The 288,358-nt window shown below is 44.0% G+C and overlaps 1 protein-coding gene across 3 annotated transcripts; it reads right to left on the reverse strand.

The window, feature by feature from the left end:
• Window positions 1-28,824: 28,824 nt before the first annotated feature.
• Window positions 28,825-178,515, reverse strand: SLC16A7 (solute carrier family 16 member 7). 3 transcript variants are annotated; one of them, XM_084810615.1, is made up of 5 exons: window positions 178,422-178,515; window positions 88,276-88,509; window positions 38,111-38,254; window positions 33,577-34,383; window positions 28,825-30,337 (listed from the first exon to the last, which is right to left on the reverse strand). In XM_084810615.1, exons 2-5 carry the CDS (start codon window positions 88,487-88,489, stop codon window positions 30,066-30,068), a joined length of 1,437 nt encoding a protein of 478 aa, XP_084666741.1. In that variant the 5' UTR covers window positions 88,490-88,509; window positions 178,422-178,515; the 3' UTR covers window positions 28,825-30,065. The 3 variants fall into 3 exon arrangements, with proteins under 3 accessions (XP_084666741.1, XP_084666742.1, XP_084666744.1); XM_084810616.1 differs by lacking the exon at window positions 178,422-178,515 and adding an exon at window positions 165,282-165,592; XM_084810618.1 differs by lacking the exons at window positions 88,276-88,509; window positions 178,422-178,515 and adding an exon at window positions 87,499-87,580.
• Window positions 178,516-288,358: the final 109,843 nt, after the last annotated feature.

The following is a 288,358-nucleotide window of genomic DNA, read 5'->3' on the forward strand; positions in this document are numbered from 1 at the left end:
AGTCATCTTGTCTGCCTCCTGAGGAATCTGTATAATGACCAAGCAGCAATGGTAAGAACAGACCACGGAACAACGGACTGGTTTAAGATTGGGAAAGGAGTATGGCAGGGCTGTATACTCTCACCCTACCTATTCAACCTGTACGTAGAACACATCATGCGATGTGCTGGGCTTGATGAAGCCAAGGCTGGAGTTAAAATCACTGGAAGAAACATTAACAATCTCCGATATGCAGATGATACCACTTTGATGGCTGAAAGCGAGGAGGAGCTGAGGAACCTCATGACGAAGGTGAAAGAAGAAAGTGCAAAAGCTGGGTTGCAGTTAAACCTCAAAAAAACCAAGATTATGGCAACCAGCTTGATTGATAACTGGCAAATAGAGGGAGAAAACGTGGAGGCAGTGACAGACTTTGTCTTTCTAGGCACAAAGATTACTGCAGATGCTGACTGCAGCCAGGAAATCAGAAGATGTTTACTTCTTGGGAGGACAGCAATGACAAATCTTGATAAAATAGCTAAGAGCAGAGACATCACACTGACAACAAAGGTCTGCATAGTTCAAGCAATGGTATTCCTCATAGTAACCTATGGCTGTGAGAGCTGGACCATAAGGAAGGCTGAGCGAAGGAAGATAGATGCTTTTGAACTGTGGTGCTGGAGGAAAATTCTGAGAGTGCCTTGGACTGCAAGAAGATCAAACCAGTCCATCCTCCAGGAAATCAAACCAGACTGCTCACTTGAGGAATGATATTAAAGGTAAAACTGAAGTACTTTTGCCACACCATGAGAAGACAGGATACCCTGGAGAAGATGCTGATGCTAGGGAAAGTGGAAGGCAAAAGGAAGAGGTGCCGACCAAGGGCAAGATGGATGGATGATATTCTGGAGGTGACGGACTCGACCTTGGGGGAGCTGGGGGTGGCGACAGCTGACAGGAAGCTCTGGCGTGGGCTGGTCCATGAAGTCACGAAGAGTCGGAAGCGACTGACCAAATAAACAACAACAACAACAACAATAGACTTACACACATTCAGTGCAATTTGATAGTAGAAACCTCTAGCCAGTTTCCGCTAGAGCCTAGGACTGGTCACTTAAGAACCATCAAAAAAAGAGGTAATGCCCCCCTACCCCATGGAGACAACCCAACCCCCTGCTCAATGCAGGAATCTAAGTCAAAGCATCCCTGACAGATGGCTGTCTAGCCTCATCTTGAATGCCTCCAGTGTGAGAGCCCACCACATCCCCAGGTAATTGGTTCCATTGCCATATTGCTCTAACAGTCAGGAAGTTTTTCCTGATGTTCAGCTGGAATCTGGCTTCTTGTAACTTGAGCCCATTATTCCGTGTCTTGCACTCTGGGATGCCTGCCAGCATCTCAACCTGTTTTGACCCTGATTAGCTACTGTAGGGAGATTCTGAGGGGACAGTGTAAAAGGAGACAGAGATTGTGAGGAGACCGTAGCCCTATTCAGGCATTGTTTATTCAGGAACCTGTTTCTTTTAAAATGTTTTAATGGTTTTAATACGGCGTTTTAGTCTTTTATCTTGTTGTTCACTGCTTTGATGTAGAGCAGTATATATTATAAATAAATACATAAATAAAATTGTTTATGTGTGTTTTTTAAATCAATTTTTTATTATGGGTTTTAACAAAGCAAACAAAAACCATAACAAAACCAAAAAATTAAAAAGATAACAGCATATTCTAAAATCCTTAGTTTCAAATATTACAAATTGTGTATGTGCACAGAACACATGAGGGGAGGGAGCACCCCAGCCAGGCTATTTTGAATGCTGATTGTGGGGTAACAAGAGAAGCGCCCCCCGTGGGCAGGCTGGCACTGGCAGATGTGTTCCTTCAGATACGTGCATCCCAAGTTATTTAGGGCTTTGTAGTTAACACCAGAACTTTGAACTGAGCTTGGAAACAGACAGGCAATCTATGCAGTTCTTTCAAGATCTGTGTTATATGCTCCCTGACAGCATCCTGGAAGCCACCTTTTGCATGAGTTGTAATTTCCAGATCATTTTTAAGGGCAGCCCATATAAAGTGCATTACAGTAGTCCAAATGAGAGGTCACTGGAGCATGGGTCACCGTGGCTCCGCTCAGGGCCGGCCCTACAATTATGCGGGATGAGGCGGGCACATCAGGCGGTGAGGCATGGAAAGAGTGGTGAATTACGCTGTTCTCCCCACCCAAAGGGCCTGCTGCTCCCTCTCCATGCTGTGCCACCATCTCTGGCACCCTCCCACCTCCCTCTTCGCTGGCCGGCCTCTTGGCCAGCTGCTTAAACCTTTTTCCTCTGAGGAGCTCCTGGGAGAGTGAACCAAAATACTGCAAGAGGTTCTGGCTGCTCCTGCAGCCAGGACATCTCATGATATTTCGGCCCACTCTCCCAGGAGCCCCCCATGGCTGGAAAAGAAGATAGGGAGGGGAGCCATTGCTGCTGCATCTTCTAGCACCTGCCCACCTCCGTCCCAGCTGGCTGGCCAATATTTTCTCCAGCCATGGGGGCCTCCTGACAGAATTGGCTGAAATATCACAAGAGCCAAAATATCTCATAATATTTTGGCTGACTCTGCCAAGAGGCCGCTGTGCCTGGAAAGTAGGGAGGGGGATGAGGAGGAGCTGCCACTGCCGCCATTCTGCAGAAGAAGTGAGGCAGTGGCGCCAGCACCAGGGGTGGCACTGCCTCCTTGCTTGAGGCAGCAGGATGCCTGGGGCTGGGCCTGGCTAAGCTATCTCTGTTAGCATAGCAGCAACAAGCTATGCTGTTGCCTTCTCAGGGTTTGCTAGGCTGGGTCAGAATACTGGAATAACAACACCACTTGCACCACCATCAATTTGTGACAGGAATATTCTAGCCTGCATATATGATTATAGCTTTGAGGCCTGGGTAACTAGCTTATGTCAGGATTGCAGGCACATGGCTGCTTGGTCACATGTACAATAAAAAGTAAAAGGTAAAGGTGTCCCCAACCAGTCGTGTCCGACTCTAGGGTGTGGTGCTTTTCTCCATTTCTAAGCCCAAGAGCCAGCGCTGTCCAAAGACGCTTCCGTGGTCATGTGGCCGGCATGACTGAACACCGAGGTCCACGGAACGCTGTTACCTTTCCCGCCAAAGCGGTACCTATTTATCTACTTGCAATTTCTTGCTTTCGAACTGCTAGGTTGGCAGGAGCTGGGACTGAAGACGGGAGCTCACTCTGTCACACGGCACTTGGGTCTCGAACTGCTGTCCTGCCGTCCTTCCGGCCTGCAGTTCAGCATAAATTAAAAATCCACACAAACTTTTGGTATACTCTTGCTCTGTTAGATTTCCTGTACCCTAAATAAAACAAAATGTCAGTGAGCTGTATTAATGACTTGAACATGCTTAGCTCCTGTCATAGGATGCTGATGTATGCTAACCTACCTATCACCAATTATTATTTACATTCCATTTCCATCTCATAAAATTCCTAGCACATACTCTATTAGCACCATTGCAAGAGTGCACATTTATTATCACTGACTGCTTATATTTCTCCATTGAAAATCAGCAACTGTAATAGACCTTTTGCTTTTTATTTAGCATCTGACTGACTTCCACTGGTAGATTGACTGAAGCCTACATCTCCAAAGAGTGAAAATGGGTGTATAGCTGCTTTGCAATAATCACATTTAGGAAAACGAGTATCTTACTTTGAAACAGTTTGTGCACAATTTCAGGGCTGGGTGTGGCTTTCCAAAAGTCCTACCGGGGGGGGGGGGATAGGAGAACAAAATAGTTATTAATAATTGTTGAAACATACCATTCCACCTATCGATTCTATTGGGAGTTAAAAAGTTTTCTGAGCATCTTTAATACATAGAGAGATCTGAGAGGGAGAAATCAAAGACATTCAGGATGTAAATACTCTGAATGAAATTGTCCAATTAGCCCAGTTGGAAGAATTAGTGCCCAGGCTCCTGTTTCAAATATTATTCTCAGATTATTATTCTCAAAAACTATTCCCATATTTGATAGGCAGCTCCATAGCGAACTGCCATCAAAAAGAGAAATTATTCAAAATAAGCTATACTTTTCAAGCCTAAAACTATCTCAGAGGAGATTGTGTTTATCCATGGAAGATTTATTGGAAGAACTTGAGTAACCAAGGTTCAGTTTATTCATGGACACACTGTATGGCCTTGGGCAAATCACAGCTACAGTAAGTGTTTTAACCATTTTGAGTGGAGAATCTTTGGTATCCAACATAGTGAATGGTTCTCACACATTATAGCCACCGTTTTGATGGCCATTATGTTAGACATCATCATGTAGGAATATATGGTGGTCCACAAGGAACAAGGGAGTCACAAAGGTGGGTAGTGATGCAAAAGGTTTTAGAATGACTCCTTTAGGGGAAGTCCAGTAGAAATGAGGTTCCTCATTTATATCAATTTCAATAGTTTTATCTAGAATCATATTTATCTTCCTCTCCCCCATCCTGGTGCCTGCCAATATTCCTGTTCAACATACCTAAGGATTCAACGGGTGTATTGTTATTGAGGCTTCACGATTCAGGTCAATAATCTGTTCAACAAAAGTGAAACCCAAGCTGAATATAAATGTTTGCACTTGGTCTTTACAGCCTACACTTAGCTTATAAGAAAATTAATTTCATCAGGTGGAAAAGTGATCTCTATCAGTAAATTATTTCATCGTCCATATAACCTTGTGCATTCTTTCCTGTCTCTGTTATTCTTTCCTCTCATGAGTCAATACTGTATCTGTATGTTGCCCTCTCTCTGGAGGTGAAATTTTGAGAGGAAATCTATTGCCACAATAGGCAAAAACTCAGAACAAGCTCACAGGGCATCGCTAATCCAACAAATTCCATGTACATGTAAATAAGCAAGAACAAACAGCCTGCAGCTTTTATTAATATCTAGTGCAAGACCTAGGATCAGTTCTGTTTGCTATAAACATGAGCTTGTTCAAAGTGAAAGTGGGGCTATTAGTGTCAATCTCATTGCTCTTTTTAGCATTTTTTTAAATAACAGATGTGTAGATATGCCATGCTACCTTTTGAAGCAATTGAAAGAGCTAACCAAAAATCAGGGTAGGGTGAGTAAAATGCTGGAGCAAATAATGGGTTGGGATTTTGCAGAAATGTATTTATTTTGTTTTAACTGCAAGGTTATTTGAAATGAATATTCAGAAGTCCTGTGAGGGCTTTCACTATAATAGCATTATAAGGGCAGGCCAAAGCAATCCATAGGTTTTCAGGTGTAATCCAGGTTCATTAGAAACAATGGGTTGGATCCAGGATCTGTCTTCCATGGACAGAAAGGCTCCACTCACCGAAGGTGCCTCTGCCTGATTTTCAGGGATCTCTCCTCCCCCCTTGCAGCACAGCTCATTTAATTCTTTGGGGGTCCCTAACCTTCTGTGTAGCATTTTCAGGGGACTGAAGGGGCTGCCATGGGGTTGAAGGGTCAGGAAAGCCTGCTTACACCAGACCAGTTACATGTGCTGAAATCTGAATCCAGTTCAATGGCTGTTGTTGTTTTACTATTGACTGCAATGTAATGAGGATTGCGCCCTATGCTGTCTATGAAAAAATGATCAATTAATTAAGATGAATGAGGTTGTTGCACACTTCCCTAAGTCGTGAGATGTTCTAGGGGGCAGTGTTACCTGAAGATTTTTTTCGCTTGAAGGAAAAGCACTGGAGACTTGGGTATTTTTATAGTATTTACTTTACAAATATATAAGCAGAACTTAAATAGAAACAGACAGCACAAGCACTCCTATGAAGGAGTAAATCTGCTGCCCCACACCAGGTCCCCAGAGACAGACACCTGTACCCACAAGATGCCTTCAGATCTTTCTTTGACTCTGATTCTGTTCCAAAACCTTCTACTTTTGTTCCTACACACACACACACACACACACACACACACATAGAGAAAGAGAGAGAGAGAGAGCAAAAGTTGTTTTCCCTTTAGCTGGAGTGAATGAGACTGGTTTCCCATTCCAAACATGTCTGAGAGAGCTCTTTATCAAGAGACCATCTTCTAACAAAAACTCGCATAGAGAGGTCCAGTGGAACATTGTAGGACATGCTTTTGTCAAATCTCAGATTCTGATCATTACTTTGAAGCAAAGCCATAGTGATAGACGTATTCATAATGATCAGTAAGTGAACCCACACCAACATTATACATATGCTTACACTATCAGAAGTGGCAGCGTGGTTTTCTCTTCTGATGATGCAGCCTCTTTTGATGACTACTCCACTGTTCCTGCCCCACAAAAAGTGTCCTAACTCCTTAGCCTTCATATTTAGCATTGAGTGACTGCAACGTCAAGTTGTAGTTGCAGCAATTTGTGTGTGAATGAGCAGACTTCAAACACCACCAATGAGATTTTTCATATCACATCACTTGAAATAAATGCTTTTCCATGGTGTCCATTCACACATTCAGCTGCAAGTAAACAAATGTTGGGTAATCAGATGAGAAATCAAGTGATGTGCATGCTGCACTCTGTGAACCACTGGTCCTCAAACCTCGTGACTGCTATGATACCCTAGAGTGCATAACTACATAGCGAACTTGTGCAACTGTTCATTTGCTACAGTCGGAAGTGTGTAGGATGCGTGTGTCACTCCAATCCCCTCTAGTGGTGGATTTACAACCACGCAGATGTAGAAATTATTGGAACTGGCTACCTTATGTATAAGTATGAGCTTCTGACAACTGAGGTAAATAGCTAAAACTCATACTGGAAGCAGACACACTGACCTTAGTTTGATTTAGCCACCACAATAGTAGGGATGATGGGTGAGAATTTCATTTCAGTTTGGTTTTGAAAAGAATTTACCAAAGTTCACAAAATTCTCCAATTTCAGGACAAAAAGACCTCAATTTTAAAGAAAAAATAAATGTGGCAGAAACCTAAACTGACAGATCTATCCATCCAGTCCCAGGGCTTTTAATGCTGTGCTCTTAAATGTCTGGGTTTTAATCCTTGTATATCAACCATGTTAGTGCTTAATTAGGTTGTCACCTCTTTTTTTCTGATGGCTCCTCATCTTTAACAGCTGTATAGCAAGTACAACATGGTCTTCTCCATTCTGGGAATAGCAGAGCTATTGAATTCTGCTGGTGCAGATGGGAGAGAATTTTGTTCTCAGCTTGTTATAAATCTATAAATTCATAAAAATTTACAAAGTTCTTCATATTTGGGAGAGAAGGAACTCCGAGATTTAAAAAGTTAAAATGCGGGAGAAAGTGAAAGTGACAGACTCACCAATCCTTATATAGGAGAGCGTAAAACACTACATATTCTGGTCTCAGTCATTCTGGACGCATTCGAGCAGCATTGTAGTTGTGGGATTACTACAGGTGCGCTTTGAAGTTTCCTGCTCCCCCAGAACACATACTTCCCATCTCAGACCCCAATCCAGAGCTTGGGGTGAGGTGGGGGAACTCCAGTGCACACCCAGAGAACTTGTTATTGGACTTCCCAATTTACTTCAATGGTGGTGGTGTGGAATAGCTCTGAGTGTGCATTCCTTGCAGTTGGGACAACACCATGTGCACAGGGAAACACACACGCACACAAGAAACAGATTGACTGAGTGACTAGGGCATCATAGTTTGCAGTTATACTTGCAACCCATACATGTTCTTCTGAAATTAGGGCTCATTATGAAAACAAATCTGTTTTCAAACAAAGATTGCCATTAGTTGATTATATGACTTGTTGTCCAAGTACGTTTGGGGTTTAATTTCCCTTTGCTTGTTGTTCTGATTACATCTTTAAATACTTATGTGCAACATGGCTTTAAAAGGATTGCCTCATCTAGATTTAAAAGCTGTGTTCTCTGAATAGCAAATATGGGAAAAATTATGAATTTCACCATACATTTTTTTAAACATTCAAATTGTTGCCAGAAGCGCAGACTTCCATAGATCTGTAAATAAAATGTGGATGTCAGAGAAATCCACAATGGAATCAAATGAGTTCAACCTTTCATGAAACAGACCTGCAAATTCTGTAATGGACTGGTGTCCCCCGTCAGGTGGATTCTGTGGACTTGTGGACCATTTTTTTTCTAACTTTCCCAAATTTTGCAGGAATTCCCTCGTAGAAAAACACACATTTAAAAACAAACAAACACCTGTCTACAAATGTACGTTCCCCCCCCCCCCATAGGCTAAAGCTTGAAAATGCACGTTTTGGGAAATTTGTGCATTTTTGCATGTGTACATTTGAACAAATGCACATTTGCACAAATTCAGAAACAACAAAAAATCTGATTTGGTGGATGGATAGGGATGGGAGGCTTACTTACCACATTCCAGTCCGGGGCGTCTGCGGTGGGGGGGAGGCGATCCGTCCCTCCCCCCCGAAATCCTCCTCAGCCGGCTCCGCTCCACGGCAAGGCTGCAGAGCTGCCGGCCAGGGCCGGCCACAGCCAGACGTCTGGCCATTGCCAGGCTGCTGTGGCTGCAAATGGCAGCCGTCCTAGTGGCCACCATTTGCATCCTTGCATTAGGCCGTGATAGGCTACGTAAGTATTTATGTAGCCTATCATGGCAAAAGGCAGGGACACAAATGGCGGCCACTACGCCATTTGCGTCCCTGCCTTTTGCTGTCATAGGCTATGTAAATACTTATGTAGCCTATCACGGCCTAATGTAAGGACGCAAATGGCATAGCAGCTGCCATTTGCACCCCTGCTCTTTGCCGTGATGGGGTATGTAAGTATTTACATAGCCTATCACGGCCTAATGCAAGGATGCAAATGGCGGCCACTATGATGGCCGCCATTTGCAGCTGCAGCATTCCGGCAGTGGCCAGAAGACGACCCCGAGCCGCTGCTGCCGGAACCACCGCTGCCGACAGGTAGGTCTGTTCCGGGGGGATTTCGGGGGGTGGCGGGGGGGTAGTCCATTCCGCCACGGGCTCCAGGGTGCTGGATTCTAAAGAATCCAGCCTCACAGGAATCCGTGGTGGAATTCTCCAACATCCGTATGGATGGGCAGACAACAGAACAGAAGTTGCCCAACAATCTGCAAAACACAGACAGAACGGATTTTATTAGGGATGGCAGAGAATTCCACCACGGATTCAAGTGAGGCCGGATTCTTTAGAATCCAGCCCCCCGGAATCCGTGGCAGAACGGTCTCCTGCCCCCCGCCCCCCTGCGGAATCCCCTGGGATGGAACTTACCTGGGGCAGATGCGGCGCATTTGGCGGCAGCGGTTCAGGCGGTGGCGGCCGCTCCGGCGGTGGTGGCTCCGGCAGCTGGTCTCCTGGCTGGCCACGGCCAGGCTGCTGTGGCTGCCATTGCCGTCCTTGCAGCTGTGATAGGCTACGTAAGTATTTATGTAGCCTATCATGGCTAACCCCCGCCCCCCAAAAAACACCAGCGTACTCAAATGGCGGCGGCTATGGCAGCCACCATTTGCGTTCCCTATTTTTGTGTTCCCTAATATTTTTCCTAAATATTTACATAGGCTAGAATGGCAGGAAAAAAGGAATGCAAATAGCGCCCACTACGCTATTTGTGTTCCCTTTTTTTTCCGCCGTAATAGCCTACATAAATATTTACGTAGGCTAGAATGGCGAAAAATAGGGAACGCAAATGGCGGCCACTGTAGCCGCCGCCATTTGCATACACTGGGTTTTTGTTTTTTTGTGGGGGGGTTAGCCGTGATAGGCTACGTAAATACTTACGTAGCCTATAACGGCAGTCTGGCTGGATGCAAATGCATTTGCATCCGCACCAGCTCATCCACGGCCGGAAATCCGCGGGACGGCCCTGGCCATCACAGAATGTGTGAAGCAATGCAGAGAAGATGGGAATCAAAGGCAGAAAAAAGAAAAAGTAGATCTATAACCTTTGTTATCCTTGGATAAAGGGTGCTAGTCTTGTTTGTAGCTGGTTAGCAGGAGATCAACCAGAACCAAAATGTAGCATGCAGGCTTTCATGACACATAACTTATCCTCAGGCTGGACTTTCAAGTGAGGGCAAAGGAAATAGATATTCCTGGGTGTGGGTTTGCTTTAGGGATGTACGAAAGTGACTTACCTGTTCGCGGATTATGTTTATGGTGGGGGGGAGGCATTCCGTCCCTCCCACCGGAATCCTTGATGGGGGGGGAGGCACTCCATTCCTCCTCCCCGGAATCCTCGAATGGCTGGCTGTGCTCCGTGGCAGCTCCATGGAGCAGCTGGCCAGGCCCAGCCAGGCCAGAGCTGTCCGCAGCCGGATTTCTGGCCGCGGAGGGCTCTGGGGAAAAACAAAAAACAAAGACTGCGTATGCAAATGGCGGCGGCTATGGCCGCCGCCATTTGCGTTCCTTCTTTTTGGCCGTCTTAATCTACGTAAATATTTATGTAGACTATGACGGCGAAAATCAAGGGGAACGCAAATAGCGTAGCGGGCGCTATTTGGATCCCTTTTTGATTCACTGTTTTAGCCTATGTAAATCTTTACATAGGCTAAAACAGCGAATCAAAAGGGGACACAAATAGCGCCCACTACACTATTTGCATTCCCCTTTATTTTCGCTGTCATAGTCTACGTAAATATTTATGTAGACTAAGACGGCCAAAAATAAGGAACGGAAATGGTGGCGGCCATAGCCGCCACCATTTGCGTACGCAGGTGTTTTGTTTTTTTAACCCAAACCCACCCAGCCATGATAGGCTATGTAAAGATTTACGTAGCCTATCACGTCTTTTTTCTTTTTCTTTTTTACCAAGACTGGAAATGGCAGCGGCGGCACCCACCCCAGGTAAGTCTCGTTCCGGGGGGATCCGCGGGGGGGCAGGGGGGAGGCCGTTCCGCCACAGATTTTGGGGGGCGAAATGCACTGCCATTCGGCCTCACCAAGATCCGTGGCAGAATTCTCTGCCATCCCTAGTTCACTTGTCTGCAGATTCTGGTTCTTGCAAATGCTTTTCAAGAATGGTTAGGCAGGACTGCTGAGCTTCTTTCAACCCAACTGAATTCCATTTTGGAGACGCTCTCAGGAGCCACCTTCCATTGGTGGGTGGGGCCAAAGGCAAAAGGAGCAGGGCCAAAATACCAAAAACACCAGGACATTTTAGCTTCTATCATTTACCACCAGTAACTAAACCTTAAGAGAGGCATTTCAACGTTTTAGAACGGGTAAAAAAAACTGCACAAAAGCTTGGGGAAACCACCAAATGATAGGTGGTTGGGGGAAAGGGGTGGGGCCCTGGGAAGAGGGCGTGGCTATCTGGGGAACCCTGGAGAGCTGGATTGGAACACTAGGTGGGCCAGATGTGCACCCAGACCTCAGTATCTGCACCCTTGTGCTAGGGGTTATACAAACTCCTCTTGGGGCAAGAAGACAGTAGTGAAGAATGAGCCTTTGAAAATATACCACCAGCCATAAGGCATATCTGTCCCTAGTTCTGTCTATAATTAATGGGTCTCCTGGAAAACAGAAGAAAACAGAATAAGGAAAAGTGTGTGTGTGTGTGTGTGTGCGCGCGCGCGCGCGCGTGCACGCACGTGTGTGAAGAAATGCCCTGTGTTTGAAATGCTGGTTATTGTCATGTAATGTTTACTTTATGTGGCCTCTGTGAGGCAATAATGTATCTGGGTAGGCCTGAAGCCTTGTTTTGTTATGGTCAAAGGTCTTTTTAGTAGTTGCTTAGAGAGGGAGAGGGGTTGAGAGAGAGAGAGAGCGAGAGAGAGAAAGAGCGAGAGAGAGAATCACTTTGACTATTGTTAGATGGGGCCTGGATCAGGTAAGTTCAATTCTGATTGGCTGGCAATTCTAGCTAGGTGGAAAAGAGTAGTTGGGAAATGATAGTTAAGGTATGACAGTTAGGGATGGTGCGGGTGCCCAATTCTTTCTGGGAATCCAGCAGAATGCCTGCACCCCCATGCCCTGCTTGCCGAGCCCCTGCCTCCATTCGCCCCATGCCTGCACTTGCCGAGCAGCCCGCACTCAACTTGACGGCCTCGTTGAGCTCTATGGTCTCTATTTTTTGAAAAATAAAATGGCAATTGCAAAAATGTGCATATTTGTGTATGCGCAAAATACGCATTTTTGTGGAAATGTGAACTTTCACACATATGCAAATGTGCACATTCACAAAATACGCATTTTCATGCATATGCAAATATGCGCATTCTTGTGATCACCATTTTTTTTTTTTTTAATGGTGGCTGCGGAGCTTGCCGAGGCCGCAGGGGTGAATGCAGGCCACTCCCTGAGCACGGGAGGGGCTCAAGTGTGGTCCAAGGACTAGTGAGCAGGGACTGGGCGGGCGCCTGGAGAACTCAGATGGGGGTGGGTTTGCACATCCCTAATGTCAGTTGATAGTTGGAGGGTTAGTCAGTCTGTGGAGAAAGAGGGAGAAGGTCTGCTGGTTGGTGTTTGGTGTTTTAAAATGACTAGGAGGAAGCTGAGGACAAAATGAATAGCTAAAGCCTGGATATGGCTGTGTTATGCCTGGAGGCTGCCCTAAGATATTGCCAGAAGAAGGTTATACAAGCAGGCAATAAAAACACAGATGAACTGTCCAAGCAGCCAGAAATCCAACAGGAGGTGCTTTAGTGTCAGAGAAAAACTGTATCCAAAAGCTGGACCTGGTTGTAAGTGTATTTGGCTGGGGTAGAGGTTTATGGAATTTGCCCTGAGGTAAAATAAGTCATTAGAGGCTTATCATAGCAACAATGTCTCTTGAGTCCTTAAGAATTGTCACTAAGCAGTCTTGTGCAAACTCCAAAGTAAATATTAGTAATCCCTTATGTACAAAATATCAGTTTAATACATTACTTGTCTAATAGTTCATCTTGTCTCTAGTGTTGGTGCCCATCTCATGGCTAAGACTCTTTACATCATATACTAGGAGGTTTTAAAATATTCTAACAGAGTTGGTGGTGGTGGAAAAGGGTCAGCTTGTGAAACTTTGAGTTGTAGTGGCAGAGAGTTCCTTAGGCCCAGAAATATAAGCACTGGCTCTAAATAAGAAATCCCATAGGAGGGATTGCCTAGTGAAGGAGCAGCTTCCCCATAGTGTGTGCATGTGTGTGTATATGTTAGCACAAGCAGTATCAGTTTAGAAGCTAAATTGAATATCAGTTGCCTACCGCTTGGTTAGCTAGATGTGCGCATTTAAATTAGTGCTGCGCTGAACATTTTTCCCACATTTTTTTCAACCATTCTCATTCAATTTTATAGAAAAGAAATTGCTTTCAAAAAGAAATTCAAAGGAGAAGAACATTTTGGAGAAGTTCTTATGGACTGGGTTTTAGGTTCTTGTGCTTACTTTACTTAGGAGGTGGCCGATGAGTGTGCATGAGTGTCTTTCATTGTACAATCACCTGTCTGACAGCCTGTACCTTTCTCAGCTTCCCACACTTCAGTTAAAGCCCAGGGGAAGACATCATGAGGTAATTCTCCTACAGGGCTTTTTCAGATCAGGAAGTGTGGGCAGCCTGGGAGGCTGCAGAGCAATGAAGAGAAGTGAAGAGAGAATGATAAAATACACACAATATCTTTGGCTGCCTCAAAGCTCAAAAACACCACCACAATAAATTCAAAATAAGCTATAAAACACCCTGAGAAAAAGGCAAAAAAAATGGAAGCCTCTTTAATGAGGGAAGAAATCTTCCAGGGAATTGGAGGACAGATTTCTTTTAGAAAAGTGGAGGACAGCACTAGCTCCGCCTATTTCCTGGAGCTAGACACAACACTGTTGCCCTCACACCTACATTGTGGAGGATGCAAAATGGGGTCTAGGCTGCCCACACAGTTGATGTTCTTGCCACTTGCATTAGCAATGCAAAAAGACAGAGAAATAGAAATGGAAAAAAAAAAAAAGACGCTGTCCTACAAGCACTGCCAATGGTGATCCCTATCTGTAAGAAACGGTTGGAGAATTTCTGCTCCCCCTGGAGAAATTTAGTGAAATTGTTCCCCCAGTGTCTCATCCCACAAATAGGATGGAGAATTTTGAGAGGCTGTTTGCACACAGCTCTAATTTAAATAGCACTCTACCAGATGACTGATTGGTCTCTGGGTCCAAAGAATCAAAACAATGCATATATTTAAAGCTGGAAAACAGAGTTAGGCTGAATTGACACATAGCAGTTATACTGTTATCATACCATTATCATAACTATTGGTACACATAACACCAATGAGCACCAACAGTTATGATAACAGTATGATAACGGTATAACTGCTATGTGATTCAGCCTTTGTGGAAGAGAGAATTTTAGAGAGTCAAAACTGAAGTCAGAGTACCGATGCAGACAGAAGAAAATACTTAAAGCTGAACAAAGAAGCCAGGATGGATGGACACCTTCAGTGAATCCCAACTGGGGAAGTTGAACAGAAAAGGCTGGAAGCCACTTTATTGAGAAGTATGGGCTGGATTAGGAGAATGGTCTATAATAGGTTTAGCTGCATGCATTTTCCTCTGTTATTTTTATTTGCCCTTCTGGTTGCATTTCAAACTGTTCTAAAATTAGTTCCCCCCCTAAACTTATCTTGTCAATAACTTTAAATTTCTGCCTTACAAACACCTTTAGTAAAAGCAAAAAAAAAAAAAAAGTTATGGAAAAAACTTTGTGGCCTCTGCTCACGCCTAAGTGCTGTTCCATACTACCCATACAGAGAGTTGACGGGACCAGTAATGAAACACCAAAAGGCTGTTCAGTGGTGGCAGCCAGGAAAAAAAGATATTCACTTGGTGGAGGGGCTAGGTTAGCAAGTTTGCTTGCTGGCCTCCCCTCCCTCTTACAGCTCATTGCCATTACAAACTGGACTTCAGGAGAAGTGAAATGGCAAAGTGAACCTGTGGAATAATAAAGGAATGGAATAAGGAACATAGGAAGCTGCCTTTAAGTCAGGTTGTTGGTCCATCTAGCTCAGTATTGTCAACATCAACCTTCCCAACCTGGGGCCTTCCAGATGTATGGGATTACAACTCCCACCAGCCCCAGCCATGATGCCTGGGGATGTTGGAAGTTGTAGTCCTGCATATCTGGGGGGGTGCAGGTTGGGGAAGGCTTCTCTACATTGACGGGCAGTGGCTCTCCAGGGTTTCAGACAGGAGCTTTTCCCAGCCGTACCTAGAAATGTTAGGCACTGAACCTAGGGACTCTGGACTACAGAGCACGTGCTCCACCACTGAGCTAAGCCCCTCCCACCCAAAGCCTGCTCATCTGTAGTGTGCAAGCAAAGCATGAGGCAAAGAAATATGACTCTGGTGAACAGTAGCATAGTTAGTAGTGACACGCCCAAGGAATAGTTTGAGCTGACAATCAGTTCAGAAACTGTACATGGGAATTTTATTTTCACTTGTTTAAATTGTTTTTCATGGATACTCTTCTCAAAATTCCATCAATATACATGGAAATTCTAGACATACTAGATGCTAATACAGGCCTGGAATGGGGATTAATGGGCAAGAAAAAATAAATATGCGTTTAAATACAAAATAATACAGTGTGTATGCCTTTATACAATGTTAATATACAGTATAAACAGCAAAGGTTTGTCATGTCAAAACAGTTTACTGAGGCGAGAAAGAGAGAGGTTTGCTGTCAGCCTGATCATCTTTGGAATGTGAATAGCACCTCAAGCTAAGGAATGATTGTCAAATTCATCTAGACAATATGTTCAAGTAAAACAACAAACAAACATACAAAGCACCAATCATGTACTGGTATTGCAAATTAAAAATAAAGAAAAAATATTTTCGGTATTAACAAATATGGCTCCTATGTCTCTTAATATTGCTTCAAAAATTTCAGTGAGGATGAGGGCATGTTTACAAAGTAGAGAATGGAAGTAAAGATACATCAACATTCAACATTAATTTTTCACTAATTCAGATTAATTCCACAGACCACAACCCAGAGAAATGCACCACTCACTGTGTGCATAGCAGGAGTTTGGAACATGGTTTTCAAACTGCAGCCTTCCCCCATGGTAAAGGGCTTTTGAAATTCATGGGTGTTCATCTGTGGGGGACTATTTTTTAGAAGGGGCAAGTGTCCCAGTAGACATTTGAAAGCCCTTAGGCAAGCTTAAAAGCCACTGCCTGGATTATGATCATGGTTTTCCTTTGCATCCTAGGGGTAGGCAGCAGCAATTCATCTATATGAAATATCTGGATGTGGATTTAGAGATACAGAACAATAACATGAAACATATGGAAACCAGAGATGTGAAAACTTGGGGAAACCCAGAAAAAAACTCGTGTTAAAGCCTTTAAAAAAAAGTACAAAAAAACATTCTTGGGGGGGGGGGAAACAAGTCCCCCACCCACCCAGTTTCCCCATTTTAATTCTTGTTTCTCCTCCTTCTGAGCCTTCACATCTCTAATGGAAATACAAAATGCAGTCAGACAATTTTAGTTTCAACATTCTTGAAAAATTGTTAGCCGTGTTACTTATCCAAACCAGGGCCAGCCAAGCCATAATAACTGAATTTAAATGAATCCAGTTCCATAAAATGGAATGAGATTAGTTTGAATCGCCCCCCCTTCTTTTCTTTTTACAAAATGTGATACAAGCACACTCATTTCATGAATCCTTGGATCCTGAGTACAACAGTCTGAAAATATGACATTTAGTAGGCTTTCTCATTTCCCCTCCCCTGTACCTGGCTGGAATACACACTGTGTGAGTTGATTCATGTGGCTATATTTGAGGACCTGTTTTTTTCAGCCCTGAGGAGGTCATAAATCATTCATCTAAATCAGAGATGGACACCTTGTGACCTTCCAGACATTATTGGCTAAAAACTCCCTTCATTCTCTCACCAGTGACCATACTGGGTATGGCTGAGAGCTGTTGGCCAAAACATCTGGAGGGCCACAACTTCTAAATGATCCACCATGTGCCAATTTCCCAACCCATGGCATCATCACAAAAGTCTTGATACACAAAATGTTGATAGATGTCTGTGAAAATGACAAGATGCTCTCTTGGACAAGCATTTTCATGGCTGCTTCACCACTTCCACAGTCAACTGCCCCCCACCCCACAATGCAACGTAATTGAGTACACGTACCATGGATTTTAGGAAAGCCAATTTTAATAAACTCAGAACAATGATAAGTAAGGTCCCATGGCAAGTGACTCTAATGAGAAAAGGAGTCCAAGATGGGTGGGAGTTTTAAAAAAGGGAAATTCTAAAGGCACAATTACAAACCATTCCAACAAGAAAAAAAAGGTGGAAGACAACAGGAGAAGCCAATGTGGCTTCACAAAAAACCTTAGAGATTACCTGGAAAAAAAAAAGACACATATAGGAAATTGAAGGAAGGCCAAGCTACAAAGGAAAAGTACAGGCAAGTAGCACAGGATGGCATCAGGAAGGCTAAAGCTGAGAATGAGCTGAGGTTAGCAAGGGATGCAAAAAGCAACATAAAGGCTTTATTCAGCTATGTGCATAGTAAAAGACAGAGGAAAGAAATGGTGGTTCAACTATTAAATAAGGATGGCAAAATGATAACAGATGACAAGGAAAAGGCAGAAGTGCTCAGTTCCTACTTTGGCTCAGTCTTCTCCCAAACGAGGGTCTATGACCCCCCTGGCAAAGGCGAAGTACAGGCTGAAGGGGCAGGGTTGCAGCTTGAGATCCATAGGCATATGGTCAAGGAACACCTAATTACTTTGAATGAGTTCAAATCTCCAGGGCCAGATGAACTGCATCCTAAAGTAATAAAGGAACTGGCAGAAAAATCCTCAGAACCACTGTCTGTTCTCTTTGAGAAATCACGGAGGACGGGTGAAGTGCCAGATGACTGGAGGAAGGCTAATGTTGTCCCTATCTTCAAAAACATGATCTATGATACCCTCATTAGCAAAATAGCTAAAAGTGGGCTAGATGACGTAACTATCAGGTGGATCTACAGTTGGCTACAGCATTGGACTCAAAGTGTGCTTATTAATGGGATCTTCTCAAATTGGGGAGAGGTAACGAGTGGGGTACTGCAGGGCTCAGTCCTGGGCCCAGTGCTCTTCAACATTTTTATTAATGACTTGGATGAGGAGGTGCAGGGAATGCTGATCAAATTTGCAGATGATAAAAAATTGGGCGGGATAGCTAATACCCTGGAAGGCAGAAACAGAACTCAAAGTGATCTTGATAGGCTGGAGTGCTGGGCAGAAAACAACAGGATGAAATGTAATAGGGATAAATGCCAAGTTCTGCACCTAGGAAAAAGAAACCAAATGCACAGTTACAAAATTGGCGAGACTTGGCTCAACAATACTACAAGCGAGAAGGATCTTGGAATTGTTGTCGATCACAAGCTGAATATGAGCTAACAATGTGATGTGGCTGCAAAAAAGGCAAATGCTATTTTGGGCTGCATTAATAGAAGTATAGCTTCCAAATCATGTGAAGTACTAGTTCCCCTCTACAATTCCTATGAGGAGAGACTGAAAGAACTGGGCATGTTTAGCCTAAAGAAGACCGGGGGGAGATATCATAGCACTCTTCAAGTACTTAAAAAGTTGTCACAGAGAGGAAGGCCAGGCTCTCTTCTCGATCATCCCAGAGTGCAAGACATGAAATAATGGGCTCAAGTTACAGGAAGCCAGATTCCGGCTGAATATCAGGAAAAACTTCCTGACTGTTAGAGCAATACAACAATGGAACCAATGACCTCGGGATGTGGTGGGCTCTCCCACACTGGAGGCATTCAAGATGAGGCTGGACAGCCATCTGTCCGGGATGCTCTGACTTGGATTCCTGCATTGAGCAGGGGGTTGGACTCGATGGTTATAGGCCCCTTCCAGCCCTGCTATTCTATATTATTTCAGCCAAGCTGAAGTTCATTCTTTGGAATATTCAGTCTCCGCTGTCACTAAGTAGCTGTTAATTTGCAGATCATCCTCTTTCAGCTTTCTTGATTTCAGGAGAGAAAAGGGACCTTCTTAGTTATTACTCAAAGGCTTGTCTCCTTGTCTGTTCTCTCCCAACATTTTTAGAGGCCACTCTGTTCATTGGTGGGAACATGGAGTTCCTATGAAAAGATTCTTGCAGTGCTGAATTCATTTTTACTGCAAGCCAATTCATCTGTGTGCAGCTGCTCAGCACAGAGCGATTTACTGTGGTTTTAAAAATGATGTAGTACCAACTGAACACTCTTTGAAGGTTTTTTTTTTTTTTAATCATTTGTCTATCCTGTATAGTCCTTGTGTCAGTGAAGCGTCTGACACCATTTCGTTGAGCTGGGTTGGTGTGATGGCAAGGAATGTTCACATGCATTCCAAGTGTTCAGGGAACAAAGCTGACAAAATGTCTGCAGTGTAGTGTTTGTGAAGGAAAGTTTTTATTCGACTGGTATTAAAAACTTGCATAAGCCCTAGGGACAGGACTAGCTTGGTGGGGTAGGTTGCGAACTGGGAAGATATTAGAGAGGTAGGGAAGCCCAGAGACAAGGTGGTGAACGGAAAGGTTCTGAACAGATAACAGGCTGAGAAACAAATAAGAGAAAGGGGCTTGAAGAAAAAGAGTAGAAAAGCTGGGCCTGATAAAAGATGAGGGCATGGGAGCTAAATTTCACATTTATTTGAACTAACCCACTAATCCTTGGAGTGCAAATGGCCAGTGTCAGGGCTTAGCATCATTGGGCAAGTTCCTGGAGCCTCTTGGCCCCATTGCTCCTTCTCCATGCAGTTGCTTGCCTTTTCACCAGCCCTCCCTCCCTGAGCAAGCAAGCCCTCCGAAATCCATGGCGGAACGAAGCCCCCCACCCCCCCATCCCACAAAAGGCACGCGAAACAGAGCACTTGCCTGGTGCCGTTCGCGCTGCTTTGCGAATGGTGGCTGCATCTGCGGATGCCATTCACTTCCCCATTTTTGCCGTGATAGGCTACGTAAATACTTACATAGCCTATCACAGCTAACGCAGGGATGCCATTTGCGTCCCTGCAGAGGCTGTGATAGGCTATGTAAATATTTACATAGCCTATCACAGCGAAAGACAGGGGCACAAATGGCGGCAGTTATGCCATTTGAGCCCCTGTTTTTTTGCCGTGATAGGCTACGTAAATATTTACGTAGCCTATCACGGCAAAAAAACAGGAACGCAAATGACGGCCGCTGTAGCCACCGCCATTTGCGTCCGCAGGCTCTGCATGCCTGAGAATGCACCCAGCTGGCAGCTCTGCAGAGTTGCTGTGGAGTAGAGCCGGCTGGGTTAGGATTTTGGGGGGAGGTGCAGAGTGCCTCCCCCCCACCGCGAATCACCCCCTTCGAAAAGGCAAGTGACTTTCGCACATCCCTACACAAATGACAATGGTGGTGAGGAGGAAGTGATGGCTCCACTCAGGGAGATGGGCCTACTAAAAGCATTTTGCCCAAGGCTCCCTCCAATATCTAGCACTGGGCTGAAAACTTCTAGCCTGGTCTTTAAATGGTTTACCAATACCACAGCATTCCACAACTTTATGCCCTCTAGATGTGTTGAGTGACTCCCAAAATCCCCAGCCAGCATGTCCAATGGCACCAGGTTGGGGAAGGCTCCTTTACTATGTGAGCAACTTTCTCACATGGGATACTTCTGATTATTGTGCATAACTGCCCAGAGAGCTTTGGCTTTGGGGTGGTATAGAAATGCAATGAAGAAGTATCTCCTCACATCTGCCTATTCGAGATACAGGACCGGTGATGAAATTCAGCTTGTTCTCTGTGTTCATCACAAACTGTCTTTGCCTACAAAATTTGCTACTATGTTAGCAGACTGGAAGGGCCCATAAAAATAACAGAATAGTCAAGATGCTCTTGACAAGTGACAACTGAGTCAACTCTGTAATACCTGGGTATTACAGATGGGCACAATCCATCTAAACCTGAGCAATTTAAAATCCCATCCATTTCAATGGAAGTATTAAGTTGCTCTTAACGTGACATGATACTGCTGACCCATGTTGTACATTCATCCCGACAGCCATAATATTCACTCATAGCCATGCTAGCACAGCTAATAGTAGCCCTGTTCAGGCATGCACTCCTCATGTGATTATACTCAGGGTTTCAAATGGTGGGGAGAGCAAGCATCTCACTTCAGACTTTCCCACTCCAACACGTGGATGAAGGGTGGTGGGGCCCAGCAACAGGGATATGGCAAAGGGGGCCGGACCAACCACCACAGCCTCACTCTTCCCTCACACCATTCTAATTTGTGTGAAGACTAGAAAGCCCGAATGGGGTGAGGGAGCACCATGATATCAATTGCTTGTGGATTTGACTTTTAGGCTTTTGAAATTTGAATATGGCTCCAGGGATGTCTGTTGTCGCTGGGAAATCTGGGTCTTCGGGGCTTGCCAGATTTCTGTGGCGCTCCCAGTATGGCTTGCATTTGTGAGCCAAACCATATTCCCCCCCCCCAAACCCAGGAACTTTTCTCTTTTTTTTTTTTTTAATTGTAAATAGAAATGTGCATAAATTGCAGCCTCAATTTGCGTAATTTGTGTAAATTTCTATTTACGGTTAAAAAAAAAAAACACTTGGAAAATCCACAAGCTGGCTTCATGTAATGCAGGTCTGAGTTGGGGAAGCGAGCTGATTTACATGGGGCCGAGCTGATGAAAGTTTGCTGAGCTCCACTCCCTGGACAGACTCCTCTGACATCCCTACATGGGTCATCTTTGTTCAAAGAGCTATGTTCCTATCGTGGTTCCCATTCGAGCATCCTCAAGCAACAACCAAGAAGTTGGCATTTGTCCCACCACAGGCTTAGGTTTCGTGTTTGTTTAATACTCTAGGTGCAAACTCAGCTATAAAAAACAACAGCAACAACAGCCCAAAGTACAGTTTGTTCAGAGATCGTCACAACACATACACACATTTTTAAAAGGCGGTTCCTTATGCTCTGACAGCAGTTAAAATATATGGAGATATTTCAGGACACATTGAGGCAGGGTAGTACAGCAATGTTGTAAAATATTGCAACTCTCTCCTTTAATAAATTCCTAATTGAAGTAAGACTGAAAAAAATAAAAATAATCAAGTATTCTGCTGCAGACACACACAAAAAGATAATTTGTTGAAGTATTTTTCATCTATAACAAATAAATTTTACTTACCAAACACATTAAAAAAAAAACATTCCCAGCAGATATGAATAAAGAATATTACATTCCAGTACAGGAAGGCTTGCAAAGAACTAGGCAACTTTCATTCTTTTGGATTGAAGATTTGTTCAGGTATTTATTTATACCTTTTTCAACACGTTTGTTTACATTCATGGTTCATGTCTTCATTATTTACATATTCCAGCAAAGCAATGCATATTGGCTGGGATCCACAGAAGGAAAAGTATGTTCATGGGAGAGAAGTGTACACAGGGTTGGAATTGTGGCTGCTGGTTTGGCCATAGCAGTTCCCACTGCAGAAATGACAAGTTGCTTATAAATGGATCAGTAGCATGTCTTTTCAGCAGTGGGAAAAAAATAGCAAGCATAGCTAAGGATGCACACGAGGTAATTTTTGGATCCCAGCCATCGTGTGTAAATTTAGGAGCTGATTCATCATTAGGGAAATGATGAAGGCATGTGTGCTGGTTGCCGCAAGCCAAGGTACTCATACTTGTTCTGTCTCCTTGGGTGCTCCTGAACAATGAGGTGTGGATTGGAAAGTAAATTATTGATTAAAGGCTCACTTTTGTCCTGACCTTACAGAGCTTTTATTATCAGCTATACAGAGGATATGCTGACATTCAGTGATGCTCAGGCCAGACCTACCAATAGGCAGAAAGGATGGAAACACTGCAGAAGTTTGGACACTTGTCTCTATTGATGTCATGAGCACCATTCAACATTCCACACTGAAAGGCTATCAATGGCTATTAGTCAGGATGGCTATATATTACCTCCAGTAATACCAGTTGCTGGGTAACATGAGTGGAAGGATGCTATTGCACTCATGTCTTCTTTGTGGGCTTCCCGTGGGCATCTGGTTGATCACTGTAGGAATAGAGTGCTGGACTAGAGAGGTCTTTGGTCTGATCCAGCATGGCTCTTCTTGTGTTCTTAACTCAGTATCTAAATTGATAAGTAGTTCAGTCAAAGTGTGGAGAAATGCAATATCCCCACCAAATGGATTCTACCCTGAAGAGTGATCTCTGGATTCCCCACAACTAATAACTGTGATTTTATTGTGCTATAAACTGGAAAATCTCAGAAATGTGGTGTGTGCGCAATATAGCAGGGACAAAGTTGATGAGTGCACTGGGAATATTTGTTATAGTGATCTTAAGACCTTAAGACTTATCTTAAGACCTTGAAACAGCAAGGAGACCTGTAGCAAGGAAGGATAGCCACATAGAAATAAAGACAGAAATGAGAAGAAAATGCTTACAAAAGTTCATGGCACAAACACCAGATGATGTGGCATTGTTCTGCACTGGTACTGAATGGAAACGACAAAGGCTATGTTTCTAGGAACAACACAAAATCTAGTTGACCCACATAGGTCAAGATCACACTGCAGGAAGGAAATGGCCATAAACTGGATCACTCAGAACCAGAGATGGAGAATGCCCAAGAATGTTCAGAACATGAGTTTGGCTCATGTGTGCCTCTAGTTTACTGAAAAAGAAGAAAAAGATGTATGCACATATATAGGATTCCTTTTTAATATTCTTGACTTTACTTCTGACACTGCCTACTATGCAGAAGCCTATCATATACGGAGTGATTGGGATCACCTCTCCTTCTTAAGTTTTCAGTTTAGGGCCTGAACTATGCAATGGCCCATGTTCAGAATTTTAGTGTCTTAAAATTTTGAAATCCTCTAGGATACCCACATGGTTCTGTGGAATTGGTAGTACTATTTCAGGTTTTAGTAGACTGTGTTACAGGCACTTTAAGAGCATAATCTCCTGCATGTTTAGACAGAAAGAAGTCCTACAACTCCTAGCATTCCCCAGCCACTATGGTTAATTGAGGAATGCTAGGTGTTGTAGGACTTTGTCTGCCTAAACATGCAAAAGGTTGTGTCCTAAGTGGCTGAGCACTTGAAAAAGATGGTGGTGTATTAGATCAACTTTAGGTTTTCACTGTACATTATGAAGAATATAAGTAAAGACAAACAAAATAGACAAAATAACATCTTACTAGGAGAGCAATCATATGGTCCCTAGGCAAGCATCCCAGGGACCATAGGAAGGCTCAGAAAACCCTTTCCAAGGTTGGAGACAGTGCTCTGAACTCAGAAGAGGGAGTCAAAGAAATGACCCCCAACCCTGACCCCTTGCAGTCAGTATAGAGAGAACCACTCAGGCTGCCTCTCCAATTAGCCTCAGAGAGGGGGAAAGGGGGGCATTCTGGTGGGTAGGGAGGAGAGGAAATGGGAGAGGACAGGATCTGATTTATCCATAGACAACCCCCCCGCCTCCCTCCCTCCCCCTCTGAAGTGCCCTTCCTAGATGGGCTAGAAAGCCTGTCTAATGAAAATATTGGAGATTGGAGGATGGGGAAGCACCCTGCTGGCTTCAGATCAGCTGGGCACAGGAATCCTGGAAGCCGCCGAGTTTGAACGCTTCTGAGCAGCAAGGGCATAGTCCATAGGATTGCACCCTAAATGAAGCAACCAACAAACCAGACAAAAAATATCGGGGGGGGGGGTGTCTTTTACTATATTTATTTTGAGCCATTTTTTAAAGGAAAGACTCATAGTCCCCTTCATGCCTTACTCCTGTAAAAGGGCCATCATGCAATTACTGAGGAGTGTGTGTGTGTGGGGGGGTGCTCCTAGCTCTGGCCCCTACTTTGGGCACTCTGCCTGGTCCCACGTCGAGATGTCCTTATGTTAGCATGGGTGTCTGCAGGGAAGAAGCCTCAATGTGAGCAGTGAGCTGCACATAGGTTTCTTTCCTGCACATGACTACGCTAATGTGTGGACATCTGTAGGCAAGGCCAGGCAATGTGGCCAACAATGGGGTCAGGAATGTGGCTCTGCTCTTCAGTAATCACATGCTCTTGAAGATGTGCTTCATTTATGTTCTTCATTTATACCATGTATACTTAGCTATGGACAACTGCTTTACACGGAACAAAATATGGGGATGATCACTATATATAAAAGCCATTGCAAGAGATCAGTGACCACTCCAGTTTCATGTCAAGAAATGGAACCTAAGTATATGTGGACATGAAGGGCTGGGTGAAGCAGAAAGGGCTGGCTTGGATTTTAGTGGCTGTTATTATTGAGTTCTGTGATTCAAAATAAATGGGCTACAGTACAGCATAGAAACTCCTTTGGGGTGCTGAAAAACTTGCTTCCCATAACACACAAATGGAACCACACCATGTAGGCCTGCCCTGAAGTTGCATGTAGAGATGGAGAAATCTGAGACAGACTAAAATGAGTTTGGATTTCTAAGAATCTGACCTGTGGCATCTGCTGCAGACTGGCCTTCTTGGGCTGCATGGAGTTGGTGGACTTTCGGTCCTTATTTTTTACTTTCCCCAAATTTATGCAAATTTATTTGTAGCAAAATACACATGTATCTGCTGAGACATGCCATGCTGGAAAATATACACAGGAAAAAGTTGAATGGCATGGGGGGCAATATGCTAAATGTACATACTAATGTAAATTACATAAATTGTTGTGAACCTTCTTACAAAATTATTTGAGTATTTTCCCACATACTGGTGGAAAACAAATTTGAATCTGTCTGTGAACAGATGCCAGAATGAACGACACCGCACAACCTACAAAACATACACAGGACCAATTTTACAAAATCTAGACATCCCTAGTTGCGCGTGTTACATAGCCCTGTTGTAACATCATAAATGTCTGCAGGGAGGTGGCCTATGCATGTACAGTTATATGCACATAGGCCTCTATGCAATTCCGAAAACTGTGCTATTGTTTCTGCTATTGTTAAGGTAAGCACTTTTTTGAACACCCAGATAAGGCTAGAGCCGAGAAGTAAAAGTTGACTCTCACCCAGATTCTGGGGCAAATGGAGTCAGGTTTAACTCTCATCCCAACAGCGCTTTTGAAGACATGACTTTACTTTCTGTCATATAAATGAATGGCTTCTCTTTACACATCCTGGAAAAAAAAACAAAGTTTGGGGGAAATGTTACCGTGAAGGAAAAACCTGGCCATGAGATTTGACAGTGAACGGCCTGGCCTTCACTGACAGAGGCAACCTGGAAGGTGGTAGATTTGTTTTACACCCCAACGGGGTCATGGCAATGTCTGGCCCCTGTCCACAAACAGACCCCTTGTCATAATGATGGACATTGTCCTAGAATGGAACTTGACTTATATCATCCTTGCTCTAAAGGAAGACCTTTAAATAGACCTTTCTCATAGGGTGTGTCATATGGTTTGCTGTTATGTTCTTTGTACAGTATATTATAGCAGCCACACAATTCAATGGTGGAATGGTGGGGAGAGGCTATACCATAAGGGAGGAAAGCTCTTTATTCCACCTTCCTTTTTCATTTCATGTCCCCAGGTTTGGGATCTGATGTCATGTTTGATGCTCATACTCATAAGAGAAATGGATGCTGTTGCTTCTGCTTCCATAAAACAAATCAGGTTTTCTCTTTACTCCACTCCTCTCCTAGACATAAATGTGAAAATGCAATGCTAAAGGGCATAGAAGAGAGGGTGCATTCTGCTTCCTGGCCCTTGGCTTAAGGACCTTGCATGGTAGATACCAAGCACTGGAGTTACAGCTTGCCTTATCCACCTTTTGGAGAATAAATTCCTGCACTGATTCCTGCATTGATCAGGGGGTTGGACTCGATGGTCTTATAGGCCCCTTCCAACCCTAGTATTCTATGATTCTATGAAATATCTTTTGCAGCCAGGATAAGCATGCTGTACATAGGTGGCTCATTGCTCTCTATGCAAAATGTAATATCTCACTATAGCTAGAAGTGAAATTAACTGTAGGTTTGATAGTGCACTCTAGATGAAAGACTGAAATCCAGTTAAAATGGTGTAGTAGTGTATTGGCCCCAGGAGTGTAGCCAAGTCATTTATAGTGTTAGAGGGGCCTAGAGATCCATAATGCTTGCTTAAGTTCATTATTGGTGCAGTTCCCATGCTAGTAAGGCTTTGAGCATGTGCAGATGAGTCAAAAGGCCGATAACAGCCTTCTTAGTGCATTCCTTGCTAATGAGGAGAGTCTTTATCTCTGACGTGCCTGGGAAGCAAAGTTTGTTTACAGGTGGCTGTGCTGAGAACCAAACACTTCTAGCCTATGCTGAGAATAAACGCTAGGGGTGCGTGCTGCAGAAATGCTGCTTATTGCTAACCTGTAGAGTATAAGACCCATTGTACCCAGTGGCTCAGGGTTCAGAGAAGCTGCCTGATCTGACCATTGGGTACGCCTGTGTGCTGTAAGTTACTCAATAAAGTCTCCTTGTAAGCAAACCTTTGAGTCTGATTTATCACTATCTTGGCACTTCTAATCTAAGAGATCAATGTCCACTGCAGGGATGATGCAACTAGGGGAAATAATGCAAGATCACCCACAGTGCATTGCCCACGTGTTTCACCTTCTGATCTGTAGAGCACCACATTGGCAGCCTTGCCTCACATTGCCATGATGGTGTTAGATGATTTCTCTTGGTAACCAAAGGAAATAATAGAAATAAGGGGGATTTGCTTGCTGGATTGAATTCAGAAATTCAGGGAGAAAAGGCGATTCCTTTCACAATGACCCACAAGCACACCCGCTGCAGTGCATACTTACTTGTACAGGGCCTGATGCCACTTCATTTTCTTCCATGTTGGTAAATATTCTGCTTTGCAGGACCAAGAACAGCACCTCTGTGGGGACTGGACTGGGATCATTGACTAGCTTTGAATTTCGAGACCAGTGGGTAAGGATGTAGGTGAATTTTGTTTCTGTTCGTTTAAGATCAGAACTTGCCCCATTCACACCTGCAAACGTGAGCAGATTTTACGGGCAAGGCTCGCACATTCCCGAACTTGTGAGGCATGTTCGCAAAATGTGCCCTTTAAAAAAAAATAGCACTTTAAAAATGTGCATTTTGGGAAAATATGCATTTTCACACTTCAGTCGATAGGGGGAAAGTAGACATTTGGGCGCAAGCTTTTAAAAAATGTGATTTTCCCATTCAAACCAGAGTGGGGAGGGAGTGTGCCATTGAGAATGGGAATGAGATGGGCTGAGCTTCAAGGTGGAAGTTGGCGAACCTTGAAAGCTCGTGCCTCGCTGATTCTTCCATCCCTACTAGTGGAGCCCTGGACATCAGGCCCAAAGTCCTGCCCTGATAGCACCATTCTTCCAGACTAGGTTGGTCCAAAGCTGGATGCCAAGAATGAGAAACTTTCTTTGGCCTTCAAATAAATGAAGACACATAAGCTCACAGAGACAAAAAAGAAGAAGCCTGAACTGCATTTATAATGCCTGTCTCTATTGTTGTTTTTCATGTTCCTAAAAGGGTGGGTGGGTGGGGGTCATAAAAGGAATGGCTAACTGATTATCCATGGGCTGGATGCAGCTCCAAAATGTATTTTATCTGGTTCCTGATAGCCCAATGAATGCCTGAGCACATATGGTTTATAATAGTAAGAGCACAATCCTATGCATGGTAGACAGAAAAAGTCCTTCAGCTCCCAGCCTGCCCCAGCCAGCCATGCTGGCTGGGACAGGCTGAAAGTTGCAAGACATTTTTTCTGCCCAAACACACATAGGATTGTGCCCTAAAGCACTGACTCCTAGTTGACAGAAACTCTATTAGCAGTGGTCATTTGGTGCTGCAAGCCCTGACATCAGTGTCTCAGGAATGGAGAGGTTACTGAAGATAGAGAACTTGGTAATGTGGCAGTGGCGTGTTTTAATAACCATGAATGCAAACAGATTTCAAACATGTATGGAGTAAAAGTGATGATCACAAGGCAACACGTTGTTCAAAATTATACCCTGATCCTAAACATCTGTGCCAGCATATCTATTTGTGATATTGCAGTGATGCAGCAGTTAATACAACCCATCCTAAGTATAATTTTGCATGTCTTAGGATCAAGCCATAAATATTTACATTTCTAATCTATTACAGCAGAAGGAAATAACCCCTTAGTCGCTGTAGTTACAGTACATATTGCACTTGGCAATAAAATCTACCACTTCTCACATCATGTGTCTTTAAAATCCACATAGTAAAGTTTGATCTGAAATAATAGACCTTTTTGATCCACTGAAAATGCACTATAAAACAGTGATTCATTTTTGTGCGCTTTTTACTCAGGTAGCTATTAATAGTTACTCCGTTATTTTTTTTTTTTTACTTTCATATTTAAACTCATGGCTTGAAATCATTTCCTTCCAGTGGCCAAAAATATACCAGGTGAAGAGTTTTAACAGACAGTGACTGGCAACTAGAGGATTGAGATCGGTGTCTTCCTTTACTAGGCAAGCACATCTTTTTGCATTAAAAAATTGATTTGGAGTAAGAACATTTGTTATTGGAAGACCTTACAGTCAAAGCCTTACCCTGAGTAGGGTCTGTATTTGAACTGACTCACTCCCACCAATTTCTACAGGACCCCTAATGCTCTTGATACCCAAACAAAACAGTGTTGCTCCTCCCATACATGGAGAACAGGGTGAGGAACAGCTCCTCAGAGGACTCCAGCATAACCCTCTTTTCCTACACCACGCATCTGCATTCCTGTTGCAAGTAGTTTGCACACCTGGGGAGACGTGTGCAGGTGGCTAGTTGCTTCTAGTCAAAGCACAGAAGGATTTTGTTTGGCTATGAATGTCCAGGCATGTTATGGCATGCCTGGTAAAGCCAGAGTGCCATAGGTGCAGGGGCAGCGTGGTATGGGAGGGAAAGGTTACAATGCTGTTCTATGAAGAATCCTTCTACACCATTTTCTCTCTGCATGGAAGGAGAAGGATTGCGATCTAATTGACTGGATTTTATTTTTTTGCAAACTCTTATTCCCATTGACTATTAAGACTGATTATATTTACTACAAAATCTGGCCTGTACGTTGAAGAAATACTTCTAATGCAAGTTATAAATAGGAGTATTTGAACCATGTATTTTTGTATTAAATATTAGTTTCTCTTTCTGAGGGATTATCTTGCAGTTTGCTTGACCTGCTCACTGTTTCTTCACTCTCTTTGTGGGTCAAAGGTTCTACTTCCTTGGAATCAGCATTCTTTAGTGCACTCTGCCTTTCTTCTTCTAATTTCTTCTCCTTTGCCAAAAGTCTGTAATTGATCGCATTCCCAATGAATAGCCAGATGCTTGCAGTGATGACAATTACACCACAGACAAAATACATGTATTTGTAATCTTTGGTTATGTCCACAAGCAAACCTGAAAGATAAAAAAAAAAAAAAGATTGCCCTCAAATAATACTGAAATTAAAACAGATCAGTCTTTCAGAGCAGACAGAACAGAAGTTCTAAATTCTACTTTTGGAATCAAAAAATGTTTCTCCATTGAAGCTTCAAATATATGAAGATTCTTAAAAGTGTTTTGTATTTCACTGTGCTTAAATTCACATTCTGGAACACAAAATTACTAAGAGGGGATTCATATGTTATGAACTGGGTCTCATATTTGCAAATGATCATGTGAGTAGTCTTCTCAAAGAAAATTATATGTCAAATGTACAGACTTTAGGATTGGCACTTCTGTTCACTGTATGAGACCTCAAAGTACAGAAATCAGTGGGATGTACACCTACGTCAAATGTTAAAATCCATATAAGTAATATTATACAGACAATTTGGAAACTGCTTCAAAGGTCCATGGTTCCTGAAGTTAAGCATCCTAAGGTTAGAGTTGTGTGGTGTGTATGTGTGAGAGGGAGGGAAAGAAAGAGAGAAAGAAAGAAAGAAAGAAAGAAAGAAAGAAGAGAGGTCATATTAGGAAGAATGCTGTCTGTTCAGAACTACTGTAAGACTACCAATGGACAATAACAATACATGTTTTATTGCCCGTGAGCCACTAAAACAGTGGACCTTTGGGCCGAGTGATAGTGTAAATATTTTAGATTGGATCCTACCCACCAAAGGATGTGCAGAGGATGCAGCAGACAACGATAGCAGGCGGGATGAAAGTAAGAGAACATTTTGAAAAGGTACATGTCCAAAGATGGTGGGAACCTTGAGTGAAACACCTTAAGTCTTACAGTAGACTCTTAAAGGTGTTTGTTCAGAAGTAAGTCTCATTGAGTTCATTTTGTTTACTTCGTTCCATTGAGTTCAATGAGACGTATTTCCAAGTAAGCTTATTTAGCACTGCATAAACATGTTACAAGGGGCTGATCACTGTTAAAATAGGAGGTAGGTTCACTCCACTAGATGGCATACTGAGAGTCTGAGTAGCCAGTTTCTACTTAATCTTCTCCTCTCCCCACCTGCTGTGGCTATTAAATGTAGTTATTCAGTTTACCCATGCTTATCCGGTGTTTTGTTCAAGGATTTTCTTGTCAAATTGTAAATGTAAACTAGTGCAAAGTAAAATCCTGGTTTTGCAAAGGTGAACTAAGCTTTAAATTTGCCAGCAATTACATAATTGTCTAAGCACATGACTTTGACTGAGATTCAAAGTCACAAGGACCTCTGTGAATGTGTTTCCTTGTCCCTTCTTCCTTAAATCTGCTGACAGAAATTCAGCCAGCACTTACAGTTCTAGTGAGGTATAAGAGCCTTTAGAACAAAAGGGATTTCACTTGTGATTCTGGTTCTGACTAGGAAAATCTTCCCCTATGTGTCAGTACCAGAAATGTTGTCCGAGGGGCTCTTGACAGAGACATTCTGTCTAAGCAGTTATCATCAATCCCACATATGACATTCATACGTAAGAAGTTTAAGGCACTTGAAGAAGATGCCAACATAGCTGCAGATCAGAGCTATGAAACATAGCAGCACCCGGAATAGCAACTTAAAAGGGAGATTTGGACATTCCACTTAAGACACAAAGAAGTCATATGATCATTTGGAGAGATTCACAGGAGAACACAGCCAAAAAGTTCATTTTGAGGTCTTTCCTTGGCTATTGTGTTTGTCATTGGGTTGGCTCCAGATTTAGGCACATGCAAGTGGACTGGCTGAAGCAGACCTCTCTGTCCCTACTCTGAACAGCAGCCCCTAGAGGTATCCAGAGGATCGGGGGACCCCTCTGAAAAAGTTGTGCTGTGGTGCAAATGAAAGTGGGGGCTTCACAAAAATTACATGGAGACACCTTCCATGAGCAGACCTCCACTCACAGAAGGTCTCTCTGACCATTCCATTCAGCAGGGCCCCCAACTCTCTGTGTGGTATTTTCAGGGAGCTGCAGATGCTGCTGTGGGGAGGAGAGGCTGGGGAACTTCACTTCAGCCAAGCCAGTTGCAGACTCCTAAATTTGGATGCAATCCATAGTGGCATGCATGATTTTGGGACAAGGCTGGGTGGTGTGGCCCCACTTCCTGTTCATGTATTGCTTCATCACATGAGCATTGCTTCTGAACAGGCTTATATATGTTACATTAATATATTAAATAAACAAATCAATCAATATTAACTCCATGGTAGAATCCTCACCATGCCATACCTCAACACATCCATGCGTTTATAAATACTGCCCAAAACTACTTGGAGCCTGCCAACTGCCTTGTCTTCAAGTACTACCTAACCATTGCCTGAAGGGCTATGGTGTCACTGAATGTTCATGAACAATCTAGCCACTCGGGCCACATGTGTTAATAGCTAGAGTTTTCACAGTGCAGCTTCTGTGGTAAGCTTTTTTTTTAAGTCAGTTTTCCTCAGAAACACTTCTGTATGGCCTAGGAACAGCAGGGAAGCAAGAAGTCTTAGTTTTGGGAAGGTGGGAAGAGGATTTAATCTACTTCACAGGGTTTTTGTGAAGACAAAATGGGAGGGGAGAGAACCATGCACACCAACTTGAGCTTTGGGGAGGAAATGTAATGCAGATATATTAATAATAATAATAATAATAATAATAATAATAATAATAATAATAATGCACAGTAGGCAATGTTATGGGAAGCAGCAACCTTAGGGTATAATGGATGGAAGAGGTATAGAGCTGAGTAAAGGGGAGCCTTGGAGAAGTCAAAGCTACAGAAAAATCTCTTAGAGTCTAATGAGAAGAGGGCCATCTGCTGTTTGCAGAAAGGTTGAGAAGAATGAGAAAGCTGCATGGGATGATAGGGTGGCCAAAGGAAGGGGGTGAATCTTGGCAGTAGTTCAAGAAGCAGAAATATGGTTGAAAGTCAGAAGGCTAGTGCAGGAAATCTGAGGGTCAAACAGAAAACTGGGATATATATGTTTAAAAAAAAAACACCCTGTCTTCGCACAGGCTTCAAGGTCAGGAACAATGGTTTGATACAGGCTAGAAGGAAATGTATGGACATGGAAAAGTTAGCTGCCACAGGACTAAGGCTGTAGTCCAGGAAGAACAAGGGGATCTGAAAAAAATGGGCAGGGAGTGAATTGTCACATGCTAACTTCAACTAACTCACCACACTGTTGGTTGCAGGTCTCTAATATGAATGGGTCAAAGAATATTACATGTCAAATCATCATCATCATCATCATCCTTACCTCCCAAAGGAGGGCCTAAAAGAACAGGGCAGCACTCCACAATTGTGACGAGTCCCACAGCACTGGAGAACCTTGAAGCACCAACCAGATCCATCAGTGTCTCAAAAAGGACACTGCTAACCATGCCAAAGGCCAGTCCAAAAAGTACTGCATACACAACCAGGCCAGTATAGTCTTCGGCCAATGGGCACATGATGTGGCAGACTCCATTGTACAAAACAGCAAAACTGAAGAAATACTGGATTTTGGGACGGATATATTTGGAGTTTGCAACGAGGCCCATGGATGGCCTAGCAAACATATCTACAAAAGCCAGGATAGAGAGTAAAAAAGCCGCGGAATATTCGTCGATTCCCTTGTGTTTGGCATAAGGAGCTAAAAATACAATTGGGGCAAAGAAGCCAAGAAACATGATCACATTTCCAGACAAATAAATCAGAAATCCTCTGTGTTTGAAGAGGGATAAATCTAAGTATTGATTGATGGTTTGCCAAACAGATTTCTTGTCATTCTTGTGCAAGGCAGAGTCTCCTTTCCCCTTCTCCACGTCTTTTTTTATAGCAGGTGCAGGTCCAACAGGCCTCATGAGTGATCCAGCCACACAGCAGTTCAAAAGGAGTCCTCCCAAAATGAGAAAGCTTCCTTTCCAGCCAAAAGCGTTAAAAAGAAACTGATTGAGAGGCGCCAGAGTACTTAAAAAGACTGGACTTCCAGCCATGGCCAGTCCATTAGCAATGGGACGCTTTTTATAAAAATACTTGCCAATTATCGTCAAGGCTGGCTGCAAGTTGAAAGCCAAGCCTAAACCTAAAAAAAAAAAAGACAGCAAAGAGAATATAGCGTTATTGCATTTAATATGCTAGGACTCTGCACTATACTCCCTCTTCACCCCCTCCACCCACAGAAAAGAAAAGACAGAAAGCTAAAATGCCATCCTGTAATTCTCAAGGAAGATAAAAAAAGCCATTGGAACTGGCAAATAAACGTGAGCGTTCATTGCTTTCCACGTGTTTTAATGGCATTGATATGCCACACTAAATTTCTCTCATTTCCCTCTATTACGGCGCAATAAAGGCAAAAGCTTTAGCAATGTGTGATCCATGTTACAGACAACAGAGCGACAGAGGAACAATGATATCAAGACCTTGAGCACACTGTTTCTGTATTTTACTAAGCTATAATCCAATTTGCTCTTGGTTCATTTCACAGAAGTTATTAAATGTCACCTTCTCAACAAAAAACCAAGCAGATTTTAGAAGTATAAATCCTCTGCCTTTAGCTTTATCCTTTACTTAGGATTGAATAGGTACACATAAAATAAGGCTTTAAATGCTTAATACATATGGACCATTACACAGAAAATGCTACCCTCACACATCGCTGTGGGGTCTTCAGATTTCTCATGGAGGAGAGACTTACACAGACTTTGTGTGTGTGTACAGAAACTAAGATCGCTGCGGGCAGAATTTAAGGGATTGACCCTGCTATGTAGGCAGCCAATTGGCCTCTGGTAATCTTACAGCTGAGAACCAGAACCAGAAGGAAGGGTAGCTCTGAATTCTTTCATGTGATCTGAGCAAACATTCCCTTCCTCATCTTCTTTACATAGGAACATAAGAAGAGCCATGCTGGATGAGACCAAGGGTCCATCTAGTCCAGCATTCTGTTCACACAGTGGCTGACTAGCTGTTGATGGAAGATCCACAAGCAGGACATGAGTGCAACAGAACCCTCCCACCCATGTTCCCCAGCAACTGGTGTACATAGGCTTACTGCCTCTAATTTCATAGACTACTAGCCATTGATAGCCTTCTCCTTCAGAAAATCATCTACCCCCTTCCAAATTGGTACCACATCTTGTGGTAGCAAATTCCATATTTTCACTATATGCTGTGTGAAGAAGTACTTCCTTTTATCTGTACTGAATCTCCCACCAAGCAGCTTCATGGGATGACCCATGGTTCTAGTATTAGGAGAGAGGGATAAAAATGTCTTCCTATCCACAGTCTCCACATCATGCATAATTTTGTACACCTCTATCATGTCTCCCCTTACCCTCCTTTTTTCCAAGCTAAACAATCCCAGCTGTGATAACCTTCCCTCATAGGGAGATGCTCCAGCCCCTTGATCATTTAGTTGCCCTTTTCAGCACTTTTTCCAGCTCCACAATATCTTTTTTTAGGTGTGGTGACCAGAACTGTACACGGTATTTGAGTGTGGTCACACCATAGATTTATATAAGGGCAGTATGATATTGGCAGTTTTATTCTCAATTCCTTTCCTAATTATGTCTAACATGGAGTTTGCCTTTTTTTTACAGCAGCTGCACACTGGGTTGACATCTTCATTGAGCTGTCCACCACAACCCCAGGATCTCTTTCTTGGTCAGTCACTGCTAGCTCAGATCCCATCAGGTTATACTTGAAGTTGCGATTTTTTTGCCCCAACATGCATCACTTTACACTTGCTTACATTGAACCACATTTGCCATTTAGATGCCAATTCTCCCAGTTTGAAGCTCCTCACAATCCTGTTTTTTTATTTTCAACCACCCGAAATAATTTTCGGCATCATCAGCAAACTTGGCCACTTCGCTGCTCACTCCTAATTCCAGATCATTTATGAACAAATTGAAAAGTATTGGTCCCACTCCCAATACAAATCCCTTTGGGACCTCACTATTTACATCTCTCCATTGGGAGAATTTACCAGTTATATGTACTCTCTGCTTTCTGTTCTTTAACCAGTTACTGATCCATAAGAGGGCCTCTCCTATTATTCCATGATGGCTAAGTTTGCTCAGAAGTCTTTGGTGAGGGACTTTGTCAAAAGCCTTTTGGAAGTCCAAGTAAACAATGTCTACCGGATCACCCCTGTATTTTATGACACTCTCAAAGAACTCTAAAAGGTTAGCGAGACAGGACTTACCCATCCTCTGTGGATGTTTCCCTTTCCCATTATACTTATCAGGCTAGTTGTACACATCAGTTAAAAGTTATTTAAAAATATAGTGGATAGTTTGCTGGACTTGAACTGGAAAAGCTGGATTTAAATCCTTATTCAGTGATGAAATTGCTGGATGCCCTGGGGCAAGTTGCTATCTCTTTGTCTGACCTTCTTCACAAAGGTTGTGTGAGAATAAGATGGGATCAATCTATGCATGGCATCCTGAACTACTGGAGAAATAGTGGGGTGCAAATGTGATCATAAATGTAAGCTGGAGTCACACATCTAGATGACTGGGATGGTGAAGCTACTAGGTGATCAGCGGGTTTGTTTTCTCTCAGGTATATGCCAATATCATGGCTTGCCATTTCTTAAATCCACCTATGTTTTCTGGTCTAATTGTCATAACCATTCAGAGCATGATTGCTACAGATTTTTAAGTGAATATGATTGTATGACAAAAACCCATCCAGGGGCTTCATACAACCACTGAAGCTGGCAAGGACTGATTGCAGCTATCACATGTTGAGCAGCTGTGTGAATCAATACTGAAAGGACTGAGTTGGAGGAAATGGTGATCTGCAATCTCCACTTAAGCCTGAAGGCTTGCAGCTGGATTTGCAATCTGACTTTGCTGAAAAACATGGTCTTTGGAGATACGAAAGTTCTGGTTGTGCTGAAAGAGCACTTCCTTTTCCCCCTCTTCCTTCCCCATCCCTTTTTCCTTTTGTCTCATGCCTTTTTAGAGTGTAAGAAAAGTGGGCAGGGACTGTCTCGTTCTTATTAACTATGTGTAAACCACTCTGGGGGCCTTTGGGGCTGAGGAGCGGAATAAAAATGCAATCAATCAATCTATCAATCAATCAATGATGCTTGACATGTGATGTCTCATTCAGTCATCACTTGGCCACACAGTTATCATGTCTGGGCCAGTCTTAAAAGGATGGCTGGCCCAGACAGTCAGTCTAAATGTTCCAAAGGATGGCTTGTGAGCAGAGAACTATCTGTAGGCTGTATGAATATGGCTCCAAAGCAGCTTTTATCTTTGAATGGGAGTTCAATGTAATATGTAATTGCATGACTGAAATGCAACTGAGGCCCATTCAGACACTTTGGGAATGTTGTGTTCAGAGCTGGCTCCTATGGTAAAGCGTTCCCTCATGAAAAGTTGCCTACAAGTTACTCCATGGCAAAAACACACACACACACACAAACACACACCTCATAATATGGCAAAGGACAACAGAGGATTTGGAGTGGAACCAGGATTTACATTCCATGTATATTTGTTCTCTCTCTGTAAGTACATTTACAGGGTAGTACGATTAAAGGTGGAAAAAGACCTATACAGAACTGGAGTACAAAAGGCTATAATAAATGCTGCCATGAACCAATCAGTTCCTGTGCTGTAATTACCATGCAGTGCAGAAGGATTATGAGCACGCACCATAAGTTGAATGATCATAAAATAATCAGATGCAAACTATCTGAAGATGCATTTAAATACCCAATGATGTATGTTGAAGGAGAACATGGGAGAGAAACTGAAACAGAAGGGCTTTGTTAGAGGTTTTAATCCATCACTTACCTCCAATCACACCGACACATATGTAAAGCTCCAAGACGCTATTGCAGAAAGAAGAGGTAACCATTCCAAAGGAGGCCAGGATCCCTCCAGCTATCATGACTGGCCTGCTGCCATATCTGTTGACCAAGACACTGCTTATGGGGCCTGATGCCAGAAAAAAAGAAGGAGCAGGGTTATTTTCTGAAAGCATAAAGGCATTAGGAATAAGGAGGGTTTTTTTCAGTGATGGAGAGAACACTTTGCACTAAGCTCAGAAAATATCAAATGTATGCTCATTAACATCATCTAGGAAGCTGCATTTCACTGAGTCAGAACGTTTTTATTTTCCACAGAGATGAACAGGAAAGGCCCAACTGGGCAGTTACAGTAGAGATCTGATCTAGCCAGGGTTGGCCCCACCACGCAGAAGGTGAAGTGACCTGCTTCAGGCAGCACTGAGGTACAGGGGCGGCGTCAAGTGTAGGCATGGTCAGGCACTTGCCAAAGGCCCACACACCAGCAGGCACTAACAAGAGCCCCCTGGAGTTGCTCCTCCTCTTCACCATTGCAACCTGCTTGTTACTCTGGCCCAGACAGCAGTGGTGGTGAAATGGAGGAGCAGTAGATGCCACTGCCTGCTGGCTCACTGACTCTCTGCCTCCAAGTGATAGCAACAATGAGAAAGTGAATGAGGAACAATAGCAGCTGGTGACAATGGAGGTGAGAAGGTGGACTTACTGAGGGAGGCACCATTGAGGGTGACTTGCCCAAGGCCCTCAAACCTGGAACAGGCACTGCCAAGGGGGGTGGGTGAATAGGTGAAGATATGGTGTCTGAATGGTAGGAGGGCAACCTTAGGGCTTCATTTCAGGCAATACAATATCTTGAATGGGCACCAAATCCATCTATGTCATCTTTCAAAAAATCTGTCTTCTTTAGTCAACTGTCTGAGAGGCTTCCTTCAGCCAAGGTGGTAATTGTTTGTTTGTTTGTTATTATTAGCACTCATATATCACCGTATTTGTTAAAAAAAAAAAAAAAGCCATCAAGACTATCCCACTTGCATCTTTTCTCAGGACAAACATGCTGGTGAATAACTTAACCAATGGGGCTTTTATTTTCTAAGCCATGTAATTATATAAGGGGGATTACTGGTAAAATTTCAGCTGGGGAGTGAAGCATCAAGACTCTCCTCCCCATGCTTGTCTGTCTGTGTTTGGCTGGGGGAGAGGTGTCCCAGTAAAATCTGACTCCCCAAGAATAAATAAATAAATAAATGCATAATCTGTAGCTTAACCATACAATGAAATTTAACTGTATCCCCCCCCCCCCGCAACTGCTTCTGAGTACTGACCCTAAAATTTTGTGATCTGATATGCGTTACATGTACCCTGGTGGCAATGCACTGACACTTGAGGTGGGGAGGGTTCTATCAGTGACACTGCTTAACACTGAACCATTCTTAAAATTGGAGGTTTAGCAGAAGGAGCATCTGAAAAGGGTTAGATAACTCCAGCATAAATGTAAGCCAGGCACACACACTCTTCTGGAAATCATGTGGTTATTATGTATGTGGATCACTTCAGAAACCTACTGGGTTTGTTTTTTGGTTTAGATGTCAACATTTTGCTTTATATGCTGTTGTACTGAAAGATAAATCATAAATCCATTAATTCCATTTCATTGTCTGAATTCTGGAGCTACGTAGGACTGTGTAAGTACTATTCTGCTGAGATAAGACATTTTATGCATTGGTATAGATCCATAAACTGTGAACATTTGTGTTCCTAAATCAAAGTTTTATGCCAAAGGGAGTTTTGTTCTTGGTCTTATTTCTGTATATAATGTGTTTTCCCCATATAAAACCGTTGTTGTTGGTATGAGCTATATCCTGTATCTTATCTTGAAGAGTGTACAGCTGGAATGCGATTGTTAAATATCAAGATCTAAGTGCTATTGGGCACATTTGGGAAGCTTTCCCTACACCTGATTATGCTGTTTCAGGATCCTACGAAATAATAACTACGAAATAGTTAATAACTGATAACTACGAAACTACGAAAGTTATCAGTCTCAGTTTTGTAAGCACTTAATTACCATCCTTAAAAAAAACAAACCCAAAAGAAACCAAAGCAGTCTCACATTTAAAGCTAGCACTAAAAATGACTCTGCAATAAACTGAAATGTCAAGCACTACATTTGGTTTTACTGAAAATCTATCTGTATGTTGTCTGAGGTATAAGCTTTCCATTAACCCCCACCCCCATAAAAGAACAAACTTTATATTTCCACTATGAGAAGCCAAGTGAAATTAACTGTAGCCTGTAAATATTTACAGTTGGTCGTAGTTTACATCCCAGGTTCACCATCTCTAAATCTCAAACATCTCCTGTATGCCAGTAAGGGTAATTTTTAGCCAAGTGGATTATTGGAGTACTGTGTTACTCTTATTATTCTTATTATTGGAGTGCTGTGTTAATAAAGGATTGAATGGCATGTCCCTGGCACTTCTTTTTCAGTCTAGCCATGTTTGGATGTCACATTAAACTAGGGATCCTGGGTTAATAAATCATGGTGTGAACAAGCAGGGTTCTGACGCATGCAATCCACTTGTTCCCACTTCACTCCTCCCTTCAAGCAAGAGGGTAAATAAACCAGGAAGCGATAGCTTCACATTATGTTCAAATCCAGGATTATGGTTAGGTGCACCCACCAGGATTCATAAACCAACTTTAAACCTTGGTTTAAAGCTAGCTTTTGACCCTGGCTTGTTTGGCACATTTAACCATAATCCCAGATTTGGGCATAACATGAAGCTATCCATACCTACTTTGTTTATTCATCCTCACCAATGGAAGGAGCAAAGATGTAGTGAATAGGCTAAGTGAACCAGCATGCTTGTCCATATCATGGTTTATTCATCCAGGATCCCTGGCTTAATGTGACATCCTAGTGCAGCCATTATGTCAAAAGGTTTCAAGCAATGTTAGAATGTTAAGAACGTCAGAAGGCAACCTAGTTTCTGAGATGTTGGTCTTTCTCACTGGGCAAGGAATACTTTTTTTGGCAGGGGGGGAACCCTTCAGGTGCACTATACGTCTTGAGGATCATAGAAACAGGGGACATCAAGGGAAAAGGCAGGCCAAACTAGACAATGTGTGAAATACATAGATTTCCATGCCTTCTTTTCCTTTCCTGATTAGCAGGCATGGGGTAAGGATGATCAAGATCTGGACTATGGCACATAGGGAGAGGGGTGTTAAATTTCCTCTCTGTGCTGCTGCCCTGACAACTCCCCCCACCCACTACCCACACACAAAGTTGTTGTTTACCCTTGGAGGCAAGCTTAGGGTGGCCATGTGTCTTCTTTTGTAGATGGCCATCCCGCTATTTGAAGGGCTGCCAAAGGATTGACCTCTGTTTTGAAAGCATCCTCTATTTGAATGGCTGTCCAGTTCAAGTCCAGTTTCAAGACAAAGACCCATCAGAAGGAAGAGCTGGGCCTTGAAGGTGCCCATCAACAGCACCGGGACAGCAGACTGAGCAAGGCACACAGGCCACCTGATCACAGTCTTCCACACTATGATGATATGTAGTATATTTCTATTTAAATTATAATAATTTATAAATTTGCATCTATACATATAAATTAACATATTCAAATTTTAAGCAAACCGGTGACCTTGTTTTTGGGAACTCACAAGTGGCCATCCTAGGCAAGCTTCCTGTGCCAATGTGGGTGTTTGTTACAGGGAAGAAAGGATAGCTCTCCTTCCCATGCCCTGTAGTCCTGATCCCAATTGCCCCTTCCATACTAGTTATTTGGAAAAGAAAAATAAGACATGTAGAATGTAATATGTGATTAAGCATTTCATGCATCTTTTAATTTGTAAGAAGTCTTTATCCACATGATCTGCCAGAGCATGCCCAAACCACATAATTATGATTTTCCTTTGCAGGAAAATATTCCCCCCCTTTCCCTTTTTTTATGGCATGACATAAGCAGATGGTGGACAAAGTACTGGTGCTTCTTGTGGATGCTATAAAGTGAGCACTTGGACTACGAAAATGAAATTAAGTGAAACTGCCAAAGCTTCATGAAATGGCATTACTAGAGTAAGGAGGGGTAGTTTTGCTGATATATGCCCCTTGTTTGTTATTTAAATTCACCTTGGCCTTGTTATTTAGCCTGTCGGAGATGGAGGTTGGGAGGATGGATTCCCCACAGTGAAGCTACTGGGCAGAGGGGCAAGAGCCTTCCCTCAACCATTACATCATCACTGCCCAACCCCAATAGTCAGGGATTGCAGCCAGGGAAAGTCTGGTGCACACAAGCTGTATAAACAGATGGATCATTCATTCATTCATTCATTCATCGTTCATTCATTCATTCATCATTCATTCATTCATTAAATGTATACCTCATTTTCTCACTACAAATTATGCTGAAGGCAGCTGATAATAAAATACAAGATAAAACTACAATTATAATGGAAAAGCAAATCAATTTTAAAAAGCAAATAAATTAGGGCACAATCTTATGGCCACTAGTCAGTGGCTAGGTGGCCATAGGATACATCAGTTTCCAGGAAGCAACCTTTCCCCCCCTCCCGCGCTGCCTTGTAGGCAGCACGGAATGGCCTCGAGCTCCTCACTCAGAAAAGGAGCATGGAGCGGTGAAAACGGGACATTCCTGTGGGCATTCCAGGGCATGGAAGCAGAAATGCTGGTATGACACATCCAATGTGTTATCCAGCAGCCACTTCCCCCACTCTGCCTTCCTGCAGCTAGACAGCCGAAATTGGCCATCTAGCTGCAAATGCAGAGTGGCTGAAGCACGGAGGGGACGATCCCCTCTGTGCTTCTCCTGCCCTGCATTGGATAGGCAATCGCCTCTGAGTTTGGAGACAGCCACCTGTCCCAGTAAGATTGCTCCCTTAAAGACTTCTTCTGAGGAAACAGATTCCCCTCCCATTAGAATGTCATCACCGGGGCCTGTAGAGCAAGTGAGCAACAACAGCACCTTCAAAAGCCTAAGAGGTACAGTGACAGAGGAGAGGACCCACCCTTTAATGACTGAAATGCTTTGATGTTAGAATACAATGTAGTTTAGAAAAAATACACAGAATGGCAGGTATATAAAAAAAATGAAATGAAATTTTTAAAAAGCATATGTGGGATATTACTTATCATATAAACCAGATCCTGTTGGACTACAAATCCCATCATCCCCAGTCAGCAGGTCTAATGGTTGAGGATAATGAGAGATGTAGTCCAGCAACAGCAGGGGACCCAAAGTTTGGAAAGGTTGGAAAAAACTAACCAACCCTACATTTATCTAATGATTGAAAGGCTGCTTCAATCATCTCAGTGTCCATGTGTCCAGGCGTCTAGGGATGTATGAATCCCCTACCTGCCAGTCCAGGGGGGGGCCACAGGGCGGGAGAGGTGCTCCATTCCTCCCCTCAGAATCCTCGCTGGCTGGCTCCGCTCCGCGGTGATTCCGCAGAGCCGCCGACTGACTCCGAAGCACCAATGATACGGCCGCCATTCCGTATCACTGGTTGAAGGGAACTTGACTGACTGCGGACGCAAATGGCATCCAGGATGCCATTTGTGGGTGTAAAGGCCTTAGTTTAAGGTAAATGCAGCTGTAAATGGCTGCATTTACCTTAAACTAAGGCCTTTACGGCCGCAAATGGCGTCCTGGACACCATTTGCGTCCACACTTTTCATTCACATGATAGGCTACGCAATAATTTGCATAGACTATCACATAAAAGCAGGGACATAAATGGCATCCAGTAAACCAAATCAAAAAGACAACGTTGGAATAAGATGTAGGCTTCTTGCTCATCATTAGGAAATATCTGTTTTTAACGGACGCTCAAGGATATTAAATCCATTTCATTTACACCCTTCACTAGATTTTCATTTATTGTATTTGGGTTGATAGAGATCACCTTTGATGCAGAAAAGAGGATAGTTAATGATGCGTGTGCATATGGATGCATTTGCAAGGAAGGGAAGGAAGGGAAGAGAGAGAGAGGGCATTATCCACAAGGGTACTGCTCAAATTATGCTGGGCAGTGCTCAGTTATGGGGTGGGAAGGCAAGGGTTAATTCTATGTTTCTCATCAATTTTAGGCAAATCACCCCCCCCCCCGTTGCCTTCTAAAAACAGTAGCTAGTAAGTCCATAATAATTAAAATAATAAGGGGGTTACACTTAATCTTTTTATTTCAACAAGTTTATTGTGTAACAAAGTGATGGATTAAATGGCATGAAATCAGGTGAGTTTCCAGGACAATGCTAAGGAAATATCTTTCAGGTGGTAGGATGGACTCTTCTAAGACAGTGACACTTTAGGAAAAGTGCCCCCCCCAAAAGGGGGGCTCTGGACACAAATTGCAGTGTAAATCCCTGAAGGGGGGAAAAATGCATCCGTTTGTTAATGGCAAAGCCTACTGATAGATTACAGCAGCATGTATTTTAGGACCTTCACTTGAAGAAATATAAAGCAAAATTATCCATAATGAAGCATATTTTGTATTCCTTGTGGACTGCAATATCTGTGAAGAGTAACATTCCTCAAAGAATACTGACTACAGATGCCATGACATTCACCATCAAACCAGTGGTACGTGAAGGATGTTTCCCTCCACCCTACCCATAGCAGCAGCTCAAGTTAATGATGTCAATGGTCTGGGTGGCTTCCACTAAACTCTAAAGAAAACACTGTAGTGCTGCCCAAGAGAAGCTTCTATGCAATGCTGGCTGAGAAAATATTGGCTCTCTCTGCTGTGGATCAGAGAAGAAAGGGGTGAACTCTGGCGAACATAGCAGTGGATTAACAGGAATAAGCATGCTACAGTAGAAGAGATGCTCTGGCAATTAACTGGAGCTTTTCTTCCCAGCAGCATATTAGTTTAGAGATATCATGAAAGCCCTATTTTGAAGCCTTGCTGATCATGCTTAGCAGGGCTAATTGGCAAACCACAGGGTGGATCCACTCCCTAGCAGCTCTACGAAATTTACACAGGAGAGGCCATACGACCATGGTAGAATGCTGGCATAAGCAGGTAGGGAAGGATTCCTGTCTGAACCCTGGAGATCCACTGCGTCAGTGTAGACAATACTGAGCTAAATGGACCATTAGTCTCTCTCAGTATGTGGAAGCTTCCCACTCAAGATGGGTGTAATGTTTGGCCACAGTTTCATTCATAACGTAAAATAACATGACAATCCCACAAGGAGGACATGAGTGCCCTGCCACTGTCGTTCCCCAGCAACTGGTATTCAGAGGGATGCTGCCTCTAATCCTGGAAGGTGTATATAGCCATCATAACTACTAGACAGTGATAGCCTTGCCCTCTATGGTACTCTATGGATTTGTCTAATCCACTTTTAAATCCATCTAAGTAGGTGCCATCAGCACATCTTGGAGAAGCGAATTCCTTAGTTTTAACTATGCACTGTAAGAAATACTTCATTTTTTCTGTCCTGAATCTCCCACTATTCAGCTTCACTGTAGAATGGGTTCTACTATTACAAGAGGACAAGAAAGACTTCTTTATCCACTTCCTCCACACTGGGTAATTTTATACACTTCTATCATGCCCCTCCTTTACTTGCCTTTTATCTAAATGAAATAGCCCCAACTATTGTAACCTTTCCCCACATGGGAGTTACTCTCATTATTTTGGTTGACTGTTCTGCACCATTGCCAGCTCTAACATCCTTTCTGAGGTGTGGCTACAAGAACTGTGCAAAGTATTCGAAGTGGGGTCATATCATAGATTTGTATAGAGTAGAGGTGTTACAATACTGGCAGCTGTTTAAATCCCTTTCCTAATTATCCCTAGGGATGTACGGATTGTGTAAAATCTGTTCCGTCTGTGTTTCTTGGATTGTCAGGCACCTTTCTTTCCGAAGTCTGCTCATCAAGGGAATCGGATTTTTTTTTAGTTTCTGAATTTGCACAAATGCACATTTGCACAAATTCGCATGTGCACAAATGTGTGAAATCCCCCAAAATGCACACACACACACCCCCCCCCAGTGTGCATTTTCACAGTTTAGCCTATGGGGAAATGCACATCTTTGGACAGTTTTTAAAATTTTGTTGTGTATTTTTTATGACAAGATTTGCACAAATTATGGAAAGTCCCCAAGTCTGCAGAATCTGCCTGACAGGGGGAAAGCTGGTCCACTGTGGAATCTGCCAGTTAGTTTAATCAAAATCCAAACTCATTTGGTTCTGTTGCAGATTTCTCCATCATTCCTGATTATTCCTAACATGGAATGCCACATCTCAATGATATATTTCATTTTATGGATTTTCAGGGCCAGCCCTACCGTTAGGCAGAGTGAGGCAGCTGCTTGGAGGAATGAACTGTGCATGGCAGTCAGCTTGCTCTGCACCCCCTAAGCTAGTCTGCTGCCCTCAGGTGCAGTGGAGGACACTGTCCCCTCACCATATTGAACTGCTGTTTTGGTAGGCTTCTGCACATGGACCAAGGACACCATCTTGTCCTTTGCCTCAGGCAGCAAAATGTCTTGGATCAGTGATGTGGATTTTGTATGTAATGCTTGGAGATGCAGTAACTGAAGCCCTTACTGCTAGATGGCACCAACTTTATCATGGCGGGGACCATTTTGCATGACAAAATACACTTCTGGTCCCTGGGCCAGTGTCAGAAGAGTAGGGTGGCTCCTAAGAAAACAGAAGTCAGCCATCCCTTACTAAAACATTACTCTGTGTTAACTCTCTGCATGCTCTAGAATGTAAGGCTTTTTAGTATTGTCCTTCATCAGGCATACGTTCCTAAAGAAAATATTCTTGTGGTATCAGGATTTTTTAAAGCTTTCATTTTCCAGCATTTTTGTTTTGCCCCTGATAATCCATATTAAAACTGACTGCACCATGAAACACACAATTATAAAGAATAATGTTTTACTCATTAGCTGTTAAGAGTAAACACACACACATACACACCTGCCTTTAGAATTACTACTATTGAAGTGTAAAGTATGTACATTTTAAGAATAAATATTTAAACAACTTGAAATAAGCTTCTATCTACATATAAGCAAAAATCATTGTGTATTTCTCTTAAATGGATTGTCTGGGCACAAACTTAGTCATGTTTAGTCAATCATAAACACATTTAGGATCATTTTAATCATTGATACAGATTTTTTAAACAATCTATATAATTATGAATAACACTGCATCTTTATGTTTCAGAAGGCTGAAAGAGGCACAGCATTTTCCTCCCTCCCCGGCACTACATAAGATTATAGAATAGTAGGGTTGGAAGGGGCCTACAAGACCATTATGGTAGTGCTGGATTGGTTTGAAGAACCCAGAAAGGAATAAAGGAAGATTTATTTGGCATAAAATCCATATCCTGCTGTGCTCTCAGGTAGAATAACATTTATCAGTCCAAATGTATTAGGTACACTCCCTTAATTTATGAGGGAAAGAGAATCCAGGATACCAGAACAATCACATTCCTACATTTGTCCTGTTCATCTTGAAGGCTAAGATCAAATACGCTTTACAAATACAGATATCCTCCCCAATAAGCACCATCTTCTAGGGCTGACAAAATAATTGACACTTAAAATGATAAGCTACCGTAATGATGCAGTGTAAATAGGCCATATACGACAGCAACAGCTCAGTGGTATATTACCCCATACATCAGGGACATCACACTCGAATGTGTGGAACACCAAGCTCCCCCTCTCAGCAGATGCCCAGGGAGCACACCATAATTTTTCACAAAATCAGTTTCAATAGGGATAGGGGATTCTGAAAGTATCCCTTAGTCCCACTGTGCCACCCTTACACATCTTGCCCAAACCCCTTCACCTGCAGCACCTTCCAGCCAACTAAGCTCCCTTGTTACATGTTTCTACAGAAGCTTTCTACACAAAATCCCTACAGAAGAGTTTTTCCTTCTTCCTGCCAGTCTGATCTTCTCCTTCCCACTGGCAAAAGGCCACCATCGCCCATTCCACACACCTTCCCCTTGGCTGCAGATGCTGGCAAATTGCAAATTCCATACTCCTCAACATCTGTGCTGCTAACTCAAATGAAAATCGAGGGATAGGTGTGCAATAAATGTGTTTGGGTTTTTTTTCCCAATTCATTACTTCACTCAGTTTCATGATTAAACCTTATTTTCATTTTGTTATTCATTCATTAAAATCTCATTATTTTCATAATTTATTCATTGTACTGATTTTCATCTTGTTATTTCAATTAGATTTCATTGTGTTTTTAGGGTCAGTATACAAAACATTCAATATAATAAAACAACCTAAAATCAAATATAAAAAATGAGCTGCCCTGCTGCCTCCACTGCCAGAGATCCCTCCTCTGTCCCGGTCCTTATTCATACCTATTTGTTCCTCTGTTCAATTTTTCATTAGTCCGGAATCAAATATATAACCTAATGGGGAGCAATCTGCTGTCAAGACATGCAGTAGTAGTCAGCTCCTTTCTAGCATAGGTTTCTTTGCTCTGATGCCAACTGAATTCTGGGGAGTGCTCTAAAGATGCTACAGGATGCACTGACAAGCCCAAAGAAATTGAAAAGTCCTCCGGACTGACATTTGGCAATCCTGCCATATGTGTATCCATATTTTATCCAGGCAGTGACTTTATCTCTCCAAAGTACAATATCATCATCTATAAATGCTCTGACTCAGATTATTGAGTGCTGCTGTGTATTCTGGACTACTGCCAGAACATCTGACCGCTCAGCTAGGCACTGATCTGCTCATTGTGCTTTACATTGTTTATACAATGATACTGAAACAGAGAATGGGTTTCGATGCTAACACACATGGCGGAACCACTCTGGAGGATTCTGGTGGGGAGGAACCAATCGCCTTCCCCCCCCCAGATTCCCACTGGAACAGACGGTGGGGAATCCGTACACCCCTAGTTCAACCTTTATTACCTCCCTATTGCATGATTATGTGACCATGGCCACTGTCCACATGACTGGGAACTGCTCCAAAGGTGTACATCAGGGCTTTGATATATACCTAAGATGCACAAAGAGCTTGCACTAACAGTGGCAGCTGTTGTACGACCACTCAAGGGGGAGAAATTTGAAGTTTTGTCTGGCATCCGAAGCAAAGGCAGTCTTGCCCAAAGTGGACTGAAGTGAAGTGGGCCCATGTCAGAAGCACTGAAGACTGTTCCAAACAAATGTCTCCTCTCCCTGAATAAAGAAGATGGGGAAGGAGAAAAAGAGGTGTGCTGATGGGAGGAGACAGGAGGGGAGAGGTCATGGAACTGCTGGATCCATGGCCTCTGTCCCTGATCCCAGCAAGGTGAACCAAACAAGCTCAGAGGTCCATCTAGCTCAAATTACAACAGAGGGGGATGGAGAGGCTGTAAAAGCTTCCATTCTCCTGCCCTGCCCAGCTCTTTCTGAAAGGGCTTAAGATAGACGGAGGGCTCCGAGATCAGAGTCCTCTGCCTACCAAGCATCAGTACTGCAGGAGTGCCCTCTTAGGATTGCAGCCTAGTTAGTCAGCAGTAGCAGTTTAGTAGTTAGATCTGCCGGGTGTTTGCATTACACTGCAGACCTAATTACTTCATTAGATGTTCTTCTGTTGTAATTAGTGTAATTCCCTATGGAATAAATGGACTGAGTAGGAAAAAAATGAAGCACTTGAGAAACAAAGCACATGTTCTGTGATTGGTATGGAGTGTAAATTTAATCAAGGACATACATTTATTTAACATATTTGTATTCTGCCTACTTCACGCAAGTTAAGTCAGGGTACTGTATGTGGACCCCTGTTTGAAACAGGGATGAATGAATCTGTTAGTTTCACTTCCTCCCACATTCATTAAAAAAAAAAAAATCATAAGGTCTTTCCATCCTGTAAATGAAGGAATTCATGAATTTTGGTAAATTCTTACCAAAAAATGAGCTGAAACAAACATTCCCAGCTATTCCCAGCATGGATAGGATCCTATTGTACTTGCTTGTCATATAGCTGATAAAGGTGAGGAACATGTTAGCAGTGCTGGCTCCAGGTTTTTGAGGGTGATGGGGCAAGGCTAGGGATGGCGAGTGTGCCTGATTCTGTCTGAGAATCCAGCAGAACCCCCCCTGCCCACACTCCCAAGACCTGCTCCCTGAGGCCCTGCCCCCACTCACCCCCTGCACATGCTCAGCGAGTGGCCCGCACTCACTCTGGCGGCCTCGTCAAGCTCTGCAGTTGCCATTTTTTGAAAAAAACAAAATAATGATTGCAAAAATGCACATATTTGCATATGCATATATTTGCATATGCATGAAAATGCAAATTTTTTGCAAAAATGCACATTTTGCGTATACGCAAATATGCACATTTTTGCAATCGCCATTTTTCAAAAAACGGCAACCGCAGAGCTCAATGAGGTCACTGGGGTGAGCATGGCTTGCTCTCCAAGCATGGGAGGGGCTCAAGTGCAGTCCGGGGACTGGTGAGCAGGGGCAGGGGCTGGACGGGCACCCGGAGAACCCAGATGGGTGTGGGTTCACATGTCCCTAGGCAAGACATCTTCAACAGAGCCCCTCCTTCAGTGAATCTGCCTTCTCACCACAACTGCCATCAGCAGCTATTGCTCCTCATCCTCTTTCTCATCATTGCTACCACTTGCTTGCTTGACAGGCGGAGAGCCAGTGAGCAAATTGGCAGTGGCATCTGCTGCTCATCCTTCTTCATCACCACTGCTGAGTGACAGCCAGGTGAACAAGCAGGCTGCAGTGGTGAAATGGAAGAGCAAGTCAAGGGGGCTCTTCTCAGTGGGCCTCTGCTTGGGCGTGGGCCCTCGGCAGGTGCTCAACCACACCTACCATTGACATTGGGACTCCTGCCTGTCAGAGAAAAGAGATGGCAACTCTAATTCAGCACCACAAGCATGGTTGAATGCACAGGGTTTCAACACCCAACTTTTAAGAGTTAAGCTCTCAAAGCCCTGGAACTGGATGGACAAATCTCTCTGTGTTAAACATTTGGACTTGTTTAATTTCAAGTTCTTTCCATCCCATTTATGAAGAAATTTGTGATATATTTGGTAGGTTCTTATCACAAAATGAACCAAGCAAAATTCTTACCTATCTGTATCTGAAACTCTCAAGAGCTTGTGGAGAGAATAGACAACACTGCTCTAAGTGGACCAATGGTTTGACTCCTTCCTACATCCCTACGTTGCCCCCATCTTCATAATAGCTCTGAGAAGTTGCATGATGTGGAGGAATATAGACTGTTCACTGTGCAGTGCACATATTACAGTGAGTGTGTGTGTGTGTGTAGATGGATTGCATGCACCGTCCTCAGTTTTGAGTGCCATGTGTTCAGTTGTATATCTACATAGAACTTATGCACCTACAACTGTACCTACATCAGGCTCTCTCTGTACACAATTAGGAAATCCGCTCTTTCTTCCTGGCTGCCTGGAGACAGTTTTACACATTAAGGCTCTGTGAAGTTACTTGTCATGGAAGGTTTTGATTACACACTAGCCAGGAAGCTAAACAACAACTTTATTGTCTCTCTTAAACAAGAAGAGAACAGTAACAGGAAACACTGTTCCACTACTGCCTAGTGACTAAACCATATAATAATGACACTATCAACCATATGCCAGCAAGGTGATGCTCAAAATCCTACAAGCTAGGCTTCAGCAGTATGCGAACTGAGAACTACCGGAAGTACAAGCTGGGTTTCGAAGAGGCAGAGGAACTAGAGATCAAATCGCCAACTTTCGCTGGATCATGGAGAAAGCAAGAGAATTCCCGAAAAACATCTATTTCTGCTTCATTGACTACGCTAAAGCCTTTGATTGTGTGGATCACAACAAACTGTGGCAAATTCTTAAAGTGATGGGAGTACCAGACCACCTTACTTGTCTCCTGAGAAACCTGTACGAGGGTCAAGAAGCAACAGTAAGAACCAGACATGGAACAACCGATTGGTTCAAAATGGGGAAAGGAGTACGACAAGGCTGCATATTGTCGCCCTGCTTATTTAACTTATATGCAGAGTACATCATGAGAAATGCCGAGTTGGATGAATCACAGGTCAGAATTAAGATTGCCAGGAGAATTATCAACAACCTCAGATACGCAGATGGCAGAAAGTGAAGAGGATCTAAACAGCCTCTTGTTGAGGGTGAAAGAGGAGAGTGCAAAAGCTGGTTTGAAACTCAACATTAAAAAAACTAAGATCATGGCATCTGGCCCCATCACTTCCTGGCATATGGAAGGGGAAGAAATGGAAGCAGTGACAGATTTTATTTTCTTGGGCTCCAAGATCACCGCAGATGGTGACTGTAGCCATGAAATTAAAAGACGCTTGCTCCTTGGGAGGAAAGCTATGGCAAACCTAGACAGCATAGTAAGAAGCAGACACATCACCTTGCCGACAAAGGTCCGCATAATCAAAGCTATGGTTTTCCCAGTAGTAACGTATGGCTGTGAGAGCTGGACTATAAGGAAGGCTGAGCACCAAAGAATTGATGCTTTCGAACTGTGGTGCTGGAGAAGACGCTTACGAGTCCCCTGGACTGCAAGGAGGTCAAATCAATCAATCCTAAAGGAAATCAACCCTGAGTGCTCATTGGAAGGACAGATACTGAAGCTGAAGCTCAAATATTTTGGCCACCTAATGCGAAGAGAAAACTCTCTGGAAAAGACCCTGATGCTGGGAAAGACTGAAGGCAAAAGGAGAAGGGGACGGCAGAGGATGAGATCATAGAATCATAGAATCATAGAATAGTAGGGTTGGAAGGGGCCTACAAGGCCATCGAGTCCAACCCCCTGCTCAATGCAGGAATCCAAGTCAGAGCATCCCTGACAAATGGCTGTCCAGCCTCGTCTTGAAGGCCTCCAGTGTGGGAGAGCCCACCACCTCCCCAGGTAATTGGTTCCATTGCCGTATTGCTCTGACACTCAGGAAGTTTTTCCTGATGTTCAGTCGGAATCTGGCTTCCTGTAACTTGAGCCCATTATTCCGTGTCCTGCACTCTGGGATGATCAAGAAGAGATCCTGGCCTTCTTCTCTGTGACAACCTTTCAAGTACTTGAAGAGTGCTATCATATCTCCCCTCAGTCTTCTCTTCTCAAGGCTAAACATGCCCAGTTCTTTCAGTCTCTCTTCATAGGGCTTTGTTTCCAGTCCCCTGATCATCTTTGTTGCCCTCCTTTGAACCCTCTCCAGCTTGTCTGCATCCTTCTTAAAGTGTGGTGCCCAGAACTGGACACAGTACTCCAGATGAGGCCTAACCAGTGCTGAGTAGAGGGGAACTAGTACTTCCCGGGATTTGGAAGCGATGCTTCTATGAATGCAGCCCAAAATAGCATTTGCCTTTTTTGCAGCCACATCACATTGTTGGCTCATATTCAGCTTGTGATCGACGACAATTCCAAGATCCTTCTCGCTCGTAGTGTGGTTGAGCCACGTATCCCCCATCTTGTAACTGTGCATTTGGTTTCTTTTTCCTAGGTGCAGAACTTGGCATTTGTCCCTATTAAATGCCATTCTGTTGTTTTCTGCCCAGCACTCCAGTCTATCCAGATCACTTTGAATTTTGTTTCTGTCTTCCAAAGTATTAGCTATCCCTCCCAATTTTGTGTCATCTGCAAATCTGATCAGCATTCCCTGCACCTCCTCCTCCAAGTCATTAATAAAAATGTTGAAGAGCACTGGGCCCAGGACTGAGCCCTGCGGTACCCCACTCGTTACCTCTCCCCAGCTTGAGAAGGTCCCATTGATAAGCACTCTTTGAGTCCGATTCTGTAGCCAACTGTGGATCCACCGGATCGTTGTTTCATCTAGCCCACTTCGAGCTAGTTTGCTCATCAGGATATCATGGGGCACTTTGTCGAAAGCTTTGCTGAAGTCGAGGTATATGATGTCTGCAGCATTCCCACGGTCTACAAGGGAGGTGACTTGATCAAAAAATGAGATCAGATTTGTCTGGCAGGACTTGTTTTTGACAAATCCATGTTGGCTTCGAGTAATCACGGCATTGTTGTCAAGGTGCTTCCAGATGGATTGCTTTATGATCTGCTCCAGAATTTTCCCAGGGATTGATGTCAGACTGACTGGTCTGTAGTTCCCAGGTTCCTCCTTTTTACCCTTTTTGAAGATAGGGACAACGTTAGCCCTCCTCCAGTCATCTGGCACTTCCCCGGTCCTCCATGATTTCTCAAAGAGAATAGACAGCGGTTCTGAGAGTTCTTCTGCCAGTTCCTTTATGACTCTAGGATGCAGTTCATCTGGCCCTGGAGATTTGAACTCATTCAAAGTAATGAGGTGTTCCTTGACCATATGCCTGTCGATCTCAAGCTGCAATCCTGCCCCTTCAGCCTGTACTTCGCCTTTGCCAGGGGGGTCATAGACCCTCTTTTGGGAGAAGACTGAGCCAAAGTAGGAATTGAGCACCTCTGCCTTTTCTTTGTCATCTGTTATCATTTTGCCATCCTTATTTAATAGCTGAACAACCATTTCTTTCCTCTGCCTTTTACTATGCACGTAGCTGAAGAAAGCCTTTTTGTTGTTTTTAGCATCCCTCGCTAACCTCAACTCGTTCTCCGCTTTAGCCTTCCTGACGCCATCCCTGCAATTCTGTGCTACCTGCCTGTACTCTTCCTTTGTTACTTGGCCTTCTTTCCACTTCCTATATGTGTCCTTTTTTGTTTTCAGGTCATCCCTAAGCTTTTTGTGAAGCCACATTGGCTTCTTCTGTTGTCTTCCACCTTTTCTTCTTGTTGGAATTGTTTGTGATTGTGCATTGAGAATTTCCTTTTTTAAAAGTTCCCACCCATCTTGGACTCCTTTTCTCGCTAGCATTGCTTGCCATGGGACCTTACTGATCATTGTTCTGAGTTTATTAAAATCAGCTTTCCTAAAATCCAGGGTACGCGTTTGAGTACACTCGGCTTTTGCTTCCCTTAGAACCAAGAACTCAAGTACAACATGGTCGCTTTCCCCCAGAGTTCCTGTAACTGCTACTTTATCCACTAAGTCGTCTCTGTTGGTTAGGATCAAGTCAAGGATAGCCAATCCTCTAGTTCCTTCCTCTACTTTCTGTAGGAGGAAGTTATCCGCCACACAAGTCAGGAATTTCCTGGAGGGGCCATGTTTTGCAGAACTTGTCTCCCAACAAATATCGGGGAAATTGAAGTCCCCCATTACTACTACATCATGCTTCCTTAAAACATTGGCTATTTGCTTTTCAAAAGTTTCATCCTTGTCTTCTCCTTGATTGGGTGGCCGGTAGTAGACTCCGACCACCAGGTTCCTTTTATTCTTTGCTCCATTTATTTTAACCCAGATGCTCTCGATGGGGCTACCAAGCTCCTCCTCCTGTATTTCTGTGCAGAGATATGTATTTTTCACATACAGTGCAACCCCGCCTCCCTTTCTGTTCCTCCTGTTCTTTTTGAACAAGTTATATCCTTCAACTGCTGTATTCCAGTCATGAGAGTCATCCCACCAAGTCTCAGTTATACCTATCAAGTCATAATTTCCCTCCTGTATTAAGAGTTCAAGTTCGTTCTGTTTGTTTCCCATACTCTGGGCATTAGTATATAGACATCGAAGACCATGTGCTTCATAGTCTGGCTTTCTTCCTACCTGTGTCTGAAGACTATTATTGGACGCTATCAGAGCTGTTCTCTCCATTGCAGTGCATGCGCCTACGTCCATTGTTACCCCCAACATTACATCTCCCTTCCCCGTAGGATTCAGTTTAAAGCCCTCCTGATGAAGTTCTTCATGCTGTGGCCAAACACATTCTTCCCAGCCTTTGTGAGGTGCAACCCATCCCTAGCCAACAGCCCATCTTCCAGGAAGTATAGCCCGTGGTCCCAGAATCCAAATCTCTCTCGTCGGCACCACCTTCGTAGCCAGTCATTCACCCGGAGTATTTTTCGTTCCCTTTCTATCCCTCTTCTAACTACTGGAAGGATGGATGAGAAAACTATCTGGGCCCCAAAGTTCTTGAGTTTCCTTCCCAAAGCTTCAAAGTCTGACGTGATCTCTTCGTAGCTCCGCTTGGCGGTATCATTTGTTCCCACATGGATGAGAAGAAAGGGATACCTGTCAGTGGGCTTTATGAGTGCAGGCAACCTTTCAGTCACGTCTCTAATCTGTCCTCCCGGGAGACAACATACCTGGCGAGTCCACGGGTCTTCGCGACATACTTGGGTCTCGATCCCACGCAGCAAGGAGTCTCCCACTACTACCACTCTTCTCTTCTTCTTCTTGTAGGCCTGGGTTTCATCGCCTCTGTTTGACTGACCTTTAGCCTCTTGCTCACTCTCATGCAGGTTCCCCTGTGATTCTTCCTCTGCAGGCTGTCCTCCAGTCTCATCTGCAAGTACCTGGAATCGGTTCCACAGCTCCACCGCTTCCACTGGTGCAGAGTGTCGTCTAGTTCTTCTTCTCCTAACTGTCACCGTTTTCCAAGGAGTATCCTCTACTCCATTTTTCTTCACCTCAGCATTTCCCACTGCCTCATCTTGCTGTTGCTCTTCAAGCTTGTGGTCTGCCCTTTGCTGCTGTAGTTCCCCCATTCTGTCCAAGAACTCTTCGTGTTCTCTTATTCCCCGGAGGGTTGACAGTCGCCGCTCCAGTCCACTTACTTTTTCCTCCAGCAGCGTGATCAACTTGCACTTGTTGCAGGTGTAGGCCATGTTGTTCTCAGGCAAGAAAACAAACATTGCACACACCTTGCAGGTCACCACCACTGGAGAGTCTTGTCCTTCCATAGCCTCTTTTCCCTTTTTGTGTCTAGCTTTGTGATTGTTCTAGACTAGCCTGTGCCTGCTCCTCTACTCAGTAGAGGTTAAAAGCAGAGTCCCACTGGTGTGGAAGTGTGTGTTACAAGACAAATAAATGAAAAAAAGTTAGTAAAATAAAATAAAATAAAATAAAATAAAATAAAATAAATGTTAGGGGCCTCCCCCTTGACCTCCCCTGCCGAACTCCCCTGGCCAACTCCTGTTTGCTCCCCCTGTTCGCTCGCTCTCTGGGAGCTTGCCTGCTTCTGTAGTCCCTGGACCAGCTGGAGCAGCTTGCTCTGCTCTGCTCTGCTCAGCTGGGAGGCGGGAAACAGACTGAAGCTTCCCGCCCAGTCAGCTGCTGGGAGTACTCAGGCCACACCCCTCCAATTCAGTTGGAGCTCTCAGAAGCTCCTGGTGAGCTCACAGCCAGTCAGAAGGATAAAGGGCAGCGCCCTGGGCTTCCTGCAACCCACTTACCTCTTAGCCTCTGTCTCCTTTGTCTCCTTTGTCTCTTCAACCACTGCAACTCCCCTGGCCAACTCCTGTTTGCTCCCCCTGTTCGCTCGCTCTGTTCGCTCGCTCTCTGGGAGCTTGCCTGCTTCTGTAGTCCCTGGACCAGCTGGAGCAGCTTGCTCTGCTCTGCTCTGCTCAGCTGGGAGGCGGGAAACAGACTGAAGCTTCCCGCCCAGTCAGCTGCTGGGAGTACTCAGGCCACACCCCTCCAATTCAGTTGGAGCTCTCAGAAGCTCCTGGTGAGCTCACAGCCAGTCAGAAGGATAAAGGGCAGCGCCCTGGGCTTCCTGCAACCCACTTACCTCTTAGCCTCTGTCTCCTTTGTCTCCTTTGTCTCTTCAACCACTGCAACTCCCCTGGCCAACTCCTGTTCGCTCGCTCTGTTCGCTCGCTCTCTGGGAGCTTGCCTGCTTCTGTAGTCCCTGGACCAGCTGGAGCAGCTTGCTCTGCTCTGCTCTGCTCAGCTGGGAGGCGGGAAACAGACTGAAGCTTCCCGCCCAGTCAGCTGCTGGGAGTACTCAGGCCACACCCCTCCAATTCAGTTGGAGCTCTCAGAAGCTCCTGGTGAGCTCACAGCCAGTCAGAAGGATAAAGGGCAGCGCCCTGGGCTTCCTGCAACCCACTTACCTCTTAGCCTCTGTCTCCTTTGTCTCCTTTGTCTCTTCAACCACTGCAACTCCCCTGGCCAACTCCTGTTTGCTCCCCCTGTTCGCTCGCTCTCTGGGAGCTTGCCTGCTTCTGTAGTCCCTGGACCAGCTGGAGCAGCTTGCTCTGCTCTGCTCTGCTCAGCTGGGAGGCGGGAAACAGACTGAGATGGCTAGATAGCATCACTGATGCAATGAATATGGACTTGAGCACACTCCAGGAGAGAGCGCAGGACAGGAAGGCCTGGCGTGCTATGGTCCATGGAGTCACGAAGAGTCGGACACGACTGAACAACTGAACAACAAACCATAAGGTTTGGATCCAGAGTTAATCATACTTTGAGTAAATCCACTGAAATATATTTATTAAATTTATATCCTGCCTTTCCACCCAAAATGGCACCCAAGGCAGCTAACAATCATAAAACTCAGATTAAAACAAAACTTAATAAAAATGTAAAAAATAATGTTGAAATAAAACAATAAAAAAAATAAGCAGCACCCACCCAACCCATTAAAATAAAATTCATGGAACTTAAGTATTCAACTTAATCTCAAATCCATGGAATGTAAGTATTCAACTTAATGCATAGAGGTTAAGCATGGGGACAACACTTCCCCTGACCCAACACATTCATCATAATGTTGACACAGTTCGATAGTGATTTGTCCAAACCACCCCACCCCGTCAAGTTGGCTTCATTGCTGATTAGAGATATGAACCCAGATTTCTTCTGTCAAAGTGTAACTCTGCCTTTCCATTACACTCCACTGGCTCTATTTTTCTAACTAAAATAGTCTTCCAGGGAGTCAGAAGTAGAACCTGCATGTGTTATGCAAATCTCAAATAGTCTCCTCTTCAAACTATAACATTTTGAGAAGCACTGGTTTGTTATGTAAGGGCTAAAATGTGTCAGGGTGTGCATTAAGACACTCAATGACAAATGCAAGGTGCCTGGCAGAATTATTATGTTTCCTGTTTAGGAACAGACCAATTGATCCCCCCCCCCCAACCTTTCCTGGCACTTAACAGTGATTAATTCAATTCCCTGAAGGCTTCTGTGCTTCTGTGAATCTAAGCGTCATGCAGCCTTCCCCGCACTAAAAATGTTCCGGGGTTTCACCTAAACATTATTGCAGGTGATCTGCACAGCAAAATGCTGCCACAAAAGATTACTCCTTCTGAAAATGAGATGCCAAAGAAGGAACGACAAAGCCTGCTGGTTCTTCCTAGTAAAGTAAGAAATAATATATCTTTGAACAACGAAGAAGATAAAAATGTATGCATGTTTCTATGTTTAATGAGAGATTTGAAGGGACCCTGTCTCTTATTATATAAACGTCCCAAGTGAAACATGTAAATTTCCTGCTGAGACAAAGATTTTGGAAATATTCCCCATTAATCTCAGTGGGTGCTCCATTTCTCTCCTCCAAGGCTGGTTACTTCTAAAAGCCCAAGCTACAATGTGGAAGTATCTTTGGTTGGGTAATTATGCTGAAGAAAGCCTTTTTGCTTTTGCTTTTTAAAAAGAGATTAACATGGATCTGATTTAATTTATCTGCTTCCAGGGAATGATGAAAAAAAGTAATGTTACACTCATTCTAAAGCAATCCTATTCTAGATTCCCTATTGCCTGGAAGAGAATAGCATTGCTGTGAGATGTCGCCCGAGTTGAAGACTTAGGTAAGCCATCGTATGGGCCAAACTACATATGATGCTAAACACATCGTTTCTAGTTCTGTTCATGTTTTTAAAAGGGTAAATAGTAAATGTGGGGTGGCAGGGAGAGATCAGGATTGGGACCACAATGAGCTGGGAGGAGAAGTTAATCTTTTCCCTTTCTGCCTCATTCCCAATAAAAATCCCTCCCCCAAAAGCTGATTTTGGCCCTGGGAGGGGAGCTTCCATTGACACCAAAGGGAGCATGACTTCCAAGGCTAATGGCAGTTTTGGGCAGGGAACTCCAATGAGGAATGGATAATATTGTCAGTATAATACCACCTAGCTAATATCAGATTGTGACTCACCATGCTGGTCACTAAAATGAATGATGGCTCAATAGCAACTGTAACTTTGCAAAGGACCATTCTATTTGTGAACCATATATCCACACCGTTGTGAAACGGTTACACAAAAGAAGAGACTAGGGACAAGACATGACCTCCTCATGTAGCCTTCCACAACTTGGTGCTCGCCAGATGTTTTTGGACTTCAACTGCCATTAGCCACAACCAGCATGGCTAATGCTCAGGAATGCTGGGAACTGTAGTCCCAAAATTCTGGAGGGCACCAGGTTGGGGAAGGCTGTCCTAATGTAATTAGTAAGACTGTACAAGTATCAGAGAAATATCCAGTGCCTGGATGTTTCAATTGGTAACATGCTTATTTGACAATTGGCGTGATACTGATACTGTCAGGTTTGATACTTCAGGGCTGGCCTGCATAGCTTATGATCCACTGACAAAAACCAGCAACCATGTACTGCAGTCTATTAGGTGGACAGCCTTTCTGTTTTTGCAGTCCTAGGCAGGCAGTAAAACCAGAAGGTTTTTCATTTCATAACTAAAGCAGACATTATTTTAAAGATGTAGCTAGAAACCATGTCCTTTTTTCCCCTCCTTTTCATTTTTACTGGGGGGTAAAAATTCACATTTTTACTGTGAATTTAGCACAGGGGGTAGTGAGCTTTAATCCTTCCCTTCTGCTATGTGCCCAGTCTGGATCAGGTCCTCCGCAGCTGCACTTTCTGTTACCAAATAGTGATCCATTTGCTTTATGCATCACTATTTTGCAATAGAACATGCAGGAGTGTGTGTGTGTGTGTGTGTGTGCACGCGCACACGCGTGTATGACCCAGATTAGGACAATAGTGGGGGGGAGGGTTAAAGCTCCCTAACACGATGCTAGGGTCCCAATCCAGATCAGCCCCCACACCTGTTCTAGAGTAACCCTGCTTATCCACATACTAGACAGAAAAATTGCCAGAGTGGGGCACTCTTAGCCTCCAGGTCTCCTGGAGAGGTAACCCCCTTAGGTGCTGGCCCCTAGTGGCAGCGAGCTTGCCACCCTTGAGCAGTGTCTCTTTTATAGCTCCCAGGCTCAGCAGATGACCAATGAGGTTGGGCAGCTAGTCAGAAGTGCTGACACACTGTCCTTCGGGCTCCCTAGGGAACAGGTAAAGTTTTCCGCAGCAAGGCCTACTCACAAGGAGAATGCCAAACACAGAGAAGCAAGCAGATGGCAAGAAACCACTCCCTGTCAGTCTCTGATCATCCTTCTTCCCCTCCAGCTGTTGTGGTGGCTGATGCTGCCTCTAGGATCTAGAGCAGTGTCTCTCTTACAGTCCAGGCTCAGCGCTGGACCAATGAGGTCAAGGAAGGTGGCAAAAAATGCTGAGTCACTTTAAATACATCACTTGCAGCAATGCTTTTTTAAAAAAAAATATTTAGCCTGCTGATAAACTAAAAAGACATGGTATGGTGTTCTTTTTTTCCCTTTTGATTCTCAAGATTATCAAAAAAATGCCATTGCTGAAAAATGTGAAATTATATAATGCTGTGTATACAATCCTGACTGCTCAACGGAAGGACAGATACTGAAACTGAAGCTCAAATATTTTGGCCACCTAACCTAATGTGAAGAGAAAACTCACTGGAAAAGACCCTGATGCTGGGAAGGATTGAAGGCAAAAGGAGAAGGGGACGGCAGAGGATGAGATGGCTAGATAGCATCACCGATGCAATGAATATGAACTTGAGCATGCTCTGGGAGATAGCGGAGGACAGGAAGGCCTGGCATGCTACGGTCATGGGGTCACGAAGAGTCGGACACGACTTAATGACTGAATAACAACAAATACCTAGCTGGTAAATCCAGTGAAATCAATCAGACTTACTTCAGAGTAAATAGGTTTCGCATTGTGCTGTTCGCCCTGGATGATGATCTTCTGTGTTGCCTTTTGTGGCTATCTTAAGGAATGGGATATGAATATATATGGCATTTTACTTATACTACCAGAGTGGTATAAAAAGTGTATCTGCTTCCAATGCCAGTGTCCAAAATACATAAATATAGGGAAGACATCCAGCTGTCTTAGTGGAATCACATCAGTCTGTTAGTCTGTTATAACTGTGCTTTTTCCAAGTGAATATTTTATAAACAAGCAATCATGATATATAGCAGGGAGGAGAAAGGACATACAGACAAATGTTGCTCTCCTGCTATTCCAATAATCTTTATTTTCAAGAGGTTAGAAATGATGCAACAGGGATTGTCTCAGTTCTTTTCATAACTGGATGGCATCTAAAGGTTACTCTTTATTTGCCCTTATTGATAAAAATGACTTCGGGCAAAGCAATAGATAAATGCTTTGGGACACTACAGAGCTAAAATTGGGGTGGGAAGAAGAGTCCACATAGGTCCAGTCTCCAGGGTTAACAAGTGGTGACAATAATAAAATGATTGCAGTTTTTCAGCAACCCACAGCTGTGAAACTAGGGGTGGACGGCTCATTCCATTTCTGGTTTGTATCACTTTTGCATGCACAGTTTACTGTTTCTGTATTAATCTGCACATTTTAAAAAACTAAATTCATGCACAAAAAATCTGAACTTATTTGCCACACAGCATGTATTTCTAAAGCAGCAATCCTATGGCTGCTAGACAGTGTTTAGACAGCCATAAGATTTTTTGGTAGGCAGCTTGTTCGTCCCCATCTCCGAGCTCGTGAGCACAGTGCAGAGCAGGTAAAAAGGGGCCATTCCCAGGGGTGGGGCAGAGACTGCAGAAATGTCATTATGACCCTTCCTATGCGCCATCTAGCCTCCCCCTACCCCATTCCAAAGCACCGTGGCTATACAGCCAAAATCAGCTATCTAGCTGCAAATGCAGGGTGACCAGACCACGGAGGAGAACATCCCCTCCATGCACCACCTGCCCTGCATTGGATAGTTGGCTACCTCCAAGTTCGGAGGTGGCCAACTATCCCCATAGGATTGCACCTTAAATGTATTTTCTCTCAATGTACGCATTTCTAAACATTGTTTTAAATTAATGGGCATTTACTGATTACTGTATTAAAATAGCTTTTCTAACATATTACATTTTAATGCTATTTTTACTGAGATATACTTTTGTGTGTGCTCTTTTCCCTAAATACATGCATTTTTGTATGCACTGTTTGATTACAGAACCCCACTGCAAAATTCAGAGAAGCGCGAGTTTTGAGGGCTAGTTTGTAGTTCGTATATTGCTCAAAAGTGCAAAATTCTCCTGAATTTCTCCCTCCATCTCACAATGGCTTTGATTGTGCTTGTTACAGAACAGCTGCAGCTCAAGTACATTCAGATGCATTTACATCTGGATAGGTAGTCAAAGGGGAGAGGTTGGAACAGTGCGTGTGATTTCATGCCTCCTCCTATGCAGATATTTAATGACTAGGAAACCAGGAGAGGGAGCTGAAACTTGGAGAGGCCTAGTGCATACCTTTGCACACTAACGACCTTTGAAATAGGTGAGCATCAAATACCAGAGACAGGTACCAGAAAATAGAAACTTCCTCTGGTAAATAGAGTCAGTTGGGGCATATGTATATGATTACCAAGCAAGGAACCAGGCAAAGCCATGGGAAGTTTCATATCAGTCATGGGTCTCCTTCTGAATTCTGATAGATTCCTTGCTAATACATTTAGCAAAAATGATAGCAATGAGAGTGCCGGTGCAGTGTAGTGGTTAGAGTGTTGGTCAAGGACTCAGATGTTCTATGTTCTAGTCCAGACTCAGTAGGGATGTGCGAATCTGCAACACCTGTGCTCACCAAAGTTCTCCAAATTCCATCTTGAACCTCGTACCAACTTGAATTTGAATCAGATGGCAAGCTTTCTTCTTGTTTTTTCACATGAAAATCCATGCATATTTTCATGCATATTTTTCCAAATGTATGTATCAATTGTGCTTGTCTTTGAAATGTATGCATTCTTCTCCGATCGATTAATGTGTATTTGTGTGCATTTTTCCAAAGCACACATTTTTTCATGCACATTTTTCAAATTAACACATGCTGTCGAACACATTTTTGAGGGTCTGCAAATCACATTGCGACTACAGACTTTGACCAGATATTGCATCCAAATCTGTATTCGATCTGGAAGGTGCAGACTGTTAAATCCTGATCAAAATGAATTGAAACTAATTTCTCATACATCCCTACCACTCGACCATGCAGCTCAGTGGGTGACTTTGGGCCAGTCACTGACTCTCAGCCTATCCAGCCTCACAGAGTTATTGTGAGGATAAAATGGAGAGGAGGAGGAACACATAAGTTCCCTTGGGTTCCTTGCAAGAGGAAAAATGGTGGGATATAAAAATGTAAAAATAAATAAATAAATGCAAATAAAAGCAATTGAGAGGATTTTAAAAAATGTTTTCTCTTTATGTCAAATAGTCACTAGTTTCCCATCTTTGTCAGTTCATCATTAGTGATCTCACTATCCTATAGTGTTTCAGCACTTGCCCGTAACCATTCAGTTCAACCAAGGAAAGCCATGAGATTATTTACAATTGTACCCTCTTTGTCACTGTGTAATTCTCTTGACTGCAGAGGAATTATTTTCGAGCGACACCTGGAAAAACGAGAAGCCTCACACATCTTCGTACTGGCTTTATTATTTGACCTCTGACTCCAAGGTTAGGAATAAAATGAATTCCCTGCAACTGTTAATCAGGTGAGCATTTCTTTGTTTAGCTAGCATCATGAGGAAGAAGCACGCACTACATCCTGTAAATGTAAAAACGGTTTCCATTTAACAAAAGGTTCTTGCAAGCTGTGCTCTCTTTTTCACCGACCGTCCTCAATTTTATTAGGAGGGTGATAATAGTATGGCTATTTTTCTTTCAAGGGGATAATCTGTATTGCTATATAATCATGTGAAGGTGAAAGGAAAAGCAACGTGGAACACTCCCAGTATATAATGAGAAGATTTTGGTTTTCTAAAAGCACATTTTACATGCAAAAGATAACTTCCATTCCCAGCTTAAGTCTCTCATAAGTAAATGGGAACTAAGAAGCAGAGATAAGTTGAGCAGCAAATAAGTATTAACCTGAAGAGCTTAAGCAAGTGGTTAACTAAATAAAGCATTCAGCTCCATCATTGTTCCCATATTTCTGGCTCCTCACTCTTTCTATTTGATTTCTTTATATTTCGCTGGGAAGGATGAGATAAAACAATTCCAGGTTGCTTCATTTTTTTTTTAAAGCAGGAATAAAGACTGAGGAAGGGACTTTCAAAATTGCTTGAGGGGATTTCAAACAGTATGGCTGAAAGAAGCTTCAGTAACTCAATGGATCAGGCAGTGAAAGCCCACGGGCCCCTTTTGTGCAATCACCAGTAATGACAGTGGGCCCAGGAGTCCAATCCATAGTTCCACTAATGTTGAAGACAATACCCTGGTCCTCCTAACTGGCCCAAATCTCAGAATGAACTCATGTAAATAGGGCACATGGGGTCTGCAAATATGCACACGCTTACGTACAATAAACTCCACTGAACACAGTCAGACTTAGTTCTAAGTGAATCTATACTGGGTTGCACAGCTGCTTTGTCCTTTTGAACATTGCATCTCTGTCAGGATATTTGTATCCTGCCTTTTCTATAAAATAAACTCAAGGGGGGCTGTTACGTCACAGGTTGCCTATGAATCTGCCTGTGCTGCTCAACTATAGCCCTATTCAGGCATTCCCTCCATGTCATTAACAACTGTGTGGAGGGTGCGCCGTGGCTGCCCCCCTTGGCCCCACTGCCAGCCCTTCCTCCTGCCACCACAGATTGGGAGACATGATGGTAGAGGGGATGCTGCTCTATGTGCATAGGCTCTATGATGTGAAACCCTGACTGCACATAGGCCCACACACAGCTTATGTTTCTTACAAAGCAACCCAAAGCATGCCCACTTACAAATAAGTCCCACTGAATTCAATGGAACATACTCCCAGGTATGTGTGAATAGAACTACAGTCTAAAGCCATTCTCTCCTCTTTTGGGACAGAAAGAACATAAGAACCACCATGTTGGATCACACCAAGGGTCCATCTAGTCCAGAATTCTGTTCACACAGTGGCCGATGAGCTGTCGATAGGAAACCCACAAGCAGGACATGAGTGCAACAGCACCTTCCCACCCATGTTCCTCAGCAACTGGTGTACAGGTATACTGCCTCTATACCACAGGTAACATAGAGGCATCAGGACTATTGGCTTTGATGGCCTTCTCCTCCAGGAAATTGTTTAAGCCCCTTTTAAAGCCATCCCAAGTAGTGGCCATTGCTATGTCTTGTTGTAGTGAATTCCATTGATGATGAGCTGCGTTAAGAAGTACTTCCTTTTCTCTGTCCAGAATCTATCAGCAATCAGCTTCATGAGATGACCCCTTTTCTCCCTTTCTTGTATTATGAGTGAGGGAGAAAAATGTACACTTCTGTCATGTCTCCTCTTACTTGCCTTTTTTCCAAGCTAAACAATCCCACCTGTTGTAACCTTCTCTCATAGGGGAGATGATCTAGCCCCTTGAACATTTTAGTTGCCCCTTTCTGTGATTTTTCAAGTTCTACAATATCTTTTTTTAGGTTCTGTGACCAGAACCAGACAGTTTTCTAAGCATGGTTGCATCATAGATTTATATAAGGGCAGTATGATATCGGCAGTTTTATTCTTAATTCCTTTCCCAATTATGCTTAACATGGAGCTTGCCTTTTTTACAGCAGCTGCACACTGGGTTGACATTTTCATCAAGCTGTCCATTTCAACCCCAGGATCTCTTTCTTGGTTGGTCACTGCTAGGTCAGATCCCATCAGGTTATTCTTGAGTTTGGGATTTTTTGCCCCAATATGTGTCACTTTACACTTGCTTACATTGAACCGCATTTGCCATTTAGATGCCCATTCTCCCAGCTTGAAAAGATCCGTTTGGAGGTCTTCACAATCCATTTTTGTTTTAACTACCCTAAATAATTTGGTGTCATTGTCAGACTTGGCCACTTCACTGCTCACTCCTCATTCCAGATCATCAATGAACAAGTTGAAAAGCATTGGTCACAATACAGATCCCTTTGGGACCCCACTATTCACATAATGAAATTCTCCATTCCATTAGGAGAATTTTTCATTTATTCCTACTCTGTGCATTCTGTTCATTAACCACTGACTGATCCATAAGAGAACCTCTCCTCTTATTCCATGACTGCTAAGTTTGCTCAGGAGTCTTTGGTGAGGGACTTTGTCAAAAGCCTTTTGGAAGTCCAAGTAAACAATGTCTACTGGATCACCCCTGTCTACATGTTTATTGACACTCTCAAAGAACTCTAAAGGGTTAGTGAGACAGGACTTACCTTTGTGGAAGTCATGTTGATTCTTTTTCAGCAGGGCTTGTCCTTCTATATGCTTACTAATTTTACCTTAATAAAACTCTTGCTCAAGTCAATTGTTGTGCAGGATGAGTGTGTATGTGTGAACTACTTTGTGAATTGGGGACAATTTTTAGTCTCCTCTGCTATTAGCGTCAGAACGTAAGGTTTCACTCAAACCCCAAATCCTAAACTGTTTATGATGTGAAGACAGATTGGTGGTTACAGGGGCTAGTAATGCCCTAAGTTTTATGTGCTATGAGTCTGTGAAAATGTAACCCAGAATCCAGAGAAGCATGTGATCAACCTGTGTTATGAATCCGCTCCCTCTTCCACATGGCCATGATGCCTGAAACAGCAGGTGTTCCAGCTTCAATTGGTGGCACTCATGTTCGTAATTGCTAGCATTATTATTGCAGTCAGTGTGCCATCATTGCAATTAATTCATTACATTAGAAATGTAAATTTCCATCTGCTTTTTAAGAGTGTGCTCCTATAAACTGGGTTTATTGATTGCTTGCCTACAAAAACAGCAAGGCTTACACATCCCTCTCTTTGTGGAGTGGATTTGTTCAGAATGGTTTTTCCAAACAATAAATGTCACTTAGGTAACAGATGAAATATCCCCAGCTTAACACCTGTATTATGGTACTGCAATTTTATTTCATTTATAATTTAATTAATCAATGTACTGTTTGAAAACAAAGCAATGAGTTCACCTAAAAACAAATCTTTCATTAATTGACAGGCAGGTGGAGAAATGCCACTGAGGGAAGGGAGAATCCATGGCAGAAAAATAACTGAATTTAAAGCCCTGCTGGGCTTGTGACAGTCATGGTGGAAGGTGGTGCTGGGCTAGTTCTATTGCTTTCCTTTTGTTTTCCCTTTTTGTCAACCATGGCTGAAGTTGTTGTTGTTGTTGTTTTAATTTTCCCTCCGATGAGAGAGAAAACAACTACACCAACTCCAGGGCTAGGATAGTTTTTCCTCCTTTTTGGGAGTTGTTGGGTGCATGGGAGAGCTTTTTATAGAGTAGATCCATAGACTCCCCTCAATTCACCCTCACCATGTCAGTTTTCAGCCCCTACCATTACTGAATTCACCCTCACCACAGGAGCAATGTTGGCAGAGATTTCCGCTGCCCAAATGTGGAGGCTTCCAACAGGGGACCTCCCCAGTCATGGAGAGGGAGGGCTGTACTTATAGCCTCCTTGATGCCTTTGCAGGGACCACAGGATTGCGCCCTTATACTACTAATATACACGGCATAATAATACCACAAATTACTTAGACTGCAGTTCTATGCAAGCAAGGCAAATACAAGTTCCACTGTTTTCAATTTCTGGTTCTTTTGCTTTTTGGAGTGAGCATTATGAAATTGGGCAGCGGCAGCTCATCCATCGATCAGATGGTTCGGTGGTGTACTCACAGAGCTACTGATGTGCATGACTTTTCTTATTTAGCACAATGTCAGAAGTGTGACCTCGAATCAGCAATAATGTGTATGCAGCATTAACTGAGTTCTTTTATGATTTTTGATTTATTATAAACAAAATGATACTATCATCAGAGAAAATGCCACATACTTAAATACCCTTCTTTAAGTAGTTGTTTCAGTGATACTGGCAGCATTCAGATACAACACTAAACTAGTTGTAAATCTCAAAGAACAAGCCAAACAGATTCTGTTCCCTAGATAAGCAACCCCTTCCTGCCCTTTGATCTTAAAAAAAAAAAAAATTCTCAGAGACAATCTCACACTGTCCTGTCTCTGCCATCCTTGATATGAATGTCTGCTCCCAACCTTATCAGGAACAGTGGTTCAAGAATCAGGAAGTTCAGACTAGCAGGGGAGCTGTCCAACACAGAGAGCACAGAGAGAAGGGTGCTGCTTCCGCAAGGGCTAGGCTCCAACTGATCACCTTCATAGGGAATGCTGGTGCCCCACCCCTTCCTGTCTTGTCAGCAAGGCCTCAGTTCAGAGCATGCTTGCTCCTCGTGAGTAGGGCTCAGGGGATATCTGACGGGCTCCAGATGGGCACTGCATCTCTGGCTGTGGGCTTCTGTCTGGATGTGCTGCTGCCTTTGTTCCTGGGATTCTGGGGGGGATCCCAGTGGGCCTGAGGTAGGGGATGAGGCCTATCCAGATGTTTAGGTTCCTTTGATGCCACAGCTTTGAATGAGGCATTGCTCCTAGAGGTGATCTCAGAAGGACTATCAGCATCCTTTGCCTTTCCCTCACCTTTGTGACCACTAGGACTGGTGACAAGATCCTCCTCCTCCTCCTTCTCCTCTTCTTCTGAGGTCTTTTCAGTTTCCAGGACTGGCCTGGCAGGAAGGTGGCACTTATTCAGCAGTTGTCTAGCACTCTGTTTTAAGTAGGGATGTCAGAGAATTCCACCACGGATCTCGGTGAGGCCGAATGCCAGTTCATCAAAATCCAGGGCGGAACAAAGCCCCTGCCCCCCCACCCCGTGAAATGGGCCCAGAATGGAGCACCTACCTGCTGCTGTCCATGCTGCATTGCACATGGCGGCCGCATCTGCGGCCGCCATTCGCTTCTTCCATATAGCTGTGATAGGCTACGTAAATACTTACGTAGCCTATCACGGCTAACACAGGGATGCCATTTGTGTTCCTGCAGAAGCCGTGATAGGCTACGAAAGTATTTACGTAGCCTATCACGGCAAAACTAAGGGAACACAAATGGCAGCGGCTACAGCGGCCGCCATTTGCGTTCCCTTTTTTTTGCCGTGTGATAGGTTACGTAAATATTTACATAGCCTATTATGACAAAAGAGAGGGGCGCAAATGGCGTAGTGGCTACCATTTATGTTCCCTTTTTTTGTTGTTGCCATAATAGGCTACGTAAATATTTACGTAGCCTATCACGGAAAAAAAAAAGGGAATGCAAATGGCGGCCACCATAGCCACCGCCATTTGCATTCCCTGTGTTGTTGTTTTTTTCCGTGATAGGCTACATAAATATTTATGTAGCCTATCACGCCAAAATACAGGGACGCAAATGGCGGCAGCTACGGCAGCTGCCATTTGCATCCCTGTGCAGGCTGCCCAGCGGCCGGATGTCTGGCTGCGGGCAGCCCTGGCCGGTGGTTCTGCAGAATATCCGCGGAGCGGAGACAGTCGGAGAGAATTTGGTGGGGAGGGACGGAGCACCTCCCCCCCCCCACATGAATGTCAGTCTTCGAAAAGGTAAGTGACTTTCGTACATCCCTAGTTTTAAGTCAGGAAGGGTTACCTTAAGTCTGTGGAAATCTCAGTTATTACTTATTGCCCATTACTGGGTTGTGTTACTTATCTAATAGGTTTATTAAGAAAAATTGGCAGAGGTGCAAGAACTGGTGGAAAGTGGGGATGTTTGGGTGGTAAAGCTGAGTACCAATTTTTCTTTTCAGGTCCAAATTAAATGTCTCAATCAGATTCCTAAGGAAATCTGGGCATATCCCGGGGGCCTTAGGATAGATTGGATCTCCCCCTCTGAGGGAGAGATCTGACTTCAGATACCCCCTGCTAGCCCCTGCAGAAATCTCTGAGATCCTTGGCTTTCCAATGGCAGATCTCCAGTGTCAGCTGAGGCAAAAAGGGAGCAGATTGTAGAGGCTTTGAATCTGTAGGATCTGAAACTTTCCTGGTCTCTAGGCATGTCCCTGAAATGCAAAGAAATGTATACCAGCCCTGGACCTGGCATACATGATTTCACTGGTTCCAGTGGGAGGGAAACTGGCCAAGAAAAGAAAGCCAAGCAGAGGAAGAAAAAGAATATTTCTCCCTCACTTCTGCCCTGGTGGTGCAAGTCTGGCAGGGCTTTAGATCTTCAGATCTTCTACTCTCACTGGTAAGATTGCTTTGCCTGTGTCTCAGGATGCATTGGAAATGCAGGACATAAGCATTTAAATATTTCTGGCTGTGTTCTTAAGCTATTGTTTTGTAACTGTTTTAAGATATGCTTGATGATTTTTATGTATTGTATATCTTGTTATGTACGTTGCCTTGGAAGGGTTATGCGTACATACATACATGCGCACGCACACACTTAGAAGCTAATAGTTACCCTAACTGCTGTAATCAGATGAGTTAACTACATCTTTGCATGTAAAATTATTTCCAGCCTTATTACCTCTTGTCTTTGCAAGATCTGGCTGCCAAATGTTGGCTACCTTAGAGCCCCATTTACTTAATCAACAATTCAAACATTTAGAACAAATGCTTCCGTAATCTGGATTTTTTTTAAAAAAAACAACAACAACAGGAGGGGGGGAGATAGTGACAAAGAGCCGGCAGAACAGCTTGCCATACCGTGCTGGAAAACACAGAACAAAACCTGAGACACATTTTTTTTTTCTAAAAATGTATTTGAACATTTGGTCAAATGAGTTATGAACCAGCAGCTGCCCTACAAAGGAAAGACAAAAGGGCTGGATTTTTTTGTTCATACTGAGACATGTTTTTGTTAAGCATAAATGCTGCACATGTCGAACTAATCCTACCATCTACTGAACATTCTGCGTAAAACTTTGGCTAAGCCTCAGAGCTTCCATAAACTGCTCAAGAAGGTCCCTGGACCAAAGGAACACCAGGGCCACAGGTGGAAGAACTGTTCACAAGGGGCATATTTGGGGACAGCAGGGTGGAAAGGAGACACAGCTTCCGTAGGCCCCTCGTGCTCCACTCTGGGGCAAACAGTGTGGGTCCACAGCACACACCGGTAGTATAGCCTTGTGTATGTTGAGGGGTATATCGAGGGGATTGTTCCCTGTCTTTTGAATCAAGAGAAGAAGAGCTACCAATTCTGCCATTCTTGCCTTGCACAAAATGCTACAGCAGGTGTTGCTGTAAGGACATCAGAAGAGCCCTGCTGGATCAGACCAAAGGCCTATATAGCTCAACATCCTGGTTCCCACAGTGGCCACCCAGATGCCAATGGGAAGCCCATGCAGGACATGTTGCTCTGGGTTTCAGTCAGAACCAGTCAGAACTCTAACGGAGCTATCCAAGGTATTCATCTCCCCACTGACATCGGAGCCACCACACCTCCATCCCCCCTTTGTATCCATGTTGCTCCATTATGCAAGACATGCCTAAACAGGGCTACACACTATAGCATAGGGATGTATGGATTCCCCACCATCCATTCCGGTGGGGAATCCACCTGGGGGGGGAGGCAATCTGTTCCTCCCCAGCCCTGGAATCCTCTGGAGCGGCTCTGTTCCGCAAGGATTCCATGGAGCCACCCAGCTTGAGGGCCACTTACCTGCTGGACCCGTCCCGTTCTCCTCCGCACCAATCACCATTTTTTTTTGTAATGGCGATCAGCAGGGTGTGCCCATAAACTTATATGCAAATGAGAGCCATGAATCTTGCGTATAAGTCTATGGACACACGGCGCGGAGGCGAACAGGATGGGTCCAGGAGCAAGCAGCCGGAGCCATTCCACATGGAATCCTCCTGGAGCAGAGGTAAGTGGGGCTGACCTGCTGTGGATTCCTCATTTGAATCCAGAGCAGATTTCTCTAACATCCCTACTATAGTATCATAGAATTTTACAGTTGGGGTCATCTAATCCAACTCCACGTTCATTGCAGGAATCTTGCAAACACACCCTCCCTAACAGATGGCTGTCCTGGTCTTCTTAAATACTTGCCATGAAGGAAAGCCCAAAACCTCCCAAGGCACTCAGTTCCACTGTGAATGAGCTCTTGCCATTAGGACATTTCTCCTAATATTTGGTCGAAATCTGATTCCTAGAAATGTCTGACTTTCAGCTCCAGTCCTGCCCTCTGGAGAGAAAACAAGTCTGTTCCACCTTTGACATGACACTCCTTCATATATCTGAAGATAGCTGTCACATCTGCCTTAATCTTCTCCATGCTCTTTTGACTGTTCCTCATAGGACTTGGTTTCCAGACCCCTCACCATCCTGGCTACCTTCCTCTAGCTGTTTGTCAATGTCCTTCTTAAAATGTTGTTCCCATCTGTTGGACTTGACTAAAATGCAAATAACCCATGAGAATATGTTCCAAAAACCTTTGTTGTAAAGCTCAGCTCTGCCACTGTTTCTAAGTTATGAAACATTTGTTTGTTTATTTTTAAGACTGCTTCTTGATATGGTCACAGGCCTGCTATTTTCAGGACAAGGTTCAACAGCTATTATTTGGAAAACATGACACTGATTCACATGGATGCTAATGGTCCCAAACTTGCAACTTTGCAACATAAATGCTTAGGACAGAGACTATTGGCAGCATACAGAATGATGCTGCACCACCACTGCACCAATGTTACACCAGCACTGAAAATAGACACCCAGGCAAAACTGCTAGTGGAGACACAATCATGGTTTTATGAGTATCCACTGGATAGTCATCTTCTGTTCTCTTCCAGTTATAATAGTGGAGCTAGATCTGTTCTATTAGCAGTATGAGCCTATCTTGGGATGTTGTCATGTAGGGATGGCATGGGTGCCTGATTCCATCTGGGAATCTGGCAGAACCACCCATGCCCGCACCGCCAAGCCCCACTCGCAGAGCCCATGCCCCGGCTCGCCCCCTGCCTGTGCTCGGCGAATGGCCTGCACTCACCCCAGTGGCCACATCAAGCTTTGCGGTCACAATTTTTTGAGAAATGCAAGGCGATCGCAAAAAATGCACATATTTGTGTATGTGCAAAAATGTGCATTTTTGCACATATGCAAATACACGCACTTTGCGATCACCGTTTTATTTTTCAAAGAATGGTGCCCGCGGAGCGCGATGAGGCCACCAGGGTGAGTGCAGGCTGCTCGCCAAGCACGGGAGGGACTCAAGCGTGGACTGGGGACTGGCAAGTGGGCGGAGGGGCTGGGTGGGCACCCGGAGAACCTGGACAGGGGTGCGTTTGCACATCCCTATTGTGATGCAAACAGAAGCTTCTCTTACACACAAACTGATGGATGGTAAGACTATCAATGGATCCTAGTCATGGATCCTATCAATGGATATCAATGGATCCTATCAATGGATCTTAGTCATGGATCCTATCAATGGATATCAATGGATCCTAGTCATGGATCCTATCAATGGATCCTAGTCATGGATCCTTTCAATGGGTCATATCACTGGATAATATATCAATGGATATCAATGGATCCTATCAATGGATCCTAGTCATGATGGCCATATGCTGCCTCCATGCTCAGATGCAGTATGCCTCCAAATGCCAGTTCCTGTGGAGCCCCCACTACAATTAGCCTCACCCCTCAGTGTCATGACTCATCCTGACCCCTCACATACTGAAAGTTAACTTCTGCAGAAGGGAGCCTTCTCTTCCCTGTGTCGTTTAGAACCCCACTGCAGAAGTCATTCCTCAACATGGCCTTGGAGGCGGGGTTAAAACCACAGGCCCACTGCCTTTCTATCTGGGCTGCCCCTTCGCATGAGTAACAACTGAACAGGGTCTGTGTCTCCCGCAAAGTACTTTCTAGGTGGTTGCTCATGGACCAAATGAGTTTCAGTATGTGCCACTAGTCATGATGTCTCACAGTTCCTAGCAGTATGGCAAACCTTTCATACTCTCTGTATGATTCATTTTTGTGTGTCTGGTTTTTTGGGGGAACTAATCCAGAGTTCTAACTCGGTTTATACACATCCAGTGTATATTCAAAGCAGCCTTAAAACGAAATACATCAAAGAGCAACATTTGTCCCCTGATGTCTAGTCTAGTTTAAAGAAGTTAAAGGTATTAATACTGTGGGCGGCATTTTAAAGTGTTCTCTCCTTATTTATTTATTGCCGCCTTTCACAAACTGGTTACTCAGCAATTCTTGGAGGTGGAATAAAGAATCTTAAAACACATGTATTTTGAAATGCCATTGATTTCAAGAAACCTTAGTTCTAAGAAAATGTGCTTAGAATTGCTGCCTGACAATATAACTCTAAAAACATTTTCTTGGGACGACTAGCATACATTGTATTGTGCTTATGGCATGGCCTCTGGTGCCAACTGGCTGAGTCAGAGTTAGATGTAATCTCACCAGTCTTACAGTTTACAGAGATTAAAACAAAAATAAAAATGGAGAAAGACATTGCATGGTTTGAATTGGTGATTTTGTACTTCTGTTTGGAGGAAGTATTTTTTAAATACTTCCTGTGGGGGGAAATGAGAGTTGCCCACACAAATCAATGTAGAATTTCAAGATTTTAATATAGCTCTGATCGGGTACCAGACCAGCATGTCACCCCTGCAACAAAAGGTAGCAGCAAAGTCAGAAGTCTCTCTGGCTGTCTCTGATATAGATCTTATTCATGATCTATGAACTTGACTCCACAGAACCTGACGCCACAGTTATTGCAGAGTCTGAGGGGGTGTCCAGTGCTCCGTCTGGTTGTGTTTCCTGGGATCACTTCAGTGGTTGCAGCGTTATGATGTGGACAAGACGCTTGAATCAGTCCAGCCCACCACATGTAAGCTTGACCCTTGCTCATCTTGGCTTATATGATCTATAGGGGTGGATTGGCTGGGTGGGTCCAGGGGGTGATAAATGCTTCGCTCTGTCAGGGGGTGGTTCCTGCTGCCTTGAAAGAGGCTGTAGTACACCCTCTCCTGAAGAGGCCCTCCCTGGGTCCAGAGGTGTGTGAGAACTATCGCCCCATCGCTAATATCCCCTTTGGGGGCAAGGTGCTTGAGCGTGTGGTGGCTGGGCAGCTTCAGACGTTCTTGGAGGAAAGTGATTATCTGGACCTGAAACCAGGCCAAGGGTATAGGATGGAAACGGCCTTGGTTGCTCTGACTGATGACCTACTCTGGGTGAAAGACAGGGGGAGTGCTACCCTGTTGATCTTCCTGGATCTCTCACCAGCTTTTCATACCATTGACCATGGTATCTTACTGGATCGGCTCTGCGGGATGGGAGTTGGGGGCACTGTGCTACAGTGGTTCCACTCCTACCTGCAGGGCCCATTCCAGAGAGTGGGATTGGGGGATTCCTGTTCTACCCCACAGCTATTAAGCTGTGGGGTGCCACAGGGCTCTATTCTATCCCCCATGCTGTTCAACATCTATATGAAGCCATTGGGTGAGGTCATTAGGAGTTTTGCAGTGGGGTGTAACCAGTACACTGATGATCGTCAGCACTACTTCTCTTTGTTGTTGGAGTTAGCTGGGGCAGTGAAGGTGCTGGACCAGTGCCTGAAGGCTGTAATGGGCTGGATGAAGGCCAATAAGCTGAAGCTAAATCCTGACAAGACGGAATCTCTGGATTTGTGGTTCCCATGTCCGGGAATTGGGTAAGTGACCTGTCCTGGATGGGGTTGCACTCCCCCTGAAGGAGTAGGTGCGTCGCTTGGAAGTACTCCTAGATCCATCCCTGTCACTGGAGCCACAGGTGGACTCCGTGGCCTGGAGAACTTGGGTCAGCTTCGGCTAATCCATGAGCTACAGCCTTTCCTGGACAGGGATAACCTAGCCACAGTAGTGCACATGCTGGTCCCGATTAGACTACTGCAATGCATTTTATGTGGGGCTGCCCTTGAAGATGACTCAGAAGTTGCAGCTAGTGCAAAATGCAGCAGCTAGACTGCTAACTGGAACAACATGTAGAGATCACATAATAATCTTAAAGGAATTGCACTGGCTGCTGATATGCTTCTGGTCAGAATTCAAGGTGCTAGCGATGACATTTGAAGCCCTAAGCAGCCTGGGACCTCGATATTTGAGGGTGCACCTTCCCCTAGATATGCCTGCCCAAGGACTGAGATCAATTGGAGCGGCCCTCCTCTGCACCCCACCTGTGCAAGACATACACTATGGTGGGACGTAGGAGAGGGCTTTTTCTGCTGTGGCACCCTGGTTGTGGAATGCTCTCCCCTTGGAGGCCTGATTGGCACAGACTCTGTTTTCATTTCGGCGCCAAGTAAAAACATGGCTTTTTACCAAAGCCTTCAAGGGCTAATTGGATTCCCTGAGTTTGCATACTGTTTTAACTGTTTTATTGTTCTAGATTTTAAATTGGTATTAGCTACCTTAATGATTTAACATGTTTAAGCTATTTATTTATTGTTTTACACTGTTGAGATTGATTTTACTTGTACGCTGCCCTGAGATCCTAATGATATAGGGCGGGATGTTGTTGTTGTTTATTCGGTCAGTCGCTTCCAACTCTTCGTGACTTCATGGACCAGCCCACGCCAGAGCTTCCTGTCAGCCGTTGCCACTCTCAGCTCCCCCAAGGTCGAGTCCGTCACCTCCAGAATATCATCCATCCACCTTGCCCTTGGTCGGCCCTTCTTCCTTTTGCCTTCCACTTTCCCTAGCATCAGCATCTTCTCCAGGCCGGTATCCTGTCTTCTCATGATGTGGCCAAAGGACTTCAGTTTTGCCTTTAATATCATTCCCTCAAGTGAGCAGTCTGGCTTGATTTCCTGGAGTATGGACTGGTTTGATCTTCTTGCAGTCCAAGGCACTCTCAGAATTTTCCTCCAGCACCACAGTTCAAAAGCATCTATCTTCCTTCGCTCAGCCTTCCTTATGGTCCAGCTCTCACAGCCATAGCTTACTACAGGGTATACCATTGCTTTAACTATGCGGATATTTGTTGTCAGTGTGATGTCTCTGCTCTTAACTATTTTATCAAGGTTTGTCATTGCTGTCCTCCCAAGAAGTAAACGTCTTCTGATTTCCTGGCTGCAGTCAGAGTCTGCAGTAATCTTTGCACCTAGAAAGACAAAGTCTGTCATTGCCTCCACATTTTCTCCCTCTATTTGCCAGTGATCAGTCAAGCTGGTTGCCATAATCTTGGTTTTTTTGAGGTTGAACTGCAACCCAGCTTTTGCACTTTGTTCTTTCACCTTCGTCATGAGGTTCCTCAGCTCCTCCTCGCTTTCAGCCATCAAAGTGGTATCATCTGCATATCGGAGATTGTTAATGTTTCTTCCAGCGATTTTAACTCCAGCCTTGGCTTCGTCAAGCCCAGCACGTCGCATGATGTGTTCTGCGTACAGGTTGAATAGGTAGGGTGAGAGTATACAACCCTGCCGTACTCCTTTCCCAATCTTAAACCAGTCCATTGTTCCATGGTCTGTTCTTACCGTTGCTTCTTGGTCATTATACAGATTCCTCAGGAGGCAGACAAGATGACTTGGTATCCCCATACCACCAAGAACTTGCCACAATTTGTTATGATCCACACAGTCAAAGGCATTAGAATAGTCAATAAAACAGAAATAGATGTTTTTCTGAAACTCCCTGGCTTTCTCCATTATCCAGCGGATACTGGCAATTTGGTCTCTAGTTCCTCTGCCTTTTCTAAACCTAATAGGGCTTTTTCTTTTCTAATAGCTAATTATTAGCTAATTAGCTTTTCTAATAGGGCGGGATACAAATGTCTTAAATAAATTAATTAATGTGAAACATTTTTTTAAAAATTCCTAAACATTTTATAAATAGCCCTTCCTATACAAATGCAAATGCCAATACAGTCAATTATTCCCATGCTGCAGGTTGAGAGAAACTGAGAGCGTGGCTTACAACAGATCCACAATGTAGTCCAGTGTTAATATTGCAGATTTGCAAGTCAGGCTGAGTCTGAGAGTGGTTGCTATATCCTTATTGCATGGGAGGAGGGCAGATCACGCTAGCATTAAATAACCCTACAATATAGTACTGTGTTAGCATTTCAGGCTCCAATCCATCTTAAAGCGAGTATTGTCTAAGTGCCAAACTACACATTGCATCAAATGTGTAGTGTGCAGCTTCATCTTTTTTTTTTAAATAATACTAATTTGGGGGTGACAATTTTCATTGGGACCAAAGCATATGGAGCAGAGATTTAAACTGAGTATGTTGGTGCCGTGTCAGGGAGGTTTCATATCCACAGGATCTTAATCCCTCTAGTTCCCAGTGGGAGAGAAAATACAATAACAGCAACAACAATGGGACAGAAGAGGAATGAAAGAGGCGCTCCCCACATCCCCTCCCCTGCCCCGGACAGGGCTCTGGATGCTGTGGCAGCTCCAGTGCAGATCCCACTCCCTGCGTCTAAGACTGCTCTGTCAGCTCAGACTTGGAACCAAACTACACGTTATGGTAATCATGTACCTGAGGGTTCTCTCTCTCTTTTTTTACTCTTGGGTAAGCATGCATGGGGACACCTTTACCTTTTACCTTTAAGCATGCATGGCTCTAATTTGGATGGAGACTACTGTGCTCTGGTAGGGGAAGCTTAAACCTTCCCCTCATGCACACACCATTTCCCTCGCTAACCCCCTGCAGGGTTAAAAAAAGAAAATAAGCTCCACTGGTGATTAGTTTAATGTGTAGTTTGGCTCTAATTTTAGCTGGACCAGATTTTAGCTACTGATTTCAGATTTTTTAGTGACTGATTTCAGTTGCAAGGAAAGAAGGAGAAAAGAAAATGGCACATCTGTCACACAGCTAACATTTTAAATTATAGTTACATAAAGCTATGTTTTTAGACCTCTATAACAAATGCTCTCTTTCCTGCCTATATTGTATATGTTTACTTTAAAAAAGAGGTTTTGTTTATTAGGAAAGCCATTGTTACAACATTTGCTATTGAACTAATCAACATTTGTCTTGCAACTTCAACATTTCAGATTGGTTGAAAATGTGGAAGTATCATTTTAACAACCTTGGAAGGGTGATTTTGTCTAGGCTTGTTAGCAGAAGTCACAATTCTTGTTTTCTTTGTCACCTCATTATGTTTCCCTTTACCCTACCTGAAAATCTCAAATTAGCTCTCTCTCGCTCGCTCGCTCTTTCCCCCTCCCCTTTACATATATGCATACACACACACGCACATGCACACACACACACACACACACACACCCATCCAAATGTGAAGTATTCCCTCATGCCTGTGAGGCATTTGGAAACTGGGAAGTTGCGTTTTGAAGGACACACTAAATGAGGTTCTTAAAATTCAGTGCTGTGCATATTCTAATAGAGAACAGAAGTTTGTTCCTCACACCAAAGGACAAAAAGGTCACTCCAAGCAATTTCCCAGTCTCATTGTCCATTCAGTTTTCACAAAAGCAATGTTTCAAAAACTAGAAGTTGCTATTGATGTTTTAGGAAAATAATATCTGGAGTCTAGTTAATCATGTGCAAAAGTTTTTAAAAAGGCAGCCATCTGGTGTTTGTGTTATATGAATTTTGCAACTGTCTTTCTTTTTTTCAGTACATGCCATTATATTTTTGCACTCATACTCCTAAAAACATCTTAATTGTCTTGTTGGAATAGGACCACATAGTTCAGCATTTAGCCTCCAACAGCTTCATGCCTCTTGAAGTTTACAAGATGGGCATAATGGGGAATGGAGATAAGTTTCCTCTTTTGTTTGTTCCTAGCATTTTTAATTAGAGGTATATTGCCTCTGAACATGGAGCTCCCATTAACAACAGTCTAAACCAATAGCCTTTGATAGACCTATCCTTCATGAGTTGTCTAAACTAAACCCATCTTTGCTAGTAGGAATGTGAGTACAAGCAAAATTTGAGTTTGTCAAAGTTCTCCAAATTCAAAGCTTCAAAGCTCGTTCTGTCTCAAGTCCGTATCAGATTGAAATCTTTGATTTTTCTTTTTGTGTGAAAATTCATGTGTATTTTCATGCATATTTCTCAAAAGATACACATAAATTGTGTGCATCTTTGAAATGTATGCATTCTCCTCTCATTGTTTGTACACACTTTCCAGGAGTACACATTTTCAATGTGAATTTTTTAAGTGTATGCATGGTGTTGAACGCCTTTACTTTTGGTCCACGAATCGCACTGCATGCTCGGAAATGTACAGACTTTGTCCGTGTTCAGTCTGGAAAGTGAAAACTGGGTAAATCCTGATAAAATATGAACTGAAATGAATTTCTCATACATCCCTATTTATAGTGATAATCACAATATCATGTGGCAAGGAATTCCGTAAGATCATAATGCATTGTTTGTCCTGAACAATATGTCAGAGTTCTATTGTTTTTGAGGGGCAGATAATAATGTTCAGCTATTCACAATACCTATTTTTTTTAATTAACCTGTATAGTATTTCCCCTTAAGTCTATTTTGTGTCTTTACTAACAGAACAATCCTATGCACCCTGGGATCATGTTTGAGGGACCACACGATATAGCCAGGGCTGGCTGTCCCATGAAGGAGAGTGAAGACTTCAGGTGGCAGACTGGGAGAAACAGCATATTGGGCCACACACCCTCTGCCCCCACTGGGAGGGCTCGCCACCACCTCTGGAGAGTCCCTCTGCTCCTACTCTTCAGCTGTGGCAATTTCCACAGTGACAGAGTGGGCGGCAGGGCTCTCCCAGGCAGCAGCTCACCCCCTGTCTTGCTCTCAGCTACACAAAGGATGGGCAACTGCTCTCAGCCACTTATCCTTTGGGTCATGCTGAGTATCCTCCCAGCATGAACCAGAGGGCAGGAGGCTCTCCACAGAGTCACATCGGCCAGCGAAAACAACTGGCACAGCTCTTCAGAGAGCTGGTCAGGCCCAAATGCTTGGCTCTGTGGGGGTCCTTCTGCAGAGCCAGGTATTGTGGGAGGGGTGTCCAAGATATTGCGTGTACTGTGGTAGAGACAATCTCCTGGGGCACCCCCCTCTCACAGTGAGGAAGGAACTCCTTATAGGCAGGCATTTGTGCCTCATTGGCTCTCTCAAGTGCAATGCTGGCCACTTCGCATGGCCTATGTGGCTCTCCAGACCACAACTAGTGGCAGTAGTGACAGCAATGGGAGGGTGAGGAGCGGACAGGTCGGTGGGGTGGGGAGACGCAGCAGGGCAGCAGCGGTGCGCGTATTCTCTCCCGTCTCAGGCAGTGGGAGAGCTTGGCGCTGGGTATAGTGGATTTCTCCTCCTGAGGCAATAGTCATAGCTAAAACCTTGGGAAATCCAAGTGGGGATTTCTCACCCGGCTTTCTGTGTGGCTTTCTTGTGAGGATGCAACAGAGTGCTCGGAAGAGGTCAGAAAGGGTTGAAGGGGTGTGTGCCAGGGGGTCGGGAGGGGAGGGAACAGAGAGGACATGGAATACCACATCCACAAGCCTCTCCATTTCCCATCCCCATCCCTAGATGTGTGAGTGAGCAGGATGAATGGGAGGTTGTAAAAGTCTCTGCCGCTCCTCCTGCTGTGCCTGGCTCTGGCTGGCAGAGCATAGGATGGGGGGTGGGGGTGTTCCTCTATCTATAGAGCATCAATTTCTTACGACTGCACTTTAAACTTCTAAAAAATCTTCTGCTTCATTTGTACTGAGAGTCTGCTGAGTTAAAATCACAAATATTTTGACCTCTCCCTATGAAATGTTGTTTTCCCAATTAACCTTAAAAATAAACTGCAAGAGCCGTGAGCTCCTTTTTAGTTGTCATATGAACAAACCTTTAGGAGCCTGCTGCAGTCAGCAACCTAACAAAAGGGGTTATCTGTGACATAGCAAAGAGACAGCTACAACTGAAATATGCAACACAGTATCACAAGGGCTCTGTGCATCATAGAGCCGGCTGTGTGTGTGTGCAAAGAAGAAAAATCAAATTCTTCATGAATTCTACATGGAACAGATCAAATACATTTGCATGTACTTCCTCTTCTTGTACAATTTATCCTGATACCAAAAATGAAGCATTTGGAATTTTGGGAGCAATTGCTATGGTGGCACATTCAAGGAGAGGCTGGAAAGCCATGAAGTTGCTGGGTGGGGAGAATGAAGGCAAAGCCCCAACTGTCTCATTCTTTGGTTCCTGAACTCACAATCCTTAAACTGGTTAGTATCCAACGGGTTGTATCCAGAGTTAATCTAATTTAAGTCCCATTAATTTTAGTGGGTCTACTCTAATCAGGACTAACATTGGATACAACCTATTACCTACCTGTTCTAGTCAAGAGGAGAGGCATGTCTTTTTGTTTTTAAATGCCATTGTAAGATTGGGAGGTTGAACAGGAGAGGGTTGCTGGTGCTGTTGAAGAGTGGTTGGGGATTTCCTACAATTATGTTAATTATGTACTGTTCAGCTGATGGACTTGTTTTTTGTTTTGTTTTTTAATTTGAAAGTAAGTGTACAGGGGCCAAATCTGAATTAGGATCAGTGTGCATGAGAAGGTATAAACATTACCCCTCCCCTCCCCGCTGCCACTTCCTTTCCAAAATTCCTGCTGTGTGGATTTTTAAAAGTCTCTATTGGCACCAACTGAGGCTTTTAAAAAAACTATATGGGTGGGATGAATTTTGAGAAAGAGGTAGTTGGAGGGCTGGGGAGGTTTAAATCTCCCCTCACTTTGCAGTGGTCCCAACTGGGACTGAGGCTCCACACACTTAAAGGACTGGCCACATGCTAAGTAATAAAGGATGCAACCCAATGCATGTTCAGGCAGAAAAAAGTCCTACAACTCCCAGCATTCCCCAGCCAGTATGGACATAATGTGTATTTTGGCCCCAGAAAGGTGTGCAAATATTTCCTTTGTTAGGGATATTACAGATGAATGGCCACAGTGACTGGAAAAGAGATGGGGACTCCTTTGGTAGGTGAGAGCCATCTTGGCAAAAGGCCATGCCTTTCTCTCCATGCCCTTCCACCCCCCCCCCCGCCCAATCTGTATTGATTTTCCTCTGCTGAAAATCCAAAGCCTAATGACAGTTTGCTATCTTGGGCCATGTCTCCATGACAAAGGAAGGAGAAGGGAGGAGTGGCTCACCCACATTTTTGCAGGAGTCACTTTTGGTCCAGGCAGGGCTCCACAAGGGTGTACCATTCTAAGTGGCTTCACGTAACTTACTTCCCAGTAGGGCCGGGAATGGTGAAGTGAACATCATCTGAGCGGCAGGGGCTGCTCAACCAATAAGAGAGGCCCCTCCCCACTTCAGGCTCCATAAGGAAGGTGCGAAGTAGTTACTTCCCCTTGTGCACATTTGTAAGGCAGCCTCATTATGAGCCCCAAGACTCATTGAACACAGTGGGTGTTATTTCTGAGTAGACATACAGATGCTTGTGCTGGGAAAGAAAGGGGGAGAACACGGGGATGGGAAACCAGCCCCCAACTGATACTGCACAGAATCTCTATAACAAAGCTGTGAAGTAGTTACTTCCTAAGGCAATAAAGCAAACAATGGAGAATCGGAGCCTTGAGATCGCGCTTTAGAGCACTTGGGGAATGTGCTTTAAACTGTGCCATTTCAGTTGAGAGGGATCCCTGTAAATTCTGATGTGGGCATTCAGAGGGCAAGCCTCATTAACAACAATGGGAGTTACTTCTGAGTAGACATTAATTAGTTTGTGCAGGGATGGGAAACACACAGGAAATGCCCCTTGATCGGGGTCATGGTGAAAGGCACACCCCTGGGCAAAGCTAGCATAACTGAGGTAAATGTGGGTGTTGGGGCACACAACAGCTTTACCACTGAGAACCCAACTTGAGGAAAAGAATTGGACTTTTAGCAGTCTCAGGAAATCTGGTTTTTCCCTGATAAGCTCTAGGGTAGCTGCTGGATGGCCATGACATCATGTATCCCTAATGACCTCAACACGCAGCCAGCTCCGAGTAAATTGCTGGTGGAGACACCCATTTGGTAAAACTAATATCAAGCTCAATATAGCAATGAATGTTTGTAAAACTACTGAACTTAATGATGCAGAAAATGGCATCAAAATAGGTGTATTTCCTAGTTCTCATTAGTCTAATGCAGTGATCAAACATGCCTGAGATGACCAAGCCGTCATTAGGTTCTTCTACTATACCTTTCTTTAAGGGCAATATCTGACTATGCCAGTAACGGAGAATCTTTGTACTGACTTTACTGGGGAAATGATACCATCCTTATGTAGGCATCCTTAAGAAGAAACTCTTCTACATGCTGTTTTTTGGGTAGTTGATGCCATGCAGACTTCAAAGCAGAGAGGGCAAATCCCATAATGAGATAAACATTAAACACACACACAGAAATGAGTGAGCAATATCCTGTGACATCTACAGTACATTTCTGGTAAAAACAAAGTGAATGGTTTTTATATCACTAATGAATAGGAGCAGATTTCATGAAGTCATTTGCCAGCCAGTGTGCAACTCAGGATAAAGAATGAGGAATTGCCATGGAGACTTAACTACCTTTCCTTTCAGAATGGAGGATTCTTTGAGATTAAAAACAAAACAAAAAACATGGTCAACTCTCAACGCTGCCCTGAATCCATGGTCTTTGAATCAACTTTGTTTTATAAGATGCCAGGTCAGTAAACTCCAAACACACACCAATCAATTCCAAGGCATCCAAATGGCTTGAACATAATATACAAAATATGGAAGTCCTCAATTGTCAAAGCGCTCCCGCTGAAGAGAGGGTTGGATTGATGGTGTGCTTAAGGGGGTAAAGTGACGTTTAATGCAAAAGTTGATCTATGCAATTTAGCACATCTTGTTTATGCTTTCTTGAAGGGGTGAACACTGTGCTTGACCTATTTGCTGGAATTAACCATGAATCCAGGAGACCATATGGATTTGCCAGATGGCCTGCTATAATTTAATGGCATTTATTCTAAGTATGAAGTAAGCGATAAACATAATTAACATTCCTTTGGCTCCTTACTGGATGTCTTTTATTAGTTTCATATTTTTTTCAGACATCGAAAGGTAAGTTAATACCTTGTTACTGAAACACAGATGCCTGCTAATTACCTCAGGAGGTTGAAAGCCTCTGAAGCAGAGATCCTCTGCCTAGGCTCTCACTTACCCAATGACCCCGCTGTGAAGATTAATAGGCAGAGCGCTAAATCATAATGACTGTGTCAGATCTCAAATGTTTCTCAGGTTCTTCTAATTAGCATTAAGAGATACAGAGTGTGCCCGCAACATTTTCAATATATCTGTTCTTCTTCCCTGTAAACAAGGTATCTTGAACGCTATGTTCTTCCCGCTTTATTCCAAGAAACAGTACATCAAATGGTTGAAATCAAACAATCATATTTAGATAGAAACACCCACCCCCCGCCCCTGCCCAAAAGAATAACTCATCCAAACATTATTTTAATTGTTTGCCTATTTCATCCTCTGCCAGTGATTGTTTAATGCTTTATTTCACACAGGAAGCAATTTTGCAGTAACTGTGGCTTCAAAGAATGTTTACCTTTGGCAAGGGTACCTGCTGTTAGCATGTTAAAGCCATATGACTACAGAAAGATAACCAAAATAACTTTAAACAGTTTACTTGTGCTGCACTTCTTACTTTGTCTATACTATGCAGAGGTTACTTTAATCCTTTTGTGATACTTGGAATTTATTTTGGATAGATAGAGAACATTTATGAGTTGCCACCAAAAAAGAATTAAACACTTTCAGGATGTTTACATATTCTAACAGAGGTGAATGTACTGATCAGCACCAATAGTAAACTGGGGAATGGAATTAACTTTCACCATCAGTATTAGAGGTTTTTGTATGTAACGTGTCCAAAAGACAAACTGGAAATCAATATGGATGGTCAGGTGGTTGTAGCCAATGTTATTCTAACTTATATACCATTCATGTCAGTAGGTGTAGTCTACGTAGAACTAACACTGGATAAAACCCTGAGTTTGTAACTTCCTCGGCCAATTAGAAACGAGTGGATATTGATGAAAAATGAAAAGGCATTAATACAGCTTAAAGGAAGATTAAAAGGCAGATGTTTGATAGGCTATATTTCAGCTCAGGCTATTAAAAGCATCTCATAAATAGAACTGAACACCAAATGAAACTGGTATACTTTAAATCATAATCACCATGTACAATCTTTCATTTAAAAAAAAAAGCAAAAATGGGCAGAACCTTATATTTCTGCATTCCTCTACTGATGCTACTATTTCAGCAACTGAGGTTCAAGGTCACTTGACCGCTATGTTTCTCTATGAAATACCTAGTAAGCTAAGTTCATTCCAGAGCAGCTGTAACATATATATCAGCAGTACCCCTTTAAGCATCACTGCTTAATGATGTGTATTTATCCAGAATAATTCATAACCTGTTCTATTTTCATTTGTCCTTTATTGTTCTTGGCTCATTTCTTTTACCTGGGTATCTGATTTTTGTCCTCTTCCCAGGTCTCTTTCTTAACAAAACACTGCTTTAGAGTTCTGAAGCTCCTCAGAGTTCCTGAGAACGCAAAAGTTCATTCACTATTTTGTGACATTGGTATTGTCTGAGAGCGGACTTTGGATTTCATTTTTTCCTGATGGACCAAAACAGCTTCTTTTGCATTTACATTTTCATATATTCAGTGTAGTAGTGGTAGGTGGGGGGATAGAGGGAAGGAACAATATGCAATTCTTTAGAGAAACACATTGCACAGCACAACTCTATAACATCTACTGCTCAGAAGTCATATCGAGTTCAAGGGTACTTACTCACAGGTAAGGGTATAGAATTACACTTTCAAGCAGCCTTCCCCAACCTGGTACAGTCCAGATGTGTTGGACTGCAACTCCCATAATTCCCAGCCAGCATGACAAATGGCTGGGAATTGTGGGAGTTGCAGTCCAACACATCTGGAGGACACCAGGTTGGAGAAGGCTGACTTGAAGTGGCCAGGTGCTGCAGAATCATGGAACATGATGATTGGGGTGGGTTAGGGTATTTTAGAAAATGTTTTTATTGTAGAATTTTATTGTTTTAAACTGTTTTATTGTACGCTGTACATCGCCCAGAGTGGCTGGGTGACCAGCCAGATGGGCGATTAATAAATTTAATAATATAAATAAATAAATAAATAAATAAATAAACAAACAAACACAAGTTTGCTATTATAAGAACATATTTCAGGCAAAAACCAAAGTTAGTTTCTCAGATACCTCCTGCATACATGACAGCCAGCATGATCGATGATATCCACGCAATCTCGCTATAGGATGTGCCAAAGATCTCCTGTATTTCCTTGAAGAACACTGTGATGGCTTTAGGGAATGCATAGGAAAATCCAATGGAAATGAATGCTCCAAAGACCACGACCCAACCCCATCCTCCATCAGGGGGAGCATACTGCGTTGTCATTGTTGTGGGTGGCATGTTTTATCTTTACCACTGTGCTGCAGCGGGAAATAAAAAATGGAAATCATGTTTTCAGTAGCTTCCTTCCCCTTTAGCAAATTAAATACAATAACGAAAAGCTAGTATTAGACAAATGGTTTAGCTTGCAGCAGATTCTGAAATTAATATCACTGGATGATGTAGTACAGTCACCCATCCAAGGTAGCCTTGTGGGGTGGGGAGTCTTGGAAATAGTTACTAGAAGAACCTTATTAAGTATACTATAGCATTTGCGGGTCACTGATCCAAGCCACTGAGGTTGTATTTAGAAATTAATCATAGGTGGTAATCTGACATTTTGGATCTGTTAGTATCAATCTATCTAGCTTCATCATCTTCAGTGAAGTGTGGTCGACTTGCACCAAAAAGGATTCGGCCTACTTCTAGTACTGCTATTAAAATGCAAAATAATATTTGATTTTAAACTTAGAACAATTTCTCACATTTTCAATTTTTATTTATTAAAATATGGTCATATTTTTCATTAAAAGAATATGCAAAGCACCACATAAAGATAATAAAACCCAAAGAATAGAAACATTTGAAACCATATGTAAAACATGCTAACATGAACACACAGAGAGAGAGAGAGAGAGAGAGAGAGAGAGCGCAAGCAGTATTTCCAATAAAAATCATAGCCTCTGCTGGTTTACCAACTGTGGCTGTTCTTCCATGGACAGATATAGCTTGGCTATAGTGATCAATGCTCTGGTAATTGCCCAAATGGATTATTGCAAAGTGGTATACATTGGAGTGTCCTTGAAGACAATTTGGAAACTTCAATCAGTTCAGATTCAGCTATGAAAGTTCTGACTGGTTTAGTTAGGTGGAACTATATTTCACCAATTCTAAAATAATTACATTGGCTGCCCATTTGTTTCCTAGCCCAATTGAAGGTGCTGGTGCTTAGTTTTATGTTATATGAAGGATGGTGATAGGTTGTTTTTATTGTATTGTACTCTATTTTGTATTGTACACCACACTGGAATTGGATGAAGGGTGATCTAGATTATAAATGAATGAATGAATGAATGAATGAACGTCATCCAGAGCCAGGAAAAACCTTCACTTGCTACCAAACCATTGTACCCTTATGAAATAGAAGTACTCTCCTACAACATTTGCATATCTCACAAAATTTAATGGGGGAAAATGAAAACCCATTGCTTTGCTATTCATGAAAACATATGGGCAGTGTCAAACCACTCCTAGTTTTTTCAGACATACATAGCTTGTATTAGATTGTTCTAAATGCCATTTTTGGAAATCCCATTTGGAAATCCCAATGTGGAAACATTCATATCTCATGATAATTTAATATGGAAAGTGAGTGCAATCCTATGCACATCAACCCGGAAATATGTCCCATGGAGTAAAATGGCACTTACTCCTAGGTAAGTGTTTATAGGATTATAGCCCAAGTGTTATTAAATCTTTAAAAAAAAAAACACCTTGCATTTGCTGTTCTGAATGCCTTTTCATGTTAGTGTGAAATGATTAGTTATATAATTAGAAAGTATGTGATTTCTTACAAAACTAAATTGGATTATATAAACTGCCATCTACACCAGGTGAAGCCAATGGAAAATATAGCATAAGTAGCTGTGTTAATTCTTTTTTCATGTATAATTTTCACAATGCTTTGTAATCCTTACCCAGTTAATCCTCACAGCAACTCAACAATGCTATCCAGACTACTCCATAGAAGAGAGTGGGATCACACCCACTCAAGGCTGCTGGCCCCACCTCTGCCCCATATATATATTTGGCCAAAGGTCTACAACAGCCTGCCCTACACCCAAACCAGCTGTATGTGCTACCATGCATCTGCAGTTGTGCAGAGAAAGCCTATGTGCATTCAGTTTTTCCAGATCTTTAGTCAAATGTGCATATAGGGAGAGGGTAGAGCCAACATTATGGTAATAGGTCAGAATTTTTCCGTTTTATATAGAGGAAGCTGATGAGATGACAATTAGCCAAGGTCACACTATGGTCACAATCTAACAAATGTTTGTTGAGAAGGAAGCAGTGTGTGGACACTCATTTGTGATTAAGTCTCACTAATCTCAGGGGAACTTACTCCCAAGTAAACAAGCGTAGATTTAGGCTGCATGTTTCATTGAAGTCACTGGGTTTGATGTTAGCCACAACTGATTTATGATTATAGTTTTCAGTGCATGAATCACCTCCGCTGGAAAGTGTTGTGACTGAGATAAATGATGTGAGGAGAAGTGGAAGCTCTGTCTGTGGTGTTTGACCTGTGTGATGTCCATTTCACACATCTCCTGATAGTGCAAACCTTAGTGATGAACAGGCATCTGTGAACATCAGTCTTGCATGTCACTGCCAGGCTGCTAAAAGAATGTGTCAGTCTACTGCCTGATAGAGATGGGCCTCTGATGCTGCAATCCTAGACACACTTAACTGGGAGTTAGCCCCATTGACCTTGATATGAATTACATCTGAGTATACATTAATAGGATGGCACTGTGAGAGGATACATTGCAGTGTCTGCTGCAGTGGCTTCCCCCCTGTATTCTGATCACACTGGAAGTTGTCGATTTTTAATTATATATCTCTTAACAGACAACATACTTAAAGGACAGGCTTTTTCCTTATGACCCATTGTGTTGTTTAAGCTTGATGGAACATAGCATAAGAAAGCCATCTATGTGCCTTGTACACAAGAAGGCTATGTTCTGAGCCATTATTGGTGATTGCTCAACAATTGTGGAATCCTTTGCTCTAGAGAATGGCTGAAGTCAAATCCAGCATATTGTTGGGAAATATTGTAAGACTTAAAAAAAAAAAAAATGGTTGGCCTTTGGAGGTTGTAGTTGCCATAACTTTTTAAAATCAGATTTCAATTCCTTCATTTTATGCATACATTTCTTTTAAATTACTGTTACCCATCCTGAACTTTTAAGATGGGATGTGTTCCAGCTAGGAATGGGTGAGCTCACTGCTGTCTGGGTCACATGCCACTTGCTGGACACCCACCCACCACCTGCCCCTGCTCACTGTGTGCGGCAAGTTACCAGGCAGGCCGCAGCCACCCAATCCCTTGCCGAGCCACCATTTATGCAAAATGGTGGCTAGCCAAGCCACAAAATAGCCATTCGCGCCTGTAATCTTGCATAAAAGTTCACTTTACGGCTACCATTTGCATAAAATTGGCCTCCGCAAAAAAAGGCCAAGCTGTCATTTTGCGGCTTGGCAAGGGATCAGAGATTCCTACATTTGCCGGATTTGGAGCATGCTGAGTCGGGCAAGTGCAGGACCCACGAACTAGCATCCGGGGGGTGTGGGGGTGGCAATTTCTCGCTGGGCCTTGAACCACAGCTGGATGCCTGTGACATCCCTAGTTCCAACTCTAGGAAGACAGATAAAACAGCAGTGGCTCACAGGGATGCAGCTTCGCTGCTTCGGCACGTTTTTATTAGAGGAGATGGTTCATTGCAGCTGGGGAGGGGGGTGCTTAATTTTGCCAGCATCAATATATTGGTCCTTGTTGTAACGTGAAGTATTTTGGAGTGGCTTGGTCTTGAATATGCAATTCAGATCCATTAGCTTTACAAAAGACCTGCTCCTGGGGTAGATGAAAACTGCTAGAACTGGTTTATTGCTATGGATCAACACAGCTGCTTGCATTTTTGGACTCTCCTTGGGGGTGTGGCTATGGGGACTGTTATGATGAGCGCCTGCACTTTGACATTAACCACTACCCCCACTAAAGGATGGGTAGATAGATAGATAGATAGATAGGATAAAGTACAAATGCCAACTTTTGTGATTAGCCATATAAACTGCACCTCCTGCTGACTCTATTTATAGAATTCTATTAGTTGCTCAGGTATCACTTTACAAACATCATGCACAAGCTCCCAACGTTAGCAAAAGGAGAAAAAAATTGCTGCAGACAAGAAAAGGGAAGAATCAGTCCAGTAAATGTATTTATACCACATTCCCAACAACGTGAACAGCTGTTGCCTGTTTTACATTCTGGATTTAAGTAGACCGGCTGACAACGCGGTATTGGCCATACATGCCACACTGCACTAAGCTGGGTGATATGACCCATAATAAGTTAATATACAATGAATGTAGTACAGGAAAGTTACATCAGCTTCAAGAGTTATTATCCTAGGCACACTCACAGGGAACAGATTTTCATTGGGTCAGTGCAATTGATATGAGGCTTAGTTCTCACTGAAGTGATAAACCTCCTCCTCACCTCCTCTCTTATTTACATGTTCATGTAGAGCATCTTTGGAGCCCTTGCTCAGGGGACGGGGCACCAAGTGAGCTGTGATGGGTAGCTACTGGGGAAAGGGCCTTCTTGGTGGTGGCACTCTGGTTTTAGAATATCCTCCCCAGGGATACTTACCTGATGCCCTCGGTCTTTCTGGCACTAGATGGAGACCTCTTTAATTCCCCAGATCTTTACATTGTGAACTCTTGACTTCACTAAATTTTAGATGTTATATGCTTTTAGAAATGATGGCCCAGTTTGTGCAAACAAATCCTGTTTTAATAAGCCAGACCTGCATGCAACTTCTTTACTCCGACTTCATTCAGGGCCGGCATTGGAGGTAGGCATCACTGGGCACCTTTTGAGGCCTACACACATTTAGGGGGTGCACTGCCTCTCTCTAGAGTCTCTTGCTCCCTATTTACCTACCCTCTCCATTCATGCAAGGAATGACAAAAGTGAGGACATGGAGCAGCAGCAGCCTCCACTTCCTTTGTGCTCACCCTCTGGGCAGTTGTGCAGATTAGGCCCAGAGGGAGAGGACAAGCAATTGGCAGGAAGGGGGCCCACTGATGGCACCTTACCCAAGGGCTCCCTGAGATCTGGAACTGGCACTCGCTTCACTCTTCCCCTTGTGAGAGCACGGAAACAAGCCAGGCAGCCACAATTAATCACAGCTTCCCATTATGTCCAATCCAAGAAAGTGCCATTAATAACCTCAAAACAAACCAGGATATGAAACCATGGTTCAAAATCGGCTTACATGGTTTAAATCCTGGCTTGTTTGGTACCCATTAACCATAGTTTCCAGTTCAGACATAACCAGAAGCTATGGTTAACTGCAGCCTCCTGGCTTGTTTGCTTGTTCATACAAAAGGAGAAGTAAAGTGGGAGTGAAGGAACTGCATGTGAGTGCACAAAGCTCATGCATATCTGCTTATTCAGCTAGGAGATGACTGTCCAAATGCAATGCGCCTTATTTCTCTATGTTTTTACAATCTGCCACTGATGTTTTTATGCTGAATGTTTTATCCTGGAATTTGTGTATTGTTTTTATTGTTCTGTGAATGTTATTGTATTTTTTATTACAATATAAGAGAAATTACCATTTCTCTTACTTAGAGAATGCTGTTACTGGACAGTGTGTGTGTGTGTGTGTGTGTGTATACACCTGTAGATTCTCTGCCACTTCAGTCTGCAGATGGGGGTCATGTGAGTGAATGTTTATCCATTCCTACAGAAAAATAAATATCCCTGTACATAGAAAACTAAATTATCAGGAAAATGGGTTCTAGCTTACCCTTTCCCCTGACATGCTAGTTTACTATGTGCAGGGATATGTTGGGTTTTTTCTTTTCTTTTGTGAGACAGAATTCTGTCATGTGGCCCAATGCCTGCTGTCTGAAATGGTACAAACAAGACACAGATTTACTTTTCCGGTGACAACTAGGCCTTACTGTCGGAAAAATTGGACACAGGGTACGAAGGGCTGGCTAGGACAGGTAGAAATCCTCAAAAGTTTAGGGCTATATCTCTCCCCACAGCCAATATCCAGAGGGTAATTAAATTTAATTCAATCACATTCATACATTTTCAGTTTCCCCCCCATATCTGACAAAAAAGCATAATGTGGAGAGTTGCCATGTGATCAACATTTTCTAGAACCATTGATGTGATAACTGCAATTGTCATGAAAATAACACTGTGTGAATCAGCCCACTAGAGCATTCATAGAAATAAAGCTTTTCATCTCCATGTCTTTCAGCAGGCGAATGGAAGGGATTCTCTCTCCCAAGTTCCCACTAGTAAAAATGATGGATTCCAGTTACTCTTATATTAGAGAAACACCTTTCCTAATGTAAGGGTGAGGGATCATTCTGGCCTTAGGGGGGCTGTATGACTGCAGTGGATGGGGCCAAAGCCCAAAATGGCCAGGGCCACAGCCCAAAGTGGACAGGGACATCCCATTGACCCTGATGTGCTTGCCTGGGCACTCACACCTTGTTCTCTTTCTCTCTCACACACACACATACATGCACACACACACACTATTCACAGACACATACACCCCGCCAGAACAGCTCCCTCTTTACCATTGCTGCAGCAATGAAGAGCGAGCTGCTCTTTCAGGAACAGCACCTTCAAGAGGCTCCAGGGATTTTGAAGTGGGGACTTCCCAAAGGAGGCAGCTCCTGACAGGAAAGGCAACAAGTCTGCAGAGCTCACTGCCTGACAAGAAAGATGAGCGGCATGTGAAGCCCCTTCTCGGAGGGAGAGGGGCTTCTGCGAGGGGTGAGGCTTTGCCAAGAGTTTTGTGGGCCAGGCAGGGAGGCCTCTGGGCTGGGGGTTCCCCACTCCTGGCCTTTTGAGGAACTCATATCCCCAACGACAAACAACAATGTAAGAGGCATAATGGCAAAATTGCAAGTGTGTCACAGTTGTATTATCCTACTTGCAGTTGGATGACAAAGCTCTGATCCAACAGAAGACATACAGAGGAGGCAAGACTGGGTGTGTAGAACCACTTTTTAAGAAGGCAAAAGCCCTCTAAGCAGCTGTTTGATGGGGAATGACCGAATGAGGAGTAGGTAGGGCTGAATCCAGCCTCCACTCCCACCCCACTCCCAAACAGCAGCAAATAGTAATATTTGCTGCGGATTGGGGGCTGGAAGGGTTACACAGATTTGGAAAGAAAGTGCGCCCTCAACCCCCTTTTGTATGTGTGGTTCCCAATCCTGCTAGGAATATTCATGCCGGCTTCTGGGTATGTATTTCCCCACATTTTGGGTTGGCATGAACGAATGCAATGGGCGACAGCTGGATCAGGGCAAATGAATGTAATTTAGATCCAGCTTGAAAATGAGCAAATATGCAAGAGCTGTTGCAATAGGATCAGTTGACAAAGGCAGGCAGCATTGAATATACCATAGCCAGCATTTAAAAAGGATGAAAACTGCAATAACAAGGTCAGAGGAACAGCCATGACAAATAATTCATCTTGATATCATGCACTGTAGATTCGAGTCAATCATGATCAACCTGTTTAGACTGCTCGTCTGCAAATGCTTCATTAATATTCTCTGCTTGCCAACTGACAAAATCAACTCCCAATACAATAAATTGCTTGTCAGGAGAAACTCTGAAAATGCCTAACTCTCCCACTGTTTAGAAAACCTCTGCATTGCTTGTAGAGCAGCTGTCCCCAACTGAGTGCCCTCCAGATGTTTTTGATTACAGCTCCCATCAAACCCAGCAAACTTGGTCAGCCATGGTGGTGGTTGTAGTCCAAAAAAACATCTGGAGGGCACCAGGTTGAGTAATGCTATTGTAGGGCATAGAGCCATTCTGATCATGTCACAAGTTTGTCTGTTACTGGAATTTTGTGTTTTGGTTGCTTGTTTGGCCTTTGCCTTTAGTATGCTAAACTACTATCCATCTACTGTGAGGTCAGGAAACTCTGAACCCATTATTAGTATTTTTGAACAAGCATTTGAAAACTTCAAAGGGTGCAGAATGCATTAGCTATGTTGCTAACTTGTACTGGCACTGTGAACATATTACTCCGGTGATAAAAGTTCTTCAGTGGCTCCCAATTTGTTCTCAAGCACAATTCAGTGCTGGCATTAAAACCTTGTATGCCCTGGGCTCAGCGGGGTTATCTAAAGGACTTCCATCTTCCACATGAACCTGACCACCAATTGAGAACCACCTGCTGGGACTCTCTTCTCAATAGATCCAACCCCAGAGTGATCTGGGCTTCTCTATGGTGGTACCTGAACTGTTAAATTATTTCCCTATCTCTGTTATCTTTTCGGGACCAAGAGAAGCCTAACCCATTTTCACATGCTTTTAATGGTATTTCAGATCTTCTACATTATTTTTAGTTGCCATTTGATTTTTAGCTTGGTTATTTTATTGCTAGGGGTTTTTTTGTTTTGGTTGTTTGTGTTTTATTTTATTGACCGTGGTAAGCTGGCTTGTGGGGGTTTATGCAAATGGTGAGATATAAATCCAACAAATACATACAAATGTTTTGAACAAATTTAAAAAGTCACTAAGAATTAGTGGATGAGATCCCTCAGTTCTCATTCTAGTTAGCTAAGCATTATTTTAAAAATGGGAGAAATGGTGTACAGAGAAGTTACAGAACTTCCACAGTTTCCCACCCTACTATAAAAGTTGCAACCCTACACACACTTACTTGAGAGTTTATTTCAGTGAGTTCAATGGGACTTACTTCCAAGCAAGAGATTTTGTTCTGCTAACATGGGAGGTGCATTACATTGGCATGGCAGACATATTGGATGATTCAATAGTTAGGACCATTGCGCTACAAATATTGCCCACTGAAAGGTTTCTAGTTATGGCAGAGTCAGGTTACTGTGCCCTGATGAACACGAAATTAGGTTTTCTGCTGGGCTCTAATGTATGATGGATACCACATTCAATATGCTGCAAAAAATCACTTGATGGTAACATAACAACTTCAGAATCCACCACACCATGGGCCCTTTCAAATAATCTTGTTCTACATGTTTCCAACTACATGGTAAGTGCAAACATCATAGCACAACAAGGAAAATTGGATGCTGTACCCCACAAGTTTGAAATTGTGATCAAAATGGTGGCTTTATCCTCCTAAGCACTTTGATAGGCACACACAAGTAATGCTTCTCCTAGACAGTTGAAAGTTTAAACACCTCTGGGGGCTAGAACCAGACACCTTTGGTTCACCTTCCCTGTGTGTTTAGAGCTAGTAGAACTGCAGCTAAGGAAATCTTTCTGATACTGGGTCATTTTCACCATTTCATCCAATGGTAGTCCTACTTAAGAGTAGACCCACTGAAATGAATGGGACTTAAGTTAGACTAACATTGGATACAGCCCACGGAAGTAGTCGCAGGTTCTGGACTGGCCCTGTGGCGCCAAATCAAGCTGGCCATTGGGTCTTGCTGGAGAGGAAGTACAATAAAAGTCTTCCTGTTTGGCTGGGAACTTCCTGGCTCTGGTGTGTTTCTTGGCTTCTTGGTGTGTTCCTTGGCTCTGACTCCCTGGCTTGATCAGTTAGCTCCTGGATCACCTCCAACCGCTCCCTATAGCTAATGACAACCTCAAGCAAGAAAATCCCTGCACTCTGATCTTTGGCTTTAGTGATCCATGCCACAACCAGGTGTGGGCCCACTGAAATGAATGGAAACCATTTGAGAGCAAGAGCACAACCCCCATTCATTCATTTATTTACTTGAAAGATCAGTGGCTAAAATCTGTGTCAAAGATGCCATTGACGTAAATAGACTTTGGAACTCCCTACTGAGGAAGGCTCATCTAGCCCACATCATTGAAACCCTGTCTTACTGAAGCAGTCAATTGGCCTATTGAGCTGATTTGTTTTCCTTTGCCGCTTTATATTTTAATTTTTAATTTAATTTTGTTTCTAACTGGCTGCCTTAAAAAAAAACTTTTTAGCTGCTCTTACCTGATTTTTATATGGCTTGATTATGATATTGCTTATTAGGTGGATTGATTATTTTCTATTGTGAATTTTATTGTTGATAGCCACCTTGGTCATATTTTTAAAAAGAAAAGTAGGGTATAAATACAGCTAACTAACTAACAAACTAAATAGCACAAGGACTGCACCCTATGGTGACAGAACTGATCAGTGTAATAACAAAGCTACTGAATCACTACTTTCCCATCTGACAATTCTCCAGTCCTTCAAAAAAATCTAACTAACCCCAAACCAATCCCAGAGACTTTCCACAACACTTGCTTTAATAGGGTCAACTGAACTTGCTCTTTACAGTTCAAACTGTTGGCTGCCACTACAGCGGAAGTTCTGATCCACTTATCAGTCTATTTTAATCATTCTGACTATTCCTTAAATCCCCGTACTTGTCCAGCATTAAGTACACCAACCAGTATTACAGCACCTAACAGCATTTTAAAAGCACTGCTGTCAACATTTAAAGGAAGTAGGATCATTCCAAAATGTTGAATAAAGTTTAGCTTGACACCCTCAAGTCTGGAGTTTATCCATAGAAATGAGTGGGCTTTGTGCAATTGATTGAAATTACGTTATTAGCCTATGAGCTATGCCTCATGACATCACTGTCCATGAATTCAATGGTGGGATGTTTACCTTGACATGGCAAACTAAACAAAAAAATTGCATTTATGTATTGAAAAATGTGTGTATCCACCCCGAAGCCTGACAATTGAAAGAATTCATTTGAAGTGTATAATAATAAAACTAATATTGTTGGGGGCAAAAGCAGACATAAATACAAGGAAGGAAAACCATCTGCCTGTACTCTGTTTCCAGGGCGGGGTAAAGGATGTTTAATTACAAAGCTAGTATGTCATTCATCCAACTACTGAAGAACTGACTTTATATATACATATACATATACAAATTACTTTCAAAGAACAAGATGGCTTAATCTTTCATTGTACAGCCTTTGTAAGAAGTTGTACCTGGGGAGAATTTAAAAACAACACCTCTTCCTTCTCTTTAACCAAGGACATTTTTGCTTACGGAGATCAGCTGAAGCCAGACCTACCATAGCTGGAGAATGCAGAAGATAAATATTGTTCTGCTATTTGGGCATGTAAGAACTTAAGAAGAACCATGCTGGATCAGACCAAGAACCTACCCAGTTAAGCTTCATGTCTCCCACAGTGGCCAACCAGATGACTATGAGAAGCCCAGAAGCAGGATATGAGCGCAATAACATCCTCCTGTTCCCTAGCACTTGGTGTTGAGAGGCACACCTGCCTCTGATACTGGTGGTAATGTATAGCCACAATGACTAGTAGCCATTGCTAGCCTTATCCTCCATGAATTTGTCTAACTGCCTTTTAAACGTCTACATTAGTGGCCATCACAAAGATCTTGTATAACACCCATGGAATCATACCTATTATAACCATACATTTTAAATGTGACATCTGGATGTGTGGACCTTTGTTCTCTCTGCTGAGTTGATACAGGGGGAAAGGAGAATCACAGACAACTCTCCCATGTTTTATTTATTTATCACTCAAATTTATAGACCAATTCCCAACAAAGTTATCAACGTGGTGAACATAACAACAACACTAAAACAGAACTATAAAATATGACAACAATTATTCTACTGCTCAACGATGAAACAATAACTGTAACTGGCTGGGTCACACCTCAGGGAAAGTCTGTGTAAAGAGGTAGATCTTAAGGAGACATCTAAAAGTCAAACCTATAAATGCCTGTCTGATGTGAATTGAGAGTGCATTGCAGAGGGGGGAGTGCTGCAACGCTAAATGCTGTATTTACTGGGGTGGTGCTTCCCCTTAAAGAATGGGTACAGGGGATGGGGGTGTTCCTAGATTCATCATTTTCATTAGAGATGGTGTGGGAGTCCGAGGAAGGGATGGAGTTTGACGGACTCACCCCCATGCAGCCATCCAGACCCTGCTCACTAGGCTGGGGGGGGGGAGGTGGTACCCACTTCGCGACCAGTGGGAAGCACGGTGAGGCCCCATGAGGCCTGTAAAAGGCCCTTTATGCCTGCTATCTTGAGTTACTGCTCCTTTAAGACAGTCATAGATGCAACTTTAGATACGCGGAAATAACCCAAGCCACAATTTCTGCACATAATTGGAGCTCGGTAAGACAATGGATGGCCTCTGTAATGTTTGGTGTTCTTAGGCATAAAGAGAACACTCCAATACAAGGTTGCAAAGACAACTTTTACTGAGCAAGTCACAATACAAACTTACATTACATTCCTGTTACAGTATCAGGTGAGCCCTTTTATACCAATCAGTGTAACATTCAAATGAGTCCCCCCGTACAACACAACCAGATACAAACACATATCATTACATCTCCCTTTCCCCCTCTCATTCTCCATATCCATATCTTAGAGGTTTTCTCACGATTCTTCCTCTAGATGTAATTATTGGTTTCTCCTCCAGCTCCACTTGCTATATAATTCAAATCCTTGCCTCCATTTTCTCAGCCACATTACTTTCAAATAACAGTTTTTCTGGAGACTTCAACTGATCCATTTTCTTGCCTGACACCATGTAATGTTTGGTGTTCTTAGGCATAAATAGAACACTCCAATACAAGGTTGCAAAGACAGCTGAGCGAGTCACAATACAAACTTACATTACATTCCTGTTGCAGTATCAGGTGAGCCCTTTTATACCAATCAGTGTAACACTCAAATGAGTCCTCCGTACAACACAACCAGATACAATCACGTATCGTTACAGCCTCGCAGTGCTTCTCGAGCGATTGCTGAGCCGTCCTGCAGCTCCCACAGTGCAGCTTGCACAGGTGGGCAGTGAGGATGGCTCACTGACTGCCCGAAGGGAGTGGACAGAGGTGTATCTGTCCATCCCTAGTTGTCATTAACAGCCCAAGAGGCTTCTGTGGCAAGGAGCACCTTTTACCAACTTTGGCTGGTGTGTTAACTGTGCCCAGTCCTAGGCGGGGATAGCTTAACCACTGTGATCCATGCACTGGTAACCTCGAGACTGGACAACTGTACTGCTCTCTATGTGGGGCTGCCCTTGAGGCTGGTTCAGACGATGCAGGTAGTGCAGAATGCTGCAGCGAGGCTGTTGAATGGAGTGCCTTGCCATGCGCCCATAACAACTGTGCTAAAAACACTGCACCAGCTTCCAGTTCGCTACAGAGCCAGGTTCAAGGTATTATTATGGACATATCAGGCTCTAAACAACATAGGACCAGGACGCCTGCAAGTTCGTCCTCCCCTATTTAGACCTATTTAGTTCAGCGGAGGCCTTGCTGTCCATGCCACAGATCTTGCAGAGTCCCATGTAGCATCACAGCGATGTGCCTTCTCTGTGGTGGCCTCCTCCCTCTGGAATGACCTCCCCTCTGCAGTATGTCAGGCACTGATGACAATTATTAGAAACTTACTAGTTTACCCTAGCTTTTCCCAACCATTAACTTATCTAAATGTTGTTGTGCTTTTATAATGATGTTTTATAATTGATTATATTATTTTATAATTTATTGTAAACTGCTTCAGGATTTTAAAACTGCAAAGTGGTATATGAATATCCAAAATAAATCAGTAAATATTACTAGGGCAAACCTCAGGACCATGTGGCACCATGAAAAGTGCTCCTTCTGAGGATCGCAAAGACCAGGCACCGACATAAGGGGTGAAGCCATGCCTGAGGTAACTTGGTGCCAAGTTGTTTAGGGGGTTATAAGTTAACAACAAAACCTTAAACTTGGCCTGGTAGTTTATCGGCAGCCAGTGCAGTTCTTTAACAAAGGTGATGAAAGGAGGCCCCTGTCAGCAGCCTCGCAGCTGCATTCTGCACTAGCTGCAGCTTCTGGACTAAGACCAATGTTTCCAAAGCCTCTTAATTTTTGGCACTATGTCAGCATGTCCTTCTGCTCCCTCCTTGTCCATCCATGGAGCAAAGTTCATAAAAGTGCCTCCCCTTTGCAGACCCTCCAATCTTACCCAAAGCTTCACACTTCAAGCCTGGATTTTTAGTATTGTGTCTTCAGTCTTACTTCCACAGTGTGTTCACACACACACACACACACACACACTAGGGTGGCCAAATGTCCTCTTTTACAGAGATCCTCTATTTGAAGAGCTGCGAGAGGACTGTCCTCTGATTTGAGGATGTCCTCTATTTGTCCAGTCCAAGTCTGGTTTAAAGATGAAGAACTGAGCAAAGGGCTGGATGTGCCTGATCTCGTCTGATCTCGGAAGCTAAGCAGGTTCAGTCCTGGTTAGCACTTGGATGGGAGACCACCTGGGAATCAGGCTTCCTGCATTGAGCAGGGGGTTGGACTCGACGGTCTTGTAGGCCCCTTCCAACCCTATGATTCTGTGATTCTAACCATCAGTACGAAGAGCTGGGCCTGGAAGCTGCCCATCAACAGCACCTGGGCAGCAGACAGAACAGGTGTACAGGTTGCCTGGTCACAGTCTTCCACACTATGGTGAGAGGTACTGTATTTCTATTTAAATTATAATTCTTATTCCAAAATTAGCATATACAAACATTATGAAAATCAATGTCCTCTTTTATCCTCCTTTTTGGTGATATATTTCCTCATTTGGGGCAGTTCTTAAGTCCCTACCTTCCACATCTCTCAGGCCCATGTCATACAAAAAGTGAGAGCTATGGAGGATGTTCAGTGCAACCATGTTGTGGCTGTTTCATACAATGTCACCAAAGAAGATTTTCCTATTATGCAAGTCATACCTATGCTTCCTTAGACCTTTCCTTTGAGTTATTTAGGGCAGCATGGAGAGAAAAATGCACAAGAGGCTCGTTGCTTGTAGCTGCTGTAGTTTTCCCAGAACTCATTGTTTGTGTGAAGCAGGCCTCACCAGACTCTTCTCATCAATTAAGAATTTTCGGAGCAGCAAGTATGGAACTTCCAGAACCCATAAAGTGCTGGAGTTTAGCTTGCTCTGAATGAAATACAGATCTATTGATATCTATGGGAGATTTGCCATTGACAGAAATGGAAGAGCCATGCAATGGCATAGTCGCAACCAGAATGTAGGGAGGCAGTGTGCTATAGTTAGGGATGTTAGAGAAATCCGCCGCAGATTCAATTGATTCTTTCTCTCAGTCTAAACTATCTCGTAGGGTTGTTGTGACAGGACAAAATGGGGAGCATGTATGCCACCCTGAACTCCTTGGAGGAAAGGTGGAGTATAAATCCAATAAAATAAATAAATATGACTGCAAATTACCACCAAACCACATTGTAAGAGCGGTTTGACTTCAATGTCTGCACTGAATGGTTTGCTCTGGTTTGGGGATATTCTTATTATTTCATTAATTCTTTATTCCAGCTCTTGTGTCAGTGCAAATAGTTGGTTGACATTTTCAGAGAACATATGGAAAATTGCTATGTAATTTTGAAATTGCACCCTCTATGCCATAGACAAGTGATTAGATTTTGAATGGCTGAAGAAAGAGACAACCAACCTAGTGAGAGTTACATGATAGATGTTACTTAATATCTAAGCAGCTTGGCTTCTAGGAACAAACATAATGGAGAGGGAGGAATCACATAAAAGAAACCTGCTCGATAGATGCTTCTAATATTCAGTTGGCAGTAAGTGTAATTCGAGACTAAATTGTTGAATTTTGAATTGATTTTGTGTGTAGCAGGTAACTGTGTCAATCCCCTTTGTCACTGCAGCATTTCAGTTTTAGAAGGCGTTAGCTGCTTTTTGGCACAGAACAACATAAACAAGAGAGAATGATTTTAGATTACATCATTATAAGCAAAACATTCTGCCCATTTCTTGCCTAAAACCCATTCTCTCTTTTGAAGACCATGAAATGCATCTCTTATTGATCACTATTCGCTCAATCCACAGCCAACTTGTGCTTAAATTTAAGATGATTTAGCCCCATCACATGGGAATATACTCCTCTCAGGGTTTCTTTAACCAACAATCCATTTTAGAGTTTTAGAGTTCTCCAGTATCACAGACAAATAGCTTTATAATCCTGTATTTGTTGCAAAAACAGATTGAGCCAGGTAAAGCACACTGAAATCCAAACACTGAAATGTTTCAGCAACGATATAAAGGGACTGTTATACAACACACCTTTACATGAAGACACCCGTCTATTAAGGGCATGATCCAGCCAGAGTTAAGCACCACTGATTTCAGCATCAGTGCTAGGCATGAATGGAAGTTGAAAAGTGCTCAGGTTTGGCTGGATTGTGCTCACCATTTTTAGGTTTCAAGTTAGCAGAGGAACAGCCAGTGAACACAATTGCGCAACAAACCAGGTGAGTCATATGTGCCAAGAAGCATAATAAATCAAAGAATAAATTCTATTGGAACATGGGACATAGAGACATCCATCTGTACAATGACTTCGTTGTCATTTATGGGAGAGAAACTTAATCAGATCCGTAACAAAAAAGCATGCATCATGTTTTTTTCTCTAGTGACAGTGACAGTTACCTGTTTATCTAAACTGACTACAGCTGTCATAGATTTCTTTTACAGTTCCCTCTAAAGATCAGTCAGTGAAGAAAATGAAAATGTCTGTATGTCCTTTCCACCTTATCCCCAAGATTCCAGTCATGTTGTAGCTTCACAACAACTCTGTTAAGTAGACTAAGAGGTTCATCACATGAGGCTGAAATCCCACATCCTTACAGGGCTTTCTGCTTCCGGATGCTTTGTGGGATTATGACCAGCTGTTTTACACAAGTGGACATGTGGTTTGAATCAAGGAAAGGCCTTCCTAGGCAAGTTCTACATATATGCTTCTATATGTTTCATTTTACAGTCACTAAATGGCACTGTGATAATAGTGCTTTGCTGTCATTACACACAGCTGATAGAATGGATTAATATCCCTTGTTTTATCTGTGATCTTTTTGAAGGTGGGATAAAGGGGGGAAAGCGCGGGAGACATCCTTAAGGTTGACAGTGTCGTGTAAAGGACCTGCAAACGTCTGTGAATGGCCAATCATGAGTGTGCAGTAAATTGCTCATGTGGGAATGCTCTAAACAGAGATATGTTTTACGCATGACTGCCCAATGAACTTGATGGTTGAGAACATGGAGGCTGATGGCTCCAATGTCAGTGGGGCAGTGAATCCACCCCGGGTTTCAGTCAGAGCCAGTCAGAACTCTAAAGGAGCTATCCAAGGTTCTTCACTTTAGAGTTCTGACTGGTTCTGACTGAAACCTGGAGTGGATTCACCGCTCCACTGCCACTGGAGTCACAAGCCTCCACTGGTTGAGCAAATATTTGATTGAGGGCCTTTCAGGTTCACTTCAAAAGTGTATGCACATTACTGGACTTCGACACTTGATTATCATTGACAGCCCTCTGCAGGTGACTAATTATTGTATGGAGAAGGGAACAGGAACATGCCCACTGAGCCTGTTCCTGACATCCACAAGTTGATGGGGGGGGGGGGAATCGTCACGACAGTGGAATGAGAAGCATTTTGGAGTGTTATCCGGATTTTCATGGAATTGGCTTTGGTCCATCAGGGACACACGAAGCAAGAAAAGCCAAGTGTACCATATTTTAAAAATCCACTTTTCACAGTCCACACAGTGCTTGAAAGCAACGTAATTCTGGGTTGGGTGGGGGGAGTAGAACTGAACGTCATCAACCTGGCAGATCTGATGAACCAATGAGAGAGGCTTGATGCTGCCCCTGTCCAGGCTCCCCCCGGCTACCACGTTAGTATCTCTGACAGCATCTGAAGGCTCCCCATGAGAGCACCCCACCAGCACAATTTCACCCCATTCCAGACAATAGTCAGGGAGTTAGAGTTCTCATCCCCTTTCTCCTTTTCTAGGGAGTAAATACAGCAATCTAGCTGCTTTGCCCATTCTCAGTCTGCAGCCTCTGTTGCCTGCTTCCCTCCAGTGGGAATCTGTAGCATCTTTTCTCCACTGAGAAAATCAGAGCCACGCTGTTTCAAGTACTAGCTGTCTAGCGAGAGGAGTCAGCCAGGAGTGGGAGCCTGCAGCCCTGGTATTTCACTGTATGACACAGCCATATGGTGAAAACTAAGGCACGCAGGAGAGGGAGGAGAGGAGGTGGCCAGCAGAGACAGCAGCAGCAGCAGTGCTAGCTAGGGATGTGTGAAAGTCATTTACCTTTTCACAGATTCTGTTCATGGTGGGGGGGAGGCATTCCGTCCCTCCCCCTGGAATCCTCAACGGGGGGGGGAGGCGATCCTCCCTACCAGAATCCTCGACGGCCGGCTGTGCTCCACGGCGGCTCCGTGGAGCAGCTGGCCAGGCCCAGGCCAGGGCCGTCCGCAGCCGAATTTCCGGCCGTGGAGGGCTCTGGGTAAAAAAAAAAACACGTACGCAAATGGTGGCGGCTACGGCAGCCGCCATTTGCATTCCTTATTTTTGGCCGTCTTAGTCTACGTCAATATTTACGTAGACTAAGACGAAGAAAAGAAAGGGGAACCCATTTGTGTACACGGTTTTTTTTTAAAAAAACCCAGACGTGATAGACTATGCAAGCCTTTACGTAGCCTATCACATCTATGTAAAAAAAAAGAAGAAGACAAGACTGTAAATGGTGGCGGCGGCAGCCGGTCGGAAGACCAACTGCCACCGCCGAAGCCACCACTGGAGCTGCCGCCGTCCGGAACATCCACCCCAGGTAAGTCTCGTCCTGGGGGGGATCCGTGGGGGGCGGGGGGTGGCAGGCTGTTCCGCCATGGATTTCGGGGGGCCGAATGCACTAGCATTTGGCCTCACTGAGATCAGTGGCGGAATTCTCTGATATCCCTAGTGCTAGCTGAGGGAGGCAACTCCAGCCTTTCCCTCTGTGCAGAGAAGAAGTGAAGTAGCACAAGCCCCACAGAAGTGCATGATCATGGCTCTCAGCAGGTAGGGCTTGGAAATGGAGGCTAGTTACTCCCACTGGCAAAAAGGAAGGTCCAGCAGGATTCTGAAGGCACAAGCGCATGAAGGTGCTCTAGCGCTTTGATGCATTGGAAAGGCAGGATAGTTACTCTAGCTACCTAGGTTACTGAGGTCACCGGCAGGTGAAAGATACACCCCTAGGAATGCCTGACCATACCAAATTTAAAGCAAAGGGATGGGCACACAGCAGCTGAACTCTGCAGGGAAGCCGAATTAAAGAAAAACAACAGAGTAGAAGTACTCTGCAAAAATGCAGCTTCCCCACAGGTAAACTCCGGGCTGTGGACTGACCATAACATCATGTGCCGCAAAGGCCCTCCAAACAGTCCCAATCTGCACCCATGAAGACAGGCCCCAGGTCTTTTTGACAGAGATGGACAAGATGTATGCACACAGGCTCTCCCTGCATGATGCATCCTGCAGTTTTGCACTGACGTGGCCTGGGTACATCAGTACACCCTGTATATGCCTAGGCACTGTGAAGAAGACCAGATTAATGCCAGCAATGCCTCTTCAAGTATAAAAACTGGTATTGAGGCAGCAGCAGATCAGTGGAAAAAATGGGAATGAACAGGTGTGGAGGGAAAACACACACCCATGACACAGTGGAAAGGAGGTGGATTTTCTTTCCATAGATTTTTCTACTCTTCAAAAGTGCAGTTTTTACATCAAAGATTGAAGATCATGAAAATTCAACCCAGCACTATATTTTTCTATAATGGTATAAGTGAGCATCTCTCCATGAGGCATTTATCATGCATTCATGATTGTTCAGTCACAGAAGTTCATGGCTCCTTTTCATGACGCTGTCAACCTCCGATGCCTCTCATGTTGTTTTCAAGGGATAATCCACCATTTTAAAAGTCACCATAAATGTGCAAATAAACCTAAATCACACGCTAAAACAGTGCCATCTGCTGGCAGTATCAATTAAACATATGGGAGGAAACCAGCAAAAACAGGGGAGGGGGGAACATGAGTGGGAAGATGCTATTGCACTCATGTCCTGCTTGTGGACTTCCCATAGGTATCTGGCCAGCAACTATAGGAAAAGAGTGCTAGACTTGATAGGCTTTGGTAATTCAGCACAGCTCTTCTTATGTTCTTATTCTGTGAGTAAATGAGTTTAATCATGCTCTGTACATTAATCTAAAGGAAAAAAAAAAGAACACAAAAAATGAGTTCTTTAAGCTCTGGCCTTAAAGAGCTGCTTAAGGTTGCATTATATATGACACTCAACCACATGAATGTTTTCCAGGATTTTTTTTTTTTTAATATAAATTAGAAACAATTGACAGAAAAGAAAATCTGGAGTGGACATTAGTAAGAAGGAGGAGGGGCATATCCTTTTTTCTTCTTCTTTTGGGCCATTTTTCTTATGAAAATCACCCATTCCAAACAGCATTTTGTTCTATAAGGGGAAAGACATGGGTTCATCTCTTTGGTGCCTGTGGTTCTGTGATGTTTCTGCTGAGATTCCTTTAATTTGGACTCTGTTCATAACACAGTACTGCTGTTGCATGAATTACTCGGGACGCAGTCTGAAAAGCCTGACATAGATTCATTGTTTTGTAAACATGCATGGTAATTATGATCCCCTATAATTAACCACTGAACTAATAACTAAAGATTATTCTCAATGTTTGATATAAATAACTCTTCTATTAAATACAGATAAATTTTGCCTCCTGCAACGATGATGAAAATAGTTCACTTCCTATGCTAAGCAGATGCCAGGCTGGACAGATGGTTTTATTGATTGGTATTTGTTTTTGTTTTTTTTAGATTTACTAGACTATTTGACAATTTACATAAATATTTGATCACATCATTCAAAAAAGCACAAATGCTATGTGCCCATCTGTGTTATTTCTCTGACACAAACGTTTGCATTTTCTTAATGAGAGAGGACTGTATCCAATGGTGGATTTATACTAGCAAAAAGTGCTTCGGCTTGTGAGAGATGAGGAACCCAATCTTTGCCAGTCCCCCCAAGTACTGCAGTCCTGCGTGCCATATCCCAGCTCCCAGGAACAGCTTTTCATGGGGCACAGAGAGCTGCGGGAGGTTGTGGTGGGGGCAGATCAATGAAATCAGATGCCAAGTCTTCCATGAGTGGAGCTGCTTTCTGCTGGAGCAAAGCCACTGCTTTATACAATCCAGGAGTTTTGGATGTAGGAGTAATTAAATTTCTGTAGGGCAATCCTACAGAATTGCCACCTGGATGATGGAAGCCTCTGATATTGGAGGCTTCCACGGATCCAATGCCCTGCCAGGCTGTTGCTGGCAGGGCAGGAAGAGTGGCAGAGGCTCTGTCCATGGCCTTGGTGGGAAAAGTCTCCGGTATTGACACTGTCTATGTGACCTTGGTATTGCTAACCCTGGCAAATATTTTAAATTGATATATGGACCCAACACCCACTCCATCCAACTGGGAATGTACTAGCAGACTTTCTTGGGGTTCTGAATATTAGCGTACCTTTGAACTGAAGAAGGTGTTGAAAAATATTTTTTTATATTTAAAATGGTAGGCTTCAAAGGAAACTTCTTCAGAATCCGGCCCCCCAGAATCCATGGCGGAACAGGGCAATCCCCTCTGCCACCCTGCGGAATCCCCCTGGGATGGAGCCAACCTGGCAGCGGTGGCGGCTCCGGCAGTGGCGGCAGCTCCAGTGGTGGCGGCGGCAGCGGCTCCAGGTCATCTTCCAGATGCTGCTGGGCTGCAGCCACAAATGGCGGCCGCTACACCGGCCGCCATTTGCGTCCCTGCCAAGCCGTGATAGGCTGGCAGTGGCCAGAAGTCCGGCTGCGGCCGGCCCAGGCCAGTGTCTCCGCAGCCTTGCTGCAGAGCGGAGCCAGCCGGCCAGGATTCCAAAGGGAGGGATGAACAGATCTTGTACTTTAGTGCAGAAAAAAGGTCTGCCTTCATCCCTAGAATATTACATCTTTCTTCACCCACAGAATTAGTCTGTAGCAGGATTGTGAGAGAGCTATACTGTTGAAAGAGCTTATATATAACTCCTTTTGCCCACAGCTTCAAGCTTTCAAATATCTACTGTAAGGGATTTCACATCTGGACTTTTCATTATGAAAAAAAAAACATATTAGATAAACAAAAACCTATTTGATGTATCATGAAAGCAGAATAATCAGAGCATATTCTAGCGATGTTAGTTAGCTCCATGAAACAGAACAGCAAACCCTATGAGCCTTTTCTTGCATTTAACTTCAATTGCCCTAGGTGGGCAACTTGTGGTTGTTTTGAATTTTATTGTTGCAAACTCCAAGATGAACTAACCTGATCTGCACCTAGATTGGAACTTAGCTACCTATTGGATTTTGCACTTCTCCCAGTTCTCAAAATGCATTTTAAATATGTGTATCTTGAGAGAAAATATGCTCAGGAACACATTGTTTGAGAGAAAACACATTCAAAAAAATGGATTTAACTACATATTTGTATACAAATTTCTGCGTAGATTTAAAAAAAAGGCTCAGATTAATGCAGAAAGGGGACAAATGGGCTTCTAAGTGAGCACATGCTAAAATGACATAAACAAGAAATACACTGATTCAGGGCGCAATCCTATGTCCAGACAGAAAAAAAAGTCCTACAACAGCCAGCAATCACCAGCCAACCACGCTTTGAACATACCATGTATTGAAGATACTAGGTACAACTGCAGCTTCCTCTACACTATGCCTGACCATTTTTAAAAGTTGAAAGAAAGAAAGAAAGAAAGAAAGAAAGAAAGAAAGAAAGAAAGAAAGAAGTGGGAGGAGGACAGGAGGAAGAGAAACAGCACTAGTGGGGGGAGAAAAGCAAAAATTGTGCTGGGAGGGGCAACAGCATGTGAGGCACCAGGAGGGAGAGTGAGTACCAGGAGGAGACTGCATTTGGGGGCCCTCTGAGCTGTGAGGCCCCAGACCTCCACCTGGTAGTCCCGCCTCAGCAGTGCCACCAATTGGAATGGAATTTGCCTACATCTATTATAAATAGATGGAAGTAAATAGATGGAAAAGATGCCTACATCAGTTATGAATAGATGGAATGAAAGGAATATGCCTACACCTATTATATTGCATATGATGGGGTGATCCAAAGTTCTGATATTGCTTTTAAAGTCAGTATCTTTGGAGGTTTGTTTTCTCATCTCCATTTTTGCAATACACTTTCAAGACATATTTTGAAGTTGCTGCCCCCCCCCCCCCAGCAACAGAACACAGATCCATCCACAGTTATTTGCCTCGATGGCTAAATGGACTGTTCATGCTGAGCCAGAGGCAGCCTGCTTCTGGCTACCAGTCATGCTGGGAATGGGTATTGCCCTTAGGCCCCTGCTTGTAAGCACCTGGCTGATCACTGCAGGAAATAGGATGCTGGACTAGAACAACCTTTGGCCGGACCCAGCAGGCCTCTTATGTTCTGAAAACACATGTTTAATGGGAATAAGTTTATTAAGAATCTGCAGGCCATGGAAAATACTAGCTTGTGGGACAAGCCGGTATGCAGCCTTTTCCTCCTTGCTAGGCTAAACTGTATTAAAAGCCTTTAAACCATCTCAGTCACCTATAGAAGCATCATAATACTCTCACGCTCCTCAATTCTAATGCTCAGAGCAGCAGAGAGATATTCTCTCTAATTCTGCATAACTATTCAGTGAAGATCTCTCAACAATTCCTGTTCTACCATGATGAAGTAGGGATGAGTGGCTTATCAAAAGCCAGTTGATTGCTTAATGAAGTTGGTATTTGAATCCACGGTGCATAATCCAGTCAATGTTAAGCATGCTTAAATCCTGTTTATTTCACTGGGAGACATTTAAGCATGTGCCTAAGTCTTCCATTGAGTTTGGGCTAGGCCATGCTCATGGTTAACAGTCTGAATTCCCACTCATGCACCCCCCGGACTCACCTTACCTGGACCCATCGTGAGTGCTGCAGCTGTCGCCCTCTTCAAGGGAGTAGACATTTTCTTTTAAAATGGTGGCTCATCTTTTCCAGAAATCAAATCTTATGCAAATGACAGCTGTAAGGCCATCATGTACACAGCATCACAGGCATAAATGGCCCATTTACGAGTCCCCATTTAAAAACAAAATGGCAACTCCCTTGAAGAAGGTGATGGCTGTGGGAGCTTGCGATGGGTCCAGGTAAGGAGCAGGGGGCTCATGTGGCTTGGCAGGCAACTGGTGCAGCTCTGATTCAGATGTCCTAACCTCGCTTCAGCTCCAGAGTCTGAAGCGGGTTGGACCAGGTCTGAATCAGGCCAAGGTGGGTCAGGGCCAATTTGGAAGCTTCGAATTGGCCTCCAAAGTGGGATTGGGGATCCATGCACAGCCCTATCAAAAATATGTAGTGGAATACATACCAAACTGCCAAAAGTCTCTTTTTAAACTGTTCTTACATATTATTTAAGTAATTTAGTACATTTGTATCCCATCTTCCACCATGGAACTCAAGGCAGCAAACAAGAGGTCCCCAAGTGGTCTCCCATCCAGACCCCAAACCACTTAGCTTCAGCAAGGTGTCTGTATCCTGTTCCCTCAGACCATGCTTGCAGTTATTAAAAGGTGTTCACGTTACTTCAAACATGCTAACAGAACAATCCTATGACTCTTGGGAGAGCGTCCCAGGTACCATAGGATATACTGGATTCACCTTCTGAGGCTGTAGACATGACTCCACAAGATCCATGAGGCTCTCCATCTCCTGGCCCCACCCCCAGATGAGTGTGTGCTGGATGAGTTCAGAGGCCCATTTTATTCTAAACAGAAACATGGAGGAACAGGAGGCTATAAAAGCCTCTGCCACTCCTCCCATTTTGCCTGGCTCTGACTGGCAGAGCAACAATAGACAGATTCATCCATAGCTAATGCCAATGCTACACTCCCTTAAGAAACAGAAACATTAGTGTGTGTTCTTCTAACTCTGGGGAGACCATTTTTGATGGCAACCATGCTACTGTGTATGTGTTTGGTTGTCTCTCTAATCACATGATCCATTCATTGAACTGACCTCAAACTTTTGATCATAGTGTGCACTGTCATAAGCCCACATGTGAACCTGTTATTAATTAACCTGCATCACCCTTCTTGAGATAACAAGAGAGACATTCAGTGGGAGCTGCCAGCTTGACCGGAGCTGTCCAGCTAAAGGATGGAAAGTGCCTGGTAGATACACATCTTTTCCTCCTTCCTGCAACCTCAGCTATTTGGTATGTTCCTCATTTAGAAAACAAAACAAAGCATTTCAAATACTCATTTTTACTCTTCTTAAACTGGGGATGAGGAAGGAGTTTTAGACTGAAAACTAAATTAGCAATCCACATTAGAAAGTATATAGTCTCTTAAAACTATCTTTCATATACTCTCTCCCGATTTCTCTCTAAGAGTGCCATGTGTAGTCTTTCACTTCTCCACCCACCCACACTTTCAGTCACACATACACATATATGTATATAAACATATATATCCTTCTTCAACACAAGACTTTGCAGCAATGGAACAGATCACATTTCCTTTCTAGGAACCTTTTCCTGGAAACCATCCTTGACCCAAGCCTTGGCCACATTTCCTTGACACATGGACACTGAGCTTAATCTGGGGCACAAATGGAAGCCCCAGGCAACTATGGAGTAACTTGGAGACAGAAGAAAAAGTTGGGAGCTCTTGACATGGCCCAAAGGCTTAAAGCAGGGTTGGGCAACTCGTGGCCCTCCACATGTTTCAGCCTGCGACTCCCATCAGTCCTAGTGAACACAGCCAATGGTGAGGGGCGAGGGGAGTTACAGGCCAAAACGCCTGAAGGGCCATAAGTTTCTCACCCTGGCTTAAAGTTTTCTTCTGCTAATTTAAGCAATGATTCCCACCCTCCTCAGTCTGAACCATATAGATACATCTGTGTTAAATGAAGGGTAAGAGAAGGGGAATTAAGTCTGTTTTGAATGACAGAATAAATTATCAGTACTTCTTATGAAGAAGAAAAATGGCATAACCTACAGAGAAAAAGTGACACTTCAGAATGCTACCTGAATAAATATTTTTCTGAAACTTTAATTGCATCTCCCATCCACAGGATTCAGTGTTCTTGTCACACTCACCTTATTTAGAATATATATTTAATATTTGTGTTAGCAACTCAAGGATACAGCTGGGGAACTCAATGGAAGATTCAGATAAAGTATCTGACGCCACAGCTGAACAAGGTCACCTTCATATCCTTGTGATTAAGTGCCGTTCGCCCTCACTGACCTGCATCCATTTGAGTTCTATGTGTTAAGTCATGCAAGGTTCAGGGTTGTACTTAAACAAGATTGGCTAAGCTGTTTTATGATAAGACACAGTAATTTTGGCTTAGGAAAAATGGCTTAAAAAAAAAATCCTGCTGTTTTGATGTGGATTTGTACCGCTCTGTTTTAGCTCACTGTTAGTTTGATTATTTCCTTAAAAGTTTGCACAAAAAACTGCTTCTTTTGTTAATGTACAATGTATATTTTACAGCCATGGTTGTTTTGAAATGCTAATGCATCACCTTGGATGTACAAAAAATAACTCAATCTATGGCAATCTTCAGATCTCAGTATTCAAAAGGAAGAATTATCTCAAATGTTCATGGAACAATGGGTATGGGTCCCCACCCCCTTTATGAATATAGAGAAAAAAGCATAAATAAAGATCAAATAGAAGAGCTAAAAAAATAGCAGAAAATGGTGTTTCACATTTATTTCAAGGGACAACTATTACTTTGTTCATATTGGGGTGGAACAGTTGCAGTGTTCATGTAAATCCATGGAAATATTCAACTCAAATCAGTCTTTTATTATACAGCAAATAATTGCCTTACAATATATCATAGGCAACCAAACAGATCCACAAGAATACTATAGTCAGTGTCACATATAAAACTGGCATATGGAAATATTTTAGTTTAAGAGGTGGTACATTTAGATGACACTGATACTGCCTGATTCAAGATAGCCCAGGCTGAACTGTTTGAAAAGCTGGAACTGAACAATAGTGTCCTTAAAAAAAACAACCAACTATAGAAATGATGGCATAAGCATTTGTGGACTAGGGTCCACTTCATCCACTGAAGCAGGCTGTAGTCTACAAAAGCTTGTACCATAATATATTTGTTAATTCTTTAAGGTATCATAGGATATCACAGAACCATAGGGTTGGAAGGGGCCTACAAGACCATCGAGTCCAACCCCCTGCTCAGTGCAGGAAGCCTGATTCCGAGGTGGTGCCCCATCCAAGTACTAACCAGGGCTGACCTTGCTTAGCTCCCGAGATCAGATGAGATTGGGCACATGGTGCCACAAGATTCTTTGTTGCTTTTTGCTACAACAGGATAATACAGCTCCCCCCTCTGAAAATTATAGAACTCATAAAATTGTCCAAACTTTAAAACTTTGAGGGGTCAAATATTTTGTCCCTGCTCCAACTGTAAATTGACCAGAGCCAAGTAATGGTGGGACAGGTTTGTGCATGTGGTGGTTATAATGGTATATGTGCAACAAGGTAGAGGGCCTTCTTGGAGGTGGCCCCCTGATCTCTTCCCAATGAGGACCATCTGGTGCCAACATTGTCATGTTTTTGGTGCCAAGTTAAGACTTCTCTCTGTTCCCAAGGATTTGATGGTATATGATGGGGCTTTTTAATGTTAGTTTTGTATTGGGTCCTGGTAGTTTTTTGTTTGTTTGTTAATTGTTTTTAACTGTTTCAAACTGTTTTAAATTGTTGCATGTTAAAGTATTTATATTATATTATATCCTGCCATGAACCTCTGAGAGTTTTGGCTATTGGGTGCCATAGAAATGTAATGAATGAATGAGTGACTGTAGGGTTCCCAAATCACGCTCTGAATGTATACCCAACTACCACAATAGTTTTAGGCCAAAGAGACATGATATAGGAATGGATCCCTTGCCCTAAAACTGCTACAGACCTTTGTTCCATTCCCCTTCCATACCATTTGTAACAAGGAGACCTCTGTTCTACTTTACAATTGGTGTGGAGATGGGGCAGAATATTGGACGTCCTGGTGCCAGGGAGGACAATTACACCTGCTTCACCTGATCCTATTGTTCAGTCCCGTAGCAGTCTGTTATTCTGAACCTCTTCCCTTGCTGGCTATGAAGCAGAACTGGGTTTCTGCTAGGGATGTGCGGACTGTGTAAAATCCACTCCGCCTGTGTTTCGCAGATTGTCAGGTGCCTTTTGTTCCATTGTCCGCCCACAGACGGATGCATATATTTTTTTCCGTTGTGCGGAAAAATACTCAAATAATTATGTAAGTATTTACATAATTTACCTTAGTACATAATAGTTAGCATATTGCCCCCCATTCCATTCAATGTTTCCTCAGCAGAAACTTAAGTATTTTCCTACAAACGTATATGAGTAAATTCTGGGAAACTGAAAAAATCATCCGGAAGTCCACGGACTCGGTGCGACCTGAGGGGGTCACTCCATAGCGGATTCCGCAGGTCGGAGTCTTAGAAATCCAAGCTCATTTTAGTCCGTCTCAAATTTCTCCAGCATCCCTAGTTTCTGCTGCTAGATCCAGTGAACGAGGAAGATAGAAAACAGTGCCCTTCATCCCCAAGTTCCGAGTAAAAAATGGCTCAGGAGCCCATTGCTATTTGTGAATCTCCAGATGCTTTCAAAAGAAAAGCTTTGGCTTTATACCATTTTATTATATATGTCAGTTCAACATTCTTGATCATCTATCATGAATCTCTTTCTGTGTGGGGCAGCTGCCGTTAAAAGGGAGGTTAAGGCCTGATACTGTAAGCCGACATCCAAAGGAGTGAACGTCTAGCATAAATGTCCTGCTGCAAGCCCAAAGAGAGAACTCATCCCCTTATGCCAGCTGACTGGCTCCATCACCCTGCTTGGGGAAGTTGAATGCTCCCTTTGCCAAGCAGAGCTACTTTGCACAGGCGCACGCTGCACCATAGAGACTGGTTCTGCCCCTTCTCACAGGCACAACACTGTGCTTCAATTACAGCAGCAGCTGCCCAGCCCAGGCGGTTACTTACAGCTTTACAGCTTTAAGATGATACAAAACAAAAAAGGGAATATTGATCACAAGAAAGAAGTCTGCAGGGCATTGAACAAGCTAGGCAGTATATATGCAAGGCAATCAAAGTAAAAGGATTATATTCCATATCTTCAAATCTCTATCTTCTACGAATCGGTGTGGAAAGTGGCATAGATAACTGCAGCTGACTTTGCAAAGGGCTAAGACTAGATCTGTGCCAAACAGATGCCTTTTATTTCACAGTAACTTCAACTAAGAATTAAAATACAAATGTGTGTTCTAGGAGGGTTATTATTCTTTTTTCACTGCTCAGAAGGGATGGCACTGTTTTTCTACCCCACCCCTTTCTTCATGCCTGAAATGAAATCTCGCAAACTGTCCTGTACAGAATGTTTTCTTATGAGTTTATTCTTACAAAAGCTTCTGATGAAAAATAAATAAGAATGGGTGGTCTTTCTGGGTTGTGAGAGCAACATTCTGGTCAGAGAGGAGGCCATTTTACCTACTTCAAAGGAACCATGCTTGCCAAAACATAAAGGGCAAAAGAGCACAAACTACTTCTTGTAATGGCATAAAATCCTCCCTAACTTGTTGTCACATTTCTTTTTAGAAAATAGCCCAGGTTTTGTGGTATGTGTAAATTAAGTTTAAGGTACATTTAACAGTGTAATCCTGCCTTTCATCGATTGTGGGGAAGATCTGCTGGTGGAGCAGCTGCCAGAGCCATTTCCTTGCCATTTCCTTATAGAATGGTGTGGGAAGCTTTTTCTTTTTCTTTCCCATTAGCTGCAATGGGATGGAATTAACTATGCCAGCCCATTCCTGCAGTGGGTCAGGCCTCAGGGAGGGCCCATAGCTCAGCAGTAGAGCACCTGTTTTGCATGTTGAAGGTCCCAGGTTCAATCCCCAGCATCTCCAGGTAGGGCTAGGAAATAACTTGCCTGAAGCCCCGCAGAGCCACTGCCAGTCAGCGTTGGCAATATTGGCCCAATACTGGACCAAAGGTCTGACTCAGTATAAGGCAGGTTCTTGTAATCCTATGAAAACAAAGGGAGTTAGGATACGGCATCCCTGAGCCCTACCCCATTAGCAGAATGTCACTGGTAGAACGCCTGTGTCAATGGAGCTTTCCACAGACGGACTGGGAGCCCTCTGGCAGCATGTCATCCTATCAGCTTACCTCCATTTCCTCTGCTGGAGCAGCACTTAGGCCATTTCCTGAGGTTCCTCAGCTGGTTCACTGGTAATGGTAGGATTGCTCCCTTAAGCTAAACACACTTACTGATGGAGTAAACCTAAGCACACTTACAAAGGGAGCAAGTTCCAAGGAACACAGTGGAAATTACTTCTGAGTAAATACGCACAGGATTGTGCTATGGGACAATATATACAATATGTAATTCTTGGTAACACTGAAGTATGCCATTATTCATAGACTTTTACTAGCAAATGAAATAACTAGTTAAAAGTTATTTTTAGAAGCAAGTCTTATCTGCTAACAATTATAATACTAGTAAACAGACCTTGCATTCTGCAAGTCTAGAAATGCTACCAGCTGCCAGTGAAAATCCCCTTTGCCTCAATCTATGATTGTTAAAGCATGTGATAAGGAAGCTCCCATAATACTCTGTTCTACTGTATGTGTAATATATTCTGTTTCCAAAATTGTATTCTTAGCTGCTACCGCAAATCCTTCTCCCTAATTTGCAAGTTGTGGAAGAGCGGAAGTCTCAGTACCATTACATTCAGTCAGAACTGTGGCTTACTTTGCTCCCTGTTGACCAATATTGTAAAAGAGGCTTGCATAATGCATTTTAAGTGTTAAACCTAAAATCCTCTTATTATCATATTTTTCTGATCAGGGTGTCTAGAACTATGTGGCCCATGGTGTAATGTTACAACCATGGTTACCATGATTTAGCTCAAGGATAGGCAATCTGATGCCCTTTGGATGTCTTCAACTACAACTCCCATAAACCCCAACCAGCATGGCCAATGGTCAAGGATTCTGGGAGTTGCAGTCCAAAACTTGTGGAAGACACAAGATTGCCTACCCCTTGTTTAGCATTACATGAACAAGCAAAACTCAAGTTCATGCACTCCCCACCTCTTCTTCTATTTTATTGTTCTATCCAAAAAGTACAAACTCTGGTTCGCTTAAATATAGTTTCTTGAAACAAGACAGGATCAAACCATGTTTTATGACCCTGCCTTATTAATAAGCCATAGTTTACATGAACCAGTTCGTTCTTCCAGGTGTAACAGTAAACAACGGTTGGTGTTAAGCAGGGAGACGATACTTCCAATCTCCTCCTTATAGCCACACCATAAGAGGTATGGCTACAAGGAAGGCATGTAAGCCCTAGGCTCACATAAATGCTAAAACTATGAACTAATCTAGTGTTATGCCCAAACTGTGTTCCAAATTTCAGTTTTCTGTCTGCTGTGGAAGTGTCCTAACAGGTTGGTGACGAGTGGGATATAAGCATCCTTGTATATGTGATGATAATGCCAATATCAAAGTCACAGAAGAAGATAAGAGGTCCAGGGAAATCTGTACTGAAAGTACTTATAGGAAGGCCAAAGTACATGTTATGCTAAACATGCTTTTAAAAATGCATGCTTAAACTTTTATTTGGAAGAACAACCCCGATCTGGAACATGCTCCCAATCCAGATTGGAAGTCCTGTGTCAGTTTCCTGCCAAGGATTACACGCCTGCTGCTATTTGCCCCTGAAGGTATTGCTTACTGCAAACAGCACAGTCAAGTCTAATCTCAGCCAGGGAGGATTTTTAGTAGGAAACAGACATTAGGCTCCAATCAGGATCATGTTCCGGATCAATGCCCTGCAGCTGCTTTTTCTTCAGAACAAAAATGGCCCATTTAAGCATGCTTCCCTCTCCCCCCACAAAAATGTGCTTACTGTAAGGTGTCATTTGGCCCTGAGAGCAGATGATCTGTGAAACTGAGCCAAAAATAGAAATATGGCTTGGAACGTTCTCAAATGTACATGCAAAATTTTGAAAACTCATCCTTTTGCGGATGAAAGTTATAGAGAATTGCCAGCCAAGCTCTTACATGCACCTTTTGTCATTGATGACTTTCACAGGGTCTCTGTCAGCATCCTTTGGAGTTGCTATAATAACTCATCTGTGTTGGAAACCTGAAGCTGTACTTGTCACATGCTTTCAAGTAGGAAAAACTGTTCTTCAGTTTTGACACAGTATCACACAACATCCTTCCTTTATCTGGACGTAACTGGCTAGCATGTGTGTGTTTTATCTGCAAACACTCACATGCGCACATGTGGAAATGAGACCAAGAAGGACAAAAGAAAGATTAAAAAGAACTAACCTGAAGAACAGCTTGTGGGTTAGCCTGGCATTTCAGCACATACCTTTGACATAAATTGGTATGAAGAACCTAAACAACCAAAACACGTTAAAAAAAAAGAAAATGCTAAAATAAAAGTTCTAAACTTGAATTGGGAATGGGATTTTGCTTTGAAATTAATGTCATAGAGAAACATGAAGAAAATGCTGCCAAGCCCAATGGACAATTGGATGTTAATGGCAAAATTGCAGGTATAGCTCAAGCAAATTATTAAAAGGTTATACTTATTAAAAGGTAATAAATCCAGAAGAGTTTAATTCTTTTTTTCCTGGAAAATATGCATCTCTGTTACTTCCTGTTATCACATCCAAAACAGTCTGCTAACTGCTTAAAATGAATAACTAATGGCCCATTTAAAAGCACATACACACACACATACACAACAAGGAAGAAAAGTATGCCAGTAGAATACCTGGCTGAACCACTCTCAGCCAGTTACGTCCAGATAAAGGAAGGATGTCATGTGATACCGTGTCAAAGCCGAAGAACAGTTTTTCCTACTTGAAAGCACGTGACAAGTACAGCTTCAGGTTTCCAGCACAGACGGGTTATTATAGCAACTCCAAAGGATGTCGACAGATACCCTGTGAAAGTCGTCTATGACAAAAGGTGCACGTAAGAGCTTGGCTGGCAATTCTCTCACAGGGCACATGGCCTTCCCTTTTTGGTCACATGGTTCAGTTAATGTGTCCAGCAAACAGAGACTTGTGAAAGTCATCTGCCTCTCAAATCCCTTCTGACAGACCAGCGTCACAAGCACTGTGGATGAGAAGCTGCCCCCACAGCCCTTGGGATCCTGCACCAGATTCCTCCACATCACAAAGGCTTCTTTTCTTGTCCCAGATTGGTCACATTCTGCAGTCCTCCTGGCTCAGCAGTGAGGTGCCACACACCAGCTCCAGAATGCATTCTGCATTCTGTTCAGGGCCAGCATCAAAGCTAGGCATGGCCTGGCACCTGCTGGGGGTCCAAATCCCAGCAGGAGCCCACTGACAAAGAACCCCCTGGAGTTGCTCTTCCTCTCCCTCTGGCCCAGACAGAGGATGTTGTGTCTGTACCGAGACTGGTCTCGGTTCTGTAGATACTTTTTGATGGCAGAGGAGTGTGTTGGTGTGTATTATTTATTTATCGAATTTAAATGTATTCCTCCCACCTTCCTCCAAGGAGTAAATCCCAGCTGGTGCACAATGTTGATGGGAGCCAGGTGATCAAACCCTGTCATACCACTTCTGTACCAGCTGCACTGGTTGCCTGAACAGTTCCCTGACCAGTTCAAAATGTCTTTCAAGCCCTAAATCAGGACTGGGCAACCTTCTTTCTTTGGAGGGCCACATCACCTCATGGGTAATCTGTCGGGGGCTGCATGTCAGTAGTAAGTTGGGCTGAGGACAGCGGTGGTGGGGTTAGAGTCAAAAGTGGGTGGATCATCCCTTTTCTCTTTCAGCCACTCTTTCTCTTTCTGCCATCCCCTTTTCTCTCTCTCCATCTTCCTTCTTAAGTAGTGAGCTGCCAGAGAAGGGACAGATCTTATGTTCTTTTCTTCTCTTTCCAGAGATGTGAGATGATCACAGCTTTTGCAATTAGGCTCAGGCCTCAGGTTGCCCACTCCACCTTAAATGGTTTGTACCAGGTTACTTGAAGGACCACCTGCACCCATAAGAGCCTGTCCAGGCATTAATATATTACCCCGAGCTTTGCTCATAGGCCTGCCTGTAAGATCAATTCACTTGGCAGGCATGAGAGACAGGGCCTTTTCAGTGGTGACCCTCAGGTTCTGGAGTTCCCTGTCCACTGAGATATATATGGTCTGAACCCTGCAAATGCTAAAACAAGTTTTAAAAACTTATTTATTTCAGATCACTTTTCCTAGACTTTTAATTGTTATGAGTCTACACTCAGTGTTTGTTTGAAATGTGTGTGTGTGTTTTAAAAAAAATTGCTTGTTTTATTTTTTTAACTTGCCCATGTTTTAAAATAAATTTGTCAAATAATTGTTTTTTGAGTTTGGCTTTTAAATTGTGCTATATGTTTTTATATTTGTATTATTATGTTAGCTGCCTTGTGAGGGCCATGCCCTAAAAAGCAGACTCTAAAGGAGTAAATCAATCAATCAATCAACTGATCACTCTTCACAACAGTCATGTGAGGTGGGTTAGGCTAGGGGACAGTGACTATCCCAAGATCATCCAGTAAACTTTGTGGTTGAGCAGAGATGTGTGAACCCAGATCTCCAACGGTCCAAGTCCAACACTCTAGATCCTATCTCAGTGGTGCTGACTTATGGAGCAGACCAGGGGTGCAGAACCTCTTTCAGCTCAAATTGAGGGCCAAACACAATTTCAGAGAAACTCTGAGGACCGCATTCCAGTTGTGGTCAGGGACAAAGGCAAAATGAGCAGGGCCAAAAAAACAAAAATACCAGCATAGTTCAGCTTAAAGCTCTTACTGTCCATAACTAAGCTTTAGGAGAGGTGTTTTGACCTTTTAAAATGGTGGTGGTGGGGGAAATGGCACAAAAGCCGGGACACCACCAAAAGATAAATGATTGGGAGAAAGCGGGTGGGGGCAGGGGATGGGGGGATAGCCTTCTGGGAAACCCTGGAGGCCCTGATTGGTGCCCCTGGAGAGCAGGATTTGGCCCCAGGCCTGAAGTTCTAAACCCCAGGAGTAGATTTGGGCAGAATGAAGCTATAGTCATAGAACTGTCATGCACTCAGCCATCCATCTTCTTTGTATGGTGGTGGAGAAATGCCCATCTTCTTCCATCACACATAGAAAGTAACGTGTGGCTCATGGTATTCAATTGTATGGCTATTCACATGCTTCTTCCCCATTAAGGGATGGGGGGATCTCACACAAGGACACAAAGGATGCTTTTATGTCACACATTACCTTATTATATAATGGGGAGAATTACACACTCCGCTGCCATTTTAAAAAAGGGTCAGCAGTGAGGTGACTGCATGAATTGGAATTTACCCATGACAGAACCCATGAGAGCCAGTGTGGTATTGTAGCTGGAGTTGGACCGGGACTCCAGAGATCCAGGTTCTAGTCCCCACTCAGCCATGAAGCTCACTGGGTGACTTTGGGCTAGTCACTCTCAGCCTAAGCTAACTTACAGGGTTGTTGTGAGGGTAAATGGAGATGAAAAGGATCATTTACACCACTGTGGGCTCCTTGGAGGGAAGGCATGATATAAATGTAACAAATAAATACATAAACATGCTCTTGAAAAGGAAGGCATTGGAACAAAAATTAATAGCTTGTGGCCAAGAAAATCTGGAAGAAGGAACGGGAACAGATATGGCAGATGGATGGTAAAACGTTGGATCTACAGAGGGCTCTCCGACACTGGAGGCATTCAAGATGAGGCTGGACAGCCATCTGTCAGGGATGCTCTGACTTGGATTCCTGCATTGAGCAGGGGGTTGGACTTGATGGCCTTCCAACCCTGCTGTTCTATGATTCTATATCCCTGCTAGGGAGCAGAAGACACTGAACTGAGCCTTGAGAGGCAGGCGGATGGTTTAACAGACACAGCTCAGGCCCTCGTCTCCAAACGGTTCCCTCTCACCAAACACTCTCTGGTGGACCCGCCTTATATCCCTGCTAGGGAGCAGAAGACACTGAACTGAGCCTTGAGTGGCAGGCAGATGTGTGAATTTCTGCACAGACTTACCAAAAAGACTTACCTTGGAGGTTGGACTCAGTCTTAGAGGCCACTTCCAACCCTACTATTCTGTGATTCTATGATTCTAGAGAAAACTAGGTGGGATTTTGTTATTGTTATTTTATTACTATAGAAAGTATAAAGACTATTAACTGGAGCTCCTAAAAATGGAACGCAGCTGCCTTGCTATGATGGTATACTAAGATGTCCTTCTGAGATCGCTTGCTCTTATTTTTAAGCCTAATCATCCGTATATGAAACTTCTCTTGCCACTGACTTTTGCCTACAAAAATTGCATGTTGAAACAAGTTGTAAAAGTCGTGATGGTTCAGCAGCATTCATTTCTTACCTCCTGGCATCTTCTGCCTCTGCTAGTGCTGTAGTTCCTGGGTTTCCGCTAAAGCTTAGGTACACCGTTGGGCAAAGCTGTCACTGCTGGTAAAGTACTGATTCTAGTCTGTAGGGTTTGATTACATGGGAACAGCATCATTGTCTTCCAGCAGTGTATGCCCATTGTTTGAATTAGTCTATCTTTCATTTTAAAGGTAATTACATCTGCCTACATTAACGTGTCTCAAGCTGGCTCTATTTTCATCAGTTTGCCTAGCCAGATTTGTTCAGGAAAACTGGGCCCTTGAGCCCCAAATTATATACAGTAGCTTGCCATTTTCATTTCATGCCTCTACCGCAAAACGTTATTCAGCTACCCTTCACAGCCAGATGTTAGATACATGCTCCTCATTTAAATCACCACCACCAAGTTAGAAGTCGATAACATGGGATCACATGGGCCAAATGCAATACTGAAATGGGAATAGCATTTAATGCTTCAGAAAGGAGTGACATCAACTGGCAGGCAAGGTTTTCACAAACTATTCATCTTATTAACTTTCACTCAGAAGCAAAAGGAATGGAAAATCAGATTAAGGCTGCAATCTTATGCACACTGACCCATAATGGGACTTACTTCTGAATAAACATGTATAGCAGAGGTGTCTTGAACCTAAGGGCTCCTTCACATGGAGCTTTTATCCTGCTTTTGAGATTGCTCACTCATGCAAGTTTGCAGGCCCTTTAGATGACATCGTGAACCTCCAGGGCATCTCCTGCACTAAATGACCTTTATTCCATTTTTAAATAGATCGTAGATAATGAGCTATCAAATTAACCCTCTTGTGTTCTGCTTGAGTTCCCTCCATGAAAAGAGGAAAAGCTGCAAGAAGAGGAGCGAGACCAATGAAACGTATGGAAGACTCAGATAAGGGTGAGAAGGTGGGGGAAAGGGGACAGGGAAAAGGAAGCACGTGTAAAGGGAGTACATTGTGATCCTGCATTTAAAACAGAAGCAGAAAGCCCCATTGTAAATGTGGGATTTTAAGCTGGTGTAGAGATGCTCTCAGACCTGCAGGCCAAATCTGACCAACCTGAGTTCCCATTCTGGTCCTCTGGGCTTCCCCAGATGGTCACACTCCCTTCTCCTGTCTCACCCACCCCTTTCTCTCAACCGCCAATCGTTTGGTGTTTTCCTGGTTTTTGCACATGTTGTCCCCCCCTTCTAAAAGGTCGAAATGCCTCTCCTAAGGCCTACTTACTGGCAGTCAGAGCTTTAAGCTACAATACGGTATTTGTGGTAATTTGCTCTACCCCCTTTCGCCTTCAGCTCCACTTCCTTCAGCCTTCATCCCTGACCACCACTGGGATGAGAGCTTCTCCAAAATGGAATTTGGCTCTCAGGCTGAAAGAGGTTCAACACCCCTGTTGTATGGGATTGCACACCACAGGTGAATCCTCTAAAGACAGTTACCTGGGAGTAACAGGTAAGTTACACAATGGGACTTACTTCTGATAAAACACGTTTGGGATTGCACTGTGAAAGAACTTTTCCCTAGAGTCTCTCCAATGCAGTACAGTCTTAATCCACATAATCTCTTCATTAAAAAACAGAGTATATAATAAGCTTTGCGTAACATGCAATTAAAGGTGTCATGATTCATGGAGCTGTTTTTGTTCATGTTTTTCCCACCATGGGGTGTGTTTGTTTGATGTGCCTTGTGGCAGGTATCCATGGGTATCTCTCAGTAAATGGATTTATGATGTGTTTTGATTAGTGGGCAGCTAGGATTGCCATATGACCCAAATTTCTGGGTTTTGCCCAAATTTGGGCATGATACTTGGTGCCTATTTGGGCTGTAGTTGGCATTCCAGCTTTCATTTAAAAAGACAGTAAGTGTGTGAGCCTTTATACAACCAGAAATACAAGGCAAGACAGTATTCTGCTTGATCATTTAGAGTGCTTGCAATTGCCCTGCCTTGTTTGCAGAATTTTATTGGGGGGGGGGTTAAACAATGTCACTTTTCATTTGTAACCCTCTTGGGTTTTCCCATCACTACTTCCATCTTTTTTTCTCAACACACACACACACCAATCTGTTAAGGAGGGAAAGACATAATAACTGCACAATGTCTTTTGATATGTAGACCTTGGATCCATATGTTCCAGGGCATCGTCTGAAAGGCACATGAGACAGCCACCATACAGCTAAGCAAGTTGGGGTCTGGTCAGTGCTTGGAGGGGAGACCACCTGGGAACCACATGTACCTACTCTGAGTTCCACAAAGGAAGAAAGGTGAGATATAAATGTAATACATACATTCATACATTGATTGATTGATTTGATTTGATTTATTAGCCACCCATCTGGCTGGCTACCCAGCCACTCTACATGGCATACAATACTAATAACCAATTTACACAATCAACTGAACAAAAACACCACCACCAACAACAACAACAACAAAACAACCCTGCTCTAAAAAACCCTAACCCATCCCAAATGCCCACCTGAACAGCCAGGTTTTTAAAGCCCGGCAGAAGCTCATCAACGAGGGGGCATGGCAGAGGTCACTAGAGTGGGGGCCACCACAGAAAAGGCCCTCTCTCTAGTCCTCACCAGCCTAGCTGTCCTGGCTGATGGGACACACAGAAGGCCTACTGAGGCCAATCTCATTGAGCGGCATCCCTGGTGTTGTTGGAGGCGCTCCCTAAGACAGACTGGGCTGGAACCATATAGGGTTTTAAAGGTCAATGCCAACACCTTGAATTGGGCCCCAAAAACAACTGATAACCAGTGCAACTCCTTCAGCACTGGAGTGATGTGGTCTTGCCGACAGCTGCCTTTAGTCAGGCGGGCTGCCACATTCTGCACCAGCTGCAACTTCCGAACCATCTTCAAGGGTAACCCCACATAGAGCTCATTACAGTAGTCTAGGCGAGAGGAGACCAGGGCATGAATAATGGGCTCAAGTTACAGAGAGCCAGATTCCAGCTGAACATCAGAAAAAACTTCCTGACTGCTAGAGCAATATGACAATGGAACCAATGACCTAGGGAGGTGGTGGGCTCTCCCACACTGGAGGCATTCAAGATGAGGCTGGACAGCCATCTGTCAGGGATGCTCTGACTTGGATTCCTGCATTGAGCAGGGGGTTGGACTCGATGGCCTTCCAACCCTACTATTCTATGATTCTATGAACTACTGATGGGAGCAGATGGTTACATACATATGTCTGGAAGGAACTTTAGTGAGCAACAAGCTCAGTCCTGCCTTCCAGTGTTCTAGCCCAAAGGTGAGGAACCTCAGACATGGGGGTCAAATCCAGTCCTCCTGGCGTTCCAATTTGGCTCTCCAGGATTCTCCATATGGCCACGACCCATCCCCTGGCCTCACCCCCTTTCCCCCGACCACCGGTCATTTGGTGGTTTCCCGGATTTTGGTGCAGTTTTTCCCTATTCTAAAAGGACAAAATGCCTTTCCTAAAGCTTAGGTACTGGCAGTAGAAGCCTTAAGCTAAAATATGCTGGTATTTTTGTAATTAGGGCCTCATTCCTTTTGCCTTTGGGCCCACCCCCTTTTCCTTCAGCCCAGCCCACCAGTGGAATGCGGCCCCCAAGAGCTTCTCTGAAATTGAATTTGGCCCTCAGGCTGAAAGAGGTTCCCCACCTTGTTCTAGCCAATGTTGTACATCACAGCTTTGACTGACAAATAAGGAAAGCAGTGATAAATGGAGCCATTGCTGCTGTTCTCCCGAGCCAAGCTTGGAAGAAAACACTGGAGCTTGTTAAAGCCCACCTCAGAACCAAGTTGAGCTTCAACAGCTCCAAAGTTCTGCTCTAGCTCAGATGTTAAAAAATTGTCCTGCCCGTCTCTGCCGCCATCCCCATATTCCCCCTTCCTTTACTTTCCCTGCAGAAGTGGCAATGAACAGAAATAGTGGAAAAGGGGAGACAAAATTCTCCCTCCTTTTCCTTCTTCACACTTGCTAACACTAGTTACATCTCCCATGGTCCTTTGAAGCCCATCATGTGGCCGCCGTAGCGGCCGCCATTTGCATCCAGCCAGGCTGCCGTGATAGGCTACATAAGTATTTACATAGCCTATCACGGCAAGCCAAAAAAACCCAAAACCAGCGTACGCAAATGGCGGCAGCTACGGCGGCTGCCATTTGTGTTCCCTATTTTTCGCTGTTTTATCCTACGTAAATATTTACGTAGGCTATTACGGCGAAAAAAGGGGAACGCAAATAGCGTAGTGGGCGCTATTTGCGTTCCTTTTTTTTCGCCGTAATAGCTTACATAAATATTTACGTAGGCTAGAACAGCGGGGAAAAAAGGAACGCAAATGGTGCCCACTATGCTATTTGCGTTCCTCTTTTTTTTTGCCGTAATAGCCTACATAAATATTTACGTAGGATAAAATGGCGAAAAATAGGGAACACAATTGGCGGCCGCCGTAGCCGCCGCCATTTGTGTACGCTGGTTTTGGGGGGGGTTAGCCATGATAGGCTACATAAATACTTATGTAGCCTATCACAGCTGCAAGGACGCAAATGGCGGCCGCAGCAGCCTGGCCGCGGCTGGCCAGGAGACTGGCTGCCGGAGCCGGCGGCGGCGGTGGAACTGCCACCGCCACTGCCGCATCCACCGCATCCACCCCAGGTCAGTTCCATCCCAGGGGGATTCCGCGGGGGGGCGGGGGACAGGAGGCCATTCCGCTACAGATTCCGGGGGGCCAGATTCTAAAGAATTTCTAAAGAATCCGGCCTCACTGGAATCTGTGGCGGAATTCTCTACCATCCTTAGAACAAGTATAAAACCACTCGTAGTCCTACAGCAACAGAGCCAGAGACAGCAGGGCAGGGCAGCTTGCTACATTTTCCCCAGACAATTTTTGCTGTTTGTATGATAAGAAAGCAAAGATAAATCCTGCTCTGAGAAAAAGTCAGCTTCCTCTGCTTCTTCCCCACTCTTTGATATCAACGCCAGGAGCAGTTGCAATGCAACTGGAAGGCAATGCAACAATGAACGGGCTCAGTGCAACAATGAACAAGCAAACCCTTTGCAAAATATGAAAATTAGGTGACTCAGATTTGGGGAACTGGTTGGAACTCAAAGCACAGGGGTGGGAAACATGTGGCCATGCAAATGTTGGTGGACTGCCACTCCCATCAGCTCTAGCCAGCATAGACAATGGGGAGGGATGCAGTCCAATAGCCACACTTTCCCCAGCCCTGCCATAGTAGTGGCATTCAGGCAAAGTATGCCAACTTACAAGTCAGAGAGCTGCAGGTCAGGATCATAGAGCCCTGTAGAGCAAGGTTCAGGATTAGGCTCAATAAGATACTGGACTCAAGAGGGAGCTAGCAGGGCTGCTCCAATGCTGCTCTAGAGCTGCATGAAGCTTTATATAATCCTGCAGATGGAGGCGTGAGGGAAGCCTTGTCTCCTTGGAGGACGCCTGCCTGATGGTTTTAATATGCAGTGAACCATTCCAGTGGAATTGAGAGGCCTCTTACAGCTGTTGGGTACAATGAGGTGGAAGAAGAAGAGCTCTCTGGGGCTGCATGTAGTTCAGGAGAGGAGTCACCTGAAGATGGGCGCAGCGGGGACAGATGTACCTTCTCCGGAACCAGAGCTACCTTCTCATTATCTCCTGGGGTGCATCCTTCATGAAAGCCTCCACTGGGATCACTGCTTTGGAGACTGCCTTCTGGAGAGCTTCAGGGCAACACTCATCTACATTCTTGAAGACTTTGAAGCTCTCCTCTGACTAAGTGTCTTGTCCATAGCAAGAAATGGAACATGGCAGCCATCGCCAAGGATTCCAAATGTGTACAATTCTGCTTCAGAGGGGGAAGAAAATCAGCTTGTAGTGGGAACACTTATTGATTTGGTCATGACACTCTGAGGGTCAAACTACACTTTATGATAATTTTGTCACATGTTGCTGAACCTAAAAACCTAAGAATAGCCATGCAGGATCAGACCAAGGGTCCATCAAGTCCAGCATTCTGTTCACACAGCGGCCAACCAGCTGTCAACAGAAGACCCACAAGCAAGACATGAGTGCAAGAGCACCTCCCACCCATGTTCCCCAGCAACTGAGGTACACAGACATACTACCTCTGATACTGGAAGTAGCACAAAGCCATCAGGACGAGTAGCCTGATTATTTTTTTGTACCTGTAGAGTAAATGCATGTGGCCCTGATTTGGATTAGGACCAATGCACACCAGGACAGGAGAATTAAACCTTCTCTCATCATTTCTTCCCCAAAATACACATACACACACACACACACACACACACACACACACACCATGGGGGAGGGAGAGGGAGAGGTTGAAAAAAGCTTCCATTTTCACCAACAGAGACTTCTTTCTTTCTTTTTAATCCCTGCTACAGGGTGTTGGTGGGTATTTCAGGAAGGAAATGGTGAGGTGGAGTGTTTAATCTTGCCCTCCTAGTGTCCAGTGCAGGGGGGGGTGTGCATGCACTTACTCTAGAGTAAAAAAAAAAGATTATCCTCAGCTACACAGTATGCAATTAATGTCCTGTGTAGTTTAGGCCTTAGTTCGATGCATGGTATTTTCCTGGGCTGAGGGTTGTAAACAGCCACTATTTGCTTTTTCCTGTGGCAAACAAAATTTATAAATTGGAAGAGTGTTTTTGTGGTGGTGGTTGGTTGGTTGGTTGGTTGTTTTAAAAGCTGTTGATGTGCCCCAGGAGGATGCTAACGCTGCAATCCCATGCACCCTTAAATGGCAGTAAGCCCCAATGAATTCAGAGGGACCTACCTCTGAATAAGCATACATGGATTGAGCTATAACATAAGCATGTGTGTGTAGAAGGCTAATGATGTTTTGCAAATAAGTTTCTTCTTTTCGGCATTTTGGTGCACTTGTAAACTCTCATGGAATCCTACATGTGTCTACTCAGATGCAAGTCACATTGAGTTCAATGGGGCTTGCTCTGAGGAAAATGGGTACAGGATTGCAGCATCTGTAGATTTTATTGCAAGGTTGTATTCAGTGTATTTGAGGCCTGCCTCTGGTAACCTCTCTCTTCTAAATATTTGTTCTAAGATACCTCCTGCTGCTTTTTAAATGTACACTTTTATTGTTTATTTCTGCTTATACATACAATATAAAACTTTCCTCCCACCCACACAGTCCAGAACAAATAATTATGTTCCAAACAACTAGAGGGTTTGAACTACATTAAGTTATGTTAGTCAATTATAGGAAAAGAAATAGAAAAAAGATGGGGTAGAAAGAAATGGAAAAAAGGCCTTTTCTTTGGTGATCCTGCCACTATACCATATACTGGTAGAGCCATGAATATCCCTTTAGGGTGAAATCTTATGCATGTTTAGGCTGAAAAATCATGTCCTGTAACTCCCAGCATCCCCCAGCCAGAATTGTAGGACTGTTTTCTGTTTAAAGATGCATAGGACTGCACACTAACTTTATCTTTTACATTCACTGCCAATCTTCTCTTTAAAGTATGGCTTCAAATGGATTTTCATGTGCTTTTACTCTATTTTTACTGTAGCATTTTTCAATGAAAAGTGCACCAAGTGCAAACTTACATTATGCTGTGATATAGATGAACTTTTGATAGCCGTTGTTCCTTAAACAACACGATGCCTTTGGCAACCACAGGTGAAGGGCAAATATCCAAATCAACTCTTGCTCAGAAAAATTGTTCTATGACATACCACTCTAGTCCCATGCAATCATTTTTATTCGAGATGCTCTGTACCTTGTTTCCTTGGATCCAATCAGTGCTGTGCTCATTGGTAACCTCTTTGCCAAACCAGCATGAAAATATCAGCATTGCTGAACATCCTTTCTGGTGTAAACATTTTTCGTCCCTCCCCTATAATGGCATGCACCCTTCCTCAGGATTAGCACAGTCTGATATTCTCTGACCCTTAATCCTAGACATTCCCATCAGCCAGTCATTCCACCTCTCTCTCTTTCAAGCATGTTCTAAAGTCACTCATGAGGACATAGCAACTCTCTTTTCTTCCATACCTCACTGGGTTCCTGTCAGGTCACTGCTTGACTTTGTGGCATGAGGAAACGGCATTGCAACATTATAGGCTTGTGGTTTTTTCTGTTAATAAAAGTTTATTGCTGATTTTTCAGGCTTTTTACAAGTTTTGAAACAATTTCGTAATTCTCCCATCTACCCCCTCTCAACTCTATGTTTTGCAGTTTTGTGGTTTCACTAGATGTGCATTGCTTGTTACAATTAGATTCTTAGGGGAAGGGGTGAAGGGGATTATAGGCTCATTTTAAACATATTAATTCTTACTTTTCTAATAAAACCTTATTGGGGTTATTTTTTAATATCCTTGCTCTCTCTGTTTACATTGCTCTCTGAAGGCGCAATCCTATGCGTGTTTGGAAAAGGAAAAAAGTCCTACAACTCAGCATGCATGCATGCTGGCTGGGGGCTGCTGGAAGTTGTAGGCCTTTTTTCCTGTCTAAATATGCATAGGATTGTGCCTTTAATCTCTTCTTTTTTGTGACTTTGTTGTACTTGTCACCTCCTCATTTTTCCTTACATTGGACAATGAACAAAATATCATTTTGCTTTTCACTTCTCCCTTATCTGTAGCATCATGGGCCCCATCTAATCTGTTTACCATCATACTAGTCATCTGCCTGAAGCATTTGGCAAGCCAGATTCCTCTGTTTCTACCATTACCCCTTAGGCTTAATCTGTGATTGCAGCTTTTTTAGTGCTGTTACAGGTTAAACCATCTCATGGGAAAATGCAACCTTTTAGCGAGGATGGGTATAGCGCAGGATAAGACAAGTGATGGGAGTACCAGACCACCTTACCTGTCTCCTGAGAAACATGTACGAGGGTCAAGAAGCAACAGTAAGAATGAGACATGGAACAACCGAGTGGTTCAAAATTGGGAAAGGAGTACGACAAGGCTGCATGTTGTCACCCTGCTTATTTAACTTATATGCAGAGTACATCATCAGAAACGCCGGGCTGGATGAATCACAGGTCGGAATTAAGATTGCTGGGAGAATTATAAACAACCTCCGATATGCAGATGATACCACCCTAATGGCAGAAAGCGAAGAGGATTTAAAGCCTCTTGTTGAGGGTGAAAGAGGAGAGTGCAAAAGCTGGTTTGAAACTCAACATTAAAAAAATGAAGATCATGGCATCTGGCCCCATCACTTCCTGGCATATAGAAGGGGAAGAAATGGAAGCGGTGACAGATTTTACTTTCTTGGGCTCCAAGATCACTGCAGATGGTGACTGTAGCCATGAAATTAAAAGACGCTTGCTCCTTGGGAGGAAAGCTATGGCAAACCTAGACAGCATAGTAAGAAGCAGAGACATCACCTTGCCGACAAGGGTCCGTCTAATCAAAGCTATGGTTTTCCCAGTAGTAATGTATGGCTGTGAGAGCTGGACTATAAGGAAGGCTGAGCGCTGAAGAATGGATGCTTTCGAACTGTGGTGCTGGAGAAGACTCTTACAAGTCCCCTGGACTGCAAGGAGGTCAAATCAGTCCATCCTAAAGGAAATCAACCCTGAGTGCTCATTGGAAGGACAGATACTGAAGCTGAAACTCAAATATTTTGGCCACCTAATGCGAAGAGAAAATTCTCTGGAAAAGACCCTGTTGCTGGGAAAGACTGAAGGCAAAAGGAGAAGGGGACAGCAGAAGATGAGATGGCTAGATAGCATCACCGATGCAATGAATATGAACTTGAGCACACTCCGGGAGACAGCGCAGGACAGGAAGGCCTGGCGTGCTATGGTCCATGGGGTCATAAAGAGTCGGACACGACTGAACGACTGAACAACAACAAAGACACTGCTGACACCTCTTCTGACAGTGCAGATACTAATCACACCAACTATCACCTAGATACCATGAAAATCATGCAGCTCAGTTGTTTACGACCTGTGCAACCAACTGGCACACTGTAAACTGCTTCTCTGATATGTGACCAGCTCACATGTGCTAGTGTAGATACAGCCACAGATAAACATAGCTCAGCCTTAGATCAACATACTTCTGGTAAAACTTCTCCCCTACGTCCCAGTCTGCCACCTAAGGTCCTCTGAGGGCTATCTGCTGCAGCTGCCTAATGTGAGATTGGCAGCCACATGCAAGAGGACCTTCTCCTTTGCCGCCCTTCAGTTGTGGAATGACCTGCCGGTTGAAATGCGCCTGCTGACTTCTTTGAAGGTTTTAAAGCAGGAATTAAAGACTCTATTATTCCAGCAGGCCTTCCCTTTTGAGAACTCTCATTCCTCTTGGTTGACTTTTATATACTGTTTATATGCTGTGTTATTTTTATTATTGGAATTTTTGTTAAATTGTTTTTAACTTTGTAGGCTGTCTAGGGTATTTGTACATAGGCAGTTTATAAACTGAATAAAGAAAATTAAATACAACTGTAAGAGTAGCCTTAAAAGTTAGTCTGGAAGTTATTTCCTCTAACCCTTTACACTTTTTATTTCTGCTTTTCTCCCAGTCATGGCTCTAGTCTCATGTTTTTCTACATTCAAGTATTAGCCCTGAGTAGTCTTTCCAGTAATGGTCAAGGTCTGGTTCTCTGTTAGTCCAATGTTAACCCAAGGTCTAGCAAGGACTGCATGGGTGGTACAATCCCAAAGAGTGTCTTAGCTCAAAATCTTCATGCTAGTTGATCCCTTTTCCTTTAAGTACTTTATTTCACACTTCTGATTTAGCATTTCAGCACCACATCAGCCAATATGATAGCTGCAACTTAGATGCAAGTCTTATGCAACCTTTTTGGAAAAAAACCCAGTGACCTTAAATAAGACTCACTCAGGTCAGAAAGAGTAGAGGCAGTGAACACAGGGTCACTGCCAACGATGTAGCAATATGATGCTGCATTCCTCTTCCTCCACCTGTAAAATGTAGTTATGGAAAGGTCTGAAGCTACATCAACACATTGTGAGCTTTCTTGCTTCTCCCCCACAGCAGGCAATAATGTGGAGCAAGGATGGAGAAACATAAACATGACAGGATTCCACATTTCCCTAAACACCTTTTTAGAAAGAGAGAATGGGGAACCTGACATGGGGTTCCCATTTTCAGCAGCAACCCCTTGTTCATCTACATATTTCTTTCCACCTAGATATCCAGTTCAACACATACACAGAGTCAAGCTTCACGTAGTCATAGTACGCACCCCAAGGCTAAAAGCCACAGCCCATTTTATCTGGGAGTATACCATTCTTATAAGATGGAGACCACTTCAAACTAAACTGGCTGTGGCTTGTGGATTATCTTCCCAGACTAGATATGGATACAGATCTCTGGCATACACAAAGCATTCATCCGTTCCAATCAAATACCTGATCTGTGCATACATAAAAATGCACATATGGATCTGCTTCATCGTTTGAATTTGAAATCACTGGGGAAGCTATTCACGTTCTGGGTCTGCATCAGAATAGCAGGCTATAACAATTCACTGAGTTTGGGGGTGGGGGGTGGGATATGTTGCACAAACAGAGATACCTTACAGGGAAGTCATTGTAAGTTTCACATGCATTACTTAGACCTTTTTATTATTTAAACAAGTGTCTCACAGACAAATGAAAGTCACAGTGTCTGCCCTGGTGTATTTACAATATAATGAAACTTGAGTTTCCAGTCAGATGACCAAGTGATGGCTAACACAAAAATTGAGGGAGAGGCAAGATTTACTCAAAATAATGCAATCAAGTGTTCTGTTGTGTTCTACTTAGTATGTGTGTCGTGTTAGGTATACATATTCATAGTTGCTGCTGCATTCCTACTTGTCATGCACATTGCTTCAGATATTATACAATGCAGCAGAATTGAAGAATTTTATTAACACTTTGGCAATCCTACTTTACTCTTCCCTATTTCCAGATTTTCCCACTTCCAGCTTCCTATACCTCAGACACCTCCATTCCCATGATTCAATTTAAAAGTACACATGATGGTAGAAGACCTGTGTCTTCAAACTCAGAGTCAAACCACATGTTATATTAAGCTAATTAGTTTAACCAGTAACTAAGACAGGACTGTGATGGAAAGGGGTTTTTTTTAACCCTTTTTCTCCATGCCATGGTCCCAACAACCTCCCTACCGCACCTGAAGCTGCTATTTGCATTGAGAGGCAAGCTGCCATTGGTATGAATAGTAGCTTCCCCCCTGATGCATATAGTGCAGAGGTTCATTAGGATCATAGTGCACTGGTAAAGGATCAACACCGCCCCCCATGCCACAGTCTCTGTCCTGATAGGAGACCCCTCCAGAAACCTTTTACAAATTAAAAACACAACATGCCAACTTAACATACACGTGCACGTGTGCGTGCACACGCACACACACGGCCAAAGTCTGGCCTTGAAGTCATCACTCAACACTTGAAAATATGTGTATGTGGGGGAGGGGGTGGCCCTGATGGGACACAATTTCAAGTGAAAAAGTGATGGGCAGGAGGGGATGCTGAACTTTTCTCCACCCAACCACTTCACACCCTGCAATTCTTTCCCAGTTGCCCAGAGGCCAAGAGAAAAGCAACTGAGGAGTAGTGATGCTGTAAGAAAAGGACAAAAAGGTTTTAGGACTTCCTCCTCCTTATTTTTCCTCTCAAAATCACCTCACCTCAGTTTAGAAATCTTTAGTAATACCCTGTGTTGGATGATCTACTGTCATCATGTAGGTTTCTACTCACAGTCATCCTCCACAAAGTCCCAGAATGGCTTTTCATGGATTCACTGATCATCAGCATCCACAGTTAGACCCATGGCTACTCACATCTCATGTGTCATGTCTCTGGGGAGGAGTGAATACTTAGAAAGCCCCATAAACCTGCCCATCTGGGGTGCCTCATGAGAGTAGACTGATATGGATGTGAAAATATACTAGTGACAACAAAATATTATTTTCCCCCAAACAGTACTTATATTGGTAGTAGGTATTAAATATTACTGTAAGGTATCAAATCCTGAATGCTTAATTCCTCATGCACTGGAACTTTCTCCCAGTTCCTGACTGTATATAATTTATTTACTTGACTTTTATTCTGTTAAACTGAGGAAGCAATGACAGCAAACAGTGAACTATAATGTTTCCCAGGTTTATAAATAGAAATTAATAAACCCACTGAAAGCTGCTCTTGAACGTGTTGGCAGAGAAGGAGTTCTACTTACATGTTCAAGCTGAGGAAAGACTTCCATTAAAATCTCATTGAGCGCATTGCTCTTAGTCATCTGACATTCTGGTCACCACAGCCTTTGACCATCAGTTGACCTGAGAAGGTCACACCAATACAAACTGAAAGGATTATTATGGGAAACTAGCCACACATACTACTGAGTGAGATGTGATTAGAAATTGTGTGCTTCAGGTTCTAATTAAGGGAATAATAATTGTGAGAAGATTTCTGTTCAACCAAACATACAAGCCCTATTCAGGCATTCTGAAAGTGTGTTATTTAAACATGCGAGAAGGGAGAGCATGCTAGTGAAGAAGAACTCTTAAGAATTTCCATAACACTAGCCCCACCCTCGCCATTACTGCTCTTGTCACCCTGTACACATGGAGGGTGGCTGTCTGAAGCGGACAGCCTCCTCTATCTGTGGGGGCTCTTCAGGTGATCTGGGTTAATCAGCATTCCAGATCATGTGGAGAGCCCCATGAATAAAGGAAGCTCTCCATTTCAGACAGTTGCCCTCCATGTATACAGGGCAATGAGAGTGATGGAGGAGAGGGGCAGAGCTGAAGTGCTCTCTCTCTCTTCAAGTGTTTAAACACCACACTTTCTGAATGTCTGAATAGGGCTATAGAATTTCTTATTCTGATTGCTTATTTCCTGATTGTCCTATTTCCTTTCAGGGTCTTAGGAGGCACAAGTGTCCTTCCATTGTGTGGTAGCACTGGCTTCTATAAACAAAATGCCATCGTTCAGTTGCAAGACTTTACTCTTCTTGGTCCCTTTTCTTCTTTTTAGAGTATCTTGGGCACAAGCGGAAAGAAAAACAATGTCCCGGGCAACTATGGTATCCTCTTGCTGGGCAATAATTAAACACTGGCAGTTGTCTTAGAAGCAGACAATGTGCTGTTAGTGTCTCCTTGAAAATTGCATAATAGCAACAAAACCCCATTACTAAGAAACCTTGGGCATCAGTCTCAGTTTGTCTATTTGGTACGTTCTCTCTCTCTTTCTCTCTTTCAGTACTCTTATTCACGTTCATGGTTTGAGTCACCATAATCAATCCCATAATGTCCTGTTTCAAACCGAACTCAGAAACACACTAAAACTGCCATATTTTTGCACACAATGCAAAAACCCCTCTCTCCTCACACTTCTCTTTATCCCTGTCAGGGGTACTTTAACTTTTCCCTTACTTTCTTTTTCCTACATTTCTATATGTTACAAAATACATGTCTTCATCAATGTAAAAATTATTATAAGGAAGGAGGGAAGGAAGGAAGGAAGGCACTTTTGAACTGTCTGTTTCACACACACTCCCACCTCTCTTCTCTTCCTTTCCGAGAAGGCAATTGGAAGCTTTTACTTCTGCTTTTAAACTAACCAGAATTCCTTGGTTCATCCAAACTGGGGGCAACTCTGGGTACTTTAAACTATAGCTTCTTGAAAGAAATTGGGATCAAAATATGGTTTATGTTCCTAACTTGTTGACAAACCATAGTTAACTTTAAACTAGACCAGACTTGTCCCCCTTGGCAGTGTGAATGAATTAACAAAGTCTGTTAATTTGCAAGTGACAGTGGCTGCTTCCAATCTCCTTTGTATGACTGTGCTAGAGGAGGAGAGGAAAGGGGAGAGTATGTAAAACACGTCTCACTGCTGGTCCAGCACATATCATAGAATCACAGAAGCATAAAATAGTAGGGCTGGAAGGGGCCTACAAGGCCATCCAGTCCAACCCCCTGCTCAGTGCAGGAATCCAAGTCAGAGCATCCCTGACAGATGGCCATCCAGCCTCATCTTGAATGCCTCCAGTGTGGGACAGCCCACCACCTCCCCAGGAATTGTTTCCATTGTCATACTGCTCTAACAGTCAGGACATTTTTCCTGATGTTATGTGTGAAACAGGACATTGCCTAAACTGTTCCAAGTAAACCTTAGCTTTCATTTTGTAAAAATTGTTGCTGGGTTTTTGTGGCTGTTGACAGTTCAGAAAAACGTAGCTTAAGAAAATTTTATAGTCTATACAGGAAGCAATGACAAAAAAGAAAACTCTGCTTTTGTTTCCTGGTTTCCTGAGACAAAATTTCCTCTTTGTACACTTGGGGTTAACAATACTTCTTCTGCTAGAGTCACACACACAATCGTTACACCCTCCTTATTCTGAATACATTTAGCCAAAATAAAAATTTACTAAATGAAGCCTGAGGAAAGCAGTACTGGGGGAGGGGGGATCATTATAATGCAATCCCCTCAACTGAAAATGTAGAACAATGTGCAAAAAGCAAAAATTGAAACAAGCCCATAACGATCTTGCAGGAACATTTGTCATCCAAGAGCTGTAGGAGCGTTTGTGTCAGAATGAAGGTGTGATGACTTCAAAAAACATGTTACAAGGTCTCCTGTGTTCTGTCTCTCTTTCTCTCTCTCTCTCTCTCTCTCTCTCTCTCTCTCATTTTTCAGAGAAAATGGCTAATGGTAGATTGGCAATTATTTGTGGCCTGTTGTTGTTGTTCAGTCGTTAACTTGTGTCCGACTCTTTGTGACCCCATGGACCATAGCACGCCAGGTCTTTCTGTCCTGCGCTCTCTCCCGGAGTGTGCTCAAGTTCATATTCATTGCATCGGTGATGCTGTCTAGCCATCTCATCCTCTGCCGTCCCCTTCTCCTTTTGCCTTCAGTCTTTCCCAGCATCAGGGTCTTTTCCAGAGAGTTTTCTCTTCGCATTAGGTGGCCAAAATATTTCAGCTTCAGCTTCAGTATCTGTCCTTCCAATAAACACTCAGGTTTGATTTCCTTTAGGACGGACTGATTTGACCTCCTTGCAGTCCAGGGGACTCGTAAGAGTCTTCTCCAGCACCACAGTTCGAAAGCACCAGTTCTTCGGCGCTCAGCCTTCCTTTTTAGTAAACTTCCATACAGCAATATTTAATGAATGTGGCACAAATTTTGAAAAGTTAACTATGGGGACTACTGCTGTGTGTGAACCATTTTGGGGTCAATGTGCTCATTGGGTAATGACACCTGAGAAGAAAGGCCTTTCTGTTTATAAAAGTGTTTTTGCTCAGTTCAGATTGACATTTCACAATGGGTATTTACATGGGAATGGCAAAACAACTACTTACTTTTACCTTTTGGTCCAACCTTGCACACGCATGCGTGTGTGTGTGTGTGTGTGTGTGTGAACTTCATGGCTGGTTTTTAATCACCTAAAAAATTTAAACAAAACTGCTACTATGGGCCAAGGAATAGGGCAGTGGTGTGGAATCTCAGGCCCTGGGGCCAAATCATGCCCTCCTGGGGTCCCAATCTGCCCCTCCAGGCTCCCCAGATGGCCACACCCCCTTCTCCTGGGCCTTCCTCTAACCCCAACCTCTAATCATTTGGTGGTTTCCTAGCTGTTGTGCACCCCCCCCCCATGTTAATAGGTTGAAATGCCTCTCCTAAGGCCTAGTTACTGGCAGAGCTTTAAACTACAATATGCTGGCATTTTGGCTCTGCCCCTTCTCCACCAGCACTGGAATGGGACCCCCAAGAATTTATCTAAAATTGAATTTACCCTGAGGCTGAAAGAGGTCCTGCAGCCCTGGAATAGGGGGATGAAGAGAGCCTGTTGTCAAAACAAACATCTGGCCTGTGTCCTGGCAGAACATGAGATGCTTCCAGACCGACAACTCCTTGCACACCCAGTCAAACACATTGTGCAGACCTTAATGGATTGTTTCTTTCCTTCCTTAATGGATTTTTGGGGGAAAGAAAAAATGATGAAAGAAGTGGTGGGAAAGCACGGGAGGGTTACAAGTGGGAAATGGTGTTGTCTCAACCCCCTATAAATTCCATGGATGAGGCAGGACAATTATGGAATGAAGGCCTCATCTGGAAGTACTTTCCAATCTTCTCCCGGTCTGTGGAGTCAATGGGCTGATTGCATCCTCCTGGCACTGGTAAGCTAGGGAAAGGGGAAAGGGATCTCCCACCAAATCATCACATCACATACCCCTTCCAAGGATGAAATTACTCTTTGGCTTGCACCTCTTGTGTAGTGCACACATAGATGTTTGGTCTCTTCTACCATGCATAGAAAGTAACATGGCAGAGTTCTTCATGCATAGGATTGTATAGACATAGTCTCCATGTGTTGGGTCATAACAGTCATAGGCAAAATTTGTCCACCCTTACTTTGACTTGACATCCTATGTAATGTCAATCTGGTTTATAACATGCAGGCATTGTAGTCTTGGAGGTTGCATCGAACCAAGTATGGGCTCCATTCGCTGCTCTTTCTGCTGGTTCATGGTTCTTTGTCCCTTCACTCTTGGCTTGCACTGGCACTGGAAGCACCAGGGCGGATAGGAAGGTGGCATCTCCCTGGCAGATCTGCTACTGGTACTGAGCCCTTATTAATGGGCATATAGCTACGACAAACCTTGGGGAAAATCAAACAGAGCCATACTTATTGAAAAGTATGGGCAGTGCAGGAATGGCCACTAGTGCAGCGGGAAGCTAGTATTTCCTAGCACAGCTGGTAACTACCTTCCAGAATGGAACAAGTCAACGGAGCTTGCAGAAGGGAGCTCTGCTGACCTATCCTGTAATACAGGTCAGCAGAGAAATTTCTGTTTCGGAAATGCTAGTTTCAGCTAGTTTCTGGGGATGCTCTAAGAAGCTAGCTAGCCAACCTAATGACCACTGATGTACTGCCAGCTTTGGATACTGCCCTATGTAAAGCCAGGAGTAACACACACACACACACACACACACACACCACCTTCCACAATGAACAGCAAGTGGGTAGGAGCATGTCAAAAATAAAACCTAAGTTTTCATTTTTCTCTTCAATGTTCTTGAAGCCTTCCATCCATTACCTACAATTGTAAGCACACGCTAAATACATCTGCAGCTTTTTTCTCCTTTCTCCCTGTTTTTTGTTTATCCCGTTGCCAGATTCAGACTGATTCTTGCACTTGCAGGGAACCATCCCTTGCTAACGCTGCCCATTCTTGATGCAGCCACACCCTCCCTGCCTGCGGTTTTCATAAACATGAAGCCACGCTAGCAATACATGATGTGACATTGGTATTTCTTAAGGAAATGTATCGCTGTGCAATAAAATAGTAATACAAATAATTGCATGAATACTCTATAATCAAGTTCTTATCTACTTTATCCTAGTCTTACTGGGGGCATATAGAGAGAGTAAGCTATTATTTTTAATGGGGAGGTGGCTTTAAAAGACTTGCCCAAAGTCATCCTTTAAAATCAATAGTTATTTACCAAAAAAATCAAATTATTTTTATTTGAAAAATTCAGCCCTGAAGCATTCTCAGCAAGTGAGAATAAATTACTGCATTTGGGGAACAATAAAAGGAGTAAGAAACAATTGCTTCACACAATAAAGCACCATACACACTACCTACGAAGTTGCCACTTTAAGTCTTATCATTTCCAGCAAACCCCATTTAATTCTCTCTCTCTTTCTCCCACCCCCATATTTTCATAATCTTGTCATCTATTGTAAAAATAATAAAATTAACTCAGAAACAACTTCAGTGATTTCTACTCCAGGCTACGAAAAATTAAAGGCAAGTCAGGACAATATCATTTCTTTTCATGTTTTTTTTTTTTTCAATAAGTGTAGCACGTACTTTTGAAAGCATGTGTAATATTATTACAAATACTGTCTTCATATTAGATAAGCCAGATCCATTGTCCCAAGATCTTTTCAACAAGGAAGAAAATGATATACACAAAATGCATGGGAGACTTCCTTAAGAACATAAAAACACAAGAAGAGGCAAGCTGGATCAGTCCAAGGGTCCATCTAGTGCAGCATTCTGTTCACACAGTGGCCAACCAGCTACCCACAGGGAATCCACAAGCAGGAGATGAGTGCTACAACACCCCCTCTCCCATGTTCCCCAGCAACTGGTGTACATAATTCCTTCTGTTAGTATGTTTAGGATTTTAGCCTTAAATTCACAGTTAAGGAATAAAAATTGGGTAATTTCAAATTAAAACAGCAAGGAAACATAAACTGCAGTGATGCTTACAAAATAGAGTGATGGGGTGAGCAGCACAATGGCCCTAATTTTGCCCTGCAGTGTGAACTGATTGCCACTGAATTTCTGTCCACCTAAGTACACACTATACTTAAGTATTGCCTTGAGCTGCATGCGTCTGTATTATTTTTTATAATGCATGGCTACTACTGGGTTTACTGGGACTAACTCCAGGTCTGTGTGTAGAGGATTTCAGCCTCACGACCAAAACAGACATGACTTCAAATGGACTTCAAAAGGATGTCTAGCAGCTCTGTCTTCTTTTCATTTTTACTCTACAGTAGGCATAGTGCCCCCAATCCAGATCTTCAAAGCCCCACTCCACATCTATGCTAGGGTCCAGATCCAGATTGGGGGCCCTGCACCTACTCTAGAGTAAAAAAAAAAGATGTGGCTCCTAGACACACAAAGTAATTGGTCCTAAGGCACTAAAACATTCTATCATTTAAGACTCTTGATTCTTTCTCACATTTTCTGTGAAGTACTTCTCTACCATTTTCTCACTCCCTTCCTATTGTCTCCATGAGATAATATTATTTATTAATAACATAGCTCAGGCAGTTATTAGTATTAGTCACTGGGACCTCATGTATTCAAAGAACAAGTGCCACTCCTTCTACAGGTTATACTAATCCTTTCACGGTAAATATGTCATGACATCAGCAGTGCAATCCTATGCATATCTACTCTCAAGAAAGCCTAACTGAGTTCAATGGGACTTACTCCCAGGCAATTGTGTATAAGATTGCAGCCTTGACTACCTATGTAGTCACATCTACCTGTGGTTCCCAAAGATGTCCTATGAATACATAGACAAGCTCAACCTGAAATAGGAATATTTATTTTGCACAAAAACACCATGCTTTCTCCTGATCATTCTTGTTTATCACCTATCATGTTTTCCAGTTTGTCTTCCTCAGTGGCTCATCACTGGATACTGTTGATTTTTTCTCCTGCTCCCTTGTGTTGTTTAAGGACATTCAAAATTATCAAGCTCAACGCCAATACCATAAATCTATCACACTCTTATTTTATTGCAGCTTTACCGCACATTGTGTGCCTGGTTGCCCCACCTTTTACCCTAATGTGCCTCACACGAAGTGATGTTTCCTCCTTCTTCTATCCGGGAGCTGTGAATAGCTGGCAAACAAAATCTCTTGTTCTTACCTCTCTCTCTTTCTCTCTCTCTGCTGTTTAAAGAAACTGAAATATATCCTGGCAACTCAGTCTGTGTGCTACTTCTCAAGCAACTTTTCAGGAACCACTAATGGCAAAATGAATATTAAACAGGCACTGGAACTATGTACAGGACACATGGGAAGCTAACTTATCTTGCAGAGTCTACTACAGCCTTCCCCCACCTGATGTCCACAAGATGTTGTGGACTTTAACTCCATCAGCCCCAGCCAGATGACCAATGTTCAGGAATGCTGGGAATTGTAGTCCAAAACATCTGGAGAGTACCAGGTTGCGGAAGGCTGGTCTACTAAATATTTAGAACCTCTTGCCAGTTAAGGAGCATATTCAAGATTTCTTAAGAACATAAGAGGTACCTTACCAGATCAGACCAAGATTCAGCCATATTGTCCAGCATTCTTTTCAAGAATCACAGCAACCACTAGGGTAGTCCACCTGAAATTGCCCATAACTGCCCCACCATAAAACTAGCAATGATCTACAACAATTTATTTGCTAATCTCTAGAAATTAACATCAGCCTTGGAATGTGATACCATCTGCGTCTGTTTTGTACACCTACATCTAAAGAAGACTTCTGGGTAAATCTGATGCTGACTTCTAGCATTCTGAATATGATTTGATAACAACAGTATTGCCTCTATGAATGTTATCCAACTGTGCTTCAGCACCAGCAGTAATTACATTGCACTAGTATAAAACAATGCATGTACAATGTAACTAGTGCTTGTAGACAATGGGGAAAAGCAGCTATTTGCTGCCAAACTTCAGCACCTCCACCAAAGTTCAGCAATTGCCTCTTTTTCCCATTGCCCTAGCAAGTACTGGTTACATTGCCCAAACACTGATTTGCACTAGTGCAACATTATTAGCCCTAGTGCTAGTGCATGGTTCGATACCACCAACAGTTCTACTGTTTTTTGTCAAATGGGACAGTCATGACTAAACATTAAGATTCTGATCCAGGCCTACATAGCATGTAATTCCCAGCCTGTATGTGGTATGGCAGTCATACACTAAAACATGGCAGGTTTCTGGCCAATCTCTGTTCTGCAGCACCTGCAGAGGCTGTTCACAAGCAGGCCGTAATGGAGGCTTATAGTTTGGACATCAAATCTTGTGCAGGCCTGTCGGTGATATGAAATGGTGTTGCTCCAAATGAAAGCAACTTCCAAAATACTTTTACAACCTAAGAGCAATATTTTCTAATTATTCTCTGCATACTCACAAGCACACACGGCTCTCTGGATTGTAGAGATAGTGATGGTCCCACCTTAAGATGTAACGACTTAAAAAGTCAATGCCTTTTCAAAAAAGTTTCCTAAAACTTTTCATAAAAGGTTATTCATTTCGGGTGTCCTGCATTAAGAGTCTCTCCCTTCTCTGTGAAACCATTAAACATCTTTCTTGGATACTGTTTCAAGTTCATCCAGCAATTTTCCTTTTCACGTGCTTTTACTGCTGCTCATCCACACTCCTGATTTCGTTACGTTATATTTTTTTTTGTGCTCACCATGATGGCCAAGCCTTGCATAAATTTTGTCTTGTGATCCTCACCTGTCTTTTATTACCCTCCCCAGTCACATTTTCTCCTCTCCATCCAAGCTGAATCAATGGAGGGAGCAATCCTATGGCTCTAGTCAGCAGCTAGACAGCCATAGGATACATCGGTTTCCAGGAACCGACCTCGCAGCCTGTTTTCCGAGGTCAGTTCCCAGAGAACCAATCTTCCCCCCTCCTGCACTGCCTCGCAGGCAGCTTGGAATGGCCCTGCACTCCATGCTCAGAAGAGGAGCACAGAGCGGCAAAAACGGGGTGTTCCAGGGCGCATTCCAGGGCGGGGAAGGTGGAAATGCCAGTACGACACATCCGAAGTGTCATCCGGCAGCCACTTCCCCCACTCCGCCTTCCTGCAGCTAGACAGCCGAAATCAGCTTAGCAGCTAGCTGCAAATTCAGGGCAGCTGAATGGATGATGACCCAGACAAATGGTTGCTATTGCTATGCACATGCACACACATTAACAGTATAATCTTATATGTGTCTACTTAGAAGTAAATCCCATTGAACCCAATCGGGGTTACTCTCAGGTAAGTGAGTATAGAACTGCAGCTTAAGTCTGTGAAACTGTTTTATTTGTAAAATAATCAAAACACTTCTTTATTTATGAAATAGTCTATGTCTTGTGTAATTTGGAACAATGCGCAGGATAATATTGTCCTAAATAAATGTTAAATAGTAGTACCAGTAGTAATTAAACAGCTCTTCTGCCTACTACATAAAATTCAAAATACATCTAGGTGATCCTCAGTTGCACTATTTAAATGAAGTCCCTGACTAATTCAGGAAGAAACCAACAATGCCTTAAGTCATGAACTAAGGAAAAGTTCAGCCTAATTTCAGGAATAAGGAATTAAGCAAATCCCCTAGCTCATGCATTTGGCAATTCATTTGTCAGCTCTGCAAAATAACCCAACCCCTTTGTTAATTACGCAGACGTTTCATCACTGTAGCAGGTAGCGCTTCATTAATTACTCAAAGGTATTGCCAATTTGATGAAACAGGGAGAGGTTGATTAATTTATGATTTTTTTCTGCAAAAGCGATTAGCTTTTGTGAAAATTGCTGGGTTTTGTAATTTAGGCAGAGGTTTTGCTTAATTGATCAATCAGGCAAACACTGTCAGTTTCAAGATGCAATAAATATTTTGCCTAATTTGAAAATAAAGCCAGTTCACAAACACAGCCTAAAAACTATTTTTTAACAATAACAAAACTTGAAGGGGAATCTGTTGCATGCTTAATAAGACCTTTCACTTGTACTTAAAATTGTTCATATGCATCCTTCTATCATAATCTGTAACAACAGTAGAATCATTGCACTGGATTTAAACTGAGGTATGTTGAAGAGAATGGAACTAAATAGGATTAAATCTGGTTTAAAGGGGCTATGGCTGAAAGTGCCTGAACATATATCTTAAAAGACATAGTGCATACGCAATACATGCAATTAAATAATCATGTTAATATTACAGAGCATCCAATACACATTTCATTGCTGTTTTAGGTTGAGTTATTCATGTCCATTTACATGAATGTCCAACATTGTCTGTTATCTTTAAGTAAAATGGGAAGAAAACGTGGTGAATTACCTGGCAGAAGACCTCTGTCCAAAGACAATAATTAACTGTCCTGGCATAGAGATGTTACAGTTTGAGCATTTAAAGCCCTGTTGTAATCCTGATTGGTCGGTGATAAAAAAAAAAAAGTATGCTGTTTAATTGTTTATTTTAGATAACCAATTGCAGACTGAAACAGAATCTCAGATTACTTAGGTGCAGAAAGTTATTTCAAAATATTCTTTTTAAATATTTAAATGCTGCTTGGAAGAGGTAGTGATCATTTATGAAAGCACTGATTTTTAAAATAAAGAAATAAAGCAAAAGAACTGCTGCCTTTATTAGAAGACTGGTATTTTCAATTCTATCCATTTTCTTAAAAAAAAAAAAAAACACCAAAAAACAAATACTATTTTGTTCAGCATGCTTACACAAAGAGCGATTCAGCCTTTTAGAATAATCTTTGGTGCAGAAAGCAATGAAACTGCATGTGGAAATGACATGGAAAACAATTTTTTATAACCTTAGCTATGCACAGAAATAAAATGATTTTTTTTTTTAAATTTCCTTATATTACATCCTCCAGGGCTGCAAGGTCTCAGGCAAGGTAGCATTTTTACTTGAGAATTTAAGAGCTCTTTTGGTCAGACTTGATAAGAAAACTAGTCTCATTGTGTTCTCCCTAGACTGTTGGAAGTTAGTAGGATAAGACACGAGTCTTACCAAGAGTAAAATATCAATATGCATTTTGTACAAATGAACTTTCCATTAAAGGGTTCATCGAGTCATTCTACCATTGTTGAATTCTAGCATTCTTGTGTCATTCTATGCACTGGGAAGCAGAAGGCAGTGACAATGTCCACCTAAGGGAAATCCATCTGCCTTGAACCTGGGGAACAATGGAAATACTCTGCAATACCCCAGTCCCTTGCTCTGTGCCATGTGCTACACAGTGGCCCAGGGAAACCAGCATGGAAGCAGCATCAGACTGCACTCTTGCTCCAGCACTGGGAAAGCCATTCCATAGGATGCAAATACTGCACTACTTGCTTCAGCAGGTAGAGAAGGGTCAGGGTCACTGCTAGCCCCTTGCAGCCAACCCTAAGGCCCACACAAGGTCTCTACAACTCCTAACACGTTTCATCTTGCACCAAGGAGGAGTTGCTGGGCATTTCTGGTTGCATGTGAAGGCAAATGGGATGGAACAGTCCAACTCTAACGTACTTCCCCATACAGAATTTGCCACTTTGGATTTGCCAGAAGATAGGATTGGGCTGTCTCTCTTATACCTTCAGGCACTGTCTTTATAGGAGAAATGAAGTACACTGAGAATTTTACCATCAGTTATTGCCAAAAATAAGTGTACAACCCCAATGAATAAAACTTTTTAAACTTTCTAGTCAACAACCTATCTGGTGTGAAGCACAGGCCACCCAGCAAGAATGATAGATCACTTCCTCATCTGTCATAAATAGGAAGTAGATTATTGCTTATGCTAGTTCAGAGTTCAACAACTTGTGCTGTCTTTTTCATTTGCCACAGCTACTTGTGCCTGAAAACAGAAACCTTGCACGGAACTCCACCATCCTTCATTTGGACACCATGGACTTGAATGATGTTATCTTGTTTTTACTGAAAACTTCCTTGGAAGCCATTGTGATGACTGAAAAACAGTCTATAAATAGAGCTGACTACTGAAATGCACTCTTTGGAGACCATTTGGAAGCTTCAGCTGGTTCATAATGCAGCCACTGGGTCGTTAATTGGGGGCAGCACTATATGCCATCTTGATTTGCTACCAATTTGTTTCTGAATTCAATTTAAACTACAGAGTAGTATCCAACATTGTCCCAGTGCTAGCTCTAAAGACTTTCCGCTACTGTAAACCAATGCTTGTGTAATGTAACTAGCGGCAATTTACCACAAGTAAATTGAACAAGTGCACCCTACCCACTGATTTTGACCTTTAATCAAAAACCATTACTGAATGTTCCTCTTATTTTCCCTACCACATATGTTAGAGAAGACATTCTATTTTTTAAAAAAAATAGTTACAATTTGTGAGGTTAGTTGACTTGCAGGGCTGGCCCTACCACCAGGCAGAGTGAGGTGACTGTCTCAGGCAGATGATTTTGAATGCCATGGAAGGTTAGGAAATATTTATTTAGGGAGCAATCCTACCTAAATAGGCAGCTGCCTCCGAACTCAGAGGCGACCACCTATCCAAAGCAGGGCAGGAGAAGCACAGAGGGGATCATTCCCTCCACACTTCTCCTGCCCTGCTTTGTCAGCTAGACAGCTGATTGTGGCTGTCTAGCCATGGGAGGACGGAGCAAGGGCTGCTGTATGAACATAGGATGTGTCGTACAGGTAGGTATGCTGTCCCCGCCCTGGAACGCCCCCAGCCGTGCCCCTTTCTGGCCGCTCCATGCTCCTCTTGTGAGCGTGGATGACAGGGCTGTTCCATGCTGCCTCCGAGGCAGCGCATTAGTGGGGGGAGGTCAGTTCTCCAGGAACTGTTCCAGAAAACAACATATCCTATGGCCGTCTAGCCGCTGTCTAGCGGCCATAGGATTGCTCCCTTAATGTATTATTATTGTACTGTTACTACCAGGGATGGGGAGAGGTGCTTGTGGGATTCTCTGCCTCAGGAGCTAAAATAACTTGGCCAGCCTAGGATACTATGCACCTTGACAAGGGTGGGGTGGGTGCATTTGTGGCTCTGCCTCACACAGCAAAACATTGTGGGCCATCTCCACTTACTTGCAACTGTTTGTGCAGAGATAGATTCAAAGTGCAAGTTCCCATACTGAAAAGGAAAGTGAGTTAACAGGCCAGGACTGGCACAGGTATTACAACTTTCTACCTCCTACTTTGGCTAAATTCCTGACAGGCCAAGTCTTGTAAAATCTCATTACTCACTGGCATTATTGGCTTAGAGGCACCATGCAGACTGGATGTTCCCTGATAACCCATCTGAATCATCTGGCAACAGGGAAAGTAGGGAGAACCCCAAGCATACCACACTGGCTGTAGCTTGACTGAGACCCTGCCTGCTTCACATTCAGGATCATGCAGCACCCAGTGGAGGCTGGTGGCTCCAGTGTCAGTGGGGTGGTGAATCCACTCCAGGTTTCAGTCAGAACCAGTCGGAACTCTAAAGCGGCTAGCTCCTTTAGAGTTCTGACTGGTTCTGAATGAAACCGGGAGAGGATTCACTACCCCACTGACACTGGAGCCACTAGCCTCCTCTGGCAGCACCACTCTAATAGGAAGAGCATTTTATACTGCCCAGCTTGTACATTCAGGGTTAGACTGGACAATGAGAATTACCGTTGAGGGTCTGTGAGTGCATAATCATAGCTTCTGAAATTATTACAGCCTTAATTGTTGTGTATCAGACTCTTCCCGCTATCTCTCTCCCTCTAGCTATCTGTGGGGCTGGTGAAGGCAGGAGAAAAAACCTGATCCATTCATGTCATGAAAGCTGCAGCCTTTGCAAAAGACTCTAGGCTCTGGTGAAGGCTATGTACCACTGCTTTCAGAAATTGTATTGGAAAAGCTGCTGCTGCTTCTTCTTCTATTATTATTGTTGTTGTTGTTGTTGTTGTTGCTGCTGCTGGTGTTATTATTGTTATTATTATTAGCACCAATTTCCACTGGTTCCTGGATGTGATGTCAAAGATCCAATTAGGCCCAGTCCAACTGAATGCCAGTAAGACTCCTAAAGCTGGCAGAATTCAGATTCAAGTGTGGACATTCCATGGAAATCTTTCCCCTGAATTTGGTAGAATGTGGAGCAGAGGCCTACAAGCCCTAAGTGGGGGATAGCGCAATAGAAGCTAGAGGAGTGTTGTGATTGAGAGACGTTAAAACTATCTGGTTCACATCATTTCTAAAGAAGAGAGAGAAACTTCATTGAACAAAGAACTTTTTAATGAATTATTTACACAGCTCTAATACAAACAGCTGAAGATCTATTAGCTTAGATAACAACTGTGGTGCCAGAACTGGGTAATAAGACCTGACAGGGGCGTCAGAGTGTTTAATAACAACATGCTTGAGTGTGTTAAGCAGGACAAAGGTTAACACTTAAAAGATAGAGAATATCTTACTTTCTAGTGATATGTGAACATAAAGTGAATCTCTTTGGAACATCCAGTATAATGGTAATTATTATAAAAGCACAGAGTTATCAGAGGTAGAAAGAACGATATAAGGTAACCATGTCAATAACTACACAAAGTCACAGTTCAATGGGCTTCTCTACTTATATAAAGGAGACATTCCTTAATCTAGGTACTTAACCTTCACTTCATCATAAATGAGTTATATATTAGGGGTCTTATTCTAGCACAATGTCCCTGAATTTACCAGTCCAGGACTTGTTTCAGGAGTCACTTCAGGTGAAATAAACACACAAGATGGCAAGCCATGACATGTCAGTACAACGTGCCACATAACAGGTCCTCTGTAGCTTCTTTAACAGGCTACTAAAATCTCCCTCAAAGTATTACAAACCAAGGAACTGCAAGCCAGTCAACATTCCATTATGCTGTCAGGGATGAGGCCACAGGTCTGCGACACAAAGGGCTGAGTATTTTGAGAGGTAAGGTGTCAGAATCAGCTGCTCAGACCCTAGTTCAGCCTTTCACAACCTGGTGCCCACCAAATGATTTTGACTTCAACTCCTATCAGCACCAGCCAATGGTCAAGACTTCTGGGAATTATAGTCTGAAACATTTGGAGGGCAGCAGGTTGGGAAAGGTTTTCTAGTTGGATGTCATGACAACCTGCACCACCCACGGAAAGGCACCATATTCGCCAGACATCATCTATGTCCTGGCTGATGTTTTATTTGGCGAGCAATACCCAGGAAGAAGGTAGTTACAAGCAAGCAATGATAAACATCCCCATACACACTATGGTGAAAATTCCCAGAATTTACTCACAGGCAGGAGACTGACAAACAGGAAGCAGAGGCCTTGGAATATGATTAAGATATTTTGCTCAGAAAGAATCTCTTCTAGACATTGAGGCTTGCTGGGATTTGGGGCATGACTTTATAATGGTGTTCCCAAATAGCTGATGTTCAGTAGAACCAGCCACTGAATGTGACTCACAATAGCTCCACGCCACTGGTCTTCAGAAAACTAGGGTTGTAATCTTTAATCAATTAATTGGTAAAATTAATTCATCAAAAACCTCTTGATCAATCCAAAAAGGTACCACCAATTAATAAAGCAGTGGATTTAAAAACAAAACACCATGTCAATTAATTTTGCAAATTACAAAAACCATATGCAGCAGGCACCATTTTAAAAGAAGCATCCCCCTTTTCTGGCACATATCAGTGATCTCTTCTCCTAAGATAGTGCCTAATGCAACATATTCATGCATCATCTAAAAACACAAATCATGTTTTTTTTCTTCAGAACTGTTTTTTATTCAGATGAAAATGTACGCAGATTACCAGTGCAATCCTATGCATGTTGGCTTAGCAGTAAAAATCCCATTGTGTTTAATGGCGCTTACTCTGAGTAAGTGTGTTTAGGATTGCAGCCCTAATATATCAGTTAGCGGATTCATTTAAATTAGGGATATAGGAAAGTCACTTACCTTTTCACAGCTTGGATTCACGGTGGGGGGGAGGCGCTCCGTCCCTCCCACCGGAATCCCCCTGGGCCGGTTCCGCTCCACAGCGGCTCCACAGAGCCGCCAGCCAGGGCCATCTGCAGCCAGAGTTTTGGCTGCCGACGGGCTGCTGCGGATGCAAATGGCGGCCGCCATTTCTGTCCAGCGAAGCTGCTGTGATAGGCTACGTAAGTATTTACGTAGCCTATCACGGCAAGCCAAAAAAAAAAACACAAAACCACATACGCAAATGGCAGCGGCTATGGAGGCCGCCATTTGCATTCCCTATTTTTCGCCGTTTTAGCCTACGTAAATATTTACATAGGCTATTACGGCAAAAAAAGGGGAACGCAAATAGCGTAGTGGGCGCTATTTGTGTTCCCTTTATTTCCCGCCATAATAGCGTACGTAAATATTTACGTAGGCTAAAACGGCAGGGGAAAAAGGAATGCAAATGGCGCCCACTATGCTATTTGCATTCCCCTTTTTTTTGCCGTAATAGCCTATGTAAATATTTATGTAGGCTAAAACGGCGAAAAATAGGGAATGCAAATGGCAGCCACCGTAGCAGCTGCCATTTGTGTACATGGTTTTTTGTGGGGGCTTGCCATGATAGGCTACGTAAATACTTAAGTAGCCTATCACGGCTATGATGAAGTGAATGGTGGCCACAGGGCGGCCACCATTTGCAAGTCAGCGTGGACGGCTGCAGGTAAGTGCTCCATTTCGCGCGCCTTTCGTGGGGTGGGGGGACGGGGGCTTCGTTCCGCCATGGATTTTTGGGGGCCGAATGCACTGGCATTTGGCCTCACCAAGATCCATGGTGGAATTCTCTGACATCCCTAATTTAAATTCATTGAACATTTGGATCAGTCAACCCTGAAAAAGTGAGTAGCCAGAAATGTGAAAAGAGATGAAGTCAAGAGTATGTTTAGACAGTGGTTGGGGACTCTTCATGCAAAACTGGATGACTTGGTGTCTGTTATATCCAGATTCTTTTGTGCAATACTACAATATTTTTGTATTATGAGTGACCACTTTCTTCCTTACCAACCTGCTCAGTCACTGAGGTAATCAGAACGCATGTTCCTTGTGGTTCCACATGGACCCATGGCCCAGTTGGAATCCACCAGCAAAAGAGCCTTCAGTGTGGTGGCCCTCTTCCTGAGGGACTCCATGCCTTTAGAGGTCAGGCAGGCACCAATGTTGTGTTGCTTCTAGGGATGTATGAAAGTCACTTACCTTTTTGCAGGTGTGATTCGCGGTGGGGGGGAGGCGCTCCGTCCTTCCCCCTGGAATCCTCCCTGGCCGGCTCTGCTCCACTGCAGCTCCGCAGAGCTGCCAGCCAGGGCCGTCCGCAGCCGGAGTTCCAGCTGCGGCCAGGCTGCTGCAGATGCAAATGGCGGCTGCCATTTGCGTCCTGCCAGGCTGCCGTGATAGCTATGTAAGTATTTACGTAGCCTATCACGGCAAAGAACAGGAACACAAATGGCAGCCGCTACACCATTTGCACTGCTGCTCTTTTCGTGATAGGCTACGTAAGTATTTACATAGCCTGTCATGGTAAAGGCAGCCACGCAAATGGCATAGTGGCCACCATTTGCATGGCTGCCTTTGCCGTGATAGGCTACGTAAATACTTACGTAGCCTATCACGGCAGCCTGGCAGGATACAAATGGCAGCCGCTACAGCGGCCGCCATTTGCGGCTGCAGCAGCTGGCCAAAAGACCAGCCGCAGGCGTCGCTGCAGGTAAGTTTCATTCCGGGGGGATTCCGTGGGGTGGCGGGGGAGGGAGGCCGTTCCGCCACGGGTTTCGGGGGGCCAAATGACAGTGCATTCGGCCTCACTGAAATCCGTGGCGGAATTCTCCGCCATCCCTAGTTGCTTCCAGCCTCTCCTAAGGACATTGTTATTTCGGGAAGCCTTCCTTGAGTGACCAGCCTCAGTTTATTACATTCGGTCTTATCAGAACTTGTTTCTTTTTTAAAAAGTTTTAATTGTTTTAACACGGGGTTTTATTATTTTTATCTTTGCTATTCACCTCTCTGAAATCTTTTGAAGTGGAGTGGTATATAAATATTGTAAATCAATAAACAAATAAATAAATACAGTGTGTCTTGAGATGAGATTTTTGGGTGCTTCCCAGCAAGATGTTTAGACTCATTTCAGATGTCATGCTCCCTAACAATCACCAGGCCATAGTCACTGGGAATGTCCATGGGCTTGTATGGTCCTTCTCCTCACAGCTCCCCTTGCCTGTGCAAACTGCCCTGTCCCACCTTTGGCTAGTGTCAATTATAGGTCAGTGATACATCTAAACCAGCATAACCATAAATACCTCTGACCATAGTTAGACTCTAATCTAGACATTAAAACCAGTTTCTAATCCTGGTTTCAGTCTCCCGTTTAGAAGCTACTATGGTTGGCTGTAGCCCTGGTTATGCCAGTTCAGGCATAACAATGAATGTTAACACTAACTAGGGAGATAAAGACTACATGGAGGAGAGGGCAGTAGAGAAATGTGCCAGGCTCCAGGATCCATCTGATTGTTAAACCGCAGTTCATCAGTTGGGCAGTATGATGCTTGAACTAGCCCTTCACCACTAAACTATGCTAGCTTTGTTTGCCTGAACTGAGTCAGAGTCACATAGAACCGTATGAGTTTCAAAATGCCTCTCCTGCTATCAAGGCACATCACCATGTCTTATGTCTCCCTCTTTCTACTTTCAGCACTTTTCTACTTCCAATAAAATATAAACTGCCTAACACAAGGGCACACTAATCCTCAAAAGAAAGGTGGGGAGGAAGATGCAAAGGTATCTGAAGGAAGCCCGTTTCTCTTCTGGAAAGGGCTTCCTTCTAGCCAAGGAAGTAGACAGTCCATTTCTCTCCACAGCAGGATCAAAATAAACATTGTTGCAGGTGAGGAAGTAAATAGATGGATTCTCTCCTGTCAGAGTCAAAAGAGCAAAATGGAATCACCCTTGGTGGTGGGAGTTCAACCAAACACAAGAAGTTCCGTCCTCAGCAGGACTCAGCTCAACAATTCAGGTCCACCCTTTTAGCAAAACAAATACAAACAATTCCTTTCTCCATAGGTTGTTGCGAGGGGGGGAAGGGGGGAGAGCCACAAAAGGTTAATGAACCGAGCAGGAGTCAAGTAACACAATTGAGGTTATTCACTGAAGCAGTGTGTATAATTGAGAAACCAACAATCCCACTTGGCGACTTCCAGACAACATAGTTCTTTCTGCTTACATCTGAAGAATAATGACAATCCTTACTTAGAAGAAACTCACACTTTCCATCACTCTTGCACAAATTCAGTTAAAAGGCTTGCTGTGACAGTAACCCTGGAAAAAAGTCAGGGTCTTTTCTCCTACTTCAACCTTGCTACAACTCTTAGGGTGCAATCCTATGGCCGCTAGTCAGTGACCATAGGATTTGTCGGTTTCCAGGAACTGACCTCAGAACCAGCATTCTGAGGTTTGTTCCCAGAGAACCACCTCCCTGCCCCCTCCCCTGCCACCTTGTAGGTGGTGCGGATCATCCCCAGGCTCGGAAGAGCAGCATGGAGCAGGGCAAAAGGGGGCAGTCCCGGGGGTAGGGAGAGGCGGGGAGTGATTAAGTGCTTCCTGTGTTTCCTATGCATTGTCTGGCCTCTCCACCCTGCCCTCCAATATCCTGCAGCTAGACAGCAAAAATTGGCAGTCTCGCCACAAATGCAGGGTGGCTGGAGCACGAAGGAGGTGATCGCCTCCATGCTCCTCCCACCGTGCCTTGGATAGGCAGTCACCTCCAAGGCGGCTGCCTCTCCACACAGGAAGGCTCCCTCACTGTTCACAGAAATGCTACAGTGACCACATTTAGGGTACGTAAAGCATTTTCTCCTCTTGTTCTTTCTCCTCAAGTCTCACTACTATCGACCCCTTGTGAACTGTGAAAAGAGCCTATCAAACTGGTGAGCATGATGCAACAGGAATCTGGAATCCTGCTCGTGGGATATCCGATTTTGACATAGCTTTGCCATGTCTATGTGCTCTGAAGAGGAAATCCAAAATTGGTGGTGAGTTCCAAGTGTTGCATTGATCAGCCCTAAAGCTACTGCAGCAGCTCTCCCATATCTTACACAGAACTGTGTTCTACAGACATATATAGTTGTGCACACACTGATAAATTCTCCTCTGTTTTATCACTAGATAAGATTTTAGGTGGGGCAAGAGCCTCCATCTTCTCATACAAATATTTGCTTGGCTCACTTTTTCTTGCAAAACATACAGTGTAAACTATTACAGGGATGAGAGGATTAAAAAGCAGCCCTTTAATCTTTGGCCATTGATTATCAGCTGTATTGCCAGTGGTGTTGCTGAAATACTGCTTGAGTATTAAGCAATGGTTTGAGGCCACAATAGATCTTGGTTTCACCTTCTGCCAATAACTTGTCTCTTCGTAGTAAACTTAAGAGCTCCAGCCTGTGCCTTGAGTAGGATTCTCATCAATTATATGAATCATAGTTGAAATTTCCCAACACACCAAATATTTCAAATAAGCCTATTTTACCAGAAATGCTACAATGAACTTTTTAAAATCATTTATAGAAAACTAAGAATAATATACCCCATTAATGTTACAACTCAAACCTATAATTTTTACCCTGAAGTAATTCTCACTGAGTTCTGTTGAAATTTCTCCCAGATAAATGAGCACAGGATAGCTCACTATGGTGTGATCTTACCTAGAAGTAAGTTCCACGGGCAAATGGAACTTTATACAGGACTAGTGGTTCATTGTCAACATGAATATCCACTGTGCATTCAAAAAGTTTTGCTTGTACGCATGAAGTTGGAATCTGGAACAGTATGTTTGGTCTCACAGTACTGGGGACTATAAAAAGGGGTTCCCAAACTTTGTCGACCCATGGGCACATTTGGGAATTTGAGAAACTGCTGTGGGCACCACCCCAAAATGCCAAATTAGTGAATCATCACTTTGACATCTAGCAGTTGCATCAATGGATCTTAGGCTGCATCTTATTCAGCAAAACATTTTTTTTCGGGTCTACTGAACACCGCAGCATCTCTTTAATAAGGGATTGTCTAATTCAGCTAATAGCTAGTGGTGCAATACAGGTAATGCTTCTTTGAAATATTTTTTGGAAATAGCCAGCAGTTGCTCCCTTTTGTGGGGAGGTTATTACACAGAAACGTTTTGTACTGGAACAGTCTTTAATATTCACTGATGTACATGCTCTTTTAAATTATTTATCTGCTTCATGGAAATTAAGAAATGGTCAGCGTAAATGGATTCTCATCACCCTTTTGACAGCTAGAAACTTATATTACAACACTGGAAGGATAAACACTCATCTCCTATAATGCAGTGGACTGAAGATCTTACAACGCTTTCAATATTTGAATGGGTCGCATATAGACATCACCTTCAAATGGGTACTTATCTGGATATTCGGTCCTCTTTTGTTGAAGCCTATGTATAATTGCTAGAAGGCTGTATGTATTTCATACAAATCCATGTACGTACATTAAAAAAAATGAAAAAAAAAATTCCCAGGTGCCCATGGGCATCACATTGGAGACCCCTCCTTTAAAATATGGCTCTGGTTTAGATGGACTTTTAGTATAATTCATTTTTATGCAACCATTTTACTTAAATTCCACAAGAGTGGATCTTTTAGTCAGCAGACGCAAAACAACAACTGATGCAGCTCATCTCATGGATCTGATGAAGTCAACCATTGACTAAAAATGCCAAGCAAACATGCTATTCTTTGCAGTGTCACAGAAGATTTTCTCTTCTTATGATCCTCAATACACTCTATTAGAGCCGTTCCCAACTGAATGTCATACAATATTCCATCTTGCTATATTTTCTTTTCCTTTAATTACTCTCCATTTTAGTTTCCCTCCCTCTTTGTCCTCAATATCCTTGTTCATTACAGGCATTGTATGTTCTTTCCTCTTTTTTACATTCCCTATTTTCTTCTTCCTCCTTTCAGAAGTTTCCCCTTTATTTTCTTCATTAATGTACTCATTCACTTGTTCATTCATTCATCCCAGCTGACAGTCAAGTGAAATGACTAGTGCCACCATTTGGAAAGAGCCAAGTGTCAGGTTTTAGACCGCTTCCTAAGTGGCTGGCAGAAGGAACAGAGATGGGAAAATGAGGACAGGAAATCAACTAGGATACAAACTGTGCTGTGTTCATTTACATGGAGCAGAATGACATCCGACCTGATTGATGACAATGATTAGAATAATAATAGATACCTGCTGCTCAAGCTTTTTGTATGTTACGTTCAAAATGGTTTATGAGATTCAATTATTATACCCTCAAAAACTACTACAGGAAATTTGTGATGAACAAAGGGACCAGCCCATTAGAAAGATGGAAAGGAATTCATTGAAAAGGTGGAAAGGAGAAAAAGGAATAGGATCCCTAGCTTAATTCTATGGCCTCAGCTTCACCTGTAGAACAAATTGTAATTTCAAATGCACTCATTTAACAACACTGAGAATGCAGGGGCTGTATCCAATCCATCTCACATGCTAGCAGAACCCGCCATTAGCAGAACAGGAAGCTAGTGGTTCTAGGAGAATCCGGAAACAAGAAGTTGTCATTTCTGAAATGGGGCAGATCAGCGGAGCTTGAAGAAGGGTGCTCTGCTGATTTGTCCCGAGCTGGAAACAAGTGTTTCCAATTGTTTCCAGGCTTCTTTTTGAACTGCCGTTTTCTGTTGTATGAGCCATGGGTCCCACTTGCTCAACAGCTTGAACAGGATCACAGCGCAGGCTTGGAAGCTGCCCTAGGTCCCAAGATCACTTCTGTATATTGAATATATGTGTGTTTTAGGTAGGGATTCAGAGAATTCCGCCATGGATCTCGGTGAGGCTGAATGCCAGTGCATTCGGGCCCCCGAACTCTGTGGCAGAACAGCCTGCCCCCCCCGCGGATCCCCCCCGGGACGAGACTTACCTGGGGCGGATCTTCCGGGTGGCAGTGGCGGCGGCTGGTCTTCCGATCGGCTGCCACCGCTGCCATTTCCAGTCTTGTTAAAAAAAAAAAAAGACCTGATAGGCTATGTAAAGATTTACGTAGCCTATCAAGGCTGGGTTTAAAAAAAAAAACACACACGACGTGATAGGCTACATAAAGCTTTACGTAGCCTATCATGGCTGGGTGGGTTAAAAAAAAACACGCGTATGCAAATGGCAGCGGCTATGGCCGCTGCCATTTGCGTTCCTTATTTTTGGCCATCTTAGTCTATGTAAATATTTATGTAGACTATGATGGCGAAAATAAAGGGGAACACAAATAGCGTAGCAGGTGCTATTTGCGTCCCTTTTTGATTCGCAGTTTTAGCCTACATAAAGATTTACGTAGGCTAAAACGGGGAATCAAAAAGGGATGCAAATAGCGCCCGCTGCGCTATTTGCGTTCCCCTTTATTTTCGCCGTCATAGTCTACGTAAACATTTACGTAGATTAAGATGGCCAAAAATAAGGAACGCAAATGGCAGCGGCCGTAGCTGCCGCCATTTGCATACGCAGTTCCCCCCCCCCCCCAGAGCCCTCCTTGGCCAGAAATCCGGCTGCGGACAGCTCTGGGCTGGGCTGGGCTGGGCCTGGCTGGCTGCTCCGCAGAGCTGCCGCGGAGCACAGCCGGCCATCGAGGATTCCGGGGGGGAGGAACGGATCGCCTCCCCCCCGTCCAGGATTCTGGGGGGAGGGACGGAACGCCCCCCCCATCAACATAATCTGCAAAAGGTAAGTCATTTTCGCACATCCCTAGTTTTAGGGTGCAATCCTATACATGTTTAGACAGAAAAAGTCTTACAACTCCCAGCATTCCTCAGCCAGCATGCATAGCATTGTGCCTTTAGAGACACAGCATTTTAGAAAGATACAAAGATAAAATATCTGTACAGCATATTTGTTATGGATAATGCAACATAAATGTTACTTATAAATTACAGTGTAGTCAACTGCTGAGGAATGTGGCTGCATCCAGACTTTCTCACTTATCTCACTGTTAGCAATATAAAAATCAACAATCCTGTGAGCACTTAAGTTTGGCTATGCAATTATTGGGTATATTTGTGTAAAACAAATACTTTATTAGGCTTAACAATTGTTTCTAGCACATTATTTTTCAGTTTACATTTGTGCTACTTTTGTGACACATAATAAATCATTAACTCGCAAATCATATGAATATTTTTCCTCACTTGGGCTATTATAAATATGATTACAAAATCTCCAGCTATATTGAGGTAACTTTCTGACTGGCAATTGGTGCTTGTAACCAATGGTTCAAATAGCAATTTCTGATTTCTCAAACAGAACCAACAGGGAAACCATCCGTTATTTGTTCACTGTGACTCTTGACACCATTTCAATAAGACCAAAGGACAGCTAGAAGTACATGCTGTTTCACCAGAAATAAAACAGAATAATTTGTTTCCACTACAGTGTTTAGTTCAATGCTATCATACTAATTAAGTATCCCCATAAATCTTCCAGTTACACAAATCTTTCAGTTAGCTTCCATTGTTAAAGATAATACAGTGGAGATAAGTTTATGACTCCCCATCATTACATTATTTATTTTCCAAATTATGGAAGGTTAACTTAAAAGCCACTAGAATCAGCTAAAGCATGTCCATTCATTATAATGTGAAATGAGTTGTACCAGATATATATGTCTTAAATGGGCACTTTGTTTTTACTTTTAATAAAGGGATATATATATTATTGAAATTTGTGACTCTACTGAGTTATTTACCTGTTCATTACTGCTGGCTATGAAAGTTTTAAAAGCACATGCATGTACTGACATCATAAATCACTGGTATGAAGTTTGACAAGAAAAGATGTCAAATAATTATGTAGTTATTTAGTAGGATATTGGGGCAGAATCCAACTGGGCACTTGTGCCCCCACCAATTCCTTTCTGCCCTGCTGATTCCCTTCCACAATCAGTGGGTCCTGCCAATTCCATTGCACAAGCAAGACCCACCGCTTATGCAAGGGAGATTTAGTGCTTCTTAAGGGAAGCCCTGAAATGAACAGAAACACTCATTTCTGGAAGGAGGCAGGTCAGCAGAGCTCCTTAGCCAGGTTCTGCTGACCTGCCTCCTTCCAGAAACGAGCATTTCCATTTGTTTTGGGTTGCCCCAGAAGCACTAAATAAATCACCATTGCGCAAGTGGTGGAGACTGCTTGCACAATGCAATCAGTGGGACAGAACAGAATAGGCAGGGGCATAAGCACCCCACTGGATTCTGCCCTGACTCTATCTTTGCATAAGGAGAACATACTGACAACCCATAAAATAGTGTGAAACCACCTGCAATACTGTGGATCTGTTCTAAAGTAAGCCTGGATCTGTGAAGGACACTGCCTGTTCCATGCTCCTTGAAAGAAGGATGGAATACAAATGTAATAAATAAAACATGCATATGTATCTGAGTCATCCAGATAAATGATGGGGAAAGCTTGTTGTGTGGAAAATACGTCTACTTCCCATGGCCTCCATCAGGGCTTTTTAAGGGTGATATCTTGCCATATAATGGTGGGATGTCAATTTAAAAAATAGGTTTTTTTCCAGACAATCTGGTGTTTGAAAACTCCTTGCAAACAGCAATAGTTCTGTAATCATTCCCCACTCCCACCCCTGGGTATGCTGCTTGTTTTCAGGTTATAGGAATCTATAACACTGAACTAAAAGCCTTGCAGATAATTATCAGGGCCTATTCCCATTGTTCCCCTGAATTCTGTCATTCCAACCCTCCTCTCCAGCTCCCTTCATGTAGTTTTTTATAGGCACAGAGGGAGTCATCCAGTGACCATCAGTGCTGCATTGCTTTATTTATATGGAATTCTATTTTGAAATAAACAGGCAATGAAAGGGGAGAACTCACCAAACAATACAACAATGTAATTAATTAGGGGGAAAGTAAATTCACTGTTCACAGTACTTAGTATATCATGGGTAAGCTTGTGAGAACAATTAAGAGTAAAATAGACTAAGAGAAGTTCACTAACTATTGAGTTTGTTGTTGTTTATTCATTCAGTCGCTTCCGACTCTTTGTGACTTCATGGACCAGCCCACGCCAGAGCTTCCTTTCAGCCGTCGCCACCCCCAGCTCCCCCAAGCTCGAGTCCATCACCTCCAGAATGTCATCCATCCATCTTGCCCTTGGTCGGCCCCTCTTCCTTTTGTCTTCCACTTTCCTTAGCAAACCTTTCTTGGCTGCCCAGAAGCCCTCCCAATGTGGCTTACAGCAACAAAATGCATTAAAATAGTTAAAATATTAAAAACAATAAAACCTAAACACAATAAAATAGCAATAAAACCAACAATAAAAACCAACAACAAGACCAACCACCAAAACATGTACTTTATGTAGCCAAATCATAATGATTTTATTGTATATCAATATCGCATGCACACACAACTTTGATTACAATGTGAACAGAGTTTGAAGGGCTTCCATGTAGGAAATAAATGGAAACCATGACAAAAGTATTATTTTATATATAAAAAATAATATATATATAATATATATGCTGCTCCACTTTCTTCATGCCTTCTTGGCCAAGAAGACACAAAGAAAGCAGGGATGACCAAATCTGTCAAACTCAATTTCTTGGTTTCTTTTTTTTTTTTTCAACGTTAAGTTCATTATTCCCTAGTTTTGCACATTTGTGACTTGTTTGAAGGCCTGCACAAAAATTTGTATATATTTTTGTGTCCATTTCTCAAGATATACATATTTTTCTACGCACTTCTCAAAATGCACACACTTTTGTACACAATCTTTTCAAATATATATATTTTTGGCAAGCAATTTCCCCCCCTAAAATAAACCGGCTTTGTGCACACTTTTCCACAGTATATGCATTTTTGCACACATTGTTTATTCAGGAACTGCATCACAATATTGCTGTGTAACTGTCCCAGTGCTTGCATAGGTTGGGGAAGTGCGAATTTGGGAAGTCTGCATTAAAATATAAACTGAACAAATTTCTCACACTTCCCTAAAAGAAAGCTAAACATGACTGTCTGTTCCATAGCACAGCACTCAAGTAGGAACAACGTCTGGCTCTTTCTAGGTCTTTTGGAATCCATGGGGAAGGAGCCAAGAAGTCCACCACAATCCCATCCATAGCAGGGACTGCAGAAACAGCAGGAAAACAGAGCAGTTGCAGAGCTGGCATCAAGGCTCTGGCAGGGACCTGCTAAGGGCCCACATCCCAGCAGAGGCCCACTGACAAGAGCTCCCTGGAGTCATTCCTCCTCTTCAGCACTGCAACCTGCTTGTTCACCTGCCCCTTGCTCTGGTCCAGACAGTGGTGGTGGAGGAGCAGTAGATGCTACTGCCTACTTACTCACCGGCTTTCTGCCTTCCAAGAAAGCAAGTGGTCATAATGATGAGAAGGAGGATGAGGAGCAACAGCCGCTGGTGACAATGGTGGTGAGAAGGTGGACTCACTGACAGAGGAGACCTGAAGAGGGTGCCTTGCCCAAAGGCTCTCAGAAGTTTTCAGCCAGCACTGGCAGGATGTTCCGGCTGCTGCTAGATAGGAATTGGCACTGCTGTGTCAGACTAAGCACCAGAGTGAGTTCCATCTGCCTTAAGGCAAGGAAGTCAGAACCATCCATACAGCCTGACATCTTGACATCCAAATCGAGCTCTCTTTATAGAGCTGCACATGAGGCAAGAGGCAGCATTTGGCAAGCTGCATCCCCGGATGGGATACTTTGTCATTCCAGTTGCTTGATGGAGGCCAAGTGAAGCAGGAAAACAAAGGCAAAAACAACATTCCAAAAGATAATGAATGGTGTTGATATAAAGTATAAGACCTTCAATGCAACACACATTGTACTTTCTGCTATCTACGTGCTGCATAACACTTGCTGGGTGCTGAGGGCTAATTTCTCAGAATGCCCAAGTATGCTGAATCCTAGACCAAAATGAGGTTCAGATACATGCAATCCTGGAATTCTGTTCCTACAGAGTAGTACCCAGCATGACGACCTTTATTGGGTGGAAGTAATAAGAAAGGGTCAGAAACGTATACTTGGCCAGTTACCGAGAGCAGCATTTTTAGCTAGATAAATAAGAAAGAGATTGTGGGGAAACAGAGACCTTATAAAGAGTGATTTTTGTCTAAACTGCAAAAACAATTGGCTGGATGTAGTGACCTGAAAGGTTAACAGGTAAGTCAGGAATAGCAACACAAAGGATTCAATTCAACCAGCAGCATTACTCTTTTGTTTTGTTTTTTGGTGGGGAGGAGAAGTTCTAATTTTCTTCATGCTTAACTTGCCAGCACTGACTACTCTGAAAAAAGAATTATGCAATGATAATGAAAATTAAAAAATCAGAACCAGATTTTAGAGCTCAAAGTTACATTTCCAACTTGAAGTAAAATGTCTACTGGTGGAATAAAGCAATATGTCCTTACCACTTTCCTTAGACTTTTCACTGTACTAGATGCAGTTTTAAAATTCCTCTAACACTTTTATTAAAATGTACAAAGTTGATGACTTTATTTCCCCTTGGGTTTTTTAGTGAACTTGCTAGGACTCACTGGACACAAGCCCTTTGGCTCTTTCTGGCTTAAAAGGACTCTTAGAAAGTGAGAACTGAAAAAGTAAAACTGAACTTGTTGAGAAGAGCTTTTTTAGATCTTTGAACAGAAACTCTGGACCATAATGTGCCCTGCTACTGAGGTTAATGTGAGGCGTTTGGGACTTTCATTGTTAACTGACTGTGCCTGCAGTTGACATTAAAACAGTTTCTAAGCAGTCACTGAGGTCTTATGCAATTCATGTTGCTATAAACAAGATACTCGGAATAAATTCAAACTCTGCAGTTATGGAAAAACAGAGATTACTCTCTTGATATACCTAATGGTTCATTGTGCCTGTTTCTGTCTGTTCATTTTTCATGGCACTTTATCAGGAGACCCATGTTCACTAACAAAATTGACAAGAGCCCACTGCTGCAGAAACTCTTCCAGTGTAGGGGTACTTTTCTGCAAAAAGGGCACAGTTGGCAATATACACCCACAGTTGCTGATGACGATATAAACAACACCACTCCCAAACGATCTTATCCCAAGGCTGCAACCCTGTGCATGCTTACCTGGGAGTAACTCTCACTGATTTCAGGTTGAAGCTGCATGCATCACAACACAATACTATCCCTTTGTACAAATGGGACTCAAGACAGCAGCATCTCGCTCATGGGCACATGGAGTTACATGGAATCAAGGGCTGCTCTGTTCACTTTCATAACACTCCTGTGCATGCATCTCCATTTGGGTGCGGTGCTGTCTCCAACAGTGACATGAACAGGACTTCAAAAGAGCTCCTGCAGAGCACTGGACCAGACGGATGGTTCGGGAAATATTAAGGCGGTTTCCAACTCTCCATCAGCTCCCACCAAAATGGGAAGCCTGGGGAAAGGTTTCTCACAACGTTTCAATGTGGCAAGAGACAAGCCCACCATAATAGCTTCTACACATGAAAAAGGCCCACAGTTACTCTACTGCCATCTTCATCTAGCATGCAGACATCACACCCTGTACATCTGTTTGCATTTTGTCATCACTAGCATTACTTGCACATGTACTAAGCAAGAAATTTCAGTTGAGTGTAGACTTCAGTGCAGGATTCTGACTGGATTCTAGTAAGGCGCAATGCTACTTGCTTTTCTCATGGAGGGATGCAGGCCCTGTATACTTCGTTATAAAAGAAGGCAGCCATGCAATTTGCCACTTGCTTGCTCCCCTAGGCAAGCAGCAATGGCTTCCAAGCTAGCAGCAGATGCATTTGCCTGTCCACCCCTCCCACCATGCCTCCCACCATTGACTCCCTGCTTGTGACACTTCTGCTGAGCACACTAGCTTTGATATGTGTGCACTTATTGCATGTACTTTTGGCATCCCAGCTCAGTCAAGCTGCCCTTGAGTGATGCCATGAAAGAGCTTCACCCCTTCTCTCCAGAGTATAAACAACTCTGACCCCCTCCCCATCTGGAGCAGGCTAAGCACCTTTTAAGGCCTTTTATTTCACAGCCTCTATTCCTTGGTTAAGCCACAGCAGTACCTGTCCCAAATTCAAGCAATTCAGAATGCACCAAAAGATTCAGAAATAGGGCCACATCCTAGGTATATAGCAGCAGAACCACACATTTCAGCTAGTCCTCCTCAGGTCTCCACTTGTTAACTAGGCAATACTTCGCAACTTTCCAGTAACACACACACAAACATAAATCTGCTGAGGTCATGGAAGACAGTTGAGGGGCCAAACTACACATTCTACTAATTATGTCAGTGCAATTAAGCCTGCTATTTTTCTTAACTTTTGTGTAAGCGCATGTAACCATAAATCAATGAAAGTAAATGGTGCTTCGGGGGAGGAAGGTTTAAGCTCCCCCCTAAACCTGTTCTTCCCTCCAAAATTCCACACATACACATACTGGCTGGACAGGGAGGGGGAAATTAGAAGATGGAGAAGGAGAAGAAGAAGAAACAGTCTTCACTGATTCCAACACAGACTTTAAACAACAAAAAAACTATGGGAAGGGGGGTGGTCTTTCAGAGAAAAAAACAGGAGTAGGGGGAAAGCTTAAACTCTCCTCTCCCAAAGCATCATGGTCTGAATCCAGATCAGGACCACGCTGACATTAAAGTAAAGAAAAAATAGCAGGCTCAACTATACTGACACGATTAGTAGAACATGTAGTTTGTCCCTAAGTTAAGGGGAAAATCAGAACATAGTTGTAGAGCAAAAAAGAGCATAGGATAGTGTTATTTATTTATTTATTTATTTTCTTAATCGCCCATCTGGCCAGTCACTCAGCCACTCTGGGCGATGTACAACAATACAACAATCAAAAACAGTAAAATTAAGCATTAAAACATCATATTCTAAAAATACCCTAACCCACCCCAAATGCCTGACTGAACAACCAAGTTTTCAATGCATGGAGGAAGTTCATTAAAGAGGCGGCATGGTGGAGTTCTCTAGGGAGGGAGTTCCACAGAGTAGGGGCCACCACAAAGAAGGCCCTCTCCCTTGTCCTCACCAGCCTAGCTGTCTTGGCTGATGGGACAGGGAGAAGGCCATCCGAGGTTGATCTTGTTGAGCAGCCTGTCTGGTATTGCTGGAGGCACTCCTTGAGATAGGCTAGGCAGGAACCATACAGGGTTTTAAAGGTCAAAGCCAACACCTTGAATTTGGCCTGGAAAACAACTGGTAGCCAGTGCAACTCCTTCAGCACCAGAGTGATATGATCACACCAGCGGCTGCCTTTAATCAGGCAAGCCACCAAGTTCTGCACCAGCTGCAGCTTATGAACCATCAAGGGTAAGCCTACGTAGAGCACATTACTGTAGTCTAGACAAGAGGAGACCAGAGCATGTACTACCGATGGGAGCAGATGGTCGGGAAGTTAGGGGCGCAGCCACCATATGATATGGTGTTGTCACAGTGCTGCCTGGCTCACAGCTGACACCTGAGCCTCCATGGACAGCTGGGAGTCTAAAATGACCCCTAGGCTGTGGCCCTTGTCTTTCAAGGGTAGCCACACCCCATTCAACACCAGGTCAACATCCCCCAACCTGCTCTTGTCTCCCACCAAAAATACCTGAGTTTTGTCAGGGTTCAGTTTCAGCTTATTCCTCCCCATCCAGCCACTGACCATCTCCAGACACTTGGACAGGAATTCTACGGCCAACCTTGGTGAGGATTTAAATGAGAGGTAGGGCTGCATATCATCTGCATATTGATGACACTGCACCCCAAACCTCCTGATGATAGCCTCCAGTGGCTTCACATAGATGTTAAATAGCATCAGGGAGAGGATGGAACCCTGTGGCACCCCTCAAGTGAGTGTCCACGGGTCCGAAACCTCCTCTCCCAGTGCTACCCTCTGGTACCTGCCAGAGAGGAAGGACTGGAACCACTGTAATGCGATGTCTCCAATGCTCAACCCCTCCAGGCGGTCCAGGAGGATACCCTGGTCAATGGTACCATGTTATGCCCTAACTTGGATTTAAGTCAGAACATGCTTCTGGTGGAGCAGCAGAAACCATCTGGAGCAGGCCAAGGACTTGCTTCTTTTGGTGTATTTTGGAGCCTTTGGTGAATTCTTTAAGTGAAGTACAAGAGAGGTGGACATAGTTGAGGCCAGGAAACCTCATGCTCTGGGGCAGTGAAACTGTTGCCCACTTCAGTTGTTGAGGTGACGCCTATAGGGGCTCAGGGGCTATGCTACGCTTTGCCTCATCTGCTACAAGACCCATGGTGTGCTGAGAGAGCAGCAATACAGTTGTTCTGTCTATGCATGCCCAAGCTGAACTGCTCAATCTGTTCCCAATGACACAATTCCTATTGGGGGTTTCACCAGAATTGAAGGATTCATTCTGCCAAAACTTTCTGGAGTGGAACTTGGTAGTTTATCTGTAGATGTACACACAGTTCTTGTCTTGATTTCTCAACTAAAGATTTAATAGCCAACTATTAGACCACCAACCCCTTCCATCAATTCTGGCTTTTGACTTGCAGGCTCTCTCTGTCTTAAACACTGTTTTCTAACCTTAAAGAGAGAACTATATGAACCAAATAACAGGAAACACCGATTATTTGTTTTTAAGGTGATAGAGACATGTCTGAGAGGCAGACAGGGCACCATAGCTGACAGACACTATCTCTCCTCCAGGACAAAGAAGAAGGCAAAGCTCACAATTAGCAGTGGAGGGAAAGAAGAGAAGAACAGGAGGAGTTCATGGAGAGAGTGACAAGAATAGGAGGCAAGCAACTAGCCCTCAGTACACATGTATCTAAGTCTACAGACAAATATATTTTGTATACTTGCTGAATCCCAAGTCTGGCCTGCTATAAATGTTGATGTGCTTTACTGGAAATCTCCTACTCCAAAAAGCATATCATCTGGGGACAACCATAATAAAGGGAAAAGAAAGAAAAGGCAATGGTGCAGAAATGAGTTCAAATACAGGTTTTACAAAGTGGCATGAAGTATGAAAATGATGTGCTAGAGCACTGAAAGAAGCAGATAAAATTATTAGCCCACTAAAATCTTGACTAGTCTGCTTGCCCAGATATACACAACTTCATCATTTGGGGCACATGATAGCTTTAAAGAAAAAGAACTGTTTCCTTTGCTCATATAAAGGCTTTCCCCACTCGTCACCTGAAGACTAGACAAATGACTAGGCAAATGTCTTTTTTTTACTATAGGTATGATATTAGTTTTTCTAATCACATTACTGTCTATGGTTATTACTCATCTATGGTTATTACTCATATGATTTCTTCCTTCTCTGACACACAGTACCTACCCCAGTACATGTTTCTGCATGTCTAAGTAGGAGGCTTAAACAGCGATCCTAGACATTTCACTCAGGAGTAAACAGCATTGATTCCAATGGAACAGATTTCACTTCCACATAAATGTTTTTAGGAATGAAAGCCTAATGTGCAAACAACACGTCAGTGTTTTAGCAGTATTTTGCAATGGGTTTCCTGCAATTTACAAAAATTGCCATGTTTGAAACTGCATCAAATACCAATAGCTAAAATTAGTTGTGGATCAATGACACCCACTGTTCTATACTTTGTAACATACATATCCGCTTTTGCTTTCAGAATGAACACTTGCAGAGTCATACGAACATAAAGAAAAGTACCAAAACGAAGAACTGCCATCTACCCTTCTTTGTTTAATGTTTCCTTTGTACTGTAGGCAATTTTCAGCATCCAGCTTCCTGCTAAAGCTTAGTTTCTCATGTGCTTATAGTAGTAATTTGTGCATTTTTAATTTGTTAGGCTGTGAACCAAGTGCATTTGCATAAGACCATTTATGGGTGCAGCCTTTGGATGCAATCCATACACCCTTTGCTCAAGAGAATCATGTCAGTAGAAAGTCAACATTACTTCACTCAATATTCTGTATTAAGTGAAATGAACAGTAGATTAGGAGATAAGAGTATACAAGGATGATTCTTAAAACAATATATGAGACTCATGGCAATTCAGCTAATAGAAAAGATGGTTTATAGAAAATACATTGCTCAGGGTTCATTGATGGAAAATAACACCATGTTTACCAGACCAACCTAAATAATCAGTGCATATATTAATAACTGTGAAGCAAAAGCCTAATACTATAATGTTCTTCTTCCCTGTCTGAGTGCCTTTCTGTGTGGCTGCTTTGAAATTCAGGGCTTTCGGCATGTGAATATCTATGCCTACCTCCCAGGGCCAGCCCAAGACGTTTTGCTGCCTGAGGCAAAAGTCAAGATGGCACCTGCCCATTCCAAGTAGAGAAGCCAACAAAACTGGAAGTAGAATTGTACTGCCACTATTATTCTACTGCCAGTCTAGCTGGCAATGGGAAAGTGCCCTCTACTGCAAAGTTGGGCAGCAGACTAGTCAAGGGAGCACAGGGTAGGCCACAAAACATATGCAGCTCTCTCCTCCAACAGTAGGGAATGGCTGGGAGGCTCAGGAGGAACAGCCAGGGGGCTCCCGCTGCTTCTGCCTGGGGTTGTTGCCTCACTCTGCCTAAGAGAAGGGCTGGCCCAGCTACCTCCTCTTCCTGGCTATTTGTTGTTCTGTGATCATCTGGGGTTCTGAAGTAGCTGTGGACATGGAGGTGGGTGCATACACATTCCTGGTTCTAGGATTGCAGAACTACATTTGTTTCTCTCCCCTCCCAGCTTCCCATCATTTGCCCTACACAACGACAGAATGATAAATGTGGCAAGATTCTCAGAGATTTTCTACTCATTACATTTAACACATGAAGTTCTCATAGACTATTGGTCCATCTATTCCAGCATAGTCTACTTTGACTGGCAAAGGCTCTCTGGGGTCACACAGCCAGAGTTCTTTCACTATAGTGTGGCATGAGATTCTTTAGAGATGGCATGGATTGAACCTCAAACTTTCCACATGCATAGCATATGCTCTGCCACTGAGCTGTGGCCCTTTCCTGTGCGACTTGCCACAGCATCTGGACTACCTTCTCATCACAGCACCAGACATTCCTGGCTGTGTCATAGGTTCACACAGAACTGTTCCACTTGATGCAGAAGAAATATGTAACAAGTAATGATGCTGCAGTAGGAGCAGGGAGAAGACAACACATGGTCAGCTGGTCTCCTTATGATAAATGTAACACAGGGGTGTTGAACCTCCAGCCCAGGTGCCAAATCCAGCCTGCATGGGGTCCCAATCTGGCCCTCCATGGTTCCCCAGAAAGCCACACCCCCTTTCCCTCACCCACTTCCTTCATGCTTCCCCCACCAATTATTTAGTGGTTTCCTGGCTTTTGTGCAGTTTACCTATTCTAAAAGGTTAAACTCTCTCTTCTAAAGCTTAGTTACTAGTAGTAAAAGCTTTCAGCTAAAACAGATGCTGATATTTTGGGGGTTTGTCCTAGGGATGTACGAACCCCCCACTATCCAGTCTTTGGGGGGTCCATTGCAGGGCAATTTGGGCTGCTTAGGGCCCCGCAAAGTCCTCTGGAGCCCTGCCACGTCCACCAGAGTTGGAGGCTTCCTATAAAACGCAATACACTAATGGTGGCTACCATGCCTAGCATGGGAAAATTACAGCCATAAATGACATATTTTATGCCATTTGCAGCTGTAATGCACTTACTTTTACCTAACTTGCAGCTTTTCACAGCTGTATTTTGGTAAAAGCCAGTGCTTTACAGCCGCAAATGGCATACAATACGCCATTTACTGCTGTAACTTTCCTGAAATAAGCTAATGGCACGTGCCATTAGCGTATGTTTTATAGGAAGTTAGAGAGCTGCCTCAGACTCCTCCAGACTGGGAGTGCGGCCAGCCTGCCATGGACTCCAGAGGGCATTTTCTTTGGAATCTGGCCTCACTTGAGTTCACGGCGGATTTCTCCAGCATCCCTACTTGGCCCCACTCCTTTTGCTTTTAGCCCTCCCCATCACTGCCCACCTCGAGAGCTTCTCCAACATGGAATTTGGTCCTCAGGCTGAAAGAAGTTCTGCACCCCTGCTCTAACCCCAGATATAGCTAGGCTAGTTGTGGTTACTGAGTGGTGAAGACAATGTGCTTTGCACATCCTCAGAGATATTCTGTTAATTCCTCACATTTGTACACTTGGGAATTGGCATTGCAAATAGTTTTGGAATCTATTCCCAGGTGATCATTAGTTCAACAGAAGCCCTGCAGAGATGTTTACATCAGTGATTGTGTGCATGCCATTCCACTATTGTCCATGGAACTCAGCAAGCATATTTATTTATTTATTTGTCTGGACTGAAATACAGGTATATTGATGTGCAGGTATGTAGGAATAATTCAGCGCCATAATGCACTGTATGCAGAAATTCATTCTCATACAGTGATCTAAAGCAAAGGTAAGTGCTACTTAATCTAACTTGCATATGCATTCATGTTGGTACTGTTTGAACATGCAAAAGCCATTAAGCAGTTCAAATAATAACCTCTTACTATTTGCCCCCTTCACTATTTCCCCACCCTCTTTTCCCTGATCATTTGGTGGTTTCCCAGCTTTTGAATGTCTTCCCCCACCCCAATTCTAAAGTGCCTCTCCTCAGACTTCATTACTGGCAGTAAGACTTTTCAGACACAATCCAATGGCTTCGAGATGTAGGCCTTTTTTTCTGTCTAAACATGTGTAGGATTGCAGCCTTATTGTAAAACATGTTGGTATGTTTGGTGTTTTGTTCTTGCCCCCTTTGCCTTTGTCCCTGCCCACCACTGGAATGTGAACTCCAAGAGCTTCTCTGAAATGGAATTCGAGGTTCAAGACTCCTGGGTCTGTATATGAAGACCAGCCATTACATTCCCTTCAAATTCCAATGACCGCTCTGTGTATGAGCGTACTGAATTAAATTTGAAGATCTGTAGGATCTGAAGTTTTGCCTCTGTGTCACGACCCTGAGCCCAGGTAAGGTCTACCATTCACCTTGAGGGATGCATATGTTGTTACATTTAAATGTACTCAAATCTAAAGCTGGCTGATCTTAAAAAGGAAAATGTGGATAGCTAAACAAACAGAAAGTCCAGATCACACATAGTTTTAAACCATGTCTAGATCACACATACTTTAAAAGTGGGTCTACAAAGTTCTATGACTGTCGAGACAATTCAGTGCTTGGGGCATCCATCTTCGCTCACTGATTCCTAAGGAACAAGGTGAGATTCATCAGCAAGTCTCATGGGAGGGTGTACTGACTATTTGCTATGAATGGTACAAATGGCTTTGTCTAGTTAATTTTAATTGTTAATTATTTATTTGAACGATTTGTAAACTGCATTTTAGGGAAAACCCTCCCAAGGTGGCACACAAAAATTAAAATCACAAAACACATTAAAACAATAATAAGAACAAATATCAAAATTAACAATTACAAACAGGTAATACTGTAACAACACCCAAGAAAGTCCTGACTCAATTATAGGCCAAGGTAAGGGCTATAACACTTGAAGGACTGTAGCAATGAGGCCTGATGATCAACAATTGGAACAGAGTTCCACAAGTGGAGAGCCACTGCTGAGCAGGCCCTGCCACTCATGCCTGCCAGCCTAACTGTTGTCAGGCAGGCACACAAGCAGGGCCTTCAGTATTGATCTCAGAGTGTGAGCAGGTTGGTATGAAATCATTTTTGCTCCCAGTACCAAACTATAATCACTCTAGGACTTACTGTCTTACCCTGAAAACTTAATTCCACAGCAACCGGGAGAGAGCATGTAAATAAAGAAGTTCTTATCAGTAGCTCTTATAGCAACGTTGTGTTGTTTGGGTAAAAAGGGAAGTTAAAACACAACTGATTATACTGGTTTGGTTACTAACGAAGGTATTTCTTATATTCTGGATAAGATTGAAGGGTTTTTGGTTTACTCAGAACAGTAGAATGTAAAGTTGCCCCAAACTCCTTGCCTTTGTTAAGAAGCCATTCATTGGATGAAATGCAGCACAACCCTATACATGCCTAGTCAGAAGTAAGCCCCAATGAGTTCAATGGGACCTACTCCCAGGTAAGTGTCTATAGGATTGGAAACCGGAGATTCTCATCCAAGGGATTTTATGCCCGTGTTCCTTACCCGGGTGCCCTCCAGATGTGTCAGACTACAACTCCCATAATTCCCAGCCAGAATACCTATGCCGGTTGGGAAACACGGGAGTTGTAGTCCAACATATCCAGAGGGCACCAGGGTGGAGAACAATTGCTTATGCCATAATACATGTGCCTGTTCTTAAGGTGCCACAGGACTCTTTATTTTTCTGTTTTTACTCGGGGCGCTCTCTCTCCAGGAGACCCCCATGGAGCAGTGCCAAAGGCACGGCAAGTTGGACAGCTCCAGAGCGCTGCCGTTGACCTAGCAACGAACGAGGCTGCCTCGGCGGGTAACCCCGCGCGCCCTTTCCGGCCACTGCGATCCCGGCAGCCCACGTGGCGTCAGGCGGCTCCAGCACGGGGAGAACCAACCGGCTGCAGCAAGCCGGGCCAAGCCCCCTCTCCCGGCCGGCCGGCCGGCCCTCCCTCTCTCCCTCCGCAGGCGGATCCAGTTCCTGCCTCCTCCATCGGCCGCGAGGCCTTCCTGTCGGCCGTCACCGGCGGCGTCTCCCATTGGCCGCGGCCGAGGTGGGGCCTTGGAAACGAGGGGACGCTTCAAACCCCGACTGGGCGGAAAACGAAGCGCCGCCAACTCGCCCAGCATCGCCGGGCTCCGGGATCCCTGGCACGCGCGCGCGCGCGCGCACACGCCCTCCTCCCCGGGGATCTGGATGCGGACGAAGCCAAGCCGGGCGAGCCCAGCCCGGCGCAGACCTGACGCCTGCCCAGAAATGGGCCGCCGGAGCCCAGCCGGCGAGTCCCCCCCTTCCGCGCAAAGGAGGAGGGGGAAAGGGCCGGCTCTGCCTTGAGCCGGATGAGGAGACGCGCGCGTGATGCCGCCCGAGATGCCGCTGCCCTTGCCGCCGCCTCCTGCGGCAGCGCAGCCACAAAGGCGCAGCACGAGCGGGGTGGCTCCGGGGTGGCGCGCGCGAGCGCCCGCCCGCCGCTCCGACCCGCCGAGCTCGCTCCCAGCACCGCCCGCATCCCCCGGCTCTTGCCGCGAGGTTGCATCCAGCGCGCGTCTGACCTCAGCCCCCTTCGTCTCGCTGGCTCTACTCTAAGCAGGGCCCAACGCTGGCTCGCCCCTCCAGGACCGCCCCCGCCCCGGTCCAGAACGCTCTGCTTTCAAAATGGCTCCGCCGGGTTAGGGCGGCGGGGCGACAGGCAGAACCGCTTCGCTCCGAGCCGAAGGCCACCCTCGGCGAGCGGCGGCGCCGCGTGCGCGCGCTCGTTGCGCTGGCGCGGGGGAAGGGCGCGCGGAGGGCCGCAGGGACGGCGCTGGGGCTGGCGGGGCCTGCGTGATTCGGGGGCGGGAGGGGGAGGACAGGGGGTCCTCATCTGGGCCGGCTGCAGCGCGCGCAGCGTGATGTCGGGGGGCTTCGCGGGATTGGCTGGGGGTGGGGGGCGCCCGTGCATCACCACTCTCGCAGTGTGCTAGCTAGATGCGCGCGTGTCTTTCTGCCTAGGGCTGTGGGGCTGCTGCCGTTCTTCAGAGCACGAGGCGCGACTGCAGCGGCCGCCGTCCCCTGCTCGAACTGGCGGATGGGGGTCAGCGGAGGCCGGCGGCTGCGATCTCAGCGGGGCTGCGAACCCGCGCTGGGTTTCAGTCCGAGCTCTAACGGAGCCAAGGCGCGGAGCCCAACCCCGCAAATGGGCCCAAGCACCTTGGACAGCTCCTTGAGACTGAAACCCAGAGCGGAGTCGCAGCCCCGCTAAAATCGGAGCCGCCAGCCTCCACTGGCGGGGACGTTGTGCGCGGACGGCTCTGCCCGCCGCATGACTCCAAGGGCGAGCAATCCTGCAGGGGTGTGGGTGGGAAGGTCGGCTTTCCTCCTTTGGCTTGTTCGTTATAACGTCGGGGCAGAGTCGGTTATTTGGATTGCACTTTAGTAGTACACATCACCTCTCTCTCTCTCTCACACACACACACCCATCAAAGCAAAAACCCGTGTGTGATACATCCACATTGTGAGCTGGTCTTTTGCACCTCATCCAAACCGACGCGCTCCTACCGCAGCAGCAGTAGTAGTGGCGGCGGCGGCGGCAGCAGCAGAGGGGAGCGTAGGCTCGGGCGCTTCTTCTCCGCGTCCCGCGCCTGCCTGGGGCGGGAACTAGGCAGCGGCCAGGCGGGCTACACCATTCCCACGCGGTGCCACAACACAGTCCGAGGGCAGCGGCGGCGGCAGGTGCACAAGCACGAAGCGGCCGACAACGGGCGCAGCCAGACCGCATTATTCGCGGGCTCTTCGCTGCTAGGACCCCCTTGCCTAAACCCCCCAAAAGCCCTTCCCAAGCTGCGCCAGTATCTGAAAATATATAGGTATATACATATGAAACCACCACGGCGTGGATCCGTTTTACGTTACCTGGCGTAGCCTCGCTCCCTCTGGGTGCCTAGCTTAGGCGTGGCTGGGTGGGCGGGCTGGCTCTACTCTTCCAGCCGCCGCCGCCGGGTCCTGCGCCCTGTCCTGGCTGAATGGGATTATTTATTTATTTCCCGTGACGTGGCCTGCAGCAGGCGGCCGCGGGAGGCGGAGGCGGAGGCGGCCCGAGGGGCCCTGTGGCGCGGCCGTCCGAGGCAGGGCCGAGGCCGGGGCGCGGCGGCGGCTTGCGCTCTCTCGGCCGGTCCTCGCCCGCTCGGTCGCTGCCGCCGCCGCTCGGAGGGCTGGGAGCCGAGGGCAGCCGGGCGCTCGAGCAGCAGCGTCGGCCGCCTTCGCCGGGTGGGGCGGAGGCTGCCTGGGCTTGTGGAAGGCGGGGAGGAAGCGGGGAGGCGCCTGCTGCCGAGCGGCATCTCGCGGCCAAGCGGCTCTTCCTTCCCCCGGGCGGCGAAAGCGCGCGGGGAGGCCGGCGAGGGCGCGGGGGAGGGGGCGCGGCGCGGAGCGGCCCGGTGCTCCCGCTGGCCTGGCCTGGCCTGGCCCGAAGCCGAGCCTGCCCTTTGCTCAGAAAAGCGAAGCGGCGGGCTTGACGCCGCCCCTTTTATTTGGCTGGGGAAGCCGCTGCCCCTGGTGAGGAGCTGCGGCCAGGCGCTCGCAGGCGCCTCGGCCCTCTCGCTCTCCCGGCCCTCTCTGCGGGGGGGCGGGGATGGAAAGGGCAGCCGCCCGGTCCTCTCGCGCTCTCCTTCTGGAGGGCCCCGGGGGTGACGGGCCCACGGGCGCCTGCGAGGGGCGGGACGCCGTCCAGAAGGAGAGGACGTGCCGGTGGGGGGAGAGTGATCGGACACCGCGGCCGCCGCCGCTTGCCCAGACAGACCTTGCTCCTGAGGAAAAGGGGGAGCGGCGCGGAGGAAGCGGCTGCGGCGTCTTCCTCTCGCTCCCCCTTTGTCTCTGGATGGGTTTGGCTCAGTGGGCTGCATCCCCACCAAAGGCCCGTCCGGAGCAGTAGCGTAGTGGCGAATTCAGACGTGCGGGGTCCCTCGCCGCAGCCACGCCCCTTCTAAGATGGTACAGCCTTGTAAGATGTACAGTACAGCTTCCAACTGGGGTCCAAAAACAGCGCAGCTGAGAGTAGGGCAGGGGTATTTCAATTGGACGCCTCCGAAAAAATGCAGGGTTTGTTAAAATCTTTTTCGCCCGCTCAAACATGAACATTTTTGGTTTTCAAAATATGATACTTTATGGACGCTTCACCCTTTCGACTCAGCCCTCATGGACAGATCCCTTCTCATTTAAACAGCCCCCTTGCACACTCCCTTAGTGCCCCAGCATTACCCATTAGCCTTCCCTAAGCCAGCAGTCTCCAACCTTTTTGGCGCCAGGGACCAGTACAAATTTTTCCACGGACCGGGGGGGGGGGGCGGTTTCCACTGGCGGACTTCCAGCCCTGGGACGCAAATGGCGTCCGCTATGCGGATGCCGTTTGTGTCCCTATTCTTTGCAGTAATCGGCTACGTAAAGATTTACGTAGCCTATTACTTGTAGAATAGGGACGCAAATGGCGTCTGCTATATGGACACCATTTGTGTCCCAGCAGCTGGAAGTCTGCCAGCAGCCGGAGCTGGCCAGCAGCTCCACGGACTCACCACGGAGCAGAGCCGGCTGGGGCCGGCGAGGATTCTGGGGGAGGGAGGGTTGAATCGCCTCCCCCTCCCTGCAGACCCAAGGTGAGGGGGTTTCATGCACCCCTGCGGCCCGGTTGCTGACAGGCCATTGACCGGTACTGGTCCGTAGCCTGGGGGTTTGGACCCCTGCCCTAAGCTCCTCCATTATATCTCTCCCCTCCTCCAACAGAAACACCACACACCCAGCTGGATTGAACTACACATACATACACACACATATACCTTCTTCCCTCCCCGCAACTGCTTTTTTTTTTCTGTTCTCCTCCTGTCCACCAGGGCTTGTTTGCCCAGGTACATGCCAACCTTGTCCCTCCTCCCCCAGAATCCTGACTGGCCGGCTCCGCTTTGCAGCAATTCCGCAGAGCCGCCAGCTGGCGCCGAAGCCCCAGCAATAGAACCCCCATTGCTATATCACTGGCTAGACTGACATACTGCGGATGCAAATGGCGTCCAGCGTAGTGGACACCATTTGCGTCCCTGCTCCTTGATGTGATAGGCTACGTAAAGATTTACGTAGTCTATCACATCAAGGAGCAGGGACGCAAATGGCGTAGCGGACGCCATTTGCGTCTGCAGTCCATCAGTCCAGCCAGCGATATGGCAATGGCAGCCGTATTGCTGGGGCTTTGGAGCCAGTGGCAGGTAGGATCCAGCCAGCGAGGACTTCACGGGGAGATGGAGGTAGGAGATCCAAACCTCCACGGAATTTGGGGGGGGCGGATTCTATTGAATCTCACTGTGGTCTGTGGAGGATTTCTCCGACATCCCTAGTTAAGGGTATGTAAATCAGCTTTATGTGTGTTTTCAAATAAAAGGTACAAAAGAATGGGAGCATATTTTCAAGAGAAGGGCAACAGTCTATGCCATTCACATCTCCACACCCTTACTTCCTATATTTTTTATTATTAAATTTATTAATCGCCCATCTGGCTGGTCACCCAGCCACTCTGGGCGATGTACAAGCATATAATAAAACAGTTTAAAACAATAAAATTCTACAATAAAAACATTTTCTAAAATACCCTAACCCACCCCAAATGCCTGTCTTGAACAACCACGTTTTTAATGCACGACGGAAGCTCCTTAAAGAGGGGGCATGGCGGAGTTCCCTAGGGAGGGAGTTCCACAGAGTGGGGGCCACCACAGAAAAGGCCCTCTCCCTCGTCCCCACCAGTCTAGCTGTCCTGGCTGATGGGACAGAGAGAAGGCCATCCGAGGCTGATCTTGTTAAGCTGCCTGTCTGGTGTTGCTGGAGGCGCTCCTTAAGATAGGCTGGGCCAGAACCATATAGGGTTTTAAAGGTCAAAACCAACACCTTGAATTTGGCCTGGAAAACATCTGGTAACCAGCACAACACCTTCAGCACTGGAGTGATGTGATCTTGCTGGCAGCTGCCTTTAATCAGGTGAGCCGCCACGTTCTGTACCAGTAGCAGCTTCCGAACCGTCTTCAAGGGTAACCCTACGTAGAGCACATTACAGTAGTGTAAATGAGAGGAAACCAGGGCATGTACTACCGATGGGAGCAGATGGTTGGGAAGGAAGGGGCGCAGCCACTGTATCAGATGGAGTTGATACAGCGCTGTCCGGCTCACAGCTGACACCTGAGCCTCCATGGACAGATGGGAGTCCAAAATGACCCCCAGGCTGCGGACCTGGTCTTTCAAGGGTAGCCGTACCCCATTCAACACCAGGTCAACATCCCCCAGCCTCCTCTTGTCTCTCACCAAAAGTACCTCGGTCTTGTCAGGGTTCAGCTTCAGCTTATTCCTCCCCATCCAGCCACTCACCGTCTCCAGACATTTGGACAGGGATTCTACAGCCAACCTTGGTGAAGATTTGAACAAGAGGTAGAGCTGCGTGTCATCCGCATATTGATGACACTGCACCCCAAACCTCCCCAGCGGCTTCACATAGATGTTAAATAGCATCGGGGAGAGGATGGAACCCTGTGGCACCCCACAAGTGAGTGGCCACGGGTCTGAAACCTCCTCTCCCAGTGCTACCCTCTGGTACCTGCCGGAGAGGAAGGACCGGAACCACCGCAATACGGTGTCTCCAATGCCCAACCCCTCCAGGCAGTCCAGGAGGATACCATGGTCAACAGTATCAAAAGCCACTGAGAGGTCGAGGAGAACAAGGAAGGAGCATTCACCCCTATCCAGAGCCCTCCTCATATCATCCACCAAGGCGACCAAGGCCGTTTCTGTCCCATGCCCAAACCTGAAGCCCGACTGAAATGGGTCTAGATAATCAGTTTCTTCCAAGTGTGCCTTCAACTGCATCGCCACCACCCACTCAATCACCGCTCAATCACCTGACCTATCTGAGTCTATGTTGGCCAGCGTGTTCTCGGGCGCAGGGCTGCTGGGTTGCCATTGCTCTACAAGTGGCTGGGCTTGCTGGTGAAATGGGATTGATCAGGATCAGCGTCTCCAGCAAGCAACTTAGCCTGGCCACGTGCTCCCATCCTTCCCTGAAACCGGATAGCAATGGCGCAGTCTCAGCCACAGGCATGGTGGGTAGCTCCTCCATCTCTCCATCTCCCAGGGAGAGAAGGCGGGCTGGAAGAGATGGCAAATTAACCCTTTGCTGGCCAGGCCAGGCTGCCTTGCCCAGGCAGTCTCTCCAGGCAGGGGAGGGGGGAATCTGCCACTCTTCCTGTCCCATGCCTGGTGCTTTGGGGAGAGTAGCTGCTGCTGCTCTAGGGCTCTTCCAGCCACCTGCCTTGCCCCATAAGTTAACAGTGGTGGCAGCACCCTCTCCCCAATGCTCCTGCTGCTGCCAGGCCTGAACAGGTGGCCACTGCTGCAGGATGATGAGGGCAGCACCAGGCACGGACCAGGGATGGGCAGCAGGGTGGGGAAAGGGTGGAAGCTGAGGGGCTGGCTGGGGATGGTCGAGTTGCGAGGCGTGGCAGCTGCTTAGGGGGTGGAAGACGGAGAAGCCGAGAGCCGAGGAGGAGAATAGGGGGCACTGAGAGGAGGCTGCAGAGCTCCCTCAGGCTCCCTCTCTTCCCCCTTTGTCTGGCTGGCTCTGTGTGGTAGGTGAGAGGCAGCCGCCAGTCACTTGCACTCCCTTCCTCTGCTCCCTCCTCCTCCCGCAGCAGATTGCAACCCGTCTGGGAGCGGCTGCAGTAAAAGTGCAGGAGCAAAGCCCCAGCATGACCTGCCAGCACTACAACACTGGCCCAGAGGGAGAGATCACTTTTGGGGGGACGGGGGAAAGGACCCTGACCAAGTGAGAGAAGGAGGTGGCTGGCCCTTCCTCACCCAAAGCTACCTCGATGCTGCACCACCAAGACAGAGGGTGAGCAGAGGGAGTTGCTCATGCTTTCTCTGCAGGCCCAATCCTTCCCACCACAGTGCCCAGAGAAGATGAACATGAGAGAGGAGCAAATGCTGCCCACTCAGAAGACTATGAGACAGGCAGGATTCCAGCTGGAGGCTTCCCTTCCCTATCCACCCCAGCTTCTTTCCAGCCTCTGCTCTGGGGGAAGTCAAGAAAAGTTGCTATTACTATTTTATTTATTTACGGTATTTGTGTACCACTCCACATCCAAAGATTTTGGAGTGGTGAACAGCAGATCAAATAAAAGAATAAACACCATGTTAAAATAATTACTATTTTAAAAAGATCACACCTTCTCACCAGTTTCTCTTCCCACTTTCTTGATGTTGGTCACAATGTACATTCAGTTTAAAATCAGCTCTTCTCTGTACCATCACAGGTACACCCGTTAGTGTGAAAAAGACTCGAGCTGCAATCATATGCACACTTTCCTTTGAGAAAGCCCCATTCAACATGGTGCGACATGCTTCTAATCTGAGTACACTTGTCCAGAATTATATAAAAGGCATTCATCATCCTAAGCATGTTTATGTAGAAGTAATTCTCACCCCATTCAGTGGGACTTTTGATAAAGCAGTCTCAAGGTGAGATATACCTTGAAGTCTGAAGATTACATTTCTCAAAGGTAAACTATACTTTTGACATAAGGAGCTGCCTGTGTCCTATGGATTTTTGTTTGATCTGGATTAAGAGACACCAATTTTTCGATGGGATTTTCAGCTGATGTTGCAGAAAGTATATCAGCTGTGCTACATCAGTGCCAGCACCTGACACCTCCAAGCCTCACAGGGATTTCTCATCCTGGCTGGTCCACCTGGCAGAACAAGAACAGGAAAGGTAGTGTGTAAAACTCTACAGATCTTTATATTATTTTTTTCCTGTTACTTGTTTCTACACTTCCAGGTTAGTGCTATTGCCCATCACTAAGGGTGCAATCCTATGCATGTCTAGACAGAAAAAAGTCCTACAACTCCAAGCATGTTGGCTGGGAAATGCTGGGAATTGGACATTTTTCTGTCTAAACATCCGCAAGATTGCATCCTAAGGGAATTTGTGTTGCTCAGATGCAGCACTTTTTACACTGAGAGCCTAGCCCCATTTGCTTGTATATGATATTCAGTTTGAGAAACGGCTGACAGTGCCCGTTTGAACTTTGTTTTTCAATCAACTGTTTCATGTATTTGTTACTTTAACAGTTTTATGTTGTGAGGTTGTTATGATCCATGATCATACAATAAAAATATATTACCTAGCTGTCATTGGGTTTCCTCTTTCTATCTGAGCTACTGAGGTTTATTCTTGCCCTGATTTAATGCTCACATGGCAAACCAATCGTGTGTCAGCAGTAGGGATGTCAGAAAAATCCTCAACAAATTCAGATGAGTTCAGATTTCCATGAGTTCAGATTTCCATGAGTCTAACCCACAGATTCTGCAGTGGACCAGCTTTTTGGAGTCGTGGGGATTCCATGAACTTCCAGATGGTTAAAAAACACACATACACACACACTTTCAGGAATTGTATGCAATTTAGTTGTACAAAAATATGAAAAGAAAAATAAACAACCACTGACCAAAAATGTGCACTTTCCCCCATAGGCTAAAGCATGAAAATGTGGAGGGGAGGGATTGTGCACTTTTAATTTTTATTTCACTTTTGGAGAGATTTGTGCAAATTACCATTAACTAATGTTTATGCCGCGGTGGCTTAGTGGTTAAGACGCTGAACTGCAGACTGGAAGGTCGGCAGGTCAGCAGTTCGAGACCCGAGTGCTGCGTGACGGAGTGAGCTCCCGTCTTCAGTCCCAGCTTCTGCCAACCTAGCAGTTCGAAAGCAAGAAATTGCAAGTAGATAAATAGGTACCGCCTCGGCGGGAAAGGTAACAGCGTTCCGTGCACCTCGGTGTTCAGTCATGCCGGCCACATGACCACGGAAGCGTCTTCGGACAGCGCTGGCTCTTCGGCTTAGAAACGGGGATGAGCACCGCACCCTAGAGTCGGACACGACTGGTTGGGGACACCTTTACCTTTACCTTTAATGTTTATGCAAATTTGCACACATGAGAATTAGCACAAGTGGAACAAAATTCTCCTACCCAAAACAAAACAAAAATCTAATTCTGTTAATGAGCAGACAGTGAAATGAAAAACACCTGGCAATCCATGAAACACAGACAGAACAGATTTAATAAAATCTGTGCATCTGTAGTCAGCAGGCACTGTGTGCCGAAATCACCAAGGTGCATGCAGTACTCTGGATGGATTTCCTCATGCAGTTCATTGTGTGCAAGTGGGAAAATTATGCTAATAGCTGTTGATGCACAAAACTGCCATATGAACACTCAGACCATGTATGGTTTGAAAAATAAATCAAGGGCTGAAATACCTCCCCCCCACCCCCATTGTCTTAAGTTGCTCTTAACTTCAGTAGCTTGCCTATTCTCATGACTGCTTAAGTACTTTGTGGTCACATAAAAAGGCCAGCCCAGGTCAACTTTGAGCCACTCTTGGATATGGTAGGGGTGCAGTCTTATGGACTGTGCCCTCACTGCTCAGAAGGCCATGAACTCAGAACCTTCTGAGATTGCTATGCCTTGCTGGGCTGAAGCCAGCAGGGTGGGAGGAGTGGCAGAGTCGATCTTTGTCTCCCCATCCTCCAATCTCCTTTATTTTAGCTAGATTGACATTTCAACCCATCTAGGAAGAGTGCTTCAAAGGGGGAGGGAAGGAGGCTGGAGGAGGCTCAGGATAAATCAACTACCCTCTCTGCTATCTCCAAAGACAAGTTTCCCACCTCAGAGAGACAGCCAGTGCGATTCTCTCCACGCCAGCTGTGAGGAGGTGGGGGTCAGATCTCCAAATCCCCCTTCCAAGGTTGGAGGACTGTCCCTGACCTTGAAAGAGATTTTACAAGCCATCCTATGATCCCTGGGATGCTTGGGACCATATGATTGCTCTCTCCATGTATGATTGTACTTCCAGATATATCACCATCACCATCATCAAAAATAGAAGCTGTGGGACTCCAAATTGGGACTATGGGGTGGGAATACCCCTACACCCATGCTATTTTCTGTTGAAAATTCTGCCCCAGTTGCTAATTTCTTTGGAACAGAAGCCGCTAAATAGACTTATAACAGCTTCCTTCCTATGCCCCAACCACTAATGCCGAAGAAGCTGAGGTTGATCGGTTCTATGAAGACCTACAACACCTTCTAGAACTAACACACAAAAAAAGGTGTCCTCTTCATCATAGGGGATTGGAATGCTAAAGTAGGAAGTCAAGAAATAACTGGGATAAAAGGCAAGCATGGCCTTGGTGTATAAAATGAAGCAGGACAAAGGCTAATCGAGTTTTGCCAAGAGAACATGCTGATCATAGCAAACACTCTTTTCCAACAGCACAAGAGGCAACTCTACACATAGACATCACCAGATGGTCAATATCGAAATCAGATTGATTATGTCCTTTGCAGCCAAAGATGGAGAAGCTCTATACAGTCAGTAAAAACAAGACCTGCTGGAGTTGACTGTGGCTCAGATCATGAGCTTCTTATCGCAAATTTTGGCTTAAATTGAAGAACGTAGGGAAAACCACCCAACCATTCAGGTATGACCTAAATCATATCTCTTATGAATATACAGTGGAGGTGAGGAATAGATTTCAGGGATTAGATCTGATAGACAGAGTGCCTGAGGAACTATGGACGGAGGTCCGTAACATTGTTCAGGAGGCAGCAACTCAATCCATCCCAAAGAAAAAGAAATGCAAGAAAGCAAAATGGCTGTCTGATGAGGCTTTACAAGTAGCTGAGGAAAGAAGGGAAGCGAAAAGCAAGGGAGAAAGGAGAAGATATATCCAACTGAATGCAGATTTCCAGAGAACAGCAAGGAGAGACAAGTAGGCCTTCTTAAATGAACAATGCAAAGAAATCGAAGAGAACAATAGAATGGGAAAGACTAGAGATCTCTTCAAGAAAATCGGAGATCTCAAGGGAACGTTTTGTGCAAAGACGGGCATGATAAAGGACAAAGAAGGCAGGGACCTAAGAGAAGCAGATGAGATTAAGAAGAGGTGGAAAGAATACACAGAAGTACTATACAGGAAAGATCTGAATGTCCCTGATAGCCATGATAGTGCGGTCGCTGAACTTGAGCCAGACATCCTCAAGAGTGAAGTCAAGTGGGCCTTAGGAAGCATTACTAACAACAAAGCTAGAGGAGATGACAGTATTCCAGGTGAGCTATTTAAGATCCTAAAAGATGATGCTGTTAAAGTGCTGCACTCAATATGCCAACAAATTCGGAACACTCAACAGTGGCCACAAGACTGGAACAGGTCAGTTTACATTCCAATTCCAAAGAAGGGCAATGCCAAAGAGTGTTCAAACTACTGTACAAACAATTGCACTCATTTCACATGCCAGCAAGGTGATGCTCAAAATCCTACAAGTTAGGCTTCAGCAGTATGTGAACCGAGAACTACTGGAAGTACAAGCTGGGTTTCAAAGAGGCAGAGGAACTAGCAATCAAATTGCCAACATTCGCTGGATCATGGAGAAAGCAAGAGAATTCCAGAAAAACGTCTATTTCTGCTTCATTGACTACGCTAAAGCCTTTGATTGTGTGGATCACAACAAACTGTGGCAAATTCTGAAAGAGATGGGAGTACCAGACCACCTTACCTGTCTCCTGAGAAACCTGTACGAGGGTCAAGAAGCAATAGTAAGAACCGGACATGGAACAACCGATTGGTTCAAAATTGGGAAAGGAGTACGACAAGGCTGCATATTGTCACCCTGCTTATTTAATTTATATGCAGAGTACATCATGAGAAATGCTGGGTTGGATGAATCAGAGGTCGGAATTAAGATTGTCGGGAGAATTATCAACAACCTCAGATACGCAGACGATACCACCCTAATGGCAGAAAGTGAAGAGGATCTAAAGAGCCTCTTGTTGAGGGTGAAAGAGGAGAGTGCAAAAGCTGGTTTGAAACTCAACATTAAGAAAACTAAGATCATGGCATCTGGCCCCATCATTTCCTGGCATATAGAAGGGGAAGAAATGGAAGCAGTGACAGATTTTATTTTCTTGGGCTCCAAGATCACTGCAGACAGTGACTGTAGCCATGAAATTAAAAGACACTTGCTCCTTGGGAGGAAAGCTATGGCCAACCTAGACAGCATAGTAAGAAGCAGAGACATCACCTTGCCGACAAAGATTCGTATAATCAAAGCTATGGTTTTCCCAGTAGCAACATATGGCTGTGAGAGCTAGATTTTAAGGAAGGCTGAGAGCCGAAGAATTGATGCTTTCGAACTGTGATGCTGGAGAAGACTCTTACGAGTCGCCTGGACTGCAAGGAGGTCCAATCAGTCCATCCTAAAGGAAATCAACCCTGAGTGCTCATTGGAAGGACAGATACTGAAGCTGAAGCTCAAATATTTTGGCCACCTAATGCGAAGAGAAAACTCTCTGGAAAAGACCCTGATGCTGGGAAAGATTGAAGGCAAAAGGAGAAGGGGACAGCAGAGGATGAGATGGCTAGATAGCATCACTGATGCAATGAATATGGACGTGAGCACACTCCGGGAGAGAGCGCAGGACTGGAAGGCCTGGCATGCTATGGTCCATGGGGTTATGAAGAGTTGGACACGACTGAATGACTGAACAACAACAAGAACAACAACAACAAGGCAGGAGCAGGGGGTGATGGGGAACAGAGTTTTCATCAGAAAAAAGGAATGGAGGAAAGGGTTAACACCCCTTTCCCCTCATGCCACAGTTATGGTGTGAATCTTGGTCCCCACAACTACTATTTTAAAGATAATGTTTTTAAAAATAATCAGAGATGCATACATTTAATGTGTTGTCTCATTTTGCACTGAAGTGTATATTAGGAGAGCTATTTGCATGCACTGATACAGGCTGCACCTCTAGGAACTATTCTTAACATGATGGGGTTAATTCAGAATAAAGCAAGTATACATGACCAGCTTAGCACATTCTGAAGGTAGGGATGAGGTAACATGGGATTGCTCCCCCCGGCACCCTCCCCCATCATGCTGAAGTGGTTGTTGTGAGAACAGGGGCATTATTGCATAGCGAATTAAATAAGGAAATCAAGGCAGTGTCACCTTAGAGACTAACCAGCTTATTGAGCCGTAGAAGTTGAAAGACTGAATCAGTAGAATAAATCATTTCCTCTTAAGTTAATTCTTCAAAATGGCTGGGGGGGTCTTTCTTCTAAACAAACAAACAAAAAACAGACTACAGACAAGGAGGATTAGGGCAGAAATGCTTAAAGTTTGACAAATTAATCAGCAACTGAAAAGAGAATGGGACAGTCACGGAAGCCATTCAACAATCTTCCATTATAGGTATGTTATGTGTGCCACGCCCATGTAAAACAACTAATGTAGATGATTAGTGATGAGGTGGAGTCCAGTAATGAAGAGATTGGGACACTGGGTTTCATGGGTCCTTCCCCTAGATCTATTTAGAAGCAGATCTAGTCTGGGCTCTTCCCAAATGGAAGCTGAGCCCAGACCGATAGCCTTCTCCATCACCTCTTACCTTTCCCAAAGTTACCTTGATGAGGTAGGCTGGCAGGAAGGGCTACAGAGCTCCATCATGGTATGGCCTTGGCATTTAGGACTACATTTTCCATGGTTGCTAGCATCTCAGCAAGCTGCTACTGAATGCCAAGAAGCATAGGAAGCACAGTTACTATGGCTCCCGGTGTCTCTAGATGCCACCACACATGCACAAAGGCAGTGTTGCACAAAGGTGGTGCACAAAGGCAGTGCTGGGAGCTGAAAACTGCATTTGCTGCAGAAGAACATCATCTCTATACACACACACACTGTGCTTTCATAGGTATATGCTTAGAGTCACCTGATGGTAAGGTTATAGTTGGTGCTCATTATTTCACTGCTAAAATCAATAGGCTAGATCCCTCATGTTGAATCTGTGCCATCTCACTGATGTCAATGGCATGGCAATTGTAACTAAGAATGGAACCTGGCACAAACCCTTCTACCAAGCTGCTGCTTAAGTCCCAAAGTCACACTGCACAGATGGCATGACAAGCATTGGCAGCTGTTTTCCATTGAACAACTAGCCAGGCACAGTGTATCTCTGCAGAAAATTAGTGATAGAGCAGAACCACAGATAGTTCCTGGAAAACAAAAACAAATAACATGGATACTTGATCTACAGAGAAGTAGTTCAAGGTTAGGTGCCATTTCACATGGTTTATTACAAAGAAGGCTGATCAGTATAAAGAGGGGGTGGGGAAGAACTGGGTTGTTGTTTTTAAAAAATGAACTTCTGTGTTTTTGAAAGACAAATCTTGCAAGTTCTTCTTTTTATGTTTGTAACCAGTTTCCAGGAGGAAAATAAGTGCCCTTCCTAGAGCCTGGTATATCAAGTCACAAGCATGTCACACAAATACATTGCCCATAAGTTAGATGGTACTGTCTTATGAACGCTTCTCAGCTATGAGCCACAGCATCAGTGCTCTGTAACAATGCTGATGAAAATAGCCAGTTTTCAACAGGAAAACTTTTCTCCTGACCACCAGTCATTTGGTGGTTTCCAGGCTTTGGTGCAGTTTTCCCCATTCTAAAAGGTAGAAATTAAGGCTTAGTTACTGGCACGAAGAGCTTTAGAGCACAATCCTATGCATGTTTAGACAGAAAAAAGTCCTACAATTCTCACCAATGCTGGCAATTGTAGGATTATTTTTTTCCTGTCTAAACATGCATGGGATTGCACCCTCATCCATCCACATTTTTAATCATTGGGAGTCTGAATTTAACTTGGGGGAAAATCCATGCTGACTGGAGAATGCTGGGAGTTGTAGGACTTTTTTCTGTCTAAACATGCATAGGATTGTGCCCTTAAGCTAAAATATGCTGTTATGTTTGGCCTTTTTGCCTTTTGCCCCACCCACCACTGGAATGTGACCCCTGAAAGCTTCTCTGAAATGGAATTTGGCCATTGGCCTGAAAGAGGTTCAACAACCCTGCCTTGTAATGATGCACATCAAGTGGGTTGTGCTGTGATGTACTGTATTTAAATATAAATTGAAGACAATATGCTATTTTATTTATTTGTAAGAAAAAAATCTTTAAAAATTAAAGTCCCATTGATTTCAGTTGGAAAGATTTGAGTACACACTTAATGCACCTACTAAAATCAATAAAACTACTTAACTTTGGATGGATCTCACCTATTACTTGTTGAAATCTTTGACATCAAGAAGTATTGTCTCATAGGGATGTTGGAGAATTCTGCCACAGATTCCAGGGAGGCCAAATTCCAGTGCATTCGGCCCCCCAGAATCTGTGGCGGAACAAAGCAACCCCCCCGTCACCCCCCCAAAATGGGCCCGGAATGGAGCCTACCTGTTTGTGGCTGTCCGGTGCTCTGTGAATGGCTGCCGCGTCTGCGGCCACCATTTGCCTTCCCACGAATGGCTGTGATAGGCTACGTAAGTATTTACATAGCCTATCACGGCAATAGGCAGGAACAAAAATGGTGGCTGCTACATCATTTGCGTCCCTGTCTTTTGCCGTGATAGGTTACGTATATATTTATGTAGGCTACGTATATATTTACGTAGCCTATCATGGCAAAAGACAGGGGCGCAAATGGCGTAGCGGCCGCCATTTGCGTCCCTGTCTTTTGCCGTGATAGGCTACGTAAATATATACATAGCCTATCACGGCAAAAGACAGGGACGCAAATGGCGGCAGCTATGGTGGCCGCCATTTGCGTCCCTGCATAGCCCAGCAGCGGCCGGATGTCCGGCTGTGGGCAGCCCTGGCCAGAGGCTCCATGGAGTTGCCGCGGAGCGGAGACGGCCAGGGAGGATTTCAGGGGGAGGGACGGAGTGCCTCCCCCGCACCGCAGATGTCCCTGGACGAAACCAGGTAAGTGTTTCGTACATCCCTACTGTCTGATGTGATGGTTCTTCTGGAGATTTGCTTAATAAACATTTAATAAGAACTGCTTGAAAGCCATAAAATAGCATATTTCTTGTAACTGTAGGTCACATTCACACCACCAATTTAGACCATTTTCAAACTGGCTTCATTGTCTTTTCCAAAGACTCCTAGGAAATGTTTTGTGAGATTACTAAGAATTCTCAGCTAGAGAGTTGTAACCTGCTGCAGGAACCATAATTCCTTGAGTCATAAACTCAGGAATAGAAAGTATTGCACCATCTACGTAGTAACACTATAAACAGGGTGAACACAGACAGTGTGTCTTTAAATTAGGTACCTAAAAAGAGAAGAAAAAATATGTTAATAGAATTATCTAGATTATAGAAGCGTCTCAGTGTTACTTATCTTCAAAGCACTCTAACTTCCAGAGATTTTGTTAAATGACAACCCTGCTACCATTAGGCAGAGCTGGCAACTCAGGTGCTGAATACTAGCTCCCCACCTCCATTCTTCCTTAGCCTCTGAAGCTAGCAAGCCCTGCATCCCATTAGTCTGCTCCCTTTAGGTGTGGTGGGGGATGCTGTCCTGTCACCACTATTGATTCAATTGCCAAGCCAATATGATTGGTTCCTGTATACGGGATGAAGCAAGAAGGATGCCATGTTGGTCTTTGCCTCAGGCAACAAAATGCCTTGGGCCAGTCCTGTTCATGCTGTATGTAGTGATGCTGACAAATTTCACAAATAACAGGCTTTTAATAACAAGTGTTCACTTCTTGAAATCCACGTTTTTATTCTAGGTTGAGCACACTTACCTGAAAATTCTTATTCTATTCATAAATAATAATGAGACATATTTTGAGCTGTTGTTCCACCTTTGTAACTATATAGTTGTCCTTTATTAGATCAGACTAGAGTACCATTAGCTATGCTTGGTGCATGCCCACAGCTTGATTACTTGGTTTACAATGGTCCTCTTCAGGTATTCTAAATCTTATTTGCAACTCTACAAGAGGAGGGAGGCAAGAACGAGCAAACTAGCTCCTTTCCCCATTCTTGTCACTTGCCTCATGTTCAGGGATAACTTCTGAGGTGGGGATTCTCTTTTATCTGTGGAGGCTGTCTGCACAATGTAGAACCCTGGAAGATCAGGGTTCTACATCACATGGAGATCCTCTAGGGATAGAAGAAGCTCCCCACTTCAGAGGTTTGCCTTGGACACAAGGAGAGTGACAACAATGGGCATAGAGGGGGTGGAGCTAGGATGCTTGTTCTCACCTCCCTCCTGTTGCAAGGGAGATTTAGAATGCCTGAAGAGGGCTCATGAGAAACCTTCCTTCATGATCCCTCTGCTGAAGTCCACTGTTAGTAGGGATGCTGGAGAAATCCGCAACAGAATCAAATGAGCTTGGATTTCTATGAATCCGACCCATGGATTTTGCAGCAGACTGGCTTTTCCTGAGTCACACAGATTCCACAGACTTGTGAACCAGGTTTTTTTGTTTTTGTTTTGTTTTTTTACTTTCCAGAATTTTACACGATGTAATCATAGAAAAATTGGTAAAATGAAAAAAACAACAACACACACACCACAAAACACCACTGCCCCAAAATGTGCATTTCCCCCATGGGATAAAGCATGAAAATGCACATTTTGGGGGGATTTGCACATTGGGGGGGATTTGCACATTTTCGCAAGTGTAAATATTCATGAATCCGAATTAGCACAAATTTGGGAAGTTGGGAAAAAATCCAGTTCTGCCAATGACCAGACAACAGAGCAAAGGCAGCTAACAATCCATGAAACGCAGATGGAACGGATTTTGCAAAATCCATACATCCCTAATTCTTAGTATCCATGTTGCTGAATAGTGGTGACTTTCCAATCCCAATCTTTGAATTGCCAAATCCTGCATACCTTCCCTATGATTTGTCTTCTTTGAGGAACCTACACTGCAACTTCACAGCAGCAGGCTACACTTTCTGATGGACGTGATTCCACTTCCACACGGGTGGGGGAGACGAAGGTTGCATGCCATGGAACAGGCTCCAGCTCTAGGTTGGCAGCACCCCATTGTCTGATGGGCTACATTGCTGCTGGAGCCACCAGAGCTCCTGATGTCTCCCCCTTCACACTCCAGCCCTCAATCAGGAGCCAGGGCATCATGACTCATAATGCACAACGAACAGGAGTGTTGCTAGGGATGTCAGAGAATTCCGCACAAATTTTATATGGGATCAAATTCTGACAAATCCGGTCCACAGAATCCTGAGAATGGAGTGGCTCGGTCGATTCGGAATGGAGCTCACACAGACCCTCCCACGCCTGCAGATTCCCCACCAGAACGGACATTGAGGAATCCGTACATCCCTAAGTATTGCACAACTGCTTATCCAGCAATGTGCTGCTGCCTCGCTGTCCCTGTTACTGCCCAGTTCCCAAGCATATTGCAAAAATGCACATTTGCCAAAAGACCACTAGCCGATTTAGAGCTCTTAAAAAACCCAACAACCTGTCTTTTTCTATTGTGAGTGCAAGAAGCTCAAAATTAGTGTATTTGACATAAGCATTCCTAAAAAATCCCAGGGAGTACTAGTTCCCCTCTACTCAGCACTGGTTAGGCCTCATCTGGAGTACTGTGTCCAATTCTGGGCACTGCACTTTAAGAAAGATGCAGACAAACTGGAGAGGGTTCAGCGGAGGGCAACAAAGATGATCAGGGGAGGGAAGTGGAAACAAAGCCCTATGAGGAGAAACTGAAAGAACTGGGCATGTTTAACCTTGAGAAGAGAAGACTGAGGGGAGATATGATAGCGCTCTTCAAGTTCTTGAACGGTTGTCACAGAGAGGAAAGCCAGGATCTCTTCTCGATCATCCCGGAGTGCAGGACATGGAATAACAGGCTGAAGTGACCGGAAGCCAGATTCTGGCTGAACATCAGGAAAAACATCCTGACTGTTAGAGCAATACGACAATGGAACCAATTCCCTAGGGAGGTAGTGGGCTCTCCCACACTGGAGGCGTGCAAGACGAGGCTGGACAGCCATCTGTCAGGGATGCTCTGACTTGGATTCCTGCAATGAGCAGGGGGGTGGACTCAATGGTCCTCTAGGTCCCTTCCAACCCTACTATTCTATGATTCTATGATTTTGTGGCTAGGCTGTGAGAGGGCAAGCATTTTTAGGAAAGTTAAACCAACCGAGCTTCTGTGCAAGGAAGTCTGTAAGTAGCACATTCCCCGTAACGGAAGTCTTAGAGTGAACCCGGTGTTATTTGTCTTCATTATGTTTTGCCCACACAACTGGACACCAGGAAAGCGGCTGGAGGCTCTCAGAGCTGTGAACTGTTAATGACAGAATTCTGTGGAGGTGAACAGCGATACAAAAAAGCCAAAGCCATTCTGTCCAATTTGCCAGAGAGGCCATCTTTCAAATGAAAAAGTCCCGCAGCACACCAGAAATGCTTTGATTCATGTGGGCATTTTATCTGAAAGAAGGAAGTATGAAGATAGGGGAGGTTGGTAGGAGTTATATATTTTAAATCATGGTCAGAAAATTATGAAAAATGGGAGACTGTGGCTGCAATACACATTCACCTGAGTGTAAGACATTGACGCCAGTGTGGCTTACCTCTGAGTAGATTTGTACATAGGGTTGCATGGTATGCAGTCCATGCAAAACTATATAACTACTCACACAAAAGTCTTTGGAGCCCAAGGAGAATGATATGAATAAATGAACACATGAGTCTGTCCAAGATGGGGAGGAAAGAGCCTTCATTTGTTTATTTTTAAGCATTGCCCTTGTCACATTTACAGACCATAGATTAATATATACATTGCACATTGTGCTTTTGTGGCTTGCAATGGCATAGTTAAAAATAAAAAAATAACTGGAATTGTGGAGAGAGCCACTTCATAGAAAAGCCTTGCCTCATGGGGAAGCTTCCACATAGCTTCATTTTCACATACTACTCTTTGTATCTGCGAATGGGGCATAATTTTAAGAGCGATCCAGATTGACTTCATCAAAATAAGTGTATTCTGACCTTCTTTCACTCTTTTTAAAATCTAGCGTCTATCTACTTCTAAGAACCTTAAACTTTATATTTCTAAAAGCTTTGGGGCAAATAGTTTCACTTACTTCCAATTTCATAATAGAATGATTTTTGAGAGAAGCATGATACCAGCCAAGGTCATTTTGTTAGAATCACATTTGTTATCATAGAACAATGATCATACTGTCCATGTTAAAGTGGCGGGAGTGAGAGTGAAGGCATACCACAGAAGTAACAAATCAGCAGAACACTGCGAATTGGGTGGGAATGGGTGATTTGGGGAGAGAAGTTTCAAAATGGATAGATTGCTGCTTGTACAAGACCCATGCTTTGCTGGAAATGCAAAGGGAACTCCACATCAAGAAAGCTATTATGGGGATTGTGGAAAGCCAGGAAGGTCGGAAGCTAACCAATAATTCCATGGAAAAATATCCAGTGATTGCAATCATTATATTAAAAAAGATACTATAAACATCATCCTACAAAAGGATTCTATGCTCCATGATTATACCAGCTTGCCAAGGCTGTTCATTTGTAGTTGGCACAGATAAGAAGATTTGGTCATAAACTATTTTCTGCTTCAGGAAGGAAACACATTTTGTTCTCCCTGCGTGCTTAAACTATAATTTGTTGGTTGTGATCTTCATCAAATGCTTAGCTAACCACAGATGGTCCTAATTGTTTTGGAGGTTATATTGGCTCAAGTCACTTGAGTACCAGGAAATCAATGTTTTACAGATTGACTCCAATAGTCAATTTTTGTGGTCTCTAAAAGGAAAGAATTAATTGGATTTTTTTTTTAAAAAATAATAATACTGTTTTATTAATGAGATTTCTTTGATTAAGTGATTTCCCCTTAATATGGCAGATTTGCAGTGAAGGTAATGTATAGTTAAACAAAAGCAATGTGAAATTGTGTACTGCCGTGATCTGAAAGTGGTTTCACATAGCTTGAGCTCAGTCCATATGTCCCATCCCCCACAACCCAGTACACAGCCTAAAAGAAATCACTGGTGATTAAAAGCAATAATGCAGCTATTTCTATGTACAATGAAGATAATGGGGGGGACCACATCTGTGCCTCACACATACACACCCCAGTGTCATACTGTGCTATATAATAGCCATTGCAGTTAGGTGGCACCAATTTCATGATGGTACCGGGATTGTATGACAAAATATTCTGCTGGAGAAGTATCTAGGGCTATCCAACCTTGATGGCATGGGACAATCAGGTGCTTCCTCCAGTGCTCACCTTTAAGGTGAGCAGGCAAGAACTCTCACAGACCAGTCCGCTGATCTTGGGCTCAGAGCCTGGGTGGAATTGCCCATGCCGGGGTCATCCCAAAACATTTTGCTGCCTGAGGTGAAGGATAAAATGGTTCCCCTTCCCATTCCACATACAGAAGAGTTGATCTTGCAGCAACACTGCTGGTGGGACAGTGTCCTCTGCCACTAGGGATGGGCAAACCCAGCCCCATCCAGTATTAGCAGGCACCCGCTGAAGCACTGCCCCTGCTCAAGCCCCCCCCCCGACCCATGCTTGAGCTCCCATGAGCTCACCGAGCCACCTGCACTCACCCTGGATCCCATCTGTGAGTGCCCATTATTTTGCCGGGTTTATTTTTTCAGAAAAAAGGAGGTCATTAAAAATGTGCATTTTAAAATACGTGCAAATTTGGGCAGGGAAAGCTTGATGTATGCAATATTAGAGGCATAAATGGGCCATTTATGCCTCTAATATTACATAGATCAGCCTTTCCCAGCCGGAATTTGCGCATATTAATATATGTGCATTTTTAATGACCTCCTTTTTCCCCGTAAAAATAAGCTCTGCAAAATGGCGGGCGCTCATGGATGGATCCAGGTGAGTGCGGGGAATGTCCAAGAGGGCATGAGCTGGGGTAAGTGAGGCCAGAGGCTCAGCAGGCGTGGGCCAGGGACATGGGCCGGGGGAGCCCAACAGACTCCTGGATCCAGTCGAGCATCCATGCCATCCCTATCTGCCACACCCGAGGAAAGCAAGCAAGCTTAGGGGGTGCAGAACAAGTTCCATAGCACCCTCAGTTCTGTTCTCCTCCCTGCTGCCTCCCAACCCTAGCCTGTGCCAGGTAGGCAGCAGGACAGGAGAGGTATTCTCCCAGCTCTCACTGAAGGTTTAAGGACCCACACTGAAACATTGTTAGTTTGTTGCTTATGTGTTATGCTCACTGGAGATCTTATTATTTGTTTGTTTATTTATTACATTTCTATACTGCCTAATAGCCGAAGAACTCTGGGCAGTTTGCAAGAACTGAAACCATAAAATACAACATCATAAAATATAGTAAATGCTTAAAACAACAGTATAAAATAACAAAAATCAACCAAAATAAAATCTAGCAGGAGTGCAAAAGTTTAAAATACAGTAACAGATCTAACACAACAGAAACTGAAAGACTAAAATGGCTGGGAAAATAGAAAGATCTTCACCTGGTGCCAAAAATTAAATACCACAATGTAGGCAGCAGGCGAGCCTCTCTGGGGAACTTATTCCACAACTGGGGTGCCACAACAGAAAAATGGCGTCTTCTTGGTAGCCACCCACCTCACTTCCTTTGGCAGGACTCCCAGAGAAGGACTGCTGAAAACGATCTTAGAGTCTGGGCAGGTATATATGGGAGGAGATGACCCTTCGGGTAACTTGGCCCCAAGCCATTTAGGGCTTTGAATATTAATACCAGCACTTTGAATTGACCCCAGAAATGGACTAGTAGCCAGTGTAAGTGGAAAAGTACTGGCATTAACTTGTTAATAAAGCTGTCACCCACTTATCCTATTTAGTGCCTGGTCTAGAGAACCTCATCACTATGGGAGTGAAGCAGTGAATTAAAGGAGGGGGGTGAGGTTGGCCTAAATAAGCTTTCTGCTTCCTTCAGGAGAGACAAATACTGGCCCTGTATGATGACTATGAAAGCATTTTTTTCTCTTCTGCATAGAAGTTAATCTGTCTTACAACTAAATTAAACACTACAGAGCTCCCCACTCAGCCAGATGTTTCCTGTCCTATCAGCTAGCAAAATAAGGCTGTTTTGTGCACACTGCCAGCTCCTGTTGGTTTCTTGCAGGTGTGCACTTGAAGGCTCTTCATCCAACCATGTATTGACAGAGAGTCTGTTAAAAATAAATACATTCCTTCACTTTGTCCTAAAGAAACCCTTATTATTTGAACGACTTCACAGTTTTTGCATGTGCAAACAGGACAAAAGTGGTAAGAGGAGCCATGACGCAAGTGAATACATACCCAAGTTAGCTTAAGTAGCATTTACCCTTGCTTTGGGTCACTGTTAAGAATGAACTTCGGATCATAGTGCATTATGGTTCTGAATTATTCCCAGGTACCTGAGCACCAATGCAACTTCAGTCAAAGCAAAAAAAAAATAAAATGAAATGTTTCCTGAGTTCCATGGACAAAAGTAGAATGGCATGAACACGATCGCTGATGTAAACATCTCTGTAGGGCTTCAGCTGAACTAATGTTCTCCCAGGCATAGATCCCAAAGCTATTTGCAATGCCAATTCTCAAAGTGTGAGGAACAGAATCTCTGAGGATGTGCAAAGTACATTGTCTTCTCCCCTCAGTAACCGCAACTAGCCCAGCCATATTTGAGATTAGAGCAGGGGTCCAGAGCTTCTTTCAGCCTGAGGACTGGACTCCATTTTGGAGGAGCTCTTGTGGTTGGCGGTGGTGGGGAGGGCTGAAGACAAAAGGAGTGGGGCCAAAAAACAAAAAATACCAGCATATATTTTAGCTGAAAGCTTTCACTACCAGTAACTAAACCTTAGAAGAGATACTTCAGCATCTTAGAATGGTTAAAACTGCAGAAAAGCCAGGAAACCACCAAATAATTGGTGGTTGGGGTAAAGAAGGTAGGCAAAGGGGTTTGGCTTTCTGGGGAACCTCAGAGGGCCAGATTGGGACCCGAGGCAGGCTGGATTTGGCCCCTGGGCTGGAGGTTCAACACCCCTGAGTTAGAGGAAGGGCTTCCACATTGGCTTCCAGACAAGCTTGTGTCTCCATGTTGATTTCTGTTGTGTTATCTCCTACATCAGGTGTGATTATATCATCAACACATTTTACTCATACTAACCTGTTCCTCCAAGAAATCACAACCACAAAGCCACATAAGTATTTGGATATGAGGTAGCTGTGGTCACAGACTGAGAAGAATAAGGCACAGGCGGTTATAAGCCAATGCAACAGAACAGGTCATAAGCAAGCCAGAGTTGAGCCTGAGGTACTTGGGAGTAGGGCTGGACCAAACTGTTTTTCAGGGACTTTTTCAGCAGTGTTGAAAACACCCTCCTCTTTCTATGACTTTTCAGGAATGCTTGCAAAATGTCCACATATTCATTTACATTACCCTGATTTGCTCTCTCAGTTGGTTTTGTTTGCCCTCAATGACATCATCACATAGCCAAATCTAGATGCCTATGTAGTGTTGTGATGTCATCCTGACTGCTATGTAATCCCTGGGGCTTCCAGTGTGACTAATCCAGGAGAAAAAAGCTGTTGCCAGAAGGAGCAAATCAATGAAGCAGCTGTAAATAGGGAAAATACTGTCTCTCTCTCTCTCACACACACACACACACACACAGAATATGCTCACAATTTTGGGAGGGGTGGAATATATATCCTCCTGAAATCGCTACTTTGGGCTTGAAAATTGAATTGGAAATAAATATTCAGTGAAGGCCTAGCAAGGAACAAGGGAGAATTTTGTTTGGCCTGCATTTTTAAGTGAACTGAGCTAATTTTCCCTTCCCAGACTCATATGCATCTCAGAACAGAGATATCCTTTGTATTGTGCACTTCTCTGAATTTTGCAATGCAGTTCTCAGATCAAAATTTGGAAACAAAAATGCATATATTAGGGAACGTTGTGTACAAAAATGTATATATTAGGGGGAATTTGTATGAAAACGAATGTGAATTTTTGTGTGTTTCTTTCTTTAAAAAAAATCACAGACTGATGCAGAAATTGAGCAGAATAAACTTATGACTGATTACATGACACAGACCATGTTAATCCCTAGCCTTAGCTGAGAGCCGTGACATTAGGGCTGATGATCAAAGGCTATTGAGGCTGAGCCAAGAGAGCAATAGTGGCAGAGATTTGACACTAGAGGATGCCTTAAGTAGTAGTGAACCAGAGAAAACTCTCCTTGGCCCCACCTCTTCCTCCAAACCAATGTGGATTCTTATAGGGCTGAGCATTTCAACATCACATTTGCACTAAATGTCTAGAGCAATGGTGGGCAACTTCTGGCCTCCCAGCTGTTTTGGAAACGTCAAGAGGGGAAGGCACTAATATTGTCACAAAACAGGAGAAAAGGTGTGCTCAGGTGTCTAGACAAACTTTTACTGGATGCAATAAAAGTTTGTCTAGGATCCTGAGAACTCTTTCTCTCCTGTTTTGTGACCTCCAGAAGTTTTGACCTACAACTCCTGGACAGGATCAGGGAAGTGCTATGAAGGGAGCAGACAGATTCCATTTCCTCAATGCCTTAAAAGTTCTGAAGCTACTGGTGTTGAAGATGCAAGTGTGGGAAACACCTAGGTGAGATCTAATGAACTTTACACACACACACACACACACCGTGCTTCCTCTTTTCTCCTTACCTGGCCAGCGGCACCTTCTTTTCTCCAACATACAGAAGAGTACAGGTGCATTACAGAGCAAAGCTGCTCACGGTGTGTTTATTGTGATGACTGAATTTGGAGCCTCAGTACTGTAAGACCCTGGATCTGCTGTCAGTGGTCCAGTCCTAATCGCACCTCTGACCCTGTATTAGAGAGCTTTGGTTATTGGGTGGTATAGAAATGAAATAAATAAATATTATCATATATAAATGTAAGAAACACACACACACACACACACACACACTGAATATTTTAAAGACTAATCCAATCTTAAAGGAGGTAGTTTTGCCCCTTATTCTACCACTCCAAAACTTGTGGGGCCAAATATCTCAGTCCAGTGCTATAACAACCACATAAACTATGCCCTTTTGGTAGATTCACACATATCTATTGGTAATGTTGAAAGGAAAAACAGCTAGATTGGTAATGTTGAGAGGAAAAAAGAGCTAGATCCGCAATACCTTAGGGAATGCCTCTCCCATTTTGAACCTACCCAGACACTTCGATCAACATCTGAAGCCTTCCTCCAAATGCCACCTCCAAGGGAGGCTTGAAAGGTGGCAACAAGGGGGAAAGCCTTCTCAGTGGTGGTTTCCTGACTTCTCCCCAGGAATTTAGTGCCATATGATGGGACACTATGTCATCTGTCTTGAAAGTCTATTATTAAAAATTGTTTATTGAAATATGATAGCACTCTTCAAGTACTTGAAAGGTTGTCACAGAGAGGAAGGCCAGCATCTCTTCTCGATCATCCCAGAGTGCAGGACACGTTATGATGGGCTCAAGTTACAGGAAGCCAGATTCCGGCTGAACATCAGGAAAAATTCCTGACTGTTAGAGCAATACGACAATGGAACCAATTCCCTAGGGAGGTAGTGGGCTTTCCCACACTGGAGGCATTCAAGATGAGGCTGGACAGCCATCTGTCAGGGATGCTCTGATTTGGATTCCTGCATTGAGCAGGGGGTTGGACTCAATGGCCTCGTAGGCCCCTTCTAACCCTACTATTCTATGATTCTATTAAATAGTTTTTAGCTGTTTAAATTTCTTTAAATTTTGTATGTTAAAATTTTTAAGACTATGTTTTTATCATAATGTTGTACTTTGTAATGTTCCATAATGTTGTTGTTCATATTTTTGTGAATTGTTATTTATATTGTTTATATATATTGTTGGTGAATTGTTGTGAACCGCCCAGGGAGCTTCAGCTATTGGGCAGTATAGAAATGAAACAAATAATAGATTTTACTTTAGAAATTCTTCTAGTTATGCTGTAATTCAGATGGAGTGGGACACACAGAAGAGCAAACTCACAGAATGATAAAGGAACAGAACGGGAAAAATCTACTCATCGCCGTTTTATCTGTTCAAAGCCCAAGAGCAGTGCCATCTGCTTGGATGCTCTTAAGATCCTTATCCTCCAGTATCACAGTGTGAGATTCTGTAGCATTTACTGGAGACCAGCTCATGACACAGACTTGTTTGTCTGGTGGTACAATTCACCACTTAGTTCCAATGAAATATTTGCATTCAGAGCAATGTATGGGTGTTAAGCTGAGCCCACTATAGCATATTATCGTGCATGAGACTGCAGTCACAGATCAGATATCTCAAGCAGAGCTATTTTATCACATGAACACTGTATCTGTCAGTAGAACCACTGAACCAGGCCTATCAAGTGATAAGCTTATCATTTGATAGCTACCATCTGAGCCCACTGTATGAATTGGATTTTAGCCAGTTTAGGGGCAAGCTTTTAGCAAAAATGACATTACCATTCAACCCATCTATTTAATAAGGGAAATATAAAGGAAATTTAAAGGACACCAGATTTGCTAAAAGCAAAGCAAAACAAACCCCCATGCACACAAAACAAACAAACCAACAACCATGAAAGAACCTTACTTTGAGTCACAGTTCTAAGTTTTAGGTAACACCCATCAATTTCACTGGCACTTATGTCCACAGAATACCTTTACGTGGGGTCAGGGGAGAAATGCTGGCACAATTCTAAATGTTTTCTGATCCCAAACATGCTTGTCTCAACCAATGTTTCTTCTGCTGGACATGTGGGACCAGTGGGTGGAGCCAGTGGGCATGGTTCTCCTCTCCTGCCACACATCGTCACCAATTATTTGAAGGTGAGAACAAAGATATAGTACATGGCTATGGTTAAGAATGGATAACAAAGTAAGGCAAGTGTAATTAGTTCATGTGGTGAAGTAATTAACATGCTTAATTAGGGCATAGATGACCCTTGGAGTTTCAACGTGTCAGGCATCATCAGGCTCAAGCCAGGAGGCCATCAGGCACGGGCTCTCTGTTTCCTGTGCCACTGCGGGTGCTGGTCATAATCGGCAATTACAGACAGTTCTACCTGGGCCATTCACTCTACCGGGAAAACTTTGCTGCTGAGATGGAACAGCAAATGGTTTTACACACACGCACGTGCACACACACACACACACACACACCTGCTTCATGGTGAATAGTACCCAAAGTAGGTTATTTTGGTATCTGATGCAGAAAATCCGACAAGCACTCTCCTTCTCTCTGGCAGTAAAGAGACCATAATAATTAAATCAATCAGAAAATCATAATTGCTGCCCTTCCATGAGACCCAAGAGCAGCTGCCTGAGGTGGCCAGACCACCTCACTCTGTCTAATGTTGGGACCAGCCCTGCTATACTCCATAGTTCACAATCCTCCTGTCCCAGAAAGTCAGGTGACACCAGAGGGCCAATCTGGTACAACTGGTTGATATAAATTTCCCAGAGCAGGTACATTCCCTCAGTCTCAGCAGCTTGTTGTTGGGAAAGGGCACCAGTCTTTTGCGTTGAGCCTGCTGATATCTGCCTTCAGATGTTGTGCTCAGGGTTGGTGTCAAGGATAGGCATGGTCAGGCACCAGCCGAGGACACATGTCCCAGTAGAGACCCAGTGACAACAACCCCTTAGAATTGCTCTTTGTCTTCACCATTACAACCTGCTTGTTCACCTGGATCTCACTCTGGCCCAGACAATGGTGGTGGTGAGGAGGAGAAGGAGTAGATGCCCTGCCTACTTGTTCTCTGCCTGTCAAACAAGCAAGTAGTAGCAATGATGAGAAGGAGGATGAGGAGAAATAACAGCTGGTGATAATGGTGGTGAGAAGGTGGACTCACTGAAGGAGTAGTCCTAATGCGGGTGTCTTGCCCAAGGGCTGTTAGAATCCTAAATCTGCCACTGGGTCTACTTGTTGCCTGTCAGTCAACTTTCTGGCCAAGGTTCACATATACACACACCTCACCTTGAATCCCTGATAAAGCACTAACATCACCATTCATTAATGACTCTTTGTCATGTTATAGTAAGAGCATTCAACAGCATTCATGTTATAGTAACAGCATTGAAGAAGTCACATTTAAAGAGCAGACTGATAAGTTCCCCTGTGTGGGATCCAGGCTGAATTAGTCAAACTATAGAGCTAAGTGCAACTAACGTGGTCTGGAGGGATCCAGTCCAGTGCTCATAGGTGATTGAATGATTCTTACACTGCATCTGTCCTTTCACTGTGCAGTCTCCCTGTTTTACTCTATCTTGGCCAGATTCCGATCTTCGTCTTGTCATGAGGCTGCCAAAAAAACAAGCAAACACTTTCTCATAGCCAGAGCTGCATGATGCTCTGGTAATGTATGAAAGTGGTCAGCAATGAGGTGCTTCATTCCAATGATTGCATGGTTACTTTCCATGCCAGTGCTGCCCTTCCACTGGAACTGCTTGCATTGTGTGTGACAAGTAACTATGTGATCTCAAAGACCAACGGTGTTGCAATGTTCTTGCATTATTCCTGCAATGCAGAGTCCCAATCACACAGATATGACTTGACTGCAGGGCTTGTCCCATCCCACATTCCCTTACTATGCTAATTGGTCTTCTTCTCTGCTTATCCTATACCCCAGGGTTGTTGAACCTCTTTCATTCTATTTTGGATTCTATTTTGGAGAAGCTCTCAGGAGTTGTATTCCAATGGTGAGTGCGGCTGAAGGCAAAACAGGGTGTGGCCAAAGGCAAAAGGGGTGGTTCCAAAAGACCAAAACTACCCTGCTGGGTTACCCCGGAGGGTTTAGCATATCAAAGGCATCCCATCTCCAAAGCTAGTTTATCTCTGAATATGAACAGCTTCACCATAGACTATTTGATGACAGTGCTGTTCAAAATGAGCAAATTTCTTCTACTGTGCGATGAAAGCTGTTTTTCCCCCAGACAAAACCAGGAACTGTGGAAAAGGGGGTGGGGAGAGAGCGAAAGCCTTAAGTAAATATAAGCCAAGCAGCCTAAAGTTTTTTAACATTCAGAATTAATTTAGTAAATATAATATTGATTGCCCATTGCAACATAAATGTAATGTTTCATAGTCAGTACAAAGCATGAAATAAATTGACTAGGGACTAGGTTGGTACTTTTTGGCTTGTATTAGCATAATTAATTATGCTTCATTGTAAAGTTCCCTCAAGCTCTAGATGGAATGCTTACCTCCATGCATAAAGAATTGTTTTCTTTCCAGACACACAACTCCTGCATTTCAGAGCAGTATATCATAGAACCATAAACAAAAATTAAATGACAGGCAGGGTTCTGTTCTTGTAGCGTGCTATATATTAATGCATTTGATTATACTCCTTTATGTGAGAAGACACTATTGTGTAAAACCATGTTATGGAATTTTAAACAGGTTTACACACAGAGGAGAATGCAATTTAATATGCAATTTGGTGGTCAAATTCATAATATTGCCCTGAGTCTCAAAACACATTTTAAAAAAACCCCTTTTTGACAGAACTCTGGGACAGTTTGGGAAACAACTGTTGTTATAATTATAAACAAAATTATCAAACTAGCATATATCTACAATAGTACAATTTTAGCTTTCAGTAGAAGGAGAAAATACATACGGCTTGGGTGCAAGATTTGCAAGCAGGTTCAATGGCTCACTCTTTGATATATTCAGAACTGGATTGCAGCAAACAAAAAACCAAATCCAAACCCATGAACAGGGTATTTGTTGCATTTGATTCATCCTTATTTTAATACAAAGGGATGTTCACCTTTGCTATGCATGCACACCTAATGCATAGGCCCATTTCATTGTATGTATGTATGTATTTATTACAGTTCTATACTGCCCAATAGCGAAGGATGTCTGGGTGTTTCACAACAACTCTGGGTGGTTATAAAAACTCAATGTGTAGAGCCAAGGAGTTGATACAGATGCTCTGAGGTGAAATACAGAAACAGTCATGTCTCCCTCCGCCTTTGCTAAATGGAACTCCCAAAATAAAAAGCTATTTAGGGTGCAGTCCTATGGGTTGAGCCCTCAATGATCGTAAACCCCAGAACTCAGAAGCATATGGTCATCTTATGCTGGGTGGGAGGGGTGGCAGAAGCAATCTTCACCTCCCTGTCCTCCTGCCCTGCATTTCCTCTAGACTAGTGAAGGCGTTTAGTGTCTAGTGAAGGCGTTTCGGAGGGGGATGGAAGGAGACTGGAGAAGCCCCAGGCTAGCTTGCATCCTGGCATTTCCAGTCTCCTCCCCTCTTTGCCTAGCAAAATGCTCCTTTCCCCCCTCTCCAAAGTTGCTTTTTTGACCTCGGAGGCCAGCAGGCACTGCTCTAGCAAGAATCGCAGATTTGTGCTCCTGGAATCTTGTTCTTAAGTCCATTGCAGTTCTTTCTACTACACCACCCAAATTGCTGCTTAGTTATAGCAGCACTGAAACAAGATATGTGTAACCCAGGATCACGCCAATGTAAATCACCGCATTCCATTACCTGCAGTTACCTCCAAGGAACCTCTTCTTTCAGAAGCACAGTTACTAACAAAACTTATTGCATTGGACAATCAGTACAGTTCCACTGATACGATTTATTTAACTGAATGTAAAAAAACAACAACCCCGGATCTCTTAGGCAATATGTAGGAAAAACTACAGTGGACCTAAGAACAAGATTCCATAACCACAAATCTATGATACTTACAAAAAAAAAACTAGAGTAGCCTTTTGCAAGACATTTTAACTCACCTGCACATAGACAGATTTATAATTGCTTCCAACTGAACAAACAAAGAACACTGAAATGCTTGAGAGAAAGGAAAACTTCTGGAACTGCAGACTCAGAACTTTTCATCCATATGGCCTTAATCTGGGGGACAATTAATAAGCATTATACCACTCATACCTGTTTTTTTCTCCTTAGGAATTTTCATTTTCCCAACCACCATTCCAAACTGCCACTCTTGGTATCCATTTAATATCACAGCTACTGATGAGGGTGGAAGCCAAAACATTTAGTTGTAAACATATTTTGAAATAACTCCTTTGTTAGTCTATCTTCTGTATGTATGTGAATATATATATATATATATATATATATATATATATATTCACAGCTGAGATATTTACAGTGGTGTTTACACCTTGAATGAAAGCTAAGCAAAATGTTGAAAGTAATACTTACAGGTAGCAGGAAGAAATAATTTCCAGCATCCCAAATTGTTGATGAATCAATGTTTCAAAGCAAAGCTTCATTGAAATCAAAAGTGTGGTTCCCACTGAGCTGATATGGCTTTTCATGATCACAAGTAGACTGGTAATCTTCAAAACTGTGTGTACAGTCAGGGACAATAGGGCTGTAACAGCTTCCACAATAGACTGGGATCATTAGATCATTATGTGGAAATCTGTAAATAACCACAAAGCCAACTGACTGATATGCACTGCTGGGAGCATACGGCAGGGAAACTTGTGGATAGTGTTTGGTTTTCATGTTAGATATATATCCAAATCTTTCCTGTTTGGGTAAAAGAAGATGGCTTTGTGCAGTGGCAATCAAAGCTCAGGTGACAACTGTGTTACACTAGTGTATTTGATAATTCCCTGTACTTTGGTAAATCTACTCTGTTTCTGTCCAAGAATTCTCCTTTGACTGGGCAGTTTCTAACATTATGTAAGTATGTAAGTTGCAGCGAATGGCCCAGGTGAGAATGCTGGCATTCCCTTGTGAATAATGACAACCCCAGACAAGTTTTGTGAATGTCCAAAAACTCAGTTGCACAGTGAATCAAATGCCCTCTTCACATGTTACTTGAATAAAGAAGCAACACAGATATCACTATAGGTTGCACATGTAGCTTCACCCCTGATATCATGTAGCTTCACCCCTGATATCATGTGGCTCCTCCCAATCCATTATGGGGGTGAACTCTCTGCAGCTGGGAGCTTTTTATAGGTTCCCTTGTGTGATTTAGAAGACCTCGGCCCTACTTCAGGAGACCTTGGGTCCATTACTTCTTTCCTGCTGTACTATTTCAAACCATGGGTTCTGATGATGGTCTATGATGTTCTGTGTTGTAGCTTAGGTTGCAGGGTTCTGCTGGATCAGATCTTGAACAGCGGTCAGATTTCTCAGGAAGCAAGACAAAAAGAGGTCAGCACCATGGAAAGCTCCAAATGGTGCTGGGGCTGGAAGCAAGACAGGGTTGTTTCTATGCTGCCCCAACAAGGACCAGAACAAGACTGAGATGTAAACAGAAATGTAGGTGCCTTTAGGCTGGTTTGCCACACCTCCATGCTGACTGAAGCTTGGTCTGTTTTAGCAATATCAGGCTGTGACAATGTGGGAGTAGCTGGGGTATGCTAGTGTCTCCATGGACCAAGTCCTCAGAGTGTGAGTATGGCAGCCTACTCTGGACACAGGGGAGCTGACCCCTGGGGTCTTTTTGGTGAACTGGGTCCTTGAGAGGTGAAAGACTCATGGCTCCTTTCTATGTCCAAGTCATCTCCCTAAACAATTAACTCTGGAGCCACCTCAGAGGACAATGGGTTGGGATCCTCTGAGAATGAGGGTTCAGGGTTCTGGCCCATGAAAGTTGCCTCTTCACATGAGTAATATGAGTAATGCATGAAGAGGGCTAATGTTGTCAGTCACCTGAATGAGACTGTCAGCACTCACAAGTATATGTTCAACAAGCAGGCCCATAAACTTGTGAATGCTGACTAGTGCTGTGCCAAACCCTGCCCCCTATTTTGGGGACTATTTTCTCTCCCTGCAGAAGAGGCATAATTTTGTCTGCCTCTTTCATAGGGAGGGTGAAAATATCAAATACTTTTCTCTTTGGGGAGGGGGACAGGGTTTCCACATACCCCCAGGCTGCAGAAGCCTCTCTGCAAAGAGTCCCAGGCTGCTGTAAGCAAGAACAACCAGGAATTTTAGAGCTTTAGAAAAACTCTGATCTTGCTTGCAGCAGTATAGAGTTCTTTGTAGAGGGGCTTGCAGCCTTCCAGGAGTTCCTGGGTGCCTCTATGCAGAAAGCCTCTCTGCAAAGAGCTCTGTGCTGCTGCAAGCAAGGGAAGAGTTTTTCTAAAGCTCTAAAAGACCCATTTGTTCTCGCTTTGCAGAGAGGCTTCTGCAGCCTGGAACACTTCATGTAGGGCATGAAGCATCCCATGGTCTCATGGGAGTTCAAGAAATGCTGCCGGGTTGGACTCTGTAAAGAGTCTTGTGCTGCTGCAAGTGCATGGTGCATTTTTAAAGTAAAAAAGAAAGAAAAAAGAAAGAAGGTCCCTTAGCCACCACCCACATTTAAAATGGTAAGCAGAAATCTTGTCCTCCTCCAGAAGGAGAAAATATTCAAAATTCTCACCTCCCCAGCCCCTTTTGCCAGAGTTTTCATTTCAAACCCCCCCTCCCCCACAAAATGCTGAAAATGGAAGAACAGAAATATTTGACACAGCACTAATGCTGACATTCACAAAAGCTGTCTTGGATAGTGATGGGCGACTTACCCCATTGGAAATCATAATGGTAGCTGATCATTTTACAACCCCAACATTACACATTTAGACAAAATGTCCCCATTAATTTGTGAACTCATTAAATTTCCAAATACTTGCACATAGTCATGTTGGTTACTAAACACGCCTTGTTCAACATTTCCTTTTCACTCATGGTTTGCCATTCCTTTATTATCCAGATGCTTGACTTGTAGGCATGATTTCTATTGATTATTACATAGAAAAACTTGGGGCGGGGGCTAATATTCATTACATTTCCACACTCACTGTAATGTTTAGACAAGCTAGAATGAATTTTATGTTTTAGAAGCCTGAAATTTGTGTTCTGTTTTCTAAACAAATTTTACCTTAGCAAATCCTTGTTTGCCCCTTGAGTCAAAGCTCAGACATTTGGCAGCTATGTAACCTTGAGTGTAATACATTTTTAGTGTATACAAAAAGAAGGGGGTTGAAGGATGAATTTGAGAAGCTTTCCATATTAAATATGAACTAGAGCAATTAACTTAAATTACAGATATCTGTAGGGTCATTTTATTTAATACTTAGCCATATCCATGCCTCTAGCAAAGTAGAGCATCCAGTTTAGTTAGCCTTTATGCAGTATAATCCTATGCATGTTTACTCATAGGATGGGACTTACTCCCAGTATGCAGAACAAAGGATTACACGCTTACAGTGCAATTCTATGTGTATTTACTCAAGAATTAAGTCTTGTTATATAATGTTCAATGGGACTTAGTAAGTGCATTCAGGACTGTACCCCTTAGTCGGTCATTATGTTCAGCACTTTTTAGATGAGTCAATGTTTTCAATATTATCTTTTTACTGGCTTTTCCCCAGTCATCCTTGATCTTCCCCATTTTGTTTCTTCATCTGTGAGAGTGCGTAACTGACTTGGTGTCATTCTTTTCAAGGACCTTTAACAGTTACACCCTCAAAATGCTCTTGCATTTGCAAACATTTTATTTGGGTAAACACTGATAGATAGTTCTCTGATAGCTTCTTCCCATTCATGTTTATTTATTTTCTACATCCCATTCTATCTGGGAGATGAAGTCCATGATTAAGTGGTGATCGGATCAGTCTTGATTACTAGGTCTTGAAATATTTGCTTCCATTCAAGCCTCAATAGCTCATGTTCACTAGGAACAGTTTCCTAAAACACAAAATGAGTCAGATCAGCCGGTAGCTTTAACACACACACACACACACACACACTTCACCTCGCAGCTCAGTTACCAAGCTGCAAAATCCCTTTCAAACTGACGGTTGTTTGAAGTCACCAAAAGTAAATTGTCAAAGAGCTTTAGATTGCATGAGAGACCCACTAAACCTGAAAAAGAGCTCTACTGAATAGCTGTGCCTGGTCGCAGAGGATGCTTCCTCCTTTGCAAGCACAAAGCATGCAACTATAGACAGTAAATTTCCAGAAACTTTATAAATCAGGCCAGTCAAAGGGCTATTGACTATCATTGGTGGAATTTCAACTTCAAGGAATGCTTACTGCATGGAATGATTGGTGAAGAGGGAGCAATAATTTGCTCCCCACAAAGTGGCTTGGCAAAACATTGCTTCCAACAGGCTGCCAGGTAGCTTTTGCTAGCATTCCATTTGCAGGAGACACATTTCCTCCCAGAAAACATATGATCCATGATTGATTTGATAGTACAGGGCTATGCATTCCATACACATGGGGGAGAGTACTAATACACTTGGTGATAAAGCTTTACTACTGTAACACTGAAGTAATCATCAAACAATTGCTACCAAGAGGGAACCCTGTCAGTTTGCAAAAGATAGCACTTCAAGGGAAAAGCTAAGCAAGGCTCCAGATGATACATACATCCCAAAAGGTGAGAGTCAGGAACTCACAGATGTTTGAAGGTTATACTCCGGGGTAGGGAACTGCTTTCAGCCTGAAGGCCACATTCAACTTTAGAAAAGGGGGGGGGGCATTCCAGTTCTGGATGGGGCTGGAGGCAAAATGGGTGGGACCAAATTTACAAAAAGGTACACACACACACACCAGTATATTGTAGCTTAAAATTCTTCCTGCCAGTAACTAAGCTTTAGGAGAGGAATAGTGGTTGGGAGAAAAGGAGTAGGACTGGGGGAAGGGGGCATGGCCATGTGGGGGAACCCCAGAGGGTCAGACTGGGCCCCAAAAGATTGGATTGGGCCCCTGGCATGAGGTTCTGCACCTCTGTAATGCTCTCTAACCCTGGGGGTTTCTCCATGACAACAGAAGGAGATGGAAGGAGAAGCCAGTTGTGACTTACCCAGATATTTCAAGGATTTGGCTTTTCTCTGCACAGGGCTCCATGAGCATGTGTATTACACCAGTAAAAGTCGCTTCACAGAACATACTTCCAGGTGGGGGGCTGGGGTGGAGCAAACATCATCTGATGGGCAGAGGCTGCTCAACCAATAAGAGAGGCTCCCCCCTCCAGGCTCTCCCCCCCCCCCGCTTTCTCCTTTGATAAAATCCTGGAAAGTTTCCTTCCTTGTATTCACAGAAATCTCTCTCTTTCTCTCTCTTCCCTACACTGACAATCATTATAGGAGCACAGTGTTCTCGCTGCCCTGCTGCAATCAATTGAAACTTCGAAGCTTTGACATTAAGGCTCTTTAAATGCATTATTTCGATTCATGGGGGGATCTCAGTAACTTCAGGAGTGTGCATTTTGAGATAAGCCTCATTGACCACAATGGGAGTTACTTTTGAGTAGTCACACATATGTTCATGCTGGGAAAGACAGGGAAGGGAAACAAAGGGAGGAAAAGCCAGCCCCCTTTCTAACCCAATGCTGCATAGGAATGAAGGTCTGAATTAGTTACTTCCAAAGGCAATAAGCCAAACAAGGGAGAATCGCAGCTTGGGGAAAGCACTTTACAGCCTTTAGGGAATTTGTGCTTTAAAATGTGTTATTTCAATTGAGGGGGATCTCTGGTGTATGCATTTAGGGGACAAGCCTCATTGACCACAATGGGAGTTACTTCTGGGTAGACACTAATTAGTTTGTGCTGGGAAACACAGGGACAGGAAACACCCCTTGACTGGGGTCATGGTGGAAGGCAGACCCCTGGGCAGGGCTAGCATACCTGAGGTAAATGCAGGGGTTGGGGCACACAACAGCTATACCATGGAGAACTTGACTTAAGGAAAAGAATCAGACTTCAAGCAGTCTCAAGAAATCCAGTTTTTCCCTGATTAACTCCAGGGTGGCTGCTGGATGTCCACGATGTCATGTAATCCTAATGACCTCTGAATGCAGCCGGCTCAGAGTGAATCGCTCATGGAGACACCCCCGCCCCCCAGCCCTTCATCTACCTAATGTTGATATGATCATGGAGCCAGTTTCCTTATTCCATTTCTTCATGATTGTTTATGCAGGCACACAGTCATATGTTTCATGTACATATTAATCAAGCAGACTATACAGAGTAAGCCAACAGCTATCTCTTGGATTATGGCTTCAGGAGAAAATGAATTGTCATGTAGAAAAATGCAGTAGTGTGAACTAGTGGTAGCATTTTGACATATGAGTATTCACTATGGCAGTTTATGCACAATATTTATCAATGAGAAAGGATCCAAACAGTGGTGTAGTAAGGCTGCTGTGAATGGTTTTGGTCACCGTTTCATTTCTCAAAAGCGTTGCAGAAATCAGAGTCAGAGAGACCACGTCGTGAAGGGAAAAGAGTTTTTCTTTATTTAACGTGCAGGCTTTATGGCTGGAATAACTTCCAAAGTGCCCCAAAGCCCCGAAGTACATTAGCAAATTGTTTTTATAGATATTGTGACACATAGGCAAAATCTCCCCCGCCCCTTTCCGTGTGGTTTTGCAGTATTCAGCATTTCCTCTTCTAGCACAATTGTTTATAGCCCAGGAAATGGGTTATAGGACCTGATAAACAGAGAACATGATAACCAACTCTGACCTTAGCCTTGTTGACAAGATAAGAAATTCCTGCATCTTTTCAGCTTGCAAAATGTATTCGAAGGAGAAAGAGCTCAGCAAAAACATGAGGCATGAGGCTACTTAGTCTGACCCTCTACATTGCTACTACAAAAGGAATATTGTAGAGCTGGAAAAGGTGCGGGAAAGGGAAAGCAAAATGATCAGGGTTCTGGAGCAACTCCCTTACAAGGAAAGGTTGCAACCTTTGGTGCGTTTAATTTAGAAAAATGGTGAGCAAGGGGGTGGCATGAGAGATGTTTATAAAATTATGCATGGTACAGAGGAAGTGGACAGAGGAGATCTCTACACCTCAAGTTTATTGCGCATTTGTGGTTGCTCACTCACTGAATTGTGCAGGTCCATTACATGCCGTTGTTGTAGTCCAGTATTCCGCTATTTCCTCCCACCTATCCCGTGTTTTCCTCAAGCAGAAAAAAATGGGTATTTTTCCAGATATGTGCAAATGGAGCTCCATGTCCTCCCCGTGTATTTCTCCCCTAGTGTGAATGAAGTGCCAAGTGTGGTTGTTGGGGGCGCAGTCATGGTGTCAAAGGTGGTGATGAAGGTCTGATGGGCGTTCAGCCTTCCTGCTCCTGTGCCATTTTGGCTCCTCGCCATTTTCAGCCTGCCTGTTCAAAACAGAGTGGCAGAGCGGCGGTGAGGGGGGCGGCAGAGCGGAGCAGCAGCAGAGGGGCTGAGCAGCAGAGACTGGCCAAAAGCATGGAAGAGGGAGGCAGGGCCCGGGGAGATTGGTGGGGGGGCTGTCCGCATGTCAGACTCCATCCACCAGTAATTTGCAAGGGGAGGGAATGGGGCAGGAGCCCAGGATCAAATATCACTGAACCTGGAGCGTGTGTAATGCCTCTTCAGGGAAACGTAACGCTATGGAGATGGCCATCTGCAGAGAAGGAAGCGCATGTAAAGGGAATCAGTTGTGATCCTGCATTTCAAACAGAAGCGGAAAGCCCCATTTTAAATGCAGGATTTTAGGCTGGTGTAGAAATCCCCAGAGAGAAGCCTGTAGGTGAATGGTGGGATATTCAGGGTGGACAAAAGGAAGTACTTCTTCCTTTTGTAACAGTGCAAAGTTAAGTGATGGGATTGTTTAAACTATGGAATTTGTTAAAACTAAATGTGTTCAACTATTGGTTGGCCACCAGTGTCAATGGCATTAAAAGGGGATCAGACAAATTCATTTAGGATAAAGCTATCAATGGCTCCCAGTCATGTTGGCTATATGATACTTCTAGGATTTAATGCCAGTTGCTAAGGAGCAACAGTGATAGCAAGCTATTGCATTCATGACTTGCTTGTGGGCTTGCCATAGCCACCTGGCTGGCCTCTGTGGAAAACAGGATGCTGAACTCGGTAGGCCGTGGTTTGGTCCAGCAGGGCTCTTATTATGTCCTTAATGTCAGCTCCAGCTTTGCCATTTTATCCAGTAAGGCTGTTAATTGTGCCAACAGTCCACCATCACAACTGTTTTTTCACTGGTTGTGTAGACTTATAATGTGGCCTCATCAATGGGTTCACATTGAAGGGGGAAAGGACATAGCCCCATTCCTGAAGGGATTAACCTTTAGCTATGTGGAGAAATCCAAAGGAAATCTCAATCTTCTGCCACCCAGTGGTGTTTGTTTAGCTTTTAATTCATGACTGGGGTGACTGGAGGTAACAGGGGGCAGGTTCCTATACTTGTATTCATTGTGTGCAAGGCTGTCATATCACAGGTGCAGCCTGTCATATCACAGTGAGGCTGAGGTGACAAAAGCATTGTTGGAATGTGATGTATTGAGAGTTTTACTGAGGAATTTGGTCACCCTGCTATTTGGGGGCGGGGATGCCTCATACACCTTTTCTGAAATCACAATTTTGTCCCAGAAGGCTGGCTAAGCAAAGGCTTAGGATCCACCAGAGTGCAAGACATACTATTTTCACTTGCTGACCTTAAATTCATCAAACGCAGCCACCTTGTATGTGGAATGGGGACTCCAGAACTTGCCAATGTCACTCTGTCACTGAGTGACTTATCCTAATCAAGCTACCCAAGGGAAATTTCAAGTTAGCAAATCCAGAGCCCATGCAGGAAAAATGGTTCACTCATTGAACCAAACACATAGCAAGCACTCTTTTCCAACAGCACAAGAGGAGACTCTACACATAGACATCACCAGATGGTCAATATCGAATCAGATGGATTATGTACTTTGCAGCCAAAGATGGAGAAGCTCTATACAGTCAGTAAAAACAAGACCTGCTGGAGCTGACTGTGGCTCAGATCATGAGCTTCTTATCGCAAAATTTTGGCTTAAATTGAAGAACGTAGGGAAAACCACTAAACCATTCAGGTATGACCTAAATCATATCCCTTATGAATATACAGTGGAGGTGAGGAATAGATTTCAGGGATTAGACCAGATAGACAGAGTGCCTGAGGAACTATGGATGGAGGTCCGTAACATTGTTCAGGAGGCAGCAGCTCAATCCATCCCAAAGAAAAAGAAATGCAAGAAAGCCAAGTGGCTGTCTGAGGAGGCTTTACAAGTAGCTGAGGAAAGAAGGGAAGCGAAAAGCAAGGGAGAAAGGGGAAGATATACTCAACTGAATGCAGAGATTTCCAGAGAATAGCAAGGAGAGACAAGAAGGCCTTCTTAAATGAACAATGCAAAGAAATGGAAGAAAACAATAGAATGGGAAAGACTAGAGATCTCTTCAAGAAAATCGGAGATCTCAAGGGAACATTTTGTGCAAAGACGGGCATGATAAAGGATAAAGAAGGCAGGGACCTAAGAGAAGCAGATGAGATTAAGAAGAGGTGGAAAGAATACACAGAAGAACTATACAGGAAAGATCTGAATGTCCCTGATAGCCATGATAGTAATAGTAAGAAGCAGAGACATCACCTTGCCGACAAAGTTTCGTATAATCAAAGCTATGGTTTTTCCCAGTAGCACCGTATGGCTGTGAGAGCTGAACTATATGGAACGCTGAGCACCGAAGAATCGATGCTTTTGAACTGTGGTGCTGGAGAAGACTCTTAGGAGTCCCCTGGACTGCAAGGAGGTCCAATCAGTCCATCCTAAAGGAAATCAACCCTGAGTGCTCATTGGAAGGACAGATACTGAAGCTGAAGCTCAAATATTTTGGCCACCTAATGCGAAGAGAAAAGTCCCTGGAAAAGACCCTGATGCTGGGAAAGACTGAAGGCAAAAGGAGACGGGGAGGGAAGAGGATGAGATGGCTAGATAGCATCACCAATGCAATGAATATGGACTTGACACACTCCGGGAGAGAGTGCAGGACAGGAAGGCCTGGCGTGCTATGGTCCATGGGGTCACGAAGAGTCGGACACGACTTAATGATGTTAAACAACATCCCTGTTGGAATGCAAAGTATTTTGGCATGACCTGGTCTTGAATGGGCAATTAAGATCCATTAGTTTGACAAGAAACAACAACAACCTCGGCTCCTGATGGAGATGAAAACTGCTAGAACTGCTTTGTTGACACTAGGGATGCTGGAGAAATTCAAGATGAACTAAAATGAGCTCAGCTTTCTAAGAATCTGAACTGCAGAATTCACTGTGGAGAGACCCCCTCGGGCCGTGTGAAGTCCATAGCCTTTCAGATGCTTGTTTTTGTTTTTTACTTTCCCGAAATGTACGCATATTTATTATAGGAAAATATGCAAGTTTCTGCTGAGGAAAAGTTGTACGGAATGGGGGATAATACGCTAAATGTTACGTACTAAGGTAATTTGTTTAAATTCTAGTGAAACCTCTTACATAATTATTTGCATACTTTTATGCATGAGGAAAAACATAGTTGCATCCATTTCTGAGCGGACAACAGAACAAAAGGCGCCTGACAATCCACGAAACACAGAAGGAGTGGAATTTACACCATCTGTACATCCCTAGGCGACACTGATTCAGCTACCTTAATTCTTGCACTCTCCTTGGGGGCGTAGCAACAGGGACTATCACGATGAGCGTCTGCACTTTAAAATTCACCACTACATCACCGTTTCTTTCCCATTCCAATTTTTCTCTCTCATTTCTCAGCTGAATTCCTCACACTGCCCAACCCCTTATAGGGATGGACGAAAGTCCCTTACCTGATCCCAACGCTTGCTTCGTGGTGGGGGGGGAGGCGCTCCGTCCCTCCCCCTGAAATTCTGGCCGGGGGGGAGGCGCCCCATCCCTCCCTGCCGAAATTCTGGCCAGGGGGGAGGCGCCCCATCCCTCCGGCCGTGAAACCTTGTCTCCTGCTGGGATGCAAATGGCAGTGGCCATAGCCGCCGCCGTTTGCGTCCCTGCAGTCAGCCATGATAGGCTACGTAAATGTTTACATAGCCTATCACGGCTGACTTAAAAAAAAAAAAAGTGCGTATGCAAATGGCGGCGCCCATGGGCGCCGCCATTTGTGTTCCTTATTTTGGCAAGTGTAGTCTACGTAAACATTTATGTAGACTACAGCGAAAATAAGGGCAACGCTATTTGCGTTGCCCTTATTTTTGCCGTAGTCTACGTAAATGTTTACATAGTCTACACGTGCCAAAATAAGGAACGCAAATGGCAGCGCCCATGGGCGCCGCCATTTGCGTACGCATTTTTTTTTTCAAAGTCAGCCGTGATAGGCTATGTAAACATTTACGTAGCCTATCACGGTGTTTTTTTAAAATCTAGCCGTGATAGGCTACGTAAATCTTTACGCAGCCTATCATGTTTGTTTAGGTTTTTTTACTTGGAAATGGCGGCGGTGGCAGCCAGTCGGAAGACCGGCCGGCGCTGCCGGCGCCGAACTGCCGCTGGAGCCGCCGCCGCTGCCAGGGACATTTGAGCAAGGTAAGTCCCGTCCCGGGGGGGGGGGGGGGTGGCAGACTGTTTCTCCACCAATTTCGGGGGGCCGAATGTGCTGGCATTCGGCCTCCCCGAGATTCGTGGAGAAATTCTCTGACATCCCTCACCCTCATCACTACATCTTTAGTTTCCCTGTTGCATTCAGACCTCCACCTGCCAGTTCTTTAGAGCTTAACCCATTCCCATTCTTGGCAACTGTCACTTTCCTACCTCCATCTTTCTCCATCTGTTTCTTGGCTATAACCAGCTGCCTGTCCAAGCTTAATTGAGGTAATGTAACCAGCCTCTCTATTCTATATTAAAGCCATATATTTGGGTAACCTCATGCATTTTGTAAATAAGGTAAAACATATCTTATTTTATTTGAGTCTTGGCCTGTGTCTAATAGCTAATATCCCCCTGCTTTAAATGCAAAGTGCAATCTCCCCATGGCACACTTCATCTTTTGGACCAAGATCAATACTTATATTCTCAAAAAGACATTCTCAAAAAAAGAGCAATTGGGGACTGCAAAATGTAGCTGCCATTAGATCCCAGTTTATGCCCTACTACTTTGCTTTTATTTTGTTCTATGCAGAATGTGTCAAAAAGAAATATGAACTCACAAGCACCTCTTTCTGCTCGAGAAAGATATTGTTGTCAAATTGGTGTGCATGTCTGTGGACACGAGAAGGTTAAAGGGCAGCTTAAAACCACTGGCCTGGCCTGCCAAGTCACATCCTTTTCTGGGGTAAATACCAATTTATGGGCAATGTATTGTCATCACTAAATGTTTAGACAATTGCTTCTTGATACAGGGCCATTTGGGGAATGTTCTGAATGGGAAAAACTGTCCAGAGAAGGGGGCAGGCATTCTCTTCTCCCAGGTAAAGATAAAGTAATGCAGGTGTCTTGTCTATGAAGAGAAACTGCAGTTTGAGTCAGAAACATAGGAAGATCCAAAGACCAAGACTGCTGAATTGAGGGCTCTAGGGCACCAATTTGGTTGTTTGTTGGAATAGGTAAGTTCTGCTCAACCTGTGAATTTGTAAATAAACAAAATTATTATAAAATGTCAATAAGCCCCTGGTGACCTCCTTCCAAAGGGAATCAACCCTGGCTAAGTGCTGGAATGCTGGGGTGAGCATAATACTATACAAATCTGCTTCCTTTCTAGGGAATAAGGTGGACAAGCCAAAACTCTGTGTGTTCACTGTGACTCAGAATTAAGTGAAAGTGTTCATCTCTGAAAAGCAACTCAAAGCTGACTTTCAACACCCAGTTTTGCTGAATCATCTTACGGCTTCCAGTTATGTCAGGCTGTTTCAGTTATGGTACCCTTCATATTTAATTGACCTTAGTGTTTAATGTGGCAATATGTTATTAATTCTCTAGTCAAGACTCCAAAAGCTCTATCCAGCACAATTCCCTGCTCTAGATGTACACAACTATTCAAGGCAAAGCCCTGTCTTATATTTTATCTGACCCCCTTGTCCACTAACCTTCCATGTAACCCCTATGCATCCACCCCTAATGACAAAAGCCCTGAAGAAGGGTTATATACCCCCTTATTTCTAAATAATGGTTATATACCCTTATATTATACCACCTTATTTCTAGAGAGACTGCATATGAACCTGTTGGAGGTCTGCTTTTGCAAGCAGATGAGAATTCAGTTCTCCTAGTGACGTCAAAACTAGACAATTGGCATATATGATATGCCAAGCTGCAGCTTGGAGTAAAAAAAAAAAGGACAAATCTATCACTTTCCAGCACTTTTTAACTTGCTGCACTCTCATGCCCCTTTAATGATCACAGTTACGATTACAGTCACGACTGCAAATTGAAAACTCTCACAGTGGTTAACTCTGGAAGCTAAAGTGTTAAACAGCAATTGTTTTGACTGGGACAGAGTTTTGTAGGTTGTGTTGTTCACACAAGCCTGAGATGCTAAGCACATAGGAATCACACCCCATCACTTCTTTAAACATCTGATATTACCAAAGGATACAAAGTACCCATCAGATGTCCTCTTGCAACATCTTCTCTGTGTGCATTGACTGACATGATTGTATTTAATATTTCTTTTCATCCCATCTTTCCTCCAGCTATTTCTTTTTACACTGCTAGATCCTTCAATTTCTATTTCTCTGTAAAACTCCTCTCACTGTATTTTCCGAGTCTTCACCAAAACTACCTTGTAAACAGAATGTTCATATGATGCCTCAAGGCTGCTGTGGCAACAGCAATTGAAATTGAGTTTCCATGATGATCAGGTTGTACAAATAGTCAGAGTGCACAGATTGAAAACATAAATCTGGCTGGAGCTCTGGATATTTCACAGTAGGTCAGAAAGACAGTTAGGCATAATTAAGCTCATTCATCTGTTATTAATCTGTTTAATTTGGGGCTGGCAGAAGCATAATTGCTTTTAAAAGTTCATGTAGCACTGACCAAAAAATATATAAGAAATTATATCTCTGTTTACTTCTGGCCATGCTTGACAAAATTTACTTGGCAGGCTGGTTCCTATGTTGGAAACACATTATTGTGTGTTGGTACGTATTTTCTGTGGTTGAGGGGTGGAGGCCTATACCTGTATATGTGTGGGACAAACATTAGTAGTACTACTACTACTCCTTTACTACTATTTATTTATTTATTTCATTTCTATACTACCCAATAGCCGAAGCTCTCTGGGTGGTTCACAAAATTAAAACCAAACAACACACAATAAAACAATTTAAAATATATAGAACATTAAAACCACAATATAACAATACAACCACAATAAAACCTAGCAGCAGTGCAGGAGTTTAAAATACAGATTTAAAAAAGTAAAGATAAAAATTTAGAAAGCTAAAATGCTAAAATGCCTGGGAAAATAAAAAGGTCTTCACCTGGCGCCAAAAGGAATACAATGTAGGCACCAGGCGAACCTCACTAGGGACGTCATTCCAGAGCTGGGGTGCCACAGCAGAAAAAGCCCTCCTCCTAGTAGCCACCTGTCTCACTTCCTTTGGCAGGGGCTCACGGAGAAGGGCCGCTGATGATGATCTTAAGGTCCGGGCAGGCACATATGGGAGGAGGCGATCCTTCAGGTAACCTGGCCCCAAGCCGTTAAGGGCTTTGAATGTTAACACCAGCACTTTGAATCGGGCCCGGAAATGGACTGGCAGCCAGTGCAGCTGGAAAAGTACTGGCATAATAGGAGCTCGCAGGCCAGTCCCTGTTAACAATCTTGCTGCCCTATTTTGGACCAGCTGAAGTTTCCGGACCATTTTCTAAGGCAACCCCACGTATAACGCATTGCAGTAATCTGCAGTAAAACTGGTAGTAGTAGTAGTAGTAGTAGTAGCAGTAGCAGTAGTAGTGCATATTTAGCAGCTTGTGTCAGTGTGCTACACACTTGATCAGTGTTCATATTGGAGGACAATACAGATTAGCATCCCTGAGCAGGAAATTGTATTATTTCTCATTGCACTTTGTACTAGTGTACAAAGCCCTAAACAGCTTGGGCCCAGGATACCTGAATGAGCGTCTTCTCCCTTACCAACCGGCCTGTCACTGAGGTCATCGGAAGGCATGTTCCTAGTGGTTCCACATGGACCCATGGCCTGTTTGGAGTCTACCAGGAGAGGAGCCTTCAATGTGGTGGCCCCTTTTCTTTGGAATTCCTTGCCCCTGGAAGTCAGGCAGGCAGCAACACTGTGCTGTTTCTGGTGCTTCCTGAAAACAGCATTGTTCCAGAAGGCATTCCTTAACTGACCAGTCACGGTTTTTATTGGTATTCTGCTTTTAAAAACAGCATAATTTTAACATGGTGTTTTAATCTTTTTATCCTTTTACTGTTTCATCTTTTGTGTTCCCTGCCCCGAAATCTGTTCTAGAAATTGGAGCGGTATACAAATACTGTAAATAAATACATAAAAACATAAAATTATCTCAGCCCATACAGCAGTGGTGTTGAACCTCTTTCAACCTGGAGGTCAAATTCAGTTTCAGAGAAGATCTCAGGGGCTGCATTCCAGTGGTGTTGGTAGGGGATCAGGGCAAAACAGGCAGGGCCAAAGGCAAAAGGGACAGGCCAAAATTCCAAAAACACCAAATATACCAGCATATTTTACTTTCAAGCTCCTGATCCCAGTAACTAAGCCTTAGGAGAAACATTTCAGCCTTTTAGAACTGGGAGGAGGAAACTGTGCAAAAGCCATGAAATCACCAAATGATCGGTGGTCAGGAGAAGGGGGATAGGGCCTCAGGAAGGGGGCATGTCCATCTGGGAAACCTTGGAGGGCAAGACTGGGACCCCCAGCAGGAAGGATTTGGCCCACGGGCCTGAGGTTGAACACCCTCGCCATAGAGGAGCCTTGTTCATTTCTGTGAGCTACACTGTACACATGAGTAGATCTGACACGTCAAATGCACAAGATAGCATGGGAAAGTTACATATGAACCTGTTCAGCAGTAGCAGGCACTCTCTGCATTGAATTCACTATGGTGAAGAAGCATTTGCTTCTTGAAGAAAAGGCAAGAATACCTGCAGGGAGGGGTAAGAAAGCCAGAGATTACTGATTATACTGAAGCTGTTTCACATTCTGGATGCCACAACCAAAAACAGGGCGTTTTTGGTTGTGGCATCCAGAATGTGAAACAGCTTCCTGAGGGAGGTATGTCTGGCCCCTGCATTTAGGCAAGCTGTGAAAACTGTTTTGTTTCAGAGGATGGCCCTCCTTAATGCTGTTTTATCTTCCTATTGGTATTGTTATTATTATTGATTGTTTATTTTTTATTTCTAGTATTTTAGTTTATTATTGTATTATTGGTATCTTTGTAACCCACTTCAAATATAATATAATATAGAAAGTAAGGATATAATGATAGAAGAAATACGTAACATAAATAACCTCATTCCTAATGTTTACATTGTATTCTACTCCAGCTGTATACTGTAACTTTTACTAGATAAAGAGCATGTAAAACAATATCAGGTAGGTTGTGCCCAAAATCTAGTAACCGTTTACAATGAGGCAGTGACTGAGGTTAGCAATTATACTGACAGTGGATAACAGTGCTAGATTTGGGCATGGGTTCAAGTGCTCAGATCAGCCATTGATCTGCCGGATATTGTTCTGTAAGTCACTATCCTTTCAATCTTAGATTCCTGGCTCTTGGTGAACAAACAAGTTTAGCTGAAACATGCATGATTTCTGCAGCATGTTTCAGCTAAACCATGTCACAACTTCCTTTAACTTCATGATGCCCTGAGGCAGATTTGGAAGAGAGAGAGTGATTTATCTAGTGACGTTTATTATTTATTTCACTGTCTTTTTGACCTGCCCTGTTCCTGAAGGCACAGGCTAAACAACACACACACGCGTGCACAAACGCACACACTTAGTGCCAACACAGTCCTAAGCACATCTGTTCAGAAGTAAGTCCCATTGAGTTCAATGGACTTACTCTCAAATAAGCATGTGTAGGATTGCAGCCATAAGCACTTAGGAATAGTCTGTATTACATTTTTTGAAAGTAGCCATTACAAAGGCCTCTGCTCATTCCCATTCACACAAAAGGTCTTGAATTGTTGGAAGATAAACAGCCTTTGTCAGACCTTTGTGGGAAGAGAATTTCTATTACTTAGAACCTATTCAAAGATTCTGTTATCTACGCCATCACTTTCGAACACCAAATATGGACCAAATATTGGTTTACAGCACATTGTGATTGAAAATAAGACGTGGAAATGCTGGTACCCAACATGCACATTAGAACATAAATCAGCCTCCTCCATGTATTTGGACTACTGTCCCCATAATCCCCCAGCCAGCATGGCCATTGGGTATGCTGGTGGGAGATGATGGGAGCTGCATTACGATACATCTAGAGGGCAAGGGACCAGCTTAGGGAAGGCTGACATAGATCAGGATCTGGGGCTGACTGAAATGGATCCACACCAATACCATTGCATGGAACATTAGGAAAACAGTTTCCCCCCGTATTTATTCCATGTAAATCTGCATTCCAAATTCTTTTAAACATTTTCTGTAACTAATTGGAGATAGGATGTAATGAGCCATGCGATAAAGTCCTTTCTTTGATAGTTAGCCGGAGACTCTCTTTCCCCCAGTCATCTCCCTTAATAATTTTGTGTAGCAGCATGGGCATCCCACTGTAAAGACCTCTAGCAGTTTGGAACAGCCACTGCCTCTTATTTATGCCTGCCAACCCTGTTCACTTAGCAGCAGGTGATTATTCAATGAGAGTTTATTAACAAGTCTCCTCTTCATACCGCATCATACTGCATTCCTCATTAGAGTGAGAATCTGCCTTTCATCATTAATGTGGAATGCACCAGTAGAAATATGCATGTTCCTCTAACATTGTTCTTAACAAGTCCTATTAGAATGTCCTGAATTATGTATTTCGAAGCATATGCATTATAAAAATAGGGGTGGTTTTTGTTACAGTTTGCATGGTGCTTTGATCTCTTCTCCATAGTGCAAAAGCTATAAACCAGCCTGCAACTTGTCACTCAACATGCCAATCACAGACTGCCAGCTAGGTGAAAAGGTGCTTGACAATCCTCATTTTTTCCAGGCAGGCAGCAAAGGCAGAAGTTTTATCAAACCTTAGATGGCAACAATACATGGCTGGGATACATTTGGCTTGGCCAATTGCAAGTTGTGCAAGTTTGATATATGCCCAGTTCAAACAACTTCCTCTGAAAGAATGCTGCTGAAGTCAATGGGAACTACTCCAGAAGTAGCTTGTGGACCATAGACAACCGTGGTTGAGATCTGATATTTCTCTGAGTAGTATGAGAGAAATGTTCATCTCCAGTATATGCCTTGAGAATGTCTTATCCTAACTTCATGAGTAGGATTTGATCATGATTCAGTCTTGCAGATGAACACAACAAATGGACCGACTTCCAGAAATGTTACACATACACACACACACCAATGTATGTACCTAAATGAGCGGTATTCCAGAGTGACTGATAATCAGGTACAATATTCAGTCAGAAGGTATCTTTACTAAACCTAAGTAAAGGGTCACTTGGGGAGAGCAAAAGGGAGAGGGCCTTTTCTATGGTAGCCCCCCAATTGTGTAACACTCTTCCCAGTGAGGCTCACCTGGAGCCAACATTGTTGTTTTATTGACACCAGATTAAGACTTTTCTCTATTTTCAGGTATTTGGTGGTATATGATGGGCTCTTTAATATATCAGTTGAATTGTTTATGGTTGTCACTGACATTTTAGTTGTTTTATGGGGTGGTGGTATTATAGTGGATAATTGTTTTTAGCTGTTTTAGCGGTTGTATGTTTTAATTTATTGTAAGTCACTTCAAGTCTTTTTTTATATAAAGGTGTCAAACAAATCTTAATAATAATAACAATAACAACAACAATAAGAAGAACAATGTGCTTGGCTAACTGCAAGGCTGTCAAGGTTAATGGGTTGTTGCCAGAAATTGAGCTGCATGAATGGGGGTGTTGGAGAGATGCCAATCCATATCCGCCCTTCCAGGTCAGAGAAGATTGTAAGAGATGAACCAAGGATTACAGCCAGAGAATGAGTACAAACCAGAAGGACAAGAAAATCCATGACATGAGGTTAAGTCAGTGTAGGAGAGCAAAAGAGCAGAGAGAAAGAAACAAGAGTTTGCCACCAATAGGTCTAGATTGCTGAAACAACAAGGAAGCAGAAAGCTTTTATAGGTGTTAAGAAACTGCTCTTGAGCAATAGTTGCAGTTAGTTATTTAGCCAGGTGAAGTGGTGATATCTTATGGATGTTGAACATATTTCAGTTCGTTTCTTCACTATTTAAACAGAATGTAGGTGCGTGACATTTACTCTGCTGCAGATACGTATTTGATTGCTGACTTGAAACTGGTATCTATTGGCACGGTACCTATCGGCACAGTACCTATCGGAACACATTTAGTCATTTCTATACTAATCACCTGTTAACTCTTCTCAGCTGACCAGTCTTTCCCCATAATTGTCCACAGTGGCCTCAAAGCTGGGAACCAAACTCTCTGCTCTTAGTATAGGTTGCCTTAGAACGCACAGAACACTTGTAGAAGGCTTCTTGTGGCAGGAGGTCCTAGATCCTGCTGCAGTGAGTGAATCCATGCTCATAATGCGCATACAGACCTGCTGGCATTGAATTGTCCATCCGGAATATCACACCTCTCCTTCTATCCACTGTCAATGGGACCTATCCTGTATCCTGTTTGGATCTTAAATGGTTCAGTTATTCATTCATTCTCTCTTTGCTTCCTTTTTGGTTTGTTAAAATTGGTGTCCTCCTGCATCTCCACCAAATGGATGGCTCAAGGTGGCTAACAACAATTATCCAAATACAATAAAGTACAATACAATTGCAATAAAAACCCAAAGTAAAGGAACCCATAAAAACAAGGAAGGTGACATATCAACAAAAAACACATAAGAATATAAGAAGAGTGATGCTGGATCAGACCAAGGTCCATCTAGTGCAGCATTCTGTTCATACAGTGGCCAATCAGCTGCCCTGCCCATAGGAAACTCACAAGCAGGACATGAGCGCAACAGCACCATCTTGTTCATATTTCACAGCAACTGGTGTACATAGGCATACTGCCTCTGATAGATTGCAGTATATTCACAACTCAGCTTATGAGACTAATTCAAGTAAAAATGTCTTTCTTTGCCTGCTGGCAGAAGGTCATTAGAGACAGGGTTTGCTGGGCCTGCCTTGGGAAGGAGTTCTGGAGCTTGGGAGCAGGCATAGAGAAGGCCCTTTCTCAAGTTTCCACCAAATTTGTGCCAGGCATTGGTGAGACAGAAGAAAGACACTCTCCTGAGGACCTTGAAACCCATGCAGGCTCATGTGGGAGAATGTGACCTTTCATTGAACAGATGATGGTCATAGTGAACATACCTGCAATATGGCCTGCAGCACTGTGTCACAGCTGATGACAAACCTGTGAGTGTTATGCTTGTATGGGTGTCAAGATGCTGGCCTCTCCGAAGTATAATATGCTGAGCATGCAGCAATCCTTCAGGCCATTCTCCTATGTCTGCCTGGAACCACCTTTTAGCTTCCAGTCCTTGGTGTAAGCCCAACAATTCCTAAGCCCACTCTTGGGGTTTTTCCTTAAAAAATACTACTAAATCCACCCCTGCCCCAAATATTTTATAATCTATATTCTTGCATTAGTTCCCATTGCTACAAGTTTTTAGAGCTTTTCTGTGAGATTAAGGACCAAATAATTCACACCATTACCATCAATGACAGCTTTACCCCTGATACAAATAGTAGGTGCAGCCCCCCCCACACACACTAGATTGGGAACACAGCAGGGGACAAAGGGTTAAAGTCCTTTGCCAGGGTCCTGATCTGAATTCCCTCCCCCCACCTCCCACACCAACTATCTACTCTAAAATAAATAAAATAAAAACATGCACACAATTAATAATTTTGCAAATAGTGTCACATCTAATTTGGCCCCCAATACTTGGTGCTCTGTATTGCTTTGACTCGATAATATCAAATGATTTAATTCTTAAAATAATATTTGCTAACCACAGTTAACTGTTCTTCAGGCCCCATTCTGATTTGTTAGCAAATAATACAGCTGACTTGCCCACTGCAAAACTCAATTGCAATAATAATGCTTCACTTTGCATGACAGGCATTAATTTTCCTCATGGCAATGAACAGTGCAGGCAGATATATGTAAGGAGCTTCTTGTAATGGTAATTAAGGTACAATTGTATTGCTGATTCAATGCAAATATCTAGCAAATATCCAGTTCCTCCTATAGTTAATGAAGTATAGATTCTATATTTTAATGGTGCATATGAAGCCCAGAAATGTGCTTCCTTTGATGAACGTGTTAATATCACTTATTCAAAGCATCCAGAAAATTCTGTGAGTAGGTAACAGCTGGAGGCAGCTCTAATGAACTGCCACAGAAATTACTATACCTCACCATATACTGTCTTTTTTCTGATGCATGCATGTGTAGATTTGAAAACCGCTCACTTTGTGTCTTATAGCAGCTTCCCATTAGAATGTCTTCTACTGAACTAATTACATTCAGACTTTCTATTTGTGAATGATCCCTGGCTTATATCTTGGTTTAAAACAGACAGCTTTGTAAATCTGGGAAGGATATGATGTAATAAGAGAACTAAAATTCTGTTTAAAAAGCTCCAAATTCTGTGAGTAAAGCTCATAGATATTGTACCAACTCTAAAAATGAATTATTCAAATTGGATGCATTTACATTACTACCTCCCATAATTGTTTATAACTGTATTTTAAAAGGGGTGGATTGGGGTCTCTTTCCATCTTGGAATGGGGAAAAATCACTGAGAAAATGTGTTGGAAGTGTTGTACAATGTTGTTGTACAATGCGGGATGGGGGAGGAAGTAGACAGAAGCCCAAAGGAAGTTTTAAGTCTCAATATTAGAAGGTGCCAAGGTGGCTTCATAGGGCAATGGTGTTTATTCTTAAATAGAGAACAGAAGGCACTTCCTGGAGTTCTGAACTAGCAGCTTTTGGGCCTCACATTAAGAACGATGCTAGTCAAATACAAAATTTTGGTAGACAGGTCCTTTGGGGTGGGGAGAGGCACATGTCGGGTCTGGGACCAATACATTCCATGAAAAAGTGGCCACCTATGAATTGCGACAAAAGAGGAAATACATCACCAAAAGGGGGGGGCACTGATTTGCATAATATTCACATATGCTAATTTATATGTATAGATCCAAATTTAGAAATTACTATTATAATTTAAATAGAAGTTCAGTACATCTCACCATAGTGTGGAAGACTGTGAACAGGTGACCTCTGTGCCTTACTTGCTCAGTCTGCTGTCCAGGTGCTGTTAGTGGACAACTTCAAGGCCCAGTGCTTCCTTCTGATGGATTTTTTTATCTTTATACCTAACCAGGACTAGATAGCCCTTCAAACAGAGGACACCTTCAAAATAGAGGACAGTCCTATGACAGCCCTTCAAATAGAGGACTGTCCTCTGTAAAAGGCCACCCTATTCCATGAGCATCTTCTCTTCAAAGTGCTTCAGGTTTGGGGCACATGCTTCCTATCTACATGAAAAACTAAAAGGTAGAAAAGCTCCTGTTAACAAGGAAATGGAGAGATCTTCTGAATCTAGGACCAAATGAGGCCCACTTCAGGTGTACTAAAAGCATGTTGTCTCTACGTGTGAGTAGGGATGAGCATGCTAACTGCACCCCATTGCTGTTCTTGTCACCTCCAACATGTAGAGGATGACTGCTTTTCCAGGGTTCTAAATCACACCGACAGTTTCTTGGGGAGTCATTGTCCCACACTCTGGGGACTACCAGGCTGGAAAATGTTGCCTTGCCAGACTCCTCAGACTTGGAAGATATATTCCCACTCCAGCCCCCATTGTCCCCATGCTGTAGGAGCCAACAGCTCCAGAATCAGACAATGGCCCAAGGCAGGAACAGACTGGCCAGCCTTCAAGGAGCCTCAGAAGGCCTCTGCATGTTGCTGAGGCAACAGCTCTCCCTTGTTTGGGTGAGAACGCTTCACCCACCCTGTTCCACAGTGATTTGTCCAGGATTCTGAGAGACTCTGCCTTGCCTGAACGTAATTCCACTTTAGTGGACATGACCCTGCTGTACCTGCTATGACTTTGCCTTACTGAGCGTGACCCTGCTGTACTTGATGTGACCCTGTGTTACTTGTGTGATTCTATCAGTAAGTGCCTTTGCTTTGGTCAGCTTCACCTGTAAGCCTTGAGCTGTGATGGGACAGGACAGAAATATGCTATGGTCGGCCCTTCCTGTTGAGACAAACAAAAAGCTGTGCAGTGGTCCCATGACTGGAGCCCATTAACCTTCAGTCTCTTCACTTCCAGTTCATAAGACTTTAGCAAAGCTGCTTAACCCAGGTCCCACCAGACTCAGACACGAGGTTTGTTCAGGGCCAGGTCAAATCCAGATTCTTCTGGTGGCATTTGGACTAAATTGATGTGGTGTGTGTGTGCGCACGCGTGCGTGTGCGCGTGCGCGTGTGTGCATGTGTTTTATAGTTTCAAAAATAATGCTGGTCTGGCCCTTTATTTGTTCCATTTTGGTTTTGTCTTCGCTGATTGCTCTGGATTCTTATTCTTTGCTTGGGGTAACCGGTGAATAGAGGACACAGTTCTGTTCAGTAGCACTGGAATTCATATTGCTGAACCAAACTATGTTACTTAAGCAAACGTAGTCCAAGTAGAAAAATTACCCCCTCCTTCCCACACCTGCCCATTCTTCTCTGAAATGCAATCAGAAACATTTAATTTATTCTACTTGTTCATAGAACAATTTGGGAACTGAACGACAAGGTTGCTTGTTGAGGTTGAGTCTTAATAAAATTCAGATGAATGCTGGTAAGGAAAAATTAAATTATATGGCTTGGTGATGCATTTTCTCTCTTTTCTCCAAGGATTTTAAGAAAGAGAGGAGTTAAAGGAAACACAAATTGATATCTGGACAGCCAGCACAAAATAATATCATCCAATTTCCGGAATGCTCCTGACTCCCACCAGATATTTAGATTTTTAGCTTTGTAGGAGAAGTTCCCCAGGTTGTCACTGGCTTTGACAACCTGCCTTCAAATTCTCTATAGCAAAGCTAGAAATAAGGTAGTTCATTTGTTCATATTACCCGGGTTTCTGCTCAATTCTCCGTAGTTCTATAACTCTGATCTTAAATATGTAATGTTTTTTATGATAGAATTTTAAATGTGCCTCGGCTTTTAATATGTGTGCATAATATACCTTCACTTCTGTAAAACATAACGTTTCTCAAAGGGGACAGAGATGTAATATCACAAAATCTGAAGTTCATCCAGTGCCACCTATTGGCTAATATAAATAACGTCCTTTGGTAACTAAGCAGTAGCACTATTTCTGGAGAAGAAATGAGTTACACAACCTATTATTAGTGTGTGTGTGTGTGCGTGCGTGTGATTAAAGTTAATCTAAGGTTCCCAGACCAGGACAGAGGCTTTTCTTTTCTTTTTTGCCAGAACCAGTATAACATAATTCTAGACTGAGCAGACTAAGATCTGAACAATCCTCTGCACAAATCCCCAGGGAAAGGAGGTTTATAAATGACTAGGAGATGAGGATGGAGAAAATGGCACTCCAATAAATAAATTTTTAAAAAAGCAGTGGGTAGGGGTTAAGCAACTATATTGCCAGAACTGTAACTGTTTCTTTTCCCCCTTCCCTTTCCTTGTTTGTTTTCCCCTTTTTGGCTACAAGAGATCTGACTGGAAATAGCCCTCTGGAATTTGATGGTACTACTCTTGACTAAATGGGTCATGGACTGTGTTTTATATTTGCTTTGAGCATCTCCTAGCAGAGCAGTTTTCAGTTCCTGTAGAGTTTTTCTGCCCAGAGAGAAAGCTTGTCATTGTATAAAAAAGTAAGTAAATATTTTTTTTGTTTGTTGTTTAATGAGCATATTTAGGAGCACACAGAGAAGCTTTTTACCTTGTTCCCCTGAGGAAGAGCATAAAATGCATCAAGAAATGTTCATAAATCAAGTTTTGCACCATTTCGGACTTTTTGAAAAAGAAAGGAAAATGCTTTCTAGCTGCGTAGCAATCCCTAAGGATGTAATGAGGAGGCCCTGCGATGGAAGTGGGAAAACCCCATCTGTTTCCATTCATCCTGATGAAGTCCCAGGAACTTCCAGGAGTTTGCCATGTTAAAAATGGCAACTCCCTGCAATAAGAGCTGGTGCACGTCTGGGTCTCAGGAGCTGGCGGCAGCGAGGATGATGGAGGAGGAGGAGAAAGCGGCAGCAGAGATGGTGGCCATGGTGGAGAAGGTGGCGGCAGCAGCAGAGAAGGTGGCGGCACAGGCAGAGCTGGCAGCAGCAGCAACAGCAATGACGGCGGTGGAGGCAGAGGTGGCAGCAATGGTGGTGGAGGCAGCAGCGATGGAGGTGGCAGTAGAGGCGACGGAGGTGGTGGCAGCGGCAGAGGTGGGCAGCTCAGGTAAGGACCTGGAGGTGCCAGTGTGGCTGGGTGGGTGGGGGAGCTCCAAAGCACAGCGAGCACTTTGGAGAGCCCTTGACCTGCTTTGGGTTGCTTTGTGCCCCCTCCGCTTTGCCTCACAAGGGGTTCAAAGTGATCTGAAGCAGCCTGCTTCGACTCAGGGTTCGGGCCTTGGGCTGAAGTGGTGCACAGCCCTATTATTTATTTAAACAATGCTAGTTTATTTATGTGTCATAAGGGAAGCAATATTGTATTAATTAGCCAGTTAGGAAAACATCACTTCTGCCACTCCTCCCTATCTTCTGCCCTGCCAGTGTGAGCCCAGGTGGGCTGTGGATTATGTAGTTCCTCTGCCATTGGACCTCCCCACCTTTACAGACAGGATTGCTCAGTTAATCACCTAAAATATCTGTAATGGTATGACAACCCTAAAGGACCTGGGTAAAACCCAACATAAGTTCTACTTAGAGTAGACCCATCGAAATGAATGATATTTAAATCAGTCATGACTAAGTTAAATCCCATTCATTTTAATGGGTCTACTTTAAGTAGGACTTATGTTGGATTTCACCCACTGTGTTCTTTATTTCCCACGACAGAGCATTCCATCATGGGACTCTCCATCCCCAATCTGGTGCTACATTCCAGATACATGTTTGCACCTCATCTGCTTTTGGCTATAGGGAGAGAGAAGGAAAAGGGGGGACATAGGTTGTGAACAGATTAAGCTGCAATAGAAAGATACAAGTGACTATTTTAAACGTTTTGTTCAGATTATTTTTTCATATTTGAGCTGGACTGTGTGGCTGACTTTTACTCTATGTGCTAAGAAGATAACACCAAAATCCACCTATGTGATTCCCCCTGCCTTTTTTAAAGCAAAGCTATGTTCCAATGTAATTACATACAATACGGCAACTCAGTTTTTCATGATGTGATAGGATTCCCTTTCATTTGAGTTAAAATGGCTTCTCAACCTCTCAAGTCCTACTAAGGGAGCTGGAGCTATTACTTTTTTGCTGAAGTGGCAGGCGGAGAGTACAGTAGCACAAATCCTTGGGCCGTTAGGATGACACCTGGCTAAATATGCTGTACACTATGCCCAGTAACTGTGTAAAGTGCAGATTGTTGGTAGTCTGTCTTCTGTCAAATGATAGGTAATCCCCTTGGACAGAAGATTAGATCCCTTTAGAACTATTCAGAAGAACCCAGTGACAAGCAGTGGTAAGCTCTAGTTTAGCAGCAATCTTGCCCAATGTTGTTTTAGGATCTAAAACTTGTGTACATTTTTAAAAAATAGCTACATATTGGGATAGGATAATCAGCAAGGCTCCATCACTTTGAAGTTCTTCCATTTCCACCTCACAGCTTGGTTCGCCTCATTCCCAATTCTGAATGTGAGCTTTTAGCTTGCTTGCTTGCTTGAGTGGGAAAAGTACGGATTTGAGTATTCTTTTATTTTTTTAAGTGTGCACCCAAATGTGTATTTCCCCCCACTGAATGAAGCTTTCCTTTCTTTTTTTCAAAATGTACTCTTGCAAAGCAAACATTTTCCTGTTGAACGTACTTTGCAAATGTGATCGCAAGCTCAGGAATATGCAGGCGTGGCCTGAAAAAATGTACTTGGGTTCGCTGCAGGGTTGTGACCAGAGCAAGTTATGATGTTGCACAAACTGAAATTAAAGTCTTGTACATCCCTAGCTACAAAGACTTCACATGGAAACACATGCACAGTCCTATGTGGAGGAAAATACGAACTTTCTTGGGGTCCACTGACATGCTTTTATGGGATCCACTAAAATGAAATTTATGATGTCCCATGTGGCAAGCTACAATTATCATACAATGGCTAATTTCTGTTAAATTGTTATCAGGGATCTTCCCACCCCCAATATCTCTCTGTTTGGCTCCATTTGTCAGAACAGCTTTGGGTATAATGCACGTAGATGGTAGAGCTATGGGAAGCCCCTTGGAATGATACAGGAAGCACAAATTCCAGAGTGGCAGCTGTATACAATACAATCCTAGGCATATTTATTTCGGAGTAAGTTCCACTATATTCCACTATGTTCAGACTTTCTCCTCCTGAGTAAGTTTTAATAGATTGCAGCCTTACAGCTTGATCTATGCATGTGAACTCTATAGCAAGTTTCACTGAGTTCAATGGGACTTATTCCCAAAGTGCATAGGATTGTGGGACCTGAGTACACATATCGTTGTTGTTGTTTATTCGGTCAGTCGCTTCCGACTCTTCGTGACGTCATGGACCAGCCCACACCAGAGCTTCCTGTCGGCCGTCGCCACCCCCAGCTCCCCCAAGGTCGAGTCCGTCACCTCCAGAATATCATTCATCCACCTTGCCCTTGGTCGGCCCCTCTTCCTTTTGCCTTCCACTTTCCCTAGCATCAGCATCTTCTCCAGGGTATCCTGTCTTCTCATGATGTGGCCAAAATACTTCAGTTTTGCCTTTAATATCATTCCCTCAAATGAGCAGTCTGGCTTTATTTCCTGGAGTATGGACTGGTTTTATCTTCTTGCAGTCCATGGCACTCTCAGAATTTTCCTCCAACACCACAGTTCAAAAGCATCTATATCTACTCAGAAGTAAATGAAAATGTTCTGTAGATCTTACTCCCAAACATGCATAGAACTGCAGCCTCAGCTAAAACAACAGTCTCATGTCAGCTTAAAAATGAACAAATCAATTGGCATATTTTTTTTGTGGAACAGTGCCTACTTCATCAGATAAATGAAGCTGGTAGGAGTGTCTGTGCATTAGTGCTGCACCAGATTATTGTGCCTTTAATTTTTCAGGTATTTTGTGGGGGTTAGGGTAGCAGTGAAAGCATTTGGGGAAAAATGCTCCATTTTGGGGAGCATGTGAAAGCATCATGGAGTTCTCCCATTTCTGAACAGCAATTTATCAGCTACCTGATTAGCCTGTCTCCCAAAACGTGGAGGAAAAAATCTTTTTTTAATGGATAGGTTGTGCTGTCAGAATGAGCCAACTCCATATAAGGTGATTGTCCAATTAATATATTTTTTTAGCTCTTAGTTATGTACAGAAATATACAGGAATACATCAATAAGATGAAGGGTGTGTGTGTGTGTGTGTGTGTGTGTGTGTCGTAAAAAAAGGATAAAAATGTATCAGAAAATAGCCCTCTAATATTCTTCTCTCTCAATAAATCCCATTTGGCATAACACTTAGGCATTCATTTCCCCCAACAGCAGGCAGACCTCTTGACAACCTTTCCCTCTGCTCTTTTCAGCTTTTCTGCCCCCCACACTGCAATGCCTGCATACCATATTTAACTTGTCATACTCCATGGACAGTATCCAGCGGTGTCATTCTGCACATTCAAATAGCACTAGCAGAGCACCGCTGGATCTTTCCATTGTGCAAGCACTTGAGCATTATGCCTGCACAACCGGTTGCACAACTATATTTGTGCAAACATAACTTTAGCTGGATACACCTCTCGCATGTTGTTCAGAACCTAGTTTCCACTAGCACAATGTTATTTGCGCTTGCAGAATGACACAGTTGGATACTGGCTTGTGTTATATTAGAGATGCTCATTAATACTTTGGGCAGATTTTAAATAAATAAATAAATAAATGAATAAATTGGGGAGGACTCATGGCTCAGTGGTAGAGCACATGATTTGCATACAGAAAGGCCCAGGTTCAATTCTTGGCATCTTCAGATAGGGCTGGAAAAATTCCTGCCAATCAGGGTCAAAAATACTGTGCTAGATGGACCAAAGGTCTGTCTTGGTATAAGGCAACTTCCTATGTTCCTATGTACAAACCCCAAAGAAACGCATAGAAGACAATGGGCTGGATCCAAGATCTGCTTTCCTTGGATGGAAAAGCTCCGCCCATGGAAAGTGCCTTTGCCCGGCTTTCAGGGATTCCCCCTCCCTCCGCACCACAGCCCACCCCACTTCTCCAACCCTCTGTGTAGCACTTTGGTGGGGCTGAAGTAGATTCTTTGGGAAGGGAAGGAGGGGATGAGGAAGCCCACTTCTGTCAGTCCACTTTGTTGTTGTTGTTCAGTCGTTCAGTCATGTCCGACTCTTCGTGACCCCATGGACCATAGCACGCCAGGCCTTCCTGTCCTGAGCTCTCTCCCAGAGCGTGCTCAAGTTCATCTTCATTGCGTCGGTGATGCTATCTAGCCATCTCATCCTCTGCTGTCCCCGTCTCCTTTTGCCTTCAGTCTTTCCCGGCATCAGGGTCTTTTCCAGAGAGTTTTCACTTCACATTAGGTGGCCAAAATATTTAAGCTTCAGCTTCAGTATCTGTCCTTCCAATGAGCACTCAGGGTTGATTTCCTTTAGGATGGACTAATTTGACCTCCTTGCAGTCCAGGGGACTCGTAAGAGTCTTCTCCAGCACCACAGTTCGAAAGCATCAATTCTTCGGTGCTCAGCCTTCCTTATAGTCCAGCTCTCACAGCCATACATTACTACTGGGAAAACCATAGCTTTGATTAGATGGACCTTTGTCGGCAAGGTGATGTCTCTGCTTCTTACTATGCTGTCTAGGTTTGCCATAGCTTTCCTCCCAAGGAGCAAGCGTCTTTTAATTTCATGGCTACAGTCACCGTCTGCAGTGATCTTGGAGCCCAAGAAAATAAAATCTGTCACAGCTTCCATTTCTTCCCCTTCTATATGCCAGGAAGTGATGGGGCCAGATGCCATGACCTGAGTTTTTTTAATGTTGAGTTTCAAACCAGCTTTTATTTATTTATTTATTTATTTCTATACTGCCCAATAGCCGAAGCTCTCTGGGCGGTTCACAAAAATTAAAACCAAACAACACACAATAAAACAATTTAAAATATATAGAACATTAAAACCACAATATAACAATACAACCACAATAAAACCTAGCAGCAGTACAGGAGTTTAAAATACAGATTTAAAACAGCAAAGATAAAAATTTAGAAAGCTAAAATGCCTGGGAAAATAAAAAGGTCTTCACCTGGCGCCGAAAGGAGTACAATGTAGGCGCCAGGTGAACCTCACTAGGGAGCTCATTCCAGAGCCGGGGTGCCACAACAGAAAAAGCCCTCCTCCTAGTAGCCACCCGCCTCACTTCCTTCGGCGGGGGCTCACGGAGAAGGGCCGCTGATGATGATCTTTTGCACTCTCCTCTTTCACCCTCAACAAGAGGCTCTTTAGATCCTCTTCACTTTCTGCCATTAGGGTGGTATCGTCTGCATATTGGAGGTTGTTGATCATTCTCCCAGCAATCTTAATTCCGACCTGTGATTCATCCAACCTGGCGTTTCTCATGATGTACTCTGCATATAAGTTAAATAAGCAGGGTGACAATATGCAGCCTTGTCGTACTCCTTTCCCAATTTTGAACCAATTGGTTGTTCCATGTCTGGTTCTTACTGTTGCTTCTTGACCCTCGTACAGGTTTCTCAGGAGACAGGTAAGGTGGTCTGGTACTCCCATCACTTTAAGAATTTGCCACAGTTTGTTGTGATCCACACAATCAAAGGCTTTAGCGTAGTCAATGAAGCAGAAGTAGACATTTTTCTGGAATTCTCTTGCTTTCTCCATGATGCAGCGAATGTTGGCGATTTGATCTCTAGTTCCTCTGCCTCTTCGAAACCCCGCTTGTACTTCCGGTAGTTCTCGGTTCGCATACTGCTGAAGCCTAGCTTGTAGGATTTTGAGCATCACCTTGCTGGCATGTGAAATGAGTGCAATTGTACAGTAGTTTGAACACTCTTTGGCATTGCCCTTCTTTGGAATTGGAATGCAAACTGACCTTTTCCAGTCTTGTGGCCACTGTTGAGTGTTCCAAATTTGTTGGCATATTGAGTGCAGCACTTTAACAGCATCATCTTTTAGGATCTTAAATTGCTCAGCGGGAATACTGTCATCTCCGCTAGCTTTGTTATTAGTAATGCTTCCTAAGGCCCACTTGACTTCACTCTCTAGGATGTCCGGCTCAAGTTCAGTGACCGCACTATCATGGCTATCAGGGACATTCAGATCTTTCCTGTATAGTTCTTCTGTGTATTCTTTCCACCTCTTCTTAATCTCATCTGCTTCTCTTAGGTCCCTGCCTTCTTTGTCCTTTATCATACCCGTCTTTGCACAAAACGTTCCCTTGAGATCTCCGATTTTCTTGAAGAGATCTCTAGTCTTTCCCATTCTATTGTTTTCCTCGATTTCTTTGCATTGTTCATTTAAGAAGGCCTTCTTGTCTCTCCTTGCTATTCTCTGGAACTCTGCGTTCAGTTGGGTATATCTTCCCCTTTCTCCCTTGCTTTTCGCTTCCCTTCTTTCATCAACTACTTGTAAAGCCTCCTCAGACAGCCACTTGGCTTTCTTGCAATTCTTTTTCTTTGGGATGGATTTTGTTGCTGCCCCCTGAACAATGTTATGGACCTCTGTCCATAGTTCCTCAGGCACTCTGTCTATCAGGTCTAATCCCTGAAATCTATTCCTCACCTCCACTGTATATTCATAAGGGATATGATTTAGGTCATACCTGAATGGTTGAGTGGTTTTCCCTACGTTCTTCAATTTAAGCTGAAATTTTGCAACAAGAAGCTCATGATCTGAGCCACAGTCAACTCCAGGTCTTGTTTTGACTGACTGTATAGAGCTTCTCCATCTTTGGCTGCAAAGGACATAATCCATCTGATTTCGATATTGACTATCTGGTGATGTCCATGTGTAGAGTCGTCTCTTGTCAGTCCACTTGCATGCACCTAAATCTAGATCAAACCCATGCATTATAATATTCAGCAATAATTGTGGACTATTTGGGGGTATGAGCAATTTGAATTGGAAGACTTCATTTGGGATACTAAAGACTTGGGAAGTGTAACTTCTCAAAAGGGAGATTTGGCTTCTAAATGGGAAATTTGAGTTGATTTAAAAATGGCTCGTTGGCAAATACAATCCAGAACTTGGGATTTTTTCGAAGAGTATGCTCATAATGCTCGCTATTCATGATATGTTATGTAGCCAGAGAATACACATATCCTGAAATTAGGCTTCTTGTAGCTTAATAATGGGCTAATTTTTCCCATGTGAAAGTACCCGAAGTCTGTACTTGCATTCCTCACTGATTTATGAACAAAGAGAAATGCATATATAGCTCTCAGTGTTTACATATATGATTTATGATTATTTAACTAGTCAAAGCGAGCATTCTTCATTGGAGCAGTATTTGTTATTCCACACTGTGAGAGGCAGAAGAGGTGTTTGATCTTCATAATTGAAGGATGGCTTTAGCTGCAGTGATAATCAATGTAAACACCTAATATATACACACCATCTTCCTCTTTGAGGTTCCCCCCTCCCCAAAGGTGTAGAACCCATGTGCACGCTTTGCACAAAAGTAAGAGGAGGGTTAAACAATCAACTCTCTGATGTCAAGTAATGGTGCATTCAGTTTAAACCTCCCAGCTAGTCTAGTTCAACTAATGGATGAAGAATAATCGCATAGAAATTATTGCAGAGAGGGAAAATACATCAGGTATACATTATGCTAACTTCCCTGCTTTCATTTCTTTGCATTTCTGCCTCTCTTGAAGACATCATGTAGTGCCTGGATGTAGGGCTAGCATCCAGGGTAGGCATGGCTGGCCATCTGCCAAGAGTCCACACCCCAGCAAGGGCCCACTGACAAGAGCCCCTGGACTTGCTTTACCATTGCAACCTCCTTGCACTCCTGCCTCTCACTCTGGCCCAGAGAACAGTGGTGGAGAGAAAGAGGATTAATAGATGCCACTGCTGACTTGCTCACTAGCTCTCCACCTGTCAAGCAACAACTGATAACAACAATGACAAAGAGGATGAGGAGCCATAGCAGCTGTGACAATGGTGATGAGAAGGTAAACTCACTGAGGGAGGGGGCCCATTGAGGATGTGTTGCCCAAAGGCCTCCCAAAATCTGGCGTTGGCACTTACTGGATATTTCAGGAAGGGCTGCCAGGCTGAAAGCCTGTCAGTGAAGAGTTCTGCGACGCTGCTAGTACATGCAAAGACTTAAAAAACTTTTTTAAAAATGGGTATAAGGCCCTTAGCCATTTCATACACTTGGGGCTTCATCACACAAGGCTAAAAATCCTGCAGTTTACCAGGGCTTCTGCCTCTGGAATCTTTGTGGGATTAGATTGGGTCTTTTCCACGCGGCTTTTTTTTTTTTTTTTACTTCTATATGTTTCATTACAAAGCCACTAGGTGGTACTATTGTTTTATTTGCAATAAAAGCGACTTTAAACAGTATACCCTCATTTATATCCACTCCATGGTGGGAGGAGGAAAAATGCCGGATTTTCGTCGTCATGGAAAACAACGCAATAGAGCTCACAAACAGCGGGAGGTTCCCTGGAGGAGGGCTGCGTCATGTACAGGACCCTCAAACTTCTGTGAGTAAACAATCTCCATAGCAGGATAAAAGCCCCATGTGAAGGAGCCCTTGATAAGGTACACAGAACCCCTGTCTCCCACTCCCCAAATGTCTTCAAAATTCTCCCCCACTACAAATTGCTGAAAACAAAGGAATAGAAATATTCAGCACAGCACCAGTTCAGACATTGTCCAGACACAAGCATCATAAACGATAGAGAGTCTTGTGGCACCTTAAAGACTAACAGGTCTGTTTTTCCATAACCTTCTGTGAACTAGATAATGAAGCTCATGCTGTCCCCTCCCCCTCCCACCCACAAGGATACTTTTAAGGTACCACAAGATTCTAGCAACAGACAAACATGGCTAACTCCTGGAACTTCATACCGGGAATTTAAATTGATCCAGTAGGCAAAGGTAAGAATATCTTCTTGATATTGTCTTCCATCTTTAAAATCCCTAATTAGGGTTGCCACATTTAGGGCACAATCCCTTATTGTGCCCTTATATGGACAGAGGCTTTGTGCCTTTAAGAGCTTTATAATTAGCATAAATTAACAGGTTCAATAGCTTGTCCTGTCACTTCTTTTCTATACTAGAGGGAAAACCTTTATGTGTTGTTGGTTTTTTTAGTACAGGTGTTGAATGCCCTGCCTATTAAAAGGTGGTAAATCTGCCTGTGCCTGTCAAGAAAACAGTGGTAGACCAATGCAGGCCAGTGAATGAGGAAAATATGACTTTGCAGCAGAAGATAATGAGGTTCACCAGTCCTTCTGGCAGGGGCAGCCCAAGACACTTTGCTGCCTGAGGAGAAAGAAAAGATGGATGACAACAGAACCAATTACCTAGGGAGGTGGTGGGCTCTCCCACACTGGAGGCATTCAAGATGACGCTGGACAGCCATCTGTCAGGGATGCTCTGACTTGGATGCCTGCACTGAGCAGGGGGTTGGACTCTATGATCTTGTAGGCCCCTTCCAACCCTACTATTATATGATTCTGCGGAGAAACTTTCTGGACTGCCAGCTGAATCTTAGTTCAACAATGGCAACAAGACAATGTCCTCCACCACACCTGAGGCAGAGGGCAGACTATGTGGCACACACAGCTCTGTCCTCCAACACCTAACTTTCATTCCCTACCATGCAGCATTTGCGGCCTGAGGTGGCTGATTCACTCTGCCTTATGTTAGGGCCAGTCTACACTTGGTTTCTCTCAATCTTTTCCAGTGTTCTTTCTACAGACACACATCTTGAATTCCATATCTTGGCACCTGTGCAAATGTACATAGTTAGATATACATTGTTTGATTGTTGATATGTTTAATTGTCTAACTGGGATTTAAGATTCTTAGAAACTATCATTTTCACAGGGAAAAGATAAGAATATCTTGGGATGGATCCTCCACTGGCTAAAGGTAATGGAAAAAAAACAACCACCTTCCATTTTTGTCAATAAATCCTTCATCAGGTTCTTCTGTTTCAAGTATGAAGCAGCACGTGTTGTCAATGCTTAATAAATAATAATAAACATGGAAAAATGTTGTTTGCCTACAGATGATACTTCTGCTATAGATTGGTTGAGATTGAAACATTTATAATAATTCACACAAGGATGCCTTTCATCATTTGCCTTCTTTTGTGATGAAAGTTTATGCTTTCCTATAAATAACTTTTCCCTGAAAGTTGCTGCAAGTTGCTGCATTTGTCTTACAATCTAAAAGAGTTCTGAAGCACCACACATTCTCAATTTATGCTTCCTGACTGCTTGATCTCTTTGTAGACTCCTCCACTTCCTTCACTAGGGGTCTATTCATCAGGAATTAATTAAAGTCCATTTCTTTGCCAGGGCTTCTGTCCAAAGCATTATAGGATGATTCCCAGTTATTTGATGCTGGAGAACTTCCTTTCCCTTTTGGCTGATTTTCCACCTTCTTCACTGTTATTTCAGCAGCAATGGTGAAATCACAGTTGCTTTTCAGAAGCTTTTGTTCTGCCACCCGTGGATACACGCCTGGCATGACTTCCATAATCACTGTGACTCCAAAACGTGCATGTGTGAACCGGCTTGAAGCCACATAAACATGAGTAAAATTCTCAGTGTTACGCTTTGTTCCTCTTTCTGCAGATATCTTCTGTTTGCTACATTACCTAGGGACAAGCAAAGGCAATTGAGATATGTTGTGCTGCTGTATCAAAAAAGAAATCTTTTGCAGGGATTTCTGTTCCATTGTTATATATTGCTGTATAACTTAGCAATTTGGCTGTTGAGAGCACTGAGAGCAAAGAACTCCTTTGAGGCCAATCTGGCTCACACACCTAGAAATCTGGGGCTCAAGCGGTAGTGAATCAGGAAGGTCTTCTTCAACACGTTCAAAGGTGGAAGGGAGGTTTGGAGGATGGCGACAAGGGAGAGGGCCTTCTCAGTGGTAGCCCCCCAATTGTAGAATGCTCTCCCTACTAAGGCCCGCCTGGTGCCAACAGTATCATCTTTTTGGCACCAGGTTAAGATTTTCTTCTATTCCGAGGCATTTGATGGCATATGATGGGGCTTTCAGTGTCAGCTGTTTTATTGTAGCCTGATACTATATTGCAAACTGTTTTTGCTATTCAATGTTTATCTGTGTTAATGATTTTATATTCTGTTTTTATTAGGGTTTAAGTTTTTGTCAGCCATCCAAAGGGCTTTGGCTCTTGGGCAGTACAGAAATGAAAGAATGAATGAATGGATGGATGAAGGAGCCTCAAGGGCAGGAGGTAGGCAACACACTACCTTGACTTAGGGCTGGGTTAGCCATTAACTGTCCTGCACAGTCATAGAATTTGTTACAGTTCTCTGTTCAATGTTAATGAAATTGTCACCCTAAAACACCCATATGCCAAGTGTTTCTTCTCTTTATTCTGGGGTGTAGGTGCAATAAGCCCTTCCGGAATGAAAATGACATGGGGAAATTAATTTACTGCTTCTCAGCAGTAATCTCCCAGTTGTGGAAAGCCTTCCCCAGAGAGGTCTTCCTGGCATATTAAAAGCCAGGGGCAGGCACAGGCTTTTATAGCCCCATTCTCTCACCTCTCAGTAGCATCCCATACATGCATATGCACGGCAATGTGTCCTGCCCCCTAACTGGGACCAGATGCAATGCTGCCCTTGTCCAAAGCCTATAGGGTTGAATCTATGGAGTGGTATTCCATGAAAACAGAAAACAAGGTTTCAAATGCATATAGAGACTTATGTGCTGAGCATGCATGGCAACAATGTCACTACAATAAAATTCAAGTGAAAATTAATAATGGCCTCCTCCCATAGCAAAACAGCAGGAACGCTCAAATAAAGTAATAGTAAGAAAAGGTCATGCAATAAACATTCACATTTCCTGTGAAGCATAAAAACAGAGCCAGGGGCAGCTGTACCAAGTATTAGCTTGGTTTGCTCGTCGAGAATCTGGTCAGTAATGGAGTGCTATTTTATTAAAGTTCTTCTCTGTTCCAAGAAGGCTGCTTGTGTAAAATTAGAACAAAACAGAATATCAATACCTAACATCCAATACCATTCAGCAAATCCTAGAGGCTAAAAGAAACCCTTCCGTGTGTGTGTGTGTGTGCGTGTGTGTGTGTGTGTTTTGGGTGTCCTCATCAACATCATTTATATCAGTAGCTCAGCGTGTTGCATAGCTGTGCTACCTACCATCTGAGGCTTTGCTGGTGCTGATGGCTTTCATAAATGCTGGATCTGTTCCAACAGTGTTCTGAAGCTTCAGTCAGGCTTGCTCTAGGTGTTTTTCCATTGCTCTTCAAAATGAACAAGACATGGTCTAAACTATGCACCTGAGCCTCGTGATCGCCAGTATATTGTGTTTCTGTTTCTGGCAATGCGGGCAACGTCGAGCTGAAATGAATACAGCAAATCAAACCTTGTCCAAACATTGTGGGTGCATCTTGTTTAGATTACTGGCACAGCAAATGGCTCTGATTTGCAAATGTGAAAATATTGCAACGTTTCAGAATTGTGTACTGCATTTCGAGGACTATGTCCACCAGATCATCAAGGTGACTGTAGCCCTGCTCAGCCGTTCTTAAGGCGCAATCCTATGCATGTTTAGACAGAGAAAAGGCCTGCAACTCCCAGCATGCCCAAGCCAGCATGGCTGGCTGGGGTATGCTGGGAGTTGTAGGCCTTTTCTCTGTCTAAACATGCATAGGATTGTGCCCTTAATCTGGGTTGACACTGCACGTGAAGGGGGAGTGGGAGGGAGTGGCTAGCTCTGCCCCACCAGTGTCGCCATCCTCATCACCCTCCACATGTTGACAGTGACTGTTGCAGTGGGGAGCTTTCTCTATCAATGGGGGCTCTCCGCATAACTTAATGCCAAAACAGCCATTACTTTAAATCTTTGTCTAGCAACTACATCTTTCTTTTCTTTTTCTTTTTCACTGTAGAGTAGGTGCAAAGGGCTGATCTCAGTTGGGACTCTAATGTGAGGGGTAGAGAAGCTTTTATGATCCAGATCAGGCCTTGTGCACCTACTCTAGAGTAAAAATGAAAAAGACATAGCTCCTAGGCACAGATTTAAAATAATGGCAGTTTTGACCTTTAGAACCGTGGAAAATCCACAGATACAGAAAGCTCCAGAGAGTCATCCTCAACACTGGAGGGCAATAAAGATGGGGATGGGCTGGGTGGTGCAAGAGCCCTTTTCCAGGCTCTACCTCCTCAAGTGTAAAGTCTACTAGGATTAAGAAAACCTAGTAGACTTTACACTTGCTTGGTTAAAAACTGAAGACTGTGATGAAAAGAGGTTAACTTTAAAAGCTAGGGAAGCTGCTCTGTATTTTAGTAGTCTGACTATTCCAACAGAACGTTGTCACTGTACTTCCTTCAGACATCAGATGTGTGCCCTGCAACATCTAGGGGCTGGAGCACCATCCAAAGGGCTGACATTAAGGGTCCATCATGGTCTTACAATCTGAATGGCCAGTTTATCAGTGCTAGAGTCAAACATTCCCAGAAGAAAAGAAATCTGCCTCTTCAAGAGGAAATGTCTGTCTTTTCTGTTGTGAGCTAATTGGGACATTTCTTAAAATGAAAAAAAAAAAGATGTATTCCTTCATACCTATCCACCAGGGCCTGCCAAGCTGTAAGTATTTCAGTGTGTAATGTATGTGTATGTGTGTAACTATCTTCATATGCACCTGGTAGAGCTTTATCACATCTGTGATATCTCAGTTGATGTGCCCTACCTCTTGCCCACCCAACATATGAAGGACCTATTCCAGCCTTCCCCAACCTGATGCCCTTCAGAAGTTTTGGACTACAACTCCCATCACCCACAACACTGGCCATGCTGGCTAAAGTTTCTGCGAATTTCAGTCTAACACATCTGCAAGGCACCAGATTGGGGCAGGCTATGCAGTCAGAAAGAAGGGGAATAGTCAGTTCATGCATTTGTGTTCTTTAACATTCTAGGTGTAGTTGATTCATCTCCTGCAGACTGAGTTGATGAAACAGGGCAAATTTTAATCAATGGACTTTAATCAAAGACTCTGAGTTAAGGTCATATTAGTTTATTTTTGAATCTATTTTGGTTCTGGTGAGTTACTGTAGTAAGCATGATTGGGGAAAGCTTATGTTCATCAAACTGTAAGATCATCCTGCATTCAAGGTCAGTGACCCAGTGAAATGAATGTTAGGCTTGCCTCCTCCCTTCACCAGTATGCCAGTCCTGGATAATGTAACCTACAGCTGCCCATTACATCTGAAATGACTAACAGTGATGTATGTCTGAACTGGCCTAGTATTTCATATTGAGGTTTGGGTGTTAACAAATAATGATTATTATTTCTTTTATAGTACCTAATGTGCTCTGACAAAACAGAAGATAGTTATGCAAGTAGAAATATTTAATTGGCAGACAACTCTGATTTGCTTGGCATTATTTGCACATCCTTGGAGCAAAATATTTGAATTAATACCTTAGTCAGATCCATGTTCCAGGTTTATGTAAGCATAAACATAATCTTGGTGCACAAAAGGATGAGCCATAAGAGAATCTCTGGCCTCTGACAAAAATAAATGCAAGAACCACATATTTGTTATTAGAATGTGCAATGACAATGTGCCCTACAACTTCAGCTACTCCTACAATCATAATGTATGTAATGCATAAAAATCCAGTTAGCTTCTGATTTATACTTATCTGTTCGTTTTAGTCATCTTCAAACATTAAATAGTGACATATCTGTGCCCATAATGAAAGAAACATAAAAGCTGCCTGTCAGAGGAATATCCAATGTATAATTTCTCAGGATGGTTAATTCCTCTTCATTGTAGCAGATGATGTATAATGATAGTTGCATGATACACAATTCACCTACACATTCAAACGATTTTCCCCCTAAAATCTGGTATCAGACCTCCACACCAAGAAAGGCAGTAGAAGGTAATCAGAAGTAATCTTGTCTTCCGCATTGGAACTGTCTGTGCCAATGTTCCCGATAGTGTACAAAAAGCCACTTAATCACTAGTTGTAATATGTTTGTTGGCAATTTCATTTTTAGTCTCACCTTGAGAGCTTTGCTAAGGTCAGCTCTTATGAGTACATTTTTATATCCTGCCACAATAGCTAGAATCCTACCTTGAATCCCTTAGCTGCATACAAAAAAAGTCCTGTCTGAACAGTTATATATATATCTGTCACAAAAGCGTCATAGTAGGCTCTAGCTTCACTGACTGACACTTCTGGTAAACTGAAAACAGCAGTTGCTACAATCTCATACTTCTTTCTTCTTGGCCCTCAGCTCACTATCTTCTTTCAGGATTCTCCATCTTCCACCCATTCTTCCCTGTTTCTCAGGCCAGTGTGGGCCATGCCCACACTTCAGCCATCTTTTTTTGGGGGGGGGACTCCTTTTGCTTTACTCCCCTACTTTATGGGCTTTCTTCCCAACCCTTAGCCTTCCATGGAGTCCACACGGTATTTCTCATCCCTAAATTGCCTGTGAGGTCAAAGGAAATTCCATGTCCATTGCAGGAGCAACATTATTTGGCCTGATTCTAGTTGCTAGCATTGAGTAATTAAGAGATTTGTGAACTGCTATACCATCACAAGAGTTCTATAGCACCACAACAGCTAATGGGGGCATGCAGGTGATAACAGGCAGGTGATACATGGCATAACTCATCAGAATAAAGGATGTAATTATCAAACAATTCATTTCAGTTAGTCTGCTTTGCTGGTTTACCGGAGATGAAATTTAAGGATACAGTTCTGTCAGACCAACTGGCACAGCACCCCTGCATGGAAAATATTTTGAGAGGGCTCAATACAAACCATTTTTCTCCCCTCCATCTGGGTGTGTGCCCACAGGTAGGATGTGAGACTGAATGGGAGGGATCTTTATCTAGTCCTTCCCCTCTGTTCTTTGTAAATTACTCATGCTCTCAGCAGAGAAAGAGGGCTGGATCAGGGTATAAGAAGCACACACATACTGTGTCCAATTACTTTATTTTCATTTCTAATCTACTGGATATTGCTTGCTCTACAATGTTTGGTGTTATCCAGTTTAAGCCAATCAATATGATCAGTGTTACTGTGTCTAATATATTGATGTATATATTGATATTGAGTTGGAACCAGAGTAAGTTAGCTGTACTTACTTCACACTGAAATCAATGGGACCTAAGTCATGATGACTAACTTTTCACATTGATTCCAGTGGGACCTAAGTGCAATGAACAGGACAGCACAATCCCATGCATGTTTATTCAGAAGTATGTCCCACTGCATTCAGGAGGTCTTACTCTCTTGTTCACGATTGCAGCCTTAGTCTGGATCCAACCCATTTTATTTTTCTCTTAATATTTTGTCTCATAGTATTCCACAGCAGTGCCAATTTAAGCCATATTTTCAGCTTGCTAGCTTCCATGTTTTGTTTTGTTTCCACTCCTTTAATAACCATAATGATTAATATCATGTCATTGTTCTTCAAATACAGACATTCCTTCATGGAAACAAAACAAAATAAGAAGTTATGGAAACAAAACAAAATCCAAGCAGCAACTTGCTCCCTGTACAATATATTTAGACATGTTTTACTTTTCCAAACTTACAGCAGGATCTGGAATGTACAGTGTGTGCTTTCTATTAAGCAGAGCTCAGTTAAATTTTGATAGATCCCAAACTTCGCACCTGTCTCCAGTCCTGGTTGAGAGTCATGGTGGACAAAGTAAAAGAAGACAGATGTTCTAGATGGCCACTTGTCCTACAGAAATCTAAAGGGGGCATTGAAAGTGTTCCAGAGTTCCACAAAGGAACTCTGGATTCTGGAACAGTAGAAGCAATAAGCTTGAGATGACACTCTCAGTGGCTGCACTCAGGCTCTGGCCCTCCTTTCCTGGGAAGACCTGACTAGACTTTTGCCAACAAGTAGACACCTTCTTCTTCTTTTTTACTAGACAGGCCTTTGGCCTGTGATGTGTTCAGATTCTTTTTCCTGTTTGGGGTTTGTTTGTTTTTAGATTGGGTTTTGGCTCCTGTTTGATTGAATGGCTTCTCTGCTCTTTTTATCTGCTCTTGCCTTTTTATACTGTTTTTTTTTTAGTTGGTTGTTTAATTGTTAGTGTTGTTAGCTGCCTTGTGTACTATGTATGAAAAGGCAGGATATTAATGTTAATAACATATAAATAATTAATCAATATTTTCTTCTCCATGGGCTTCTGCAGCAATCCATATTTACTCCCTTGAGTCCTTCCTAGAGCCAGTGCAAATTCTGAGTAGGGCATAGCCTGTGAAATGATTCTGTCCCATATTAACAGTTCCTTGCATATAAAAAGCTAGCATGTTAGGCTAGGTGCTTTGAGCCTAGCCTTCTACCTGAAATGTTGATATGCCCATATATCAACAATAGAAATGTTGATATATGGGCAGCCCCACATGTGCATATTTAAGATAGTACCCAAACTATGCTGAATTTTTTAATTGGCTGTGAGTGGCCAAATATTAGGCACAATTGCTTACATTCCCCCAGACAACTGGTCCAGGACCAGGAGGTGCTTGAATAGGCAAATCATGCAGTGTCAGAATCCAAGATTGGACTGCATGTCACTGTAATCGCGAAGGGTGTGTGTGTTTTCAACAGCCTAACTTCATGAACCATCATCAGGGACTCTATTTTCACCATTCCCTTTCTTTGTGTGTGTGTGTATATTTTCTCATTTCAGAGAATGTATTTGCTTAGCACCAGTGGTTTTCTATCTAAGGAGACATTTCCTAAAATTATATTTACACTGTCATTATTGTCAGCACAGTGAGAATGACAGCACTGCTGCCATGGAAAGAATGATGTTTGTATATTAGTCAGGGTTAGGATTGACAGTTGCTGTGCTTACATTGAATTAACTCTTTTAACAACATTTTAAAATCTCCAAGTTAAACAAACATACAAAAAACAAACCCATATTTTATTGGATCATGATAAAAACTGTGTCAGGAAAGAATGACAGCAATATACTTGTGGCAGCTTAAAGAGCCTTACGGATCACATCCCTGGGATCCAAATTCTGAAGAAAAACAGCATTTAACAGGAAATGGATCTGGTTCATAGCATGAACTTCTCTAAGAAGCGACAGTGGTTTATTTTCCCCAAGGAACCTAGGACTACACCGAGGAACAAAGGTCATGGGAGAAAGCTGAATATGAAGAAAAATTCATCAGCTTAAGGCTAAGCTATATGCTATGTTAAGTCTGTAGCATGCAGATGATTGTAACTTTCTTTTTCACCTTCAGGTAAGCATATAGGGCCCCAATCTGAATTGGGACCAGCATGCATGGGTTGGGGAGATTTAAACCTTCTCGCCCACCTGTTCCCCCCACCCTTATATTCATCTCCTCGCTCACTCTCTCACACACACAGTACTGGGGCTAGAAAAAGAAATAAATATTGCTCCATTGGTAGCAATAGAGCGGGAGAGGGTTTCTTCCACAATTTAATTCATGCACAAGGGGGAGAATTAGCCATGTTGGGGGAGGAGCCCAAGAGGCAAAGATCACCATGATTGGCTAGCTGCAGTGGCGCACTGAGCAGGCACTGGAGCTGGAGGGGAAGTGGAATGTGTGGGCGAGACAGAAAGCAACATTGGCCCACACAGGGAGATTCTGCAGCACGGAGTAGAGCGGAGCAATTTCTCAATGAGGACAGAGAGATCCACCCCAATCCAAGGACCAAGTGAGCTTGCTGGAATTTGCCTGCCTGGTGACTTGATGACTGACTGATGAAACCTTGGTTGGATGACATGGAGGGAAAGGGGGATAGGTAGGAGATGCTCAAAAAGGTCTCCGAGTGTCACTGCTGGTCCAGGGGAGGGGGGAGAGGAGAGCCCCACCACTGCCCAGGAAAGGCCCCCAAGGGGCCTCAGTGGTGGTGCCTGCAGCCAAAGTAGCTACTGCATGAAAAAAATGTGAAGATCACTGGACTGGAACATAGGGTCACATATTTGTTGTGCTTTGCATCCTTTCGAAAAGAAGGTGCTCTTTGAATGTAAGAATGGTCACCTGTTCTAGTGCCCTTCTCCCAGCCAATCAGAGAGCTTATCATCAATAAGCAGCTCCCATGTGGCAGGGAGAACATTTAAATAGCCCCCCGCATGGGTCTTTCCCATTGAATTGGCAATGCTCCCCCAAAGCCTTGTCAATCCCATCCCTGGCCCCACAGTTGGGTCATTTAAACATTGTCCCAACCATGCAGGAGAAGTTTACAGATAAATGACGCAAAGGCACTTCATACTTAGAAAAATGCACAGCCTCATAATGTTTTCCCCAAGTCAATGTTTTTGAAAAGTGCAGTCTTTTACAGTACACTGGTAAAAAGCTTATCCAACAACAGGTTGGGGTACAGGGAAGCCTGCATCGTGGGAAGAATCTGTGGTTGTCCTGGTGAGCACTTTGAGTGAACTGAGAGTGTCTTTTCCCTCTCTTTCCAAGGTCCAGTCGACACAGCCAATTTAATGCAGAGGGAGACGCATTGGGGTCATTTGCGACAGATGACACTGTCATCAAACTGCAGCAACCCGCAGCTTCTCTTTGGAAAAGGCGCATTTTCAGAAAGCCGTTTTGGTGCGTTGTTTTCTTTACATGCAGCTGCAGAACAGTTCCACTGCAATGTGCCCTGTCTCCCCCCCCCCCGCATGAAAACCTGGGTGTGCCTATTTCTGTGACCTCCCAATGACCCGGTCAATGGGTGGGGCTGCCCCCCCATCCCTCTTTTTCCCCATTTGCAGTAGGGCTGCAAATAAGTAGCCTCCTTTTCCCATTCATAATCGCAGTGACACTGTTTCATTCACAGTAGTGGAGTGTGTGGAGTAGCCAGTTTATATGCAGTGCACCATAAAGAATACACAGAGGGGAAGAAGAAAAGGCAGCCAGTAGCAGGAGGCTGCAGCAGTGGTATTTCGCAGTAGCATTACTGTGATACACTGACAACTAAGGAATAAACAGAGGGGAAGGAGAAAGGGCAGCCAGTAGCAGGAGCCTGCAGCAGCGGTATTTCGCAGTAGCATTACTGTGATACACTTACAACTAAGGAAAATACAGGTGGGGAAGGAGAAAGGGCAGCCAGTATAGCAAGGGAGCATGGGACAAGGCTGGGAACCAGCCTCTCCAATCACAGAATTGGAATTCTTCAGAGTAACACAGCAGTTTGCTTTCTCCATTCGCAGATAGCAGCCTCTGATTCATTCATTCCCCAATCACGCTGTGTCTCCCCTTCAGAATAGTCCCTTATGTATGCAATTTTCCCTGCGTGTTTGTGGGGAGGAGGAGGCGGGTTAGTTCGGTGTGTTAATCTGGAGGCTTGGTCCTGCCAGGTCCCAGTCAGAGTAGGTTCTTTGGATTACCAAGATGAAACTAGACCACTTGTGCAAAAAGATGACAGTTTATTGATAGAAAATGGATACAGAATGAAAACACAAAGAAAGCTTTGGCCCACAAAGCTGGCAACTCCCACAGAGCTGGCATATGCTGGGGCTGCAAGCAACAGCATATTAGAGATCGTTCTTCGAACCCATAGTTCTCCAGGTTGGCATGCACGTTCCCCCTGGAGTGAAGCCAAATTGGGCCTCAGCTCCATCATTTATACCCTTTTCTGATATTTTAGGATGTGCCCAAAGCATTGCAGGCAGGTAATCAGTTATCTTTCCCTATGTCTAAGAACTTACAACTTTCCAGCACAGGGAGGAAGAAATCCTCCCCAATTCCTCAGACAGTAAAGCAAATCAAGCAAACAGTGGAAATTAGGCAGCCGCATAGCTGTTGCCCTGAGGATTACACCCTTATCAACGTCAGACAGATAGCAATTGTTAGCATGTTGACTGGTACCAATCTCTTTGGTAACTCTTGCTTGATACCAATCTCTTTCTATGATAAGCCTACAGAAGCAGTCCTACTCCAAGGAACAGGAAAATTGCCCCTTTATTCTATACTTATATATCTAATAAACAGCATATAAACAGCATATAAACAGCATATAAACAGCATATAAACAGCATATAAACAGCATATAAACAGCATATAAACAGCATATAAACAGCATATAGGACCCTTGTGTAAGTTCATCACTTGACCTGACTCCTCGCCATTTCAAACTCAATACAATTGGGGTAGGGGAAGCAGAGGCAGCAACAGCGGCAGCAGAAAGAGACAGCTCCAGCCCTTTCCCTCTGTGCAGGGCTCCATCTACATGGCACCGCTTTTACCCCCCACCCCATTGCAACTGCACAGCAATGCAGCTTCAAATCAGCATGCCCTGCGATACACTCGCGATGTACTGCACGCTTCCCTAACAGACTCGCCGTGCCCTTTGGGGGGGGGGGTCATTATACTGAAATGTGCAGCTGTGCAGTCCCGTGAGTATGGGGGTGTGACACTTCAGTGGCTGATTTGTATTTGAGGGGCTCTGCTGTGTCTTTCCATCCCATTTAAGGTAAAAAGTGGGTGTTCTGTGCTCCTTCATTTCCGCACCATCAGTTTGTCAGTTGCCCAGCCCAAGACTCTAGTGATGGCTCACACAAGTGTGAGTGCTTTGTGCCTAGCCATCACTCTGAAATGGATCCCCCAAGACCCGCCCCCCCCCAGCTCTTTGGCACTGAGTTCAAAAGCAACCGTTGTGAAGATACGAAGCTGCAAAACTGTGTGGAAGTGTGATTAAATAGATGAAAACGGCCCTCTGTGCCTCTGTAACTGTGCAGCTATGAAGGGTTGGGGGGAGTAAAGGGGCATCACAGAGTGACGCAGGCACTACGCATGCATACAATACACCCACTGCAAAATGCGATGTCAGTTTGGGGAAGGGACAGACGGCGCACAAGCATGGGGAAACCCATAGCAAACAAAAAACATTGCAGCAAAATGACTCCTTGCAACTCCGCATTTTCCAGGCGAAAATCACAGATGGCTACGAAGTGGCGACTGCATCATCTGTCATGAGTGACCTTGACTCGCACCTGCTCTGGAGTAAAAGCCGGGTGTAGATGGGCCCCAGGACCTAGGCGCCTCCCCTCTGCCCACCTGTACATCTGTCCCTGGGCTTCAATATTGCTGGTTCACAGTTGGTGGATGCAAAGGAGAGAGGTGTAGAGTAAACTGCCCAACATTACTCATCTCGTCCATTAAACTTCCCTGAGCATGGAGAGGGTGGGAGCAAGCCTCTCTCACTGGCTCAGTTCATTTCTACTGATGGGATCCTCCCATCCACCCTAACCACAAAGTTAAGCGTATTAAAATGCAGTTTGACCTGTGAAAGTAGGTTTTATGGTAGTGTTTGCCCCACATTTTTTGCTTCATGTACCCCTGACAGACCAAAGCCAATTTCAAGAAAATCTGGATAATACCCAGAAGCACCTCTCCTTCTGTTTTCATGAAGATGATCCCCAAGTCAAGGAACTGAAACTAGAACCAGTAGACAAAGAATCCTGTCAGGATGCTGTGCAGTGAAGACTGCAGCATAAACTGTCTTCTCCCCCATGAATGCTTTTCCACCTGGAAAAAAGCAAGCCTTTTCACTAGTTGCCCTAATGTTGTGGAACGCTTCTTCCAGGCAGCTTGCTTACCACTAATGTTCATATCCTTTTGGAGACAGGCAAAAATATTTTTGTCCCTCTAGGCCATTTAAACTCTTAAATTGAGTTCAATTGAGTTGAGTGTTATCCTATTGCAAGTGGAGATGGGTCAAAGAAGAGTCAGACAACGAGGCTTGGGTTGAAAATTGGGCCACATTTATTGAAAATATCTGCAAAGGGATACCTAGGATGGGCAGCCGACTGTGCCAGCGACTAGCTGGCACTTCTCGGGAGAAAGCACAGCCAGCCTGAGGGGCGTCGTTGATCTCGCCACCCCTCCGGACTGCCCCTTCTGGGGGAGGTAGACCTTCCCCTGTCACCCCCTCCCGGTGCCGCACAACACCTGGGCGAGTGAGGAGGGTTGGTCTCCCAGGCAACCCTTATCCCCCCACCGAGCACCACAACCCGTTCGGGGGGCCTCAGGCATCACATGTCACCATAAGGTGCCTCTGCATGCACACCATCCCTAATCTCTTTCTGCTTTTGCCTGTCCTAGCTGCTACAGGAGTCACAAGCCTCATGCTTGTGAAACTCCCCCCACCTGGGCTGAAGGATTTCCCACAGGCCCCTTTGCAGATCAGACAGAAATATGTCATTCCCTGCATCGGACAGGTGGACACCATCCTGCCTGTAGAGCTCCCTCCCTGTCCACAGAATTCCCTGGCGGGCGATGAACCCATCACCAAGGTCCAGAATCCCCCGGGCCATTTCTCTGTTCACCTTCCGACATGCTCTCCAATTGATGCGCGGGAGCATTGAGGACCACAATATGGTTACTTCCAGACAGCGATGCTGGACCACCTGCATATCGACCAACACCTGCTCGATCAGGTCCTTTTCAGGCTTACAGCCCAAGTCGTTCCCTCCCAGATGCAACACCAGGACCTGCGGAGGAAGACTGACCAAACCGTGATGAAACAGGCTGGGGAGGAGGGAGTCCCACTGCATACCCCATTTGCTGAGCCACTGAATCGACACCTGTTGGAGTAACTGCAGCTGGGATCCGAAGGCCAGCGTAGAAGCCCTGTGAGCATCCCAAAACACCATACTGTGCCCGCAAATGAGCACCCGTACCGGTGTAGGTCGATTCCAGTGATCTAAGAATAAGAACATCGGGGTGAAGCGAAGAAAACATTATGGAGGAGCAGATATATCGCGGACATATGACCGGAAAGCTCTGGAGTGCCATCTCCCCACAGCCATCACATGCCTGTGAGAAAAACCTACGACAGCCGCCGTAGAGGCAGCCCTAATGCGGAAAGAGTGAGTTGCCAAATGACAATGACCCAGGCCCAGAGTGGATAATGCTGACTTGGTGATAGCCCAGAATTGGAATTTTGTTAACGGTGAACCATCAACATGGCAAAATAGGGGGCCCTCCCTTGCCCCAAGATATTCCAGAAAAACCTGCAAGGCCCTGACAGGGTATAACTCGTCGACTTGGGCTTGGCCGAGGGTCACTATCGTGCCCTTGCCAAACTGATCGGTTTTTGATCTTCGAATGCGGAGGTGGATCTGGACTCCTTTTACCTTGGCCCAAAAGGCCAATGCAGCAAGCTTCCCACTCATGGTCCTGGCGGACAGCCCCTTGTTCCATAAATGCATGCAAAACTGCAACAAGTGATCCACGGGTAAGGGCCATGAGTCCTGCAGCTGAAGTCCACTCCTGAAGGCGTGGAACTCCCTACCTGCTCCGTCGTAGGCGGCTCTAGTGCTGGGAGCTATAGAATTCAGGATAGCGTGTTCAACTTCAGAACACCAATCTCCCATAGTCCTGCTGGCATGGGGTCTGGTAGTGGATAAGCCCAAGGGACTAATACTCGGAACCTGTTAATCTGGTTTCGCGACCAAGCATCAGCGACTGGGTTGTTCAAACCCGGTACATGGCAGGTGCGAAACCAAATGTTATGATGCAGACACTGGAACATAAATGCTCTGACCAATGTCATGACCCTTTGGTTTCTAGAGGATAGTGTATTAATGACGTGCACCATGGCCATGTTGTCACACCAAAAGAGGGTGACTGAATTGGCCATCAGGTCAGCCCAGATGTTCACAGCTACATACATAGGGAAGAATTCCAGATGTTCACAGCTACATACATAGGGAAGAATTCCAAGAAGGTGAGGTCCTGACAAATACCGGCAGCAGCCCAGCTCCTTGGCCATCGGCCAAGGCACCATCGATCCTGCCATATTAGTCTGAAATACAGGGCGCCAGCTGCATCCGAATGAATCTGCAGGTCGGTTCGGTGAAGCAACTTATGCCTACAGAAGGAGACGGCATTAAAATCCCGCAAAAATTTAAGCCAAACTTGCAGGTCCATGGACATGGCGGAGGTGACTCTGGTGCGATGGTGTGGCAGCCGAAGGCCCTGCATTGTCCAGCATAGCCAACACAGAAAGGCGTGGCTGGGGGCTACTACCCTATATGCAAGATTCAAATGCCCCGCTACTTCTTGCAGTGCTCTGAGGGAGACTTTACGAAGCTGCAAGATGGTCTGCAGCTTATCCCGCAGGACCAGTAGTTTGTCCTGAGGGAGGCGAGAACATTGTGTGAGGTATCCAATTCGATCCCTAGGAATGTTAAAGTAGCCGACGGGCGCTAAGTTTTCTCGTGGGCCAGGGGGACACCCAGGTCAGAGGAAAGGGACACAAACGCTCGTATTAAGTCAGAACATTGACTGCTGCTGCTAGGCCTGGCAAACAGGAAATGGTCTAATTAATGGAACACGTTCTGAGAACCAGACCTATCTCTAACGGCCCAGTCCAGAAAGGTGCTGAACCTCTTGAACATGGTGCAAGAGATGGAGCATCCCATAGGGAGGGCTCGGTCGATGTAAAACTTATCCTGGAAACAGAATCCCAACAGATCAAAGTCTGCAGGGTTGATAGGCAAAATGCAAAAGGCAGATTTGATGTCGCACTTGCCCATCAGTGCTCCATGGCCAAGATCCCGGATCATAGCTACTGCCTCATCAAAGGAGGTGTACTGTACGGAGCAGAGATAATCCGGGATCTCTTCGTTAATGGGGTGGCCTTTGGGGAAAGAGAGGTTTAGGGATGTTGGAGAATTCCGCCACGGACTCCAGTGAGGCTGGATTCTAAAGAATCCGCCCCCCCGGAGTCCGTGGTGGAATGGGGCAATCTCCCCTGCCACTCCACGGAATCCCCCCGGGATGGAGCCTACCTGGCGGCAGCTGAGGTGGTGGTTCCGGCAGTGGCGGCGGCTCCGGGTGGTCTTCCAGCTGCTGCTGGGCTGTGGCTGCAAATGGCGGCCGCTACGCTGGCTGCCATTTGCGTCCCTGCCAAGCCGTGATAGGCTACGTAAATATATACGTAGCCTATCATGGCTAACGCAGGGACGCAAATGGCGTAGTGGCCACCATTTGCATCCCTGAGGTAGCTGTGATAGGCTATGTATATATTTACGTAGCCTAATGCGGTGAAAGGCAGGGACGCAAATGGCGAAGCTACCGCCATTTACGTTCCTGCCTTTTGCCGTGATAGGCTACATAAATATATACGTAGCCTATCATGCTACAGCAAGGACGCAAATGGCAGCTGCTATGGTGGCCGCCATTTGCGGCCGCAGCCCAGCAGCAGACAGAGCTCCGGCTGTGGGCGGCCCCGGCCTGTGGCTCCGCAGAGTCGCCGCGGAGTGGAGCTGGCCGGGGAGGATTGGGGGGGGCGGAGCGCCTCCCCCCCACCGTGGGTGGCCCCAGCGGAACAAGGTAAGTGTTTCATACACTCCTAGAGAGGTTATGAATTAACCTGAGATCCTTGGGGGATTTCTTGGGCACTATTCCCAAAGGAGAAATCTGAAGGTTGGGTATTGGGGGCATAGAAAAGGGGCCCATGACCCATCCCGCTAGAAATTCCTTGTTGATCTTTTCCCAGACCAAGTGTTGCATGGAAAGGACCGACTTTTGATTACCAGTAAAATAAGGCCTGTGTTGACCCCGAAAAGGGATCCTGAAACCCAGCGTGAAGCCGCCTTCCAAGTAGATCGCATCCTTCCAGTTAGGATAGCGTCATAAAAGCTGAAGGAGCGGCAAAACCTTAACTGGGCCGGGGCCCTTTGAGAGGGGGATGTTGCCCACTACCGGGCTTCCTGCCACCATGGACCTTCTTCAGGGGACCCCTCCATCCGCTGGCTCTAGACCAGGAGGCTCAGGAATGCTGACCGCCACAAAGGGAGCATTCATGACAGAAACAGCATGGGTTTGGGGAGCAGGAGCCTTTGGAGTTGAACTCCCAGCACAGCCAGCGGTGTTGAACCTCTGGACCTGCAATCGTCCTAGTAGCCATTGTGGGAGACAGCTTGGCGAGAATGTGGCCGCTGTCAGATCTGTCACCGAAGCCCAGCCTGGAAGGGGTCATGAATTGGAGCCAGAGGTCCTGGTCCTTTAGGTCCCATCACATAGAAGGGTCAATGGCAGCCCTCCGGCAGAAGGCCTCGTCATAGGCCAGCCAGGTGCACCCTTCGTACTCCATGTAAGCCTGATAGATTATGTCAAGGTATTTAGTGAGGACCCACCCCCTCTCAGGGAATCCTTGCTGGAGGATGCCAGCATAAATAAAAAAACCTGGCAACCAATTTGCCCAGGTGTGTGGCACCTTCTTCCCCTTGTTACGCTCAGGCTCCTTATCACGGTTCTTTTCTCTGTCACTGGACAGAGCTCCCGAAATAACAGGGAAAAGACATCCACAAATTCCCCCACAAAATCTTCTCTTTGGTGGCTAATGTCAGAAAGCTAATAGGCAAAGAAGTAGCACCAGTAGGCATAGCCCCCCTTCCACGGTTAGCGTACGGATCTATGGGTGCCACCTGCGATGTTGACTGGGTAGGCAGGGGAGGAGGCAAGGGGTCCTGAGTCAATCCAGCAGGTCCTTGCCAAATGCTCGCACAAGCTAGGTTAAGCGGCTGGGACTGCTGAGGCTGTGTGGATGTGTGTGGGGGTGTCTCCTGTAGTAACCAGCAGGGGAGGTGGAGGGCCGAGACCGCTTGCATGAGTAAATGAGCTGGGAACCCCAACTGAAGCCCCTGGCTGAGCCACTCTAGCTGCGGAGGCCAAGGTCAGTGAGGCCATCGCAAGTGGGGGGAAGGGCCATCCCTGAGGGGTAAACCAGGGCATCCAACCCCACAGCCCGTTAGGTCCCCCGCCCGGCTACGTGAAGTAAGATGCAGTGGTCGTCTCACCTGGACCCAGGGCGGCCGTGCTTGGATCCCTTGCCAGCGAGGCGGATGACGTCGCCTGCGTCACCGGCGGTGGGGACACCATGGGAGAGTGGATGGCCTCCTGCGTTGGTGTGCCATCGGGGTGAACCTGAGAGGATGAAGTGGAGGCTTCGATGGCATCTAGTTGTGCTGAAATGGAGAGCAACAGTGAACGTTGTATCTGCTGTCGCATCCGCTTGGGCTGGACTGCTGTGGTTTTGCCGGGCCCGGCCAGGGGAGGAGGTGCGATCCCAGAGGTATGTTCTGCTGCTTCGAAGTATGAAAGGATTGAAGCCAGGACTGGGCCTGCCTCATCCTTGGAGTCGGGCCTATGCTGTGGCCTTTTAGTGGGGGGTCGTGGGGCTTTACCCTTACCCTTCCTGCCCCCTTGGCCTTTCTTAGGAGGCATGATGTTGGTAAAGGAATAGGTTGTAAAAAGAGACCCTCTTAAAGTCACCCAGCATTGCTTATGGCTAAGAGAGACCAAGACCCGGGACCCAGAGTCCCAGTGCAATGCTCTAACCACTATACCACACTAGCACCTGCGGTTGAGCTGGGGCCAAGGGCAAGGCAGGGCAGAGGTGGAGGCCCAAGAGGCCTGCAAGCCTGGAGAGGGCGCTGGCTGCAATAGCCCCCTCCCCACCCCAAACTCCAAACCTTTGGGCCTGTTGGCCCCAGAGAAGATGGCCCAAGTAAGAGAGGGCACTTGGGGGTAGGCGAGGGCAACTCAGCACAGCCGCAGCCACTGGTGGGGACTGGCGGGGTCGCCCACAGCATCCGCCAGGGCCCGAGCACCAGCAGCAGCAAGTAAGGGAGGCAAGGGCGTGTGCTGCGGAAGTGGGCACCGCCACCCCAATGGCAGCAAAGCGCAGCCGCTGCCCAGGAGACTAACCCCAAGGCAAGGGGGGGAGATGTGCACCGCCGAAGCGAGCGCTGCTGCCGAACAGCAAAGCTGTGCCACCACCGATGACCAGAGGAGCTGGTTGCCGAGTCCCCACGATGCGAGGACTAAGCAAGTGGAGCCGCCACCAACCAGCAAGCGGGGGGGGGGGCGTGTGCTGCAGAAGCAAGCGCCACCGCCCATATGGCAAAACCGTGCCACCGACGATGACCAGCAGAACTGGTCACTGAGTCCTCGGGACGTGAGGACTAACGGCAGCAGGAGACAGGCCAGGAGGTGCACCGAAGCAAGGCCAGCTGCTGCCACCGACTAGCAGGAAAGGTGGGGCGTGCGCTGCCGACACAAGCACCACCACCTGTTTGCCGCGTTGCCACTGGTGCCACCAGAATCAGCTGAGCAAGGCCAGGTGGGGGTGAGTGCTGCTGAAGCGAGCACTGCTGCCCAGGCAGAGAAGCGCAGCCGCCGGCCAGGGGCACGTGCACTGTCAGGGCGAGCGCCCGCACCCTCAGAGGCATGGTGAGCACCTGTGGCAGGAGGTGAGGGACATGCCAGGGCTGGGCGCAGCATTGACGCGTCAGAGAAACAGTGGACAGAGTTGGCCATTAGTTCTCTCTCACCCAAGAGCCACGTGAGTGAGAGAGCTTTGGTTGGGAGGGGAGCAGAACTTAAGGCGACTCTGCCGGCCCCTCCCTGCTTGGTGGTGCCACTGGGCATGCTGCCACATCCTCTCTCCCCACCCACCCACAATGGCCCCCCCTAACAGCCAGACAAGCTGGCGCCAGGGTTAGGGCACTACTGGCCCTTACTGCTTGTGGTGTGTCATGCCTTATTTTACTTCTTACTGTTATTACTTACTTTGCCATTACATCGTCATCACCATCATCATTTTTTTCCTCTTGTAAGGAACCCAAAGGGGCCACGGTGGCTTAGTGGTTAAGACGCTGAACTGCAGACCGGAAGGTCAGCAGGACAGCAGTTTGAGACCCGAGTGCTGCGTGACGGAGTGAGCTCCCGTCTTTAGTCCCAGCTCCTGCCAACCTAGCAGTTCGAAAGCAAGAAATTGCAAGTAGATAAATAGGTACCGCTTTGGCAGGAAAGGTAACAGCGTTCCATGCACCTCGGTGTTCAGTCATGCCGGCCACATGACCACGGAAGCGTCTTCGGACAGCGCTGGCTCTTCGGCTTAGAAATGGAGATGAGCACCACACCCTAGAGTTGGACACGACTGGTTGGGGACACCTTTACCTTTTTTTTTTTTTTTTAAGGAACCCAAGGTGGATCACACAATCCTCCTCCTCTCCATTGTATCGTATTGCTATTACATAGCAACAACAAAAAATGCAAATATAGCAAATGACACTAGATTACTATACTGCTCTCCAGGATTCCAGATGACATAGGAATAGTTAATATATTACTTCTGTTTGCATGTTTTACAGATGTGGAGGTCACTTCCATCTCTGCATACCCTATCCTTAATATAATGAACAAAGTGGGGCCACATGAATTCCCAAACAGTCTGAGATCTGTGCCCTCCAATGAATTGCAAGTACCTGTGTGTTACCACTTTGCATATTAAATTTTGTTCTGGGCCTGCAGATGTGTCCATCCCGTATCTGCAAAATCCAAATAACTAATGTGGCAAATTAGCCCTGACAGTTGCGTTTGTTATGAACCAAGCTGATGTTAAGCTTTTCTACATGAGGCTGTTAATCTGCTGTATCTACTTTCAGTTTCATCACAGAATTGAGATCCTAGTTCTATATAAAGAGTTTTTCCTTTCCTGCTTTTCTGCTATATAACCTGTAGGTGGTCCTGTGTTATAGCAGAATAACATAACTGCACTAGTAGGAAAATACATTTTCTTTCCCTTTCAGAAATAATATCCCATTTTCTCCAGTCTAAAACCCACCAGGTTTTAAGTGCTCTTAAAAAGCAGACGCAAAACGGGAGGGTCACGACATCGTCTAAAGAACCCGTAAACAACTAAGAGTAAGGAATGATGAGCACACAATAGGTGTGTCATGTAGAAAAGCTCATGTAATTATTAAGTTGGTAGCTTGGATTGTATTTACCAAAGGTTTCTGGCCCAGCATTCTCAGCAGTGAACCATTAGGAACCGCCATTTCATTTCCCACAGTACCCAGCCTGGAGCAGTGTTGGGAGCAGTGTGGAACATCAAAATGGTGGTTAGGCCAGCTGCCCAGCACTGATTGGTGCACTGTTCCTGCCCACATCTCCACACTGTTGCCATTAGGGCTCACTGACAGATGAGGGGGTCCACAGCCTAGGCGGGAGCCCCCCAGCAGGCACTTTCCTCAGGATCCACCAGCTCTGGTTCCCTCTCCTTCTTTGGGCTGATTGTACTTGTTCAAACGTGTCTGAAAACCTAAGTGCCACAGGCACAAAAACATTCAGCTGTGAATAGGCAAATATAACATAATCTCCTCTGCTGTGAACTCATAAACAAATCACACTTTCGCAGCTTAACCAGATCAATTATAAGGTGGTAATTATACTGTCCTGCTACCAAATGGGGTTGTTGTTGTAAAGTTCACCAAGACAAAGCATGAAAATCACTTTCAATGAATGCTAAGTATTATAATTTTTTTCCCTGTAATTCAGTCAGAATTCTATATACTCTAGCTGTCTGTTCCTGCCCGTTTTCATAGCCTCCTAACAGAAAAGCAAGATTTTAGTACAACATGTACAAATAATGAAACTCGACGTATATTGGTAGATTTTAACTTTTAGCTGTTGTTGTTGTTCAGTCATTAAGTCGTGTCCGACTCTTCGTGACCCCATCGACCATAGCACGCCAGGCCTTCCTGTCCTCCTCTCTCTCCCGGAGTATGCTCAAGTTCATCCTCATTGCATCGGTGATGATATCTAGCCATCTCATCCTCTGCCGTCCCCTTCTCCTTTTGCCTTCAATCTTTCCCAGTATCAGGGTGTTAGGAGCGCCCTAGCGGCCTCTTTCAGTAGACTCCAATAGCCAACTCAAGACACAGACGAAAGGATTCTTTTCAAGGCTTTAATCCTTTTACAACTTAATGACTCTTTCAGATACTAATCACCAGCGACTAAGCAATGAACAGCAGAGTAGCCTATGCTCCGAGTAGGCAGTTGATCCCCGTTTGAAGGAGAATGACTTGAAGACCCTGAACTTATGGGCTAGGGAGAGATCCTCCCTCTTTTCCTTGGGTCCACGGGAGGCAGCCATTGCTTGCACGCCAAACAGGTGCTATGCCTCCTTTCCGCACCCTCCATCGCTCATCACTCCCTGTGTCTCCGTCGAGCGTCTAGCAAGCCCCCCTCCCACACTTTCTCACTGCTAGGATCACTATCTATCTCAGGAATGCCAGCAGTAGGAATCTCTGCAGCTGCTGTGCCTGTGAGGGATGAGCTGGCTCCTCTCCCACGGATTGCTGATCCTCCTCAGAATCAGAACTGCTCTGGGGTTCTATCAGCTCAGTTTCCACCCTGACACAGGGTCTTTTCCAGTGAGTTTTCTCTTCGCATTATGTGGCCAAAATATTTGTAGCATCAGATTAAAGACACATGTTGCCAATACCATACCCCTAACCATGCAAATACTTTGCATTACATAATAACATTGCAGGGAGGTTTCACCTCCATGCCTTCAGGCTTTCATTTGTCTTTTATCCACAGGTTGTATTGTTTTGTAACCACATTCTATGCGTATATTTTGAAGTCAAGAAAAGAAAATCATTCTCTTTTGTCTTATTTTAATACCTACAAATATGTTTCCCTCTAATTCATCATGTTGAGAAGAACAGTGGGAAGAATTATGTTTACTTTACAGATACTCTAGCCATAACAACAGAGGACAAAATCAAACACATGCAAAATAACCATGGGAACCAACTAAATATTTGTCTACTTTACTGTTGTCACTTAAGAAAAAACAATTTTGAGTCAACAAACGTATTTAAATTCTACATTGTATTTACTTGAAATGGCCATAGCAACCCAAGGAAAGCTAGAACATTACAGTTAAACGCTACTCTTTTTATACATATTAAAATGTAACAATATAGCATAATAGTAATGTATAGCCTAGTGGAGATTTGAAACATCCAGATAAATGCCCAGTGCAAATACAGAAGTCAACCTCAGTGCTTGGACAGGTTTGTATGGCCATCATATTTGTGAAGCAACCATGTGTCAGTATCATAATTGTAAATAGGAGGGTCACAGAAGGGGAATTTTCAGTTTCAATTTGATTTTGACAATTAATTTCCCCTATGTAATTACAGCCTAATTAGTATATATTGTGACCATCAAAGAAATAGTGCAAAAGTACATTAAATATATTATACACACACACACACACACACACACACACACACTTTGGTGGGGTACCAAAAAAGCACTGACTACTGAATTCAGTGGTGATTACTTCAGTGGTGATTACTTCTATTGAATTCAGTGGTGATTACTAAAGAATATTAAATATTGGTTTAATATTCTTCTTCTCTCTATCCCACCAACATCTGATGTGTGTTTGGCAGAAACTTGTGAAAAGGCCTTTTCAGTGGCTGCATTCAGACTTTGAAACTCCCCATTGACGGCCTTCCACTAGCATGCATAAACCTTTTCCTTTAAACAGGGGTTGTCCTGTAAGGTGGGTTTGTCTTCTCTGGTCTTCTGTGTTTTAACTTGTATTTTAATGTACTGATGTTTTAACTTGCTGCTGTTGGGTTTTTTTTAATATATGGTTATGTGCTCTTATTTGAATATTAGATGGTTCCATTTCATTCGTTATGTTGTTGTTTTAATTGTGGCTTTTATTGTTGTTAGCCACCTTGGACATATTTTATAGAAAGGTGGGATATAAATGTAGTAAAATAAATAAGCATGTGAGCAAGTAAGTAAGTTGTGGGGAAAGTGGGAGAGATTTAGGAGTTGTTTTCCAGCTTGGAAATTACAGTCTGAGCCGGAGAAGAACTTTGGCATCACAATGTTTACTTCAAATGGAAGGTGAGCATTGCAAGTTGATGAGGTTCATATTCCTTCCAAGTCAGCGAATTACAAACTTCAGCAGCATCACTATGATGCTGGTATCACCAATGAGGTTTTTTCAAGGACTGTGTGTTTGCAAAAGATTGGATCAATTTGGAAGAAAGATCCTGATTTCATAATGTCTGAGAAAGACTACACTGTGGAATACCAAACATTCAGCTCCTGGTGAATTATTTCTGCTTTTCACATTCTCTTTGAGTAAGCTATGCTAAACACATTTCCCTTTGGAGTATTATAAATTAAAAATGCTTTTTTATTGCATTGTGACTCAGGGACCTCAGCAATTTGTTTGCACATTTAAAACTTTTTAGTAAGATTTTTATCTATTCAGGGAGTATAGAGTTTTAACATTGTTAGCAGTACAAAGAACTGTAATATTCTTGGCCATATGCTCTCTTGCATTTCAACTTTCAGTGCACAATTCAAAGTGTGCAAATTAAACTTCCTTTTTTTGCATTTCCAGACAAATGGTGCCATATTATAAATACTGCATGACAGTTTTCGTACACCCTGTAGCATTTCCATACGCTTATACCAGAGAAACAACACAGGAAGAGTGGTAAGGGTTAGACGGGTGCAATGTACAAGTCATTTCTTACTGACTTTCTTACTGACTCCTTACTGGAAAATTATTGCAGATTGTGATTATGTCAGATTTCATAAACTAGATTGAGCCTGGGTAGGTCAGTACTTCAAAGGAATGCTACAAAGAAAAAGCAAGTGTTTCAAGTATTTGTGTGGGTGATTCTAAGACAGGGTGCTTTTCTTCCATGCATGTTATTGATGTGATGCCCCAGCTTTGTGTAAAAAGGCAAAAAAGTCATTAAAGTTAGCATTTCAAAAGCGGCCTAATCTATGATTTGAATCTCTTTGGGCAAATAAGAACACAATATAGCTATTTTACGTAGTACTTAACTCCCCTTCCTGAGATATAACCCATTATCAGATTTACATAACAGCGGCTGATTTAAAAGCAGGGTCTTCTTCTGGCTCTAAAATTAGAGGTTTTATTTGTTTTGTTCTTTATTTGATCATGCAACACCTTAACACAGAAACTTTTTAGTTCGATTATAACTCTGTTACTCTTTCTACTTCACTCCACCCACAAGGTCCTTTTGGCTGACCTTCCCTTAAATTTCCATTCTTTCCATACAGGTTTTGTTCCATAAGCAAATGTATTTTCTTTCCAGACTACACTAGGGGCAGGTGGGCTGCCCTACCACAACGTAACATCAAACACAAGATATTAGCTGATGCTAAAGGGCAGTATACTGTTCCCATTAACTCCTTTTCCAGGGCTGTCATCGACGGTAGGCATGGTTGGGCATCTGTTGAGGGCCCACACCCTAGCAGGGGCCCACTGACAAGAGCCCCTTGGACATGCTCCTCTTTTTCACCACTGTAACTGCAACTTGTTCATCTGCCTGTCCCTCTGACCCAGACAACAGTGATGGTGAGAAGGGGAGCGGTAGATGCCACTTGCTACTTGCTCACTGGCTCTCTGCATGCAAGTGTAGCAACGGTAAGAAAGGCAATGAGAAGTAATAGCAGCTGGTGACAATGGTGGTGAGAAGACAGACTCATGGAGGGAGGGGGGCCATTGAGGGTGTCTTTCCCAAGGGTCCTCAAGAACCTTGTCCTTTTCACATTCTTTATCTCCATTTGCTACAGATGTACAAATGTGTCAGTGCATGACCTGAGCCCTACATCAAAACATCAGTTTTGTAATTCGGTTAACGTTATACTGTTGAAACTTTACTGTTTACAAGGAAGTGGTCTAATACTGGCCTGGTTTGCATATAACGCTACTATGATGTAGTTTGGGGAAATCTGGCCTGTCGTGTCTAAACCCATCCCTGTAAACAAATCATAGCTTGTTAACCAGCTATAAACCACAAATAGAACCATGATTTCTTGTTGGCTTATGAAGTCTAGCTTCTTTAAACCCTGGCTTATCAAGCATTTCAGACAGGAGTTTTTCCCAGGCCTATCTGGAAAGATTAAACCTGGAATTTTAGGCATGCAGAACACTCAGTCTTATCAGGTTATTAACAGATGTGGCACCTATTATTAACTCTTATTTTGTATTTTGAACACCTGCATGTGAAGAGGAACAGTATGCGAGTCTCGTGCCTCAAGCATTTTGAATGTTTAGTTGTGCTGAATTTTATCCTTAAGACTTGTCACAGGAATATTCCCATTCATGAAATGAAGGTAACTTTCTATTCATCACTGGTATAAAATCAAGACTGGCAGAGCTATTTGGTATAATTTACTGGCAATCAACCTTTATTGCCTGTAACTTGAATGTCAGAGCAAATTACAACCTCTGCTAAAGCATTTTTTCCTCCCACAACCAATAGAAGATAAAGTAAACGGGGCAAATAAAATACGTTGGTAAAATCCCAGTGACCTCAGTAGAATTACATCAGTGTAGAGTAGTGCATAAAAGGTACCACCTGTGATCCACATGTTATTAAATTAACAGGTACATGAAGTCTACCTTGTACATGTGGTTCCCTGTTAGAGACAGCTGGATCTATGCAGAAAGCATAACATTCACCTCCATTTGCAAAAATAGGCCCTCCCCTGATTATGTTTTACCAGTCTGTTCTGAGTTATAGTTACAATTGTGTTGTAGGTAGGGATGTCAGAGAAGTCCACCACGGATCTCGGTGAGGCCGAATGCCAGTGCATTCGGCTCCCCGAATTCCGTGGCGGAACGGCCTGCCACCTCCCCGCCCCCCTGCAGATCCCCCCCGGGATGAGACTTACCTGGGGCGGATGTTCCGGGCGGCGGCAGCTCCGGCGGCGGCTTCAGCGGCGGTGGCTGTGATGGCTCGTCTTCTGACTGGCTGCCGCCGCCGCCGCCATTTGCAGTCTTCTCTTTTTTTCTCTCTTTTTTTTACAGAGATGTGATAGGCTATGTAAAAACTTACGTAGCCTATCACGTCTCTGTAAAAAAAAAAAAAGATGAAGAAAAATAAGGAATGCAAATGGCAGCGGCCGTAGCCGCTGCCATTTGCGTACGTGTTTTTTTTACCCAGATGTGATAGGCTACGTAAGTTTTTACGTAGCCTAAAACGTCTGGGTAAAAAAAAAAAAAAGGCGTACACAAATGGCGGTGGCTACAGCCGCCACCATTTGCATTCCTTATTTTTCTTCGTCTTAGTCTACGTAAATATTTATGGAACGCAAATATTATTTTTATAAAATAAGGAACGCAAATGGCGGCGGCTGTAGCCGCCATTTGCGTATGCGTTTTTTTTTCCCCCTTACCCAGAGCCCTCCATGGCCGGAAATCCGGCTGCAGACAGCCCTGGCCTGGGCCTGGCCAGCTGCTCCGCAGAGCCGCCACGGAGCACAGCCAGCTTTCAAGGATTCCGAGGGGGAGGACTGGATCACCTCCCTCCCCAGCGAGGATTCTGGGGGGAGGGACAGAGCACCTCCCCCCCCCAGCAGAACCCGGCAGAGTCAGGTAAGCGGGGTTTCGTACACCCCTAGTTGTAGGCTTTAGTACTGTCTAGACCAGATTTTCAGTGCTTGTCTTAGTTGTTTTTATGTTTGTTGTTTTTATGAATAATGGCTGTTTTGTTACTGGATCAGGTTTTTTTAAAAATTATAATGACTTTTATGGTTGTAAGCTGCATTGGGAGGCTCCTGCTCTAGAAATATTTTAATTAACTAACTAATTAATTTCAGTAAGAACTGGCTGGTGTGCTGAAGTACACATCCAACTGAGGGCCAACAAGGGAGAAAGATGGAGTGACAAGGGGCCGATCTACGTTGCGCCTGCCATCGCAATGAATTCGATGTCCCGTCGGGTTAAACGCTCTCGCATTAAAGCGTGAATATTCACACTCACCCGTTTTCCCTGTTGCAGTGCTTCATCGAATGCGCGAGCTCGGTTCACACTCAAGCGCTGTGCTGTTTTCCTGCTGTTTTCCTGCTGTTTTCTTGTGCATGCTTGTCTGATCTCGGATGCTAAGCAGGGTCAGCCCCGGTCAGTAGTTGGATGGGCGGCTGCCTGGGAATCAGGCTTCCTGCATTCCCCTCCTATCCCCCGCTCCAGATGTTTTTTTAAAAAATTAAGGCTTTATCCTCGCAGAATTGGGGCTTCGCCGCGATGTTGTTTTTTTTTCTAATTCAGACATGATCTTCGAAGATTCGAAGTTGTGATAAGTGTAGATCCAGCCGAGAGCACCATTTAAGAGCATTATTCTGTTTAAGAAAAAAATATATTATGAGAGGAAATCAATAATTAAATAAACCCTCCTCCTTCTCCCCCACCCCTGTGGTAAAAGAAACTGACATGGGACAATTCACAGAGAGGCAGTCCTTCACAAATCAATTGGAAGAAATTAAAAAGCAACAAAACTGTACTTGAAATTGCCAGAACCTTTGCTGAATGAAATGTCCTTGTGAGTAGACATTATAGACAGTTCTTGGCCACAGGGAAGGACATTGCTAGTTAATATTGTGCTATATTAAATGCTGTGTGAACCCCCCATTTCAATTCTACTAATAGCTGATTACAGAAATGCAATACCTCAGCTGTGTTAAAGGCTTCTAGTGGGGACACTGATGGACATGCAGAAGAAGTTGAAAATTGGCTGAAATTATCTAACTTGGCCACAGAGGAGGAGAAATCCCCTTTCCCTTCATCATCTGCCTGTACTACTGGATTCAGGACTCAGGAAATAATTTCAGACGTTCTACTAAAACATGCTTAGCTATTTAGTGCAAAATAAATAACACATTATTCCAGTTGCGGTCAAAAAATATCTATGGATATTGCATTTATTTTGCAATGGTGTCCATTTTGCAATGGTGGATTGGACTCTCCTGAAAGGGATCTTTACAACAATGGAATGAGAAGCACGTTGGAGTATTACCCAGATTTTCATAGAATCAGCTTTGGTCCATCAGAGATGCACAAAGCAAGATAAGCCAAGTGTACTGTACCTTTAAAATATGGTTTTAGGGGCTCACACAGCACTTGAAAAGAACATACTTCCAGGTGGAGAGGAGGGAGTAGAACTGAACATCATCAAACTGGCAGGGGCTGCTCAACCAATGAGAGAGGCTTGTTTTTCACCCCCGTCCAGGCCTCCCTGTGCTACTACATTATTATGAATGGACAGCAACTATTTTTTTCCCATGTCTGCAGATTTCCCTGAAAAAGCCAAAAAACCCAATTCTTGAATGGAGCATCTGAAGGTTCCCCCTGAAAACATCCCACTCACCCCAATTTCACCACATTCCATCAATCTGCTGCAGAGTTATTGCTTCCAACCCCCCCTTCTCCCTTTCTCCTTCTCACAATGAGAATCTCCTATAAACCCGAAAGATTGTTAGTGTGATAAAAGCTTTTCACCTCAGAGAAGGGTCTTTACATAACAACAGAGAAATGACTTTACATCAGAGAAACTACATAACATCAAAGAAGCACAGCATCAAAATAGTGATTTAAGAGAGCATCGGAGAAGCGAAAGAGCACTTTAGGGCAGGTGTTGGAAAGACAGGCAAGTTACTAAAGTTAGCCTTTAATCCTTTAGCACTTTATCAAAATACTGTGGCTCCGAATGCATAGAAATAAGTTAAAGATTCACTGCAGGGGAGCGAGATTTTTTACTTATGAATAAACACGCACAGAAGGGGGTTGCTTGCTTCACAGAGACTGTAATATAGCATTGGCATATGTTAAAGATTCACTGTGCAGGAGTGAGATTTAGTTCTTACTTATGAGTAAACATGTACCAAAGGGGGGATATGTTAAAGATTAAAAGCAGGCTAGCTAAGGTGAATGAGCATCCCTACTACTGCGGTAATGTGAGGGCTCGCTACTGTGCTCCTGGGTATTTTCTCAATGGGAAAAAGTACTTAGATTGGGGAAACAAGAGGAAATGGGGTGTCCCACCCCCTTGACTACATCACTGCCAGGTCACAGAGGCATGCCCAGGATTTAATGTGTGTGGGGGAAGGACATGGCACAGTGTGGCAAAACTGCTAGGGAGCCGCTTTCAGTAGAAGAAGAAGAAGAAGAAGAAGAAGAAGAAGAAGAAGAAGAAGAAGAGTAAAAGGAGTTTCAGAAACTGCAACTTTTCAAGAGGGAAGCAGATGTTTGGCAGCAGATTGGTGATGACATCACCTGTTGCAAAGGATGTCAGATTGCTCTAACTTTGCAACAAATCGCTCATGAAGACAGCCCCCCAAGGAATGTTGACAAAGAAGATGCGAAGATTCCCTTGCTAACATAAACCTTTAAAAGATTGAAAATGAGGCAGCAGGGACCCAGGAAATGAACTGAAGGTATGTGATCGACAGTAAGGATAAGGGGTGTTTTACTGAAGTATATTAAACCTGATGGACAGGGAAGGAGGGAGTAGACTGTGGCAGAAAAGACTGTACATTTTGAGAGGCAGGGGTATGTGCCGACATGTTTATCTGACCCAGTATAGTATATTAAAGAAGGCTTTAGAGAGCAACAGCTAAATGTGGGAAGATAAAGGAATTCAGCCTGGTAAACTTGGCATCTAAGTTCCTGCCCTGCCTCCCTCTTCCATCTGGACATGCAAAGTCAGACTAGCTAAAGGCCATAAAACCATCTGGTGTCTGATAAGGAGACAGCTACGATATTGGGTGACCATTCTAATGCCTCTTTTTGTTTCTTCTGACAGTGTTACACATCTGCCTGAATTCCAAACACAGACCTCTAGTGACTGTCATTTTATATCAAAATGTGGGTCTTAAGATCATTTCAGTTTGATATTCTAGGCTCTACTTCTAACTAGAGGCCTTATACCAGGTGGTCCTGATGAGCTTTTCTGGTGCTGATACCAGTTCATTGTCTTGAAAAATGGCAAAATCCTCAACTAAAACTTGGCTGAAACATTTGGTCCAGCTTTGGGGGCGGGGGATATGAAAGGAGGGGAGAAGAAAGAAGCCTCCAAAGATTGAGCTGGGTGAACTTTGTGGAACTTTTTGGTGGTAGGGTTCACTTACCTTAGGTTAGACAAGGTGGCTGAGGATGTTTTCTTCACCTTAAAAGAAAAAAAGAAGTTTTGCCTTTGCTCTCTGCAGCCTCCCAGACACTTCCTGGTCCAGAATGCCCATGAGAGTGTGAAAAAAAAGCTGAGGAAAGTCTTTCTTTTTAAACTGAGAAAAGAGAGGGAAATCCCCTCAGCCACTTCATTTAAACATCCCCCCCACACACACATACAGACACAATTCTAAGAAATTCACCTCCCTGAAAGCAGCCGGTTCCTCCCTCCCTCTGTTTTGTGGCACATGAATGGTCCCATTGAAGTGTAGTGGAATTCACCCAGCCTTAGCTTCAGTAGGGAAGATAACCAGAAAACCTGTCCCCACAGCTTTATCAAGGAAATAAACTATTGGGCCTGGCACCCAGTTACATGGGGAAAAGCTAAGTGACATCAGGAAGTGGTAGGGTAGGACGCCCCTCCCATGCTTTTTAATTTCTTCATCCTAAAAACCAGGTATCTTCAAATAAGTAGCTACCATCTCATGCCAAGTTCTACTATCACATAGGAACAAGCTGTAAGACCTTACATCTAATCTGTCTGCAGTGGTGCAACTAAGTAATTTTATACCCTGGTCGTATCCCACCTCCCTCCACCCCTTTAGATAAACATGAATATTACCACTTCAGTTGTAAAGCACACAACTAACATTTCTTGTTGCCCTGTCATTCCATGCTTTACAGCCTTTCTACATGATATGTAAGAGCAAAACCACAAACAAAAACTGTTTGCCCATCCTGATAAAACAAAAAGAAAAAGAAAAAAGAAAGACTCTGATGTAAGGAAGTGTAAAGTGATGCACGTTGGGGCAAAAAAATCCCAATTTCAAATATAACCTGATGGGAGCTGACCTAGCAGTGACCGACCAAGAAAGAGATCTTGGGGTTGTGGTGGACAGCTCGACAAAAACATCAACCCAGCGTGCAGCTGCTGTAAAAAAGGCAAACTCCATATTAGGCATAATTAGAAAAGGAACTGAGAATAAAACTGCCAATATCATACTGCCTTTATACAACTCTATGGTGCGACCACACTTGGAATACTGTGTACAGTTCTGGTCACCACACCTAAAAAAAGATATTGTGGAGCTGGAAAAAGTGCAGAAAAGGGCAACGAAAATGATCAAGGGGCTGGAGCATCTCCCCTATGAGAGAAGGTTACAACAGCTGGGATTGTTTAGCTTGGAAAAAAGGAGGGTAAGGGGGGACCAGAGGCAGTGGGCCTGTATACACCAGTTGCTGGGGATGATGGGTGGGAGGGTGCTGTTGCGCTCATGTCCTGCTTGTGGGTTCCTGGTCGACAGCTGGTTGGCCACTGTGTGAACGGAATGCTGGACTGGAGGGACCCTTCGTCTGATCCAGCAGGCTCTTTTTATGTTCCAACATGTGCAGTTTGACATTTTAAACTCATTTACATCATAGCACCATCTGGACTATGGGAATAAAATGGAGTTTGCTTCTGCTGCCCTGGTGGCAAGCACATTTACTTGGGAATAAGCATTTTGTTGTAGAAAAGGATAATATATTTTAAAAGTAAAAATAATATAGTGAGAATCTTTAATCATGTGCATGCCTGGCTAACTGACCCCTGACTTAAAAATAAAGTTTAAAAATGGGAGAGAGAGAGAGAGAGAGAGAGAGAGAGAGAGAGAGAGAGAATGCTGTGGCATCCATTGCCAGCCCCAGTGTGCCCACACTGGCTCAGAAGTTGACACCAGGCCTGTTTGCTGCTATCCTCATCGGTTGCTGTTCTCTGGGCGCTCTTTTGGGTGGGGCCTTTGGCTGTGCAGTCCTGGACTGTGACTCCATGACACAGCCCTAGCTGGGCTACTGTCTAACTTCGAGCAACATTGTAAAAGGGCCAATTGGACAAACGTTCTGGCAAGCTCACTTCCTACTCACATATTAAACTCTCCTAAATGCTTCTGTGGCATGATGGATGAAGAATGAAAATGAATTACGTTTTTGAAAAAAGACACCCCACCATCAGTGTGCATAGCTTGATGTAATAATTGAATATTGATTTTTAGCATTCTCAGGCGTGTCCTTTCTCCATCTTCTTTTACCTTCTCCTCCTCTCTCATTTAGTCTTTTGCCCTCACATATATCTCAGAATCAATTATCTCTGTGTCTTATGATAAGGACTGTGCTTTCACTTGTTTATGGGTATATCATCATTTCTGGGACCTGTAAAATGATGATGTTCCATTTAAGGAACTGACAATATTTACTTAAAATTAAAAGGCGTTCTTTGACTGATTCATGGACAACCAAGCATATCACAACACTGTGTGCTGGTGTAACCAAGTAAGCTCCATGATGTGCACATATACCAGTTGACAAACTATTGCTTTTATATGCCATAAACCCATAAAGCTTGATTGCTCCAAAATTGCTTTCCCAACATTTGTTTTGGTGCCCCAATGAGAGAATAGTAGCTTTATTTAGATATAATAAGGAACTTATTGCTTCCAAGAGCCAGGGCCAACATGTCAGAGTCTAGCTCAGAAAAATTCACATCACTTGCCCCCTATTTGTTTGGGTGCCAAACTACCACAGCTTGTGGGGAAAATTGATGCAGGTAGAGAAAATTTTCCTACATGGTAATGGCTAATATCCTATATTCTGTACAATGAATATTGTTATTTCCAATTTGCACTCCTTTACAGTTATCAAATATTCATAGCCATTTTGTTCCTCATACACTCAAGAGAGACTAATACTGTCCAGTATTAGTCTCTCTGTATCTCAAAAGGGCCCCTTTATTGTGTCTCTTGCAAAATACACACTTGTTCATTAAGTGGAAAAAAGGAAAAGGTCTGCTGTTCATGAGATGTTCTCACAGGTATGTGAAAACCACATGCTTACAGGTGATGATTCAGATATATAATAGATTCCATGAATGCTTCAACAAAAATGGAAACCTGAAAGTAGGACTGGGCCTAGCCACTAGGAGACCTTAATTTCATCACCTTGTGCCATTCCTTTCCTGGCTATGCCTGCTTCCTTCACTAGGAGCAAACATCAACAACTCTGAGGAAGATATCAGTCATGAAAATCAGGTATTTGGGAGTCAACCTCAGCATTGGCTCCAGGATAAATATTTACTCCATCACTGGACAGGCCGCCGAAGTAAAAAGTGAATGATTTATTGTTTATACATTTACATTTTTATAGACTGTCTTTCAACAAGAATGTTTATATAATAGTTTTCAAAAATAATTAAAAATAAAAGTATAAAATAAATTCAGTTACAATAGTAGAAAATAGTAACAGATAAATCTCCAATTAATTCCAAAATGCTTGGTGGAACAAAAACGTCTTCACTTGCCTCTGAAAACATACCAGGGACGAATACAGGTAGAGTAGAGGCCATCAGAGAAATGGCCCTGTCCCGGTAGATGACTTGATGTCTTATCTCCCTAAAAGCTGTACCTGGAAACAGACCCTCATTGGCATATCTGAAAGCCTGAGACAGGAAATATATGACACAAAGTATCACTAACTGAGATTAGCGATGTCGTGGGCACCCGACTGGGTCCAGGAATCCGTCGGGCTCCCTCTACCCACAACCCCTGGACTGCGCCCACCAAGATGCTGTCCTTGCTCGCCCCCAGCTCATGCCTGCTCACACCCTCCTGGGCTCACCACGATCCCATCTGGTGAGCAACTGCCATTTTCCTGCTTTTGATTTCTACAAAAAGAAGGAAATTTTAAAAATGTTCATATTGAAATATGAACATTTGGGGGGGCTAGAAAGCTTAATATGAGCAATATTAGAGGTATAACCCCTTTAATATTGCTCTTATTAAGCTTTCCTGTGAGTGTTAGGATACTTAAATATGCGCACTTTTAACTTCCTTCTTTATGTAGAAATCAAAGGTGGGAAAATGGCGGGTGCTCACCGGACGGATCACGGGGAGCCCGGGGAGCTTGCTGAGCTCGTGAGTGGCCCGAGTGCAGGCCAGGGCTGTGTGAGCAGGGGCACTGCTTCAGCGGGTGCCTGGAGAAGCCGAGCTGGGGCGAGTTCCCAGTCCCACATCCCTAACTGAGATACTTGGGCCCAGATCATGTAACGGTCAAGGAATGTTTGAATGTTGTTGAAATGAACATTTCCTGTTTGAATTGTCCCTGTGATGGCGTCACTGTGACTCAGAGGCCTCGTTTAGATAACTCAACAAACCACAGTTAAACAAACTATGAATTGTTTGAGAGAAAACAAACATGCTGGTTCTTGACCACTCACCTGCTCCTGTTGTGCTGAACAACCCACATTTTTTTGTATCTATTTTATTATTACATTTATATCCCACCATTTTTTCCTCCATGGAACACATGGGTTCTAAGTCTGGGTTATGCCTTCCCCCAGCCCCAGAATTCTGGGTGAGAACATCGCACTAAAGGACCCAGGAACAGAGTGTCCCTGGTCTGTGTAGCCCACGGTAGTGGGTGAATGGTTGGGAGCCAGCATGCTTGTTTGCTCCCACTTATTCACAACAACCCACAGTTTGTTTAAACCATGGTTTGTTGCGGTCATCTGAACCGGATCATATTGTCCTCATTTTATATTGCTAGCATCTGGGTGTGACCTTGATATAAAGTTGAGGCTACTTGTTGTTGGCCTATATAATCAATTATCAGATGCATAATCATCCAGTTCATAATCTGTCTTTCTTCTTCTTCTTCTTCTTCCTTTTTTGGCTTATCTTTTTGCACCTTCGTCTTGGGAGTGAGAGCGTGAGGGGAGACTTCATCCTTCTTGCCAGAAGGTAGACTTCCATTTGGCATCCTGCCTGGAAACTTGCAAACTCAATTAAAAGCACATATGGCCCCAAAACAACAAGGAAGAATTCCTCTTTGCCAGCCTTCAGTCCTCTTCTGGCACTTCCAATGGCGCTATGCAGCCTTTTCTGCGGATATTATGGTTTTTTCCTTTGTTTTTTTTTCTCCTGCTTTGCCAGTAGCATCAGTTCAACATATTGTTTCCTCTGCCCTAAAATAACGGAGGGACCATTGCCAGAAGTGAACATCCGTGAGAACTCCATGGGGGTGATTTTTTGCTATCGAGGAGTTTTTGTTGAGCAAGACAGGTATGGAGATACTTACTCTTAATGAGCAGTACTGGTAGAATTAATAAATCTTTTCAATACTCCCTGAAGCAGCTGCTCTCTTTTTGAAATAATGAGCATATGGTTTCATCGTATTTCATTGATTTGATTCCCTTCAGCTATATAAGGATTTCAGTAGAATGCAAACAACTTAGCAGAATTTCTGCATAGTTTTTCCACCTCTTTAATTTTTTTCCCTGGCTAACCAGAAAGCTGACTAGCATGTAAAGGGAAGAGCCAGAGGCAGAATTCAGGCTTCAAAACAGAGGATGCACAGGAAACAATGGAAACTCAATTGACTTCACTCAATTAGAGGTTATCTAAAAGGGCACACTCCAGATCTATTAAAATCAAGGGGATTTTGCCACATACTTCAGTGGGAGGTGGATAGGAAATATTTTAACAGGCTCAGGAGAACTGCAGCATGTAATCCTGAATTGCATGTAATGCTGCATTATGGCATGTAATATTTTCATGTATTGAGTCTGCTCTAGGACTGGTTCACGTGGTTCAAAGCTTTTCCATGTGACACGGACCAGGTGTTCCCAGCAATCCAGTTGCACAGAGGACAAAACATGTCATGTGGCCCAGAGTGTCCTTGGATGTAGCTGAACTTCATGGCAACTGTTTCCATGACCACAGCACACCGCTACCATAAAACAAACTAAAATGTCACTCTGAGCTCCTTGAAGAAGGAGTGGAACCAGTGTGACAATTGCAGTGTGACAATTACCATATTGATACGGACAGAAACTAGTAGAGACAGAGAGTATAATTACCATGTCTGTTCTATTATGACTGTGCAGTTAGGTTCAAATAGTCTGAATCTGACTCTAAACAATGCCATTTAGCTTCTAAATCTGCAGCATGATTTGTGTGAGAATTGCTTGACTGTTCAAGGTCAATGGCTGGCAGGAAGGCTGTAGTCAGCCATTTTTTCCCAGTGATCATTCAGTCTGGTGTAGGATGAGGGAAATTCCCTTCTAGGCTCAAATATGCAATTGTGGGGGGAAAGTCATGCACTAAACCTCTAATATTTCACTTGGGCACAATGCCATCTCTAGATTTTTTAAAATTATTACATTTGTATCCCACCTTTGTTCCATAATGGAAGTCAAGGTGGCTACACAGGATTCCCAGAGGGTTTCCTCTTCAAGTACTGACCAGACCCAGGTCTGCTTAGCTTCAGCAAGGTGGGTCCATCAGGTGCCTTCAGACCATGCCCCGGGACCAAGGATAGGTGCTGCTATCCTTGCTTGCTGAGATGAAGGAAAACATATGCTGTAGGGCAGCCTTCCTCATCCTAGTGCCCATTCTAGCTGGCAATAATGGAGCTTCAGTCCAACACACCTGGATGTGAGATGTACAATGGCAAAAGGCATTGAAACAGGAAAGGGTGCCTTTACTACCTTGGTCCAGGCTTTTCTTCTTTGTTTGCCTTTGTATGGGTAGATCTCCCTATGTTCAGGCAGTCTGTATGTATGTTGAGAAGGCAGGCCATGAATCAAGAAACTCTTAGTTGAGCTTCTTCAAACCTTCTGTGTCTGATGGCCATATTAAATTTTTGTGCAGACCAGCTAAAAGGTCTTTAGTGTGTGTTCTGCTGGAGACAAAGCCATTTCACCTCAGCAATCCAGTTCTTATGAAAGGAATTAATCACTTCCCTTCCCTAAAAATGTGTCAGAAATATGAAATTTAATGCAGCTCTTAAGTATCAATATCTATTCCAAAGAGCTGAGGTTTCCCCCAAGAGGTTGCAGTAGACAGCAATGTTTTTCTCACAGTTTCTGACATTCAAATGCCAGGGAGACAGATGAATGCAGCACCTCTGCCTTTGTGACATAATCCATACATTATTAATTTTTGTTGTTGCGCTAACGCTGGGAGACAGATGCCATTCTGAACTGAAAACCTCTGCTCCGACATGAGGAGAAGCAGTCCCTGAACAACCAAGCCTGCTAATTAATGCTGAATAGTTGAATAAAGAATGGTAATCATTGAATTCTCCCCCGTCCCACCCCATTTCATTCTGTCTGCTAATAGTAACACATCAAATAGTAAACAGTTCAGTGTGTGTGTGTGTGTGTGTATCACACACACGTTGCTTGCAATGAAGGAGATTTAGTAATAAGATGAAGTAAAGAGTGTGAAATAGGGCAAAGAAGAAAATGCTAACATTCCTTTTCGTTTCTCAGTGTCAAATACAGGAAAAAGTCATCCCAATCTTGTTTATTAATTTTCTCAGACTGAGAGTGCCAAACAAGGCAATACATTCAGGAAGACAACAAATATTGCCTGTGATGAAATGAAATGAGGAGACAAACTTAAATCTATTTTTTTAAAAAAGGATAAAATAGATACAACTTTTTTTTCTTCCCTTACCGTTTAAAATGTTTTGACATGGAACTGAAAAAAGTTATCTGTCGATGCAGTTTCATTTATCTTCACTCACCTTTATCTTCACTGTTGGCTATGTAGATCCATAGCAATATCACATTCACTATGTGATCCCTGATTGGCTGGAATAACATCATGGAAATGACCATCCAAGTTAAAAATAAAGAAGCATCTAGACAGAAGCATACTAGGTAACAAAAGGTTCGAGCGCACACAAAATTGCATGAATAAGTGAATGGTAGGGGTTTTGTATGAATGCTTACATACCCCTTGAAACAGCAAATATCACATCAAAATGGTATCATAGAAATTCAGTGCAGCACTAATCTCCATCACTCAAACTAAAGTATACAACTGTGTGCCATTTTTACCTCTATTCCCCTGCTTTCCCATTGTTTCTACCTCTTTCCCTCCTTTGCTCTGATTACTCTCCTGCTCTTGCGGCATCTAAGAGAGGGCAGGTGGCTCCATTCCCTTACAGGCATTTCTCTCTTTTTTGGCAGCAGAATTACCTGTATATTTGATCTATTATCTCAGAAAATTTGTGGATGCTGCTCAGGGAATGTGTACTGCTTGGCTGCTATTTTTGGTTGGGGGGGGAACACGTGCCATTACATGTTGAAAGAGGGTAGAGGCAGGATGGGTTGAAGGATACCCCCAGTTCTGCTAGGTGATGATTAGGTATGTACATTGGATTTGGTGAACGTCACCGAATCTTGAGTCAAATTCAGCTGCTTTGGAGAGAACCATTGGTCCTCCAACACAAAGCAGGACTCCCTCTGAAGTGACCAGTACTGAATCTGGACTTTCCTGAGGCTTTGGGAATGATTTGGCAATTTGCAGGGCTGCAGGAAGGTAGAGAGCGTATTTGAAAAAAGAAAAAAAGGGGAAAAAACACCGTATTTCCCACAAAGCTTTACTAAATATGGAAAATACCATGGGGTTGGGTAAGTAGGGAGGGAGTTGAGTTGAGTGACTGAAGGCCTACCTTCTAACCTACAGGTTTACCAGGGCTCTCCGTTTACAGTGCCTGGGGAAGGGGTGTTAACTATTATGTTATGCTTTGTTCCCATCTGTTCTGTGCTTGTTGCTAGTTCTGTCTCATCTAAGCAAGGACATATGAAGAGCTTTGGTGGTGTGAATGTCTTTGTGTACTTTATATTTCCTGATTCCTTATTCTTCCAACCCTCAGTCTTTCAACAAAACCTTATTCCAACTTCCCATGCCTTTTATTAAAATCCTTCCTTTTCCATTCTAGTCCATTCATAGAATCATAGAATCATAGAACAGTCTGCTCCTGGACTTGAGAAGGCAGCATCAGTCTGGCCTACTAGAAGTCCGGTGGCAAGGGCAAGAGTGCCATAGCAGGGGAGAGAGTACATGGAGAGTTTTCCTCTGAGACCCCTTACCCTAATATAAGGGGAACATTTAAGGGATAATAAATCTAATTTAGTAAGACCCCCTGCTTAATAGTGACAGGCCCTTACTTCCTGTCTATATCAGGCTTGGGTTCAGAGAAATGTGGGTCGTTTGACATTAGAATGCCCTGGGTCAAATAGGAAACACAGTTACTTTATAAATAGATGTCAATATACTTAGATTAAGTTTTAAAACATTAACAAAAAAGCAAATATATTTAAGGGAATTATAGAAAAAATGTACCATGGTACTTGTTGACAAACTTTAAAACAGGAAAAGAAAACAAGACAAACATATTGCATACATTACCAATACATCTTTCTGCTAGCAGAGGTTACCCCCTGCTGGAAGTTACCATGCCCAGTATCTTCTAGGGATGTCCATCATTTGTAAATCTGGCCCTCTTTGGCCTGACTGATTCTCACTGCCCTCCTGGCTCAGCATGCATTTGTGACCTGAGCCACAGGTTTTTCCCAAAATCCAGGAACATTTTTCAGTTTTTTTCTGTAAACAGAAAGTTGCACAAATCACAACTGCAATTTGTGTAATTTGCACAAATTATGCAAATTACAGCTGCAAATTATGCAAATTACAGCTGGCATTTGTACAAATTATGCAAATTGCACCTGCAATTTGTGCAACTTTCTATTGGGGGGGGACCCCAAATCAGAAAATCTGCGAGCTGCCCTGATTTGATGCAGATCAAATCAGGCCAGCTTGCAGGGAAGCAAGCTGAAGTCCAGGGGGCTCAGCTGATGAAAGCTTGGTGAGCTCCACCCCTGCAGATGGATTCCTCCAACATCCCTAGTATCTTCCCATTCCTTGTATAGTTTTACACTTGAACATGATTTGTGATGTGATTGCTCACTGTACTCTGATTGGATACTGTGCTTTTTCAATCCCACCTCTTCATAATTTTTCCCATTTCCTGACATCTTGCTTACTCTACAGTTCTATAGAAATTTCCCAATTTGTTCTTGCAGTTTTACCCTTTCTGGGGCATGAACCCATAGCCTTTTCTCATTGATTTCCTCCTTTCTTGGGTCAAACTGAACTAATAAGATGCCAGTAAAAAGCAAACTTTGGTTCCGAAAGGAGCCTTTTTACCTAGGTCTCTTTGGTATGCTTAATATGGCCATTGCCATAAAAAAAAAAACTGTTTGTATTTTCAGCCCCTTTATTAAGAATCAGAATAAGCACTGTGGTCTGCCCAAGTTGGAGGACGTGGTGTGGGGGAATATGGGGCCATGAGATGCTGCTTTCCAATGCCATCACACATTGCCAACCACATCAGTGGACCTTGGTGGAGTCCATCATATTCAGGCACCTGATGGAACTCATGATCCCATATGATATACTGCCATCCCACACTGCCTTTGGCAAGGTAGCAGTGCTCTCCCAGTACTGGTCAGCCAGGGAGAAAGTCCTGTCTCAGCCGTGAAGGGCAGAGTTGCAGATGGTACACTTCACCTCTGATATTTGGAGCTCTAGCACAGTGTCCTGCGCAAGGGGCAAGGATGTTAGGTGGCACTGCCTGCCTGCCCGCCTTCATCTGTTGCCTACTTGGCTGCTCTAACGGTGCAATAACTCATCTCTGAATTGTACACTTTGCACCTCTAGCAAGGTGCCATGAAATAATATGAGGATTTCTGAATCGAGTTTTGGATTCAGCCTCAAGTCCAACTGGGTGGTCTCCAAAACAGTCCAAGGCAAATTGCTCTGTTTTCTGAATCACCAAATTGGGGTCTGAACTGATTCACATACTTCACTGAACTGAGAGATGAGCATATCAACAGAACATCAAATGCTGGTTGAAGTCTATTAATCTTGCCCTCTTTATCCAGTCTTTCCCTCCGCAAATGCCACTTCTGGCTCTTCCCTCACTTACAGACCAATTGTATGCCACCTCCCCCCCCCCCCAGATAGCATGGGGGGCATAGGATAGTTCGGTTTCCTGGCTCCAACATCGGAACCACAAAACCACACTCTCCACCCCCTCTCCCTCCCCTTCATGGCCAGCGCAGAAAGAACCAGGCAGGCTACCTCTCCATGCTCGGAAAATGGAGTGCAGAGACAGGCAAAAGGGGCCATTCCATGGGAGGGAACGTGACCAGGGTGGCTGCAATATGACATATCCTATGGCTACCCAATGAATGCACTGCTCATTCGAGTGCAGATCTTGAGTGTATGTACCTTGTGTTGGGTACCCGGGACAGATTAGGGATTCTGTTGGTGTACCGCCCACCCCGCTGCCCATCAGACTCCCTGCCTGAGCTGACGGAGGTGGTCTTGGACTTGGTGTTGAGGACCCCTAGGTTGATGGTCCTGGGGGATCTCAACTTCCATGCCGAGGCCGCTGTATCCGGGGCGGCTCAGGACTTCATGGCTGTCATGACAACCATGGGGCTGTTCCAACATGTCATCGACCCAACGCATATAAAAGGACACATGCTTGATCTGGTTTTCTCGACTGGGCAGGAGGATGGTGATCTGAAAGTGGAGGAATTAACATCTGTCCCTTTGTCATGGACAGATCACTTCCTGCTGAGGTTTAGACTCCTGACAGCCTTCCCCCTCTGCAAGGGTGGGGGACCTATTAAAATGGTCTGCCCCTGGAGATTAATGAATTCCGATGGATTCCAGAGGGCTCTGGGGGATTTTCCTGCTGGTATGGCTGGTGCTCCTGTCGAAGCCCAGGTCGCTCTGTGGAATGCAGAGATGACTCGGGCGGTTGACACGATCGCGCCCAAGCGCCCTCTCCCTCTGAGCAGAGCCCGGCCAGCTCCTTGGTATACACCTGAGCTGAGGGCAATGAAGCAAGAGGGGAGACGGCTAGAACGCAGGTGGAGGAAAACTCGTGCTGAGTCTGACCGAACACACGTAAGAGCCCACTATCAAGCCTACTCTGTGGCGGTGAGGGTGGCAAAGAGACAGTTCTTTTCCACCAGCATTGCATCTTCTCAGTGTCATCCAGCGGAGCTTTTCCGAGTGGTTCACGGCCTGTTACATTCTGGGCCAGGGAGAGAGACGGTGGAACCCTCGGTGGCACGCTTTGACGAGTTTGCACGGCACTTTGAGGATAAAGTTGCTCAGATTCGTCATGAATTGGACACCACCATTAATGCAGTTGCATTGGTAGAGGCGTTCAGAGCTCCATCTGGTCCAGTTTTATTGGATGAGTTTCAGTTACTGAGGCCTGAGGATGCAGACAAGGTGCTTGGCCAAGTCCGATGGACCACTTGTGTGCTTGACCCTTGCCTTTCATGGCTTATTAAATCAAACAAGGAGGGGATGTCCGGCTAGGTTCAGGAGGTTGTAAATTCCTCCTTGAGAGAGGGAGTGCCGCTTTAAAAGAGGCGGTAATTAGACCACTCCTGAAAAAGCCTAACCTGGACCCATAGGATGTTAACAATTATAGGCCAGTGGCCAACATCCCCTTCCTGGGCAAGGTGCTTGAGCGGGTGGTTGTAGGACAGCTCCAGGCACTCTTGAATGAAACGGATTATCTAGATCCATTTCAATTGGGCTTCAGGCCTGGTTTTGGAATGGAAACTGCCTTGGTCGCCCTGTGGGATGACCTCTGCTGGGAGAGGGACAGAGGGAGTGTGACCCTGTTGATTCTCCTGGACCTCTCAGTGGCTTTCGATACCATCGACCATGGTATCCTTCTAGATAGGTTGTCTGGGTTAGGAGTTGGAGGCACTGCACTACAGTGGTTCCGCTCCTACTTGGATGGCTGATTCCAGAAGGTGGTGCTGGGGGATTATTGCTCTGTGCCATGGCAATTGTGCCATGGGGTTCCACAGGGCTCTATTTTATCCCCCATGCTGTTTAACATCTACATGAAACCGCTGGGGGAGGTTATCCGGTGGTGTGGGCTGAGGTGCCATCAATATGCGGATGACACCCAGCTCTACCTCTCTTTCTCTTCAAACCCAGGTGAGGCAGTGGCTGTTCTGAATCAGTGCCTGGGCACAGTAATGGACTGGATGAGGGCCAATAAACTGAAACTCAATCCAGACAAGATGGAGGTACAGTTAGTGGGTGGTTCGTCTGCCCAGCTAGGTGATATTCAACCTGTTCTGGAGGGGGTTGCACTCCCCCTAAAGGATCAGGTTCGTAGTTTGGGGGTGCTCTTGGATCCAGAACTGTCACTTGAGGCACAGGTGAACTCAGTGGCATGGAGCACTTTTTATCAGCTTAGGCTGGTATACCAACTACGCCCTTATCTGGACAGAGATAGCCTAGCTACAGTTATCCATGCTCTGATAACTTCTCATCTGGATTACTGCAATGCGTTATACGTGGGGCTGCCTTTGAAAACGGTCTGGAAACTTCAGCTGGTCCAAAATAGGGCAGCAAGATTGTTAACAGGGACTGGCCTGCGAGCTCATATTACGCCAGTACTTTTCCAGCTGCACTGGCTGCCAGTCCATTTCCGGGCCCGATTCAAAGTGCTGGTGTTAACATTCAAAGCCCTTAACGGCTTGGGGCCAGGTTACCTGAAGGATTGCCTCCTCCCATATGTGCCTGCCCGGACCTTAAGATCATCGTCAGCGGCCCTTCTCCGTGAGCCCCTGCCAAAGGAAGTGAGGCGGGTGGCTACTAGGAGGAGGGCTTTTTCTGCTGTGGCACCCCGGCTCTGGCACCTACACTGTATTCCTTTCAGCGCCAGGTGAAGACCTTTTTATTTTCCCAGGCATTTTAGCATTTTAGCTTTCTAAATTTTTAGCTTTGCTGTTTTAAAGCTGTATTTTAAACTCCTGCACTGCTGCTAGGTTTTATTATGGTTGTATTGTTATATTGTGGTTTTAATGTTCTATATATTTTAAATTGTTTTATTGTGTGTTGTTTGGTTTTAATTTTTCTGAACTGCCCAGAGAGCTTCGGCT

Source organism: Heloderma suspectum, chromosome 7 (assembly GCF_057233095.1).
Source record: "Heloderma suspectum isolate Gila_16-S chromosome 7, 16-S_ref, whole genome shotgun sequence".
Classification (NCBI taxonomy): Eukaryota; Metazoa; Chordata; class Lepidosauria; order Squamata; family Helodermatidae; genus Heloderma; species Heloderma suspectum.

Excerpts from the sequence above, each read along its gene's own strand:
- SLC16A7 (XM_084810615.1), bottom strand. The coding sequence starts at position 88,489 with ATGCCACCCACAACAATGACAACGCAGTATGCTCCCCCTGATGGAGGA. Across the intron at positions 38,255-88,275 it reads GGCTGTCATGTATGCAGGAG|GCCCCATAAGCAGTGTCTTG; the intron begins GTATCTGAGAAA and ends TTCTGGCATCAG. Across the intron at positions 34,384-38,110 it reads ATGTGTCGGTGTGATTGGAG|GTTTAGGCTTGGCTTTCAAC; the intron begins GTAAGTGATGGA and ends TTTTTTTTTTAG.